The sequence below is a fragment of the Dipodomys merriami genome, unplaced genomic scaffold (genome assembly GCF_024711535.1).
Source record: "Dipodomys merriami isolate MVZ:Mamm:240054 unplaced genomic scaffold, mDipMer1.0.p SCAF_13, whole genome shotgun sequence".
NCBI classification, from domain to species: domain Eukaryota; kingdom Metazoa; phylum Chordata; class Mammalia; order Rodentia; family Heteromyidae; genus Dipodomys; species Dipodomys merriami.
In genome coordinates this window covers 29,447,845-29,736,202 of record NW_027202604.1, presented here as the reverse complement: position 1 = coordinate 29,736,202, position 288,358 = coordinate 29,447,845, and the positions used below count along the sequence as shown (strand labels likewise).

The window sequence follows — 288,358 nt, the reverse complement described above, 5'->3', positions numbered from 1 at the left end:
TGACCCCAGACCCAAATCCTTAAAGCGAGGTTCTGTGTACTCTGAAATCTCCAAGGTAACAGCAACAAGGCAGGAAGGTTCACTTTCGATATCCCCTGTGTGCTAGCTCTGTGCCCTGCTAGTGTTTGGTCAACCTGTTTCTCAAGTGCTTTCTATGGTGCCAACTACTAGACTCAGCACCACAGAATCTTCCACCCAAGGCCTTCCCTAGCCAAGTTGTGTTTCTGTTTGCCTACTCCTCCATCTCAAGCCCTCTCCCTCCACCCCCACCCCAAACTTTGCTGGATCAAAGCATTTCATCCCCAATTTGTCTTTCTCTGAACCTTGCTGGGGAGACAAAGAGTACAAAGATAAATGGAGGACCTCCACACTCATTTTTATGATAACAGTATCTTGTCTTGACATGGTCGGGTCTGGGACTACTCAGCAGGTTCAAGGGAAAAGAGTAAATAAGGGGTAGGGGGAAGGGCAAGGGGAAGGGAGAGGCAACAGAATGGAGACCTTTTTCAGTGAACCCCAGGACAATTAAAAAAAAAAAAAAAACCAGTTCATCCCAGATAGCAGCAACAAAGTATCACCCAAGTTAAGATCTGATGTTGAAGTTCCTGGATCACATTGTTGTTTTACCCTAAGTTCAGACCTAATTGTGAGATAATGACTTTAGAATCAGATAAATGTCAGGGAGAATGAAAGACTTGGGGAGGAGAAAGCTTTTATTCAAATTAAACATCTTTGATGCTAAGGGAAAAAATATATATATAGGGCAGATGTCAATTGTTATTTCACAGTCATCATCTGATTTCTGGGTTCTTAGGCATAACAAGTTTATTTTTGAAGAACAGAAAGCAAAGGCAAGTCGTTTTCAGCAAGGATTCTAAGCTGGTCATCTCCTGTGTGAGGAATCAAGTTGAAATTTTTTTATTGTAGTAGAAAACTGGGCTTTCTCTATGGTGCTCATGATAAACCTTTGTATCTTGCCCTGCATCCTCTACAAACTCCATTTGCAAGTTTTCAATGCTTTTACAGTTTTTACAGCAATTGTGAGCACCACGCGGGTTTTTTTTTCCTTGAGTAATAAAACTGAGATGTTTGCAAGTCATAATGTTCTATAAATGGCTCCAAATTTATGGCTACGCTATAAACTATATTAGGTGATCCAAAAGCTCGCTTGTTGTGTTATATTTTTTTTCCTCCAGTGCTTTTGGAGTCTATAAATTAGACAGTTAAACCTTGTAAACAGCAAACGAACAACAGTCACCAAATGACTCTGGGCTAAGAAGCACACGTGGGCTTTTCAGACCAGTTCATGTCTCTTTGCTTCCAGGCAATTTGAAATAAATCATGGGTGGAATGAAGTCCAGGCCCCTTCCTTAAAAGGCACCCAGCAGGCAAATGGACTCGTGTCACATTCCAACCAACTAACGAGGATGACTACAGAGCCCCTTATGGAGGAGAAGGTTAATCATGTGACAACTGCATTGTCCTCCAGAGATAACTGTCATTCCAGAAGAGCCTTTCTCTACCCAGGACTCAAGGCTGCCTGGCAGAAATTGCTAAGCTGTGTTGGTAGTAAGCATTGTTCTTGCTCTTGTTATATTTTATGGAAACTTACGAGGCTGCGGGCATTATACTAAACACACTGGATGAATTATTCTTATTCTTCTCACAACTCTATGAAGGTCTTCAGATGGGAAATTGAGGTTCACACACTTAAGCATCTAGGATTACAGGGTCCCAGGTAAAATAGTTCAATCTTTTCTGCAACCAACACCAAACCATTTCCCACTCTAAGACCAATCACTGTCACTTTAAGCCTAAGTAGATAATAAAATGCTTAAATCAGACTGTGTGCATTTTATCACTAGTTGCAAAATCAATTAGGCAGAATAAGATCCAAAATAATGAGAATGAGGAGGAGAAAGAGGAAGAAAAGGAGGAGGGAAAGGAGGAGCAGAAGGAAGAGGAGGAGGAGGAAGAAAAGGAAGAAGACCTACTTTAACTGGATGCATGCTGGGGACCAGGCTCTGTGTTAACATCAGAAAATAGAGGATTTGGTTTGGCCCAAATCATCACCCTTAGGGGTTGACTCAATTAGCTCCTCCTTCTTCATGAGAACTCTGACAGAGGATTGGAATTTCCTGGGCCTTGTGACCAATGACTGTCAGAATTATGGATTGACAGCATATCAGACAGATTTCAAGATCTGGTCTCTTTCTACTGCACCAAGATAACAACTTTCTTTACCTAAGTGACAAGATTAGAAGCTACAACATGGATTCAGTGTACTCTAAAACTCAACTCCTCTTGTTTTATTTTGTACAGACATATATATGTATGCATGCGTGTGTGTGTGTGTGTGTGTGCATGTATTTAGGTAATACTGGGGTTTGAATTCAAGGCCTTACAACTTTCCAGGCTGGTGCACTACCACTTGGGCCACTCCTCCAACCATTTTTGCTAGCAGTGGAGGCTATGGAGTCTAACAGATTTTTTTTGTCCAGGCTGGCCTTGTACTGCTATCCTCCAGACCTCAGCCTACTTAGTAGCTAGAATTGCAGGCGTGAGCCACCAGAGCACCCACTTCTAAAACCTAAGTCTTTAAACTCTTCGTGGTGTTGTCAAACTATGACTCCCTGGTAATCTAGCTCAAAGGATTTCCATCTCACCAGCCATTCTGGCTCCTCCCAAATCCATGAAAAGAATCTTCTCCAGGGCTGGGAAGGTGGCTCAGTGGTAGAACGCTTGCCTTGCATGCATGAGGCCCTGGGTTCAATTCCTCAGCACCACATAAGCAAAAAGAAAAAAGCCGGAAGTGGCGCTGTGGCTCAAGTGGTAGAGCGCTAGCCTTGAGCTGAAGAGCTGAGGGATAGCGCCCAGGCCCAGAGTTCAGGCCCCACGAGCGGACCCAAAAAAAAAAAAAAGAATCATCTCCATAAAAGTGGTCATTTCAGACAATTGAGGTAGGCTGATGTGGGTATAACAGATAAGAAAACCCTACCTTCCATCAACCCCATCCTACAGCTCTAAGAACATATCAGTGGCCTCATCTGGTGGCAATTATTTGACGTGCCCGGCTGCTATAGTGGACAGGTTAAACAGTTCTTCTTCCACCTGTGCCTCAACTTAGATTAGTCCTGACATAGTCAACAGAGCTTAACTAAGAAGTCCCCCCATCGCCTCTAGGCTGTACACCAAGATACTTTTCCTCTCCTCAAAAGATCCTATTGTTGGGCTGCGAAGGTGGCTCAGTGGTAGAGTGCATGTATGAGGCCCCGCGTTTGATTCCTCAGCACTACATAAACAAAAGAAACCAGAAGTGGTGCTGTGGCTCAAGTGCTAGCCTTGAGCTGAAGAGCTGAAGGACAGCGCCCAGGCCCAGAGTTCAGGCCCCTCAACCGACAAAAAAAAAAAAAAATCCTACTGCACCCTGGAGGGAAGGCAGATAGGCAAGAGGATGAGCAGCGATGAGTTCTGAATCTCCATCACTGTGCTTCTTCAATTAGCATAACCGCACAGTCCCTGTTTAGGGGCATCTACACCCGGACAAAGAGGTTTGTTCCTTTGAATTCTCACTTGCCCAGCTACATAGCCAAGCCCCAGTGATTACAGCTGACTCAGCCTTTGGTCACACCCAGCCCTTTCCCATTTGAGGAAATGCTGAAAAGGATGTTTTTTGTTTTGTTTTTCACCACAGCTTGCCTTCACTGTGACTCAGGCATTTCAGAATCTTCTTCCGCTTTTCTTCTCTGGTTTTTCCACTTCAGCTGAACTGGGAGTGGAAAGGAGGGTCTACAACTATACAGCAGATTACACACTGCTCAAGTCTGGGCAGTGTCATTCACAGACCAGAGGGGGGCTCTAACTCTGGCTATGGTGCTGTGTGGCCCCTTAAGGTCTAGAGACTTGCTTTCTTTATTTACTTATTACTGCAGGTGTTTGAAGTATAAGAGAATATAGAAGTAATTGTAAAGTGAATGTGAGTCGGTGGTGTGTGTGTGTGTGTGTGTGTGTGTGTGTGTGTGTGTGTGTGTGTGTGTGTGTGTGTGTGTGTGTTCAAGTGGAGTGAAATGGTTGACTAGCTCCCTTTATTTTTTCTTTACTTTTTCAGTGCTGGAGCTTGTACCCAGCATCTTGTGCATGCTTAGGCAAATACTTTATCACTGCTACATCCGGGCCCTTGATCTATAGATAATCAGTTTCTAAGCAGCTCAATTCTTTAATTTCACAGATTAGAGGTTGAGAGGCCTCTATTTCTACACTCACCCCGTGAACATGCTTATTCAAACTCCAAACAAGCCTGAAGAATGGACAGCTACACACCACCCACTTCAAAAAATAAAAAATATATCTGCCATAAAATTAAATAGCGTGGGCTGGTTTTAGTGGTTGCTGTTTTAGCCAGATATTTAAAAAGGCCAACTCTGAGCTCCAAGGTAAGATTCATAACCCCCACAAAGTGATCCTAACATGTTCATCAAGAAAACGTCCTTTCAAATGCATTTTTACACTCAAGTAAATGTTATTTTCAGGATGTATTTACTGACAAGTATATACTTATCAACAGAAAAGTGAAATAACCAAGGCCATCAGCCATTCTATCTTAGCCCCAGCAAGACCTGCCCAGAAGCAACACTCAAGTCCTGCCAACAAAGCTGATGTTATCAGTGAGGAAATAAAATGTCTTGAGCTATGTTTCAACTCTCCTGATAGAAGAAACAGCAGTGTGCTTTACCCAGGAAATGATTGTAATTCAGCTTTGGCCATCTGGGTGATTTTGGAAAATCAAACTGTTCTCAAATTGCATGGAGATGATCACAGTTTTTTCTTTTTCTTAGTATTTTCAATTAGTGAAAGAGTAGACGATTTCAGCTGCTCTGAGCACTCTGTTCAATAAAAGCAATTCACAGTTACATTATTTTTTTAATTGATCTTCATTCATTAGTGCCAAATGAGAGAAATAATTGGGCTCTAATTATCCTGGCATCTGAGTAAGTAGTAGTATAATTTTCTATTTGGCTCCAAAGTATTCTCAATAATTAAGTCATGTCTCTCCTGCCATCTAATTTAAGAATCTGAAAGGAATGAAAGAGTGAAAAAAAATTACAAAACATAATCACAAGTCTTATTGATAAGTAACTTCTTTCCTATCTGCACCTTCATTTTGGATTGGCTCAGCACTGAGGCAAAATGCCAAGTTCAGGGCAGATCAGAGCAACTAACACACTAGATATGAGAAGATGTTTCCCTACTGCTTCTAAGTGATGGAAACTTAATCTGTACAAATATTTAATGCTAAGATGGACAGAAAAATAGATAACATCCCACTGAATGCCTGAGTGTTTTGTTTTGATTAACATCAATTTGATTGCAATCCGATCCCTTTAGAAACCTGGATGGAGATATAACAGGAATAATTATGACAGTTATTAACTTATATTTATGTAACCCTTGATAGTTTTCAAAACACTGTAATGTACATTATCTCAGAGGAAGTAGAGAGAAAAAATGTAACTTCGTGCTTAAGATGCAACTCTGGGGTTGGGCAGCCTAGATTGTACTTCATCATTTCCCACTTTAGGGCAACCTTGGGCCAAATAGTTTATGCCCTTTGAATTCCTTTCTTCAACCTTAAAATAGATGTGGTATTATAAACTCCTTCCTTGGGTGTCTAGGGAGATCATAATAGCTAACAACACAATGATGCTTAGCACAGCGACATGTCATAAGCTCATTATAAATTATACTAAATGGTGGAGGCTATCAGAAAAACTATAAACCCAAAGCTAAACAATGGAGTATAGAATAGGGCAAGTTATAGCCCAGGGCCTAGTTCTGCCTACTGTCTATTTTTTCATATAAGAATGATTTTAGACTATTTTTTAGAGATTGGAAAAATGAGTAAGAGTAATTAGTGAAATGCAAAAGTTATATGCAATTCACATTTCAGAGTCAATGAAAAAGATGTTACTGGAACCATCACTATGTATTGTTGCCTGAAAAGCTGAAAATATTTATTGCCTGGTACTTTACAGAAAGTTTATTGGCTCTTGGCATGTGGGTTAAAGTAAGTTGCAATAGCTCCAAAGTAGTAAAAATGGGAAAGAAAGAAGCAGAAATCAATTCCCAATTATAGGAAGAAGGACTTGGGATAGCTTATGCCACTACAGACAACACAGGTAAAATTATAACTCCAGCCGTATGTAATCTTTAGCTCATTAGACAAGTTACCTAAACTTTGGTGTCCACCTTCCTCCTCTAGAAAGTAAATAGGATAATAACTTACAAGATTGCTTTAAGGAGTATACTAGATAACACATACACAACACTTACTATTCAATAATTCTTCAATAACATCCATCAAATACTGGTTTTACCTGCTAAGACTACATAAAAAAGTTCAAAACCAAAGATAATTCAAGACCAGAAAACTAAAAGTGAGTTTACAAACTTGGGGATGAGAATTAGACAATCAAGTCGAAGTTGACGAGAGAGCAGAGTTAGAGGTAGGAGGCATGGGAAAGCCATGTTCTCAAGATCATTACTAGACTAAGGGCAGAGAAACAGAATTCACCTGTTAGAATAATGTGGCTTCCACCCAGCCCTGCAGCTATTGCTCTACTTAGGCGTGTCATGTATGAGTGGTTTCAGGTGTTCCTATTATCCATGTTTATCTCTGAGGAAGTGGATGTATTTGTTCTGTTTGGAACCTGTTAGGTTTGAGCAGCAGAGACCTAAAACTAAGGAACTGACATAGCTATAGTCAGAGTCCATTAGGGTGAAACCCTCAACGATAAGAAAAATAATAAAAAAACATACAGAGCAAGAACATGAAGCCAAGGACAGAACTAAGACAGTGGTGGTTAGCTACATAAAAGCCATTGTCAACATCTTGTTCCATTGCTTCCTCCTCTCTTCTGGTCTGTGAAAGACAAAAGCTCATTGGGCTGACTTGTTCTCAAAAGTTGTGGGTAACAGAAATACACTTAAACTATAGTTTCTTTTCACAAAGAATAAACCATAAGGTCCCAAGAAAGAGCCAGATCTTATTAAGGTTCTGAAGGATGGTAAATGCTCAATAAATAGAATTCTTCAATTCCTGGGTAAGAAATAATTCCAGAGATTTAACAAATGGTAGCCTATCAATAGTTTTTGCACTTCTATATTTTCAAATCCTAATATGGTGTCTAACTCATGAGCAAATATTAGTCTATATTTGTTGAAATTGAATAAATGAATGAACAAATGAATGAATGAAATTTTTGTCATCCCAGGCAAAAATACCCTTTAATGTAAAAGAACAAGGCACCAATAATTGACTTTTAAGACCCATAGCAAATGATGAGCAGCAGAGAAATCCACTCCCCACTTCTACTATGCTTTACTTTCATAGTGTATCTCAGTTTTTTATAAGATATTGGTTATTTGATCAATGTCTATTCTTTCACAATGTTATAAACTTCATAAAGGGTTGAGGTTGGATCTGAATGATTTCTAAAGGGCAAGATGGTAAATGTTTTCATGTTGGCAGTTAGTGAGTGTTGCTACTGTACAAGAAAAGTAACCATTCGCATAATGAATGGACATGACTATGTTCCAATAAAGCTTTATTGATAAAAACAGAAGGTGAAACATAAGTAGTCTGAGGATGGACCCCTGGACGAGGGGACTTTCTGCTGATCCCCAATACAGTATTTAGGTAGGTAGGCAGGTAGGCAGGTAGGTAGGTAGGTAGATAGATAGATAGATAGATAGATAGATAGATAGATAGATAGATAGATAGATAGATAGATAGATAGATAGATAGATAGATAGATAGATAGATAGATATGTCAATTCATAGAGTGGCTGAAATTTTCTACATCAGTTTAGGATTAACTCAGGAAGCTCCACAATGTACCCCAACAGACAACAGGCAGAAAAAAAAATCCTTCTTTTCTGTGTCTTTTGCAAATTCAATTAGATCCTTAAATTTGGTAGTCAGCCAAGAGCCAGCTAAAATAAAATAGTACAGATAAGATTAGACTTCTTAAGTTTTAAATAAAAACACTTCTAGTCCTAGGGAAAGAGCTAAAACAAAATTGATTCACATGAAACAATGTGGAGCAAACATGAGAATGCTAAGGTGACCATTGTTATTAGAACAACATTTAGACTTTTAGTTGGAGTCCCTCTCTGTCACTCCCTAGCTATCTGATGCTAAGTGACTTTCCAGCAAGATTTCAATCCCTGATTTAGAAATAAAACTCCTTTCTTATCATGTGGCTGTAAGAATGGTGTATAGATGCTTAATATTACCTGGTAAAACAAACAAAAATAACTGCTCAGCAAATCCCATCTTGGTTAGTGCCGATATTATGGCTGCTCTTACTCAATTCCAAAACTCTAAAACTAACTATCTAACTAACTACATAAATACATAAATAAAATAGATTTGTTCTTCTCCCAAAGATCTTCCAAAAGCCATTTGGCCCCAACCAAACTTCATGAAAAATTCAAGACCTCTCTTGAGGTCCACATTTCCTTTGCCATTACTTCAAAATGCAGAACATGTGTGTGCTTACAAAGGAGGAAACAAAGCTTGGTGGCATAAATCATTGATATGTTTTGGAGCATATGCAAAATGAGACGTGGGGGAGAGAAAGAAAGTGAATAAAGAGATGAATTTGAAAGAAGCCCAATTTACAAGCACAATTAAATCCCTATGAAATGATCCTGGCCAAATAACAATAATGTAAACAGGATGACTATAAATTAGAGGAAATTACATCCACAACACTTGTTTGTTGGCAGGAATGGGTCATGGGTGCCTTTTCTGCAGCCGTATACCTCATGTCAACCTCAACACCACTGGGCTTCTCTTTAGCATGAATGGAATGTTGGTGGAAGGATCTTATTTTATTGAAGAAGAGAAAGAAAATTGACTTGTAAGGTGTTTTCTAGGTGGAAGAAAGACTGTAAATTATCCCTTGGTTAATCTCTCTCCCGTACCCAATCATGGGCACACATACACATTCATTTTCTTGTTAAAAATGAGTGTTATGTTATTTCCCTCAAGTATCTCTAGCTATCAAGTTTCTCAATGAACATTGGCTCCTGTGAGGAGCATGGAATGAAGCCCTTAGAAGAGTTAAGTAACCCTCAACTCTGTTCTCGGCTCTCTTCTAATAGGAGATTTCATCTAGCCTCAAAATCTCCACTAGAAATGGCTTCTCTCTAAGCAGCCTCCTTCCAAGTCACGAACAGGAGAATTGTGACGAAAGAAATGGATCTTCAAATAAAAATGGAACGACTTGCTGAATTTGCAACTTCATTCATCCTAGCTATGTTTCCTTTCTTTCTTTTTTTTTTTTTTTACTTTTCCATTTTCCAGGCATGCTTGAAATCTGAGTGATAGCTAATATAATTTCTGAACCTGGAATCAAGAGAAATAATATTGCTTCCAAAGACACAGAGCATATGAGACAGTGGCAGAGGAATAAAAAAAAACAGGCATCTTTCTCTTCCCAAACTTCTAATTTCTCAGAACTCACATACAGGAAGGGGACTACCTCTCAACTATTTTGATTCATATCAAGTTCCATGCTGAGTTAAAACCTTTTCTTTTCTTTTTTTCCAAGCACATCTTCTCTCTGCAGAGTTTGTGTTCAGTGAGTTCTTGACTTCAGATCTTTTCATCTTTTATTTTTCTGCTGGTGGATGGGACTGTCTTGCTCATACAAATAGGACCACACTCTCAAATATTAAAGAGGGCCAGAAAGATAGAAATTAATTAAATTAGTCAGATAGCTCCACACTAAACACGGAAAAGTAGTGTTTGCTTGTGCAAAGAAATTTTCTTCTCCATCTTTCTCGAAAGATAAGGTCCTCTGTGGTTTCTTTCCATGCTTCTGAGTCATGGACGCACAAATATATTCTGTTTTAATGCTACATCAAGAGCTTTCACAAGCTTTGTGACAAATGGCAACTTGTTGTGAGGTGGTGTGTGAAAGGCAAAGGTCAGAAGCAGACTCTGTGTTGAGCCCTAAAAGTGATGTGGCCTCAGCTAGGCAGAAGAGAATCTGCACCTTGGTGAATAAGAAAACCAAACTAGAAACTTATGCAAGGCATGGTGAGTTATCCTGAGTTACAGTCACACCTTGCACCAAGAAATTATCAAGCTAATGGTAGCTGTCATTATGATTGCTAGTATCATTGTCCCTAGCTCAGAATGTGTGGGTTAGAGATGAGGATTAAACTAACCAAAAGTGTTTGATCTCCATTTAAAAAGAATTCACTCATTACTTCCATTCATTCTGCAGATGTTTCCATCTCTACTAGGAAAGACTGAGCCATTTGTACCCAACCTATGAACATCTCTTTGTTACTCACTATACCTAAAACAACATGAATATTCTTTATATAGTTGTTCCATATTATCTGAGGAATAATGATAAGAAAACATTACTGTTTATGTTCAGTAGAGATAAAAACTTAAAATAATATTTTTCATCCATAGTTCATAGACTGCAGAAGTAGAACACATGGGTACTAGGGACCAATTGTACTCTGCTCTCTGAAGTCTGTAGGAGAGAGGGAGAGAGACAGAGTGACAGAGACAGAGAGAGACAGAGAGAGTTATTTGCAGAGAGGCCAGCAAGAAGCTCTTTGACAAGGAATGAGTTTGTACACCTGAAGAGTAGTGTGTTTGTCAGTATTTACAGATGAAAAATGACACAAGGAGAGATCTCACTTTTTTCTCGCTCTTATATTTGGACAAAGAATCTTTCACTATGGACTGGGAATGTAGCTCAGTGGTAGAGTACATGCTTAGTATATACAAGGCAGTGGGTTCAATCCCCAGCACCATCTCCACAAACAACATCTCCAAAAACAACAGTGAAAGAATATTCCTTACAAGTATCTCCACTTCCTCAGAAAGTTCTTGTAACTCTTTGAAATGATTCACTCAATGATACATCAGAGTTTTGAGCCACAGTAATTTTCTATGCCACTCCTTTGTATTTAAATGTCAACAAATATCTTCCTCCCTGCCCACACCTCTTTCTAAAGGGAAACTCCCTGAGTGGAACCCCAAGTACAACCATGTGAGTCTGTATCCACAGCTGATTGGCTCAGAGATAGCTACCTGACCCAGTAAGTTGACCAATGACGTATTAAATGCAAATGAGCTGATCTGGCAACTCAAGTTGCTGCTCTTAGGAATTTCAGAAGGTAAATAGGGAGAATTTAAGCTAGTTAAATTTTTCAAAAGGAACCAAAAGATACCACAAAAATGTTGTGAATTAAATGTGCTGTCCTAGCAAACAGAAACCATGTTATAAAGCAGCAAAAAAAAATTAAAAAAAAAAAAACAGAAAAAGACATTTAGGGGATAAAGAAATTTGTAGCAAATATAGAAAGAGACTATGAGAGGAAGAGGCCGAGGTAGGAGTCGGGTCATGGAGCTATTTTAGTTCCTTTGTCTTAGCAGTAATGTTATACAGTTTTATACACAGAAAAGGTAAGTATTTGCCAAGGTAACTTATACTAAGCAATTACACTTCTCAATCCCAGATGGATGATTTTCTAAAATAGATACATGGTACATTTGCTTCATCTCCCACTCTATTCTGAAGATAGACATAGATTAAACCAGGGACATTTATTATAAAACTTGAACTTAACTTCCAAACTTTTCTCTAAAAAAACATTTTCTGTGATTTAGGACTTAAGAATGATTCTATTTTTTTGCAGGGGAAGAACAGGCATGTATCATGAAATCTATTCTAAAATACTGTTAATGTATTGGTAATACATTTCTTCCCAAATGTTCAAAGTAGCCATCTAAAATTAGTCATCTAAAATTCAAGATAGGCCATACTTGTAGCTCATACCTGTAATCATGGTAATTTAGGAGGCAGATATTGGGAGGATCATGGTTCAAGATCAGCTAGAAGGAAAATGTTAATGTGATTCTCATCTCAATCAATTACCTTATCCAGGTATGATGGTGTATACCTGTGACCTTAACTATGCAGAAGGCACAGGTAGATGGATCAAAGTTCAAGGCCAGGGCAAAAAGTGAAAGATTATAGCCAAAAGAAAAAGGATCAGGGTCATGACTCAAAGGGTAGAGTATTACCTAGCAAATGCATGGCCCTGAGTTCAAAACTTAACAACACCTTTTATCCCTCTTACAAAACTTCACAAAAAATGAAGTTCAGACTTGATTCTTTTTCAGTGAGATCTGATCTAGTCATTATAATTTTGATCAGCTGTAACAGCTTGGATTCATGTTAAAAGAAGTTACTACCTGCGGCTGGGAAGGTGGCTCAGTGGTAGAGTGGTTGCCTCAGATGCATCAGGCCCTGGGTTGGATTCCTCAGCACCACATAAACAGAAAAGGCTGGAGGTGGCACTGTGGCTCAGATGGTAGAGCACTAGCCTCGAGCTGAAGAGCTCAGGGACAGTGAGCGCCCAGGCCTAGAGTTCAAGCCCCATGACCGACCAAAAAAAAAAAAAAGGCACTATCTTGTAGTTGGAGACATGGTAAATATATACACACTCATTATGAAAGTTGTCCTAGGAAAGCACAAGAAAAAATTAAAACTTCAATTAAGCCAATGAAACATTAGCCATAAAATGCCAAACTTTTTCAACTTTAAAGACTAAATTAGAGCTAGGGGCACTGGTAACTCACACCTGTAATCCAAGCTACTCAAGAGACTGAGATCTGAGGGTCACAGTTCAAAGCCATCAGACTCTTATCTCCAATTTACCAGCAAAAACCCAGAAGTCAAACTGTGGCTCAAGTAACAAACCACCAGACTTGAGTGAAAAAAAAATCTAAGTTCAAGCCCCCAAAAAGGATTTTTAAAAAAGGCATAAAAAAGGATTATGCAACTTCGACCACTCAAAAAAAAAAAAGGATTATGCAAACTATATTAAAATTATAAAATATTTTCTTTCAATTTTTGCACATAACATATAATGTAATTATTCTGGATTTTTTCTTGTTAAAAGATTCCCACTTTGGCTAAGAAATATTGAATCAAACAAAATAATCAAACCTTAACTTTTAATAGCTGTGAAAGTAGAATTTCAGCTTAGTGCGAAAGAGCCGGTTTTAGGGTTTGAACTCAGAGATTCTTGCTCTCATTTGGCTTCCTCGTTTAAGGCTAGTATGCTGCCACTCAAGTCATGCCCTCCAGCTTGTGTTTTCTCTGTTTAGTTGAAGATGGAGTTTCAAAACTTTTCTGCCTGGGCTGGCTTTGAATTCTAATCTTCCAGCTTTCAGCCTACTGTGTAGCTAAAATTACAGGTGTGAGTCAGTGGTAGCTTATGGAATGTATTCACTCTCCGTACCTCATCTACATAGAATCATACAGTGTGGGTCCTTTCACTGATAAAAGTTAAAATTGGCCAGGCTCCAGTGGCTCACACCTATAATCCTAGCTACTCAGGAGACTGAGATCTGAGGATCGAGATTCAAAGCCAGCCCAGGCAGGAAAGTCTGTGAGACTCTTATTTGCAGTTAGCCTAACACTGTGGCTCAAAGTGGTAGAGCACTAGTCTTGAACAAAAAAGTTCAGGGATAGCACTCAGGCCCTGAGTTCAAGCCCCACAATTGGCCAAAAACAACAATAAAAAAAATTTAAATTGTAGTTTGATCACAAATCTTATTTCTGACAGACTATCAGAGAACAATGCTTGGGTTCAGTTTTAGAATTGTACTTTGGTAAATATTTTACAGTTGTCATTTTCTTTTTTTTTTTTTTTTCCTTTTTGTCAGTCGTGGGACTTGAACTCTGGGCCTGGGCACTGACCCTGAGCTCTTCAGCTCAAGGCAAGCACTCTGTCACTTGAGCCACAGTGCCACTTGTGATTTTCTGGTGGTTAATCAGAGATAAGAGGCTCAGGGACTTTCCTTCCCAGGCTGGTTTGAACTACGATCCACAGATCTCAGCCTCCTGAGTAGCTAGGCTTATAAATGTGAGTCACCGGCACCCAGCTACAGTTGTCATTTTCTGAGAAACTTGTTTTGCCTTTTTACTATGAATTAGGTTTAATGTCACAAAAATGCTAACACATCTATAAGAATACATAAGGATAAAGTTAAAATAATCTACATGTATCTGAAAATTATTCTTAAGACCTGTATATCCCTAGAAACTGTAGTGTACTCTGCTTTTAATAATTATGGTTTAATGTTTGGAATATATGTGCTGCCTTGATAGAAAACTCTAGCATTATTTAGTCAAAAATAAAATTGCATGGAAACTCTAGGAGTTACAGGACTCAATTCAAATAATTCTCAGAACTAGCAGATGCTATCACTAAATGCATGTATCAAGTGTCTTCTGTTAAGAAGAAAGATAGGTGGATGAATGGATTAAATTATATCTACATTTATAGAAGTGGATGTAGGTTCATAGACCACATTCACATTTCTGTGCTCCTCCCCCTCTTTTGTTTCCAAGATAAAAGTTAAATATCTTTAAATGTATCAACAGCCAACTCATTTTGTGAGTATATGTTTTCTTGACTCTACAACAATTGTTTGTATAATGTGTGCCTGTAAACACTTAAATCCAAGTTTGTGGGTTAATAAACAACCAAAAGACAGTCAGACAATGAACCGATGTGAGGAAAATCAATAAGCCTCTAATTAAATTCCCCTGGACAAATATCAAGCTTTGCCTTGAAAGTTCATCAGAGGGTAAAAGAACAAAAACAATTTCCAACAGGAGAGAAAGTAAAATGAGAAGGAAAAAGCACTGAGGTAAGTTTCAAGTTAGTGCACAAAGCAAGCTCAGAGTTCACTGCTACTGAAAATATGAAAACTTGAAGGGAGAAAATTGTTTCCCAGTTGGGACAAGTCATAGAACTAGAAGAAAGGTGACAATTCACATCATCATTTGATTGACATTTTTGAGATAACACGGAGGCCGCGGGAGAGGTGGCTGTATGTGACTCATTCAAGGTCATAGCTAGTGGCAGAGCAAATCCCCAAGTTGGTGTAGTTCATTATTTCCCCCGTCCCACATAGTATGTAATCCACATCTGGACATGCAAAACAAACAGAGCCTTTATTTATTTATTCCTTCATAAATGCAGGAAGTATCTGCATGTCCAAGGAAAATATTTATATAATTTTGAAGTGGATTCTAAGACCAATGGAAGACACAAATTAAAAACAAACTAATCTCTCTGCCTGCTAGCTGATGTCCTTCTGAAGCCTGGTTTTAGTCTACACATGAAAAACTGACAGAAAGGTTTAACTCTGAGAAGAGACAGTTTTACTTGATGTTGTTATCTTGTTTTCAAAGGGATGGATGCCCCTCCCTTTAGGTTCACTTTATCCAAGGGCAAAGTTGTGTTAGCAAAGGCACACCAAAACAGGAGCGAATGATTCAAACACCAACTGGAAGTTGTACTTCGGTTGTTTCTAAAGGAAAATAGACGGGTGGACAGTAAGAGTTCGAGGGCTCCCTTTTCATTTCTACCCAGCCCTGCAGACTTGTTAACGCCCCAAATGTCTGCAGACACTTGGAAAACCATTTTTCATTTAAGATTGGCCAGTGTCCCTTTTTCCATTTTAATGGGACCATTTACAAAAGCTCATCCTGGGGCCACTACATAGTGACTCCTTTTCCTCGATGCCACCTGAAACCTTCATCTTAAAAGCCAGAATAATCTCAAGAAATTAAAGAGGAAATAATGGCACCTCAATAGGCTCTTGACCATGAGGCCTTAGTCTGGCTTGATTAATTGGTTCATGTAAATTCTAAGGCAGTCTCATTAGTTAGATTAAAGAAAATGGCAGTAGGTCATGTTAAGTTTAAAATTAATTATAGAACTTAATCATCAGTAGCAACCATGCAATATATCTTCATAATATTTTCCACAAACCAAATAAAGTAAAATGTAATACATATGAAAGCATGAGAAATATTCAAATGCTGCCTGCCCTCAACTAGATAACAATGAAACTCCCAAAAGACCCATTTAACTGGCATTTGAACAAGCTTCTGCTGTTTTCTTTGAAAAGCCTGAGCTTACTTACCTACTCCAATGTTCGCTTCTTCATTCTGCCTGTCTCCATTGCTGTCTGCCTGCTACCAACTCAGGACAAAGGACAACCATCAATAATTGCTGTCATTGAAGGCTTTGGGCCACAGCTGCAAGTTAGGCTCTTTCTTTGACCTTGTATACAAGGTTCACTGCTGAGTGACCTTGGTCAGCCTGAAACCTGGTCAAAAGATCTCTTCCTGGGCTTGGTCATTAGATTCCAGGCTCCAAAGCTGTCAGGGTCAGGGTCGAGAATTTTACGTACACCTTATTACTCTCACCAGTCTGGCTCTTTGTGCCTTTCTGTGACTGACAAGAGGCTTCTTATAGAAGAAGGAGGTTATAGCATCAGCATGTTTTAGTTGGGGTTTTTTTAAACATTAACCTTACTGGTTCTACCTCCAGAAACATAGCTCAATTCTCTTAATTCTGGAACCTGGAATGTTTCATTTCCACCGTCTATTCCAACCTGCTATTGTGTCTCATCTAAATACTAAGATGACCTCATTTCCTACAGTGATTGTTGCTTCCACCCCCTCATTTCATCCACCTGTAATCTATTCTTAGCCAACAGGAAAAAAATCAATAAGTCTTCAGAATATAAATCAGAGATTATCCATGTTTAAAGTCCTCTGATGGCTTCTTTACAATGTTTTATCTTGACACTACTGCCCTGTTCCTGCCATACAGAAGTTTGTTTAGTATTTAAGTCACTTATCATGATCATTGTGCTATATTAAACTATTACTTATCTGGACATGTGCTGATTTCTGACATACACCAATACATATTTCAGAGGGACCTTGAGAATGGTTTTATAGATAAGCAAAACAAAGTATCTCGAGAGTTAGGAAGTTTGACCAATCAAGCTCGTGCCAGCTAGACTTTCCTATACAACAACCATCTTCTAAGTAACTGTTTCTGGTCCACCTGCTTCTGAATCAACTAGGAGCTTGGCAGAAGCACTGAGGATATTTTTTTTGGGGGGGGGTCCGGTTGTGGGGCCTGAACTCTAGGCCTGGGCACTGTCCCTCAGCTCTTCAGCTCAAGGCTAGCGCTCTACCACTTGAGCCACAGCGCCATTTCCGGCTTTTATCTTTTTGCTTATGTGGTGCTGAGGAATAGAACCCAGCGCCTCAGGCATGCAAGGCAAGCACTCTACCACTGAGCCACCTTCCCAGCCCCCAGAGAGGATATTTTTAAGGCCTCAAAAGTCAGGTACTTATTAGGATACAGAGTGTTTCCTAGAAGTGTGTGCATGTGTGTGTTTCAGCAGCAATCTGCTAAGTCTTCTCCTTCTTTGTCCATTTGTTTAGAATCTTCCTGCCTGGAGATAGTTGAGTTCCATTGTATTAATCATCTTTCTGCTACTCTAGCACTCTACCCGTGGTAATCAAGTTAGAACGAGAAAAGATTTATTTTGGCTCATGGTTTTGGAGATTGGCCCTGATGTTTTGGGGGCCTGTGGTGAGGTTGTACATTATGGTGAGGAGTATACAGTAAAGCAGGCTGCTCATTTCATAGCAAATGAGAAAGAGGAAGAGGAGGAGGAAGGGGCAAAGTTCCAAGTATACTGTGCATCTGCCTCCATGTGCAGAAGCCTATTTCTTATACCTCAAACAACGTTCCACTATACCACTCTGGTCAGTTGATCCGGAGGAGTGAAAACCCAAGAGGATGATGCAAAACAGGCACTGAGAGAGGACCCACATTGGATGTCAGGGCCATTCAAAAGAGCCCATGACCAGCCTGAATTCCATAAACTATGCCAGGATTAAATGACTCTTGAAATCCTGCCTTCTGCATGACGTAAGCCTGAAGCCACTGTTTTCTTCCACCTCATCCATCTCTTGTCATTAAGTTCCAGCCTATACGTATTTTCCAAATACCAAGTCATGATGTCATGATACTGAAACTGCATTCTATTTTAAGGCATTACACCATTTCACATATATTTCACTCTGTGGGTTCACTTGGATAGTGTCTCATAGGGAAACACAGGCAGTGTTTGATTACCTCTTGCCAGTAATAAATGAGGAGGGAGGTGGTCAGTCTACCAGATCATCATTTGCCTTGTGAAATCAGAAGAGAAAGATGAACTAATGGAATCCAGCCCCAGGATGTTTAAAAAGTAGTGTAAAGAGGGAAATTAGAACGTCTAAATAAAGAATCTTACACCAACATTAGGAGCATGTGTTGTGAGGTCAGAATCCATCCAAGTACAAATAATAAATAGATGGGAGAGGAGCAACATGATTAAGTTTATGTTTTCTAATTAGCACTGTGAACACAGAAGTTGTGACAAGATAGGGGATTGTCTCTATGCGTGAAGAGGGGGCTGGGGTGGATTCATCAAAGCCCTTCACCTTTTGCAGGGGAAATCTCACTTTTAAAGGCCTTGGTGTTTTGTTTTGTTTTTTTACCATGGTTGGGTAGACTTCATGACCCTCTGGGGTCCTGTGTTAGAGTGTCTATGCTCTATCTTTAAAATAACTCTTGTCAAAACTGAACATTTCTTATCTCTAGGAGGATTGAAACCAGAGCAGTCTCAAAGGGTCGAGGGACAGTTTAAGAGAAGAAAGTTCACTTAATCAGACCTCAGGAATGGGGAAATTCTCAAAGAGAGTAAGTGGAATGTCTGCTAATGATCAGCATTTACCCTAAATACTCTCTCTGTCTCTGTCTCTGTCTCTCTCTGTCTCTCTCTGTCTCTGTCTCTCTGTCTGTCTGTCTGTCTGTCTGTCTGTCTGTCTCTCTCTCTCTCTCTCTCTTTCTCTCTCTAATTCAAATCTTCATTTTCCCTTAATCCATACAGCTCATTCATGGCAGAGTTTATTTTCCTTTGAGGAGCAAAGGCTGGTTTAGAGATGACAAGAGCTTTTCATTGTTTCTCAATAGCCTCGTTGCCTGCTTCAAAGATGCCTGAATTTAGAAAGCCAAATAAAAAACATAATCCAATGAGTGTGTAACTTCACAGACTGTTCTCTTTTTTTTTTTTTACCAGAACAAGAAAGGCATTTCCTTCCCTCAAATACAAAAATATAATAAATGTCAGTATGAAAGATTAGTGGAAGAAGCATAAACATCTCCAGTGGCATAGAAATAGAAATAGAAAATAGCAGCTCCAGTGTCAGAAAATACAAGACCCCCAAGATTACCATCCACAGCTTATTCTACCTGGGAATATAATATTGCATAAAACATATATATTTGTTTTAATATAACAGAGTAGATTTAATGCCAATCCAAAGAATGGCAACACCAAAGAGTTTGTGTATCATCTATATAAATTTGTAAAGTCATGAAAGGCATGCATATCACAGATACCTTCTTCACACAGTGTCAATATTCTGCTTGTTTCCTGCATGATAGCTAAAGTTATATAAATAATGTTACCCTAAATCCTTACCCTGAGTTGTTCACATTAATTCATTATTAGAGTTATCTCCAGAACCATGACTATGCAGAGTTGAGATAATACCACATTGTTGACAATCAGATAATATAAATTACATTTTCTCTGAAATAGCAGTGCTCTATGCTTTTGAAGTCAGCCAAGGTCAAACAAGATGAGGACCATATGCCCATATGGCTCAAGCACTAGATGAGTGTCTGTTGGAAACTTCAATTCCTTCAAACAATCAAGAAGACCAAAGCTAATGGGGAAACTCCCAAACTTGTAAAATACTTAAATGCACCTGCATTGGGAAAGAATACAGCCATGTCTCACCTAATGAACTGAAAGCAAGTTAAAAAAAAAGAATTTGGCGTATGCTGAGAAAATAACTACATAACTACATCATTTACATCCATCACTATTTCGATGACAACGAACATCAGAGCTTTCCTTTGCATGGTACTTCACAGTTGGAAAGGATGCTTAGGTATGTTTTCTTATTATCTTGATCTATCTTGTAATCATAAAGGTGCAAGGTACACAAAGCTAAAAGCTTTTTGTGAGAAGGCACAATCCAAATGTCAGACTCTAGAGTGAAACTATGGGTCATATTGAACAAGATTAATTGTCATACAGTTTATAGTATAGAAGGACCAATCATTGATGTTAGTATGAAGAAAGGGATATAAGAACCAGCATAAGTACCTATGGAAACAACTCAGGGGTTCTGGTTGATAAGATAGAGTTAATCATTAGATTGTGTGGTGAAATATACAGTGGACTCACTTTAGGTTTGCTACCAGGGTCTAAAGGAGGTAAGTGACCAGCACCCAGCCACACCTGGAGTGTTGGATTCCAGAATGAGTTCCCTCCTTGCTGTAGGCTTTCTATGCCTAATATTAGTAGGCACTATGCTAAAACTTTTATCTGTATTATGGCCCTTAAGCATCAAGGTATGGTAACAGCCCAGATGCCCCTCACTGGATGAATGGATCAAGAAAATGTGGTCTATATAAGTAAAATAAATATATTAAGTAAAATAAATCAGGCCAAGAGAGACAAAGGACAAATGTTTTATCTCATACATGGAAGCAATAACTAATTTATAAATGTACAAGAAAGCATATTGGCATTATATGAAAGTGTACACAAATATTTTAACCAAAATATGGCATTTCTCAGGGGAGAATTCTTTTGAAAGGCTAACTCACAGTCCCACAAAATGAATATCAAAAAAGGGGTACCCAAAGGTGAGGGGGGCAAAGTGGGAGGGCTAAATGAATAAAGAGAGGAGGGAGGGAAAGAATTTAGTCATAAAATTCAATTCATATCCTACAAAATTAAGAAAGTTGACAGGAGAAAGGGTTGGGAAGAATCAGGAAGAAGATGAAAGGAGTGACATAGATAAAGATGCATTGTACTCATAAACTGAGTAGTTGAATGGTGCCTCCTACGTCAAACTACTTAAAGATAATAAAAACATAATTAGGCCAGGTGCCAGGGGTGGTTCAAGCCTGTAACCCAAGCCACAGATCAGTAGGCTGAGATCTGAGGATCAAGGTTTGAAGTCAGCCCAGGTAAGAAAGTCCGTGAGACTCCCCACAGTTAACCACCAAAAAGATGGAAGTGAATTTGTGGTTCAAGTGGTGGAGTGCTAGCATTGAGCTCAGGGACAGCCCAAGTCATTCAGATAGATATAGATATAGATATAGATATAGATATAGATATAGATATAGATATAGATATAGATATAGATATAGATATAGATTGAAACTGAGGAACTGGATGGTTCTATTTCCTAGAGCACCTTGTCAGGTAGGGTTAGGGTTCATGGTGGGTAAACCATATAAGCGCAGTCTTTCCAACAGTCAGGTCTGGCAAAGAGGGGAATGAAGAGCCTAGAAAGGTGCTGACATCCATAGGTTCAGGCTAAGAGGAAGCTAGATAGCATTTGGTGAGAGCTTTGTGAACGGATTCAAATGTAAATAGTGGGTGGAGCTAAGTGATTCCAAACAGTCCTTCTGATCATAAAATTCTACTAACTGTGGAGCTTACAGGATTGATGAGTGAGTGACTCACCATTGCAGTTCATAATTGTAAAGTGGAATACAAATACAGCCACCCTGTATTTTGTTTGTTTCCAATGTGGGTAGATTGGGGAAAGTGAATGTTGCTGGGTTATCGGTCTCATGACACTGTTTATTACTTAAGTGTAAGACAATCCCTCCTCAATCTCAGCACATCCTGGAGAAACCACAGGGTATGTTTGCTATTCTTTCCTTTTCTTTTCTTTACTTAGTGTACAGCAAGGAAATTCTATGCATGTGTGTAGTCTGGAAAGGTAGCAGACTATACACACAAAGCAATGGCTGGGTCAGATTTTGTTCTGTTCTTTATATTAGCCATCCTTACAACTGGCAGGGATTATTAACAATACCTCAGACAAACCAAAGGGAACAAATAAGAACCAGGCCTCCCAACTTCTTGTTTATATTTTTAGAAGAGAAATACCTTCTATAAACTTGACAATGTCTACAGTTGCGTAAGACATGTTTAAAAGCTGATTCCAGGTGTCCAGTGAGTGTCAAGATTCAAAGTCATTTCCCATAGCTTCAATTAGGATTTTTTTTAAGTTTACAGTTCTCTCTAGAGATATCAATGGGTCTTACTCCTCTTAGCACAAACCCCAAAGTTGTAGATGTGTTGCAGCCCTATCCTATTCAAATCTCAGGCAAACATATACCATGATTCAATTTAATTTTTGATGTTTATTCTCTCTCTCTCTGTCTCTCTCTCTCTCTCTGTCTCTCTCTCTCTCTGTCTCTCTCTCTGTCTGTCTCTCTCTCTCTCTCTGTCTCTCTCTGTCTCTCTCTGTCTCTCTCTGTCTCTCTCTGTCTCTCTCTGTCTCTCTCTCTCTCTCTCTCTCTCTCTCTCTCTCTCTCTCTCTCTCTCTCTCTCTCTCTCTCTCTCTCTCTCTCTCTCTCTCTCTCTCTCTCTCTAAACCTGGGCTTCAACTCTGTGCCTGGGTGCTGACCCTGAGCTTTTTTTGTTGAGCCACAGCCCCACTTCTGTCTTTTTGTGAGAAATTAATTGGAAATAAGAGTCTCACAGACTTTCCTGCCTGTACTGGCTGCCAACTGTGATCCTCAGATCTTAGCTTCCTGAGTAGCTAGGATTATAACCACCAGTGCCTAGTTTCATTCATGAGTCACTACTGACTCCCATTGGATGCACTCTCACTACCTACTCTTTCCATCTCCCATGCATCCCTTTGTGCTGCCTTCAATCCATTTTGAAGACTGTGCTACGTACAGTGTGGAACAGCAAAGACATGTCACCGCTCTCTTCCTAGCCCTTTTGTTCTGATTGGTGAGGATAGATTCAAGGTTGAAAGTGTGCTCTTTAAGCGTGAAACTCCTTTAGGTTCTTCCCTAGTAATCAGGGCTGGACACATATGCTTCTTGATGTGGCAATGCTCTACCAGGAACTTGGGGATATGCAAAGGAAAGTCTAGACAAGGGGTTTAAGAGCAAGAAGAGAAGAGCTCACATGCTAGGCATGATAATCAAGTAGCCAGGATTTGAAAGCAGCTGAGAACAAGGAACATGAGCAACTATGATGACCAACAAGATGTTTTTTCTCGGGTGAGGAGTAATCAGTACAGTTGTAGGAACAGGGATATCAAACACCAACTCTGGAATGAATTGCAATTAACTATAGTCTGCACCTGCAAAAAAAAATCTATACTTATCTCCTAGCCAAAACATTTCTTCTTAAAGTGTTTTGAGCCAAGACAGGTAAAAAGGGTCTGGACCAGGGTGGACGTAATGAGACAGGACAAAAGGACTAAAAAATGAGACCAGAGTCTTCAGAGAATGAATACAGAAGAGACTACAATGGGGAAAAATCCAGCACTGTGAGCATCTCCTCCTTGGCCAGTAAGAAACTTGAAAGTGGCAAGAATTCATTACAAAGCAAGTTCAAAAACTAATAAGATATTGAACTCTCTACATAGACTGGAACTCCTCCCCTCGGATCACCATTTTGTTTTGAATTCTAGCTCCATTAATAACACCTGTCCCCTCCCAGCGATTTTTGTTTTGTTTTTAAGTATCTGTACTCATTTACCTATGCCACTGTACCAGGAGTTCTCAAAGAATAGGATTATTCATTAATTCCAAACATTTGTTGAATATTTCTTGTATGCTATAATAAAGTAATAGGCCCTGGACGTGCAAAAATGGAGAAGATTCAAATTTTGGATTTGGTTTTGGTGGAGTTCAAGGACAGCAAAGATACAAAGGAAAGATATTTTGTCCTTGTGTCTTTTTGTGCTGGAAAAAAACAACAACAACAAATACTTGTTAGGTGAATATCTATGCTGAAAAATGACATCAATTAGGTGATAAACCCATTCTACAAAAGAAACCATTACAGGAATAAATATAAGTAAACAGAACACACTTGTTTCTGTTCTTTGAAATTTTAGAGGTAGTAGCAACTACCTTGTATGAAGAAGCTGATCTCTGTGTTTTACATTTTCTTAATGTCACTTTGAGAATTCATGCAGCAAGAATGCATCTTCATGTCTTCTCTAAATGTCACCCTCAAGAGCCCCCAAAAGATGTGCTTTCTGCATGCAATTTAAAAACTCCAAGACGACAATGGAAATTAAAAGTTAAAACCACGCATGGAATAGATGACACAATGCTACCAAATCACTGAAAATTCAATAAAGAAAATGAGACAGATTTCTTCCCACTTACTGTGACTTGGCTTCATCTAAAGATGTTTTACTTACATTTTTAATGAAAGTTTCTCCCTCTGATTGCCAGTTTAATTCTAAACGTCCAACGTTTTTAAATATTGCCAGCTAGATGATTGTTGTATGGTCAGTAAGGAATGAGAAATATTAAGAAAAAATATAGTAAATGGTGATTCGTGTTTAAAGATATTAAAACATAGAACCACTGGGGAAAAAAGTACTGATCAATGTCTGTGCTTCACCAAAACTTTTCCCAGTTTTAATTCTAAGTCCATGACAGGAGGCCTACCAGGCTCAGACTGAGTGGAAATGGACCACATCTCCTCAGGGTTCTTGGTTATAAACAACAGAAACCTCTCTGGTTAGCTGATTCAGAAAAGACATTTATTGGAAAGTTATTTGATAGTCATAGAATCAAAAGAGGCAAAAACAGCTCAAGCAGAAGCAGAAGAAGGTACTTCAGAGCCAAGCCTAGCCACAGAAATGACCTACTTAGAGACTTCCACGCAATCTGTTGTCACTGCCACCAGTAGCTCCTTCCATGCACCAGATTTAAGGTGTTACAGCAAGACACATCAACCTGATTGTTGGGTCTTTGAGTCTCCCAGACCTCCAGCACCAGATGCACCATGCTAACTAAGATCTAGAGTCCTTTTCTCACTGCCAGATATCAGGTGAAAACACATGCCTCTCTTCCCTGAGCTTTTATAGCAAAAGATGAACCTTATTTTGCTCTTATTCTCTGTCGGGATGTCCTGCCAGCAAGATATCAGGGCTCCCCAGACTGAGCAAAGACAAGAAGCTTCTCCAGGAAAGAGACTGGAGCAACATTGACTGGAGCTGAGCAATGGGCCCAAGTCTAGAGGGAGAGAAACGATGGCTGTGCAGAGTGTTTATGGCATCCTTAGTTTTTTTGAGGTAGACCCTGACTGTTTAAGGGATCGAGACAGGCTATTACCTGTTAACTGTGTCCTCCCCAAACATCTGTTGTCCTCCTGGCTTGCCAGCATCTCCTTTCCAGCTGTGTTTTCAAATTATGTGTAATCAGTGGTATCCGTAGTAATTTTTAGGTTGTTGGGTATGCTTTCATAGTTCTGTATTTACTTCAATGGCATTCAGAACTGTGTAATGCTACATGTCACTAACTCTGTGCTAGGCACCCTTCCAAGTCTTTCCTACATATGCAGACTCATTCCATCATCCCAACAGCCCAAGGAACTGACTGTTACTATTACTATCCATTTCACAGATGATGAATCTGTAAAATGTTGATGAACATTTCCCAGAGAGGTGAAGTAACAGATTGAAGGACACAAGAGTAGTAAGAGAATAAACTAGGATTTCCATGTGGGTGGTCTGGCACCAGAGTCCTTATTTTTATTCTTCCTGGGCTATGGTGAGGATCTCTTCTGAAAGATGAAGTAACTGGAGCATGAAGAACAGAGAGTATGATTTCAACTCTGTGTGTGTGTGTTTGTGTGTGTGTGTGTGTGTGTGTGTGTGTGTGTGTGTGTTTGCTGATGCTGGGCATTGAAGTCAAGGTCTCACACTCTCCCTTGGCTTTTACATTCAACGCTAATGTTCTACTACTTGAGCCACACCTCCACGTACAGCTTTTGGCTGGTTAAGTAGAGAAAGAGTCTCATGGACTTTCCCTAGTGTGGCTTCAAACCATGATCTTCAGATCTCAGCCTTCTGAGTAGCTAGAATTGCAGGCATGAACCACCAGCGCCTGGCAACTTTTTTCTTTTTAATAAGCATGAATGTTTCTCCTTATCACACACCAATGCCAATAGCCATTGCTATGATTTGCACCATGTTTAACACACACCAAGAATTGTTTTAAGTGGCACTTGTGTAATAAACTCTTAAAGTTTCATAGAAGGAGAAATTGAGAAATCACGCTGATTGGAGTAACCCAGTTAGTAAGTAGAAGATTCGGGATTGCAATCACTGTCACCTGCCCTCATATCTGCCCACCCATATATTCTCCTGCCTCCTTAAGCGATCTGCCTTGGCAGTAGACAGCATTATTATCCCATTTTATAGATGAGTAAAGTGAGTCTTCGGGAAGTGAATTGCCCTGTAGAACAGGAATCTGTCCGTTTTTCCTATAAAGGACTAGATGGCAACTATTTTGGGGTATGTGGGTCTGAAGTTTCTGCAGCAACTAGTTAACACTGACAACATAGCACAAAAGTAGCCAGCAACAAAACCTAAGTGAGTGGACATGGTCACAACCCAATAAACCTCTTATACAGACACTGAAGTCTAAATTTCATATAACTTTTACATGATTACAATCCTTATTTTGACTGCTTTCCAATCATTTAAAAATGTATTCAACATGTATTCTGAGCTCAAGGGCCATAAGAAAGCAGAAGGCTAGCAAGAGTGTCTATGGGCCATAGTTTGCCAACACTTGGCCAAGGTTCTGCCATTGAACTGGGTCTGCATCCCAATCAGGATTCTTACTGCTGAGCCAATAAGCTTTCACCCAGACAGAGGAAAAATAAAAGTCTTTATCCATTCTAGAGGCAAGCTTCTTCTTGGCCTCTGCTTAGAATCACCTGTTGACAATTACAAAAGACATTGGATGGAAAGGAAGAGACATACACTGTACCAGTTGTGCAAGAAACCTGGAAGTTTCCAGCTAGAGTTGATTGTGAAAAACACCACTTGCAATCCAAAAGCAAGTAATACTTTAGGAACATGTTTTGTCAAATGACTTCTGTCCATCACAGAAATTCTGCAAACTGTCGTGAAAAGATGGATAGTATTGAACCTGAGCTTACATTTCCCTCTTTATCCCAAAGAAAACTGACCTGTAAAAGCACAAATTTCCCCGAGAGGGCTCTTTGCTCATTCAGCCAAATCTTCTAAGGAGTTTGCCTTATTGAAAAAATAGAAACCACTCATGGTTGTAAAACCAGTGAACCTTTTTCCTTTATTTAACCTTTTGCCCTTGAAAATTTACTTCTTTATGGCTTGCACGTGATTCAGCCAAGCCTGTTCTCAGCTATCCTTATGCATGGATTATATATAGAAGCACATCAAAGAGAAAGGAGAAATTCCCCATAAATACAAGGTGGTAGTGTACTCAAATCCAATCTTCGCTCATAATGGCCAACTCCACTGCCAAGTACAATAGTCTATTATTGAGAAAGGAATTTCTCAGCGTGTGCTCTATCCATGTTTCCTTCTTCCTTTAATCCCTTCACCATATCTGTGCATGCTGGTTCTTGACTGCTATCATCCCAACAGCCATATCCCATCTCTGTCAACGAGTATCTTTGGGATGCTTGAAAGGGGCTTTTCCTATCTGCAGAACAACAAGCATATTTGGGAACTCATACAATCCATTTTGGAGGGGTAGCTCTGAATTAATGGCTGAGGAATCTGGGACTTTAAAGACTCCTAACCTCTTTCCCATGATGGCATGCTTCTCCATAGAACTGAGTTAGCTTTGGTAGGAAGTATGTAATATGCCATCCATCTTGGATCTCGTCTGCCTGGCTTTATGTCTCCACTCCTCTAGTGCTTTTTTTTCCCTCAAAACACTTTTTAATTATTAAATAAGTAAATAATTAGAAGCTGTTTATTAAATAGCTTTTTTTTTCCTTTTTTTTATTGTGAAAATACTATACAGAGGGGTTACAATTACATGGGCAAGATAATGAGTACATTTCTTATCAAGCATTGTAGCCTCCTCCTTTGTTTCCCCTTCCCATCCCTTCCCATCCTCCCCCTGCCCCCCCAATCCTCCCTACTCCCCCTTCCCCCCTCCCTCCCCCCCCCCCCCCGCACCAAAGTGGTAAAGTTCGTTTTCAACATAACGACTTGTACTTCTCATTGTTGCAATGGATCCACCTGTATCCCTATTTAAACGAATTGTTTTTCCCCTTCCCCTCCACAAATTATACCGACATCAAATACAGTGAAAGCAGGGGTTATACTGTGGGGGAGGGACATACAAAGCAACAAAGAAATAATCTTATAAATGTGTTAGAAGCAATCGCATGAAAGAAACAAAACATTTGAATACATATCTTAGGGTTCATTTCCCTAACATCAACTTATCTGACCTTTTCTGCTTGACTCAAACATATACTAGTGCTTTTTTCCCCTCAAAACACTTTCTAATTATTAAATAAGTAAATAATTAGAAGCTGTTTATTAAATCGCTTTTATACAAATCTCATTGGTGCTTCTGCTTCTGGGGCTCAACCTAATTAAAAAGTTTACAACAAAGAGCTTCCTTCAAATATACACTGCATTGCAGTTAAAACCTATTTATTTTCCCTAGGCTTGAGGACTACACCAGATGTTTCTAGAATATTACACATGTATATTCCTAAGTAACATTGTGACTCCATGGTACAGATGAGAAAACAGGCTCCGAGAGAATAAGAGACCTGCCCCAGGTGACATGGATAGGAATTGGCAGAACTGTGGCCTCCTGATCACTGATCAGTACTATTTCAATACATCTAGGATCATTACTAACATGAAATTGCATTTTCTCAGATGACAATATGGTCAGTCGTAAAGCAAAAGAAAACATTTCGGTGTGCTCCTGCCACAGATATTTATTGAGAGTCAACCAATAAGGATGCAGCTATTGCAGTGAGAACTCATAAAGCTTAACATTTAGCAGGAAGGTGAACAAGAGAAATGAAACCAAACACAATATGAATAGTTTCCATGGATAAAACACCCAAGGATCTGAAAAAGGGGCACTCAGATGAGCCTGTTTTTAGAAGGGGATAGAAGAGTCCTATATAAAGACTTACCATTTCATTTAGAATTAAAGATGAGCAAGAGCGAGGCAAAGAGTTGGTGAGAATGTGCTGAAAAAATATGTTCAATCTTAATTTAGGAAGACAGAATTCAGACATGTGGTTTTATTATTGGCCCAAATAGATGATGACATTTGTGGTAGAACTTCCAGGCCATATATTGGGTCCTAAGACAAAATACCTGACACTCGACTGACCTGTCCCTTTCACTGAAATAGTCAGCTTCTGTCAATCCTGTGATGATACTCTGCGAAGCTTTGATGGTTTACTTTTGCTCTATATCAGGGAGAGGAATATGTTAATTAACATGTTCAGCATCAGCCAGACTATTCAATTGACTCTTGATAAAACACTCTCAACCATGGAGGCTCGTGAATGGCCCAAAGCCAGATATCACTAATGTGGTTATGAGTAGGAAGGATAGAGAATGAAGACCTGTAGTTTGGTTTCATTTTGCTATTTCATCCCAGTGTGACCTGTGGCCATCTCTCATAACTTCTGTTCCCTCCTCTATTTAAAAACAAAAACAAAAAGACAAATATATTTTGTTTTAGTGCTTCTGACTATTATAACAAAAATGTGAGTTATAAATGAAGGAGTTATTGCTCACAGTTCTGGAGGTAGGAACATCCAAGATTGAAGCACAGGCAGATTCATTATCAAAGGAGGACCTATTTCCTGGTTCATAGACTGGACCGACTGGCCCCCAGCTTCTGGTTCTCTAATTTCTCTATGCACTAATGCATTCACAAGAGCTCTGCTTTTATGAACCAACATCCTTGGTGCAATCACCTTAGGGAGTAAGATTTCATGGCATGGATTTTGAAGGAACACAACCCTTCAGATCTTAGCACACTTTCAAGTTTCTTGTGAAGATCAGAAATACTGTGTACAAGAAGTGCTTGCAGGCTGAGAATGTGACTTAGAGGTAGAGTGCTTGCCTAACATGCAAGAAGCCCTCGGTTCAATTTCTCAGCCGGTACCACATGAACAGAAAAAGCCAGAAGTGACACTATGGCTCAAGTGGTAGAGTGCTAGCCTTGAGCAAAAGAAACTCAGAGACAGTGCCCAGACCCTGAGTTCAAGCCCCAGGACTGGCTTAGTATCTGGAACTCTGAAAGGAGAATTCTAGTTGTAATATTGGTAGTGAATAGTCATGAGAATTATAGAGTCAGAGCAGTTGTAGTAGAAAGAATCATTGTGGTAGGAATAAGGTCATAGTACAGACTGTCAATTGTTCAAATGGCCTCTCCTGTACCTCCATCATTCCCATAATAAACTAGGTCCTGAAGGATGAACAGTATCTCTCACCCCATCTAAAACACAGTTTACTACCTATTGCTGTGGTAGTGACTTGAGACCTGGAATGTTTCTAGAATACCACTGTCCTATGGAAATAACAATGCAATCCAAATAAGCATAAGCCAGGTCAAATTTTCTACTACTCATGTTTGTAAAAGTAAACAGAGGTGAAATTCATTTCAGTAATATATCTCCTTTAACTTAATACATTTTGAAACCCTTTAATTTTCAGACTAACCACAATGCAAGTGTTCCTAGCCACACTTTTGTGTATCATAGATCTAGAGAACAGTATAGTACAGTAACCAAAAATGAAATGTTGCAGTTTATGAAACAGAGTTTGTACATCTCCAAACTATTATATTAGAAACCATAAAATTATGAATAGGACATATTGGTCCTATTGGTTATATTAACTGAACATAGGAAGCAATGCTATCTGTTCTTTAATGACTGGTTTTTTTATTTCTCCCATCCAGACAAACAAAACCAATGAGTTCTTTTCTGTTGTCTAAAGTGCAGCCTTAAAAATCTTATTTCTTAACTGGGAACTGGTAGCTTTTGCCTATAATTCTGGCTATACAGGAGGCAAAGATCTGAGAATCAGGGTTCAAAGCCAGCCCAGGTAGACAAATCCTTAAGACTCTTATCTCCAATTAACCACCAAAAATCCTGAAGTAGAGGTATGGTTCAATGGGTAGATCATCTGCCTTGATTGAAAGAGTCAAGTGAGAGCATGAGGACCTGAGTTCAAACCCCAGTCAGCATATCAGCATATGCATACAATACACGTGCGTGCACACACACAATACACGTGCGTGCACACACACACACACAATCACACTTCTTTACCCCATTCAAGTTCCTATTCCAATGTCTCCTCCTCAGAGGGGTTCCCACCTCACATTTACACAAGCGTGCATGATTTAGAGCAAGGTGACTTCTCCATAGTCTGTGTTTCTGGTCATGGGGGATTCTTTTTCTTGATAAGTGATTAATGACACCATCTCTCTATCCGAACACTTTGACTCTTGTAGACAACCTTATTTTATGACCACCTCAAAAACAGAACATCTCAGTGTGAAAGTCCTATTGAGGGCCAGTTTTTACCATTAGAAAGGAAGGAGATAATAAGAAGATCGACTTTACAAAGAACCAGGGCCTAATGGTCAGAAATTGGAACCAGGGAGAATCTGATGGAAAGAAACCCTGGATGGCAGAAATGCCAAAACACAAAAGCCAGTGTCATTCATTAACATTGTTAATGAACTTGAGCTTTGCTACAGACATTAGCATCTGCAAACATTTGACAAAGTGCCCATGTATGTGCCACACATGTTATTTATTCTGTCTGTAGAAATTGCCTTGTCTGCACATGGATTCCCAGACCTTTCCATTCAGAACTGTTTACCAGGTGTTCACCAAGTGCTCTTGTGGAATTTGGTTGAGTGGTGTGATAAACAGTATCTAAGTAAATCCAAAAATAAGTGGTTTCCAAATAAAGAAGTATGTGAAGAAAATGGATAGTGTGTTGAGACAGAGAGTAGCTTATGTTTGGAGATGGCTTCATGAGTCAAGCTGGACCAAAGAACAGATGGCAAAAAATCATTTGAAGCCCCAGAGAAGAACAGACATTCTTAATGGAGAGAACCACGTCAGGAACTAACCCCAAAGTAGCCTGCATGTGTCCTCAAAAACTATGACAAAGCTTGTGGAATTGGAAATATGGTAGACCCATATTTCCAATAGGATATAATAGGAGTCGAGCATACAGAACATTTTAGGTGCCAGTGAGGAACTGGTTCTATAGTCTATATGAAACAACGTGTTTCAATGACTGAATGAAGTGACTGTAGAAGCATGAGCTATTCTAGTAATGATCCAGAGTGCTGGGATTGTTAAGTGGAGGTAAGGGCAACAGGTACAGAGAGAAGCCTTTCGAGTACACGGGACATTCTGGTGGCTTGAATGAGGGAGCTGAAGGAAGAAGGAAAAGACTTTCTGGTTTCTGCCTTAAACAATGAAGTAGGTGACCCTGGGCCCTTCTGACATTGCAGTGACCAAGGGGAGACTATGTGTTTGGAGAGAAATCAGGCAGTCTGTTGGGGGAAATGTCACATCTGAGATGTTTCTGGGTATCTGGATGTAATGGTTAATTTTACATGTCAACATGACTGGGTTAAGGGATACCCAGATAGCCGGCAAAATGTTACTTCAGATGTGTTTGTGAGCAAGGGTGCTTCTGGAAGAGATTAGCACTTGGATCGATATTTTGTGTAAAGAACCTGTTCTCACCAGTGTGAATGCGCTATCTAATTCATTGAGGGCCAGGATGGAACACAACAGTGGAGGAGAAGGTCTTCTGGAGCTGCCCTAGCTATCTCCCCTCTCCCCTGGGTATCAGAACCCAAGTAATTCAGGCTTGAGTGGAGAATCACACTATAAATTCCCTGGTTCTCCAACTTGAAGTTGGCATATTATGAGACTTCTTAGTCTCTATAACTACAGGAGCCCATTTCCATAGTAAATTTCTACTTGTATATCTGTTGGGTGGATCTATAGAGAGAGATCTTATTAATTCTATAATCCCATGAAGAACCAACTTAGAATGCCAGGCAATGTAGCTCATCCTATACTCTCATCTACTGGGGGGTGAAATAGGACAGAAAGATTGGAATTTGAGGCTAGCCCATACAAAAAGTTGATGAAACCATATCTCATCAAACAAGCTGTGAGTGATAGTTCACACCAACAATTCCAGCTCTGTGGGAAGCCATAGGTGGGAGGATTATAATTCTGGCCAGTCTGTGCATAATATCCCATGTAAATTATAACTGAAGCAAAATAGGGTTGGAAGAGGGTATTGTTCAAGTAGCGGAACACCTGTCTAATAAGTTCAAAGTCCTGATTTAAACTCAAGTACAGGAAGAAAGGAAGGAAGGAAAGAAAGAAAAAAGGTAGGAAGGAAGGTAGGAAGGAAGGAAGGAGGGAAGGAAGGAAGGAAGGAAGGAAGAAGGCATAGAGGGAGGGAAGAAAGGAGGGAGAATCCAGTTTGATAGTGTGTGGCCCTGGGGAAAATCTGGACAATACATATCAATTTTGGGGTTGTTTCAATACAAGAAAAGATATTTCAAGTCATATAAGCAAATGAGGCATAGTGGAGAAATTGAGTTTCACTAGTTCTGATTCTCTTCATGGCCCACCTGTTGAAAAATCACTGGAGAAGATGACATTAGTCTAGTTCAATCACCCCTTTCATTCACCCAGTTAGTAAATGACAATCAAGTTATAGTTAAACCACACAAAGATCTTACTGGTTCACACATGGTTAAGACTGAGAAACCATATTCCTTCAGGCACAGGTGGATCCAGATTGTGCTTGTCATCAGGACTCAGTCATTCATCAATTCTTGGCTCTCTTTTCTTCTGTGTTGGCTTCATTCCAGACCAAGTCCAGGTCAGATTTACATTCTTCCATTAGCGAACTCAGTGTTAAGAGAGCTCCTTCCATTCTGATAGTTCTGGAAACCTTCATGAAATTACTACTGGTGTTGTACTATCTTCTGTCACTTATCCACTCATATGCGCCCAAAACATGCTGATAGGCCAAACCTGAGTCTCACACCCTGGTTTAGATCCAAGAGATGTGAACAATGACTTAGCCTGAAAACTGGGAATATGGAATGCCTCAAAGAAATGATCCAGAAGAGGGTCACTTCCAACACCAATGAATATTGACGTTGAGCTAAGAAAGGCCACACCCTTGCAAGAGATCATGTCTATCTCTAAAATATCCTGACTAGATTTAAACACTTGAAGTTTCTCATCCCACTGGACAATCAGCATAAAAGTTGTCTCCCCTTCTGTCAGAGGTCATTATGTGTCAAAGAGATAGCTATGAATGGATATGGAGTGGTTGGGCTGTGGCGATGTGACCCCTGAGTTAAGAGATCAAAATAAAAGAAAATGAGACTACCCATGGAGACAAATAGAAGAGGGCAGAGAAATGGGAGTGACTGCGCATGGAAAGGGGGCTGAGCTATGGTTCCAAATAGCAGGGCCTAGCATTTATGCTGTTTATAATAGATCATAGGCACAGCAGCAGCTTCTCCTTAACCCAAAGCCAACAGCTGAGCATTCTATCAGTCTCAGGGGCCTGGATCCTAATAAAGAAACTTTGAATAGGAGTAGGCTAAGAAGTTAAAGACAGAAATGTCTTAAACTCAAGCGGGTCTTTTCAGACCCATTTCTTAAGCTTGGCAATGCAGGATATTGAGCTAGATGTAACATTTGAAGTTCCTAAAAATGAGAGCTGATCCAACATTCATATGGGGGCTGGACAGCTTGGGGGTTGCAATTCTATGCTGCTTTCTTAGCTGTCCTCTCCTGCTTCATTGAGAAAAGCAGACCCAGTGCAGCCCAGCTCCAGACTGCAGCCTGTGAGGGGCACATGGAAGAATTAGGCCTTTATAGTAACTCTGCTCTCTGCTCTGAGCCCACGACAGAAAGGAGCAAAGCTTTAAAGCAAGGCCCTCCAGATGCACAGGGGGTGTGGCTGGATGCCACATCTGCATTCTCATTCCATGTGCAAAGAGCGGAACGCCAGGGTTTGCTTCCAATTGTCTGTGAACATCGGACAGCACCGGTTGCAGTGAAGCTTGTCCCTCATTTCCATGCTTTGTGGGGATTTGGCACATCAAGCATGAATTTCCAAAACTTGTAAAACACAGTGGCTTAGAAATGGTCAATAGGTAAGCTAATTTTAAGGTTAAAAGAGATTTTTTATGTTCATTTCCCAAGAAAACAACTTCTGCTCTATTTGGGCAGGAAAAAGGGGAGCAGAGGGGAAGGAAGCAGAGAGATGGAGAAGAACTTGCAGAGTCGACAGCTTTCTGTCACCTTCTAAACATTGTCACTTACCAACTCTGGTCTTCAAACCACCTGGAAAATTCATTAAAGCCTAGCGAGTACAGAAAAACAGATATGCAACTGAATAAAGTGTGACTGAAGAAGATGAGGAGAAATAATTCCAGACCGAAGGAAAAAGACATTAATGGCTTTTTCTTTCGTGCAAAGTAAACACTTCACTCTCTTCTCCTGTTATGAGTTTGACTTAATTCAGTACTCCGAATACTTTCCAGAATTTGAAATGTTATTAGCAACTGTCTTCTGTCTTTTACATTTTTCTCAGTCCATTTTCCACTTTGCTTGATTTGCAAGTAAGTGGATAAGGGAGGAATAGTTGGAGAAAAATTAGCCATGGCTAATGAATCGTGTTTGCATTAATTTTGTCTCGGAATTATGGAGCAGTTTTGTTTTATGGAACTGCTGTTATATTTACTTCTGTTGTCTTGGGACTTTTAGCTAGTTAGCACAGAAATGAGCAAGTATTTGTTCCCAAAAGACAAGAAAGAATTTTGCATTAGTCATGATAAACTCAAAGGCTATAAGAAACAAGACTAAAAACTAAGACAGTATAAGTGCAACAAAAGGTTGTTTCTTGAAGACATGTCACTAATCAACTTCACCATTTTCATGCTGTGAGTCAGAGGGCAAACAGCTCTTTTTCCAAGTTTCACCACCTTTTACTTTTCCTGTGTCTTACAAATGCAGCTGGTGGAAGGAGAAAGGGAACATGGCTGGCTACCTTACAAGAACATTGGGCCTTGAAGTCCTCACATTGCTTCTAGCCACACTTCATCGGTGCTTGTGAGTTGCATGTTGCACTTCAGTGCAAAGAGTGTCACAAGTGTCATCTCTGGCTGGGCAGCCATCCACAGAAAGAGCATCCAGTCACAGATGGGGAGAATGGATCTGCGGTGGTATCTATTATCCCCCACTACAGACAACTTCAACCCACTCATGATGTGGAATCCCCGGGAACCCAATACCTGGGTCTGGGTTTGAACTCATGCATTTGAAATTCTACTGCATCGCTCAGAAATTTCTGGGCAGCCTTGGGAGGAATGGACCTCATTTTCCTTACTTGTCCAACAAGAGCCATAGCATCTCCTATGCTCAAGTTGTGAGGATAAAAATGACGGAATCTATGTCTTCTCTGCTACTTTATTTGGCACGGAGTGAGTAAACTATAAATGACAGCTAGTATTATTGTTATTGTTCAGGGATGGATAACTTCTCAGAAGCTTATTTCTGCTTGGCGGGATAGCTTAGAGCTGGAGAATTTTTATTGACAGTTTCCTCTTCTTTCCAGCCCGTCCGCCGGATGTCACTCCTAACATCTGTCCATCCCTGCCTTTATTCCTCTCGATTCCAGGGCTTCTTTAAGCTTCCTTCCATCCTTGACTTAAGCAGCTTTAGCAAAGGCGGATAGGGAGGAAGGCACAGCTGTGAAGCTGGGCAAATATCTGCAGCTTCTTTGTAAAATTGACAGAGCTTAGCACGGTGCTTTTCACAGAAAACTCATAAGGAAATGATTTGAGTAGCTAGCTAGGCTCTGGATGTGTGCATGCATGTGTGAATTTTGTACGCACCCATGCCTGGCCACCAGCTTACATCCATGTGCCATGGGTCCGTGTGTGTATGCAGTAAAGCTCTCCAGAAGTGCTTGTGTCAAGATACATAGTACTGCTCACCTGCTATGTTCCTAAAATGAGAATGAGGAAGATACGCTCTTTGCCAGGGGCTACCTTGTGTGATCATAGGATGACAAAGTCCCCCACAATCTAGCTAACAGAACACAGCTACAACTGTCCCAGCCCCAGGCCGTCATCTCAAGAGTATCTGTGATCTGTCCTTCAGCTCTTTAATCTGGGCATCTGTCTTCCAGACATGTACCTGAGCATCAGAGCGGATGTTTTGTGTTGGTTTGTTTATTATGTTTACTATGCCCCAATGCTTATATTTATGCTCTGTATTTCTTGGAATAACACTTTACATGGGGGGAAGTAAGCCATGTCCTAATCCTTTAAGAAAAAAAATATCCATGATCTATCTCAGGGGTCCTAGGAAAATCTGAGGAAATGGATCACAGAGATAATGTTTATCAAAGCCTACAATGTGCATGGAGCTGTGTTATTCTATCCATGTGTCCCCTTGAGGCAGACATTGTTAGTCCCATTTGAAAGATGAAATTGGGTCTAGGAGAGATCATGTAACTTCTTACAGTTAGTTGCCTTTTCATCTTTCAACTGCTGGAATGATAGAAGGGTGACATTGATAACAGCTATTGTGTTCATACACTGGCAATGTCTAAGTGATATCCCCTCAATACAACTACTTAAAGATAATTAGAAGAGTAAAATTTAAAAATACGTGCCCTTGCTATGTTGATAAAATACCATTTACAACCACTTTGTAACACAAAGGATTCTAAACATCTGGAGAAAAGCATTTTGGTTGTACGGGTTTGGAAGTGAGAACACTGAGGCCGAGACAAAACTGAATTGACAGGAGAGAAAGAGCCGGTGATGTAAGGGAATTAACCAGACCACACGTGCCTTTCCTTAGGACCTGATGTTAAGAAAGTACACAGACTTGTCTGAATGTTCAGCCTCTTACCTCTCTGATGACAGAAGAAGCTGGAGTATGGAGAAGTCATAGCTGTATGTGAATTTAAAGTATGGCCATAGAAAATAACTGTACTCAGAAAAGATCTGTACATGATAAATCATATCACATACAACGTAGCCTGCAAAGTATAGGGTTAAAGAGTGAAACCAAGGGCGGAGTGAAAACCCACATGTGCCTCTGAAATATTAACTTCAGGGCTAACTTTAGCAGCTGTTTGGACTGTAAAAGAAACAAGGCAGGTCACTGGTTTATGGAAAGTCTAGGAAATAGGGAAACCCATCTCTGCCTTGTTGCTTCTCTGTAGTGCTCTAATCAGCGCCATGAATCCTCCTCTTCCCACTGCCTCCAATCATGGTGAGATCCATGATTCTTTACTCTGTGTTTGCCATTCTGCGCAATGTCACCTCAGCAAGCTGAGGCCAAGTGTTTCCTGAGTGCCTTTATGAGTATCTATGAATGGAGGCGATGTTCACAAAAATCACTGCATAGGAACTTAGAGTCACCTTGTAAGGTGTTTATATAGTAAAAGGATTGGTGGAAATTCCTCACGGATGTGACGCTAAAGCTGCTGCATGAGATAAGTAGGGGATAGGTAAGAGAGGACTGGGGGGGCAGCCATCCCAAGTAAGGATCAGCAAAGGATGAGCCCCTGGTAGAGGTGCTGGGAACATTAGAGAAAGATAGATGCACTGCAGAACTTCTTAAATTTCTCTAGCTCAAGCCGGGTACCAGTGACTCAGGAGGCTGAGATTTGAGGATCATGGTTCAAAGCTGATATGAACAGGAAAGTCCATGAAACTCTGATATCCAATGAACTACCAAAAAGACAAAAGTGAAAGAGAACTAGCCTTGAGTTAAAAAGCTCAAGAATAGCACCCAGGCCCTGAGATCAAGCCCTAGGACCAGCATAAATAAACAAATAAACATAAATAACTTTCTCTAGCTCAGAAGTTTTCAACCAGGCATGGTTTTGCCACACACACATACTTCCCAAACTTGGGAAAACATAGCAAGATCTGGAGACAATTTGAGTTGCCATAATTAGGAAGTTTTACCAAATGGATAGCCACTGGAGGTGGTGCTTAATATGCTCTATAGCACAACACAGCTCCTTGACCACAAGAAATTCTTGGGTCCAAAGTTCTAGTAATGCTAAGTTTGATTGACTCTGAGAAGAAACCCACATATAGACACCTAAAGAAGATAGGCTTGTTTTCTGTGTATGTTTACCTATGGAGTAATTTTGACTGATGTGGTCAGGCTGCAGAGACGTGAATCCTTGTTTCTTCAGCCTTGTTATTCTGCATCCAGTGAAGTTTTCCACAGAGGACCCAATAGGAAACATGTGGCTTAGTAGATTATAGATTCTCCCTGACAGAGTCTCAAGTTGCACATGTGAAAGTAACCATTGATTGATAATGCCTCACTGACTAGAACTGAATCCCAGAACAACAAAAGTCTTGATCAGGGTCAGATATGGTGGTATATGTCTCTAATCCCAGCTACTCAAGAAGCTGAGGTAGGAGGCCCATAGTCCCAAGTCTGGACCTCATGAAAAGTTAGTTCATGAACTTGCCTGAAAAATAATGCACCAGGCCTTAAATTTAATCCCCAGTATGGCCAAGAAATACATAGTAAATAATGTGGGTGAAGCAGGCCTTTAGGCTGTTGTTTGGACCTGCTTGTGGTCCACTGTGTTTTCTCTGCCTGTGAGACAATAGGAAAAGGAAGAGTAGATGTGAAGGGTAGGCCTGTTTCCTTCCAATGGGGCAATATGGAGGTTGTTTTCATCACTTCTGTCTATGTCCTCTTAGCCAGAACTCAGAAAGGCTGGAAATTAGTTGGGCGCCTGTACAGTAATACTTGCAACTCAGTAGGCTCAGAGTCAGCCCAGGCAGAAACGTTTGTGAGACCCCCCCTGGCCCCCTATCAACTCACAGCTGGATGTAGTGGTGCATGCCTCTCCTCCAATGCTACATGCAAGCTAGTGTTGGAGGACTGTGGTGCTGGACCAACCCAGGAAGAAAAGTCTATGCGATTCCATCTCCATGAAAGGAAAGCTTGGTCAAAATGTCACATGCTTGTGATCCTAGGGACAAAGAGAAGCCTAATATTGGATGGATTATGGCTCACGCCTGTACCTGAACAGAGAGCAAGAACCTACCTCAAAAATAACCAGAGATAAGGATACAGCTTGACCCATTGTAACAATGAGATGTACAAGATGCTATGTTGAAAACGAACTTTACAACTTCGGGGTGGGGAGAGGAGGGAAAGGAAGAGTTGGGGAGGTGAGGAGGGAAGGGATGGTAGGAGAAAAACAAAGGAGGAGGTAACAATGCTCAGTAGGAAATGTAGTCATTATCTTACTCATGTAACTGTAACCCCTCTGCACAGTATTTTTACAATAAAAAATTTAAATAAAAAAAAAAAAACAGAAAAGCCAGAAAAGCCAGTTACTGGATGGCTCATGCTTGTACTCCTAGCTACTCAGGAGACTGAGATTAGGTTTGAAACCAGCCAAGACAGGAAAGTTCATGAGACTCTTATCTCTAGTGAGCCACCAAGAAATGTCAGAAGTGGAGCTATGGTTCAAGTGGTAAAAGTGCTAGCTGTAAGCTAAAAAGCTTAGGGGCAGTGCCCAGGCCCTGAGTTCAAGTTCCAGAACCAGCACACAAATGAATGAATGAATATTAACCAGCACAAAGCATGTGCCACTATATAGCCCTAGTGTATCAAAGCAAAATTCAATATTCCTTTCCCTCAATACTGCCCCACAATAAAAGGGAGAAAAGAAGGAAAGAAAAGAAAGGCTGGAGATGTCATTCTTGGCTATTGTAGGCCCAGAAACACTCAGCCTTAATAAATGAGAGGGGGTGGGGGGTGGGGAGAAATGACTATTAGCAGACAGTCAACAGTGTTTCCAGTCACTGGAGTGTGGAACTAGGAGAAAGAAAGAACACAAAACAGCGCTGGAAGATGGGCAGAGTGAGATCACTGCAGCCTTTAGAGGAAAGGCTGAAGGCAGAGGAGAAGGCTCTGGACCATCTTTCCATTTTAGGGTTCTTAATTCAGGCAGCAATCAGGCAGAATATGATAAAAAGGGCCATACTTGGATGCAGGGAGATTACTGTGAAAAAATTGCCATCCTCTCCTGAGAGACAGTACACTAGATCGTGTGGGTAAAGAAATGAAGTGGGTGGCAAAGAGATTTAGACCAGAGCATCAACAGAACCCTCCAGATTAAACTTCTTTTCATGGAAATCCAGAAAAAAAAAAAAGCAGCTTTTTTCATAATAATTCAGTAAGGAACCTGGGAGTCCATTTTTATTGCTAATATCTATACTAGGGGGAGGGGCTGATTTAGCCTCTACTTCCTTGTTCCTCTTGGTTTTTTTGTTTGGTTTTGTTTTGTTGCTTTTCTCCTTCTGGGAAGTGTCCTATTCATTGTGTCTGATGCTCCCAAGTGTGAAGCTGAAGTCTTGTGTGATGCAGAGTTTAGAGGCCCTGAATATAATGACCAAGCAACCTCTGCGCTCAACCCAAGCAAAGCAAGACAGTGGCATGGGTTCTGAGACTGACTGGCACCATGAGAGACAAAAGTCTATGGTGTAATTATGCCAAATGCATTATGTGATGCAATCAGTGACTGTCTCCCGTATGCCCTGCAGTGCTGGGAAAGGGCTCTGAATAACAGAATGCTCCAGACCCGTGGGTCTGTGCCCTGGATGCCTGAGAAAAACCAGCCTGGCACCTTCTCGGCTTTCAGTCAACTGAGCCATTGGTTGAGCATCTACTGGATGCCAGGGACCGTGATCGAGCTTAGCAAATCAAAGATATGAATTTAGGATTTTCTCAGAGCAAGAGCTCTCCAGTTACAGCCTGAGTCCCTGTAAACAAACCCTGAACAAATGTTTCTCTCATTTGTTTAAAAGAAGTTGCCAGCAATGAAGGCATCTTAACTGGCTGTCTCAGTTACAAGGTTTCTGCAAAGTTCCTTTTGGATTGGTATTTATTGTGGTGGACACACGTCGGCCCAGAAAGACAGTGCCATGCAGTTAGTCACTTTCAAGGAATTGCCCGAACAACTGTTGGCAATAATTTTTCCTAAAGAGAAAGGACAACAACACATTCTTTGTATCTCTGTGTGTTGATGTGTTGTCAGAATCGCTATAGCAACTAACTGTCTAGTTCATAGAATAATAAATAGCTCTAAGAGAGAGGTGACTCATACATAACTCGGATATGGCCTCTTCTTGGGGTGGGAGGGGGTTGTTTTTGTTTTTATTTTGAGCCCAAAGTTGCCCAGGTTGTCCTCACCCTCATCATCCTCCTGCCTCAGTCTCCAAAGTGCTAGTATTATACTGGGATTACAGGGAATGACACACCTACTAATATGTCTGTTCGTGCCCCATTAGTGTCCTTGAATTCCAGGGCTGCAGGGGAGACAAGCAGGACTGGGTTTGTGGGTGACACCTTCAGGAAGCACCAGCATGCTGACTTATACTCACATTTAGACTTCATCTGGTTATTCACTCACTTCTAGAATTATTCAGCTCAGCACTTACTAGCACTGTGCCAAGCACTTGGCTTGTGTTTCCCAATTAAAATGTTAAAATGTTTCATCTCTGTTCCCCTTTATAAAGCAGGCACCAGCAGCCAAGCAAAAGCTTTGCAAATCAGCGTTACAGATGAGGAAACTGAAGTGGAATGGGTGCTTTTCAAAGTTTTTACAGTCTCTAAGTGAAGAACCAGGATTTATTTGGACATAGTTATTCTGACTCTCAAGCCCATAACTTATATACTAAACAAGTCCTTAGAACAAGCACCTATTTGTCTATTGAGCATCAATTGTGTGTGTGTGTGTGTGTGTGTGTGTGTGTGTCCTGGGACTTGAACTCAGGGCTTGGGCTCTGTTCTTGACCTTCTTTTTGCTTAAGACTAGTGCTCTACCACTTGAGCCATAGCTCTTTCTTTCCTTTTTTCTTTCTTTCTTTATCTCTCTTTCTTCCTTCCTTCCTCCCTTCCTTCCTTCCTTCTTCCCTTCCTTCCTTCCTTCCTTCCTTCCTTCCTTCCTTCCTTCCTTGCTTCCTTCCTTGCTTCCTTCCTTTCATTTTTCTTGAAGTTAGTAGAGATATGAGTCTCATAGACTTTCCTGCCTAGGCTCGTTTCAAACCACTATCCTCAGATCTCTCAGCCTCCTGAGTGGCTAGAATTACAGGAGCAAGCCACCAATGACTGGCTCAATTTAAAAAATAAAGTTCATATTATTCTATGTCCTTGTCAGGGCTTCCATGGTCTCAAATTCAACTGATATTGTCTTGCCAAGAGAGCAGTGTGATTGTTTATAGCAGGTATTGGCAGCCTTTTAAAATAAACTTGTACTGGCACCCAGCCACGCCCACTCATTTACATGTCATCTGGGCTGCATTTGTGCTACTTAGAGTTGAGTAGAGACAGGGACCTCATGGCCCACAGAGCCCAAAGTGTTTTCTACACAGAAAAATTTTACAAACCTGATGTAGAACACAACTCTCAGTATTGCTTTTCCCATGAGGTTCTTTCTAATGAATAGACCAGGTTATTTTATCTGTAGAATAAACATGTATTCGTAATTGGCTGAATTCAATCAAAAATTTTTTTTGCTAGGCACCAGTGGCTCATGCCTGTAATTCTATTTACTCAGGAGGATGAGACCTGAGGATCACAGTTCAAAGCCAGCCCAGGCACGAAAGTCCATGAGACTCTTATCTCTAATCAACTACTAAACACAGCCATCAGTAAAGCTATAGCTCAAATGCTAGAGTGCTAGCCTTGAGCAAAAGCAGATCAGGGATAGTACCCAGGCCCTGAGTTCAAACCCCAGGAAAAGTACCACTTCCCCCCTGCAATTTTTTTTTCTAACCCAATGCTCAAACAACAACAACAAAATGTCATGAGTTTATCCATGGAGTTATTTCTGCAAAGAAGGAAAGCACCAATTCCAATTAAAGCATGAAATAGACAATTCATTTCATGTTTGCCAAAAAGCATTCTAGGATTTTGGTCATCTGGGGATGTGTGAGCAATCCTTAGTCTATTCCCCTCTGTACACACCTAGTCTCCTTCTAGGGAGAAAACAATGAAAAAAATTAATTACAGAAGTTACAAATGTTCTTCTATCTATTTCCTTTAGTTTAAAGAACTTTTGGAAATTCTGTGTGTCTGGGATAGAGAGAAACTGTGAGTGTTCCATTCAGCTTTATCTTCATCTTGAAGCTTTCCCAACCCACAGATAAATTATAAGTTACTACCACAGTTTCCCACCAATGACAAACTGACTCACTGTCCCCCTCATGCTTTCATCTCTCTGGTTTCTACTTCTAAGGCTCTTTAGATTCCCTCAAAATGGAGTTCTGCTTGCCAACATAAGAGAGAGTTTATGCCAGCATTTGAATGTATTTTCCACCTTTCCTGTACAGAAAAATATTACCACGGGTGAAGTTTTTCCACGATTACTTTTTACTCCATACGAAGCAACTCATAGCCAGCTTTGTCAAACATTTCATGTCTGTTCTTGTACAGCAATAAAAATAGAATAAACGGTTCAAGTAACTGTTGTTTGTTAAAAATCTAACAAACGATTATTCTAAACACACTATACCATTGTAGAGCCATTTTGGTGATTTTTTTTTTCCATTGCTGAAAATCTGCTTGATCTAGGAACCAAAACCACAGTCTGGAGACAAGATTTCAAAGGACATGGATGTCACATTTCTCCTTGGTTGGCTGACATCTCAAAAATCTTCTGCCTGAAGCCCTGCCAGAAAAATAGAAGTTATTCCTTGGTCGTAAAAAAGAGAAAGATAAAAAGAAAGAAGACAAAGGGAAAGCCTCTGTGTTTAGTGCAAAGGGAAAGCAGTTAAGTCAAAGCCATTCTACACTATGGCAGAAAGCTCTCTGAAAGCTGTTTTTTTGTTTTGTTTTCTTTTGTTTTGTGTGCAGTACAGGGCTTCCTATCCTTTGGCTTTTTTGTTCAAGGCTCATGCCTTACCACTTGAGCAATAGCTTCACTTCCAACATTTTGCTAGCTAATTGGAGATAAGACTCATAGAATTTCCTGTCCCTGCCGGCTTTGAACCTTACTCCTCAGATCTCAGCCTCCTGAGTAGCTCGGATAATGGGTGTGAGATTCCCTTGCTTTCTGGATGTTTGAAGAGTTGTAATTCTGATTGAGCAAACATCCTGATAGATCTTTACTGACATCATGGCCCAAGCAGTTGACTTTTTTTTTCTATCAGAGACTATCCCCCCAATTAATGAAAAAACGCTGTTCACAACTCTGAATATTTAAAGTTCTTGGTGTCAAGAGGAAGGTGCCTTAGGCATTGGTGGCTCATGCTGGTAATCCTAGCTACTCAGGAGGCTGAGATCTGAGGATTGGGTTTCAAAGCCAGTCTAGGCAGAAAAGCCCATGAGACTCTTACTTCCAATTAACTATCAAAAAGCCAGAAGTAGAGCTGTGGCTCAAGTGGCAGAGCGCTAGCCTTGAGCAAAAAAATGCTGAATGAGAATTAGAGGCCCTGAAATCAAGCCCCAGTACCAGCACAGAGAGGGGCAGGGAGGGAAGGAAAGGAAAAGGCAGTGAATGACAGGATTTTGCCTACCAAATTACCCAACAATGACATGAGAAGCTCCAATTCCCATAGAAAGAGTAGTAGACACTGTGACCAGTCTGACAACAGAAAGTTGATCTTTACCAACAGCCTCTGATAATAATACTTCGCACCTAGGTAATGTCTTCACAGGTTTCTACATATAAAAATTAGTTAATAAGCAATTATTATCATATGCTGGGCAAGCGCAGATTGTTATTATCCTAATTTTACAGACTGAGTAAATGAGAGTGGCAGAGAAGGTACCAGGGGAAAAATTAAAATTAATAAGTTCCTAGATCATAGGCTTTGAGCTGCAAGGACTTAAAAGAGCTTGCTTGTTTGTGTTAAAGGACACCCTGTGAAGTGGACTTTCTAAAATTGATCTTTCCCATTTGTGAGCGAAGTCAGTGCTGGGATTTTTGGTTTGAATGAAAGTTTGTTGTTATGATCATCATACCATTCTGGATACTGTTGATTTGATACAGGAATCCATGTAACCAGAGGTTATATCCCATTCTTTGTCACATTTCCACTTTAGGAAGAATCAAGTGATTCTAAGGTTTTAGAGCCCTAAAAAAATGTATTTTAGCACTGCATATTGGGGTAAGTGTACTGATATTCAATGATATTCTTCAGAGGGCAGTACTAGACCTTGCCTTTGCTAGAAGGTAGATGTTCTACTACTTGAGCAATGACTCTTTTACTTCCTTTAGTTATTATCAGGTAGTCTCACTTAATCCTGGGGGCTGGCCTCAGACCACAAACCTCTAATCTTTGCTTCCTGTTTCACTGGGATTACAAGTATGAACTATAACACTCATTTCTGATCATGATTATTGAAAGTCAGCTGAGAGCCAGGTTCAATCCTAGGCCTGGAGATGTAGCACTGACCTGCATAACCACTACCTTTTACACTTTTAATCATAAAGTCCTCCTAGCTACTCAGGAGGCTGAGATCTAAGGATTACAGCTTGAAGCCAGTCAAGGCAGAAAAGTCCCCATGAGATTCTTATCTCCAATTAACCACTCAAAAAGCCAGAAGTGGAACTGTGGCTCAAAGTGGCAGAGCTCTAGCCTTGAGCAAAACAGTTCAGGGACAGCACCAAGGCCCTCAATTCAACCCACAGCCAATAAAACAAAACAGAAATTTAAAAAATCACATGAAAGTCCTGATTGACTTTAGAAACTATACTTTTACATTGGTTAGCTAAAGGAGGAAGGTCTGCTATTGTATAAAAGTACTTTTGAATGTATTTATCTAAAATATCATTGCATTGTCTTGTTCTGGGTCTTTTCCCTCCACAGAAAAACTGGGTCAAGACATAGTATTACTAACAATAGTTAGGGAAGCTTATACATGCTTTTTGAAGTCTATTCTGAGGTGATAGTTATACATACATTTTGCATGCAATGCATTTTCTCCTAGGAGTAGCAATGACTTCTGAAATAAGATTGTAATGTAGTTATCTTTCCAGTGGGGATCAGTCTCCCCTCTAATTTCATTCCTTATGGTTGGAGGAGATTGTCCTCGCTTTCTGTTCAGAAATGGGCAGATGACCTCAGGTAGGCCAGGGCCCATGCCATGTGGCTATTAGGAAAATGATGTTCTTTGCACTGGGGTTGATAAGCTAGTAAGATGCAACCTTGAACTGACAGGGCTATCTGTACAGCAAGAACCTGTCTCACAAAAAGGTTAACCTAGGGAAAAGATTCCTGATGCATTTGTGTGAACACATGAATTCAGCCACCCCTGAAATACTTTTTAACCTCTTGGATTTTTCAGGAGGTAAAAATCTGACATATGTTCCTCCCTCTTCCTTCCTTCCTTTCTTCCTCCCTTCCTTCCTTCCTTCTTTCCTTCCTTTCTTCATACCTTCCTCCCTCCCTCCCTTCCTCCCTCCTTCTCTTTCTCCCTCTTTCCTTCCCTCCCTCCCTCCTTCTTTCCCACCCTTCCTTTCCTTTTTATTTCCTCATATCTGACTTCACACTAAATTGAGTTTCAGGAGCTACAGGTGGAAAAGGTCCTAATGCATCTCAATTCAATAATCTTAAAAAAATAACCTTCAGTGTGAGTAAGTGAACCATGTTCAATATGCATGATTTCAGATGGCCATCTTCTCTTTTGTTTGGGTTTTTTTAACTGTATTTTTTTTTTGTCTTTTCTTTTTTGGTACTGGGGATGGAACCCAGGACGTTGCACTTGCTAGGCAAGCGCTTTGCCACTGAGCTACATCCCAGCCCTCCATCTTCTCTTTTATATTAGCAGAACTTCATTTATATTGTGCTTTTTATAATAACTTCATTAAGATATAATTCACAAGCCATAAAACCCACCCTTTTCCAGTGTAGTTCAGTAACTTTTAGAATATTTACAGTTATGTAACCATAAGCACAATTATTTTTAGCACCTTTTTAGCACCTCCAAAAGCAGCCCCTACTCACTGGCATCCTCCCCCTACAGCTTCTCACAGGCACTAATTTAACTTCTGTCCCCATATATTTCACACAAATGCAAGCAGACACTGGGTAGTCTTTTGTCTGGGTTCTTTCACATAGAACAATGGTTTCAATGTAAATTCATATTGTAATATGAATCAGTATTTCTTCTTATAACAAATGATGTTCTATTGCATAGAATGCTACATTTTATTTGCACTTTTATCCGTTGACAGATATATGGATTGGTTAATATTCAGGCTATTATGAATAATGTGGTTATGAATATTCATGTACAAATCTTTGAGTGGGCACATGGGTACATACCTAGGAGTGAAATTGCTAGGTCACAGGGTCACCCAAGGTTTAGCTTTCTGAGGAAGTGCCAAATTGTTTTCACGAATGGCTGTTCCATTTCACAAACCCATAACATTGCTGGAGAGTTTCGATTTCTCCACGTTTATGCCAACACTTTCATTGTCTGTCTTTTTTACTTTAGCCATCGAGTTAGTATGAAGGGGTACCTCCTGGGACCATATATTCTAACTTTCATAAAGCAAGTCACATGCTCTTTTGGAAAACCTCACAAGTTCTCCTCCTTATATTTAGGTTTTACTGTTGAGATGAAAGAGGAAGCCTTCTTGAAGAAGACTAAGGTAGGAGGAGGCACTCTGGGCTTTTCCTTTCCTCCTTCATTTTTCACACCTGGAATCACTGTGGGCACATTCCTTAGCCCTTGGTCTAGGATGGGGTGATATTGGTATATTTTCTGAGGGCCTCTGTTAATCCTTTCAGAAACAGGTTAAGGTTTTCTTCTTCTCCCTAACAGCCCTGTGCATTGATTGTTTTATTCCTCCAACTAAGCCACCAATCATACCATTTCCTGATTGTACACTGGTATTTCCAACTTGATGATTTCATTTTGGTTAACTATTAGGAATGGCACCATTTCCCACTGCTTTAATTTCATCAACCTCAGCCCCAGCTGCTGTGGCCAAAGGCGTGGCTTCTCTTCAGCAGTGCAATGGGAAGGCGCTTTCATTTCTTTGCCTCTCCAGTCTTCTGGATTCCCACTGTCCTCCTGCCTCCCACCACATCCAACTACAGGAGTCAACTTCTCCACGCCGCTGAGAGGTGGTCCCGGAGATGCTCACAGGGCTTCCCATGGATGCAGGCCTCACGGAGTACCATCCTCCAGGCGAAGCATACCCCTGTTTCAGTGTGGCCACCCCTGCCTAGGGGACCATGAACTGCATTCTTACACAGAAAGCCAGCGGTACACAAGGTTTTCTGGCAGTCTAAGGCATCCTTTCTCTCCTCCTACTTAAGTATAGGGCTGCTGTGACGCCAACTGCACCATCAGGTTTGATTAGCTAAAAAAGGAAGAGGTCTCTGGAAGCTCATTCCATCTGGTAGATGAGGAGGGGAAGCCTGATCAATTTGTAGAAACAAACTTTTGTTTGTATTTGTAAGAAGCGTTTTGACAACTCTTCCTCTTCTTCTATCCAATATACCTAGTATGGTAGCTTGGCCTTGATTTATCCAAGTCTTTGAAAGACTTTGATCTCTCTGGATCAAATAGTACTGTCTCTTCTTCCAACGAGCCACTTGAATTTCTGCTTCGTGAATTTCCCAGTCCCCCAGGACTGCTGACATTGACTATGTTAAGGGATAAGAAATCTGGTTGAAATTATTCATACTTGCTTTCACATAACTTCTCTAACTTACTACTCTCTGGTGGTATTCTGTTTAGCAAGAGAAGATTCGTATCTAATAGTATGGTTCCATTTCACCTAATGGAGTATAAATCTTTAGCCTGAAAAAGATCATGACAAATCTAAAGACCCTTGGGTTTTGGTTTTTTTTTTCTTGCTCTAATACTGAACTCACAAATCTTGTAGACTGTAAATGCAGGTGAAGAGTGACACAAGGAAAAGAGATGGGCAAAGATAGAAGTGTGGTGTGGTTATCTACATCATTTGTAAAGTAAGGCCTTTTAAGGCAACAAAGCAGAAAGCATACCATTCACAGTGGTTAAGAGTATTCTAGGCCAGGAATGATAGCACATATTTAATTATTAGTTACTCAGGAGGTAGGGGTAGGAAGATCTTGACCCAAGGTCAAGCAAAAGCATAAGACTCTTACTGGAGAAAGAAACTGAGAGCAAAAGGGTTGTCTTGAGTGCTCCAGTGCTTGCCTGGGAAGTGTAAGCTGTGAGTTCAACCCCTCACACTGCTCAAAGGAAAAGAAGAAAAAAGTGTGAGGATTCTAGAATCCTCCAATCTACATTTCTGAGTCAGATGACCTGACCTAGATTTCTGACTCATGTCATCTGTTAGACCTTTATCTGCAAAATAGGCTAACAACATATCTTTCCTTTAATGTGCCATGATAGAAAAGGTCAAATGCTGAGCACAGTGCTGGACACTACTGTCAAAAGATAGTAGGGCTTCCTATCATCTTCTGATTAAAGAGGCTAGTGGAAAGGATAGGAAAACCAGAGCTTGCAATCACAGCGGGATTGTGGTTAATCCAGACACAGGCATTTCTACTAGGCTGATGCTTTGTAACGTTTAGTTAGAAAGTACAGAAACAGATTATAAAAGGAAAAATTGATGGAGGCTTTAAAAATGTGCAAAGTGGCCAGGCGCCAGTAGCTTATGTTTGTAATCCTACCTACTCAGGAGGCTGAGACCTAAGGGTTATCGTTAAAAGCCAGCTTGGGCAGGAAAGTATGTGAAACTCTTATCTCCAATTGACCACCAAAGAAGCAAGAAAGAAGGAAAGGAAGAAAGAAAGAAGGAAAGAAGGAAAGAAAGAAAGAAGAAAGAAAGAAAGAAAGAAAGAAAGAAAGAAAGAAAGAAAGAAAGAAAGAAAGAAAGAGGAAGGAAGAGAGAGAGAGACAGAGACAGAGGGGTGGGGTGGAGGGAGGAAGAGAAACAAGCAAGCAAGCAAGCCCAAAAAGCTGAAAGTGGAGCTCTGGTTGAACTAGTAGAGCACAAGCCTTGAGCAAAAAGCCCAGGGACAGTGCCCAGGCTCTGAGTTCAAAGCCCAGAAAGAAAAAAAAAATTGCAAACCAACCAATCTATATGAGAAGAAATTCATCCACATGCAAGTACTCACATGTGTTTGAAATGATCTATGTTAGCTCTAAAGAAGCTGAATTTTAAGATGTGATTTTAATCTGAATTTGAAAAATTGGATCCTTAAACCTATGTTAGAAAACTCAATACCTGACACAACGCCACACCAAAACTTCATTTTCCTGCAGTATCTGTTTATATTTGCCAGTGTGGTGCCTCCATTTTCCAACGCCACACCCTTTCCACTGGGCTGCCTGTACTGGTGATTCTGTAACCTACTGAGGTTACAGAATCCTCTTCTCTAGGATGCCACAAGTGCCTGACTTTAACAATAAGCAGAAGTTTGCTCTGGAAAACTGTATGGTTCTCTATCTGGGGCAGGTTCCCCCACACCCTCACCCCCACCCCCATCCCAGGGGACACTCCCAGTGTCTGGCTGTCACACCAGGGCATGGAGGAGGTAATATCTACTGATCATCAACCAAAAATGCTGATAAAGATCCTACTGTGGGGAGGATAATCCCCCTGACATAGGACTAGTTAACTCATCAGGTCACCAGTGCCAACATGGCCAATTTTTGCCTGTGTCTTCTTTTTCCTTTTGGAGTTGGCTCCTAGTCACCCTCTTTGGAGGGAAGTGCATGGTCCCCCAGCCCTGACATCCTACCTGGTTAATTTTGTTTGATTTAGTTTTTGCTGACCCCTGAGAACTCTAGTCCTAAAATTAATGAATAAGGAGTGGCTTAGACTTCCCTTTTGTCTAAGACGCCTAGAGACCACAGGAGATAGTATCTTTTGGCCTCAGCAGGAGTGGTTCATCCTCAATCTCTCAGTCTGTCACCCTTGGAGGAGGGGAGGGACAGCTCTAAAGAGAACCATCCATCCTGAGTGAGCACTGATTTCTCATTTAAGTTGTCTTACAGAGCATCTCCTGTTATTCCAAACCAGTTTGGTTTGAAGATTATCACCATGTTGACACAAGCATCCTCTGTGAAACTGACAAGCCCACACACCTTCTCTGAAGGAATCTGTTTCTCATTGATTATCTGAGAACTCAGGCGAAGCTTAATAAATACACTTTGTGGAGGATTCCCTGGCATGGGCTTATTGGAACAAAGGCCACTAATATTCTACCCCATGAGAAATCCTATCAAAGAAATGCATAACTTGATTAAAGCAATTAAGAGAAAACATCGCAAATAGACCAACAAATGCCACCAACGTGGATGAAAGAAACTCTTGTCTGGTGATCTCAACCATGCACTGACAAAGTCTAGTGAGTGACAACTTTTCAAAGGTCAGTTCAGAACAAGTAATCTTTATGGACATCAAGGCAATTCTTTCACTCCAATGAAGCAGTTCAATAGTGAAGGTCATCGGTCTTTAGCAGGCACATCATCAAGGAGAGACGTAAAAGCAATTAGACAAAATGGAGGCTGTAATCCCACTTTCCAGGCTGCAAGAGCCAGGACATTGGACAACACACAGTTCTTATTCTCTGGCTTGGCTGCTGAGAATCTGGCAGCAGATCCCAAATGAGAATTCCATCACTTGCTTTCACTCTCACCAATGCTGACTTCGTGTTTCTTAGGAAAGTCTAGAACCTTAGGAGGTTAAAAAATAAAATAAAATAAAAGGTTGACCCAATACATGCTATGAGCTTTCCACGGAGGTCGGAATCCTGAAAGTATTCTTTCAATGCACCCAAGCGTTTGCTGAAGAATACACAGCCTGGGCTGGCTGTGCTGCTTCAAGAACGACCCTAGAAGAGAGTCTGGATGGGCAGGATATAAAACCCAGTGGCACTCTGCGGATGGTGATGGGCCCACAGTCTGAGCCTCTCTGGGAGGGAGGTTCTCCCAGTGTGGCTCTACTCTACAATCAAGGGATGAGATGAGAGTCTGTGGCCATAGGAAAATCCGTGAAACGTTGAGGTACAGTACCCCACAGGACATCTCCTTCTGCCTCTGTTTCTCCCTCCCTCTCTGCTTTTCCCCCAATAACAAGATGGAGATAAGAATAAAAGCAGTATACCTAGGAAAAACCAACTAGGCAGAAATGGCCCTCAACGGGGTCAGGGGTTCATATATATATATATATATATATATATATATATAATGTATACATTATATATATACATATAATATATAATATATATTATGTATATTGTGTAACATTATATAATATATAATACATATTATATAATATATAATGTATATATAATATATAATGTATACATTATGTAACATATAATATATAATATATACATTATATATTATATATATTGCGTTACACTGCACCGATTTTTCTAGGAGGCAGATTGAGAAGTGCCAGCCCCAAAGCGCGCCACGCACTGGAGTGCAGACTCTTCAGAGGTGTTAGCTGTAGTGGACAGAGCCAGCAGCCGGCCTCTCCCACCCGGACAGCTGGCGGGCCGCTCGGGCCGCCCTGCGCGCCGCCCTGCGCCGGCCCAACTCCAGGGCCCCAGCCCGAGTTTCAGCTGGAGCGCGAGCCGCGCGCGGGGAACTTTCCCTGGAAGGAAAGAACTCCGGGCCGTAAGTACTGCAATAGCGCGACCCGCATCATTTTCGCGCAGGGCCATCATCAGCCACCGAAGGGAGAGGAAAGGGGGGGGGAGAGGAAAAAGGGAAAGGGGGTGGGTGGGATGGTGGTGGGGGCCGATCTGTCGTGGAAGGGGCTCCCGGGAAACTCGTTTGGGAGGAAGTGACCGCTTCAGCTCCAAACTCGGGGTGAGGGGGGAGGGAGGAATGACACGTTCTGGAGCGAAGACTCCAAGAGAGTGGCTGGACCATCCCCCTGGATCGAGGGCTGGCTGTCGGACACGAAATGCCAGCCCCGACCCGCCCGCTTCAGGGTCTGCCCTGGCCTTCCCGGCCTCTCCCCTCGGGCAGCGGGGAGGTCGGGAGGCGGCCGGGGCCGGATGTGCGTGCGCTCGCGCTCCCGCACATACGGCCGGAGGAGTCCTGTTCCCGGGGCATTTTCCGAGGAAGTCTGGAGCAATTAGGCTCAGTCCGGGAGAGAGCGAGCGAGCGGGCGGGCGGGCAGCGCGAGCCGAGCAGCCGGCGCGTCTGGGCCGCCTCGCAGGGAGGGAGGGGGGGTGGCGGCCGGCCGCCCGGAGGCGACCCCGGGCCCGCCCCGGCCGCCACCATGGGCTTCGAGCTGGACCGCTTCGATGGCGACGTGGACCCGGACCTGAAGTGCGCGCTGTGCCACAAGGTCCTGGAGGACCCGCTGACCACCCCGTGCGGCCACGTCTTCTGTGCCGGCTGCGTGCTGCCCTGGGTGGTGCAAGAGGGCAGCTGCCCGGCGCGCTGCCGCGGTCGCCTGTCGGCCAAGGAGCTCAACCACGTCCTGCCCCTCAAGCGCCTGATCCTCAAGCTGGATATCAAGTGCGCGCACGCGGCGCGCGGCTGCGGCCGGGTGGTCAAGCTGCAGGAGCTGCCCGAGCACCTGGAGCGCTGCGACTTCGCGCCCGCGCGCTGCCGCCACGCGGGCTGCGGCCAGGTGCTGCTGCGGCGCGACGTGGAGGCGCACATGCGCGACGCGTGCGACGCGCGGCCCGTGGGCCGCTGCCAGGAGGGCTGCGGGCTGCCGCTGACGCACGGCGAGCAGCGCGCGGGCGGCCACTGCTGCGCGCGGGCGCTGCGGGCGCACAACGGCGCGCTGCAGGCCCGCCTGGGCGCGCTGCACAAGGCGCTCAAGAAGGAGGCGCTGAAGGCCGGCAAGCGCGAGAAGGCGCTGGTGGCGCAGCTGGCCGCCGCGCAGCTCGAACTGCAGATGACCGCGCTGCGCTACCAGAAGAAGTTCACTGAGTACAGCGCGCGCCTCGACTCGCTCAGCCGCTGCGTGGCCGCGCCGTCGGGGGGCAAGGTAGGTTGTTGGTTAGCTCTGCCCCGCGGTGCACCGCCTCCCCCCCACACCCACCTCCCACCCCGGGCTCCTGCCTCCCTTCTTCCTGGTGACCTCAGGGCCCCCCCTCCCCACCCGGATCCCCCGTCCTGTGCCCGGGACGCCTGGAGCCTCCTTCCTGGGAGCTTCCCTTCCCTGCCTCCCTCTCCCTTCGCTTGTCCTCTGTATCCCCACATGCAGGTTGCCCCACCTGAACTCAAAACCAAGGTCCCTATCGGTTACACGCACTTGATCAAGGGGCAAAATAGAACCAGGGGTAGGGCGAGGCTGCGGGGACTAACAGGAACTCAGAACCGAGTGTTGGGGGAGAAGTGGGGGGGGGTGCGGCTCCAGAGTCAGACGCCTTCAGGGGCTGTGTCTTGGCAGATCCGCTGCGTGATCTCGGGGAGGTGGCTTACCCTTTCTTCAGATCTAAAAGCATGGTGGTCCTCAGGGATGGGACCCGCGGGCTGAACTCTTGTCCCCCTCTGAGATTCCTCAAAGAGGAAAGGGAGGCCCAGAGCGAGCCGCTGCCGCAGGACGCCAGGACAGAGACCCCTGGCTGAAAAGCTGGACTCAGACGTGGGCTTTGGGGGCTCAGTGCATTGGCTGACCTTGAGCAAGCGATGTAACCCCTCTGAAGTTGCCAGCTATGGACCCTAGGGGTGTCAGACAGTAAAACACAGCCAAACACCCTCCAAGGGATTAATTTGAGGACTTCAGTCAGAAGGGATGAAAGGATCCCTGGCCCCAAAGAAGGGGAAAGTATTTATTGAGCGTGAATCTTCCGGAGTTAGAACTGTTTTCCAGCGTGGGTGTTGTTGTTATCGTTTATGCAAACAAGCTGGGGTTGATCTTGGAGCTTAATCGCCACAGGTTCAAGGGTGCCTCAGTTTCTCTAAATCTAAAAGATTGTTACCTTCAGGGAGAGAAGGAATCCTGCCAGACTGAGAGTAAACGCTCAACCTGTGTAACCTGCAATTATTGTAAGGATCCCTTCCTGAGCCTGTCCCTTCCCTCTGAGGTCTTTGTAATTATGACAACTTCGACTTTGCTCCAGACCCCGTGCTCAGCTCTTCCCAGACATTTCTCTCTTCATCCAGCAAGGGAGGTCTGATGCTTCTCATGTTGCAGAGGAAGAAACTGACAGTTACCCAGGGGCAGTCTTGAGCTTGCTTGGGTCACTTCTTTTAGGTGTCAGAAGTGGGCTTTAACCCCACATATGTGCCTGACTCATTATCCCAAGCCTTTAACCATGTTGCATTGCCTCTCAGTATAACCATAAACTGCCAGTTATTCTGTATTTGGTAAGAACCAACCACTGTAGGAAGTATTTTGCTTGGGTTATCTGTTTACTCCTTGGAGATGAGAAAAGTCACTCAGGCAGATTATATAACCTGTCCAAACTCAGTGACTCAGGGAAAAGAGCTGGATTCAGATTCTACCTCAGATTGTAGGTAGGTTCAGCTTTAACCCTGGATTGTATTGACATTTGGAGCTAAGTCTTTGTTGTGTGGATGCTATTCAGGACATCTCTTTGTTGTGTATATTGGGGAGGGAGGAAGGGATGTCTGTCCTGTGTACTGTAGTATATTAGCCTCTCCCTACAAGATGCTGGCAGACCTCCCTTCCAAATTTTAACCATCAAAAGTGTTTCCCAATATTGTCCTCTGGGGGACAACATCACCCAAATTTGAGACTGGTTTCCCTAATTGCAAGAGCCACGTTTTCAACAGCTGGGTGCTTTTGCCTCCTTCCTGGGGAGCCTCTTCCCCCCCCCCCCACTGGTTTCCCTGCTCCAGATGGCCTGGCAGAGAGGGGAACGTATTTGCCCAAAGGGGCCCCAGGGGCCTGTGTCTGCTCTGCTTCTCCCTCCCCTCCCCCAGCCTCCCTCCTCCATGCATGCACACCAGGCCTGCAAGTTTTCCAATCTTCTCCCTTCCTGGCCCCTGGCCTGTCTGTCAGCTGTAGCCTCAGCAGCTGGCCAGCTCTGGGAGAAGGGCAAATATTTACAGCTCCGTGGTTTGCCCAGGACCGCACAGGCGCACAAAGGACTGGTGTGAGCCTAGAGTCACCCAAACAGAGGGCAGAGCTTGGTTTCCTATCAGGCGCCAGGTTTGGGATGCAGGAGTTCCCTACTTTCCCCTGTTTATGCTGTCATCTGGATTTCCTGCTTTGTTTTCCAAGTGACCCTTGTTTATAAATAAGCCATTCACTCCCTCAGAGTTTATACATCATTCATTGTTGAGCTAGTTTATTATTTCTTCTTGCCTTTCTGTTTTCTTTCTGGAATGTTTGGGTAAATGCTCTCTTAGAATCAAAAAATGTGATACTTGAGTCAAAACTTTGGTGGGTATTTTGAAGCATATTTGGGTAATGAGGTAGAAAATAGAAAATCAAGGTCATTGAATTTAGGGACAAGCTGGATTTTGAATGTATAGGGAAATGTTGCTTGTGGAGTTGGAAACCTGCTTGGAACTTTCATGAACCTCTGTGCCCATCTGGTGATAGCCAGGGATGGCCTGACCAGAACGCTGCCCTAGATAATTTCTGTGTCTTCACGCCCTGGTCAGCCTTTAGGTCTTCTGGAAGCTCGTTCTCCTTGTCCTGAAGTTAACTCAGTCTACCCTCTTCTTGCTTTAGCCATAAAAACCCTCCCAGTGGAAGCTGCTTAAAACTTGTCTATTTCATTGAGCCAACTTTTCTGACCCTGCTAGGTCCTGTTTCCTCTTTTTCGAGATGCAGAAGGATTTATATTGCCTCTTGTGGACAATACTTACTTCATTTTGTTGTTGATGTTGTTTCTAAGTCTTGAGATTTGCTTCTCTATCACAAGCTGAAGTTGCTAAGAATCACTCAGTAGATTTTCAGTACCAGCTCAGCAGCTAAAACTTGCTCCAGGCCTGACCTGGCATTCTGGAAGTTGTCTTAGCTTTCTGTTTCTTGACACCTGTGGAGGGCTCAGGGTTTGACAGTGGTGTACCTGCACAGACATTGTTTGCTCTGTGTAAAATGTGAGCTACCCCAGTGCTTCTCAAACCTTAACAGGATCAGAAGCAGGGGAGAGCTTGTTAAAACCCCACATTCCTGAATCTCACCCCTGGAGATTCTTGTTCCAGTGAGGGCTGGTGTGGAAGCTGAAATTTTGCATTTCTAAAGAGTTTCTTTATGATCAATACCGGTCTGTTGAGAAGCTGCTAAGCTGAGTAGACATTCAGGCTCAAGAACAGACCTCTAGACCAAAATAAGCATTGGTCTTTTCTTACAATTTAATTGGTCATTGTTTTTCCAGGGTTGGGGATTGAACCGGAAGACTCACAGTTAGGCAAGTGCTGTCTACCACTGAGCTACAATCTCCAGTCTGATTTTTACTATTTGAAGATTATTTTTACTATTTGAAGATTATTTTACTATTTGAAGATTAGACCCAGAACCTTTCATATGCTAGATGAGTGTTGTACCACTGAGCTGCATCGCAAGCCCTCTGATCATTGTCTAAACCATCCCTTCCTAAATATTGTAAGACTTTGATAATGTTTTTTTCTAATTCTTTATTGTGATTAAATGATTACATAATTTCCCAAATTTCACAGTATTGTGGGATGCTTAGTTAAAGTCACAAACACATTCTAACTTTCACGGGGCAAATTGTCTATCGTGGTCTATAACATTTATGAGTTCTATGAGCTGTGACAGTACAGTTATTTCTTCCACATCAGGTGATATGTACATTTCTTTTGTTTTGCGTAGCATCAGCTGTTTCCTTTTTCCCACTTGTTCCCTCCCTCCCATCGCTGCCATTGAGTTTCTTAGTTCATTTTGATCAATATCCAGTGCAGCTGATGGGTCCCACTGTTGTATGTTTTTCCCTGATTCCCTCTAGTTCTGTGTCCTCCTTCTGGTTTCCCTCCGGTGTGCACATATATACTATATGTGTCATCAGCAGCATGGAGTTATTTAATAGTGATTCGACCAGATGAGTGGAAGTCCTTTGTTTCTGAAGCCTTGTTAACTTTGTTGTATCACCTTACGTTTTGGATTTAACATCCACTTATCAGAGAGACTTGATAATGGTTTAAAACCTGTATCAGCCACAGTTAAAGGGCAGATAACCATGGGCTAGAGACTCAGTTCTAACCTAGCCACAACTGGGCTGCGTTACCAATGGCTTGTCACATATAAGTGATAAGAGATTTGCTCCCAGCCTCAATTTCCCTCCCTAGTTTTATCCACCTCTGAGAGCAAAAGCATTCCAGAACAAAAGATTCCTTTGCTTTCTGGGAAAGGAGACATTGTAGGTAAAACTTTCTTTGGAATTGCAGAGAAACTTGAAAGCCCCATCCTTATATCTTTTGTCCTTTGATTTCCCCTCCCCCATATTTGTGTCCATTCTTAATTGCTAAATCCTATAGATTGTCTTTCCTAAGTATGTCTTGAGTCTGTTCATGTTCTCTGGCTCATTCACATGATCACCTTGATCTGAACTGTATTTCTTCACCTCAGCATAGTTGACTGGTTGATACTTGGTTGTGTGGTGGTGGTGGCAGTGGTAAAGAGGAAAGGTAGTTTTATATATCATAGGATGTCCAGCCACCTACCTGATATCTTTGTATAGTGGGAAGTAGCACTCTTCCAGCCATAAAGATAAAAGACATCTCCAGATGTTGCAAGGGCAAACCTGATCTTGGTGTCAGCTCTCATCTCTTGCCTGAACTACAGCTATCTCCTTCACATGTGGAGCACCAGGAATAGTTTATTAGAAATGTAAAAGTGACCTCACTCCCCATCCTTAAGCCCTTTCTTGACTTCCAGGATGTCATGGGTGGCCATCAGGTCCAGCATGCTGGCTTCTACCTGCCTGTGCTCTTCTACCCTTTATTCTATTTTCCTGAGGCTTTCTGCCTATACCTCCTTGGTTTCTTCCACCTCTGTCTGGGCATTTGCACTTGCCCTTTCCTATACCTGGAAGAGCCCTTCCAAGCAATCTTCACTAGTTAACCTGCAAGTTTTCTGCCTCTTCATCCTGCCTCCATCCTGTCAGCACTTAGAGGTTATTCTTTAGTAGATAACCTTTCTTTTAGTCTTCCTGTCTCAGCTCCAGGAACTCTTCCTCTAGGAAGCCAGGGTTCTCTGACTTTACTACCTCAGGTGTCCTCTACCTTTATGGCACTATCGCAGCTGTAAGTAAATAACTGGAGGAACCTGCCTTATTCACAGCTGTGGTCCTGCTCCTACAGCCATTGCTATGTGTCTTAAATGTGCTCTCTCTGTCTCTGTCTGTCTCTCTGTCTGTCTCTCTGTCTCTCTCTCTGATGCCAATACTGAGACTTGAACTTGGGTCCTTGTGCTGCCCCTTGGCTTTTTTGCCCAAAACTGGTGCCCTACCACTTGAGCCATTGTTTTCTGCTGGTAATTGGAAGTACAGGTTTCATGGACTTTTCTGCCTAGGATGACTTTGAACTGTAATCCTCAGTTCTCAGCTTCCTGAGTAGCTTGGATTGTAGGTGTGAGCCACCAGCTCCTGGTTTAAACTCTTGATATGTGTTTGTTTGGTGGATGAACTCAAGATTCAAAGGGCTGTCTTGTCACCCATCAAAACTTGTCATGTTGTTAACCAAAAGCGGGCTTGTATTACAGAAGAATACAGTTTTTCTTGACCCCACCCCAGTTCATAAAATTGTTTCCAGGTTTTTGGGTGGCTTCATTTTTCTTCCAATTGGATCCACCCAGATCAAGTTGTATAAAGCCCCACATCTCAGAAACCATTTTGCCTATTTCAGAACTGAAGATAAGTGAGTCTAATAGACAGCTGTATCAGAAGATATTCCAGATGTTGGGAGGCTTTGAAATGGATCTATCAGAATGTTTACCCTTGGATGGATTCTATTTCTGACAGCCCTCAGCAAATAGCCATTCCACAGTTTAGCTAACCAAACAGCCTCGTTCAGCTAAAAGAGTTGCTGGCTGTCACTTGTATTCCATTCCAGCGATTTATAAAGCAAATTAGGAGTTGGCTTACAAATATGTTACCCCACTGCACAGGGTGAAGCATAACTGGAAGGTTCAAATTGGGAATTCTCTCAGTGGTTCTTTCTGCATTCAGAAATGATGCTAGCCTCTCTGTAAAACTATTTCATGAGTATGAGTCTATTTATAAGGTAACCATGCATTAGACTGTAAACCAGGGAGCTTAAAAGAAAAGGTGGTAGTATCCATTGGGTTTACTGGGTGCTGTGTGCTTAGGGTGGCTGCTGTGTGCATATACATAGCTTCCTGAGACATCTTCATTCAGTAGAACTCTTATCTTCTCCTTCCCTCCTTTTCTCCTTCCTTCCTTTCCTCTTCTCCTTCTCCCATCCTCCTTCTCCTTTTCCTCCTTCTCTCTCCTGCTCTCTTTCTCTTTCTTGGGTGGGTGGGTGATCAGTTTATAAAATGTTATAAATCAAGTTAAAGCTAAAGGTTTAGATTTCTGAATGTTGAGATAGGATTTGAACCCAGCATTCTCAATTCCAGGCTCATGGATTGTAACCAAACGAAGCAAAGGATGTTGTTCTTGAGCCGTGGCCCCTCTGAAGCCCGTTTTATTTGCTAAGTGCTACATGGACTGGAGGGGTGAATGAATTCTGTTTCATCCTCAGAAAGGCTTGGTGACACAGGTATTCTTACCCCTGGCCCTGGACACTCCATATTGCAGATAAACATACAGACTTTTAGGAGGTTAAATATCTTAGATGGTTAAATACCAGTGGTCTCCTGTGGCATATTTTAGTTTTCTACTGGGCTTTGAATCCTTGGTGATGCAGAGTGTTTGTCCTATGCCGTAATTCCTGTTTTCATAGGTTCAGGATAGAACATGTGAATATAAAACTAAACGGATTCTAGCTATGAAAGAGATTTAGAGCCTGGGGCCAGTTACTCACATCTGTAATCCTAGTCACTCAGGAGGCTGAGCTCTGAGGATCATGATTCAAAGCCAGATTGGCAGAAAAGTTGATGCAATTCTCCAGTTAACCAGCAAAAGGCTAGAAATGGAGCTATGGATCAAGTAGTAGAGTGCCAGCCTTGAGCATAAAAGCTTAGGAACAGCACACAGGCTCTGAGTTCAAGCCTCAGTATATTCTCTCTCTCTCCCTCCTCCTCTCTCCCTTTCTCTCCCTCCTCTCCCTTCCCCTCCTCTCTCCTCTCCTCTCCTCTCCTCTCCTCTCTCTCTCTCTCTCTCTCTCTCTCTCTCTCACACACACACACACACACACGCACACACACACACACACACGTGCACACCAAATTTGCACAAAACAAGTAAAATGTAAAAGAGAAATGGTGTCCTGGATAGAAAAGTTTCTGTGTCTTTCGTTTGTCTCTGAGTCAGTTTAAGAGTGGTTGATGGGGCTGGGAAGGTAGCTCAGTGGTAGAGCGCTTGCCTTGCATGCCTCAGGCCCTGGGTTCGATTCCTCAGCACCACATAAGCAAAAACGAAAAAAGCCGGAAGTGGCACTGAGGCTCAAGTGGTAGAGCGCTAGCCTTGAGCTGAAGAGCTGAGGGACAGTGCCCAGGCCTAGAGTTCAGGCCCCATGACCGGACCCCAAAAAAAAAAAAAAAAAAAAAAAGAGTGGTTGATGGTAGGACCTGTGTGAAAGGCTCACAAGTGTTTCGCCTTGCTCACAGTTTTATATTTTGAGTGCTAGGCACAACTGGATGCCAAGGTGAGCAACTTGAATCCGGGAAATCAGTTAGATCTGTTTCTTAGGCCTTCGAAAACACAGCACATTCATACTGTTCTTTGCTCACCCAAGCTTTTGAGCTGTGGGTTAGCCACCAACTCCCCTTGAGTAATGGTGTCTTAATAAGTCGGTTCCAATAAGACAGGGAAGTGGTATAACATAATGATTACTCTTGTAAAGAAAATAACTAACAGATGGATCTGAGCAGTCATCTTTCTCACCCATTCCATATGTATAATTATGGGGGATTCAAAGGACAGAGACACTATGTCACCTTTGCAAGAACAGGACCTACAGCAGCCCCACTCCCCCAGGAAGGGGAAGGGACATGTGCAAAGATGTGGCCTCTGCCTGGTTGTTTGCACTGGAAATACATTCACAGCTGTTTCCAGGAGCCCCATGCATTTGCTAAATGGGTATGAAGAGGGGGATGGAGGCCCACCAGGTCATGAGTTAAAACTGGATGCAGGTACTCTGAACACAACCAGTGTGTGTAATAGAACCCAGTTGCTGGAATTGCTGATAGAGGGGTGGTATTCTCCTTCTCCCCCATTGTTAAAGCACTTGGGGCACATCTCCAATCCCACTCTCTTGGCTTTAATGGCTTCATCTGTAAAATGTGGTAGTAAAATGGCTACTAATTGGGTTGTTATTGACATTAAACAAGGTGATGAATATTAAGGTGCAGTAAGAGTTATCAAGCACCTACTGAACCATCTGTAGGCTCTTAGCACTTTGGCAAATAACTTGTCAAGGAAACATTAGAAATTTGAAGGAATTGTTATAGAGAGGAAAGGAGATTTTTTTACTCCAAGCTGCGTGGCTTTATGAGGAGCTTCATGTTGCCTCTGAATTTGTATTCAGTATTTATATTCTCTGAAGCATTTTTCAGTGGTGGAGAATGTGTGATAAAGAAAAACTTCAAATTGTTTTAAAGCCCAGGGGTCAAGTTGTGAAGGGGGAGTTCAAAGCTTGTGAGTGATGTGAGAGTTTAGTGTTCGCAGTGTATTTATATTCATCCCATCAACTTAACAAAGCTGCGGAAAGGCCTGGCATTTCCATCTTATAGTTGAGTGGCCTTTGCTCTCAGTCCTCTGGTGAAGAAGATGCTTCACTTTGGTAGCTGGACGTTTACATTTCAGAAACTGTCATCCTAGCTGGGCATTGGTGACTCCATATCTTTAATCTTAGCTATTCAATTTGTGGTTTGAAGCCAGTCAAGGCAGAAAAGTCCATGAGATCCTCATTTCCAATTAGCCAGCAAAAAAGCTGGAGGTAGATGTGTGGCTCAAGTGGTAGAGAACCAAGTGAGAGCATGAGGATGTTAGTTCAAATCCTAGTAGCATACACACACACACACACACACACACACACACACACACACACACACACACACACACACACACACACACACACACACACAAAGAAAACAGTGGTAGAGAACCAAGTGAGAGCATGAGGATGTTAGTTCAAATCCTAGTAGCATACACACACACACACACACACACACACACACACACACACACACACACACACACACACACACACACACACACACACACAAGAAAACAAACACAACCTCTAATCCAAGCACTAAGGAGGCTGAGATAGGAAGACCCAGAGTTCAGAGACAGCCTGGCCTAGTGATGTTCTATATCAGTCAACGAAATTTAGCAGGGTGCCAGTGGCTTGCACCTGTGTAATCCTAGATACTCAGGAGGCTGAGATCTGAGGATTGTGATTCAAAGCCAGCCTGGGTAGAAAAGTCCATGAGACTCTTATCTCCAATGAACTCCTCAGAAAAAGCTGCAAGTGGTTCTGTGGCTGAAGTGGTAGAACACTAACCTTGAGCACAAAGAGGCTCAGGGACAACAGTCAGGCCCTGAATTCAGGCCCCAGGACTGGCAAAAAAAACAAAAAACAAAAAACAAAAGTCAGAAACTTCAACTACCTTGTCTTTAGTCCATTTCAGATGTTATAACAAAAATAACATAATTCTGTGTACTTTATGGATAATAGAAAGTTATTTCCACCATGGTAGAAGCTAAAAAGCTGGAGATGGAGGTTCTGGCATGTCTGGTGCTCAGGGTAGATGCCCTCATTCTCTGGTGGCCATCTTGTTGCTATGTCTTCAAGTGGTAGAAGGGGTCTCCCTTGGGCCTCTTTCATGAGGACACTGATTCCCAATCAACTTTAGAGTTAGGATTTGAGTATATGAATTTTGAGGGCGCACAAACATTTATAGCACAGTACCTTGCAGCCTAGCAAATGGACATGCTAAAACCCTGCATCACTTTAATAAAGGTCCTTGGGAGGGTAGGGGTGAAATTTGAAGTGGTTTTGATGAATAGTGCTTGTGGATATTCACTAGAAAAGAAGATAAATCCATGAAACACAAAGTTGAAATCAAGCCGCAGAAAATAGAAAATTAGTCAGTTAAAAATTTCTCAGGTGGCTGAGCGCTCTGTGGCGGCTCACATCTGTATTCCTTGCTGCTTGGGAGGCTGAGATCTAAGGATTGTGGTTAGAAGCCAGGCCAGACAAGAAAGTCCATGAGACGCTTATCTCCAATTAATCACCTAAAAACCAGACGTAGGGCTGTGACTCAAAGTGGTAGAGTGCTAGCCTTGAGCCTTTACAAAAGCTCAGTAACAGTGTCAAGACCTGGAGTTCAAGACTTATGATCAGTAGCAACAACAACAAAAATTCTCAGGTTGGTGAGCCAGTGGCTTGTGTCTGCAATTGTAGCTACTTAGGAGACAAGATCTAAGGATCAAAAGGCAAAACCAGCCAAGGCAGGGAAGTCCATTAGACTCTTATCAAATTACCCACCAAAAAGCCAGAAGTAGAGCTATGGCTGAAGCAGTAGAGCAGAGGCCTTGAGCACAAAATTCTAAGTGACAGTTCCCAGGCCCTGAGTTCATGCCCTAGTACCACCCAAACAAACAAGCAACAAAAAAATCCCTCAAGTTGTTTAACTATAGCAGTAAGTGAGGTTTTTGTTCGTTGGTTTGTTTTGAATTTGCAAGTAGTAAAAACATTTTATTTCTTATATATTATTTTCCAGAAATATCTTGTTTAGCTTATAGATATGCATTATACAATTCTGCATATATTGTGGCTCTGGAAGAGCTCTTTCTTTTTTCCTTTGATTTGTTTCCCCAGGCCCTGAGTCTCTTTTCTTTCTCTCTATATCTGCTTTGGTGACAGATACATCCTGCCAATCCTTCCATTGACTGTCATGTCCAATTCCAGCTTATTTTCAAGCATCATTTCCATGACCATTGTCAGTGTTAGGCTCAAACAGTTTCCCCTTCTGTTCTTCCTCCAAGAATCCTTTCTTTAGAACTGGGATTTGAATTACAGGGAGGACTTAGTCCGCACTGCTTCATTAAAAATTACAAAGTTTGAACTACAAAGAAGACAAAAGTATCTGAGTGTGGGGAGTGAAGACATGCCCAGCTCTTTAGTACAGAATTGCTGGCAGCCGGCTTTGCCTCCTGGTCCCCACCCCTGCCCTCCAGACCCCTGATCTGCACATTTTTGCCTGGAGACAGCTAAATACACAGTGCTTTCATGTCACCAGTGTGCACACAGAGCTGTTTCCCAGCTGTGTGAGGCTCTAGGAGCTTTGTATAACTGAGCTGAGAGGGGTCTTGTCACCCCAGACACACAGCCTTCTTCTTCTTCTATAAGCCCACCATGGCAATGATTGGGAAACATGGAAGATGTTTTGTGTGTGTGTGTGTGTGTGTGTGTGTGTGTGTGTGTGTGTGTGTGTGTGTGTGTGTGTGTGTGTGTGTGTGTGTGTGTGTGTGTGTGTGTGTGTGTGTGTGTGTGTGTGTGTGTGTTTATTGTTTTGGTTTTTTAAAAACAGGAGTTTAGAAAGTCTTCAGTCTTCAGTGACAATGGATGGACTCAGAGCCGCCATACGAATTAGGCAATGAATGGCATGAGTCCAAGCTCCTGAGGTGGGATTGTTTGGAGTAGAAGGAACAGTGACAGAGTTAATACTGAATTGAAGATGGACTTGGTCCCTGGAAGACAGTATACATTCCTAGACACTTAAAAAACATTTAAAGCAGCCTCTGCAAAATGTCTTTTAAACAAAGCAGTGTCATGTGTCATTTAACCACAGGGACACTTCTGAGAAATGCATCTTTAGGTGATTTTGTCATAATGCCAGCCCTGTGAAGGGTGTTGCCACCATTTGGATGCCTGTGACAAATCTAGGCAATATCACCTTGTGGGACCAGGCGTCTATGAAGCCCAACCTAGAAATGTCCTTAGGCAACACAGGAGTGTATATGTTCAATGTGTGACTTTTCACTATGGCATTTTCTTCCCTTCCTCACACTCTTGAACAGCTAAACCTTAAGTTGCAAGGTAGGCTGAGTATATGTGCCTTACTGATCAGTGATAAATGACTTAGCAAAGTTATTTTATTCCAGATTGCCCCTATGTTCCGCCATGAGCCTCTACTTCTGCCGCTGGCTTGCTGACTGAGGTTCATGGTGCTGTTTAGGCCTTGCTAGTCACAGCTCCTTTTCCAAAGCCCGTCTATATTCCTTTCTCAACTCTAAAGACCTAAGCCTCACCCATACAGCCAACATTGCCCTGGACCCACCTACCCACTTGAATAGAATTCTGGGGTGAGGGTTAGTGTGATGGTGATCCGTTAGCACTCCCTGCCAAGCTGCGAGCAAATAGTGATGCCAGAGGACCCCAGGATATGACAAGTCTTCCTTTTCTGACCTGACCCCAGACCCTTCACAACTGTTCCTCTATCTTCCAGATCCTGGCTGCTGGGTAGAAATAGCCACCAACCAAGGGCTGTAGGATAGGAAAGCTATCAAAAGGTCTCATTTCTACTTGCTATTGTTTACTTGTGGTTGTTTTTCCTAATGTCCTTCCCAACCCTAAGAACCACTCATTTGGTAGGATTTAGAGTACCCTGAGCGTCTGTGCTCCCTTGCTCATTCTTCTCTTCTGCCTCCATTGTCCATATCCAAGTGTGTCATGTCTTACACTTTGATACTTCCCTGCCCAGTTCCGAGCCAATATCTGTTCCCCACCTCTTTTGTTTCTGGCTCCTTCTCCTTTCAGCCCCGAGTGTGTCACATGTCTGTCATCCTCCTAGGCTGCAACCCACTGGCTTATTATCACCTGTCCCCCTTGCTTGTGCCTTTGGCACCCCTTATCTTCCTTATCATGCCCCCTTCCACCTCGTATGAAATTTGTTCACCCAGAATTTACAACAAGCGTCTCCTAGAATTTGGAACTCTTTCTACAGCCTTGCAAAAAGAAAAAGAAGAATGTATACTAATTTTTATTTCATTCCAGACCCTAGCTCTTTTAAGCTTTAAGTTAAGATTAGGCATTTCTTATTTCCTGACCATGCAAGAGTATGATTTATGAGATAAAATATCATGCTGGCATCAGTACTGACCTGTGTCCCTCCCAACATTTGTGCCTTGATTGTGTTGTGTGTACTTATTATTGACTAATGTCAAGAGAAACTTATATTGTTGAGGTATGTGTCTCACCTATGGTCATAGTAATACTGAGACATGAATTAAAACTGTCACCTGGTTATATGGATAAGAAAACTTATCTCAAGACCAAGATCTTAATATTCTTAACTCTCACATTCTCATTAGTCCATAATAATCTTTTCAACTATTGTGTCGTACAATCAATATGCTCATATAAGTTGTATGAATCAGTATGTTTCCCTGAACTCTAATTACAAAATTTTTACTGTACTCCTTCATTTCAAGATGCATCTTTTTGAGACAGAAGGGTTTAGGCTAGGGGGCAAACATTTATTATTATACAAAGCTCTTGGGTATTGGGATTACATGGGCCTGAATTCTAATCCTAGCATTCCCACTTGGCCAGTCTGATCTTGAGCACATGTATGATTTTTGGTGAGCCTCAATTTCTCATATTATAGAATGTTGATATAGTACCTGCTTCAAGAGGATGAGGTATTAATCAGTTGTCATGAAGTGAGATCCTTTCTCTTTTGTTTTTCATTAAAAAATTTTTTGGTGGTAGTGGAGCCTAAACTTCTTGTTTTCTCTACTTGAGCCAGGTTTCCAGCTTGGCTTTTTGCTGGTTATTCTGGAGAGTTCTTTCCAGGCTGGCTTTGAGTCATAACCCTCTGGCTCTCAGCCTCTTGAGAAGCTACGAACCATAGGTAAGAACCACCAGCACCCAGCTCCCCTTTTCCATTTCTTTTTTTTTTTTTTTTTTAAATAGTGAGAATACCGTACAGAGGAGTTACAATTACATGGGCAAGATAACGAGTACATTATCAAGCATTGTTGCCTCCTCTTTGTTTCCCCTTCCCACCCTTTCCAATACTCTCCCCCCTCCCCCTCCCAATCCTCCTCCCACCTGATCCTCCCCCCCCCCACCAAAGTTGTGAAGTTCGTTTTTCAACATAATGACTTGTACATCTCATTGTTGCAATGGGTCCACCTGTATTCCTAGTTAAATGATTTGTTTTTGCCCTTCCCCTCCACAAATTATACCAACATCAAATACAGTGAAAGCAGGGGTTATATCGTGGGGGAGGGACATACAAAGCAACATAGAAATCATCTTATAAATATGTTAGAAACAATTGCATGAAAGAAAAAAACATTTAAATACTTACCTTGGGATTCATTCCTTTTCCATTTCTTGTTTAACTTCATCAGATTATACAAAAAATTTCAGCACATGGGTTATGATAAACTACTTAAACATACCAGTACTGGTTTATTTTTTTTAATGAAGGATGCCACTGTTAGCATAATATGAGCAGTTGTGAATACAGCATTGGTGCCCTCATCCTGATCATACATTTCTTCACTCCATGAAATATAATTAAGAATCATTTCAAAGCCCTCTCTCCTGAAGCATTTTGAGTTCAGGAGTAAGTTAAGTGGTTAATCACAGATTAATGTTAACATGTTAAATATGTTATATGAAGTCTCATGTTTAAAGTATCCATTAATATTTCTTCTTAAAAATTAAAGAAGTTAAGGTTGCTTCAGGTGGGGATGGGACTGGAAAGGCAAAACTGGAATTAAGCTTATGGTGAAACAATTAGAATATGGTCTGTGGTAATTCGATGGAGACCTGAAATGACTTCAGCTCAGACTAAACTTTTCTCTCTCCCAGCATCCCGCGCATTGATTTACTGTAATGAGTTAGCCCTCAAATAGAATCTGCCATCTAAAGCCAATGTCCCCCTCCTGGGCAGTGGACTAGCTCAAGGTGCTGTTTGGCTAAGGAATGTGCTCTAGCCATTGTCTCATTTGTCCCCTGAGAGACATCCCTGTGGACTTGGCTAGACTTAAGTAACTTAGGGACCATCAGATTGTGTCTCTCAGAGATAAAAGTCAAAGAGAACAGCTTGAAATTCTGTTTTGACATTGGTCTCCTGGATAAGCCCTCTTTTCAATGCATTCTTTTCTGGAACTTCAGCAGACAGAGTGTGAGATAGTGCTAGCCTACGTGGAATTTTCTTTCTTCTGTAGTCTACACTGAAAGAGGGTAGCATGGAAGGGTAATTAATGTCTGGAATTGGAGGAAGTGGATGTAGACCAGGACCATATCATTCCAGCTGTGTGTGTGTGTGTGTGTGTGTGTGTGTGTGTGTGTGTGTGTGTGTGTGCGTGTGTGTGCGTGTGTGTGTGTGTGTGTGTGTGCGTGCCAGTCCATAGGCTTGACTTCAAGGCCTGAGTACTGTCCCTGAGCTTTTTCACTTACAACTAATGCCCTACCACTTGAGCCACAGCTCTGCTTCCATCTTGCTGGTGGTTAATTAGAGATAAGAATTTCATGGACTTCCCTGCCTGGGCTGGCTTTTAATTACAGTCCTGAGGTCTCAGCCTCCTGAGTAGCTAGGGTTATAGGTTGAGCCACTAGCACATGGCTTCTATTACCTTTCTGATGTGAGACAGCTTTTCAGTTTTTTACTTGTATCAAGAAGATACAAGTGTCCCTTTATAGGATTCATTAGATTAGTAAATGAAATAAAATACTCTTGTTCAATTTAATTTCAGACACATACCAAGAGCCCAATAATTGGTAGCAGTTGCCATTGGTAGTGTAATATATTAACATTCTTTTCTGTCTTTCCCTCCCTTTCCTCCCCTCTTTCCTCCCTCTCTCCCTCCCTCTCTGTCTTTATGTCTGAAGTAGTTATAACACAGTAGACTTAAAACTAATATTTGTGATCATTTCGATGGTACATTCTTCTCCGCACATCATTTGAGATTGTCAGACTAAAGCCATCTGCCTTGAATTAGTGTGTAACTGCACAGTTTCTATCACTGATTAGTTATGAAAGCCAGGCATGTAAGATATGTAAGATAACTTGCTCCAGTTCCCATGTTATTTCTAACTTTTTCACCCCTGTGAAAGAGCAAGGCAAGAAATGAACTTAGTAAACTTCTCAATATCCAGTGCAGAAGATATAAACTATTTCCATTTGAGAATTATCATGTTTACATATCAGAATCTTCAAGTTTATTCTAAAAGTTGTATTCCAATTCAACAGTGCCTTTAAAACCACTCAGATTAGTTCCCCAGAATGGTAACCTTGGTTGATGGCTTTGGGGGATGTTGTTTAATGGACATTTTGCTAATAACCAATGAAATAGGTTATCATCAAAAAGGCTCTGCTGGTTTTCATTAGATGCAGTGGATTGGTAGAGACTAGCTTCTATTTTGTATTAAAATTCTGCGTTTTGTATATCAAGTAAATGACCCTTCAGAAATAAACGTTGTGTTGTTTTGATAGGATACTCTATTCCTTCTCTAGAAATGAAATGCCATTTTCTAATGATGAATTGTAATTTTGTCTTTAGAGAGTTTTCATAATAAGCTTTTGGGGTCATATGAAAAATATGACACAAAGCTCTTCTGGGCATAATTCTGGCTGTGTATGGAAGCAGAGTTAGACATGGACAACTATAGTTGTGTCCATATTAGTGCTCTAGGAAACTCACAGGGTGGTGTAGACAGTGGAGTGATTCAGTGTGATAGACTCAGAATGTCACATGCCATTCAGATGGTCGAAGACAAAAATATTTGGTGAGCAATTAGTAAATACCGGAACAAAAAAAAAAATCTCTCCTTTGTAATAAGTTGCCAACATTGTTTTTAAGACAGTTTATTAAGAAGCATTTCATCATTTCAAAAATGCATGTAAATAATGCATTTAATAATACATTCTTTTTTTCTTTATTTGCCAGTTGTGGGGCTTGAACTCAGGGTGTAGGCACTGTCCCTGAGCTTATTTTGTTCAAGGCTAGTGCTCTACTACTTGAGCCACAGCGCCACTTCCAGCTTTTTCTGTTTATGTGGTACTGAGTAATCGAACCCAGGGCTTCATGCATGCTAAGCAAGCACTCTACCACTAAGCCACATTCCCAGCCCAATACATTCTTAAGAATGCATTTTAATGTCCTGTGCAAACAGGAAACAGAAAGTAAATACCAGTCTACAGACAGTCCATGAGAGGTCTTGCATATCATTTATATTCTTGGAACCATTTCAAAGGTTTACTAGTGAGCTTAATGTTTATATGAAAGGATATTAAAAAATTATCTTTAAGTATTTGTACAAGGGGGTTTTCAATTCCATAAGTCAGACTCTGAGTCCAATGCATCTTTGTCAATGTCACCCTTTCCATCATTCCCCCCCATCTTTCCTAATCCTATCCATACCCTTAAGTTAGGTGGTTCCATTTGTGAGAGGGCAGTAAAGGACTTCATGCATCAGGTCAAGTCTATTTTTATTCCGCTGTGTGTTACTTGAGAGTGTGGATTGAGGCACTGGCATCTCAGTCTCTCTGGGCTGTGGAACGCTGTGCCTCTGTGACCTGTGTGACCTACCCGATTGACTTATGCTTGTTTGATATGAAAGTTTTCACGCTGACCAGGCTTCTGCAGAGTGCTCTGGGTCAAGCTGCTGCTCCACACTGTGAATGGACTGGACAGTGATGACTTTGTGAAGATGCCCCTCCCCCTTCCAGTCCAGTCAGGACTGTCTGTCTCCATCCATGTTTGCCTCTGATATTTCCTGCACTGTCTACCACTCCCCCCACTTCTGCCAAGTGTCCCCCAAACAGAGATGACTATTGATGGGCCGTGCATGTGCTCACACTTCCGAGAGGATTGCCATTTGACCTTGGCGTGACATGACATGAATGCTGCCATTGAAAATAGTTGAGAAGTCAGCAAAAAGTAGCTGTCTAGACAGCTAGCGTCCAATGGGCCGGTCGAAAGAGAGCTGTCTTTGACAGACCGAAGAGTCATTGATAGAAAATGTTCGTGAGACGTGTCTGGACTCCTCCAGACATTCTTGTGTGGTCATCCCAGGGTTAGACAGTATCTACACATGTTTACAACCTCTGAAACACAGGATGGAATTTCAGATTGCATTCTAAAAGTTTAAAAACTTCCCACAAGATAAAGTATTTATTAAATGGTTCACTCCATAGTCCCCGAGTCCACTTCAGATTGAAAATTTCTATCATTTAATTTCCTGTTTGTAACTAAACACTTGAACTTGTTTGTTCATTGCAGGGTGAAGAAACCAAAAGTCTAACGCTCATCCTACATCGGGATTCTGGCTCCCTGGGATTCAATATTATTGGTGGCCGGCCTTGTGTGGTATGTTCGTTGCTAAAACATGTTTTTCCTTTTTCCTGGGTTGGTTAGACGATGCTGAGGACTGGAAGTCTTGCTTATTTCCCCTCACAGCTAGATGGGGAGACTGAAGAGAAAGGAAAGAAAGTTCTCTTTGGTTAGTACTCAGTGCTGGGGTCCAGCCTTAAGGACTGTTAAATCTCACAGGAGGAAGAGTTTTGGGGAGGGCCCAAAAGCAGAATTTTTGAAGGATGATTAAAAGCTTTCTAGATCAGAAGAACTGTATTTTATGCATGTATATATATACACATACATTCACTCAATATATATGTTTATAAATATGTATATTGAATTAGCTTAAGTAAAAATGGGCATATTTAGTTAGCTATAAAATAGTTATTCTATCACATTGGTAAAGTGTGTTCCTTCTAAGAATTATGTGCAAAGGGGGAAAATTTTAAACAACGAAATTAAAATATGACTAAAACTTTGGCTACATTGTTTCATCACTTCAGCATATTACGTTACATTTTTCTGGCCATTTTGGAAGATCATTGAACTAACAGATAATAGATGTACCCCAAAGGAAGAGATTTAGCAGAAAGTAAGAGGCCTGAAGAAGCAAGAGAGGTAGGGTGCTACAAGGGTAGAAAGTAATTTAGAGGTGGTAGACAAATAGGGAGGAGATCAGAAAGAAGCTAAGAGAAGGACATGGGCCTGATTCCTAATTCCCGATTCCTAAAGGCCTAATCGGCCTTGGGCCGTGGGATTTGAATGAGCTCAACAGTGAGTAGACAAAACCTGGCTGCTCATAGGGAGTGATGTGAAGGGATTTATGATTGAATAATGCTCTTATCTTTTGGACAAAGCCACAGTTTCAAAACCAAACTAAGAAGTTTTACTATAAAAAAAGGATAACTTAGTTATAAGTGATACACAGTCATTAAAATGATGAACATTATTTGTCTTGCACAACGTCTTAAATGATGAGAGTAGATGATAGATATGAAGGGGGAGAGTTGATCTTTCCTCCTCTGTTGAACCCGTGGGTTGAGCTCACAGTGTGTCCCAGTACCTCGATGGAATTTGTAGAATACATATGGGTGGTATATTTTGGTTACTACCTCTTATCTGTTCATAAGACCTCAGGCTGTCTGTCCTCATGCTGTTTGGACCTAATTTTTGAAACCAGGGCTCCACACACCCAGCTTTGCAGGGAGGGAGCAAGTTGGGATTTATTACATAAGCAGTTGACCCCAGAAACCAGCTGATCAGCACAGGATTTGGACTTGTGTTCTCCAACTTCTAGAAAACATCTTTGTTTCTTAGCACAGAGAGCAGTGTTAGTTTCTCCTTAACCTGTCTTCATAATTATCTTTCCTCCTCTACCCACCTCTTGTTATCAGTTTTAAGAAACAACTTCAATAAACTAAGATCCACTTCATTTTAGTAGATGTTTTAAAAGCCAAAAGAACCCAAACTAGGAAGATGTCTTCTCTGTCTTAGGTCTAACCACATCAAAGCCTAGTGTTTGCAAAATACAGGAGTGGAGAGGTGTGTCTGTGCTTGGTATTGTTGAGAAACCTATTCTTTCAATGCCAGTGAGCGGCTGGATAGTTTTTCAACCTCACCAGGGGTGAAGTACCAGGCTCAGGCCCAGTCTTACTGGCAATTTATTTCTTGCTTGTGCATAAAAGAGCATATTTCTACTTCTTTCCTTTTTCCTTTAAAATAGAGATTTAAGTACAAGCCAGATCTGATTTTGTAGCATTGCTAAGTGCTCTCTGTTGATGTGGTCATTTTGGAAAAAGTACATGCATATATCCTCCAGAGAAAAATTTAATTCCTCATGTATGTGGTTGCTCTGTGTGTGTGTGTGTGTGTGTGTGTGAGAGAGAGAGAGAGAGAGAGAGAGAGAGAGAGAGAGAGAGAGAGAGAGAGAGAGAGAGAGAGAGAGAGAGAGAGCCTGCTTGTTCCAGTGAGCAGAAATAGCATATTAAGATTTGAATGTATTCCACAATGTTGCCTAGAAAATCTGGCAGGCCATTTTGTACATGGTAAGATGCCAAGATGAATGACAGTGCACAGACAGGCAGCCTGGTTAGAACTGGAAGTAGAATGTGGTACAAATGATGAGTATGTTGCCCAAGGAATTCCTGTTAGATGCTCAGCTGGCTTGTGAAATAGCCCAACCTGGGGCTGTGACATAAGGTTTGTCAAGGCAAGGCAGTATAGAATGCTCTGAAATCGCATCATTCATCTCTGCTAGTTCTCATCACCCTAAAGAAGGCGCTGCCAGTCTATGTATCACCTTTGGCAAGTGGACATGATTTTCAGGTACGCTGGGGATGAAAACAATCCTTTTCATTTTTCTTTCACATAAGCCAACAACACAAATAAATCCCAAACCGTGTTAGTTCACCATGATAAATAGGTCTGACTTAGAATGTGTTAGGAAAAGAGCCAAACACACTATGAGATGACTTCTAAGAGAAAACTGTAGCTATCATGAATGTGTTTGATCTGGTTTTCTTGGATTATCTTGCTTTCTCTGGTTATTTTGCATCCTATCCTTACTCCTTTCCATTGACTAAACCTAAATTCTGGTATATGGTTTTACTTGCTGCTCTCTGGTTTTTCCTTGAACCTTCTAATGCTCTTTTAGAATAATTACTTCGATAGAGTATAGTATTTTGTAAAACAAGCCAAAGCCAAAATCCCATTCCCAATCTCTCTCATCCTCTCTAGCCAAGAAATACAAAGTAGCTAAGTCAAAAGAAACACAGATTTTTTTTAAAACCATATGACATATTGACGTTACCTGAAGAGAATTTGGGCTTGCTTATGAATCCATGGTGGTCTAGTTGGCTTCCAGACTTCTCTGTTAAAATATTGTGTAGGCTGAAATGTTGGACTTGTGTAGTAGTGTGTCTGGGGAGAGATTTTCTAGTGGGAAACAGTATTAGACACAGAATTGTGTGCAAAAAATTCTAGCTTTTGTGTAAAACCAAAATACAGTGGTTTTTCTGGGGGTGGGGGGGTGGGGTTGTGGGCCTTGAACTCAGGGCCTGAGCACTGCCCCTGAACTCTTTTGCTCAAGATTAGCACTCTGCCACTTTGGGCCACAACTCTACCTCCAGTTTTTGAATGGTTAGTTGGAGAGAAGAGTCACACAGGGACTTTTGTGCCTGGGCTGGCTTTGAACAGCAACCTTCAAATTTCAGCCTTCTGAGTAGCTAGGATTACAGGTGTGAGCCACCAGTGCCAGGCGAATACAGTGAGCTTTTAGTTCAGTGAACTTGGGTAAGTCACTTAGTCTCTTTGGGTCTCAGGTTTTCTATCTGTTTGTGCTTATTTTGGGAATTAAATAACATACATAGAACATTCACTGTGTTCTCAGTAAATAGAAATTACCTTTGAAATGTGGATGCAGGGAGGTGCCTCAGAATATGGCTGCTGAGAGAGAGACAGGAGACATATACTCAGCTGCTGTGGGCTGAGTGCTCAGCAGACCTGTGTAGAGCACGCCAATGCCTTTGAAGGCCAGTTGAGTGAGTAGAGCACCCGCAGCACTGCTTACCCTCTCTTGGAAGAGTGTTGATGGAATCCAGATGGCAGTTTGAGATGCCACATGGGGATAAATGTTGGGGAAAACACTTAATGCTCACTTCAGGTTGTGATTTTGGTTTGCTCTGGTGAATCATGTAACATTTGAAAGAGAGAAAGAGAGAAAATCAAACACTGTGTGTGTGTGTGTGTGTGTGTGTGTGTGTGTGTGTGAGAAAATCAAATCAAACACTGTGTGTGTGTGTGTGTGTGTGTGTGTGTGTGTGTGTGTGTGTGTGTGTTGCAAGGAAGAGAGGGAAAGAAAAGCCAAAGACCATATTTTCCCAACCTTAATAATTGCTATTGTATGAAGGGTTGGATGGAACACTTTCAAAGTCTTTCTTGCTCTCTTTAGAATATAGGGAGGTTTGCTGTTTAAAGAGGAAAATGTTAGAGTTTCATAGTTTTTTGACAGTGATAATGTTATATGTTTATATGTAAAATAAGTATTGTTAAAATAGATTTTCATCTATTGGGTTCTCACACATTCAGGTGAAATGTAATTCCCTCAAATCTTGTTATGACATGGAACATTTACCCACTGATGTGAAAAAAATAGATGGCATTATGGTAAGAGATTTACCATGATTTGGGAGTTTAGGTTGAACATCCTGAGCTTACTTTTCAAATGATTTTGTTTGGAAACAACGTATGCTTATGCTATTTGATTTATAAATCCATCTGTTAATCACTAAAAATTTAATCCAAACACTTGGAGAGGATTCATCGTGCTGTTCGGAAAAAAGTTCATGAACAAGCTAGGAGGGTTTTTGCAAGCCTGCCAGATCCTTTTGATTTTTAAGGAAGGAGGGAGTTTGAGAAATAAACTGTCTTCTTTCTCAGAAAATTTTAGTCCCGAGGTTTCATTCAGAGATCTCTAAAGGGATTTGTGGAAATTGAATCGGAATTTATTAGGAGTAAAGCAGTCACTGGTGGTAGGGTTTATTATGTAAATCTAAATAAAACAATACCTATTTTCATTTTAGATTATTAGATATCAACAAGCTTAATGAGGCTCTGAGTAGGCGAGGATATAGAAAAATTCTCTAAAGACTTCTCAGCGCAAACTCTCTGGAGGGTAATTCAGCAGTATTTATCCATTGTACATATTTGACCCAGCACTTCCCTTTGCTAGTGATTTTCCCTAGATGGAGACCAGAATAGACCTTTCAAACTATAGGCAGGAAGTTAGTATCTCATTGTCTCTAATAACAACTGGAAAAATAAGTTAGCATACTCTGCAGCCATATCAAGAAATAGGAATGGGGAATACAACTCAGTTCAGTCTCCTATACCAGCAAATAAGATAAGGCAAAAAAAAAAAAAAGAAGAAGGTTAGACATGTGTGATTGGAAGTTGTCAATTGCCAAGATTTCTAGAGTTATTAAGAGGGACAACTAGGAGCGTAAAGTGACCTGCCATAATTCTGTGATGTACAGGAAGGAGAACAGGTAGGTATTTAGGAAGGGATGCATTAAACTGTTTTAGAAAGAATGCATAAACTCTAGTAGATGCTGTAAAGGGGAAGAAAGATGACATATTGTGGGTAATAGGCATGAACCATTTTTTGACCTTCATGCCAGTATGAAATATTTGACCATGTGCATGTGTGGTGTTAACTCTAGTTTAAGACAGTAGTGAACAGAAAGTGTATTGCCCCTTCTGACAAGTGAGGGTCAATGACTGTTTTTAAGTGTAAACTTTTCTCTCCCCCCCTACCCCCCCCCGCCATGCCCAACTTCATGCCTAGCATTCACGTTTGTGTTTTTTTAACCCAAAGGACAATCAAGATGGATCATCCAGTGAAGGAATCTTCGTATCCAAAATAGTTGACAGTGGGCCGGCAGCCAAGGAAGGAGGCCTGCAAATTCATGACAGGATTATTGAGGTATGTGAACTGGCCAGTGTCTTTGAATAGGCTGAATGCCATCCGTCCTTCATCTGGCTTACACCAAGATGTTTGGTCGGGGAGGGAGGCCTCAAGTGGTGGATGGTTAGGCAAGAGGCACACTTCTCTGATCGTGTGGGACTGGATTGGGTGTTGATTGCCTTGGTGTTAAGTTTTTGTTAAATATAGAGAAGTCGGATTATGAGTGGCATGTTCATGATTTGGCTTCTTTCATGCAGACTTGCATCTGTTTTGTATGCTTCAGTTACAGCCGTCGGAGGGTTGTCTGCTAGTTAGAACCAGATGAACGGACAGTCCCTGTTGTACAAATTGTGACTGGTTACCCGGGTACAACTGTGTCAACTCTGGAGTCATTCTAGTGTCCTCAGAGTTCACATCAGACAATTATGTTTACACGTGCCTTGCTCTCTCTTGTGTTTGCCCTCCTTACTGCTTGCCTGTCATCAGTTATATGACTCACTGGCCCAGGGAGCGGTAGGCCAGCATGGCTGTTAGGATTCACTCTCATTATCACTTCTTTTCTCCTTTCCATTTCCAATTCTTCATTCGTCTGTTCAAGCTTGTTCCTATAGCAGGCATAGTGATTCATGCTGGGAGAGTGCCATACCCTTTGGAATAGGGTAAGGCTATGTTCTAGATTATGCTGAGATGATGAAAGGCACAGGATTGGGATTTTTATTCCTTGTATGGGTTCTTGTTGCAAAATTTGGTAAAAGTACTTTTCTTTCATTGGTATTTGTTAACTTTCTGATTTAATGGATCCATGAATAAAATTTGTTTGATCTCCTAGTAGGGAAAAAGTAAATGTGAGATTCCAAGTTGATGTGCTAAATCCTGTAAGAAACTCACCCATAGACTGCCATCACCCCACTATAGCTCATTAAACAGGAAAGTAGGGAAGGATACAGCCCTGATACCAGTGGGTGTTTGTTGTTCCAGACACATTTGTGTAGCACCTATAATTCCCAAGTATTTTTTTTTCTGGCTCATTTAAAAATCCTGGGCTGACTGGAAGCTTGACCACGAGCTAAACTGTAAGTGAAGCGTACATCATCAACTGGCATGTGACCGCATGCTTCTCCTGGGGAAAAGAGTGTCCAGAAGACAGAGAAGCATGTCTCAGTTTTCTAGTCTCATTTGGACCAACTGCAGTGTGCCAGTGTAGTATGTTGCAGGGGTAACTTATATGTGTGGGAAAATGCATAGTTAAATCTCACAGGGGGAAAAGAAAGTGAACAAGTTAAGGTTCACTACTCTGGTAGAGTGAGCCATGGTCACTTACATGTGGAAAGGATATTTGATCTGATCTTAGGGACGATATTAATATTGCTGCCTCTCCTGTGACCTTTGCCACAGCCTTTAGAGGTGGAATTCTTCTTGCCTTGTGTTTTAGGTTCAATCTGTACTTCCCCAGCCAGACTTGGCTTGGGCAAGAGCCCTTTTCTAAGAACTCAAATGCTGTATTACTTACTGTCTTTCTTTTTTTTTTTTTTTGAGAGTGAATATATTTTCTGAGACTATTGTTCAATAGATAAGTTCAGTCTCTTGTTGCCAAGGGTTTGGTGGAACAGGCAGTTACTCTAAGTAATGGAATTTCATTGCTCTTATGTTTTGCAAATGAGAAATCTACAGCTGGGCAGGATTTTCTCTTGGCAGACGATGATCTGTGTTTGAAATGTTCAGTACGGTTTCTGGTAAGTCACATTCCCCTTTTGGACAGTATGTAAAATATTAATCATGGCCCAGTGTTGAGATTGAAAGAAGGATGATCACAATAGAGAAACGATACATGTGTAATTGCAATTGACACACCGTGCCCTTCTCAGTCAAATCCTAATCTCTTTTGACATGATACAGTGATTCCCATGACTGAAAATATGTTCTCTGGTTCACCTCATCTGTGTTAGAGTATATTATGAGGGGGCATGAGTTTGATTACTTTCTGTTGGGGGGAAGGAGGGGAGAGGAGAAAAAGGGAGAGAAGACAGAGGGAGAAAAAAAAAGAGGGAGGGAGGGAAAGAGGAAGGAAGAAGGAGGTTGCTGAGAAGACCAATGATTCCTTTTTCAGGGGAGTGGGCAAACTACCACCAGAGATCTTCACCATTGGAACTTTAATTCCTGCAGAAGTGTGCTTCTATTAAAGCCAGAGAGACAGATGGAGACCTGTACTATTGCAGAATGACTGTGGTCTTCCCGGACTCTGTGTGCTAAAGCCCTAGTAGTATCCTACATCAGAGCCAGATATGCTCTCTCCCATCCCACTCCTGTTTCTTACAACAAATATTTTGAAATGTCACTAATAACTGTCTTAAAATGAAACTCACCAAAGTATATGCACATATATACCTTTAGAATTATAGAGATATAGACCATAATAGGGAGATAAGAGGAAAATAATTTACATTTAAGTATATGGGTCAGTACATAAACACATAGGCACAGTAGCCGTGGAAGACATAGGGATGTCTTCTAATGCTTGTGTCTCTGTGCAGATGTAAGGTGACATGCTATCTGCAACATATCAGAAGGTGGTACTGGTGCTGATTGACACTGCTGTGGATGTTAGAAGTTTCCACTGTTGTGGACGGTCATGTCAAGTTCTGGTGCAGCAAATTACCATTATTCTTTAATATTGCAAGCGTTGAATTGCTAGAAACTGTGTTTGTGAGTGTATAGGTATGTGTGTATGTAGCAAAATATATATGTGGTAAAATACATATAAGATTTACCATTTTAACTTTCAAATGATAGTTCATTTCCCTTCATTACACTCATAATTTGTTGGATAATGAACATCACTTTTCCACTCCAGCACTTTTCCGACAAAAACTACATCCATTCATTCACTGATGGACACATGGGTCTCTTCCACCTGTGGCTGTTAGGAAGAAATTTTGCTTTGAACGTGGATTTATAATTATGCATATTTAAACTGCAAAACAATTCTTTGTGTTTATATGTAAAACAGATCAGATGTTATGCATAGGTAATTACAAGAAGGTTATTTTGCCTTCCTGGATACCTAGTAGGATGTGTGGAGTTTGTTCTGGGAGCAGAGTAATTCTTCACAGTATGGGACTACATGCATTGTGGACTCTCTTTGTCTTTGGTACACACCCTCCATCATTGTGATGTGAGAAAGAACCCCAAGATACCATTATCTGCTCTGAACACTTCATTTGGCAAAGTGCTTCTTCTAAGAAAAGTCCAGGTATAGGAAAGCCAAAGCCTACAAAGAGATCTGCAAGTTCCCTTTGAGACATGTAACATTCACTGCTTTTCTCACCATCCACGTTGTGTTTGGCATCACTTGCCTGTGAGTCAAACACCCATGTGATGCCGATTTACTGAAATTCTTTCCTGAAGACTTAAGAAAGGCAGTCTCATCTGTATTTCATGCCAGTCCTCAAGTTGTGTGACTTCATTCTTGTGTTGGATTAGGGGTTGCCTTTGGTGGCAAATGAAATTCTGTAGCAGTTATGTGGGTTCAGTGCTGTTCTGCTTTGAAATAGCAAACTTGATCACCTGGGTTGCAGGGAACATGTGATGCAAGCTCTCTGTTCCCAGCATCCATTCTCTTGTGCAGGCTTTTGTAAATACACATTCATCCTGAAAGTGTTATAGTTTGAAGACCTGAGGATATGTCACAGAAATGGAGGAACCCCAGAGGGTTTTGAGTGATCCACATCTCTGCTTTCTTTTTTTGCTTGTGGTTTAGCTGGTCTGTCTTTCTTAAAGCTTGTGTTTTAGACAAGTAGAAAAAATTAGCAGCACTTTTCCTCCACAAGGAACTACCACAACTTGAAGAATGGCATAAGAATCAATGATGGAGAATTCTTTTCTTTTCCTTTCCTTTCTCTTTGTGGACAAAAAAAAAGAGGAATAGAGGACTTCTTGTTTTTCTTTTAACTATTGTGAAATAATTTCAGATTTAGAGGTATGGATATCAACTCAGATATTAACACCTACTATATACTTGTTTCTCTAGTCTCCTTATCTTTAAGGACATCTGTGTGTGTGTGTGTGTGTGTGTGTGTTTTAGGAGTAAGACATAATTCTACATAACAGCAGAACAGTTATGCATACCTGGAGATTAACAATGATATAACACTGTTAGCTCATTTGCAGAAATTATCCATTTTCCATTGAGAGCTCTAATGTCCTTTAGAGGAAAGAATAATCTTGTCATGGCTTTTGCTCCATTTTCTTTTTTTCTTTTTTCTTTACTTTTTTGTCAGTCGTGGATCGTGAATGCTGGGCCTGGGCAATGTTGCTGAGTTCTTCAGCTCAAGGCAAGCGCTATACCACTTGAGCTACAGCGGCACTTCCGGTTTGCTGGTGGTTTATTGGAGATAAGAGTTTCATGGACTTTCCTGCCTGGGCTGGCTTTGAACCGCGATCCTCAGATCTCTGCCTCCTGAATAGCTAGGATTATAGGTGTGAGCCACTGGTACCCAACTATTTTCCCATTTTTTTAAATTACTTTAGCCTTAAAACAATCACTCAGTTTTTGTTTCCTGTGCTTCTCATATTTCAGAGTGCATCCTTTAGTTAATGTCCCCATGGATGGGAAGGAATGGAGGATTACTGTGTATTGTCTTTCTCAGCTCATATTGTCAAGGCTGATACTTCAAACTGGTCTTTTTTCTTTTTTTAAGCTGCAATATGAGATCCTAGGCGGTATGTTTTAATTTGTATTTTTTTATTAGCTCTAGTTAATTGAATGAAGGAGTTTCAGTTCAGTCTAACAATTGAGAGTCATGATGTGCATCAGTTTGTCATGATCAGTGTCATCTTTTTATTGGCAATTTCATTTGAACTACTGTGTTCAAGCCATTGCTATTTCTTCACTATAAAGTCAGAATTTTCTTCTGTAATTAATAATCTTGTGTGTGGTGGTGGATACTTTGAGACTGTGTAATGTCCTGCTACCTTTTAAACTAATATATACTAGTTTTATTATTCATTGATTGGCTTATTAGAATAATTTTTGACCAATGATTGACATACAGTAGTAGTTTTATAATATGTTCTTGATAATTTATTAGTTAACTTTCCCCTTATTTTAATTTACCTACTTCTCTGTCTATGCCAAAACTAATTCTGCAGTACTACAATTTGGTGGCTACATTGGCCCAATCTGGGCTAGTCAGGCCTCTTTGCCTTTTGACAGGTTCCTATCATATTTTCCAACATCATATTCAATTAAGATGTTCCCAGTTTATCTTCCACTTTTGTTGTCCTCCTAGAATCTGGCTTTTTTTTTAAGAAAAGAAATTGTCGCTCCATTTTATGGAGAGTTATATTTAGAACCTAAAATGTAAGCATGATGCTTCCAGGGAATCTTAGCTGACAGCTAGAAAATGTTAATATATATGCTTTAAAACACATACAGACACCCACAATTCACTTTTCTAATTCTGCATCCATTCATGTAAGTGTTTTGGAAACTATGCCTGCATTAATAATTTCAGTTTTAATCTGAATCCATATGATTGATTTTATTCTTCCTCTTCACAATTCCTAGAAGAATACCATTGGAAACAGTGAATAGTAAATAATGCACTTTAAAAAATTTAAATTAAATCTCTGATCTTTGTTTAGATATTACCAATGAATTAAAATTTATTGAGGGAAATTATTTAAACTGTTTTTTTTTTGTTTTTTTGGGGGGTCTGGTCGTGGGGCCTGAACTCTGGGCCTGGGCGCTGTCCCTCAGCTCTTCAGCTCAAGGCTAGCGCTCTATCACTTGAGCCACAGCACCACTTCGGGCTTTTTTCTTTTTGCTTATGTGGTGCTGAGGAATTGAACCCAGGGCCTCAGGCATGCAAGGCAAGCGCTCTACCACTGAGCCACCTTTCCAGCCCTATTTAAACTGTTTTTATATAATTTTTACTTTGGTTTGGGAGAAAAAGATATCCTTCCTACCAAATGAGTTTCAGCTGTACTTTTTGTTATAGGAGAAAGAAAAGCTTAATAGTTCTTTTGCAACTATATCCAAGAAACTTATAGCTAGACAGACACTAATAGGAATAATCCATTTTTGGTTTACTGTTGAGTCAAGCTGTATACTCAACAGTAAACATTCCATCCTTTTTCTTCAAATATGAAATGAAGTGGGCACTTGGGTAGCATCTTGCTTGCTGCTTATCCCCCATTTCCCCACTTGCATTGCTTTTACTTTTTTCCCCTGAAACCCGACAGCAGTAAGAGCTGTGAAGTATTCTTCTAAAATGCAGCGGACCTTCTTAATGTTAGAAGTAACAGATTCAAAAGAGTGAGACAAGTCCTGCTCTTTAGTTAGGAAAGTACTCTACCAACACATCTCTTCAGTACCAACACATGGCCTCAATATCCTAAATGTTAGCCTCTGTTTCTTCCTTCAAGGATGGAATGGTTTTCTTGCCTATCATTCCTGTCTGTCCTGCTCTCTCGGTAGAATAAAAAGAAGATGAGAATAAAGGAATTCACTGTCAAGTTCAAATGTGAAGAATGGTTATTTCAAATTAATAATTAAAGAAGTTAGCATCAACAACTAACTATAGAAGGTAGCAAAATATTTCTGAGGTCTCTTTTGTATATGAACTCCAGCAAGCATGCAATGCCTTGATTGGATTCTTGAGAAAGCCCTGAACTATTTTAAGGAAGATATACTTTTCAGAATTCACCATGTAACCATTTAGAACTAAGATTTCCTTTGTACTCCATGATTGTCTTTGAAGAAAACCTTGTGTGTTAATTTCCAATGGCTGCACATAGTTCCTTGTACTTCTGTATGGACTTTGTTATTTTTTACTGTTGTTTTTATTTTTTTATGATTGTTTTACTATCAAAACCAGACTCTCCAGTAGACATCTTTGTAACATACAGCAGTTCATACCAGTCTGATAAACATGAAAGTTAAGTGGAAAATGGGACATGTGGTATGATACAAATATTGTTTGTTTTTAAGACACACATAGACTAGCCTCTGCATAGGAACAATAGTCTTGAGTTTATAAACATTTTATAGTTACTACAGTTATTTAGTGTGGTGGAATTACGGGAGAGTTTAAATGTTTACATTCACATTTCCATAACATTAGAAATCTCTAGAATAAGTATTTTTTTATATAATCCAGAAGAGTGAAAGTGACTTAGAAGTTTCTTTTGGATTTTAAATATCACAGAGCAGAGTCCTGTGGATTAACTTTTAAAAATCAGGTTGTTGGGTGTGGCTCAGTGGTAGAGCACTTTGCTGGCATTTTTGGAAGGTTCTGGTTTTAGTCACCAGCACTGCATTAAGGAACAAAAATAGAGCTCGTAGCTCATGTCTATAATCCTAGCGACCCATCAAGCTGAGATCTGAGGCTGGAGGTTTGAAGCTAGCCTGGGCAAGAAAGTCCATGAGACTCTTATCTCCAATTAAACCACAAAAAAAAGCTGAAAGTGTGGTTTGAATGGTAGAGTGTCAGCCTTGAGTGAAAAAGCTAAGGGACAGTACCCTAGTGTACACACACACACACACACACACACACACACACACACACACGCACGCACGCACGCACACACACACACACACACACACACACACGTGCGCCCACGTGCATGCATACAGAAACTCCTAGCTCAGTCACCAGGTGTAGGAATATAAAGGTTGGGGCTTCCTACTGAGACACCACAGACTGGGTATTTCTCTCTGGCGGATCTTCTCTCCCATCCCGTTCATCAAAGTTCACTTCATGCTCACACTGTGTACTCTGGTGGGTGTTCTGACTCCACTGAAGTTCCAACTCTATCTCTCATAGCCATCTCTTAATAGAATTTAATTAGATCACAAAGCATCTTAAAATCAAGAAATGATTTTTAAATCAAAAGAAAACTGGTTGTCCCCATTACATTTTTTTCAAGTGAAGATTAGGTCAAAAAATTAAATCTTGGGCAATTTCCAGAGGACAGCAAAACAGCACAGCAACAAACTCTTGGCTGTAACCCAGATAAATGACTTTTATGTGAATTAGAACATAGTAATGTTAAATGCCTTCAATTTTTATATTTAGATTGATTTTTCCACATAATAACCACATACTTATCAATAAATAGAGGTGTTTAGAGAATAGTAACCCCTACTTTTTAAAAACCTGCTTTTGTCCTTTCATCTGATGCTATGAGAAAAAAAAAGAGCTAGGCATATTTTTATTGAATTTGGAAGATGTGTCTGGGATGTGATTTAAAGATAAACTGTTCAATTTATATAAAGTTAGTTATGAGGAGGAGAAGCTGTTTAATCTATGTAATGTTACGAGGAATACTAGGAGGACCCTTCGAGACAGTAGATAGATGTGGTTTTGAAAGCTGAAATTATGCACAATGCATAAGAATTAGGGTGCTCTTAGGGGGAGGATAGATTAGTGACAGTCCCAATTGTCCATAGGAATTGCAGTCAGAAAGACCCAGGGCAGAATAGCAGCTGTGAGCACTGACTGAACAATTATGCCACTTTCCCTGGGCACACCAGCGCCATGCCCCAGGGTGGGTACTTGTAGCAGCACGGTTTCTTCTAATGAGGATTAATGGTTCCCTTGAGTCCCCCAATACAGCACAGTTGGCCTCTCTATGCCATGGAGACCTCTGACTTTACCCTGCCTTTGTCTATTCTGCTAGTCCCTTGCAAAGCCTGAAACCTGGGTCCAACCCCTTACTTCTCTCCTGAGGGTGGCACTGCCTGCTCCCATTTGATTCTCTTTTCTTTCTGTTTTCAGCATTCCCATTTTTCTTGGGGTTTTAAGAGTCCAATTGCAACAAGTGCTTAACAGCTGCTTTTGCTGAAAAGCACTGACTCTTTACTTGGACCTACAAGTTAACTATCCAACATTCATTTTTGTATCTGTGTCACTTACCAAGTCATTCTTTCCCGCAGCCATCTTGGAATCTGGAAAGGATTATACCACCTGGTTGGCCTTCATGATGGTTTATCCTGACCAGGTTGCTCTATTCCAGTGATAAAAGCAAGAAGAACTTCTCCAGGGCTCTCTGAGATAATAACCACCAGAACACACTTGTGACTAAGACTGTTTATGCACATCTCTTTCCCTGTCCCTTTTCTTTATCTGTTCAAACCAGTAGTTCATGTCTGTACCCTGAAGATTGTTGGAGGTGGAGTGAAGTGTTATCTTCTTGTTGCTGTGTGTATCATGTGGTCACCTTTCTTTGCCTTCATCGTGTCTCATTATTTGGCATGAAGGAGTGAGTGGCTGATATGTGGAACTCTAAAATTCTGATTTCACTTTGACAGCTCTCAGGAATTGGAAAATCCCAAATTCTGAGGAGTTTTTGTTTTATATCCACTCTGCTGGAAAAAAAAATCTACTTCCCCAAAAACGATGAAAGGAAGAAAAAGAAAGAAAGAAAGAAAGAAAGAAAAAGAAAGAAAGAAAGAAAGAAAGAAAGAAAGAAAGAAAGAAAGAAAGAAAGAAAGAAAGAAAGAGTGAGAGAGAGAAAGGAAGGAAGGAAGGAGAGAAAGGAAAGAAAGGAAAGAAGGAGAGAAAGGAAAGAAGGAAAGGTAGGAAGGAGAGCAAAGGACAAGTTCCAGTCAACTTTAAAAATAAGCATAATGTTGTAGTATTTGGAGAAACTCTGGGAAAAAATATCATTGCTGACAATCAGAGAAGGTAGATTCTTGTTCTCTTTTATAGAACCATGTTTTGTGGGAAATGTATGTTTCCAGATACTTTAACTTCATAGTTCATTAACTAGATACTTCAGCCTAAATTCAAAGCATGGTTAGGTGTTGATTTAAACATGTAAAGAGATGAATTACATAGCATGCTCCCTGACCATGGCTTGTTACAAATCCATCACCATTCACAAGTTATTAGGATAACAGTGAAAAGGCAACCATGAACAAGCATATGTTCGCTTGGTGTGTGTGTGTCTGTGTGTGTGTGTGTGTGCAGCTCTTCCTGACTGAGGGATTGGGGGATAGGTCAGGATATGTAGAGAGTTATTATGTGGACTCTAGCTCTGAGAAGTTTACCTGTGAGAACCGTGCATTGAAGAAGGTGTTGTTTATTAGAAGGGCATTTAGTGTATTATAGAACTGTTTGTGGGTTAGCACCAAGGACTCTGGAACCAGACAGAGCAGAGCTTTTGAAGTCTAGTTCTACCATTTGCGAGCTCCACGACCTTGGGCAAGCTTCTTATTTCTTCTGCAAAATATAGACTGTGTTACTTCTATTGAAAGGTTGCCATAATAAGAGATTGCATGTGTCTGAATGCTGTAAATTTGGCCTCAGAATAAATGCTCACCAGGTGATTAGTCATGCTGCCCTGTTTCCTGGAGGTCTTTAGAGGTAGGGCAGGAGAGGCCCTGTAGCCTGGCAGTGCTTTGATGACGGCTGTATAGCACGATTTCATAAACCTAAAATTACAGTTGTGAATAGACTATTTTAATTTGTCATAGACTTCTTTTTGAAATTAGTGACCCTTTGGATCTGGATTGAGTAAGAACTGCCACTTCCTAAGGCCATATAAATCACAATAATTGATCAATCAAGAGTAATTCTTAATTTACGTCTTAGTGTGAACAGCGGGGTAATTCGTTGCACATGTGCTGACTTAAGCGTTCTAAAAATAAAGTAAAACAATTGTGCGTTCAGTATCAGCTATTTTTAAAGTGCCAGAACAGATTAGAGTTTCTCTTTTTTACATTAACTCATGAGGGATATTGGGATTTTCTTAAAATTCTGAAAAATGTATAGTCCTTTAATAAAATCCCTCCTCAGGATTGTAAGGTACATTTAATTTCTTTCTGGGATAACATTTTTCAATGTTGACAGTAATGTGGTACACCAGTGTACAGTAAAGATGAAAATTGGAAGCCTTATTGATACTAAGATTATCTCAACCAACAAAGGCCCTTATCGGATTGATCTAAATTTAGAAATGAATAAAGTGGCATATATGCTGGCATCTGCTGGGATATTGAAACTGCATGTGGAACACATATTTCCATTATTTCCTTGAAACTCTAGCTTCCATGAAATGGGAGAAGCTCAAGCAAAATAGGATCAACGTTGTTATTAGATTTTCTGAGGCTTTTGAAACATGAAAAGGTCTGTGTTTGTGAGACCTTTGTGCAGATAATGTTCACATAGTACGCAGCCTTGGGATAGATTTCTGATGTTGAAGTGTAGTCAAGGAGGACTCAAGCAAAGGAAAATTTTCATCAAAATCTTGAAACTTTTTTTTTGTTTTTTTGTTTGTTTTTGTTTTTTGTAGGCTGTAGGGCTTGAACTCTGGGTCTGGCACTGTCCCTCAGCTCTTCAGCTCAAGGCAAGTGTTCTACCACTTGAGCCACAGTGCCACTTCTGGTTTTCTGGTGGTTAATTAGAGATAAGAGTCTCACAGGGATGTTCCTGCCAGGACTGGATTTGAACCTCAACCCTCAGATTTCAGCCTCCTGAGTAACTAGGATTACAGATGTGAACCATCAGCGCCTGGCTAAAAAAAATTTTATTTTTTATTTTTTAAAGTTAGTGGGATTTGAATTTAGGTTCTTATGCTCTTGCTCGGCTTTCTTGCTCAAGGCTGGTTGTCTCCCACTTTGAGCCACACCTTCACTTCTGGCTTTTTGGTAATTATCTGGAGATAAGAGTCTCATATCTCAAGTTTCATGTCTCCTATACTTTCTGCTTTGGCTGGCCTTGAACCATGATACTCAGATCTCAGCCTCCTGGGTAGTTAGGAATACAGGTGTGAGCCACTAGTGCCCAGCTCAACATTTGGTAGTACACTCAATGGAGGAGCTTCCAGTTTTCTTTGGTTATTAAAAAAAGTATCTTAGAAAACTAGAAACAAAGATCTTTCTGTCTTTCCTTGGAAAGGACTGATGATGATGATGCTGTCATTGTTATTATAGTTTGTAATATTTCTGTTCCAGTGCTCACCAGCTTGGTACCTGGAGGACTCTTTTCCCTTTTCTGGGTTAAACCATACAGAGAAACATGGAAGAGACACAGGAAGGATGCTAGGTCTACATTCTGTAGAATCACTTAGGGGGAAACTTTAACTTGGACATTTACATTTTCATTAAGTTCCAAACCACACTTTTGTGTTTTTTTGCCAGTCTTTTAATGTAGTGTGTTTTGATGAATAAGTTTCCTTTGATTGCTTAAAGAGTTCATAAAAAATGTCCTTGTGTTACTCCACCTCTCAGTGTACTTGGGTAAGAGGAATTTCTATGCCTGCACACATGAGCTCTGTTTTGGCTTCCCATGAGCAATATGAGATTTCACCTTCATTTTTTGAGAATCATTTATTAGAGAACCGAGACCAGTTGGATAAAATTTAAGCAGTTTGAATGTAGTCCACATTTAATACATACACTCTGTTTATACTGTGTTGGGAAAGAAAAAAGGATCTTTGGGGGAACGTTGTATTATGTAGATGAGACACATGGAAATCTTTGTTTTGACCATGGAACTTAATTACTTGGGCAGCATTCTTTTCAGTAAATTGAGGTTAATTTGCTTGCTACATTGAGTAACTCACAACTATAATACAGAGATTCTCTAGGGTAAATTTAACCCCTGGGGGATTACAATGAGTCAGAGAGAAGGGGAAAAGGAAGGAAGTTAATGTGTTTGTTGAAGCTGTATTTTCCTTTTCTCCTTTACTTTGTTTAGAAGTTAAGGTCTATATCCATTGTATGCTGCTTTAGCCATGATTAAATTATTAGAGGCATTCAAGAACATGAGCTCTTTGATGGCTACTTATAATAATGAGAGTTATAGTAATAGATCCTAGTGTTCAATGACCTTATAGGACTTGCAGAGACTTAAGAAGAGAGATACCTAATGTGATGTCTTCTCTTTTCATTCTGAAGCAGCTACTTTCCATCTTGATTAGCATGACACACTTGAGAAATACAAGCCGGAAGGATATAAAAATAACAGTCCATCATTTCCTGGGAGAGCTGAAGATGGAAATGTTAGAAATGATGCAACAAAGGAACTTAGTCCTGCATATGGGATGGGCCAGGAAGTACACTTTCCTCTAGGAAATACCACAGTGTGAGGAAGTTCAGTTAACCTGGTTAGCATCCCCACCTATCAGCAAACCTGAACAAGTCAGCCGTAAACCATCTGCTCTTTTTTTTTCCCATATAGGCACCTGTTTTACTAAATACCTAATGTTCTTCTTACAGTGACATTCTCTGAAACTTATTTTAAAAAGGAAGCAGATGTCATGACTGTGAGAGCTATTTTCACATGCTGTAAATAGAACATAACTGTAGAAATAAAGACAAGAAAATCATTCTAGAGTTGTTAGATCCTTTGCTTTCTGAGGACTATACTCCTTGAGTCCTGCCTTCATTCTGAAGAGCAGAATGATTCGGAATCAGAATAGTAGCCAGAGCTTTTGCGCATGAGGATCTCATTCTCTTGTTGGTCTGGGGAATGGTTTAAAGTGTTTGTGCTGTGAAAATACATGAGGCTTGACAATTGTGATATGTTCACTTTCTACAACTTGAAGTTGCTTAAGATGTAGATACATCCTCATGTTGTATCTATTCACTAGCTATAACCAGATGGCCTGGAGATGAACAGTAGAATGACATGCATCTGTGTATCTGTCATTGTCCTTACGAGTGTAACCCAGAGCCACCAAAATAATGTCAACAGGATCCACCAAAATCACCAAGTCATCAGGTGCTCCCTGACTTTATCTGCTCTCTGCCCTGACCAGGCTGAGCTAAATACCTTGTATAGCTGTTTAGCTGAAGAAGGAGCCTTTGAACATTAGAGTTTATTTTTGAGAGGAAGAGCACCATCATTTTCAACAAAATTCAGAAATATAATATTGATGTCATAAGCTTTAAATATTTAAAAAACTGTATTACAAGGGGCTGGGAAGGTGGCTCAGTGGTAGAGCCCTTGCCTTGCATGCCTGAGGTCCTGGGTTAGATTCCTCAGCACCACATAAGCAAAAAGAAAAAAACCAGAAGTGGTGCTATGGCTCAAGTGGTAGAGCGCTAGCCTTGAGCTGAAGAGCTGAGGGACAGCCCCCAGACCCAGAGTTCAGGCCCCAGGACCGGACCCCCCCCCAAAAAAAACTGTATTACAGGTATGCATATGAATTGTATTTGCCACATGTACATTTTTAACTTGATGCAGGTTTGTTGCAGACTGCTACTTATGCTAGACTGTACTTATAAATGGCATTTTGCAGACTCTTTGGTGGTGACCTACAGCACTTCTATATGCCCAAATGCAGCCCTTAGTAATGGGAGAGTCTGTTATATGTATGTCAAATGGGAAAAAGTTTCACAAAAGGTAGTTATCCTTACTTCAATGCAATCAGTGCAATGTGATCACTTCTATTTTATGATTTTAATAGTGCCTGCCACCCACTAAGCAAATTTTACAACTCACTTACTAGGCAGTGGCCCACAGACTGAAACCTTCTGCTTTGGTAGACAGAGCTGAGCTTCGAGCTTGCCAGCAGATTTCTTTTTCTGATATTATACTCGGAGTCTGCCAGACCTTCTGATAGGAACCAAATCCCCACCTGTTGCCAAAAGAAGTGAGCCAGGTTTGATATTAGACTGTATGACTATTTGAAAAATAAAACACCAAAATAAAAAACCAACAAGAAAATCCTTCTACTACCTGTTAGCTGTCTGCTTGTCAGAGGCGAAGTTCATGGGTTCTACATGCTGCCAACAAATGGCTGTCATTTATCTTCTAATAGACTTACCACCAGGAAACCCAGGTCCAGCCTTTGGAAACCTAAGTTGTTTCTAAGTATGGAGTTCTGGTGTGCAAGCTGATGTCTTCTCTTCTAGAGATTCGGACCAGCCTGATAGCTGATAGGGATATTTTATATAATGTGTGCTGTGAAAGTGTTCCAGATGCTGTTAGGGAGTTCATAAGCGATACCCAGATAGACATTTTGGCCCTGTGAAGAGGTGACTGTGTGAGGTCTGCAGTGTGTTAGTTAGGAGAACCTGGCTTGAGTGCATGAGGTCCTGAGAGCAGCCCTGTCACGTTGACAGGGCTCTGTGTACCCCAGGTTCACCATGCCTTGTGAAGGGTAGCTCATCCATCAGTATTTGTTGCCTGACTTTGATAGATATTTTTCAGTCACATGTGTAACTTCTGTGGGTAAAATGGCAAGCTGTCTAAGATTAGAAGCATCCGAGGCAGGTGACGGTATGTCCTAAGGCCCGGGGGGACATTTGATACTTTGACAACACCTCCTGTAGACAGGTGGAATCTGCCAGCTGTCCAGACAGGAATAGCAGCAGGTTAAAATAGATCGCTCCCCCAGTGCCAGGAGGAATTGTGAAGCAGAGTTCCTTTATTTGGAAGCATGGGGGAGAATAGGCTTGCCAGACAGACTTGTGGGAAAGTCTAATTGTGCTTTCAAAATGAGCAGATAATAGAATGGCATCAGAAGTTCAATTTTTAGTAGATGACACTGGGTTTTATAAACTTGAAAAGAAGTCTGGTACCTTCATGTACTCTGGTCTTTATCTTTTAAGTCAGTATTTTTCTTTTTTCTTTTTTTTGGGGGGATGGGGGGAGGGTCCGGTCGTGCGTCCTAATCTCTGGACCTGGGCGCTGTCCCTCAGCTCTTCAGCTCAAGGCTAGCACTCTACCACTTGAGCCACAGCGCCACTTTCAGCTTTTTTCTTTATGCTTATGTGGTGCTGAGGAATTGAACCCAGGGCCTCAGGCATGCAAGGCAAGCGCTCAACCACTAAGCCACCTTCCCAGCCCCAAGTCAGTATTTTTCTTAGTCCTATTTAGCAGTAAGATTTAAGAACTTGTGTTATTTGGGGGCAGGGACTTCCTGTGAGATTCGTGTAGTGATTGGGAATTTTGTGCATGAAGCTGTGGGCCACACCACCATCTTTGGAAAACATTTGATGTTGGTTTTCTTTGTCCTGGCCTTCTTCATTAACTCGGATGTTTCTGTCAGAGCCAGGTTTCACATCATAAAGTCATCCAGGCATTTATGCCTCACCAATCTGTAATTTTAGCTATTCAGGAGGCTGAGATCTGAGGATCACAGTTTCAAGCCAGCCTTGCAGGTTAAGATTTTATCTCCAATTAACCACCAAAAAGCCAGAAGTAGTCAAGTAGTAGAGCACCAGCCCAGAGAGAAAAAAGCCAAAGAAGAGTACAAAGCCTGAGCTGGATGCCAGTGGCTCACACCTGTAATGCTAGCTATTCAGGAGGCCAAGAGCTAAGGATTAAGGATTGAAGCCAGCCTAAGCAGGAAAGTTCATGAGCTTCTTATCTTCAGTTAATCACTGAAAAAGCCACAAGTGGCATGGTGACTAAAGTGGTACAATGCTGGCCTTTAGCAAAAGGAGCTCAAAGACAGTATTCAGACCCAGAGTTCAAGCACCAGGCCTGGCAAAAAAAAAAAAAAAAGTGCAAGGCCTAGATCTCAAGCCCTGGTACTGGGCACAAAAACAAAAACCAAAACAATATCGACAACAACAAACCAGTAGTAACCAAATGCTGAAAGATGCTTTTGCTCACTTTCATTTCACTTTTTTCCATGGAAATTTAGCTGCTATGCTTGCTGTGGAGTTCCACAGAGGTTCCTGGAAATAATTTCTTTGTCACAATAGCTTAATTACAGTCTCCAGAGAAGTGATAAAGTGCAATAGAACTTTCTGAGAGCTTCTTTGGATAGAGATGCAAATGAGAAGCTTAAACCAGGGCCTTGGAAAGGCCTTGATGGCTTCTTGCCAGTAGTCCTTAGCCCAGAGGGATTTGATGAGCAGTGATAGGTTGTTAAAGCCTGTTATAGTAAACAGATATATGTCACCTATTTACTGATACCTATCTATGAAAATGTTTGAGGAAAAGTAACAAGTGAAAGTAGGTGAATGTCCTCTAAGAATGAACTTGAAGCTGAACACAATGTAAAGCTTAGCACAAATGGAAATGTCAAATAGAAACAAAGGAGGAGGCAACAATGCTTAATAAGAAATGTACTCATGCCAGGCACCGGTGGCTCATGCCTGTAATCCTAGCTACTCAGGAGGCTGAGATCTGAGGATCGCCGTTCAAAGCCAGCCCAGGCGGGAACATCCATAAAACTCTTATCTCCAATAAACCACCAGCAAACCAGAAGTGGCGCTGTAGCTCAAGTGGTAGAGAGTTCACCTTGAGCTGAAGAGCTGAGGGACAGTGCTAAGGCTCAGAGTTCAAGCCCCACGACCGACCAACCAAAAAAAAAGAAAAGAAAGAAATGTACTCATTACTTTGTTCATGTAATTGTAACCCCTCTGTACAGTATTTTTATAATAAAAAAGAAATACTTTAATAGTCTTACTAATAACATTTGCCAACTCCAAAACTTGATTCCCTAAGCTTTACAGAGATAAAAATCCTAATATAAAGCAACTATCTTAATTTCTTCCTTTTAACATTTCACCCAAGAGAACCAACTAAAATGGTTTAGGTTCAGTGGAGAATCTCTTGTGTGTTCATATCTCAGCCAACTTCAGGGTAGAAAGTTATTGCTTAAAGACAGAGCCATTCAGGACTTACATCAAAATGGCTTAACTTGTAGGTTAAAGGTTTCAAAACCAGCGCTTTAGGGATATGGGTTATCAAAATTTTATTTAATGGATTTTTAAAATTTTTGCTAAGTGATGTGTCACTTACTGAAAATGGTAATTTCTAGTGCATTTAGGGAAGAGTTTTACTTAGTTTACCATCCTAGCACGAATGAACATAATAATGATAGAATGCAATGTAGGGTTTATACTCACTTTAGAGACACCAACTTGGAATTATGTTTTAAGACATACAGTTAATAACATCAGAATCTGACTTACAATACATGTAACTTATAAGCCAAAGAAAAATGAATAACGAAAGGATTTTATTAGTAATAATGTTTTCCTGAATTCAGTGATTGATGGATAGATTCATTATGATATTACTGGGAAGTGAGGGAAACTAGGAGATGAATAAGTTAGTAGGGAATAAGTTAGTAGGCATTTGCCTGGAAAGGTATATTTTTGTCCCTGAGTCCTTCTCCTCTGTCTCTGTGTCAGTCTGTTTGTCTCTGTCCCTGTCCCCCCGCCCTTCTTTCAATCTACCTCTCCTCTTTCTGGCTGATATGAGGTGAGCAGCTTTTCTCTGTTGCACCCTGTCACCATGATTTCCTCCTTACCGTCTCAGGCACATATCCATGGAGCCAGCCTACCATGGGCTGAAACTGCGAGCAAAAAATAAACCTTTCTTCCTCTAAGCTGCTTCAGGTATTTGTTACAGCAACCACAAAATCGAATCACAGTGTGTAAATACTCAACTACAGAGTAAGCTACGCATTGGTGCATGTGCATACACACATGCACACACATGTGTACAATTTGTGGTATGAACAATCTCAGGAGAATGTTGTGGTGACCGTTGTGTTATTTTGTAATATTGAAGTATGTTTTAATCTTGGTAATTTATAGTTGAGTAAATATTGAACCCCCACATAAATCTCCCCTCTTCGAAAAAGCAAGGGCATTTATACTGAAATGAAACCCGTTACGGGTTGCTTCTGGTGTGTTTCGTCACACCAGTCCACTGGATACTGTAAGGCGGCTGTATTGTATTTGAGAGGTAGTTTGAGGTGTATTTTATTGTTATAAAACAAGGAGTGATTCAAGCCACACCCTGGAAAGATAAGAGCAATAGTAAAACAGATATTCAAAGAGGTAGAAGTCCTCTGCATCTGCATTCTCATTGGCAGGCTCAAGTCAAGACTGAATACATGCTGTATTTTGGATCTCAGGCCAGATGTCAGGAGATTGCCTCAGAGGTGAAACAGCATGGGCCACAGAGGAGGCCTCTCTGTCACTTGAGTGCCCAGACTGTCCTAGACCAGCCCTCTTGTCTTCACATCCAGTTCCTCTCTGTAGGGAATAGCCTTACAGTGTCACTGCAGTCAGTGTAGCACAAGGTAAAGAGTACCCGGACATCCTCCAAGCCTGTGAGGAGGAGCTCAAAAATGTTGATATGCCTGCCCCTGCTGAAGCCAACATGACAACCCACACAGAAAAGGGTCTTATTCCCTCATATATTGTAAATTCTTACATTTTGGGAGAAATGGACCCTCATAAGATTCCAATGACAACCTGCATCTTCTTGCCAAAAAGAAAGCATCATCTTACAGTCTCTCATTCTCATTCTCATCTATGTTCATTCGTTCTTTCATTGGACTCAAAGACTCCTTGAAGCAAGGCCACATACGTGTTGTAAAGAATCCCACTGAGGATTCAGTTCAGTGGTAGAGCACTTGCCTAGCATGTAAAGTCCTTGAGTTTAATCCCCAGCGGCACACATATTCCCTATATGTAATGTGGAGATGGTTTCAAGTATACAGGAAGGAAGCCAGTATTGCACCACTTTTTGTGAGGGACTTGGGCATCTGCAGATGTTAGTATCCCGGGGTTCTAGAGATAATCCCCAGAGGATATTGAGGAACAATGACTGTACTCAACTCTGCTGCTCTAGAGGGAACAGTCATAGGAAGTATCTAAAGGAACAAATTGCTTTCCAATAAAACTTCATTAATAGGAACAAACTTTGGACCAGTTCTGTCCCATAGGCCTTTGGGCCACTTCTGTCACCTGGTCTTGGTTAAAGGTTGAGCAGCGGAGAGGGCAGTAACCTAGGCTGGAAACAGTACTGCCGAGCTTTTGAGACATAGGAGAGCAAGGAGTTCGCAGAGCTTAGAAGAGCAGGGCACTTCAGAAAGAGGGAGCGGGGGAACACACCTAGATCTCATTTTTCTGGCTTCCTTGGCTCCCTCTCTGATTTGGACTAAACCCCAGTAGAAGTCATCAGAGCAAAGGGACCAAGAGCAGAGCTAAACAAGGGAAACTATGTGGCATGGATGAACTTAGTACCGTCTCCCCAGCACCAAGGATTCTGTGAACATTTCTTCCTGTTGTTGCTTACTAGTCCTGGTCATCATAAATATCAGCCTCTCTGTTACAGTCAGGGTGGTGTACATGCGTGCATTCTTTCTGTTAACAATCAGAAGGGTAAATAAGCAAAAGGATGTGCAAGGCCTTCCACTGAGTCTCACTCATAGCAAGCATTAGTCATATAGTACTTTCTTTTTTTTTTTTTTTTTTTAAATTTTTTTATTGTAGAGATACTATACAGAGGGTTACAGTTACATGAGTGAGGTAATGAGTACACTTCCACTTCCTCTTGAACATTGTTACCCCCTCCATTGTTTTCCCCCTACCATCCCCTCCCTCCCTCCCTTCCCCAAGGTTCTTTTTTTTTTGATCGTGATTAAGTGATTACTTAATTTCCGGAAATTCACAGTATTGTGGAATAATGATGCTCATTTAAAGTCACAAGTTCATTCTAACTTTCCTGGAGCAAATTGTCTATCACAGTCTGTAATATATAACGGTGCTCATATGTTATATACCATATATGTGATCAGCAGCATGGGGATATTTAGTAGTGGTTCAACCAGATGAGTGGGAGTTCTTTGTTTCTTAAGTCCTGTTAGTTTTGTCATATCACCTAACATTTTGGATTCATCATCCACTTATCAGGGAGACCATGTACTGTTTGTCTCTTCGTTCTTGGCTTACCTCGCTCAACATGATTCCTTCTAGCTCCATCCATTTCCCTGCAAATGCCATTATTTTGTCATTTCTAATGGCTGCATAATATTCCATTGTATATAGATACCACAATTTTTGGATCCATTCATCTGTGGTGGGGCATCTAGGTTGTTTCCATATCCTAGCTATTGCGAACAGTGCTGCAATAAACATGGAGGTGCATGTGTCTTTGTATATTGGTTCCTGTTGTTCAGGGTAGATGCCTAGAAGTGGTATGACTGGGTCGTAAGGGAGGTCAATCTTTAGCTTTCTAAGGACCCTCCAGACTGCTTTCCAAAGTGGTTGTATGAGTGTACATTCCCACCAGCAGTGTAATAGCGTTCCTCGTTCTCCACATCCCCTCCAGCATTTGTCGTTGGCTGATTTGTGGATGTGGGACATTCTGACTGGGGTAAGGTGGTATCTCAGGGTTGTCTTTATTTGCATTTCCTTCACCACCAGGGATGATGAACATTTCCTCATGTGTTTCTTTGCCATTTTTATTTCTTCATTTGAGAAGTCCCTCTTTAGTTCCCTTGCCCATTTAGTAATTGGTTTGTTGGGTTTGGGAGGGATTAGTTTCTTGAGTTCCCTGTATATACAGGATGTTAACCCCTTGTCTGATATATTGCTGGTAAATATTTTTTCCCAATTAGTTGGTTGTCTTTCTAGCTTGGTTGCGATAGCTTTATCTGTGCAGAAGCTTTTTATTTTAAGGTAGTCCCATTTGTCGAGTCTCTCTCCAATTTGTTGTGACCCTGGGACTCTGTTCAGGAAGTTCCTTCCTGTGCCTATTAGTTCAAGTGTCTCTCCTACTCTGTCCTGCAGTAGTTTCAGAGATTCAGGTTGAATGTTAAGGTCTTTAATCCATTTTGAGTTGATGTTGGTGCATGGTGATAGGCTGGGGTCCACTTTTAGTTTTCTGCATGTGGCTGCCCAGTTTTCCCAGCACCAGCGGTTGAAGAGGCTGTGTTTCTTCCATTGTATGTCTTTGGCTCCTTTGTCGAATATCAGCTGGCTGTAGGCCTGTGGATTTATTTCTGGATCTTCTATTCTGTTCCATTGGTCTTCGGGTCTGTTTTTGTGCCAGTACCATGCTGTCTTTGTTATTATAGCTCTGTAGTAGAGTTTGAAGTTCGGCATGGATAGCCCTCCCATATTGTCTTTATCCCCTAGAATTGTTTTGGCTATTCTAGGTCTTTTGTTGTTCCATATGAATTTTTGGACTGTTTTCTGTATTTCAGAGATGTATGTCATTGGGATTTTAATAGGAATTGCGTTGAATTTGTATATTAGTTTTGGAAGTATTACCATCTTTACTATATTAAGTCGGCCTATCCAGGAGCATGGGAGGTCTTTCCATTTCCTAGTGTCTTCTGCAATTTCTTTCTTTAACTTTTTATAGTTCTCATTAAATAGTTCTTTTACATCTTTGGTTAGGTTAATTCCTAAATATTTTATTTTTCGGGAGGTTATTGTGAATGGGGTTGCTCCCTTTATTTCCCTCTCTTCCTGTACATTATCAGTGTATAGGAAGGCAACTGATTTTTGTGGGTTTATTTTGTATCCTGCTATTTTGCCAAAGTGATTTATGATTTCTAAGAGTTTGGGGATGGAGTTTTTGGGATCTTGGAGGTATAGTATCATGTCGTCTGCAAAAAGGGATAGTTTAACTTCTTCTTTTCCTATGCGGATCCCTTTAATGTCTTTTTCTTGCCTTATTGCCCTGGCTAAGGGTCATATAGTACTTTCTAATCCATTGGGCCATATAGACTGTCCTCCTTGGATTCTTATTTTCTGATGCTTTTTGGGTGGACATTACGCTAACCTCTCAATTGGTGTTTACAATCAGGGGAGCACTCTTTGTCAGAATGAATGAATATGAATCTTTTATTGGATGCTTCATCACCAGGTATGCTTGTGTGGCTCATTTTAAAAAAATACTAATTTACTCATGTTTCAAGACCACACTGCAGAGTAAGGTCAGCAGAAATAGATGTTTTAACAGTCTTGCAACATATACAAACAGAAGGCATTGAAAATCAGTATCTTCAATGTGTTGTGCTTAGCTTATTTTGAACTCTTCCTTTCTCTTTCCTCAATTCGATGTTATGATTCTTTTTCCAGAAATTTCACTCATTTCTAGGACTGTGAGTTCTTTAATGACAGCTATCCAAGCTGTTAAGTTTATTATAATCCACATCCATAATGTCAACTCTGGAAACTTTTTCACAACACAGGATAAACAGGTATTGCCTTCTATCAGCAATTGTATTCACTTGAGTTTAATTAAATAAAAATTTTAAGCCTTCGATTGAAAAGGTTAGTCATTCTAACAGCACAGCAAGAGGTATGTGTATGTGTTTGTTGTTGTTTGTTGTGTTATAGTAAGCAAATTAAAGATGAATTTCTTAGTACTTTGAAGGAGCTTAAAATTCTATTTATATTGCCCTGGAAACTTATTTTACTCTTTTATACTTGGGCTCACCAATTTATTTTATTTACATGGAGAGGAAGGTACCTGACAATTTCCTGCTAAAACTTGGGGCTCTCACATCCTTGTTTGGTACTCTGGACCCTGGGAAGGTAAGCAACTGACTTGTCAGTTGGTGATGGGCATAGTACAAGCTAAGGTCTCTAGCTTGCAACTATTCTATATCTGAGACACCTATTCTAGCGACTCTTATATTAGGTTACTTTTGAGTGAGTCTGAGAGACATCTCTATTCAGATATGTGCACTCCGTTGTTTTCATCAGTGTTAGACTTTATTTTCTCATCCTTAACATGAGTTAAAACTCAGTTCCTCAGTTTGAGTTGGGAGAGAGTAAAGAAAAGATTTGATCTCAGAGCCTGCACTTTGCTAGCAAAAACTTGAGACATACTTTCCAGCCCTTTTCCTTCTTAAGTCCCGCCCCCCCCCCCCTCCAAGGCTGGCCTTGGGCTGTAATCCTCCTACCTCTGCCTCCTGCATAGCAGGGATTGCCTGGCTTATTTTCTAAGATAGCCTTTATCCTCTTCCCCGCTGCCCCCACCCCAGTGAAAATTCCTTATCTCAAGTAGCTCATGTTACAGGTGTGAGCCACCATACCTGGCTACAATGTAATACATAATGTGTAAAACTTACCTTGATTGATGCAAGTGGAGAATCAGAGAACAATTAGATATGGAGCAAGAGAGTCCATCTCCTGCTTGTGTAATGAGAAATCAGAAGCATGGGTTGCTGGAAGACTTGATTCTAGGAGTGATTTTGTATAGCACTTCCTAGAGCAAGTCTTAGATATTTGGAAAGGAGAGCTGGGCAGGAAGGTGTACAGCAGGGGTTAAAGTTCAGGCTTCTGAAGGTTGAGTCACTGACTTTACTGATGAAACTGGCAATAGACAGAGGAACTAAACAGATAGGCTAGCAAGTTTATTATTGTGAATTAGTATAGGAAAAATTCAAGGCAGGACCAGATGGTTGAGCTTGAGAGCCCTCTTCACAGGAAAGAGGAAACTGGGGAGTGTAGGCAATTCACAGGAGTCAGAAGTGGTTTTGAGGGCAAATGGATGGACTGTACACTATAGACAATGGCCCAGTACAAAATTCCTCTGTGCTCTCGGTGTGATGTTTGACTTTCAGTCTCTTCCTGTCTGGTATGAAGTTAATCTCCCTCAGTAATGAACTTTCCTGAGAAGATTAAAGGCCATTGTAATCCACTTTAGTGGATGCAGTCCTTAGAAAGATAGGAAATTTCTTCTCTGGATCCAGAGTGGAGAGGCAGGGATGTGGGGGTGGGGGGAGCCAAGAGATCTTGAGGCTGCATATCAACACGCCATACTTTGGAGTCTCTTTTTCTGAGCTCCAGCACTTGGCTTGAACATGAGATCTCTCTTTTGTCATAGCGAAGAAAGGTAATGCAGAAGAGTGCATCACACAGGGATGCCTTCTCCATGTTTCCAGCATCTCTGCGATCCTCTTAACAGCGCACAGATTGTTTTTGCTGAGGAGTCTTTGGTGAGCTCTCGGCTGTGTAATTTTATAAACCCCAGTCATGGAGCTTGAACTCAGGGCCTAGATGCTGTCCCTGAGCTTTCATGCTCAAGGCTAGCACTCTGCTTAGAGCCACAGCTCCACCTCTGGTTTTTAGGTGGTAAATTGGAAATAAGAGTCTCTCACGGCCTTTCCTGCCCAGGCTGGCTTAGAACCACCAACCTCAGATCTCAACCTTCCTGAGTACCTGGGATTACAGGTGATCATGCAGAATTACAGAAATGCTTGATTTTATGAAAAAGATGGAATCCTTCAGAGCTTAGAGATTTTTCAACGATACTAACTTGTTAATTTAAAAAAAGACCCGAATTAAACAGATCATGTGGCTTCAAAGCAATGGCATCTTCTCCCAGGCCTTTGGTGAGCTGAGTGGGTGTACAATGAGCCCCTGTAGGACCACGCTGTAAAGGAAACGATTGTCCAATGCAGGGCTGAACTGCTGGAAATAGAAGGAGGTAGGATAGCAGAAAACTGCAGAAATGCTAATAAAAACAACACACCTTTGTAACTTTTAGATTAGTTCATACTGGCTCTAGTGCCTTTAGGCTGTTTTGCAGTCATAAATGTGCTTGTTTAACTCAGTGGCTTTGGTTGTTTTTAAAGCCGTGTTTGGGTGGTTAAGAAGCATTTCTTGGCTGAATCAGTTCCCGGTGAGTCGTTAGCTTGGTTTGGTCCTCCGTTTGCTTTTTGAACCTCTGTGCAGCTGTGGCCCAAAGGCACTTCTGTCCTGAAGCAGCTGGCTCAATGGGTCAGAGATTAGCAGTCAAGAGGCTCCAAGAGAGGGGGTTAGAGTGTACTCAGAGGGCAGCCTTTAGCCCTAGAAAGTAATTAATGTTTGATTCTTTTTTTTCCCCCTTTACTGGCAGAGTGTCAAATAACAGACAGGGCCATAGCAGGCTCATTAATCCTGCAACTGCCAGTTCCCCAGGATGGCGGCATGAAGGAGATTTGCCTTCTCAGTTCCAGGCCTTCCTGCCTCAGGTCCCCAGGATGTGCAAAGACTATAGCTCTTGCTCTTTTATTCTTGGAAGCCAAGCATTTCTATTTGTGGCCAGGCAAAAGGGGACCAGCTCATCTAGCTCGTCTCTGGAGTAGGGTCAAAGCACTCCCTCCTTTTTTAAAAAGTGATTTTCAACATGAATACCAGTTTAGAAGGGGTAACCTTTGGGCATGTATACATTGGATAACTATATAAGTACATATACACACAGAGCTATTTTTAAAGCCTTTAAAGTATTTTTGCAGGACTTACACATAGTTGAGAGAGTGAAGATCATCTCTGAAATTTACTTTTCTTTTTTCTTTTTTTTTTTTTTTGGTCAGTTGTGGGGATTGGGACTGGGACCTGACCCTGAGCTTTTCTGCTCAAGGCTAGCACTCTACCAGCTTGATGCATAGCTCCACGTCTGGTTTTTTAGTGATTACTTGGAGAGAAGAGTCTCACAGACTTTCCTTCCCAGGCTGGCTTTGAACCACTATCCTCAGATCTCAGCCTCCTGAGTAGCCAGGATTACAGGTGTGAACCACCCGCACCAGGTAGTAAATCTTTTGGCTTTGGGAGTCATACTGTTTAGTTGGGGCTACTTCACTTTGCCATTGTGATGCAGAAACTGATGAGCAGGGCTATGTTCCCATAAAGCTTTATTTAAAAAACAAAAAACAACCCCCCCCACAAAACCCCCCAAAACAAAAAAACACCAGTAGTGGGTTAAAAGTGCCTGGTAGGCTCTGATTTGCTCACTATTTTTGTAAAGTTCTGTTTCTAAACTACAGCTTTGTTTCTGTGTCTGGATTTTATCTCAGAGGACAGTTTGTCCCCCACTTTCCTTCCTTCCAGCATACGTGCATTCCAGATGGTCACCTGCTGTACCCTCTAATGTACACAATTGTTCTTGGAGGACTTTAAACATACACTCTGTCCTTCCCTAGCAACTCCAGCTCCTTCCTAGCTCTCAACCTGCTCTGGTATTCTGCCCTGCCAGAGAAGGTCATTGTAAGGCCTCAAAGAGGCCTTTGGGGCAGGTAAGAATGATCGATACTTTTGTAAGCCATCATTAGTTTCCAGCCAACTATCAGCTACCTATGAGTCTCAGTATCTAGCGAAGAACTCTGAGATAATGCTCGTCCCCAGGCCATTCTGGGACCCCAAGCAAAGCTGGAAATCTCCCTCTAGCTCTAGAGTTGAATGGTAATTTCTTATTCCACCTCAACTCCACATACTGTTCCCAGTGTCCCATTAAACCATGGAGATCCAAGTGATACCCAATGCGTAGTACCCAATGCGTAGTTTTCCCACTGTGGTTATCATCAAAAGCTGCTGCTTTGCCCTGCCTCTCCAGAGTTAATGTCATCATTTCTACTAGTGCCTGACTAAGACTTCTCCTTTGTAGCACTGCTGTTCTGCTCCTTGCAGAGACTCAGGTGTGCCTAGGACATGACCAGCTGAGGTTGAGTTATATCCACTTTGACAGCGGAATGTACACTGTGATTTATAGGATTTGTTCACCCAGAGATCGCCAGATAACTTGGTTCCCTGATATGAATGTGCGGTTTGGAGGCTATGGAAAAATAATGTCCTCCAAGAAACCAGTAATCCTTTCAAGTGTTGTGATTAATTGACCCAGGGTTTCTTTTTACTTTTTTTTTTAAAGTCAATGCTAGGTTTTGAACTCAGAACCTTATACTTCCTGGACAGGTGTTATGCTACTTAATCCTTGCCTCCAGCAATTTTTGCTTGGTTATTTTGGATAGTTTTTTTTTTCCTTTTCTAACCCAGCTTAACCTGGGCTGCAATCTTCCTATTTATGCTTCCCACTGTAGGTAGGATGACAAAGTACATGCCACAATACTCAGATTCCTATATGAGATGGGATCTCATAACCTTTTTGCTCCAGCTGGCTTTGAACCGAAATCTTCATGATCTTAGCTAGGATTATAGTCATGTACCACCAGGCCCATTTTTTCTATAAATCTTTTTTGTAAGTCAACTAGAACTACTAAAATAGTGCACAGAATTCCATCTCCACACACCTGACAACCTAGCAACTAGCAAGGTAACCATATGAACTAGGATACTTTGGAAGCGTTTATTAAAACTTTTGAAAAAAGAATAGGAGATACAGGGAGAATAACCAATGAATAAATAATCAATAATCAATGATAGGGTGACAATGAAGAGAATGCATAGTTGTGAGTGAACAGATTTATTATTATTATTTATTGTTGGCTTTGGACACCTATAGATTCTAGCCATTCACTCCAACTTGCTTATCACTTGTAAAAAATAGAGAGGCTAAACAATTTTTAAGATCCTTTTTGTGAGTCAAAACTTCTTTTGCCACAAACCTTATTAATTTTCTAAAAGCCAACACATTGTCCCTTGCTTAGGTGAAGTATAAGATTGCCTCAATGTTATATTTTTCCCCAAACCCAACCTCCATCTTCCTATCCTGTCCCAACTTGGGAGTCCATAGTATAGAATAAGAAGGCATCTTTCTGTCTTCTTTAGACTAGAGGTGTGTGACTTCCTGTTGATTCTCACCTCCATATCATTGCTCTGCTCTTTGGTTCTGAGAGCTGGCTTTAGGGTTTACTCTTGGAACAGGGGGTGTGGAGGTGGATAAGAGCAGATTCTTGGGGCAGCCAACGGCAGAGGGAGGTCTTAGGGAACTTGTCCTAGTTGGGGGCAGAACACACACTCTCTGTCTCTGTCTCTGTCTCTGTCTCTGAATCTTTGTCTCTCTGTATGTCTCTCCCTCCCTCTCTTCTCTCTTTCTCCCTCTATCTCTTTCTTCCTCCCCTCTCTCATTCCCTGGCAGCTGTGGGTTTGACTGAAGAGGTATGTGGCCCTGCGGAGGAGATTCAACCAAATGGCATCAGGCTTTGAAAAATGTAGTTCAACATGGTCCCTGTGGAACGTGTGTACTTAAGGATCATGCCCTCTCTTACAAGAGAGAATGGGACTGAGAGGGGATGGCCCCTCATTGGAAGCATGGTCTCTGCAAGTGTCCGACTGCTAATATGTTTAAGGATTTATAATGAAAACACTGCCATTCTTAAATAAAAGCAGTAACAGCTGATGCTATCTGGTTTTAAAGATAAGAGTTTTGCCACAAAGGCATGATTTATGGTGGGAATGCTGAGCAGAGGTGTGGTGGTGGGTGATAAATCACTTTTCTCACCATTGGAGATTGAAGAAAAAGTTGTGTGTGTGGGGGGGGGAACGTCTTAAAACAGGAAAAATAAAAACATACTAGAGCATTTTGTGTGTGAAGAACATTGTGTCTGCCACAGGCCTGAGACTGTGGGAGGGAACATTCTGATTTCATTTTTGAGGATGACTGTAGTTAAGATTTCCTTTTATAAAATTAAATGTTGAAGCATTCAGTTTGGACAGCATAGAATGCATAGCATGATGCTTGTAAGCCTGGTTTTCAGGCATGTTGACAACAGGAAACTAGGACAGTCGTTAATCTCTGTATTCTCAACATTAGTTTTCCTGATTTTCATTACTGCCTCTGGCCAGGTAACCAGGACCAAGCAGATGCCAATCTTGTTTGCGTATAGGGTGTTTAGGGTGAGGAACAAAGTTAGTACTGCAAGAAACCTTTTAGAAATATATCTCTTGGAAAGTGTAAGCCCAAGGAAAGTCTTAGTTCTGGGCACTTCCTCCTTCTCCTACCACCTGTGTGTAGTTGGAAATGTGACACTATTGTCAGATGGTAGAGAGCCACCAACTCGTGGTTCTGAATTGTAGATAGGAAGACTCTGTCCCTGTCAACAGAGGCTAGCCTCTCAAGAGACCTCTGAATTGAGGCAGCCATCACTTGGAGTGCTTAGGTTTTTGTGTAGAGCATTTGTCGTTTTGCAGCAGATTCTCTTGAGGTGTGATTTCATCAGCACAGGCCTGTGGGCCCCTGCTGCTGCATTCATTATGGGATGCAGAGTCTGTGGCCATGGCAGCTGTCTAGAAGCTCCTGTGCTATCCCACCCCAGGAACTGTCCTGGCTACTCCAGAGGCTCAGATCTGAGGGTTGCAGTTCAAAATCATCCCAAGCAGACAAATCCATGAGCCTCTTATCTCCAATTAACTAGCAAATGCCAGAAGTGGAACTATAGCTCAAGTGGTAGAGTACCAGCCTTAAACAAAAAAGCCAAGTGAGAGTATGAGTCCCTGAGTTCAAGTTCCAGTCCCTTCTCTCTCTCTCTCTCTCTCTCTCTCTCTCTCTCTCTCTCTCTCTCACACACACACACACACACACACATACACACACACACTGAAATATGCTGGTGATTAGTGACAGAGTAAAATGATAGTTCTCATTCTTGCATTTTGTCAGGATTCATGAGGTCTTCAAGTACTCTGGGAGGTGCTCACTCAGCAATAGTTCATCCTTCAGTCATTCTTTCACTCACTCATTCAGAATGAATGAGGAATATTGAGGCCTTCCACATACTATTCACTTCCTCAGTGTCAGTCGACAGGTACAAGAAAATAAGAGTTGTCCCAAGTCATCTTGCTTACATCTGTTAGAGCAGAGTCAAACTCAATGTGTATTGTGTCCATTGGGCCTTTAGTGCTTACAAGAAAAATAAAACGGGTCCAAGGAACCGACAGTGATGGGAGGGAGGCTACAGTGGCATCTACTTCTCCGCCATTCCCAGGTGTCTGTGCCCCCTTTACTCCATTTTATCTTGAAAACAACTCTCAGCTTACAGTTGAAGAAATTGAGGCACAGGTGTGATACAGCATTTAATGGTAGGTCATCTTGAGCCCCTACCTGGAGTGTCCCCTTACTTTCCCCCCTACAGTTTCTTATCTTCTGTCCTGTATCTGAGGGAAGGAGGAGGGGGATTTTTGAGAAGGCTTCACTGCATCTTCAGTAGAGGTGAGAGGAGAAAGGTATTTTGTACAGTGGAAATTCTCAGTGCAGATGCTTTAATGCTTAAGAGAATTAACATTCGTGAGACAGGAATGAAGGATGTACCCTTCTACAGGTAGTCTGTACATATGCAGCTCCCCACCCCTTACCCCACCCCCACCCTACGCACGTACTAAGATTCCTTTACCTGTTCTTTCTCCCTGTTTACCTGGATTCCTTGGGGAGAAACTTGGTCTTCAGTGCATATATTCTTCAGGCTCCTCTTTCCGATAACTCCTGATTAATCAAAGCATAAAAAGGTATGCAACCTAATTAACCAGAGGAGGTCATGTGATGAAGGAGGGGGGGGCACATGACTTGGAACCACATGAGCTTGGTTCCAGTTTCATCTGTTGCACAAACTTGGGGTATTTATTTTCTTTCCTGGAACATAAGCTTTTTTTTCACTTGGAAATGAGAATAATGATTCTACCTGCTGGGAAATCAGGGACAGAACAGGAATTTCAACAAGGCTCTCTGTAACTTTAGTTACTCCTCTCTTGATTTGCGGTGCAAATCTCTTTTAACAATTACAGTTCTTGATTATCCTAATCAAATAGGAATCATGTCAACATAGACTCGGAGCTCTGTGTTGCTCTAAAAAAAAAATGTCTGTTGCTTGTTTTAATCATACGGCTGTAGTTTCTTCTTCATGCCATGGCTGATTACTTAATTTTTATGTAATTGTGTAGCAAGTATCATGTATTAGTAACTTGTGCTATAAAAAGAGTATTCCATAAGCAGAGTTTGGTGGTCAGCCAACAAATTCCAAGCTGCCTTTGAAGCTGGGAGCTGTCATGTTGTAAGAGCTACCCTGGAATTCTCTGCCTGCCGTTGGTCTGTCTCACACAGAGCACTGTTTGGAAGATTGCTTTGGGTTGTAAGTGTGGGTTGATCCCTATACTAATAGCTCTGGATTGGAGATACGGTCTGTTGGATCTCCAGATATCTCAAAGACTATAAAACTTCTTGGGTCAAAGTTAGTTGTGATTTTACGGCTTTGGAGGCTTAGTACAAAATGTAAGACATCCAAGTATGTCTAGTTTTGGCGCAATGAAGGATTCTTGACTTTGCAAGAGAAGAGAAATGATGATGAGGATGATGATGATGATGATGATGATGATGATGATGATGATGATGATGATGATGATGATGATGATGATGGTACTTAATCATCTAGAGGCTTTAACCTTGAATTGAAAACATGAGTCCTTTGCTGTCTGTTTCCATAACTAGCTCCTAGGAGACAGCAGGTGAGTGGTCATCTGCACACTCTCCTAGGTGAGGTCACTGTGGTGTTTGTGGCTTTGGTTCTAGCTACCATCTCTCTTTGTGCCTTGGCTTCATGGGCTCCTTTTTTATTCTGAAGATGTATGACTTACCTGTCACCTGGCAGAGGCCATACCTCATTTCCCTTCAGCTTCTCCTTATTTCCTTATTAATATTGCTTATTAACGTTATTTGTTTATAAATAGGATTTTTTGTTAGCAATTACTATTTAATTTTATTGATTGGTATGCCTTGACTTTTAAGGCCTGAATGCGTTTGTTTTTCCATGGCCAATAACAATCCCATAGCCTGAGTAAGTTGATAAAGAGGTTTATTTTGTCCCTTGGATCTGGGGTGTCTAAGGTCAAGGAGCTGCACCTGGTGATGCGCATCTTGCTAGCAGAGTCTCAGGGTTCAAAAGACAGGGTATGCATGTGTCTGGGTATCGGCTGGACTCTTATCTCCCTATTCTTAGAAGGCCACCAGTGATTCAAATATAAAGGCTGGGGCTGGGAAGGTAGCTCAGTGGTAGAGCGCTTGCCTTGCATGCATGAGGCCCTGGGTTCAATTCCTCAGCACCACATAAGCAAAAAGAAAAAAGCCAGAAGTGGCGCTGTGGCTCAAGTGGTAGAGCGCTAGCCTTGAGCTGAAGAGCTGAGGGACAGCGCCCAGGCCCAGAGTTCAGGCCCCACGACCGGACCCCCCAAAAAACAAAAAAACAAAAAAAAATATAAAGGCTATACTCTCATGGTCTTACCTAATTCCACCCATCTCCCACTGACAGGGAAAATGAATTTCCTATCCTTTAATATATTATAAGGAGGATTACATTCTAATACATGAGGTCTTAGGGAATACTCCACAGCAGAGCAGAAACACATAAACTCTCCATTAGCAGGGATCCCACATTTATATCTCAACCCCGCCTCCCAAAGACCCACCGCAGCCTAGGCCCAGTGCTTTAGAAAGGAAGACACTAGCTTGAGGCCCCAAAGGTCAAGTTGTTTGTTGAGTATTTTAGTCCAAACCAGAAAATAGAACAGAAGAAAACTTTGAGATGTGAGAATTGCTATAAAAACACATTTTCATACAGGAACCAGGTTTATTCATTAATATGCATAGTTATCCAAGTAATGTTTGGTAGATAAATAAGACTTGCTGTGGGGGATTTTCCCCCCAATGGAGTAAATTAGAAGCAATTTCATTGCTTGTTCTGCTTGAGTAGTGTTGATAAAGATCTGTTAATTATCAGTTTTGCTTTAAACCCCTGAGAAAAATTTTAAACTTGGAGAACTTGGGCCATGATTTTGAACTTTTTATTTCTCATAATTTTACCTGGCACTTGTCTACAGATCTTGTAGTTGCTAATTTCTTTTTTAATCCTTATTGTATCCATATGTAGCTTGAAAGACTTATTCCTGAGTTCCCCCCATCCCCATGTTTTAGACTGCAGAGTCTGACACCTGGGGGTAATTTAGGCCTTATGTGTTTAATGTGGACGTACCCAGGTGGGCTGTGCAGAGCCTTCTCCTTGGGGACAGATGCTGCTCCAACAATGACATTCTTAAAGCTTACTCCTTTTTCATCTTGCCCTGTTGCTGAGCCACCATAACCCCGTTCTAGATGACCTTGTGTAAGGCATGTTGAATGAACAGCTAGCTTTTTCTCTTTTCCCATGGTTCAGCTCTATTACTTTACATATTTTGGGGTTACAAGTAATACATATTTTAACATCCAAACAGTTCACACATATTAGCTAAGGACTAGTGACTCCTAGGTCAGTGAGCTGAGTGATTGAACAGCCTATAACAAGGATCCATCTTCTTGCTAGTCTTCCTTCACATGTCTGAGTTGTCTCCCGCATGATTCAAAGAGGGCTGTCCCCAGCCCACACATTACATCTTGAAAGGGCATTCTCCAACAAGATATCATTTCCTTATTTCTTACATGATGAAGGAAGAATTTTGAAGAAGCCATGAGATAGACTGCTTCTGAGCAGTGGTTTTCTGGACAGAACGTGTAACTCGGACCGTAAATCACTATGATTGGCTTGGACCAATTGGAATTTCCTCACTTTCTCTAAAAGTGACTAAACTATGGTTGTGTCATCACCGAAGAGTAGGAAAGAGTGGTCATTGCCACCAAGTTTATCCTACAGTTGTGGGTTTTGAACTCTGGGCCTGGGCGCTGTCCCTAAGCTCTTCAGCTCAAGGCTAAAGCTCTACCACTTGAGCTCCACTTCTGGTTTTCTGAGTGGTTTATTGGAGATAAGAGTTTCTTGGACGTTTCTGCCCGGGCTGGCTTTGAACCACAATCCTCAGATCTCAGCCTCCTGAGTAGCTAGGCGTGAGTCACCGGTGCCCTGCTACGGCTATGATTTTCTTTGCTCATAGATAACAAGTGTTTCTCAACATTGGGATAAAGTGATTTTTTTTTTAATGAACAGTTCCTTCCTTCAATTCAAATTCTTCCTAAGATTTTTATAGATAAATCTGTACCTTCAGTAATTTCTCTTATGAGATGAATGTTGTACTCTCAGATCATGAGTATTTTTATTTAATTTTAAAATTGCATTTTGAGGAAGATTTATAATCATGACTGTTGATTAGTTGGAGATTTCTGCATTCCTTATACTAGAGTTGGTATCTTTATATAAACCAGGAAAGAATATTACTTTGGATAGTCAATTTGCAATGCTGGAAAATGAAGCTAGTCCCCTTTCTCAGCCTTGCCACAGAGATCTGAGATGTACCTTACATTGTCCAAAAAACAACAGTGGCTAATATTGTCAAACAATCATCAGTATGCTATCTGGAGATTTCAGGCTTGTACTCCCTTGTCTTTTTTCCCCAATGATCTTAATATTTTAGATATCCAGGCTTTCAAATATCTGGCTTTTGTGGATTGAGAGAAGGTATGGTGTTTATTTGTCCTTGGTCTCAGATGTCATTCATTTCTTTGACATAGAAATCTTTATCTCCCAGGATAAGCCCCAGGAAATGATCTGAAGAATGAAGACAAACCTGGCTTTTATGAGAACACAGATAGTTTTCATTGGAAAGAGTTCTAACAAAGAGTCAGTTTAGAAATCTGTAGGACTTATCCTGTCTTCCCAAGACAGAGTGGAAATAGAAATCTGCCTATAGGTTTTTATCAGCCTTATGCTTAGAGGGCCTTATGCTTAGAGGCAGACTGAATACAATAACTAGGAGTTCATCCAAGTTCTCTCCTTTCAGGGAGGAAATTTAGGCCTGAAGGGATTTGAATCATTTGTTGACCTGTGTTCATTTCAATAGATACAGAATTTCCCTGCAGTGCTAGAGAATAGTGTTGTACAGTGCTGTGTATACAGTCACTTTAACAATTTGGTGAATTAACAACTTTGGCAACTTTGATAATGTACAAGTAGCCTTGGTTAATGGGGCCACTACTGATGAGAAGAAGAGGATAATAAAAATGGTAAGAGAGCATCTGCCTGATATTTATTGTGCACCTACTGTTTACTGAGCAGTATGCTGAGAACCATTCAATAATCTTATTATTACCTGTATTTTATAGCCAAAGAAAGAAGTTTCTAGCATAGACTTGCTCAGCTTCACAGACCTGGTAGGCTGCAGAGTGAGAATTGAAGCCTGGGTTTGCTGGACTTCAGACGTGGGCTTTTTGCTGTGAGGCTTGCAACTAATTGTGGTGGTGGAGGATGAGGAGGGTGATGTAATTGCTGAGGAGGGCAGCTGCAGTTCCCCATGGCATCACACATGACCCAGAGGGTGAAGAGCCCTAGGAGGGTTCTGATCCAGTGAACATAGCCTATTGTGTAGATCTAGTGAAAAGTAGAAATCTTCTGTGGACAATGAGAGTGTGGGCAGGAAAGAAACCTCAACACGGTGTCTAGATTTTGAAACAGGAAGTTACTACAGATGCTGGGGTTTGCTGATGGAGTGCAAGTCCCCAGGTCAAATACACCAGGTTATGGCCACAGGAGAACGGGCCCAGGTACTGGTTTCAGTGATAGTGAGAGCAGGATAGCTGCTCGGAGAGAACATAGTTAACAGTTAAGTGACTAGCGGTGCTACAAATAGGCAGGTGGCTCCCAGGACTTTTCATGTGCGAATGCAGCATTTTAGAGATGTTAAATGACAACCCACAGCACTGACAGTCCCATGGGCTTGTCAGGCCCAGGGTTGGGATATTAGGAAGTCATGGGTATAACCCAGACAGAGAACTGGAGGACCCAGGAAGAGAGTAGAATAGCAAAGACTGAGGAGGCCCAGCCTCTAAACCACAGTCCCATGCACAGCTGCCTGAAGGCCCACAAGAAATGAGTGTTCAAGACAAGGCATGTTGATGACCATAATTACAACAGTACCAATAGCTAACAGGTCTCATTGTGGTTATGAGCCCGGACTCTACACCAAACTGCCCTGATTCTTAACGCGGCAACTTCTTGCTTTCTTCCTACAAACAGATTTCTTTCCTTCTTTGAGCCTAAGTTACCTCTTTTGTAGAATTGAGAGAATAATGATATTTCATCATCTCATGAAATGCTTAAGAATTCAACAAGTATTTTAAGCAGGGCTCAGCTACTCTTTCTGTGAAGGGATCCACAGTGGTAATGGTAGCATTTATGTTCCTGTTGTCTCCTTCACAACTACTTAGCTCTGCTGTAAGTTTTAACTAGAGGTATTTGAAAAATCTCTTGTTATAAGAAGTTTGCCGAAACCCATGGTGACATGTGTAGCTTGCTTTGTCGATGACATTGGTAGAATTATAACCATGGAAGTTAGTCTTCAGAGTCCTAATTATTAACATGGCAGAAAAGGATAACTACTTTAAAGTTAATACAAGGTATTAGTCTGTGCAAATAGGAGTGTGAGAGGCACACTTCTAGCTTCTTAGCTTTTGACTTATCTAGCTAGCCTTTTATTTTAATTAGAAAATATATGGCAGCAAGTTGTAACCTATCATTAAATAAATTCAACCAGTAAGTCTGAAAGCATGTTTTCTGTTTATGGAAGAAGGGTAAAGGTGACTTAGTAATATATGTCAACAGTACCATTTAAAGGAGAAACACATATTCTTAAGTAATTAGGAGGCCTAGCTGAGAATGTTTTTTTCTTTTCTTTTTTTTTTAAAGAATTCTCTTCTCTCCCCAACTTCAAAAGCATAAAAGAGCCAGGAACCTGTGGCTGATGCCTGTAATCCTAACTGCTTAGAAGATCTGAGGATCATGGTTCAATGCCAGCTCAGGCAGGAAAGTCCATGAAACTCTTATGTCCAATTAATCACCAAAAAGCCAAAGTGGTACTGTGGCTCAAGAGGTCAAACACTAACCTTGAGCAAAACAGCTCAGGGACAGCACCCAGATCCAGAATTCAATCACCAGAAGTAGCACGTGCGTGTGCGCACGCTCGAGTGTGTGCGTGTGTGCATGTGTGCGTGTGTGTGTGTGTGTGTGTGTGTGTGTGTGTAAAGGCTATGTCACTGTGTTGCCTAGCCAGACTCTATTGGAGAAAGACAAGCTCACAAGCACCCTTAGCCCAGATGCCATCAACTTGAGATGCATTTTCACTAAGTGAAGGCCAGAAAGGGTAGATGGTATGCTTAAAACCACACTGACCTTTGTAGATAGTTTGTGGGTAGGACTCTTCAGCATACAGTTTCCCTAAGACCAAACTGAGGTCTGCATAATGACATATTTTGTCCCTAGTTTACAGGGAATGGGGACCTTGCTTAGTTTTTTTCAAAGGAACTCCAGAAACCATATTCAGTTTCAACCTAATGAAACACCTCCTGAAGTTGGGGGTTTCTTGGGTCATTCTGAGAGCAAATTCATCTCACATTCATTTTCTATGGGATGTTGTGCATGCTTATGCTGTGCATGATGGTGTTGGCCGGATTTCTTCTATTGGTTTTGCCCTTGTTGATTATAATAAGGTCGTATGACTGTTTGCCATGAATGGATTAAGGAATGATTAGGCAGCTCCTAGTGTGTGCAGGCTGGAGAGTCAGGGAGGCAGAAGCTGAGGCACACGAGGGTCTACGTACTTCTTTGAATGTCATGAGATCCTGGGTTTTCCTGTGTTGCTTTAGAGATTATGAAATTAGCTCATATCAGAAGATGCTTTGAAGCCAAAATTTCCATGTCTCCCAGGGTAGTTGGCAACGGAATTTGGGAAGCAGCTGTATCTTCTCAAAATTTAGCAGTTTGAATCAATTCACATTGATTTCTAGTGGAACGCACATGTGCGCGGACACACACACACACACACACACACACACACACACACACACACACACACACACACACACACACACACACACACACACACACACACACACACACACACACACACACACACACACACACACACACACAAAACAAATACAACCAAACTACAAGTCTTACCAGCATAAAGGATGATTTGAATTACTGTGATAGTATTTGTATCAGGTCATGATTATTTGTTTAAAATCATATTGAGGAAAAAGCATTTGTTTTTGGTGGGGGGGGGGGTGGGGAATGAAGGCTTGTCTGGGAAATGGAGACACAGAATGTCCTGAATCCCTATTGAAACTTCCCCTATAGGTTCCTAAGAAAATGAGTACCCAGGGACAGAGTCATGCATTTGTGAAGATGGACAGCTCTCCACCTGCACCCATGAGGTGGAACATCACATTTCCCAACAGTAAACTCAGCTTAACCCTTCTCACTCTTTGCAGGACAATGGACCTGCTAGGTCAGATGCTAAAGAGTTATAAGAGCTGCTCCACTCCCAAGATCAGAGGCTAAATTCATTTGAGATGTGTCCTTGACCCAGGGAAGCAGTGTCCCCTGTTTTGGAAGCTTGAGATCTCTGCACTCCTGGCTCTTCGCTGCAATGTTCAGGCCATTGAAGCCACTGAATAAAAACACAGCTTGCTGTGATTGCACAACCTGTGATGACTAGAAGATGTGTTTGGTATAGAAGCTTTTGAGCCTTCTAGGTCTTGGAAGGTTTGCCTCTGCTCTTAGAAGCAGCTTTATAAATTAAAGACAAGATGATCATCTCTCTGCTTGCAGATATTGGGTTTTAAATCACGATCAAACCTCAGATAAAATGCATATTTATTCAACCATCCACTAGACCAGGGAGATTCTAACATTTCCTAACTGAAGCAAGAAAGTTATTATATGGAGTGTGTTGTCTGGTTCTTTTTACATGATTCCATTATGCTAATTGAGAAATTTACTTTATCTTCAAATGCTTCTCCAGATGTTTACATAGTTGCTTGTCCTTCTCTCCCCTATGTTTTTTCTCTAACAAATATGGTCTAGACCCAGCATGCATTGGGTATACAAATATGCCAACCTCTCCTGCCCTCCTTCATACTTGTGATCTGTGGAGCCTGTTGACAGTTACCTGTACCCTGAGGGGCTTTCCACATTAAGTAATCTTAATTTTAATAATGCAAACCATGACCTTCAGACCAGGAGTAAGTAAGGATCAGCCCCGGCAGTGCTAACACAAAAATAGCTCTCTTTCCTTCTTATGCCTTCCGTGAAAGTAATCTGTGAAATTAATCAGATGCCAGTGCCCAGGGATCCTTGTGCCCAAGGCCATTTCCAACTTGAGATGAGGAGAGAGGGGCAGGTGCAGTTGGCAGAGTTCACAATGGTTCATTGAAACACTGTTGAATGAGCAGGCTGAGTATTTCCTGTTTTGGAGCAGATGTGTCAGGCGTGCCACCGAGCAGATATGTAAGTGATTTCCCAGTTCGTCAACTTGTACAGTGATGAAGGTTTTCCTTATGAAGTGGCCTGTTTATTTTGTTAGTGGTGGTGTGAGGATGGAGAGTCTTCAGCCTCTTTATTCCACTCAATTCATCCTTCTTAGTTTCAGTGATGAGACTTGTGGCAAGCCAAGGATATGGGGAAAGGATAGAGGACAGAGGATAGAGATCAGTGTAAATTGATCAGCAGGGCATGTGGCACAGAAATAGACAGCCAGGCACTGGTGGCTCACACCTAAAACCCTAGCTTACTCAAGAAGCTGAGATCTGAAGATCCAGTTTGAAGCTAGCTCAGGCAGACAAATCAGAGTCTCTTTTCTCCACTAACCACCACAAAGCTGAAAGTGGAGGCATGGCCTCAAGTAATAGAATGACAGTCTTAAACAGAAAAGCCAAATGAGAGTATGAGGTCCCAAGTTCAAGCCTCAGTTCTGGCACAAATGACAAAAAAAAGAAAGAAAGAAAGAAAATAGAGTATAGAGTAGTGTCCTTTTCTTGAGATTTGAAGGGAAATGTTTAGAGAAAAAGAGTATCAGTCTTACTGGATGGATGTCCTATTAACTAATAGTTTGCTGGTCTCTGACAGAGAATCTGGGGAGATGTCCCCTGTAGAGCCGTAACTATTAACATTGACCTAGCTAATTAGATGACAGTGGGGACAATGGATCTGGCAGAGATGCTTCTGCCCTGACAGAAAACATGAAATGTGAGAGCACTCTGTATACATGTCCCCCGCAAACATAAATATTGATTCCAAGAAAGAGCTAAGATGATCTTGCGGTGACATGTGTTCTGCTTGTTTAGACTTTCATTTTCTGTTAATTGCTTACACATTGGAGCTGCATCCCAGCCTTGGCCTCATATCTATCAGTCAAATCCTGCTATCACTTCTTCTGTCCAGGCTGTAATGTAATAATTTTACTTAAATTCACTTTCTTCAAGTGAAATGTGTTTGAAATCAAGCCATCTCTTCTTCATATGGGTGGGAAGACTCAGGCAGCCACCACAAGGTAGCTTTTTTAAAAAAATTGTGAAAGTACCGTACAGACGGGTTACAAAACATGAGCAAGGTAATGAGTACATTTCTTTTTTTTTGTGTGTGGGGGGGTGGGGTCCAGTTGTGGGGCCTGAACTCTGGGACTGGGCGCGGTCCCTCAGCTCTTCAGCTCAAGGCTAGCGCTTTACCACTTGGGCCACAGCACCACTTCTGGCTCTTTTCTTTTTGCTTATGTGGCGCTGAGGAATTGAACCCAGGGCCTCAGGCATGCAAGACAAGCGCTCTACTACTTAGCCACCTTCCCAGCCCCAATGAGTACATTTCTTATCAAGCATTGTTGCCTCCTCCTTTGTTTCCCCTTCCCATCCCTTCCCATCTCCAAGCAGTGAAAACAGCAACTTCACAGTAGCAGAAAGCTCTACCCCCAGCCCTCCCACCCCCAAAGCTAGATAGTCTATGGAAAAGGGAGATTAATGGTCTAGGTGAGATGACAATCTTGTTATCCCTATTTGGGAATAAGAGTATCAAGGTCCAAGTCAGCAGGGAGACTGGGTAGGGGGAGGGGGGAGACAGCAGGCATCGGGTGGGATGGCGGGGGATTGAGACTCTATTTGAAAAATCAAACAAAAGGGGGCTGGGACAGTGGCTCAGTGGTAGAGCGCTTGCCTTGCATGCCTGAGGCCCTGGGTTCGATTCCCCAGCACCACATAAGCAAAAAGAAAAAAGCCGGAAGTGGCACTGTGGCTCAAGTGGTAGAGAGAACGCTAGCCTTGAGCTGAAAAGCTGAGGGACAGCGCCCAGGCCCAGAGTTCAGGCCCCGTGACCTGACCAAAACAAAAAAGAAAAAAGAAAAATCAAACAAGAATCCAAAGGACTGGGTCAGGACTGACAGAAAGGGGCCTATCTAGCTGGAGGAGGTCCTGAATAGATCCTCAGTATCACCGTCCCAAGAAAAGGAGATTAGCCAGTTCATGAAAGAGGCACAGAAGATGGCTTGCTCACCAACTACTGCAGGCCTCCTCAGGTGACTTCTTAGAGGAGTTCCTGTGGTGGTTCTGGATTTCTGTATCAATACATTTTGTAGGTTACACCTTATTTAATATCATAGCACTGTTACTATGGTGGTGGTGGAGGCCTGGATTCTCTGACCTCTCAGCTACCCCATAAGCTACCCCTGAAACAAAGTAAAGTTCAGTGTGTTCGTTTTGGGGGTTCGAATGTAAAATGTTACTTATTTTTCAAAATGTGAAAAATGAGCACAGTTTCATAAACTTTTCCTCAGTTCCACCTTCAAGTTGGGAAAGATTTTGTAGTTCCAACATGGTGTTAACTCCAAACCCACAGATGTGAGCCAAAAAGAGGGAGAGGGGAAGGGACAGAGAGAGGGTGGGGGAGAGGAAGTGGCAGGGAGGGGCAGGGAGAGAGAAAGGGAGCAGGAGAGAGCCCCAAGGACCCGCTGCTGGCTGCTTGGGGCTCTCAAGGCTGCTCCCTGTTCTTACTGTGAGGTGGTCCTGTCTGGGCCCTTCCTAAGGGAAGCAATTTGTCTCAACCTACTGTAGCATCTTATAGGAGTTCTTAGCCTTGTGGCTTCAGTGACAAAACTCATGGGCTTGGAGAGGACATTATTTGAGAGAGTGGTGTAAAGCTTGCCCAGCATATTTAGGTAATGAGAGGGATTTTCTTTTGCTTACCCCTTCCTGCCTCTTGTGTTCCTAAGAGGTTCTGAGAGCCAGCCGTGTCTGTCTGGAATAATTCAAGGTGGCTTCAAGCCACTTTCTTCTCAACTGGACAGGGAAAGGGGGAACATGTATTCACACTTCTATGACTGAGTGTCTGGGTGGACTTTGGCCTTATCAAGGCTGATGAGGAGTGAATCATTCAACTTGCATGGCTTTAGAAGCCTTTATTTCGGTGGTAAGAGAGTGAATACTCTAGAGTTCAATATAATGTGTGTGTGTATGGGTATGTGTTGGGGTGTCATATGCTAGTTAAGATGAAAGAAATGATAGTGATCAATGCATTGTATTGAAACTGACATGGTGAATTGCAACCCCTTTGTACAACTATTTAAGTATAATGAAAACATTAAAAAGAAAATTTATATTACAAAGTAGCTGTTGAACAATGATGTTTATTTACACATTCAGAGGAATTCTCGTGTGTACCAAAAAATTAGGTCACTTACAATCGTATAAATATTTAGTACTTATTTTTACATTACTTATATGCTGACTTTAGAGATTGGCTCGTAGAGATTATTTTTCTTTCACATACCCAGGCCGATTTCCTCCTAAGACCAAGTTAGCTATAGACTCTGTTTTCAATATATAAGCATAAAGACTGTCCACAGGGTGCTATTTTTGGAAATGAAGTTTCTATATTTGATTCCTTTAAATCTAAAGAAAGAATAAATACATAAAGGCATAAAACTTGTTCCCTCAAGTTGTAAAAAATTGTATAATTCTGTTTTGTAACACATTGAAAAATAGGTGACAAAATGAAATCCCACCATCTAGAGATAATCACTTCACATTTAGGTAGTTTCTTCTTTTATTTTTATGCACAGAAAATATGAGATCATGCCATTTAACTTCCTGTGACTTTCGTAGCATTTTGCCTCTTTCTCCTTGACTGTGAAGACAAGCTGAACAAAGTCAGCTTGATGTTCTAAAGCTCACAGATGATAGAATTAATTAAATGATTTGAAATGCTTGAAAACCTTGTTAAATTGCATTTGAATCACTGTAACACTGCAGTCTCCCATACCTTTCAAGACTCCTCAGGAATAAAACGTTAATCATTAGACATAAGATATGACATTGAAATATTACAGGGGAGAAAATAGCCAATGAGGTGAATTGGTTAAAAATGCCAAGATACAGTTCAGATTCTGTAATTACTTTTATGCTCTTTACCACCATTATCTTGATTACATAGCTTGTAAAATGAGGCCTGGGGTTAAAAAAAAAAGTGTGTCATTAACCTACATTGGGAATAATGAATAACCACCCGCTCAATTTTGTTGCTTCCACAAGAAGGAAAAATTTGAATCATAAGATGAGAAATAGTTGCTGAGATCCAGCTTCCTAGCTTAAAACTAGTGATCAGATTCCAAGCAAAGATAATTCAGATTTTATTAACGAGAAGCAGCTGTTGTCTCTAGAGTGGTCCATTTTTCTCCCCCCGGAAATGGAAAAGATCTTTTTATAAAATAAAGCATGCTTGTGTCTCTTGAAAGCAGCTGGTTTCCCAGCGTTGAGCCAGGTTGAGTTCAGGAGCACATGGGTCTCCCTGATACTCAGACTGCCAGCCTTGTGAGAGGGGCTGGGAGGAAGGGAGAAGAGGGAACACACTTTGAATAGCTTCCTGAATGATGCGGCTTCCATGGTGGGGTGCTCAGATCCTCCCTCACTTTGGTAACACCAGCCCTACTGGGAGGATCCACCCTTGTAAACACCAGGAATGAGAGCCACAGGGCAGTGGGAAGTCCCTAAAGCTTGGAGGGGATAGGAAGAGGTACCCAGATGGATTCTGAGCTGTAGCTGAGAGCAACAGGGGCTGGTGTTCACTTAGGAGTTCTTGTCAGGGCAAAATGACTTGCTGCTCCCAGTGCTCTTGAAAGAGGCAAGAAGGGAAGACCCCTGAAGTTGGATGGGACTTGAGTTCCCGGCCCACAGCTGTGAACTCACTGCATGAGCTGATGTCCTTCGGAAAGCTACTCAGGTTTCATTTCTTGGAGCTGCCCTGGGTTCTCGGCACACAATCATCTTCAAACACGGGTTATCATTGGAGTCCTGACCACGATTTCTAGTTATATGTTAGTACAGTAGTCCGCCCTTATCGGAGGTTTTACTTTTTGCTCTTTCAGTTGCTGTGGTCAGCCAAACTTTAAAAATATTAAGTGGAAATTTTCAGAAATGAACAATTCATGTGTTTCCAGTAGTATGCCATTATGAGTAGGGTGATGAAATCATGTGGACTCTGCTCCATCCTCCCTGAGATGAAAATCATCTTTCTCTCACATTTCCACACTACATAGGCTACCTGCCCGTTAGTTGCTTAGAAGCCATCTTGGTTATGAGAGTGACTGATGCAGTAGTGTAATGCTTTGTTCAAGATGCCCTCGCCCAGTGGCCTAACGTGGCTTTCCATTGCTAGGGCCACCTCCTCCTTCATCTCACTGTACAGGCAAGGAAGCATCTCATCCTAAGAAAGAAGGGTGAACAGAGTCTAACTAGAGTAATATATTTGAAGATGAAGAGAGGCCACATTCACACAACTTGGATTATAGTATAGCATTTTAACTGTTCTATTACTACTGTGGCTAATCTCTTACTATGCCCAATTTATATAGAAACAAATTATGGATATTTACATATAGGAAAGCATTATGCATGGAGATCAGTACTATCTACAGTTTCAGGCATCTACTGGCGGTCTTAGCACCTTCAAGAGGGCTACTTTAAGGTTATTTGATTAATACTATGCTACTCCTATTTTACCCACCATTTTATCTCTAGCACCAGGTACTATACTTAGCACCCAGAACTAAGGTCTTAGAAGGAAATAAAAAGAACTGTCAGTATGTCATTTTTCTTATTTGCTCTAGATATCTGAAATAACCATATTTCATAGATATTTATATCTAAAGATCATAAATATGTACATAATTTTTGATAGCTCTGTATTTGGGAGTTAGTGTTACCTTTCCTGATAGAAATAAAGAACAATTACATTAATCTTAATCTACAAATTATTGTTACTTCTCAACATTTTTTATATTACAAAATAAAAATGTAAAGCTAGGTGACTGTGGCTCATGTCTGTAATCCTAACTACTCAAGAGGGTAACAATATAGTAGTTCAAAGCTAGCTTGAGGAGGAAAATCCATAAGATTCTTATCTCCAATTAATCACCAAAAAGCTGGAAGTGGAGCTATGGCTAAAGTGGTAGAGAGCTAGCCTTGAGCAAAATGCTCTGGGACACTGCCCAGGCCTTGATTCAAACCCCATGATGGGCACCAAAAGAAGAAGAAAGAGGAGGAAGAGGAGGAGGAGGAGGAGGAGAAGGAGAGAGGAGGAAGAAGAGGAAGAGTAGTACTATTTTGTGTAAGTTTCCTATCATTATAATCTGAAGCCATTCTTGGCAAAGCTTTTTTAATACAGATTTCATTCTTAAGTGAAAATATTTCATAAGTTGTGATTATTACTTATTCTATTTTCTTGGCATTGGAAGTCATCCTAAAAATTTCAAAGAGGACAGAGTTTGTAACTATTATGTTTACCATAAAGAGGAGGATATTGAAAGTTAAGAGGATTTCTCAGGCCATGGTGGATTTACGAAAGAAAATGGGGAGGTGGGGAGCATTTCCAGGAATTTTCTCTTAGGAATCCGTAAACATATTTTCTCGTGATTGCCTTTTCTGAGTCACCCTCTTCTGGGATCAGCACGTTACCCTGCATGTATGAAGTATTTGACATGCTTTTGAATTTATGTGTGCTTTAGTTAATAAATAAAGTGAAGGAGGATATAAATCTAAGTACAGTCCTGTTATTTAAGCCTAGTCTCTCTACACATTTTAAACAATAGTTGCTTTGCTGTTACCATTGACCTTCTGTTTCATGTTTCCAAAGTTCAGATCCTGATCTTGGCTCTTTTACTAGAGTGTTCCCTTCACCAATATCAGTCTACTACATATATTTCCTGTTGGTTTCATCTTCCCAAGGTATAAGATGGTATATGCCCTGAACTTGGACTTGAGCAATGTGGAGCTCTGGGGGTCATCACCCTGGTGTAAGCAGAAAGACAGCGCTTACTTTTCATAAGGAAAGGGTATATGCCAAGGAGAGCAATATTTTAAGAAAATGTCAGTGGGAAAGTTTTAATTACTTCAGAGTTGAACTCTTTCTTAACATCCTGGGCTGCAGGAATCTCTGCAAATTAGAGTTCTCTCCCTGGATTTGTGGATTCCAAGTTTGGCTCTTCATTTTGACAAAGCAGTGCAGCTGCTTGTTTTTGTTGTTCTACTCAGAGAACAAAGGTGTTTCCTTTTGAGAAGTCCCCCAGGGCCTCCCACTCATTCCTCTCCTTGATGTCCCAAGCGACATGGCCAGGTTTTAGTAGTGCTTGTTCTATGGGAAGAAAGTGATGCTCCTTAAAAATGTGATTGTGGCATAATCATCTTCTTGGAAGGAAAAGGAAATGATATCTGGCTTCAATCTAATACATAACAACACTTTAGCTATGAATCCCTAATTGACTCTGAAAAGCAAAAACAGACCTATATACTTTTTCTATCTCCTTTGCAATGTATCCTTTGTTAGGTGATTTAAACAGCTGACCTGCAGTCATTTTTGTCGGTACCTGATTATGTCTATGCCACTAAAGGCTGTGTTTGAAGCCTTGCTGTGTGCTAAACAGACTAGTATGCTTCTCTTGCTACCAGGTGGGAGTCTGCAAACATCTACTGAGAAGCTACCAAGACACACAAAAGGCTTGTATGAAAGCCACTGTGGCCCCTGCCTGGACATAGTTAGGGGGTTTAGGGGCCAATTCTGGACCAATCCCTTACGATTTCTCTTACCTTTATGTTTGGGAAGACTTTCCAGATTAAGAGATGTATTAGTTTTCCATTGCTGTGACAGAATACTTTCAGACTGTGTCCTTTTGATGGTGGGTCTCATGCATGTAACATATCATGGTATCTTAGGGAGAATTCAACAGGTAGAAGAGCTCATGTGGGGAGATGGGAAGTGAGGGTACACGAAGGAGTCAGGCTTTTTGTTGTTTGTTTGTTTTTTATAAGGACTTGCTGTGGCAGGGAATAGCTCTGGGAATAGCTCTCGGGTTTCACAAGAGCCGCACCAACTCCTTCTAGTGGAGTGTATCTGATGGATGCCCAGAGGCTTCTCACTAGGACCGGCCTAGAGATTTCACCACCATAACACAGTCACACCGAGGTCCAAACTTTCAGTGCACAAACATGGAAAAAGATATGTCTCTTCCTTACTTCCAGTATTTTCTCTGTGCGCTCTGACACTAGAAGTGGGAAAATGATTATGTAATCTTCCTTTGTAGCCAAAGATATATAGAATGACTGTCACAATTGACTGCTCACAATCGACCAGTGTCCTGGAATTTGCACGATTCGGTTTCCTTTGCTCCCTGACTTTCTTTTTTTCTTTTTCTTTTATTTATCTATTTTTTTATTGTGAAGGTGATTTACAGAGGGGTTATAGTTACTACCTTACTTAAGGTAGTAAGTACATTTCTTGTCAAACTTGTTACCCTTCCCTCATTTTTCCCCTACTTTCCCTCCCTCCCCAATCCCCTTCCCAACCCCCTCCCCCAAGTTGTACAGATCATTTTCAACATATTTTCTTGTGAATATTGCTGTTGCATTGGTTCCCCACTTGTCCTTTGTCTCTCCATTCTGTTGTTCCCTTTCCCTCAAAGTACATCCAAGCCCGTGTGACACAATGCTCACGATACGCCCACAGTTCAGTTCCTTTCTCTAAGAAGATACAAACCTTTCCTCCATTAGCACAACCAAAGTGACAAAATCATATCTACACTGAGCAATGAAAATACCATTCCTTTAGAAAATACTTACAAACCTAGTGCCTGTGTAATGTCTTGTTTACATTGAGTCAAATATGAAGTAGAATATCTTTTTTTTTTTTGGGGGGGGTCTCGTTGTGGGGCCTGAACTCTGGGCCTGAGCGCTGTCCCTCAGCTCTTCAGCTCAAGGCTAGCGCTCTACCACTTGAGCCACAGCACCACTTCCGGCTTTTTTTCTTTTTGCTTATGTGGTGCTGAGGAATGGAACCCAAGGCCTCAGGCATGCAAGGCAAGCACTCTACCACTGAGCCAACTGAAGTAGAATATCTTTTATTCCTTATAATAACCCCTCAAGAGACAATAAAACTGTGCAAAGACTGAGGCTTTAAACAGAAGTCAGAGTGGTCTTCCTAAGGGTACAAAGCTGGCAGGTAGAGCCGCCAGTGGAGGCTCTGCTCATCAACTCCAAACTCTATGCTTCTGGTCCAATACTTAGCATTTCCCCTTGTGAAACCTATAAAGTTAAGATGAAAATAAACTGTTCATCATATTCAAAGGGTTGCTGTAGTCAGACTAAACTCCACAACAGAGAACTTAAGTAATAATGGGTAGCATGGTGTGAGGACTTCCAGGCCTTATGGAGCAGATAGTAAAAACTTTTAGACCTTCTATTTCTAAACACAGCCTTTGACCTCAAGGACTTTAAAATGTAAGAGTTGAGCCCATGGTGAGCAGGGCAGAGCATGTATTTCATGAATTAGAATATTCAATGCAGAGCTGAGGATGTTAGTAGAAAGTAACATTAAGAAATAAAGGAAGACAAAATAAAACTGGGCACTGGTGGCTCACACCTATAATCCTAGCTACTTAGGAGGCTGAGATCTGAAGATTACAATTTGAAGCCAGCTCAGGCAAGGAAAGGTTGTGAGACTTTTATCTCCAATTAACCAATAAAAAAAACAGAAGTGGCGCTTTGGCTTGAAAGTATAGAATGTTAGCTTCAAGCAAAAAGGTCAGGGACAGCACCCAGGCTCTGAGTTCAAAAAATAAAAAAAAAAGAAATGAAGGAAAACTGCATCAGTGGCTCTGGCCTGTAAAGAATCCTAGCTATTCAGTGGTCTGAGATATGGAAGATCGTGGTCCAAATCCAGCCTGGGCAGAAAGATCCATGAGATGCAATTTCCAGTTAACCAGCAAAAAGCTGGACTGGAGGTGTGACTCAACCAATAGGGTACCAATTATGAGCAAGAGTGCAAAATCTTGGTACTGGTACCAGAAGTGGGGAGAGGGAAGGAGGGAAGACAGGAAGGAGGAGAGAAAAGAAAAAAATAAAAGAAGCTAGTAAGCAGAAAATCCCACTTGAGCCTGTCTTTAGGGAGTCCACAGACACATGAAGATCGATTGGCCCTGAATAGGAAATGAGGTAGACCGACCTTTCACAGATGATGACACAGAGCCCAAATAGGGCACTGGCATTCTCATGCATTGCATTTCCAGCTGCTGAGGGTGTTTCCCCACAGGTGGCTGCAGGAAGACGGGGTTATCACCTGCCCACTCCAAGTGCCTGGGACAGCTAGCCAAAGCCAGGGTCTCAACCAGGCAGTAGCCAGTTGGGACCCTGCCAGACAGTGATGTCTCTCACTGGTTTCCTTGTGCCAAGTGGTGTTATTCACTTGAATCTAAGTGAATGACACGGGAGTTCTTATCAGTTCATCAGTTCCTTGAGAGCAGCAGAGTTCTTTGTACTCTGCACTGAAGCTGCTTCTTTTCCTGCCAATCTCATTACAGACATTACAAAGAAGAACTTCAACTTCCACATGGCACGGGCAACACACGGCGGCGTCATCCATATGGCCAGCATCCCTGTAACACTTGCAAACTTCCCAGGGAGACCCCATTACCCTTTTTCTTGTTTCCAGTTCTAGCCTGTTCAGCCTCTCTTTACCCTTACCATCGTCACTTGTCCCTCGCACTGCCTCCTTTGTTGGCAGTCCTGGGAATTGACCTCATGACCTCACACTTGTTAGGCATGCCTTCTGCCACTTGAGTCAGCCTCCACACCCTCAATCCTGTTGCTTTTAGTTTGTTTTTTACATAAAGCCTGGTTCTCCATCTCAGGACAAGCTCGGACTGTAATCCTCCTACCTCTATCTGCCAAAGATGTGGGGTTACAGGCATACACTTCTTTATAGTTGACAAAACCCAATGTGAGGCTAAATCATCCTTGGGCAGAAGCCGTGGGACATAATAAGCCTTCGTTTTTAGCAAGCAGCCCTCTGTCCACCATCATGGAATTGCTCTGGGGGCCGTTTCCTACAGACATAGAAAACCTGCTCTGAGGCATAGCTTGAATCCAGCAAGGGCAGACCCACTTACCCACAACAGTGTTTCTCTGATGACAGGACCGTCAGCTGGAGACCACAGCCTGAGCCTGACCAGCAGAGATGGGTTGGTTTAATTAGAGTAGGACCAAGTATTTGGTTGGTTTAAAAGCTCTCCAGGTGTCTGTAAAATGCAGGCTATATTGAGAACCAGTGCCCTTAGAGTAGTCCTTCTCAAGCTGGAACACATCTGAACCACCTAAGGGCCTGGTTAAAAATAGACCACTGGCTGCGCCCTTTGCGTTTCTGCTTCAGTAGGCTTGGAGTGAGGGCGGCTGAGATTTTGCATTTCTAACAAGCTCTCAGGTCTAGGTAGGACTGCTACCACTTTGAGAACCACTAGCCTAGAGGCATTGTATCATAGCTTTATATGATTTTATAACAAGAGAATAAAAAACAATAAAGAGACATTGTCAACACAGATTTAATACCCAATTCTGTTTCAGGTAAAACATTGCTTTAGGCACAATGAAAATACTACACTTCCCCATTCAGGTCAGAAGTTGGACTTTTGCCTGCATTTCATAAGCTACAACGTACCTTCCCTTACCTTTCAGACAGCTGAAGCCCAGACTCTGGAAGAAGCTGGACTGGAGGAAGGTTAGGCTTTGTTGTTATTTGCACTCGATCTTAGCAAAAAAAGGTCCAGAGTGATTGCTTTTAAGTGAGTTCATAGCATTGTTACTCTCAGGCTAGGAGAGGGGATGCATGGACTGTGCGTCTCTTTACTGAGATGTTTGGCTTAGGACAAAATGACAGGCAATGGTACCTAGCGTGGTGGTGGCAGCTTGCAGTAAGGCACAGGGTTGCAAAGGTGACTGAGACATGGTCCCTTGGCCTCCAGGGAGGGCAGCTTAATGCAGAATATTGAGTCTCTGGCTAGTTGTATCTATTTCATACTTAAATGCATGTCCAAGTTTTGGGAGTTCTAGTCCCCATTTCTTTCCCAAAGACTTCTGTCCAGCTTCAAGTGAACAGCCCACTGGGTAGTATTTCACACTCTGGGATGCCATCTCTGCCATACATAACCTTGTCCTTAGATAACCTTTTTGGAAGGGAAAATGTGCCTGAGTGGCTGTTCTCAATCCAAAAACCTGGACATTGGGCTTGTAGGACTGGAATTTGAACTTGAGCTTGCAGAACATCGTGCAGTGTGACTAGCTCATGCTTTCTTCCTGCCACACAATTTCTTTCTACAAAGTGCCCTTTGCTGGCTGATAAAGAAGAAAAGAGCCCTTTCTCTGTCCACTGACAGACCCCTAATTAGTTGCAATCATGAGAAATGACATTTGCATGGCCATGGCAGTCATTATTGTTGAGATAGTAATTCCTGGACTTCATGAACAGGGCACCCCTTATTCTGTAAATAAATGCAAGATAAAGGCATACCTTCAGCCTTTAAGGAAGGAAATGTTCAAGTGCAACCTCCATGTAATTAAGCTAACATTATTATCAACAGAAAGTGATTGCCGTTGTTTTCTGAGGCAAGCAGAGAGAAGCCAGCGGCCACCCGGTTTATCAAAGGGAAAGGTTCTTGTGAGGTCTGCTGTTCCCCTGGAAGGCAGCACCGGACTTTGCAGGATCAAAGATACCACTTTCCATACCACGTTCCTTCTTTCCCAATGTCCTAAAGGGTTTTTTTTTTTAACTTGATGGATGGAATATTTTATTATTAATTTATATCATGTAGCATGCATTTTTTATTGTGAAAATACTGTACAGATGAGTTATAATTACATGGGCAAGATAATGAGTACATTTCTAATCAAGCATTGTAGCCTCCTCCTTTGTTTCCCCTTCCCATCCCTTCCCATCCTCCACCTCCCACCCAATCCTCCCCGCCCCTCCCCCACAAAAGTTATAAAGTTTGTTTTTGACATAACGACTTGTACATCTCATTGTCTAAAATATACCTGGAACTCAAAAAATTAAATCCCCCAACAACAAATCCTCAAAGAAACAACTGCCCAATAAATATGTGGGCTAAAGACTTAAAGAGAAACTTCTCTGAAGAGGAAAGAAGGATGGCCACTAGATACATGAAGAAGTGCTCAACCTCCCTAGCCATAAAAGAAATGCAAAGCAAAACAACATTGAGATACTACCTCACCCCAGTTAGAATGGCTATAATCAAGAACTCTAATAACAACAGATGCTGGAGGGGATGTGGACAGAAGGGAACCTTACTGCATTGTTGGTGGGAGTGTAAACTTGTTCAACCACTTTGGAAAGTAGTATGGAGGTTCCTCAAAAGACTCCACATAGAGCTCCCCTATGACCCAGCAATCCCACTTTTGGGCATTTACCCAAATGTTTACAAACAAGACCACACTAAAGCTACCAGCACAACTATGTTTATTGCAGCATTATTTACTATAGCTAAGATATGGAACCAGCCCAGATGCCCCTCAGTAGATGAATGGATCAAGAAAATGTGGTGTATATACACAATGGAATTCTATGCCTTCATCAGAAAGAATGACATTGCCCCATTTGTTAGGAAATGGAAAGGCTTGGAAAAAATTATATTAAGTGAAGTAAGCCAGGCCCAAAGAAACATAGGTCCCATGGTTTCCCTTATTTTTGTTGTTTTTTTTTAACCTCTTACCCATTTCTTCTCACTTTCTGCCTTCTCCTTATTTATGTGTGTTCTTTTCTTCTTCATCTTTCTTGTTCTACCTTATCTTTCAGCTTTGCAGCTTTTTAATGTTTATTTTTTGATATTAACCTTATTTTTCTTCTTTGGTGAGAATCTCTTCTTGAGTTGAATGCAGGGGCATTCTAACATGGAAGTTAGAACAGTCTATTTCTTTTTTTCTTCTTTTTTTTTTTTAATGCACAAGTATTGAATGATTGACTGTCAGGTGGCTCACTCCTGAAACATCATTGGCTCCCAGCTTCTTTATTTATCTTGAGATTCATGAGCTTAATGAAATGCTGTATGGCAAACCAGAGGCCAAGATCACTGACACACAGTGTGAGTGTCCCCCTTCCCTCCCCAGGCCACAGCTGAAGGGGCAGAATGACACTAAATGCCAAGGCTGCAGGAGAGAGTCCCAGATACAGTTCTTTGAAAGGCTCAAGCCAGTTTGCTGTTGTTTTGGTGTATGTGGAATCCACCTCTCAGGGAAATGCCAGTGCGTTCATGTTAGTGGGATCTTGAGGACATACATTTGTCCGTATTCTGCTTTAGCCTTCCCAACAGAGCTGCACAGTATCAAATATTTGGGGGCGGGGGTTGGCTACAGAAAACCCTCAATTCCTCACACATTATGAGAGAAAGCCACAGTCTTCACGGGCTTGTTGGCTTTGAGTCTATGGTTCCTGTTCCTCTCCTGAGTACCTCAGCCTGGCCGAGGAGGGAGAATGGGGGTGACAACTGAGTCCTAATTTAGCTTTAGCAGATGCCTGAAGCTTCCCTCCCTTTCCTTCTCATTTCCCTCAGAGCCCAGCTTCATCCTGGTAAGCACGCCCCACCCCCACACCTCTTCGCTCTGAAACCCCTGTGCGTTATGAAGGAAATGAAATCCATATGTTTCTGATTCATTTACATGTAGCTCATCAAAATGTAGTTTTGTGAGAGCTCTTTGGTGTCCAAAGAGCCTTTGGAGCCTTTTTTTTTTTATGAGATTTTTTTTTCTCCCTGACTTTCACACCCCTTTCCTTTAGAATCAGGAAGTTGGAACTTGCCAAGTGTAAATACACTCAAGCCTTGGGGTTGATTCTGGCTCTGGTCTAGCCCACCTCTGGTCTGAGTGGGCAACAGATTCACAGCTTCAAGGACACGAGAAAAAGAATCTCTGGCCCATCTCCTGGTCCCAGGGAAGGAGGCACTAAATCCACTTTCTGCTGCAGGACAGTGAGGTTGATCTCACTCAGCCTTTCCCAGGAACACCCAGTGCACTCTGTGCATTTGTTTCCCAGCCACATCTCTTCCCCCTGGCCTGGGAGCAGGAGCTGATAGATCTCCCCTGGAAGCTGTACATCCTTACAAGGTGCTGCCTCCCCACAGCACCTATCCTTCACCTGATCTGTATGTCTCTCCAGACCATGGGTTCCTACCAATGGGTCTCCTTTGTACCAGCAATTTTGTCTTTTTATTGGAACAGTGACAGAGGTACCCACTATGGAAACCAGGCTTCAGAGTGGCATTGCTGTCATTTAATGACATTTTTGAGTAGTTTCTTCATCAAGAAAGGCTTAAAAGTTCTGAGGCAGAAAAACAAAACAAAAAACCAACTACGTATGGAAGCCAGGTGCCGTGGCTCATGCGTGTAATCCTAGCTACTTAGGAGGCTGAGACCTGGTGACTGTGGTTCAGAAGGCCGCCTGGGAAGAAAATTCCATGAGTCTCCTATCTCCAGTTAACCACCAAAGAACTGGCAGTAGAACCATAGCTTAGGTGGTAGAGCACTAGCCTTGAGGAGAAAAGCTCAGAGACAGTGCCCAGGACCTGAGTTCAAGCCCTAGGGTCAATGTTGTGCACACGTGAGTGCACGCACATGGGTGAGCACATGCAGGGGTGTACACACACACACACACACACACACACACACAAAACCCTGTCTACTGCTGCTGAGATTCCAAAGCTTTTATACTACAGAAACCACAAAATTGGAATGAGTCAACCTATTTCCAGAGTTTGGTTAGAGAGAGACTATGAGGTAGCTTTCTCCTGTGTCCTGGGATGGTGAACTGTGGAAAGCCAGCTGAGAGTTTAGGATTCCTCACTTGATTTATTGTCTCAAGTGAGATGGAAAGGCATTCTTCCCTGGTGTCTTTCTTTGCAGGTACTTGCTTGTTCTCTTGGTTCAGGATGGTATAGAGCCCTCTGAGACCAAATCTGGATGTAGGAAAATGAGCAGGCATGCTGTAGGGAGCAAAGCCAGGCCTGGAAGTTCTTGCCTCATTTTCTAGTTGCTGAACGCATGCTTGCTCCAGAGTGTGATTATTCCTTTCTGTGCATGCATACCATGAAGGTAAAAAAAGGCAACTAGCCATTCAGAAATTATGTTAACCTTATACATGCATCTGTAGAAACACACTTTTTCCAGTGTATAGAACTGAATAAAGTGACTGCTTAGTTAATCGCACATTTGATCTACACATTACCTGTCCACATTTTGTATATGTGTAAGTGAGAGCCACTCTCAGCAGACATACTAAAATACAGCATGGCAACTGTAAAATGTTTTAGAAGAAGTAGAAAGCAGTCTGAGATACATCTTGTGAACCTCACACTCTGCCTGAAATTTCATGGCAGAATGAACCATTACAAAGTGCTTGTATTGAAACTGTATTTCTCACTGGAGAACGGGCATGGCACAGCATGCTGCGTTTACTTGGCTACTGTTATTTCTCAAAATGAGCAAGCGAGGACCTCTGTGATCTGGATCAGACAGCTGTCAACCCTACCAAAAAAGTAACCTCAGGGGGGCTTGAAGTTGGCTTTTATGTCAGTGATCATTGGTATAATGATGGTGGTTCAGTGGCCCTCATTTTGTGCTGTCTCCAACTGGCTATTTCTTTCCATTAATATTACATCATAGGCTCTACCCTTACCCATATTCTCTTCATATAAATGGAGCTTATATTCTCCTGGGCAAAGGAGTAGCACAGCTAAATGGTGAACTCCCGGCCTTCAGCTTTGTATTACTATAGCAAAATGCCAGAGATAATCAACTTAGAAAGAGGAAAGGCTTATACTGGTTTATAGGTTCAGAGGTTTCAATCCATGATTGCTTACACCCATTGCTTTTATGCTGAGGCAGTATGGCAGGATGGGGAGCCTGGGATGCTCACCTCATGACAGCTAGGAAGGAGAGAGGGGGAGGTAAGAAGGAAGAGGGAGAGAGAGGAGGAGAATGAGATGTGGAGAGAGAGAAGAGGAAGGAACAGAGAGGAAAGGAGGAAGAGGGAGAAAAAGGCAGAATAGTAGAAGGAGGAAAGGAGAAAGAAGGAAAAGGAAAGAGACCAGAGATAGAGACACACAGAGAAAGGGATTGGGGTAACAATATCCTTTTCCAGGATACCCCCCCAATAGCCTAACTTCCTCCCATTAGGCCCTTCCTATTAAAAGCTGTTACCACCTCCCAGTTGTACTGCCGGCTGGTGACCAAGCTTTGAACCCATGGGCCTTTGGGGAACACTTATCCAAAGCACAGAAAGCCTTGCTGAAAAAATGAAAAGCAGTTTTCCTTCTCCCAAATACCATAACTGACGTCTTTAACAATGGCCCTTTTATAATCCATGAGGATGAGACCCTTCCATGTGAAATCCTCTCACCAAAAGCTTACTTTGAGGACAAAGCATTCTTTTCAGAATGTTACTATAGGCAGAAGTCTGAAGACTACAGAAAGTCTGAAGACCGGCAGGTTCTGTGAAGTTTGCAGCTTGTAGAATCTCAAAAGAGTGAAACAGCTAGAGGGGTAAAATTCCCTTTTTCTTGTAGGCCAGGACAGTCAAACATTGGTGATACCTTCTGGTTTAAGCTGATAAGTGCCCTTGCTCTTTGTACCTGGTTTGTCACAACTGCTTAAGAAATCTACCCAGAGCTTTTGTGTGTATCCCACATCTCTGACATCTCTGAACAGTTTAACTCACTTGCATTTTTCCCTTAGGTAACTGAAGTTGAAGGACCTTTTCATAGCCTTTGCAGCAGTATAGGATTTCTCACAGGGCAAACCTCTCTTCCCAAAAGGCTTTCTTTATCCTTCGGGTCATGGCCTCTCTGGAGAAGAAAATGCTGTTGTGATCATACCTTGGGGTTTTAGGAAAGCATCATGAAGGTGCCGGAGACAGAACAGTTGCACAAGCAGCCTCTCTGGTTATCTGGAGGCACAGCCTACCTCTCCCCAGGCCTGAGAGGAGGCATTAGGTACTTGGCACCCCGTAGGGCACAGTGAACAGGAACAATGATGTTGGAGGGATATTGCTTTTAAATGTCAATGTAGATAGGCATGTTGGAAAATGAGTAATTTAAGTGGATTTTATTCTGTTTTATTTCTTCCCTTGCAAATTACTTTTTGTGGATGACTGTGAGGTTTTTATTTTTAAATCTATGCTTGCATAGTTGGTAATACACCTCTAGAAAATCTGAAGAGAAGCTCAGTGTGGATTTCATGGATTTCATGGTCAGATCTCATCTCACACAGGTTCTGAAATCTGTGAATATTCCACGGGTGATATCTGACACGGAACTTAACAAGCTCCTCAGAAAATGCTCATTAATAACTAACAGTTTCTAATTTTTAAAAGAAGTAGCAGATTTTGTAACGTTTTGTATGTGTGTGTGTACTAGTCCTGATTTTTGAACTCAGGGTCTGGGCACTGTCCCTGAACTTTTTCTGCTCAGGGTTAATGCTCTACCATTTGAGCCATAACTCTACTTTTAGCTTTTAGGTGCTTAACTGGAGATAAGGGTAGGACTTTCCTATCCAGCCTGGCTTACAACATGGATCCTCAGATCTCAGCCTCCTGAGTAGCTAAGATAATAGGCATGAGCTAACATTGCCTGGCTGTCATTTTTCTTACACTATTTAAATACTATGGCATCTTATCAGCTCCATATTTTCAATTAAAAAGAAAACAACCAGCAGACAAAAAAGGGAGAGTCAAGATAGGTAGTGCAAGATGTCAGTAAAACTGTGCACTGAGGATCCATGGAATGCTAAGATATGAGCTTTTCTCTCTGGTATCCCTTATTATTTACAATTCAAACATGCATAAGCATCAGTAAGAAAACAGAAGCTATGTGTGAACATGAGTATGTTAATCAGTTTGATTGTGAGGATTTCACAATGTTTAACCGAACTACATCATTCAGTTGTGTATGTTAAATCCACATGATTCCTATACATCAGTTATATCTTCATAAACCTGGAAAAACACAGAAGAAGAGATCTCCCATAAAACCCTGATAGTAGTTTGAAATACATTATTGAAACCCTGTGGAAAATAATAACCTTCCATATCAGGGGTGGGGTAGGCAGTTCATAAAACAACAATAGGAAGATACTTCCAAGGGTAAGTTGATAGTGGGAATTGCTGGGTGGTCTTTAGTTTGTTATGTATGTTTTATTCTTTAATGTTTTTGTAATGTATGCATACTTATTTTAATTATAACAGATTATAACATACTTATTTTGAGTATAACAGATTATAACTTATTTTGATTATAGCTACAGAACCTGTTAAGCATTCTGCTTGCCTGTTGATCTTCAGTCTGTTGTGGAAGACTTAGATGTTTAAAACAAATGATATCTGCTGTGTTGTAGCCCCTAGGATTAGCGTTGCTGAGCCCATTGTCTGCAGAGCACTTCATTTCTTTTTTTTTTTTATTGTGAAAATACTGTACAGAGGAGTTACAATTACATGGGCAAGATAATGAGTACATTTCTTATCAAGCATTGTTGCCTCCTCCTTTGTTTCCTTTTCCTATCCCTTCCCATCTCCCCCCACCATTCTACCACCACCACCACCACCACCATCACCACCACCACCACCACCCCCGCCAAAGTTGTAAAGTTCATTTTTCAACATAACAACTTGTACATCTCGTTGTTGCAGTGGGTCCACCTGTATCCCTATTTAAACAATTTGTTTTTTCCCTTCCCCTCTACAAATTATACCAACATCAAATACAGTGAAAGCAGGGGTTATATTGTGGGGGAGGGACATACAAAGCAACAAAGAAATCATCTTATAAGGGCACTTCATTTCTGAGTTAAAAAGTTGGTCTACTTGTGTAACATCTGCCTGTGGCATCTGTCAATGCCAGAATTAGAGATTTAGAAACACCATGAAAGATCATACATGCATACATACATACATACATACATACATACTTCTATTGTAAGCATCTGAGGATATCCTTAAACTATGGATGAGATGTCTTTTTAGTATTCAAGGCAAGACTTGGTGTTACATAATTTATACAAGAGGAAAATGTCCTGTCTCAGGTACTCCCTACCTCTCCCTGAAGAAGCTACTTGTAGCTTTTGCATTGAATGGGAAGCAGGTGAACATGGATAAATCAGTTCTGCTGTGGGCTCTTGGGAGTTGTCTCAGCTGGAATGCCCAAACAGGTCTCCTAGGTGGTGGGCTCTAAACTTGTTCGGTTGCTGAAATTGGATACTTGGTCCTCATTGTTCTGGATGCTGATGGTGACACTTCTAAGACCATAGGATTTGCCTCTGGGTACCATCTTTACCTTCTTAAAGCAGTTGTGACTATGTGTTATATAGATTTTTCAAATAAAATATAAAGAAGACCCTTGGAGTATCCCAGAGCACCAGCAACTTATAAGGAAGTGTCATTTGCTAATGACCCCACTTCTTAGAGGGGATATAAAAGCAGGAGGTTCAGGAACTTCCAGTTTTGATAATCATTCCATCATAATGATATAAAATCTCTGTGGCATGAGCACCTTCATACATGATCAGCAAGAGAGTCTTAGGATGTCTTAGGTTTGATGTCTTGGTCCTCATGAAAGATTTGTTCACATTGAATGGCTAACTCCCCTTTAAAATTCAGTTGCTGCAGATACTCTGAAACAAAGTGATTGGCCTCGGATTGAAACCCAGGTGGTGTGATGGCAGGGCTGGTGCGCTTCGCCACCAGGGAAACACAAATGAGTGGTAAGTTCCTGCCCAGGTGCTGGATACCTGCTGCTTTCTGATCAGCCAGAGAGATCCATAAGACAGCTCTGCTTTCTCTTTGGGTTTGCATTTCTCCGCCCATAATTATTTCATATTACACTCTGTATGAATTTTCATAGTGTATGTTTATTCTCAAATCATTTATAAAACTGTGAAGACCTCTCCCTATATTGACCCCCTTTGCAGAAAAAAAAAACACTCAAGTTCTTATATTCTACTTGTTTCCCCCATAACTTTAGTTTCTGATGACATTTGCTTGACCCCAGGGTCTAAAATAGGTACAAAGCCTTTTCAAATTAGCTTGTCAAATGTTACTTTTTAGCCTACCACTCTGCTAAAAATATGGCAAGAACCCAAATATTTTGAGTATTTACAAAAACTTGGTTGTGTCAAGCATTTTGGGAGATGAAAATGAAAGATGTAGCCAGGTGCCATTGGCTCATACCTATAATCTATCCTACACAGGAAGCTGAGTTTTGAGAATCAAGGCTCAAAGCCAGCCCAGGCAGACAAATCAGAGGAACTAATCTCTAGCGAGTCAGCAAAAAGCTAGAAGTGGAGGCATGATTCAAGTGTTAAGAGTACCAGTCCTGAGAGAAAAACTGGGCAAGAGGTTGAAGTCCTGAGCTCAAGTATTGGCACAGGAAGGAAGGGAGGGAGGAGAGGAAACGAAAAAGGAAAGAGGAAAAAGGGAAGAGGAAAAAGGAAAGGGGAAAAGGGAAAGGAAAGGAGAGGGAGGGAAGGGAAGTGGAGGGGAGGGGAAGGGAAGGAAGACTTGGACTGTATTCTCAGTGACCTGTGATACATATTGAGTTTCATTGCTGGATCTCTTGGACTTTGAAACTCAAAGTCACTTAATGTTTCAATGTATCAGTTTCCTTGTTTGTAAACAGGACAGTTATGGGATGTAGCTCATTATCTTTGGCAGAATGATGAATTCATGTGTATAAAGGATTTATTTGAGCCATGAGGTAGGAAAGATTATATTTTCATAGTCTTAATTTTCTGTAATTTCTACCCCCAAAATGTGTGATTTTGATAGAAGAAGCCATGCTTCTTTAAAAGCCATGTCTTTCTGTAAAGTTTATATATAAAAAGCATGTTGAACATACTTTCACCAAGTTAGACAACATTTTTTGTTTTGGGTTTGTTTTTTTTTTTTTGCTAGCATTTAACCCAAATTCCTTGTTGACCTCTATAAAGGGAATTTAAAATTCTTCACAAAATCTCCCACATCTCTATGTATCAAGAAGTTTCAGCATACATTAGACTGTTTCATTCCCTTTCTTTTCTTGTAATATAAGACATATTTTGAGACTTGGCTGGACAAGCATTGGGGTGAACTAGCTGACTGTTTCTGGATACATTATGTATCCCTATATGATAAATTATAATCCTCAAATACTTATTTTTGCTTTTTCATTTTATATACCACACATGTTCAAATATGTAGGCCAGTTTCCTCATTTTTCCAAAGAGTAGACTCAAAAATAAGATTGGAGTGTTTTGTTTTATTTTGGAGGGTCCAAAAATGAATGTATATGTAAACTTTTACAGATGCAGTCAAAATGAATCAAATGTCAACTAAAAAATTTTTTTGGTTCCATATATTTAGTATCATAGACAAACCACATATATGAAACAGTAAGATTAATTAGAAATACTGCCTTTTTACTTAAAGTCATATCTTATGGCACACTTAGCACTTTCTTTGCATATTTCACATATTTCACATCTTTATCATCTCTTGAGAGCTACTTCTGTTCCTATAACAGGTTTACAAAGCCAACATAGATCACTTTTGTCTAAGTAATTAGGACCATGATTCTTAAATCATACAAGTTACAGAAACTTTTATCTCAGCCATAAATCCTTATCCATTTCAACAGATTTTTTCCCATTTATCCTATAAAAGTACATTTATACTCCTCACAATTAATCACTTGGGCTTGTTTTTAAAATTAATCCTCAAAGGACTTGTGTCTAGCAACATTTGACACTTGGTATCTGTAGATATTCCCTTCAGGAATAATCCTGTGTCTTTTTTCCTACTAGCTTCCCTTGTTCAGTTTGCTGTGTAACAACCCATCTTCAAAGTTGTTGTTTCAGGTTACCATGGCATTTTGTTGCTTGCAAGTATATAAGTTAGGTGGGCTGTTTTTCGGTTGATCTACAATCTGGCTCCAGTACTAGAACTGTGACTTGAACTTAGGGCTTTATATTCTCCCTTGGCTTTATCACTCTAGGTTGGTACTCTGCCACTTGAGTATACCTCCACTTCTGGCTTTTTGCTGGTTAATTGGAGATAAGTCTCATGGACTTTCCGCTCAGGTTGACTTCAATCCGTGGTCCTCAGATCTTAGCCTCCTGAGTAGCTAAGAGCACAGGTGTGACCCACCAGCACCTGGCTCTTCTGGTCTTGGCTTATTAATGTGACAGCTGGAACAGATAAGTTATTCAAGATGCCCTCACTCATGTGTTCGGCATTAGTCATGAGTGTCAGGTGAACCTTCTCTCTGCGTGTCTCCCGGTGCTCTAGGAGGCTCATGCAAACTGTGGCAGTTGCAGAGCATCTAGAGGGCCAGAGGAGAAGTTGCCAGGTTCTTGAGAACTCACCCAGAAGTCTCTTGTTCTCTTGCTCACCATTAAATAATGCTAGCCTGGATTTGCAGTGAGAGAATAGATGTTACTTCTTGATGGAAGAAGCAACAAAGAATATGGGGTCATTTCAGCTCCTCCAACCGCATTTTTCATGGATTCGCTCTAGCAACTTCTAGAAGCCTTTAGAACTTCCCTTGAATTAAACTTCGTTAAGATAAAACTGGCTTGTCTTTCCTCAACAGTGTTTGGTGGATCAAAGTCAGTAAGGAAATGACTTGAGCCATGAAGACCTGTTCAAGGACTCAACTATAGACAACTGTGTGGTCTGAGGAAAACTTATCCTTCACCATGATTTAGTGAATGTGGTGAAATTGGTGGAACTAAGCCACAGAGGAACATGAGTCTGTCATGCATCTTGAGGAATGGGGATGGATTTTATGGTTCCTTGGTTAAGGGGAAAACAGCATTTACACTCTTACTGTCAAAGCCCATGGGGGTATTTTATAAAATTAACATTTCTTCAAGGATAAACTTGGTTCCAAGAAAGCAGTACGGTCAATGCTCATTTTCTGTAAGCAACTAGATTAAGAAACAAGAACCGCCTTAACAAACCCTGCAGCTACCTGTGAGGAGAGCCAGCTCATCACACTGTGATTAGAAAACATCTCATGGATTCCAGTTGAGCTGCCATGAGGACGTAATTACCCCGTCTTACTTAGCATCTGCCTTTACCTACATCGTTGTGCAGAATGAAAACCAGATGAAAATATCAAATGTTCTATGCAGGAGCAAAATGGAGGCAAAACATGGCTTATAAAACTCTTACATGTTCTGTGTTACTGGAGGTTCACTGGACTGCCTAATGTAAGAAATGGCCGGGAAACCACTCTGAGTGAGAAGCCACTCCAAGAAACCACAAAAGAAACAGCTCAACATAATAAAGACATTTTTTCAAATGCATGGTATGAAGCATAAAAGACAGCCTGGCAACTTGTGAATCATGTGTCCTATAAAAATATGTCAGGTAAATATGTGTAATTGCAGTCTCTGGTGCTCTGGCTAAGCTCATTCTACTAACCTTCAAAAAAAATCTATATTGCCTTTTATTTTAGGAGTATTATTTTGATTTGAAAAGGGCTCTTCTTTGCCAATGAGAAAGAAAGTACAGTACTTAAAGAAAATGACCCAACTGCGTTGTACTTGAGTATGTGGAGTGTGTGCGTGTTCTGTGCAAGAAAATTAAAAGCCTCTGTTTTCCATTCAGAAGCAATTAGAGAATGTCTTTTGTGGCTGCTGGAAAACAGATGCAAGACTCCTAGAAGTCTGAAGTGTAAAATGAAGGTGGAAAATTAAAATAAAATGTATGTCTGGGTGTCTCAGATCTTCAAGGTAGTTTTCCAGGACATACAGGACAAGCAAACCTGTATGCATTTCTAGTGGGTTCCAACACCAGTTCTTCCTCTAGATTTGTCAGAGCACTAAGAATTGTGGTGGTCCAGAAATCCCCATTGAAATAGGAATCTAGATGCTGATTGTAGCCATGATACCTGGGGGAAGGACCTTCTCTCATTTCTTTAATTTCTTTTCTTTTCTTTTTTAATATATCTAACACTGAGACTTGAACATGGGTTCTTATGATCTTGCTTGGCTTTTTCTACTCAAAGCTGGTGCTCTACCACTTGAGCCACACCTCTACTTCCGGCACCCCCCCCCTGCCCCACCTCCTGCCAGTTAATTGGAGATTAAGAGTATCTCAGAGTTGTGTGCCCAGGGTGGTTTTGAATCATGATCCTCAGATCTCAGCCTCCTGAGTAGCTAGTATTACAGACATGAGCCACCAGCACCTGACTTCTACTCATTTCTTAAAATAATGTTTGAGTCTTCGTAGCCATTCACTGACTAGTACTGCCCACAGTCCCAAAACATTCCCTAGCAGGTATGAAGCTGAGCTTGGTGCCTGCAATTGGTGTGCCAAGTATCAACACATTTCCAAGCAAACACTAGATAGTTCAGCCTCACCATTTAAGCCATCTGGTTAGGAAAAGCAAAAGACTAAACACAATAAATATTATTACTTGTTCAAGTCAAAGTCCACGTTCATTTCAGCAGGGGCTTGGGGCTCTGTTCTTTGCAACCACCAGGACCCACATCTCTCCCCTGTTGTGGCCCCAGCTTCTCTGGAACTTCCGTATCCCTCCATTGCAGAGTGAGGAGACAGGAGTGAAAGGAAGGGCTGAGCCAGCCTCCAAAATGACTGAGTTGACTCTCTGCACACGCTCTATTGGCCAGAACTCGGTGATACCACCCCAGCTAGCTGCAAGAGAGGCTGAAATGCACACTGCTGAACGCAAGAGCCAGAGCCCCATCAGTGAGTACCTTCTCTGTTCTGCTGAGGACTGGGCAGAGAGTAATCTCAGGTGTCAATCTCAACACCAACATCACGAAGCCTCTTCAGGAGCCCTGGGTAAAAAGTACAGTGAGAAAGTCTATCGTAGAGGAGAGGGGCTCAGCCAACAGAACATCCCCTAGATCTATCCAGAGCCCAGCTCTGCCATCCCCACCACCTGACAGCGTAGAGCTACTTGGAATCCATTTCTTCCTTTCTCATCTCTGACTCAGTAATTCTTGAATGTGGAAGTCTGTCCTCCTTGTGTAGGGCCCAGCCACCCTAGGGGAGTTAAGGACAGGGACAGCTGAAGAACACGTGTGGCACTCTAGACAGGGGACCCTCCTTCCAGTCTATAAATTATGGAGATTGGTTTAAAGAAGCCTTTGTCTCTTAAAATAAATTCTCAGTGCTCAGGATTAGAAGCAGCTGGGAATCTTTGCACTGGGCCGAGCTTTCAGATGCGCCTGTGCGTATTCATTTCAGTAGGCATGACACGCACTTTGAAATGACACATCTTGGGTGTCTGCTGTGGCAGAGGTGATGCTGGGTTGTGGAGCAGGCCCTGGGTCACCACAAACTTCACTGCTGGAGAGACCATTGTAGGAAGATTCCTTGCAATTTTATTCTGACGATGCTCTTCAGGCAGGCTGAAAAGATTCCAGAAGAATGAAGCCTGGACTCAGAATGCTTGTTCTTGATACTGTTTTGGTTGGTTCAATTGAAGTGACACTTTCCTCACCTCTGGGATGTACAGTTGATGTCTGGGAGTCATTTAAGGTAGATGCTGACATCTGGTACAGATGGCTGCTATGGAGTGTGGTGTTGTCGATCACAGCGTTTATCCACCACCATGGGCAAAAGCTGTGGCCACAGAAAGAAAAATTAAGAATATTTCTTGGGATTTCTATTGTTGTCTTATCACTATGGTCACATTCATTAAATATGTGGTATGGTAAAGGGAGGAACCTAGATCATATCATGTTTTCCTTTTACACTGGAATTGCCTGATATATAATTATGGAGAAACTCCAAATTCATATCCTCATAAACTCTCCCTTTCCCTACAGCTAGTCCTGAACTGAGTTACTTCAGGGTGGAGCTGGGTGCTTTGCTTGTTTGTGTGACAACCCACACGCGTGGGTGGGTGCAGAATAAATACCACTCTGTAGTCATCTTCAAGGTGTACATTATGCGTGAGGTCTACACCATAGGTAACGACAGAGTGCTGGAGAATGACAGTTTAGGAAATGCAGGTTATAAGCATGCAATTATGCTAATTATGGCCCTATATGGAGCTTGAGTTGTTTTCACTTTGCCATCTGCCCATGTGAATTGTCAGGTGAAACTTTCACAAGGTATTCTCTCCCCCAGAAAGCCAGCTCTGTGGATGGATGTCTGTTTTGTTTTCCCAAGAGCCTTTGCTTTCATTTCAAGCATAATTTAGGGTTGAGAAATGGGGATAGCAGTGCAGGTAGCCCAGGACTTGGCTCGAATACATTTGTTTTCCTGTTACTGGGCACTTTGGTTAAAGCATTCCCAAGGCCTCATTAACATGCCTTGATAAGAGACTACAATGTGAAGTAATGAATGACCATTATAAGCAATGACCATTGTGTTACTCTGCTTAGCTCTTAAGTTCTGCAGCAGTCATGGTCATTTTAAAATATCAGTGTTTAAGGGTTTACAACAATGGATTATTTCTTGCTCTGGTTTTATTCCTGTCTTGGGTCAGCAGCTGCATTGTTCTGTATCTCAGCCTCACAGAACCCAGGTTGAAGGAGCTGCCTGCAATCTAGGTCATTGCTGATCTCAAAACAGAAGGAAAAGACAACCCAGGCTAACCAGGTTCTACTCAGCAGAGGTACACCTACTTGAGGGTTTGGCAAGCGTAGGATATGGGATTGAGTCTGATATCACAAGGCCAGGGTGGTGCCTCCCATAGGAAGCCAGAATAAGAATGCTGAGTGCTATCTATTCTACTAGGCGAGACTCAGTGATTTTTCTCATACTGTCCTTGATAAAGCAGGACTGGTTTGCATTGGAGGCTGAATGGTGATTTAAAAATAAAACAAAAAGGCAGGAGCTGGGAAAGTGACTTAGTGGTAAAGTGCTTGCCTAGCATGTATGAAGCCTGAGTGATTCCTTAGTACCACATAAACAGAAAAGGCCAGAAGTGGTGCTGTGGCTCAAGTGGTAGAGTACTAACCTTGAGCAAAAGAAGCTCAGGGACAGTGCCCAGGCTCTGAGTTCAAGCCCCAAAACAGGCAACAAACAAAAAAAAAACCAGAAAGACAGAAATGATATGTTCTCTCTTTTTTCCTACCTCACAGTAGAAGTGACCAAGAAACATAGAGGTCAACAGATGTTATCATCTGTGAAGAGGATAGGAATCTATGAAACGTTAGTTAAATTAAATTATGTAAGACCAAGGAATGGGGCTCCTACATTTACAGACCTCCTGTAAACCTTGGCCTATGGCTTTTGGAACATTCTGACTTCTGTTCATTGTAATTCCATGGTTCTTGTTTCCAGAAACTTATTCCTTTACATAAACATTTTATTCTTGGAGGACACTAGGATGAGTCTATTGCTTTTGCTGAAACTCAAGAGTTAATCATAAAAAAATAAGATATAAAAAAATGGGATTAACTAACTTCAGAATTCACCTCCAGAGATATAGGGTGTCCCAGGCTCAAACAAAACAAAACAGAATTAAGCCTTCACTGAAATCTTACTTAACAAAATTTTATTGACCGATTATATATGATGGACAACAGTATGGTATTTTGATATATGTGAACAATGTACTGATTAAATCAAGCTAATAAACATATCCATCACTTTCTTTACCTATTATTGTTTATGAGAAGAGTGTTACTGGAATACTCTTAGTTATTTTGAAATATATAATACATTATTATTGATTAGAATCACTGTGCTATGACTCAAAACAATCCTCAAAAATAACAAGAGTACAGGATCATGCCTCCTTTTTTTTTCTTCATGATATTCGAGTCTGAACTCAAGGCCTTGCTCTTGTTAGGCAAGCTCTCTACCACTTGAGTCTTTCCTCCAGCCGTGTGTGTGTGTGTGTGTGTGTGTGTGTGTGTGTGTGTGTGTGTGTGTGCGCGCGTGTGTGTGTGCGTGCGTGCGTGTGTGTGTGCGTGCGTGCGTGTGTGTGTGCGTGCGTGCGTGTGTGCGTGTGTGTGTATGTGTGTGTGTGTGTGTGTTTTGCAGATTATTTCTTAGCTAGGAACTTTTCTGACTGGGCTGGCTTTAAACTTCAACCTTCCTGCTCTCAGCATTCTGAGTAGCTAGAATTCCAGGAGTGAGCCACCAGTTCTAGGCTAAAAATTGCACTTTAAGTTTGTAAAATGCCCTGGATAGATATTTTGTTCATTTGCTTACTGCATTTGGAGTTGCAAATGAGAAATAGCTTGATAGGTAATTACCAACTCCCATAGTGCTTCAGTCTTATAAATAATTGAGATTTGTTTTTGAACTGGTTGGAGCAAGAAGGTGTGGGCAGAGTCTGGTGAGGAAGATGTGTTTTTCCCCGTGTCTCTACTATCACCTGAAATGGTGGCAAAGAAAAATGACAACCGGTCTCTACACTGTTTTTGGATTCCATTGTTTTTGTTTTAACTTTTGCCAGAGAGTGGGAGCAGGAAGAGAGAAAGAAGCATTTACGGATATGGAAACTTGATTAAGTTAACTGAATTAAGAGAGATGACTAGACGAGGTTATTAGACTTCTTTTGTAAAGTGTTTGCTTCATTTCGGGTCCTTTTGATGATAAATTCTTTTCTTTTTGATGTTGAAATAATCTGATTAAAATCAACTTAAAGTTATGAAGCCTATAGACACAGAGATTGTTGAATTACAATCTGCTAAAAGTTTTCAATTTTGCTTTCTAAAATGGTTATCTTTATGACTTGCAAATATAGTTACTGACCAGATTTCTAAGCTTTCTTGGTGGAGGGCGGGGACCAGTATTCCTTCTCCCCTTCACCAGCAAGCACTACTGAGGACATATATGGGACATGTGATTGAAGGTACTTACTTCTTAGGTTTTGCCCTCCTGGCAGGTGTAGCAGCAGGGTGTGTACCCCAACAAACAACATAGAACTCCATCATGCCACCTCACTAGCTTTCCCATATTCTACCCGACTCTACATTTGAAGTTGTTACTGCCTGTAAGTCATGTGATTTATTTGAGAGTCATGGAGACCCAAGTTCAAATCCTGCAGCTGCCAGGCTATGAAAGCTTAGAAGAGGTCTTCATGGCATACTTCCTTCCTGTGTCCAAACCATTGCATAATGTGAATGGAGATGAGATGATCCTTGCCAAGAAGTTAGCCTTGTACTGGGCACATACTTGAGTGCTCATTATTTGTTGGTTGTTGCAAATAGAAATTGTTACTTCCTGGACTTTTTTTTTTTTTGGTGGGGGAGCTGCCTCCACAACTGGCAATCTGTGGGCTGAATATGGCTAAGAGAAGTGTTCCGCTGAGGTAACACTGTTTTAAAATGTTTGGAATTTGTTGCCAGCATTTTTAAAAATCAGGTTTTTACAGGAAAGTCTGGCTTTCTGGTTTTATTTTTAAATTGAGACCATCTGGCAACACTGTACGCCCCCTTCTTTCCCACAGGACCAGCAATCAGCAGGAACTAAGAAGTGGATATTTCCTTTAGGTGGAAATGTGTGTGCTATGCTCTTTTCCCTCTCTCCTGGTCCTGCCTGTACCCTTACAGCATGCAGTGTTAGCAATACTCAGTCTAGACATTACTCTGACCTTAATGAGCAAGTGTGTTTATTCCTAGGTGTGGCATTGGGACTCTGAAAGATTATTTATATGCCTTTAGATGTGTGTGACTCTAGCACACGCACCATCCAAATGATGAAGAAGTACTTGCTTACAGGGAGGCTATCTTTTTTATTGAGAATGCAGCTTTGGCAGCACCTGTTTGGAGCAGCCTTTGGGTAGGGGTTTGCAACATGTAAATGGCAGAATAGACGAGGCATGAATAGATAAGGGGATATAATAGACCAGGGGAAAGATTGGGGGAAAAAAACAAGATTTGATAGATAGAAAACAAGCAAGATCATGTATTCGTAAACATTTTAGGGGGGAGGCAAAAAATCAGCATTCTTAATTAAGTCAGTATGATTAAAACTTAAAGTCTAGTAATAATCATTCCCCTTCTGTTGACTTTCTTCTCACAGCTTTATCCTTTATCTTTGTTATAACCTGTTGAACTTGTCACAGCAAAATGACTAAGAATTACTGGTTGATACACAGATCTATTCAATGAATTAGTGCTGTCTTTCCCTTCAAATTCTAGGTTTAGATTGACTCACTTTGAGATATACCAGCAGAAAATAAGCCAAGGATCTCCCTGATTTTTCCTAAAAATTAAATACAGCTCTGCTCTGCTGGTTTAAATTCACTTAATAAAAAGAATACCATTTGATCTGTATTGTTCTCACCACAATTTAAGAGAGTGCATCCAAGTATGGATGACATTTACAATGTTATAGGGCCCTTGGTTCTTATATTTGACCCAGATTTAACTTAACCAGGTACATCAGGACTTTTTACAAGATTTCTTTAATGGTTACTTTGAATCGTTATTTTTTAATTCTCAAGGCATCAAGTTTTTCCTTGGTTTTAATAAAAAAAAAAAACTTGAACGTGTTGTCATTGGTGTTGGGGCTATTACATTCAATAGTAGTTCACAATTAATATTGATTTCTCTAAGGATTTGGTAAATGAACCGATACATAATCATGGTTTTGTTATTTGATAGTGGTCTTATGTAACCACTTAATTTTTATTGAAGGAGTGTTAAGTCATAAAAAATGTCTACACTGTGCTCAGTAAAAGAACCAGACCTCTCTAGACATCTTTGTGGTCATTGTTGCAGCCTGCCAGAGTTAACTACAGTCTGATAGAAAATTCACTTCAACAGAATCACTGTGGTGAGGCCAAAATTGGACCTTCACAGGAAAAAGGGAATCTATATTCTCTGGCTTTGCACTAGGCTTTTGTAGTGGTTTATTGGCATTTTAGTGGAAGGTGGCAAAGTATACATGTAAAAGATGCAATCATACTAACCACTCTAAGGTGACAGTTAATACATACAATGGATGTTTTGGGGTGTCAGGCATTCTTTTAATGGCTTACTGTGTGTTCATGCATTTACTCTGACATCAGTAGGGACATAAGGGACTGATTAATTACCTAATGATTAATTCACTTAGTCCAATTGATTCTTAAGATAGTAGCTTTTTTCTTTTCAGCACTAAGGATCAAACCCAAACATTGTACCTACTATGCAAGTTCTCTACCACTAATCTACATCCCCAGCTCCAGTGTATTTTAAACTGAACTTCAGAGTTCATAGATCTACAATTTTATTTTGTGTTTGTTTTTGCAGTCTTTTCCATCTGGTGAGATTATTAGCAAGCTGGGTACCAGTGGCTCACACCTGTAACCCTGGCTACTCAGGAGGCTGAGATCTGAGGATCTCAGTTAGGGACCATCCTGGGCAGACTCTTATCTTCAGTTAACCACCAGTAAACCAGAAGTGGAACTGAGGCTCAAAGTGGTAGAGCAAGTGCTAGCCTTGAGCGAAAAAAGAGCTCAGGGACAGCGCTCAGGCTCTGAATTCAAGACCCACATCCAACCAAGGGGTGGTGGGTGGGGCGAAGATTCTTAGCTACTGTTGGAGGGGGAAATAAAAGGTTCTTAGCTACTGTTGGAATTCTAGTGTAATCCCCGCCCCCAGCCGCCGGCACCCTCTCTCTTTGCTCTTACAAGTCAGCACTTGGTCTTCTTGGTTCCTAATCCATGGATTCAACCACCACTCATCAAAAGTATTCCACAACAATGCTGTGTTGTTGCTGGCATATATTACGCAGTTATATCTGTGAAGGTTGCTAGCTGTGGTTGTACGTGAAAATTTCCTTGTTATTATTGCCTAAACAATAAGATATAGCAATGATTCATGGAGAACTTGCCATGCATTCCCTAATGTAAATAATCTAGGGGTGATTTAGAGGATACCTTTGTGTGGTCATATGCAAATACTATGTAAAAGACTTGAGCATCCACACATTTGGGTATCTTTGGGGTTCTGTGCTGGTTTTCCATAGGTACCAAGGCACCTCTGACTTTGAATTTTTAACCTGTTGTGAGACAGAAAGACAGATGACCTGGCTTGCTAAAAGAATAAATGGATAGCTTCTCTAAAGAAAGACAGAACCAAAACTTGTGTATTTTGTTTCTTGCTTTTCCTTTTGCTCCTTTTTTCCCCTCCTCCAACTTTTTCTCTTTCTTTTCTTTTTCTTTGTGTGTGTGTGGGGGGGGAGGTTGTGGTGTGGGTTTATGTTTTGTGAGAATTAATGTTAGTCAAGATGCTGTCGTTGTACCCAGGCATTTTGAGAAAGACCTATTGCTTTCTGTTCTTCCTTTGGTCACCTGCTTGAGGAAAGGCTCTGTCATACTTTCTGTGTCTTCCCTTCTCAAAGGAACTACCCCAGGTTCCTTTGCTTTTTATTCAAGGGTTTTCAGGTGATAGGAAGTCTGATTGATTGAACTGGAGTGTTCAGGCTGTATTGAGCTGTAGTGTTAAAGGTGGCCCAGAAATGGCAATACAAGTGTTCTCAGTGTGTCCATAGGAAAAGAGGAAGAAAGTGAAGCAGCCCTGAGTACAGGCAGGCCTATGCCCTCGACTGGGTTTCATGTTGCCTTTATGTCATGGACAATCCTAGGAATGACATACTGGTGGCAGGCAGTTGGCTCGAACCACCCCACCATCTCTGCCTCATAAGTACTAAACAAGAAGCTAGACCTCCCAGTCAGTGAAGTTTCTTCATTCCAACTTAGAAGCATCATGAATGAAACCTAGTCTGTGCAGAAGGGCAGTATGTAAGCATCAGCACCAAAGAGGGGCTTACTTTTTATTTGTACACATGAACTCCACTTATGACATGGGGTCATAAAACAAGGCAAAACGTCCTTAGATATTCCTAAGCATATACTCATCCTGTCAGAATTCTTTTGATAAACATTGAATAGTTAAGTTTTATCTTCCTTCAGATTAAACATTACTTAGTGTTTTAAATCAATTCCCCACTAACTATTTGCTGTGTCTTCTCAAAAAAAACTTCTCTGGACTGAAAATCTCTGTCTTTTCCCCGTACTCCATTGATGCCCACCCCTTAGTGTGGAATTCTGTACCAGGCATGGGATCCTCCCTCGAGCCCACCCTTCCTTCTAGCCTAAGTGTTCCAGCAGCTTCTAGTAATACTTAATTTGTCCCATGATTTTGCTTTTTATCTTTACTCCTTAGCCCTGTGATGCCTTCAATATTATATAGAATAGATACAAAATAGAGCCAAAACAAATAATGAATGTTTCTAGTTGCAGAGTTTGAAATCATCTTGGATTTATAATCACATGTCCAATGTATAATACTTGAGTAACTTGTTTATTCTTTTTTTTCCAGTCCTGGGGCTTGAACTCAAGGCCTAGGCATTGTCCCTGAGCTTCTTTTGCTCAAGGCTAGCACTCTACCACCTGAGCCACAGTGCTATTTCCAGCTTTTTCTGTTTATGTGGTAGTGAGGGATAGAACCCAGGGCTTCATGCATGCTAGGCAAGCACTGTACCACTGAGCCACATTCACACCCCACTTGTTTATTCTTGACAGTTATTGCTGAGATTTCTGTTCTTTGCAGGCCATATTGTCTCTCTCTTTCTCCCTTCCTTCCTTCCTTCCTTCCTTCCTTCCTTCCTTCCTTCCTTCCTTCCTTCCTCTCTCTCTTTCTCTCTTTCTTTTCTTTCTTTTCTTTCTTTCTTTTCTTTCTTTCCTTTCTTTCTTTCTTCCCCTTCCTTCCTTCCTTCCTTCCTTCCTTCCTTCCTTCTTTCTTTCTTTCTTTCCCTCTTTCCTTTCTTTCTTTCTTTCTTTCTTTCTTTCTTTCTTTCTTTCTTTCTTTCTTTCCTTTCTTTCTTTCTTTCTTTCTTTCTTTCTTTCTTTCTTTCCTTCCTTCCTTCCTTCCTTTCTTTCTTTCTTTCTTTCTTTCTTTCTTTCTTTCTTTCTTTCTTTCTTTCTTTCTTTCTTTCTTTCTTTCTTTCTTTCTTTCTTTCTTTCTTTCTTTCTTTCTTTCTTTCTTTCTTTCTTTCTTTCTTTCTTTCTTTCTTTCGCCAGTCCTGGGACTTGAACTCGATGCTTAACTGCTGTCCCTGAGCCTCTTTGTGTTCAAGGCTAGGCTTTTACCACTTGAGTTACAACACCACTTCTGGCTTTTTCTGAGTAGTTTTTACTGGAGATAAGAGTCTTATTGACTTTTGTGCCCCTGCTGGCTTCAAACTGTGATCCTTAGATCTCAGCCTCCCTAGTAGCTAGGATTACATGTGTGAGCCACTGGCACCTGGCTCATGTTGTCTTTTTGCAACATCCAACTACCTATAGTAGAACACCAGTTTGTACATCACGGTTCTCACATCACATCATCACATTTTCTAATTCTTAAAGTAATTGCTAAGACCCTTACTCCCAGGGAAAGGGTTTTCTTCCTTCAGACCCTGCAGGAAGCTTTCCCTGGTATTCAGAAAGGACATTGTGATTTTTCTGGAACACTGGATAAGAGCAGGACAGGACATCAGAGGATTAATTGGCAAGTTTTTTTTGTTTGTTTGTTTGTTTTGGTCCAGTTGTGGGGCCTGCGCACTGTCCTCAGCTCTTCAGCTCAAGGCTAGCGCTCTACCACTTGAGCCACAACGCCACTTCTGGCTTTTTTCCTTTTGCTTATGTGGTGCTGAGGAATCAAACCCAGGGCCTCAGGCATGCATGGCAAGTGCTACCACTGAGCCACCTTCCCAGCCCAACTGGCAAGTTTTTAAAACCAGCTGTTCAGTATGCTAGTTTCTCAAGCAGGAGAATCCCAGGCCACCATTCTAGCAATAAAGAGAAAGATCTTGCCTCCGGCCCCCACTTACCCCATGTGGGGTAGCCCTTGACCTCAGCTCCCTTTGCCCTTGACCTTGACAAGAATGACTTCTCTGGATTCATTGTGTGTGGACATAAGCCGGTGGGTTTTTGAATGTGCAATTGAGACCTCAGGAATGGAAACTCCCATTCACAGCCTGCTAATCGTAATGAGGAGAAGAGTCCTCTGTTGTTTGTATTTCTCTGCTCAGAGTAAATGGGAGTTTATTCTATCATGTTTTTAGGTCAACGAGTCTTTGAGTCTTTTTGGGTGGTCTGGGACATGACATGCAAAGTGATTTAGGATTTTTTCTTGTTGTTCTTGAAACAGTGTGGAGCCTCCATTCATGAGAGTTAGGGCAAATGTATCTTTCTATTATGCCAAGTGGGTGCATTATTTTCAGTTAGCCGGACCCACTTTCAATAGCCCCAACGAAAGATTCCCATTTTTCCTGAAGTGATTTTATTTGCAGACCTGAGAATTCTAAGACCAGCTCAAGATGTGTGGTTTTGTTTTTCTTTCCTCATGTCCTAGATTTAGGAATCGAAAAATAGCCAAGCTGACAGAGTGTCGTACAGATGGAATTTGTGATTCTTCATATTGCGTCAGAAGAAAATTTGGAAACTCTTAGGGAGAATTACCCAACATAGTATCTGCTATGAATTCAGGGACTCAGCAATCAAAAGGAAAATGGCTGCTTCTCTAGTGGATTCTTCGCACAGGGCTGATGAGGACAAAGTAACACTTGGACTCTTAAAAACCATGAACAGGTTCCTGTCTTTGGAGGAGTCACAGGAAGTCAGTAGGAGAGGCTACATTGAGTACCTACATCTTAATACCAGGCCCTAGGAGAGCTTGTTCCCATATTACCCCCACCCACCCACTTTTCCTTCCCACAGTGCATCCACCTGGTTATATTTTCCACATTTCATACATACTAAAGAGAGTATGTGTGCGCCTTGTTCTCAGTTCCTGATAGAACCAACATCATTTCGTGAGTGCTGATTGGTGCACTCCATGCTGTTTGTCATGGCTCTTGCCCTTACCAAGGTTGACGTGGAGAGATGCTGCCATCTGAACTCATGCTAGTGCAGCCATGAGCAAGGAAGAGGTTTCCAGCTGGCTGTGGTGCTCAAGAGAAGGCATCACCACCTTTCCTAATTCCTGTGCTACACAGCAGGCACAGAGACCACATCCTGCCTCCTTGGGAAAACACTGTGATCTAATAGACATGTGAAGTTAGAACCCCCCTACAGCCTTTTGAAAAAGATTTAAAAAACTAAAGGAAGCACGCTGATGTGATTGTATCACAGTACATTGATTTATTGTATGTTTTATGCAATGACTTTTCAGATCCAAGCTGTGTTGGGTATTAGGTATACAACTGTAACAACCGTGTTCATTTATTGTATATTCATTGTGTGCTAGGGGTCATAGGAAGTGCTCCGCTTACATAGTCACATCTGATTTAAAGCACCAAAGAGCATGGGCTAGCTAGACTCTAAGTGCCACCTCCAGAGAAGTTGCGAAATCTCTGTACAGAGAGGCTCAGCAGCTTGCCAAGGACACACAGCCAGTGTGTAGTGAAACAGGGACTGGGACTGACCATCTCCACAGCTTGCATTGTCGCATGACACTCTAATGTCTGTGTTCTCCTGATTAAGGGTCCAGTTCTCACAAAGCTCACATTCCAGAAAGGACAGAAATGAAGCAGATGTGAGCTTTCCAAGGTCATGAGACCTGAGGCCCCCACCCCATGCTTGTGTTAGCATTGGGGACACATTGTGTCTAGATACCAGCGAGTGGCTGCTCCTCACAAAGGAACTTAGTTATCGGCAAAGGATATTGTGAGCTTTAAAAATCTTCACCATCAGTTTCCGCCCTTCAGATCTAGTGTGTTCTCCATTTTATTACATATGTTCAAATTTATAAACATGAAAGAGAGCCAGCTTTTTTCATGCAAGCCTATATAACAGGCCCCATTTCACAAATCCTCTGCCTTCTCCCAAATGTGGGAAGACAGAAGGAAGGAGAAGTTTTGAAGTTGGGCATCTACACATTTCTTTCGTAGTCTTTTATGGAACTTGGTTCCTTCAAACCTGACATATGTTCATCAAATATGATATTCCTCTCCCTTTATATACTTAAAAAAAAAAAAAAAGGTTCAAGGGAGCCGTAATTCTGAGCAAGGAAGCGCATGGTTATATTACACATGCTGACACATGCGATGCATAATGTTAATGAATGTTAATTTATTTTCCTCTGCTTCTAACAGAGCAAAATCATAAAGCCCAAAAGGGTTTCACAAAAAGCCTTTTTGCACGTTTTTTTCCGATAGCTTGAGATTCTGCCATAGGCGGCAATATTCTTTTTAATTATTACAATAAAATATTTCCTGTGACTGAAAGAATAGGTCTTGCCCCTCTGTTATGTTTTGCCTCCTGAGACACATTGTCAGTTCTCCCCAAGTGTAATCTAGGATTATTCCCTTTTAATTTGCATGCCTGGTTAACAAAGTCACCAACCTTTGCTGTTCATGTATAAATTGGAAATTAATTAAACTGCAGCTTGCCAATGAAAACATATCTTGCTAAATTGTGATTTCCCCCCCCTTTCTGTCTGGGGGGAAAAATCCCTTTTATTAGAAATTGCTGATCTCACATCAAAGCATGAGGAGAAGACCAAGTTCTCTTTCATTTTTAATAAAGAGGTTTTCTGATCTCTAAGGTCACACCTGGCCAGGCAGCGAGCAGCACAGGCAGGCCAGGGGGTCAAAGCCAGCTTAGAAAGGCCACTGCTATTTCTAAACTCCATCTGTTTAGAGGAGGCTAATTTGTTAATCAGAGAGAATTTGAAATCTCCTTGTGATTTCCTGAAGTCTGCTGGGGGTAATTTGCATTACCACAATTTCCACACTTTTTTTTTTTTAAAGAGAGATTGGTTTTTAATATCCTTAGGAGAAAAGAATTTTGTCTTTCCAACTAAGACTGCCACTATTTTTTATTTTTATTTTTTGGAAATGTTAGCTCTTCCAGCTAGACTTCTAGTCTCTAAAGTTCTTTGCTTCATTTATAAACTGGCCTATTAAAAAAGATGCTGGTGTTTGGCCATGTCTTCCTTTTTTGGGAGATTATAAAAATAAAAGCTAACCCTTCCAATACAAATGTATTCCAGGCACCCAAAATGCAAATCCCTGGTCACAAGAGAAGTCCAGGAAGCAAGCCTTTTGGTATCTGTGTGGAACAATTATTTGGCTATATCCATAGCCTATTTGTGGATTTGGTAAATTGGCTCCCAGGCTTCAAAACGCCTTTGACAGAGCCCTGGGGCTCCCTGTGCCAGGCCTCAGAGAATGCATCTCCTTCTTGTTCATTTCCTGCTCTTTTTCCAAAAGCCTCTTGCTTCCTCTCTGCCAGTTGCATCTGTTTGGGTCTAAATAAAAGCAGCTTCCAGAAGGCAGTGGCCAACAACATCTGAGCGATGGGTGGGCTGCGTGTCACCCGCTGAGCTATATTGGGGCTGAGGTTTGTTTGAAGCCCTTCCATCTCTGTACTTAGGCCGCCATGTTGCTCTTCGGACCTTTGAGCAACTGTTCTGATTTTGTGGTTATATTTTGTACTTATTTGAAATGCTGCGATCCATTTTCTGTCATAACATTCCTTGGGACTCTTAGTAAAACACTGTAATTTTTTCCCCTGCAAACAATCACTGCTAATTTCATTGGATGTTTGATATTTTGTATATGTGTATGTGGCAGTGTGTGTTTATGTGTAACAAATGTGTGCATAGATGTTGTAGCTATTGTGACTAATAACTACAGTATTTAAATAATAGTTTTATAGTTTGTACTGTGTTTTTTTTTTCAGGTAACTTATCATGTTGCCTCCAAATAATAAAAAATGTTTCTCCCTTCAAATACCTTACGCTGCTTTCTTCTTGTCATATGTCTTTGGCTAGCACCTCTTTCTGTATTGTTGACATAATGGTTTAGGTAGATACCTAACTTTGAGGATTGATCAAATCCATATCCATGCTCTAGAGAAGCAATTCAAATTTTGTCATTATACATAAAAACTGAAGGTTTTCATAAAAATTGCATGAAAACTTCAAAGATCTCATTTTCCATCCAGTAGTGTATTCCCTCAAAGATATTAACGACAATTATTAAGAGTTCCATGTGTCAAATGCTTAGTAGATGTTAGATACCAAAATAAAGTGATAAATCAGTGTGGTATTTAATTTTCACACTGGTCTTCTGAGAATAGGTCTGATTGTTTTGTTTGATTCACTACAGTGTTGATTGAGGCTTAGAAATAGGTAATCTGTTAGTCACTGCTGTAACTTGGTATAAAGGTAAGTACTACGAGTAACTGCTGGATACACGTAACTTTAGAGCACACTCCCTCATATTTAACACCGTTGTAATTCCTTTTTTATTTTTGTTTTTATTGCCAGAACTGGGACTTGAACACAGGGCCTAGGCACTGTCCCTGGGCTCCTTTTTTTGCTCAAGGATAACACTCTACCACTTGAGCCACAGCTCCACTTCTAGCTTTTCCTGTGACTAATTGAAGATAAGGGTCTCATGGACTTCTTCCTCCTAGACTGGCTTCAAACTCCTACCCTCAGATCTCAGCCTCTTGGGTAGCTAGGATTTTAGGCGTGAGTCCCCTGCACCCAGATCCCTTGTAATTTCTTGATGTTTGTGTCCCCAGATGAGTGACAGCACTCTCATCTTCACCTTAGTGACTGGAAAAGAAAGTTAATTCTAGGAGTATTGTGCATATGAGGAAAACGGCATTCTTAGGTACATCTCGTATGTACCCCTGCCTTTTCTGTGACTTCCTAGCTGACCTCAGCCTCTTTGACCAGAAGGCCAGAGGATAGTATTTTAGGCTTTCTGAGATATCCCATTTCTGGTACAGCTTCTCAATTCTGATTTAGCATGAAAGCAGTCATTGACAAGATGAAAATGAGTGGGTGTGACTGGGCTCCAATAAGAACTTATGGACACTGAAATCTGATTGGGTAGGGCTCTACGTGTCACAAGGTATTATTTCATTTCAGTCACTGAAAGCACAGAAGCCTTGCACAAGGTCATTTTTTACTTTGACTTCCTATGTGTAGCCTTTTTCCCCTGCTCTGTATCAGTAGGTCTTAGAACTTCGGATAAATGTCGAGGTATGCTTTTGGCCAGCACCTAAACACAACCCATTCCATTCTTGCTGACATACACACTTACCACACTTCTTGGATGGCCTGCTACAAGATACAGGCCACAACCTGGACCCAGAAGGATGAGACCATCTCCGCTTTCAGAGTTTGCCAAGGATTTGGACAAGACAAGGGCAATAGGACAGAAGTGGTGAAACTTGCTACTCTGTGGAAGACTTATCAGACTCACCTCAGAGTAATAAAGTCAACAGGAGCTCTAAGTCCAAGAGCCTCGGTAGCTACCCCACCCCCTTGCCCTCTCAGCGTCTGTCTTGCAAACGTCTGAATCTTTTTTAGAGAGATTCACCAGTTTCTAGGTCATAGGATGGAGCTGCTGATTCCACAGCGTGTGCTGGAGGGCCAGGGAGAGACCGCAGAACAGCTGGCCAACCTAGCTACTTTTTCATCCAGTACCACCCACCTACCCCACCCCCGAATGTACATTTTGATGCTCTGAAGCTTGGCAAGCTTTCCTCAGTCGATCTCAGCTCCTCACAAATAAATGCCAACAAGAATGGAGAGACCAGACTCTGGCTCTATACATAGGAAGGTCCTAGCCACCGCTGAGCAGGGCTGTGGGGGCTGTTGGAGTATGAGCAAATCAGCCAGGATAGAGCCTCCCAGCTGCAGGATGCTCACAGGGGGAGGCGAGCACGTTGGCATCATTTCCCTGCTACCCTTCTCCTTTTCTTGCTGACACATCTCGACTTGAACGAAGCTCTTAACTCTGCTATGCCAAGGCTTCTTTGGTTATATTCCTGCTGGCTTTTTCCAGTGATCTGGCTTCCAAGCCAGGTGCAAAACACTATTTCGCCTACCCCTTTTCTTAAATGGAGCAGTTCACAGGGCTCTGTCCTCAGCCCACTGCTTTTTCCAATGTTTACACACACACACCCTGGGTGACCTTATCTTTGCCTGAAGTTGCATCACCATCTGGGGGCCCCCAGATGGATTAATATTTCCAGCTAGACTTGCCCCTTAACTTCAGGCTTCTTCCTTAAATGTACGCCTGTCTGGGGAGCTCAGCTCCTCCTCACCAAGACCTGTTTGTCCAGCTGTTCCCTCTGCCTCCACTTCACACGTACTCCCATACGTGCTCATATGCATGCCAAGTTAGAACCAGAGAGTTCTGCTTCGTTTTTCTTTGTTCTCCTCTCTTCCCCTTCTTCATTTAGACCCAACTGTTAGGTAGTCTGGATTCAAGGTTTGGCTACAAAGACATGGATTTCCTTTATGTTGGTTTTTACTCAGTTCCTCCTCCTCCTCTCCCTCCTCCTCTTTTCCTTCACCTCCTCCTCCTCCTCTTCTTCCTCCTCTTCCTCTGCCTTCTTCTTCTTTTGCCTGTCCTAGGGCTTAAACTCAAGACCTGAGTCCTCTCTCTGAGCTTCTTTGGCTAAAGACTATTGCACTACCACGTGAGCCACAGCACCACTTCTGGCTTTTTCTGAGTGGCTTATTGGAGATAAGAGTCTCACGGACTTTCCTGGATGGGCTAGCTTTGAACCCTGATTCTCAGATCTCAACCTCCTGAGTAGCTAGGATTACAGGTATGAGCCACCAGTGCCAGCTAGTTCATTCTTGATACAGCTTAGTAGTATCCTCTAATGACTGGATGTATAGATCCTTATTGCCTCTCCCATCTAGCCAAGGTGCCCAGTACACATATGATTGTGTCACTCCTCTTCCATATACCCTGCTATGCATTTATTTTCTACTGCTTTAAAGACCGCCAGATATGAGTTGCAGGGTGCACTGCACAAACCTGGGGGGTGATTTATATTCATCATGAACTATGTGAATAGTGCCATACTACAGTTGTGTCTACCCTACTGTATGTGGCACAGAGTCTAGCAACACCCAGCCTTGAACTCCTATCCTGCCACATCACATGTAGTTCTCGCCATCAGTCCCAAGTCCAGTATTTCTGATTGAGTGGATTGGAAATCCTACATTTCTATAAACTTCCCAGGGGATGTGATGCTGCTGATTCTAAAAACCCATTCTGAGAACCACTGATGTCAACATAGCTTGATATAGTGGCACATTTTTGTACGTTTTTTAATTGTAAAAATGCTGTACAGAGGGGTACCAGTTACATGAGTAAGGTAATGAGTACATTTCCTATTGAACATTGTTGTCTCCTTCCTGTGACAAAACATCTGATTCCATATAGCATCTAGAACATATCTGAGCATGGACTACCCAGTCCAATTTTGAATAGGCTAGAGGTATCTTCATTTAAAAAAAATGGTTCCACATAGTATTTTTTTTATCTTCAGTATAGAACTGTATGCAAAACACATTGAACTCTTGAAAAGAAGTGGAAACATTACAAATCTACAGTCCCTACAGGCTCGCCCTAGACGTTAGCATTCTTCTTACTACTTTAGTATAGATCCTCCTAAGACTTCATCCTACATTTAACTGTTACATTGGTACATTATTTGGGCTGCAGGACTGCAGCGCGGTACATTTTATTCAGTAGTACTTTGGCCTCCTCTCCACGGCGGCTGATATAGATGTTGCAGATTCTTCCTATCCTCCTCAGTCCTCTTTTCTTTCTCAACCTATTCTCTGTCCAAGGAGTTCCATCTGCTAGTTCCAGTGCTTCTTGGCTTCCAGGTGAGTGTGGCTAAGAGAAGCCATCAGAGGTAAACATGAGGGAAGCAAGCAAGCTTGGAATATTCATTCCTTGCCTTCTTCCTGTGAGGCTTCTCAAGCTTGTTGTGGGTGTGAAGGAGAGCTCCCTAGATTCACTGCCCTTTGACGCATGTTCTCTAGGATGAAGTTGATTTCCTTTGTTTTTTTATAGGTCCTTTGTTTTTTTATGAGTCCAGGCTAGCCTGGACTCATAATCTCCTGCCTCAGCCTCTTAAGTGCTGGGATTACAGATGTGCATCACCATATCCAGCCACTTGCTGTCTTTTGTACTTAGGCATGTAGTCATTGCCCTTTGCGCTGTTCTTCATCCTTCCCCCCACCCCAACTTCCCTTGGCAAGTTTTCCTGATTGATCTTAAGAATGTCATCTGTTTCCTGGTGGCAAGCGCACTACACAGATCCTAGGGTCACATGTGGAAATGGAGCACCATGAAGGTGCTGCTTAGGAAGTGGGACCTTCGTTACCACCGTGAAGTCTTCAGGAATAAGGTTCATGACCTCAGGAAAGAGGTCCGGCAAGCTGCCTGTGCTTCCTTTCCCCTATGAGCACAGAGACAAGGCTCCTTCTGCAAACCCAGAAGCAGTCTGTCACTAGTCACGTGATCTGCAAGTGCCTTCATCTCCAATTTGCCAGCTTCCAGAACTGTGAAAAATAAATGCTGGTTGTGGTATTTTTGTTTGTTTGGTTTTCGGTTATACCAGAGTTTACTTACCAACAGGCTCTTTACCACATGAGCCAGTCCTTTTTTTGCTTTTGTTACTGTGTTGAATAGGAACTAGAGTCCATGCCTGAACCAGTCTGGGCCATGGTCCTCTGACTTACCCTGTCTGTACAGCTGAGATGACAGGGGCTCACCACACATAGCTTTCATACATTGAAATGGAGTCTTGCCAACTTTTTGCCCAGGGTTGACCTCAAATCATCCTCCTCCTGATCTCTCCTTTCCTAGTAGTAGTTAGAATTTCAGGTCTGAGCCTCTGCACTGGGCTCACAGTGTGACATTTTGTTAGGCATTTCAATGGACTGAAATGATAGGATATCCCTCACAATATCATGTCATTGAAATGGTAATGGCAGGGACACAGTGGCAATGGCATGCATGTCATTGTGCACCCATGGCTGACTGCTACCCATCTTTGGAACCTTTCACTGTCTTACACTAAAGCTCTATATCTACAAGATACCAGTGTCCTCTTCTCCCTCCCCGAGCTTCTGAAAGCACCATTCTACTTCCTGTCTCAATCAGTGTGGTCACGCTAACTATTCTGAAGAAGAATCGAACAGTGTTATTGTTTTATGACTCATTTGTTCCACTTGAGCACATTGTGCTCAAGACTCATCATCCATATTGAATGTCAGGTATACACTTTTTTTCAGGTATACACTTTGAGGATTTGTGTACTTACAATTACTAGACCCTGTGATCATTCTCTTTGGGTTTGTTTTTTTTTTTGGCGGGGGGAAGGTTTTTATCTCTTTGTATTTGTGTTACTTGCTTTGACCTGAAAGACTCTTGCTTGCAGTTGCTGTATTGTATTTAATCCAGTCATCTACATGAGATCAGTGGTTTCTGTCTCATTTATAATTCTGATGCTGGGTGTTATTTTAGTCCACAGCAGTATTAGAAAAGTACATTGCAGAAACTCTGCATCATCTTGCTTGTGAAATATGAAGCTGCCTTAAAGCAGATGTGTAAATTGCAGATTTGGGTTCAATTAAATGGCACACTGAATATTTTGATCATCATTTTGATGCCATCAGGGCTGCAGTTACTCGCTGCATGTATCAACGTGAACTCAAAGCGTTTGCTTTGGCCTGACAGAGACCCTCCAAGCCCAAATCTGTACACGAATGAGCACAGCCCAGCAACAGATCAAGACCATAAATGGATTTGTAGCATTAGGCTCTGGAAGATTGGGCGGGTATCCAGAACACTCTGTCCTGTAACAAGTGTAGAGGTTTTCTGGAGTGTTTGCTTTAAATGTCAGAAGTGAAGATAATTCTGGTGAGAGCTGGCTTCACGTTTTATTTTTCAGGGGTACCTATTTATAGGTCTGAATCTAAATCTATATTTTTTCCAGCCTACCCAGTTCTGTGAACACAAAAATTGATTATTTGACTTCTAAAACCTAAAACATACATATGGATAGATATATAGATATAGGTATGTATGTCTATATCTATATATTTATATGTGGAAAAAGCTGGCCAGAGGAGAGAAAAGACTTTTTTTTGTCTGCATGTCAAAAATAAAAGCCAAAGCGCCCAATAGAAAAGTGAGCCAAGAATATGATCGATAAACTTCAAAAAAGGAGCTCAGCTTCATTAATAATTAAGAAAATGCAGACCAAAATGAAGTTAGCAGAGATAGAAGAGTTGGATGACAAGTAACATTGATGAGTGTGTTGACACAGGAACTCTCATTAACCAGTGGTGGGAGTGTCAGTTGGGGTAGCTTTTGGCAATATCTATTAAAACTGGACTTTGTATTCTGCCTGGCTCATAAATTCCAAATTCTTCATTGTAGGTAACATCACAATAGAGTATGCCAAGATGTGAATATATGCTCACATGTACACATGCAGGCAAGCATTGATGCCATTGGGAACATTAAGCATCTATTACTTAATGTTCTAATCTAATGTTCTAATCTTCCCAGATTAGAAGCCAATTAAATGTGAAATAAATGGCAACTCATCCACACAGAGCAAAGACTTAGCAAAAGGAGTGAAGAAGTTGGAGAGATTCCAACTTTATCACAATATTCTTATCAGTTGTTTCTTTGAACCATATCTGTGTCCTAGTATATGCTTTATCTAAAAAGCCATTAACAGTGGTCAAAGTTGTAGGACTATTGTTAGGGCTGTGCTTTCGTTTATTTCATTTTACACTATTTTCAAAAACTTGTTTCCCTGTGCATTCTGTTTATTAAAGCATTAAAAACTCATTTGGAATCTCTGTGAAAAGTATCCTATAAATTATAGACAACCAAACTTGGCTGATTTGGGATTTTTTTGGTCTAGAAATATACAGTATTCCAGAGCTATGCTTTTGGAATGGAAAAATATGGGGACTGAAAGCTTATTTGCAAAGCTAACCATCGCCTGGTAAATCGCAGACCCTTCTTTTCTATAGCAATCCATCTTTTAAAGGTCTTGGGTGGAGTTCCATTTCTAATGGAGATGCAATAATGTTGGTGAGCTCATTTCCTTATTGCAACTTCTTGCAATTGGAGGGAAATACGTTCATTTTGAGGTTCTTACACAAGGATGATATTTGATGGAAAAAGAGAATCCCTCTATTATCAGTCAGAAAAGTACCCCTTGGTCTTTAGTATCCCTGGAGCCTTTTGGTACCAGAGTTCTACCTAGTGAGTCTCTGGGACAATTTTTAGGGAGTTGTCTATTCACTGTGGAAAAGAGCATAGGAACATTTTACTTTGCAGTTATATATTCTAGAATAAGGTATGGGTGGCTTCTGTTGTTTGCTCATTTTGTTATCCAGCTCAGTTTGTCTCTTCTGTGCAATGGGTTTCTGAGGGAGATCTCCCTAAGAGAATTAAGAGTGAAAGGCGATCCTGTGGGTGAAATGCTTACTTAGCCTTGTGCTTGGAACATAAGTTTTGGGGGATAGCTGTCTTTATCAATTGACCAAAACTACACGATCTTCAGAACATATTCATTTCTGCCAACTTGAACCCACCAGTTTAGGATTGGTCCATTACTTCTGGTTCTGACAATAATAGCTTGGTTACAGAACCAGCCTAGTGTCTCAGGAAAGCAAGTTAGGGGAATCTGAATCAGAACTGTTAGCTAGGTGCCTGATATGCAGTGTACAAAGTTATATATGCAGAAATGTTGGTTGAAATTTCTTAGGTCAGGCATTTAGTAGAAATATAGGAATTTAAGAACATGGGTTCATTCGTAGCCCTCATAGCTCAAATCAAGACCTGAAAATTTGCCTAGATAAGACATAGGAAACCTGAGTACTAGCTCCTCTTAGCCTTTCCGACCACCAGCTCAATTCTTCTGTCTTTAAAAAAAAAACCAAAAATCCTGATAGAACCATTCTTTATTGTACACGCACAGATGGCATGCTTTAGTTTATTTTTCTACATTGACCATTTTCCTCCAGTCTGCTCCAACCAAAGAGTAATTGAGAGACACCCCAAACCTTTATATGCATGAAATCCCTCCTGGAGCTAAGTTAAGCAAAACTGACCAGACCCGGGAGGCCCAGATTTTCAATCATTTTTAATCTGTCTTGCAACTGGATCAAGGCAGCATTCCCTATTCCTGAAAACAACCACCAGTACTTCGAAGTAGCCTGTGTTTGTCTTGCTTATCCTAACCAAAGGTGATTTTACATTTACATGACTAATCACCTTCACCTGCATTGCTGAGAAATTAGGTTAAACATCCAAATGGCTCTCTTGTATATGACAGTGAGAACCTGACCTTTAAATTTCTGCTCAGCCTGTGACAGAACCAACTAGGGGGTCATAGAAGATTTGTATATAGGCACAAGTAGAATTCTTCCAGTCAGTTCTGTCTTGTAAGAACAATCTCACATCATCATGCCTTGGTTGTGTATGTGTGTCCAGTTTCTAGAGTAATAAAATTAATTCACCCAAGATACTTAACACACTAATGTATTGCCAATTACTACTCAGTTGTGGGTGGATGCATGTAATTGGATAGCAGTTGTCTTGGTTGTGACACTGGTTCCAGAATCCTGGAAAACTGCCAGCTTTAGTCTACTTTAAGATCTGCCTGTTAAGTGGCCGGGCTCAAAACACACACTTGAAACACACCTTGTACTGCAGTTCCATGGAGAAAAACACTGGGATGATAGTTACTAGTTACCAACCTGACATGTGAATGTTCACAGGTTTGTTTCTCAGGAGTGGTGGTTAAACAACTTTTCCACTGGTCAGAGTCCATCACTTTAATCATTAACCTCCAACTGAGCATCTGTTGCCTATATTCAGAATTAGTTTATCATTACCTCCCACTAACTGCCTTTTATGGTTCTGAAGAGCTTCTATGAAATCTCTTATCACCACCAAGCCTAATCTTCATTACCCTGGCAGTACACTGATAGTTCTTCGTTGGACCAGAGTAAGACAGTTTGTGGTGAATTTAATACTAAGTACAAGTATGAAAGGCAAAGAAGCAGCAAGCATGTTCAGAGTGGTTCTGAATGGTGATTAGAAGTTTGTTTGTTGTGGCTGTTTGATTCTAGTAGCTCTATTTAATTCTTGGTCACTCTGGGTCACTCCACTTCCTTTTGGACTTTGAAGTTGCTAGGGAAGAATCAGAGCATGCTGGCAGGAAAGCTGGGATGGAGGCTCTATGGCAGGTACTGCCTCAGGGCTCTGGAACCTTACTAATCCCAGGTGATTTCCAGGTACACTGCCTAGCATCCCGATTTGCCCATCATCTCTAAAACCCTTGGGAAAAGTTCTGTCTCCCCATATCCTTCCCTCTATGTGACCGGGTGCAAAAGATTCCAGAAGCATATTGTTAAATGATGGCAGCATGCAGAAAGCGTAGAGAACACTGGAGCTAGGAAGGACAGTTTTCATTGTTCTTTCTTATAAAGGTGATTTGCAGAGGGGTTAGAGTTACATAAGTCAGGTAAAGAGGACATTTCTTTTTGGACACCCACAAGTTGTATAGTTCATTTTCAACATAGTGTCTAGTGAGTACCACTGCTGCATTTGTTCACCCTTTATGCCCCTCTTTACCCTCCCAAAGACAGATAAATGAGCAATAAGACAGAAAGAAAATAGAAACAGCAATGAAGAGAAAAAAAAAAACAAAAACTCTTGTTTCCATTAGGAGGTGGCCTTCTGAAAATTAACTTTAAGCCAGGTGCTGGTGACTTGTGCCTGTAATCCTAGCTACTCAAAAGGTAGAGCAGTTACTCATGATCTGAAGACTGTGGTTTGAAGCCAGGCTGGGCAGGAAAGTTCTCCATTTAAAAAGCCAAAAGCCAGTAATGGAGCTGTGGCTCAAGTTAGTAGAGCACTAGCCTTGAGCAAAAAAAAAAAAAAAAAAAAAAAGCTAAAGGACAATGCCCCGGCCCTGAGTTCAAGCACTAAGTACTAGCACAAAAAGAAAAAAAAAGTATTTTCCACCTATGAACTGAGCTAGTTTTCATCATCTAAAAACAGCTCTTATGCACATTTTAAAGGGCCCCACATGTTCAGGTATGAGCCCTGCAGGATGACTCTGCCCTATAGCTGGAGGTTTAATAATTACAATAAAGCTTTTCTAAACCTCCAGCAGAGGTTTCCTGGGTCTTATTTACTATAAGAGCCAAGTTAGGGAAATTTGGGTTTATATTTCAATTCTTTTTTTTTCTTCTCCCTTTTCAAGAAAACAAGTATAATTTAATTTGGGCTTGATTTGCTAGAGTTGTCCTTCACTCTTCCCCACCCCCATCCCCCCAAAAAAATCTGAAATTCCCTTATGACACATTTAAATGCCTGCCTTTAGGGTTTTATGTTTCCGGGATATGGGCCACATAAATAAATGCAAGGTTAGAAGAATGTGGGCAACTAGTAGCGTGCTCACTTTAGCCTTCTGAGCTGAGGGTTTATGAAACTGGTTGAAGAGTGTTTTATTGAAACAAGACAAATATTTATGAACAATTCCGAATCGTCTGTTTTGAAATGTAAAGTGTGTTCTGAGGGGAGTCCAGAGGCCCAGGTGTTTCCTGTCTGCATTTGGAATGGTTCTCTGCTGCTGGGGCTCTCAGGGCTGGGTCTGCTTAGCTTGTCCCAAGAAGCGAAGAATCACCCAGCTTCCCTCCTAAGGCCTGAGTGGCTGAGATTGCTCCAGGAACATACTGGATTTAATGAGTAGAAAGCCTTTCTAAGACACATATGGGGGTGTGTGTGTGTGTGTGTGTGTGTGTGTGTGTGTGTGTGTGTGTGTGTGTGTGTGTGTGTGTGTGTGTGTGTGTGTGTGTGTGTGTGTGTGTGTGTGTGGATTTAATGAGTAGAAAGCCTTTCTAAGACACATATGGGTGTGTGTGTGTGTGTGTGTGTGTGTGTGTGTGTGTGTGTGTTCTGATCTATTACATTTGTCCCTTAATTTAAAAAAAATATACACAACAAATACTTGTTTATAGAAGGACTGTGCAAAATCCAGTTCTGCTTCTTAAACGCCCTCACACTAATCAGAGGTTCCGTCTTGTTACCAGCGTCTGCCTTATGAGCATCTCTGGTGCCCGTGGAATAGAAATGGTGTATATTTGCTCAGACGGTTGGAAGTTGTTTGTGTACCCATGGGCCATTATAACTTAACTGTCATCCTGAAAGGCCTTGCTTCCCAAAGGGCTCCTTTTAAACCAAGCACAATGAAGTATGTGTTTTAAATGCAGCCAACAAGACTTGGTCCAAATTCATGAATTTGTTTTCTGTTTGCCAGCAGAACTGCTCTCTTTCTTTCCCCCAGCAGATCCTGCTTTGTCTGGTGCTGTGGATGGAAGATCAGGGCAGTTGCCAGTCCCTGACCTTGCCCTCCCAGCTAGAGGCAGGAGACAAAATTGAACTTGAACTTCAGGAGCAAGTAGGACATTAGAAAGAGAAAGTCTCCTCTTCCCCCACTCAAAAAAATGCCCTCTCCCCCACCCCAACAACCCAGCCATGGGACTGTGCCTCCTAGGTCTTCTGGGTATGGATGGCTGGGCTGGGCTGCTTATAAGGGAGGACCATTTTCCTAGCGTGGATAAGATAGGGCTGAGGAAGTAACCTGGGCTTTCTGCTTGACCCATTCTTTTTCTTTATTAAATGCATTTTTAATGGTCTTTAAGTAGTTGTACAGGTGGGTTTCAATTCAACATATCAGTTTGTGAGTACGAGGCATTGGATTGATGTCACCCTTTCCATTTTCCCCCCTCACTTCTCCCAGCACCCCTCATCTCCATGAGTCACTCCGTTCCATTTCACGTGTGAACATCGAAGAATGACTGCATTCACCCACCTTTCCTCTCTCCATTTGTCACTAATCAATGAGGAGAATGAAGCAGGAAGATCATGAATTTAAGACCAGCCTGGACTCCCACCAGGCTGGGGGATTTAGTCCAAGTGGGAGAATGTCTGCTCTGCTTTGGCCCGCCTCATGTCATTTTCCTATAGTGTTCTTCAGAACACTCATTCTCTCTGATAATGGTGCAAATTCATGAGACCCAGTAGGATGAAGAACTTCTTATTGGGAGTAAAGGATGAGTTTATGTTAGACAATAATAGCACAGAGGAGAGTCTAGTCACCAATACTACCACTGCCGGTAGTCTGCCATGCCTGTCTTCAGTATGTTGCGTGCTTTCTTCTGTGTTTCAGATTCTAGTGGCTCATGCCTGTAATCCCAGCTACTCAAGACACTAAGATCTAAGGATCACAATTTAAAACCAACCCAGGCAGAAAAGTCTGTGAGACTCTTATTAACCAACAAAAAGCCAGGAAGGTTGGGGTAGTGACTCAAGTGGTAGCATGCCAGCCTTGAGTGAAAATGCCAAATCCAAGTAAGAGTATGAGGTCCTGAGTTCAAATCCCAGTGCTTGACCCAAAAACAAAAGGTGCTAGGTAAATACATTTTTGGGTTTTGGTGTTAGAATTAGAAACAGGTAAATATAATGAAAGCCTTCCTTAGTTCTATACCGTTTCATAACAACCTAGACTCCCCCAGCTTCCCTCTCCAGAGGAGAATTCTGTGAATTAAATGTGTGTTCTTTCCACCTGTGTTTGAGACTTGCATGATCTTTTTTTCATTTTTCTCAGCTTTGGGTATCTCTGTTAACCAAGAACACAAATTCTATCCATTTTCCTGTTAGTGGATGTTGAGGTTCTTTTTAGGTGTGTTTACTTCTCCAAGCTAAACTATGCTGTTCTGCTAGGAGCCTCTCAGTGCATTGTTCCTGCTGTGTATGTGTTACTGTTCCTTCTCAGGAAGAGATTTAGGAATGGAGTTGGGGCCTGAGAAAAAATCAGACTTTAAACATGATGTACAAGGGACACTAGTTTTACCTACAAACAAATTATACTTGTTACAGTTCTGGCCAGGGAATTAACCAACAGAAAGAGGGATGGAGTTAGCAGCAAGAGACAGAAGGACTCGGAGGGATCCTATGGAATCCTCAAGCAAAGTTGTTCACCAAGCTGGTTGCAATCTGATTATCAAAATACTTGCCTTTGATAGGAAACATTTGTTTGAGGGCCCTCCCTCTGTCATACCCCACCCCCCCAGCCGCTAACCTCCAGTGTCCAACAAATGAATCAGTCATGGTAGACGAAACAAATGGCTTTTTGTTGTCCCTTCTTCTCTAAAGATAATCTGTTGTTTTCCCAACATTCGCAGCTCTTGCTTTCAAGGAAAGGGTGGCAGGAGGCCCAGGGCCTGTTTCCTCAGGTTGAAACATTTGCAATGGTTGTCAGAGATGTCCTAGGCCAGAGCAGTCCCATGCCAGGATCCAGGGCCGGAAGTTGTCTGCTATTTACTCAGGCATCTTTTGGCAAGAATTGATTATTCAGCTAGAGCCAAAATACACCGCTTAAAATTTCTCAGGCAGTAAGGACAGAGGCTGCTGCTATCTGAAGATCTAAAAGCCAGAATCCCCCAATACAACAGTAATGTCCCTGGACTGAGTCAGGAAAGGTACTTCCGTCCTACAAGGTTCACAGCCTGGCTATCAGTGAGTCGGTAAAAATGGAAGAAATCTCCCCTCCCCCATGAGCCAGGGGACAAGGTCTCCCAGAAGCCGAATGAGTTAGATACTTTGATTTTTCATACAGGAGGAAACTGATCAGCGCAGGTCACATGTTGGAGAAATTAGCAGACATCCCCAACACACAGGATGAGGTCCTAGACCTCTTGAGTGCTGAGATCACATGGGCCTGTGACCTGCTGAGCCCAGCCCAGCACCTGCCAGTGCCTGTCACATGAGAGATCTCTGTGAGTGTGTTCTCCCTAGATCAGAGATCATACCCAACCCTGGGGGAATTCATGAGCCTTCCTCCAGGGAGACTGAGAAAATAAGAAAGGAAAAAGTCTAACATATGGGACATGTAAATAGCAGAGTGAGCCTGGGTGTTTTTCAAATTATTATTTATATCTTGTCTCCTTCCACAAAGGATTTGACGCAGCTTATGAGTGCTAAACCTCAAGACCAAAGCCCTCACTAGGTAGTGAGGAATGGATGGCCACCAGAAGCTTACAGATAATACCCAGAGGCTGGGTGGGTGAAATGGTCTTTGCCGTGGAAAGCTTTTAGGTCTGTCTGTATAAACTACAGTCATGATATCTAAATTCAGCTTCAAAGGGACTGCTATATCACCAGAGATTTCTTTTCTTCCTCTTTGCTTTTAGAGAAGGAAGCTTTGGTGATGGCTAAGGAAGTGGGTAAGAGAATATCCTTTCCGCAGATTTCTAACAGCCCCTTATGCTTACATTTCCCAAGAACTTAAAAAGGTTGTTTATATTTATAATACAGTTTAAAAATGGCCCTTACTTGGGACTAAGTCCCCTTCAGTGACAAAAGCTTTTCTAAAAGCTAATCTTCCTGAGAGAAAACTGCTCATTCCTAGATCGCCCCCTAGTGGCCTGAGGCTCACTGTTGTCCACACAGAATGCAACAGAGCTGGCCTACAAGGAAGCCCCCTGTCCATCAGCCTATTGCTCTGCTCCAGAGTGAAATTGGCCACCATGACGACAAGATTCTGCATGGAAGAAGTTTGACTGGGTTTTCTTTTATTCGCTTGGTTTTTCTTTACTTCTTGGCTATGTCCCCAGAATTCTGGAGAGTGGTGTAAGACTGACTTGACAGTCAAGGCTCTGATGTCCAGAGGGAGGGAAGCCTGCCTTGGAAATTACTCTGTCCAAGGTCTGGTCCCTTCTTCCAGGCAGCGTGGTTGTGAGGAGTTATTTGGAGGCTGGCTGCAGCACCATGAGGCTGTACAATACAACTCAGGGGTCCCAAAAGACCTGGTCCTAAAAGCAGATTTGTAGTCTACAATAGCTAGAACTATTGGATGAAGAGGAACCAGCCTGGCAGGGGTTGTATCCAGGTTATTGTTAGAGTCTGACAGGAGAGCTGATAACATGATAACGTGCAGCTTTAAAGACTGCCTCCAGCTTCATTGAAGTCCTTCTTTTATTTCTGCCAAGGGTCCAACTGCCAGTAGTGACGTGTGACACTGCTGATTCTAATTAGACCCTGCATGACCAAACTCCATAACTTCTCCAAGGTTCTGATGAGATACAGCATTCTTACTGAAACACTGACAAAAAGCCCACTGTGAGATGTCACCTTTCATTTCACAACGCAGGAAAAATCCATTACTCATATGTGATGTTAAGGCTGTGTGTGTGTGTGTGTGTGTGTGTGTGTGTGTGTGTGTGTGTGTGTGTGTGTGTAAATAAAGATAAATGTGTGCTTGTACATATGGTTTGGAAAAAGGATCATTGTTTTTGATGGAATGTTATAGCCTGTTTTTACTTAGCAGTATACTATAACCCATACCTTTTGTTTGGAGTGTCATAGTTTTTATTCACTGTGTAATACTTATTTTCTTGCATGATAATTTTCCTTGTTTAAGACCTTTGTATCCTTAATGCATGTTCCCTAAGTTTCTAAGCCAGGAGCAATGGCTCAGTCCTGTCATCCCAGCTACTCCAAAGGCAGAGATCAAGAAGATTGCTATTCAATTCCAACCCAAGCTAACTCTTAGGGAGATTCCATCTCAATCAGTAAGCTGGGCATGGTGGTTCATATCCCTGATCCAAAAGCATAGGTACAAGGATTATAGGCTATGCTGGCCCTGAAGGAAAATAATTTGGTCTCTACCTGAAAAATAATTGAAGCAAAAAGTGGGGTATATGGCTCAAGTGATAAAATGCCTAATTAGCAAACATGAGGCCCTGAGTTCAAACCCCAGGACTACCCAAAGAAGAAAAGCTTCTAGAATTATAGCATTTATTCCATTAATATAATATTGCTCCAACTAGAAAAGTGGTAATGACTTTTCCCCACAGGTAACATCTTATTACCTTCTCAGTACATAGTTTGCCTTTGCTGCATATTTGAGAGAAGTGAATCATAAATTACATGAGCAAAGGAAACTGTAATGATTTTCTGCCCTTGATTTTCTGCACTTGAGAGACAAGCATTGCAGTTTGGCCTGACCAGCCCTGAACCTGTGCTTCATTGTCCCTTATTGCAAAGCACATATAAAGAATCATCTGTGAACTTACGTAGCTTGAAAATGCATATCCTTTTGATAGCAAGTGAACTTCTGGGATACAGAGTAGGCAGTTCTCAAAAGGAAGCTGTTAGCTATGATTACCTATATTAAACAAAATTAAGAAGATCTCAAATAAATAATCAACTGCATACTGCAAGTTCTTAGTGAAATAACAAACCTCAAGCCAGGTGCTAGTGGCTCACATCTGTAATCCTAGCTATTCAGAAGCCTGTGATCTGAGGATCGTGGTTCAAAGACAGCCTGGGCAGGAACAACCCTGTGAGACTCATCTCCAATCAGCCACCAGAAAATGGGAAGTTGCACCATGGCTCAAGTAGTAGAACACTTGCCTTGAGCTGAAGAGCTCAGGGCAGCATCTAGGCCCAGAGTTCAAGCCCCATGACTGACAAAAAAATATAACAATAAAGATCAGGGTGGAAATTAATGAAATTCAGGCTAAAATAATAATACAAAGAATCAAAAAAATGAAGAATTGGTTATTCAAAAAGACAGACAAGTTGAACAACACTTGCCTAAATTAGCCAAAAGAAAGAGAAGACCCGAATTAGCAAAATTAGAGATAAAGGGGTAGATATTACACTAGCTACCACTGAAACCCAAATGATCATTAGAGAATATTTTGAAAACTTATATTCCAGTAAATTGGAAATAAACACCAAAGGAACAAAATAATCCAGTCAATAAGTGGACAGATGACCTGATGGCTCTCAAGTTAAAGTAGTACAAATAAATACACTAAATAAATATATGCTCAATATCTTTAGCCATTAGGAAAGTGCAAATCAAAATTATATTGAGCTTCCATTTCACCCCAGTTAGATGGCAGTCATTGCTAAAGCAAACAGCAGTGAGTGCTGTCAAGGATGTGGAGGAAAAGGAAACCTTTTACCCCATAGGTAAGACTGTAAATTAGTTCAGCCACTATAGAAATCAGTGGTGAAGTTTGTCAACATGCTAAAATTAAGGCTGGGTGTAGTGACTCAGACCTGTAATTCTAGTTAACTTGGGAAGCAGAGATTGGTGAATTGTGGTTCAATTCCTTGTCCCATCCAGGACGTGAAGGTTTTTGAGGCTCCATCTCCATGAGTGAAGCATCCATGACTAAGCATGATGTCTGTCGCATACTGTTACCTCAGCTGCAGGGAAAGCACACTGCCCAGGCACAGTGGTGTGCATCTGCCATCTCCATCAACACAGGGGAGCCTAAGTAAGAGAATCCATAGCTGAGACCAGTCCAGGCATAATGTGAGAGCCTATATTGAAAATACCCAAGACAGAATGGGGCTGGAAGTGTGGCTCAAAGTGGTGGTGTGCCTGCCTTGCAATTGTGAGGCCCTGAGTTCAAGCCCCATTATCAAAAAACAACAACAACTCCAACAACTATAAAATGACCATATGATCCTGCTAGACCACTCCTGAGTAGATTCCTGAAGGATTCGGCATACAATCAGATACCTGCACACCTGTGGTTATTGTAAACTGTTCACAGTGGCCAAGTTATGAAATCACCCTAGGGACCCATGAGTTGAAGAATGAAGAACATTTAGTATAGAGCTAAATGTTGTAGCTCATGCCTGTAATCACAGCTCTTTGGGGGTGGAAATTGGGAGGACCATGGTTGAAGGCTAGCCTGGGCAAAAAGTCAGCAATATGTCATTTCACCAAATAAGCTGAGTGAGCTGTTACACACCTGTAATACTGATACTTGCTATGCAAAAAATATAGGCAGGACAATTGCAATCTGAGGTTGGCTGAGGCTAAAGGCATGAGTGTTTATATGAAAAAAAATAACCTAAAATGAAAAAGGTTAGAGGCATGGATCAAGTGGTAGAATACTTACCTAGCATACCCAGTACCACAGAGACAGAGAGAAGAGGAAGGGAGGTTGGGAAGGAGGGAGGAAAGGAAGAAGGGAGGGAGAGAAGGAGGGAAAGTAAAGGAAGGGAAAGGGAATGGAGGGGAGAAGAGGAGATAAAGGAAAATAAGAGAGAGAAGAGATATGTACAAACATGCAATAGAATTTTTGTCAACAATTAAGAAACAAGAACAAAGTTGTGTCATTTGTAGGAAAATGGATTATGACTGGATTTCATCATCTTCAGCAAAACAAGCAGTCAGAAAGATCCATACTTTTGTTTTCTTTCCTATGTGGAGGATAGATTTTGAAAAAGAAAAGAAAAGTCATGAAAGTCGAAGGGGAACTGTGGGCAGAGGCAGGGGAGGGGTAGAAGGAGGCGGACAGGAGAGGAAGATGGGCTAAGGCTGTGAATAGGACCAAAGTACATCCCATTGCAAGATGAAAGTGCTGTGGTATTGTATATGCTAATCAGAAGAGGGAGGGAGCTACAGGAAGTAAATTCTATAACTTTTAATTCTGAGCCAAATTCCATGCCTTGAACTTGAATCGAAGTCAGAAATGAAGTCTGTGACTTTAAGAGACTCCAGTTTCTTGGAAAGACTCTGTCAGAGGAGCCCTTCATATCAAAAGGGCCCCAAAAGATTATTCATGGAGAAATGGCATGCACGTATAGAAGGGTAGCTTATTTCTTAATTAAAAGAACAAAAACCTTTGCCTTCAGCCCGGTAATCTCATACTCTTAAATTCTGAGCCACCTCCCTCGGGTGCCCTGCTATCTCAGCCTGGGAATGGGATTTGGCTATATATCAAAAACCTGGTAGAATATCATTTCCAAAGAGCCAGGAGCAGTTGCTAGTGTAGCTGCGAAGATCTTTTTCCACATCATAAGCACATTCCTATAAGGACATGGCTGTTTTGTCTTTCCAAACTTGGTTTTCAGAAAACTTCTCCGAAATCCCTTTTGTGGAACCTCATATACATCAATCAGGTTCGTTAATTTCATAAAACACTACATTATGGACACAAACTTAATTCATACTGAACTGTTATGGCTTGTGATTTCAGGTAAAATCTAGCAATTTTCTGGATATAAACCCTTAATAAGATGTGTTATAGGACTGGGAGTGTGACTCAGTAACAGAGCACTTGCCTAGCCTGTGGAAGGCCCCAGGTTCCATTCCCCAACACCCCCAAAGCTTGTACATTGGAGGTGGGACAAGTGTGCACCTCACGGAGTTGTTGATTCAGAGCTTTACTTCATTTCTTGAAAATGTAGCACCCAGAAGAAGCTGGAGTCACCACGCAAAATGTCAGGCCTGTAATCACCAGCCAGCACTAGCTTGGCAGCAGCATCTCTGGTTAATAATGGCTGGCCAAGAATGACTTGTGCTGCCTGTCGGTCCACAGTGGAGTCTGCTGCTGTGGCTGAGATATGGACTCCAGAAACATAACATTCTCTGTTTGGAACCAGAGAGGTTGTCATGGAGATGAAAATCTTCCTGGTACCATAAAAACCCTGCTTGTCATCCTGTATTTGCACAGGTGGTTTTGCTAGCTGAGAAGGCCTGAGTGAAAACAAATCTTCTCTTCCTGAATGGCGCCTTTATGTGTCTGAAAAAAAAATATATTTCCTTTCTGAGCCCTTCAATTAATGGCCCATTATCAGCTAATTAAATCACATGGAAATTTTTATGTGGGTTCATTTGTTACAGCACCTTTGCTAACTCCCTTATAATTCTGTGCATTAACCCGGTAGTTGTTGCAATGAATAGTGAGGATGAGGTGTATTGAGCAGTCTTGTAGGAAGACTAGTGTAATATTAATTTCCATTTAATAACGAAGAGAGCAGAAAAGTATGAATACCTGGGGGCCTGGCTCACGCCCTGTAGCTTAGGGGCTACTGCATCCACTCCTGTATTCTCAGGGGAAAAGAAGTCACAGGGTGAGATTTCTATTTCCCAGAGTTATGCTTCAAGGGCAGAGGCCATCCACGTAAATACAAAAACGCATCTGTCCCAGCTCTCTCCCTACCCCCTACTTGCTTCTTCCCTATGTGTCAGAGAGCAGAACTTGATCTGGGGATAAACAGCACAAAAGCTTTAATTGTAGGGTTTTCCTTTCAGTTGGTGATGCCTTTCTGTCCCTTAGAAGTTCAAAGCATTTACCAAGTTTCTCAAGACACGTCCACGGTGGCACCGAGAGAGCTGATACAGACACAATAAGTGCTGTGTTGTGTTTTTTTGGAAATGTACTTGCATTCTGTCATTTAAGACTTTTTAGAGTGCATGAGGCATTAGATGGTGCGCCCCATAATCAAAAATACCGCAGTCAGCAGGGAGGCTTTCCCCTTCTCCTTGTTTGTCGGAGAAGCTGAGGAGGACACCAGTGGCAACAATATTTTGAATAAAGCATGTAGATAAAGGATCGATTTAGAATGAAGAAATTGCTTTTTTGGAAAGCTGTTATTTAAGGAATTAAATCATACTTCCCTGGATTAAGAATAAAGACGTTTTCGTGTGTAATGTTAGACTTGGGCTATGCATTCCCAGATGGTTACCCACCTATCACTTGTAACTGGCCCTCCCACCAAATTTACGACCTCTGGACTCTTTGGGTAAATTAAGAACCACTTACAGGTTTGCTTGTAAAGATAGCACCTAGTAGAAAGGAATGTGGATCATTAAAATAAGTTTAGATTTAGCTTATAAAGGAAACTCGGGTACTTAAAATTAGTTTGAAATTGTTTTTAAGTCTTAGTTTACCAGAGTTCTTCATTTTATGATTATAATAACAGGTTAAAGTTTAAACCGGGCACTTGTGGCTAACACCTGTAATTCTAGCTACTTGAGAGGCTGAGATCTGAGGATTTTGGTTCAAATCCAGCCCCAGCAGGACATTCTTTGAGACTTTTATCTCCAATTAACTCCAAAAGCCCAACGTGGAGGTGTGGCTCAAATGGAACAGCACCAACTCTAAGCAGAAAAAGCCAAATGAGAGTGCAAGGTCATGAATTCAACACCCATCCCCCCCCTACACACACACACACACACACACACACACACACACACACACACACACACACACGCAAGCACATGCGTTTAACTTTAAAACTTGAGATCAAGAAGATATTCAGATAAAATTACTTTTTAAAAAAAATAGGAGGGCTGGGAAGGTGGCTCAGTGGTAGAGTGCTTGCCTTGCATGCATGAGGACCTGGGTTTGATTCCTCAGTACCACATAAACAGAAAAAGCTGGAAGTGGTGCTATAGCTCAAGTGGCAGAGCACTAGCCTTCAGCTGAAGCGTTGAGGGACAGCGCCCAGGCCCAGAGTTCAGGCCCTACCACCGACAAAACAAACAAACAAACAAACAACAAAAAAAAACACATTCTCTGACCAGTAGTATTCAGACACCCGGTAGTCACAGCAACGCCAACCACAACTGTGCTTTGGCGTCTGCATCTTTCACACAGGCAGAGAATCTCATGGACTTTCGTCCTTTCAAGTGAATTGAAATTACCATCCTGTGGAAAGAAGTGTTGGACACCTATCATTGGCATAGTCGTGCCAGAAGGTGGTGCTCTGATACCATGTGTCTTTCCTTGCCAGTACTTTACCATACTGGTTTTCTGTAAGATGCCACCTTTAGAAACATCCAGCCTCCTAAGGGATTTTCTTTTCTTTCTTTCTGGCACTTTCCATCCTTGGCCCAGATGCCCACTCAACAACAGTACAGCTGCCATTGCCTGCAGTTGCTTAGTTCCAGAACCATTTCAGGATGTTTACCATACCAAGTAAGAACTCTGATCATCCCACCTTCCATCGGGGAAAGATCTATATTAAAGAAAATGCAGAGGTATGAATAACAGATACCTTTAATGACAACTGAAGAAAACAATCTTCATTGTTAGTAACCTTTATTTATGGAAAACAATATATCTTATCTCAGATCCATTTGATAGCTCTCTTCTTATAGAAAGCTGTTTACACACAAAAAGTACTACTAAATTGAAATATTTTGGCTGCAATCAAGTTATAATTTTGACTTAAAAACATAATAATTACCACAGATGGACTGTAGTAATTACCACACTGGACTCCGTGTCTTGATTCTTCATGTCATGAGCCAGTTAAACCAAGGCTCTGGTGTGGTGTGACCTTATTTTATTGCCTACCATTGTGTTTCCCTCTTTGCTTAATAGCAAAGCTCTAAGGGAAAAAAATGTCTCATTTAGTCAGCAAGCTGGAGACTATTCAAGGACCTTCATTATTCTGGTGGCTTAGGATAGAATTTGGATAGTAGCATCACCTACCAGAGAGCTGGACTTCATAGGAAGTGCCTTTTATACCCTAGAGCCTAGCACTGTGTCCACTCCTCTTTCTAGTACTGCTCATATTGATTGCACGGTAGGCACATGATCAATTCATGTTGAATGCACCACTGTTAGATAAGTAGTTGGAGAAATGGAAAGGAGAAGGAATACAGTTGGTCCTTCCAATCAGCAGATCCTGCATGCACAGATTCAAACAGCAGCAGTTCAAAAGAATTCTCAAAATAAAATTGTGTCTATTCCAAGCCATATATAGACCATTTTCGTGTTTTTATTTCTTCAACAACACAGTATAACAGCTATTTACTTATTATTGGGGTAGCATTAGATACTATGAAGAACCTGGAGATGACAAAATCATAGAGAAGGATATGCATAAGTTATATGTAAATGCTATGTAAGGACTTGAGCCTCTCTAGATTTTGGTATGTATTGTGGGAGGGGGGCAGGTGTCCTAGAACCAACACAGTAAGGATTCTGAGGGATCTAGTTTAGAGGCTTCCAGAATCATCAAAGAACTGCTAGTGGCTAGATGATGGTATTGGGAGGTAGTTGGGAAGCTGGAGAAAGATACATGTGCCCTGTTCAGGAAGCAAATTCTACAGGACCTTTGAAGAAATGACAAGAATGGGTTTATTAAAAGTATCCAGGCTCCAGTGGCTCATGCCTGTAATCCTAGCTACTCAGGAGGCTGAGATCTGAAGATGCACAGCTTGAAGCCAGACCAGGCAGGAAAGTTTGTGAGACTCTTATCTCCAATTAATTACACACACACACACACACACACACACACACACACACACACACACACACACACACACACACACACACACACACCAGTAGATGTGACTCTGAGTGTCAAACATCTCCTCTGAAGCCCACAGTACACTTGCCTGTGGAAAAAAGGACTTTAGCTAAGGTAATGTGTGGATATGATTTTGCTAGAAATGGATAGCAAGTGCAGAAGTAGGTTCTGCTGTTAAGAGAACCCCAGAAGTGAACCGAAGTAGCTACGAGTTTATATTTTGAGTTTTTGGACTTTAATCAGGTACATGAAATCATGAGTTTATAATAAGACATCCAAAGTGGTACCAAGAGTATCCCTATTTCCAATTTGACTGGCTAGACTTTGGTAAGGAAAAAGAAAAGAGAAGGGAGAAATTTAGTGTATCTTGGAAGACCAGACTCAATTCCAGGAGGCAAAACTCAAATCAACAAAACAAGAAAAAATATATAGGTAGGTCGATAGATAGATAGATAGATAGATAGATAGATAGATAGATAGATAGATAGATAGATAGATAGATAGATAGATAGATAGATAGATGTAAATATTGATATCTCATTAAAGAGTTGCTAAGTAGATTTACATAGAAATCAGTGGCTAGATTAAACTTCAAGAAGAAACAGAAGCTTAAAGATGAAAATTCAGAAAGGCATTTCTTTAGAAGTCATGACAATGGTGGACAGATGACCCAAAATGTATTCATAGGTGTTTTGGAGAGGGCAGGATGGCTGAGTGGAGATGCAAAGTATCAGGTAGCCAGGCTAGGTGAGAAAGATGTCTCAATGAAATGATGAGGATCTTGTCCTTAATCCAGTCTGGGACTGAGAGCCCCAGTTGTGGGGAGAGCATTTGTAAACTGTGTTTTAGGGGGATTACTCTGGCGACCATGCTCACGTAGACTGGAGCCGTGGCGATTAACATGCAGTAGTCTTTAGTGATGTGGTTGAGAGCTGATGTGGGGCCCATTGTGAACACTGGTTGGCGCATGCTGAAGAACGTAGCTGGCAGGGAGGTGGGGGCGGAGGGGGGTAATCTGGAAGCAGTTTAACAGGCCTAGCTCAATCTTAAAAACAGACTTATAGAAAAATGCAAATACTTCCCCTGATCTCTTTATAACCCCTGTTCCTCTGATGACTTTCTGAACCATGAAAGAAATCTCTGGCACTGAATACCTGCCCCAGTGAGAAAATGAGATGATGTCTCTGGAGCCTGGGCACAGAGCGCATGTCAACCCGTTCTGTTGTCACACTGACACAGAGGTGGGACGTCATTGTGGTCATCCTGTAGGTCAGGAAATGGCATCATGGAGAGGTTTTGAAACTCTCCAGGAAGACATAGCTGGTGGAAAGCAAAGCCACCCTCCCCCAGAGGTCAGACAACGTGGGATTCTCCCTGTATATGCCACAAGGTTGACCCATCAGCAGCTTCTTATTCTCTTGGGAGAGACTTGAGATAGTTCCAGAATTTAAGTTTTCTGGAGCTTTTGGTAGTCTGTATCTAAAGCACCTGAGCTAGTAGTATGAGGGGAGCTGCTGGTGGGGAGTTGGAATAAGGACTGACAGGATAATGGGTGACTGCAGCACAGGGCTGAGAGGAGGGGAGTAGCTAAGGGCCAGATCTGGTTGCCACGTGAATTCTCAGAATCACGTGGTGCTGTCATTGGTCGATGGCTTAGTCACGTACATTGTTCCAAATGGAAACTTGGTGAGACAGGTGTGGTGAGTCTGGTTTGCTGGTGTACCTCTGTACCTGGACCAGGAGCAGCACCTGGCACCTGGTGTTTGCTGAGAAAGCCCGGAGGAGACATGTTGCTGGTACACTGTAAAAAAGCATACTCAGCTATGTTCCTATTGGGCCTACCAAGCTCCATAGTCATTATTCCTTTTGGGGGGAGGGAGGAGGGAGGATATCTCTAGCCGTGGACCACCCTTGGTCCCATCTTCTCATGCAGAAGCAGAGTGTATTTTCTGGTCACACTGGAGGTCCCCCTCCTCTGTGATAACATCAGGAAACAGCAGCGAGGCTGACTTGCATCACAAGGCCACCACCTGGCCGTGACTGTGAAGGCCAAGAAGAGTTCACTTGTGAATGGATTGGTCTGGCTTTGAAGCCTTTTGCCTTGAGGTAGATGACAAGTAGTTCATTGTTGCAGCTAGAGCAGCAAGGACACATTGCATTTACTCCACCGGCTTTCGGCTATCTAGTTGCTGTTACTTTTTGACTGGGAGCAATGTTGGCAGTTTTGTGTGGCCTCTTGGCCACCATCACTAACTGTCATGGAGGGTGACTCCCTGAGTATCTGTTGTCACCTGCCAGAATCCAGGCCTCCTGAGGTTAGTCAGGGCACACATGAAGTCCATGGGTGGACCCTAGAGGGATACTGAGTCACATCTGGAAGGTGGGCACAGAGGACAGGTCTAGGAGATAGGACACTCTGTGCAGTTGGTGCTTGGCATGGTGATCCATCTGCACGAGTGTGAGTTTTGTGTCTGTGTAACCCAGACCCCTGGAATCATGGCCTTCTCTTCCCTGAGATGACTTCAGAAAGAGCAGAGCTGGACCTGGAGCAGAACTGTGCCTGGAGACTCTGCAGCTCAGCCCCTGCCCTTACCCCAGACCTCTTTCAAGTCTCTCTTCCAGTTCAGCCCCTCCTACTAAAAGCCCTTTGCTCCCAGAAAGGGATGGGGTTCAAGTGGGCCAGGATCCACCATGCAGTCCACAGATGTGTGAGTCTATAAGCTGTACCTGCTCCAGGGAAGTTTTCTTGCCTTCCTTATGTTGCTAAGATACCCCCTGAGAGCAACCAATGGCATAGGATGTTCCCATCCTTAAACAAAGACATACCTACAGTAAGGTTGGCGATAAGTTGAGAACTGTTTAACTGGCTGCTAGGTGCATAGGCTTTTATTATTTTGTCCTCTACTTCCATATGATCAAAATTTTTCACTGGTTTGTTTGGGTGCTAGGGATTAAACTCGGGGCCCCTCATATGCAAACTGTGTGCTCTACCACTGAGCTACAACACAGTATTTTTCATAATATTAATAAGATGCTCTGTAATTTTTGAATCTTTCATATTTGAGGTTTTCTTAAGTCAAGATGCTCTTATAGCCAGGCTCTGGTGTCTAATGCCTATAATCCTAGCTACTCAGGAGGATGAGATTTAAGGATCTGGTTCAAGCCAGTCTGGGTAGGAAAGTCTGCTTTTTTTTTTCTCCAATTAACTACCAAAAGGCCATAAGTGGAGTTGTAGAAAAGGCACTGGCCTTTGATCAAAAAAACTAACAGATAATACTCAAATCCTGAGTTCAAGCCCAGTACTGAGGGAAGGTGGAAAGATTCCATTAATACCAACAATGATGTAATAGATTTGCTTTTAAAACATAGCCCAATTCCCAAAACAATAATCATTAAATCTAAGAGATGATCACTTTCTCATCATTGATTAATACACCAAGAAAAGCAGGAGCTCACCCTCCTAAGCCTTTTGTCCCAACATTTACCCCGTAGTCTCACATGCATCCCTACTTTGCAAACAGACACATTTTTCTGAGTTTACAAAGCAAATAGAATGGGGAAGCGAATGTTCCTGAATGGCCCTGTTTGAATTAATCATATGCTTCCTTAAAGAAAGCAAAATAAATAAGCTCCCAGCCCAGATGCTCTCTGTTGCTTACCCAATTATTTTTAAGCTTGGAAAATAAGGCCCCGAAGTGAGCATCAGTTGCCTTGTAACACTGCACTCATATAATTTAGTCCGTTTGTTAAACACATCAATACACCCGTGAATCTTAAAGCCTCACAATTGCTGGACCCATCCATTAATGACTCCGCCACACCCCTGTGTCACATGTGGGGGAGGGAGAAAGCCGTGTCCTCCGCTGGCTTCCTTGAACACAGCTGGTCAGGTTCAGTGACTACCAAGGAATTGTCACTGTTTCATGCTCCTCTGGGGCCAAGACTGGCTGTATGGGTCGAGCTTTAGCCAAAATATTTATTAAAATAATGTGGGACAGTTCTTGAAAAGTAAAAAAAAACAAAAATACATGATCTGATCCTTCAAAAGTGTACAAAGAAACAACCTGAATAGTAGTCGAACTGTGCACTGCATCACTGTGTCGTGCTGATACTGGGGCTTGAACTCACTGTCTTGTTCTCTCATTGAGCTTTTTCAGTCAAGGACAGTGCTCTACCACTTGAGCCACACCTCCACTTTTGATAGTTAATTGAAGATGAGTCTCACAGACTTCTCTGCCTGGGCTAACTCTGACCCATGAACCTCAGTTCTCAGCCTTCTGAGTAGCTAGGCTATATGCTTGCTAGGACACAGGCCTGAGAACACCAATTGATGTATGCAAGAAAGCCATGTTGTGTGTCCCAATTCCTGCAGCACCTCCATTTCCTGGTGTGTTTCCCTCCTGCCCTAAGCTTCTATGAAGAAGGGTGCTAAATACCTGCAGCCCAGAACAGCGCTGAGCATGTATGTACTAAATGAATTAACTCTAACTTGTGCTGGATCATCGGTAAATCCCACATTTTCCAGAGCATATTTGATATCATAAATCCAAATGGTCATAAGTCCAAATACATTCTAAAGCCAGGAAGGCAAAAGTCTGAGTGTTAGTGTGGTGGAAGGTGTGTGAGCCTATGATTATTAGTCAGGACTCACAGCCAGCCGACTAACTGCTATGAGTGGGTGGAAGCCCAAGCTACGTGCCCTTCTGCATGTCTGCAAGAGAGGAGTGCCATGTGAGCTTCTCTAGCCACTAATCGGCTTGTTTTGTGTCAGTAACCAGTTTCAGAAGCCCCTTGAAATTGGTACAGCCGAGGAAGGGGTTGATTTGAAAGCAAGGGACTGTGGGAGACACTGGTTCAAGGGTTTGCAACATTTTCCATTGCAAATTTGAGTGAGGAGGTGGGTGTGGGAGACACACCTACAGAACACACAAGTTTCTCAGTTCATCTGCTGCTAGAGTCATGGGATTTTTTTTCCAAATCCCTGCATCTTCTGGGCCAATCAAACTGCTTCCACCCTAGGTCCTTGCATTTGCCCAGTGACCAGAAAGGCCCCTTGGCCTGAGTTACCAAGTTCTTTCTGTGACCTGTACTCACACTTTAACATCTGCGCCAGAGTGAGGCTTGCAGACGCAGCCTGTAGCAGGAGGAGCCGTGTCCCTTGGGCTATGAGTAGCCACATTGTCCCCATAGAACCCAGGAGAGCTGTGGAAAGCAATGACAACACCAAGATTGTACTCCAGGGCGTATTTGCCATGGGGGAGCCGGGAGAGGTGATCCAGGAAGACATTTATAGGCTAATCTCAGTGCCGTTTGCAGCAGGGAATGGCATGGGCCATGAAAATTCCTCCTAAGCGCTCCGCAGAGAATTCCAGTGACTTAAAATATGAGTTTCTGTAACCTAAGTGGGAGCCACGTGGTACAGGGGCCCCCGCAGCTTGCCTGCCAGGAGGCTAGGGGGTCACACTCCCAAGCAGAGCCAAGGGGCTGCCGAGAATCCCAGCTTTCCTGAGGAGAGCTGAACTCACCCTGAACTTGAGAAGTTTGCCTGGTGGGTTTGTGCTGGCTCCCGAAGTTGTCAATTCAGCCAGAGAGGGCCAGGAAAGAGGGGCCTGGTGAATTTCAGGACTGCTGTGCCCACACTTACCTCTTCCCAGGGAGTCCTTGGCTGGTGTTTTCTTTGGCTGCCAGTTAGACCAGTGGCTTCTATGTCTTTGAAGTTAAGGGCCCATGGGGAGCTAAAGCCCCTACATTCCTCACTCAAGAAGACAGGTTTGAGGGACTGGGGTCACTGAACAGCCATGACCTTGTGAAGGTCACTTTGGTATGTAACTGTACTCTGCTCTCCCCTATCTTTGGGCTTCCTGAGCCCATTCAACTAAGGCACAGCCAGCCCCTTGCCTTGAGCGTGTGTTGATTTAGCTCACTACACCGTGGAGCAGGAGTGCAGAGTGAAGCCCTTTGTGTGGTCACTGGAACGAACCTGTCCGTAAGGATTTGCCCGCTGGGGCTGCTGTCACATAGTAGAAAGAAACCAGAAGTGCTTTTAAGAGGGCAGTACCAGGGATTGAACCCAAGGCCTGGCACGTGCTAGACAAGTGCTCTACGCTTGAACTATGCCCACAGCTCTTCTGTTTGGACTGCTTATGGGTCAGAGGCTTTTCCTGCCTTTGCCTAGGAGTTTGTGATCCTCCTAGGGAAGCTGGGATTCCAGGAGTGCACTGCTTTGCCCCAACTGAATTCAGAAGCACTTTTGGAGTGGGTGCACAGTGGCACCAGGCATACTTCCCAGCTGAAAGCAGTGGTGTTGGTCATGTGTGACATCGCCCTGGTGGGTGGTTCCAGATCAAGGTGGTGGGTCAGAGGCTTACCTCTGCAATGGATGGAATTGTCCCTGGGGTAAAAGGATCACAATCACACGCAAAGTACCCCGTGACACCCCAGTGAGGGACTCTGCTTTGTTCCTGAAGTGGAGGGGGAGGGATGAGCCCTCTGGGGCAGCAGGCGTGCCTGTGTCTAAAGAAGAATTGAGTTGTTTAGGCAAAATACACACACACACACACACACACACACACACACACACACACACATCAGATCTGGGAAGTCTGGTAGGGCAGGTAGCATTGGTGAAAATCAACTCATCGAAGGACTTTGTAGTCAATGAGTACATCCACACGTGAGGGGCTGTGATTGCACAAGCCCCTCACACAGTCGGATGCTTATTTTGTGGTCATGTGTGTGAGCCATGGAAACATCTGCTCACGTCCCCATCTTGGGTGCCCACACAACCGAGCCAGCACAAGCTCCACACTTCAGTTTCTCTTCTGTTTGGCCCATCTGAGAGGTGATAGGGTAGGAAGGGTTTGTCCGGCAGCCTCTGAGTGTCTATGCAGGAGGCTGGAGGTGTGGGGGTGAGCTGGACCGGCCAGCTGATTCGTGGGGCCAATGTGACAGGCAGCACTAGACCCTACTGTTCAAAAAGGCCGACAGAGTTTCTGGTCAAGGACCCACAGCAAGAAGCTTTGTCTTTACCACCTGGCCTCTGTCTCCCGGTTGTGACTTTAGTTGCTATTCAGTGCCATGCTTTCCTGCAGAGGAGACACGGGGCAGGTGCAAGGGCACCCACAGCAGCAAGCCTGCTGCTAAAGCCCCTGCTGCTAAAGCCCGGTGCACCATGCCTCTTCCAGGGATGGAGAAGCAAGACACAAAATCTACTCCATGGCATGAGGCCCTAATGTCGTGATCCCTATGACTTTGGGAGCCTCATGCCAGGATGTGGGATACGGTGACATGACCATCTTCACTCCAAGATGCCACAGATATCTGATTCCAGCCCTGCCCTCACCCAGGCCCCACCAAGGACAGAGGTCAGCCACAGGGTCAAAGTCTCACAGGATCTGAGGGGAGCCAAGTCTCCATGTTACACACACACACACACACACACACACACACACACACACACACACACACACACACACACACACACACACACACAAGGATGGGCCCTATACCCTTCACCACCCTATGATGATAATTCCTACTTAGGAATAGGTAAGAAATAAAGAAGTCAAGGAAAAGAGCAAGGAGGTGAGAGACGTTTAGAAATCGTAAGCAGGTAGGATTTTTGTGGGGTTTTTTTGATGCATAATTATTTAAGGCAACACTCAAGCTGTAAGAAAGTGTCATGCAGGGGAAGTGTTGGGAAGAAAATGGTTCTCAAAGATCAGAACAGCAGGTATAAAGGCCCTGAGGTTGAAATAGTTTGGCTGTTGGAACACTGAAAGGTACTGGGGCTGAGTCTGGGGAATAAGGCAAGAGGGATGGAAGAGAGTGAGAAAAATTACTCAGGAGTGAGCAGATATATTTGATGTGCAATAAATTTTAGTTTTTGTTTATCCTGGATCTGATGGTGTGAGCTGTTCTGCTCCGCCATTCCCTCCTGCCCCCCTTTATGATCTGCTGTGACTTCTAAAACAACCAAATCCACAACAGAAAAGACTAAGCAGGGCTTCTTTATCATCCCCCTCAGTTTTCCCTGGAGGTACCTATGTCCCCATCCTACTGACTATCTGCAGTTAATCCCTCCCTGAAAGACAGCCTTTTATCCCAAGGAAACATTGAGATTCGGTTCATTTGTTTCCTTGGGACCCAGGCCTGTCTCTTGGAATCAAGGTTCAAGACCAGCGTTGGTAGAAAAGTCCACAAGACTTCATGTCAACCAGTGGCTGGGCACAGTGGTACACGCTGTCATCCCAGCCACACAGGCAAGCAGATTTGGAAGGATCACAGTTCAGGCTGGTCTGAACATAAAATGAGAACCTACCTCGAAAACAGCCCATGCAAAAAGAGACTGTAGGTGTGGCTTAGGTGTTAAGAGTGCTTGCCTAGCAAACCTAAGGCCCCTGAGTTCAAATCCTAGTACTACAAAAAAGAAGGAAATGGCTTCTAGGGTTCTCAATAGGGAAGCTTCTGAGACTTGGTCCCATTGTGGAACACCTCAAAGGCAAACACTTCGGGTAATGAGCACCACATTGGGTACTGAACATTAAGTCTTTGTGAAGGTCGCGTGGCTTTTAGGACTGTGCAGTACTTAACTGCAAACAGTGGCACAGAAACTATTCAGCCTACACAAGAGCTGCTTTGAAGTGTCTGGGAAAAATCAAGCTGGTGAATGTTTTGGCTATTTGATGTTTGATCTGGATTTGCAAGGAAATAATAAAATAAAAAGGAGATTTCAGCCAGAGAAGAAAGCTTAGTGTCACATAAGCACAGGACTCTGAAACGACCCATACAGTCTCAGCAGTAATTAGCTGGGACTGGGTCATGGTGACATTCTTGGCTTGATTGTTATAATGAACCCATTAGAGTACAACTAGGAAAATGGAGAGGGTCGACATTGCTCTCGTGGGAGGTGGCCGGCCATTGTGTACAATCACCCTTAGATTCCTCTGCAGCATTTACTATTTAAGTACTTCCGGGAGAACAACTCTTTCCCCTTCTGATAAAAAAATTTTTTTAATGTATTTTTTTCCTGTTAAAGAAGAACATGACCTTCTAAGAATTTGAATTTTAAAACCTGACACTTAGGCAAGATGCTCAATCAATCTGGAGGGATTGAAGTGATTGAAAAAAAAAAAAAAGTTGACATTTACATCCCCCTGTCAAAATTAAATTCCTAATGTGGTTTTTTATTATATTCTTTGTGAGAATCCATTTGAGTTCTGGGTACATAGGAAGGTGTGAGTATTTATATGCTTTGACCCATTTATTGAGAGGGTAAAGGATAAAATACACAGGGTACCATCTTTGGAGCAAAAGACATTTAATTAGACAAAGAAGACTTTGCTTGTAATAGACCCTAGGATTAAAGCTATCTCTTAGGGTGATTTCTTCAAGTCTTTACAATCCCTTTGAAATAATGAGGCTTTCCAAAAGGAAATAAACTCCTAACCTTGAACATGGCTGCCAATAATGATTAGGCAAGCTATGGTTCAAGTGGTAGAGTGCCATCCAAGCAAGGAACCCATGCAAGTACAAGGCTCCAAGTTCAAATCCCAGGATTAAAAAAAAGTGGTAAAATAGAGACAATATTTCTTGTTACTGGGGGAGTATGGGAAGGGGAAACAAAGAAGAGACAACAATGCTTGATAAGAAATGTACTCGTTATCTTGCCCATTTAATTGTAATTCCTCCATATGGTATTCTCACAATTAAACAAAAAAGAAGAAAGAAAAAAAAAGGAATACCTGCTCCTTTATTGGAACAGCCAATCTTGTATGGGATCTGAATTAAATGCACATTAAGACTTATAAAAACTTTCTTCCAACAAAGCATAGTATTTCAAGTCGCTTTTTTGTAACTCTTTTAATTTTTAAGCATGAAATAAAATCTGATATTTTATGTGTCATAAAAAATATTTATTATTACTTTAGCAATTTAAAATGCACAATTCAAGCCAGGTGCTGGTGGCTCACTCCTGTAATTCTGTTCAGGAGGCTAAGATGTAAAGAGTGTGGTTCAAAGCCAGCTTGGGCAGAAAAGTCTGTGAGACTCTTTATCTCTGACTAACCACTCAGAAAAAGCTGGAGGTGGTACTGTGGCTCAAGTGATAGAGTGCTAGCCTTGAGCAAAAGATACTCAGGGACAGCACCCAGGCCCTGAGTTCAAGCCTTAGGACAAGCAAAATAAATAGGACCAGCAAAAATACATACATACATACACACAGACAGAGAGAGAGAGAGAGAGAGAGAGAGAGAGAGAGAGAGAGAGAGAGAGAGAGAGAGAACAATTCTATGGCATTGGTATCTTACCCAGTCATCACAACTCCACATTTTTCTTCAACTCTTCCATGACCCCAAACAGAAACTCTGTAGCCATTAAGCAAATGTGTGGCATTTTTGTTTTTGTTGGTTGGTTTAATGGGCTCTTTACGTGTTTTCTAGAAATGATTTTGATCAATGAAATGGATTTCCTTTCTTCCTCTTCGCTGCTCTCGGGTTGTGAGAGCCCCCAGCTCTAACGCCACAGCACTCCCAAGCTGCACACTGGGCTGGTATGGGAAGTCCACCCCTCCCGCCTCAGGCTCTTACACAGGCCATCGAGCTTGGAATTATTGCCCACTGGAGTCGGATCTAAGCTGTTGACCTAAAAGCCAGCCATTCCCAGGCGCCAGCATCCCTCAGGCCTTGAGACTGGTTATGTGCTTATTAGTTTTCAGCCTTGACCCTTATATTCCTCTGTCCAGTCTCCTGTGAGCTTTACATTCTTACCTTCCTTGGGTAGAGGGAAAGGTTTTGTGTGTAAGAGCCTGCTGGGCCACACCCCATGCTGTGTGCTAGCACAGGCTTGCCTAATAGTGTGGGTGACTTACACCTGTCATCCTGCCTACCCAAGAGGCTGAGATATAAGGATTATGGTTCGAAGTCAGCGCAGCAGACAACTGGAGAGACTTTTATCTCCAATTCACCAGCAGAAAGCAGAAAGTGGGGTTGTGGCTCAAATGGCCTCGAAAGAGCACAGGCCCTGAGTTCAAGCTCCGGGGAGTGGGGGAGAGAAGAAAGAAAGGAAGAAAGAAAGGAAAGAAAAAGAAAGAAAGAAAGAAAGAAAGAAAGAAAGAAAGAAAGAAAGAAAGAAAGAAAGAAAGAAAGAAAGAAAGAAAGAAAGAAAGGAAAGAAGGAAGGAAGAAAGAGAGAAAGAAAGAGAGAGGGGGAAGGAGGGAGGGAGGGAGAGAAAGAGAGGGAGGGAAGGGAAAGAGAGAGGGAGGGGAGAGAGGGAGGAAAAGGAAAAACGAAAGGAAAGAAAAGAAGGAAGGAAATAGGAACAACAAGTTGCATGCAATCATTAACAGACATGGTAGCTACTCAGTAGAGATGTCACATGGACAGCCTTTTGGTAATTTGTAAGTTTTCACCACACTTGCCTGGCCTGTAAATTTTACCTAATTTCTTTCTGAACATTGTACACAGAGGCTGCCTGGTGGGCATGTTCATCAGCTCACCTGCCGGTGTCCGTAGAACTGACCTTGACATCCTTTGCACTCCTTTCTTTGGCTGTGGCAATTAAAGAATTAAAAATAACTGTTTTCAAAGTCTTACGGTTTTAAGTGAGTATTTCCTGTTTGGACTTGATAAATATTTCCTAAGGAAAGTCCTGGAAGATCACTCTCCTTAAATTAGAGCTTTATTTTATTTTTTAGTTTACTTTCCTTTTGTTGAAAAGGTGATGTACAGAGGGTGGTTACAGTTACATCAGTAAGGTAATGAGTATATTTCTTGACGAACATTGTTACCCCCTCTCTTGTTTTTCTCCCACTTGCCCCCACACACATACTCTCCCCCCCAACCACGCTTAGTTCTTTGTGATAGTCTGTAACCATTTGACTTTGAAACCACTAGATGTTTTAGTTGCTAAACAGTGATCAGAAACTATGTCAGTCCAGGAACACTACTAGTGTGTGAACTACTGGAAATTTTTTCAGCCTTAGCTTGAATCTGGTAAGGACTTTACAATTAAGAGACCGGAGTGGGGTAAGGAGGGACAGATGTGGTGGTACATAGCTATAATCTCAGCTGCTGGAAACATATAGGAAGCAGATCAACATGCAAAGCCAGCCCTGAAGAAAACATGGAAGAGACCCTACATGAAAACGGAACCAAAGCAAAAAGGTTTGAGGGTGTGGCTGGAGTGATAGGGTCTGCCTAGCAAGCCCCAGGTTCTGAGTTCAAATCCTTGTACCAGAGAGAAAGGAAGAAGGGGGAAGAAGAGGGAGGGGAAACTATTCCTCACTCCATAATGATGATGGTGCTATGAAGACATCAACTAGGAATCATATTGAGTGCTTGTGTACGTGTGAGCTTCCTTCTCAGGCTATACAAATTGGTTATGCACCTCATTTTGTACTCGCCACAGTCTTGGGACAGGTATCTTAATTCTCCTTGTTTGCTAAGTTAGGGACTGAGATCCACAGAGAACCTGTTCTCATCCCTTTGTGGGAAGAGGAAGAAAAGCTACCTCTTCCATCTTCATTTTCCAGTTCAGTTCCTGCTCTTCTCATCTCTTCTGTCTTCCTGGGGAAACCATTGGCTCTCCTTGCCTTCCTTAGTGGAGCATGCTTCCAGAAGACTCCACGACTAGCTTCTCAGACTGGAAGAGCTATCGCAGCAGCTGGACTTCCCGCAGAGGGAAGTTCAGTCTCATTTCCTCTGAGGAGCCTGAGGTTCTGAATTCCCATCAAGCCGGTGGGTGTGCTGCCTGCACCATGGGACTGTGCACCCATGCTGAGCAGTGAGCCTCTGGATGTCTCTGCTTCCCAAGGCTGCCTTCCACCCCTCTGTGAAGCCATCACACTCCCCTCCTGTCCTTTAAAAGGAGCCAGCTGGAGAGAACAGTCTGTCCCTGCCTGCTCTGCTTTGTGTGCCAAGGCCTGGCTGCCTCACCCAGCTCCCTAATGAGGCACTTTGGGCCAAGGACACACAGGACCTTTGTGCTGTCATGTCCAGCAAGTACCCGCTGTCCTGTGAGGCATTAGACCAGCCAGCCACTTCATTAGACAAGGCGCCTGTGACCTCACCGCTCTCCTGCATGCTCTGGGTCAGCTCCCAAGTTTCACAGCTCCGAACTCACTGTACCCTGCCCCAGAATCCGGATTTGCATTTCCATCTGCACCTGAGACATCTTTGCTCTAATGTCAGTGTACATTTGTGTCAGAGCTAAGGGATACAAACTACAAACCCATACTCCCTTTGCTGTGCTCTCCCTCTCCCTCCCCCCTCTCTCTTCCCCCCCTCTCTCTTCCCCTCCTTCCTCCCCCCTCCTCTCTCTTTGTCCTCATTCTCCATTTTCTCCCTCCTCTAGCCTTTTTTTCTTTATAGCACTTCCAAATACTTGGATTTTTCTCAGTGTCTGCTTCTATCTTTTCCTCATGAGAAGTGATTCTCTTGGCTCTGTTGAAGACTATTCTAGTTACCATGTGTGGCCACGGGGCCATCCCCAGCCTCCCCCAACCCTCATTTATCAGGGAATACATGCCCTGCCCTTTGCGTTTTAGTGTCTGCTCTCTCCAATGACTAGGACACCCTTTCCAGCCTGGTCAATGAAACCCCACTGCTCTTTATACTGATTAGTTTACACTTTTCATTTCTAGAAAAGGGACTGAGGGAATTGACTTCCTGTCCATCTTCCAAAACCAAATCCAAGAAAGGCAAACACCGAGCGAACTCACCGCTAGTGCTGAAGCATGTGTGGGTCGGGGGAGGGGGGTCACAGATAGCAACGGTGGCTCCCCCTTTTCCACCAGGCTCTTCCTGGACCATTCCAAGGCTGTAGTAGGCAATGTTACAATTGTGGCTTCTTTCTAAATCTTACTGCTTCTCCGTGGGGCTGTAGATATTGTGCATACCACTGTCAGCCCAATGATTTCCCTCACTTCATAAGACACTGATTCCTTTATGCCCTCTCTTTGCCTTTTAAAGCATAGGTGTGTGTTGTCCTAATTAGGTGACAGCCACTCCCCGCAGAGGAGAAAGTGACAGGGAATTTGAAAGAGCATTAGAATCCCTAACACCATAACATCTGGTGAACACAAAGGTCAATTTCTCCTCCTTGGTGAACACTATGGCATTTGTAAACCCAGGGTGCCTTTCCTTTCGAGACAGACAGCCAACAGCCCAGGGAAGATGGGGTTGACAGAGCCTTCTGCTCAAGTGTGTGTCCAGCTGAAATGTATCAACTGTGTGTGCACACAGCCCCATTCAACGGACTGTACTAATGAGGGAAAGCAAGTACAAAAAGTATCACTTCTTGCAGCCCTTCCCTTAATCCTTATGGATTTGTCCTGGTGGCTTTCTCTCTCTTTGAGGGTATTCAGCACCCCTGCCTGGTATGTCTTATGTCTCTGTGACAATCACAGTCCAGCTTTTCCTTCTTAACTAACTTTCTCTAAAGTATAGTGAAAAGTCTTCTCTGGATGATGAAGCAGAGGCCAGGCAAGGCATACATGGTTTTTCTCTTTGCTCTCTAATGCACTGGAGTTCAATTGACTAGAACGTAAGAGCCATCAAGAACAATTTCCTAAGCCCCGTGGTGTCCAAAAGAGACTCAGGCCTGCACAATGATGAAAATTGGAAAGAAATTCTTATTTTGGATTGGCCCAAGACACGTACAATAGCTTTCTGAATGCATCCTGCAGAAAGACAAAGTATTTATGGTCAATGCTCAGAAATGATGCAATTTTAAGGAAGACCCCATAAACACTGTGTCACAGTGGGTGATGTGTATAGCATGCCCAGCTCCTTTACTTTTATTGTTCAGGGGTCACCTAGACCAACCCTGTACCCAACTCTGTTGAGTCTACATAGATATATAACTGAGCTTGCACAAGGGAATACTGACAAAGAGGAGAGCTTTCTCTTAGTATAGATAACCTGTGAGTGTGGAATTGCCCCTTGGGACTATGTGATGTTTAAAAAAGGAATCAAAGACCGACAGATTGAAAAACAAATAGTCAGACATTTAAAGAAGCCAAGCAGATAATTTATATTCATCCATTCTCATATGGCTTAGATGAATACAGTGATTGCAGTGGACAAATAGGAGTTTTCTCATAATTTTTTTTAAGACAATGAGTTGAGACTCTAGCAGATGTATCATGAGTGATAACTCCTTTACCTGTTGGTTTTTCTCCTAAGTATTAAGTCTAGATGTCTGGGGGTACTGTGCTACATATCAAAATGTATTTTCTTTTATACACAGATTCGTAACCATCTAATACACTAGATTCTTGGCATTAATACACCTTTGATATGAAGTGTGAATTGAATGCAGTTAAATAGCATGGCATGTATCCATGAAAAATGGCCTTGATAAAAGAGCAGCAAGCTCCTGCATGCACTTATCCTTTATCTGCACCAGACATTGTTAATCGATTATTTCAGTCTTATCCTCAGAGCCCCCCCAAGATTTCACAGCCTTCTGGATGTGACACTCCATGCAATGACTTTGAGTCATCAGAGATGCCCTCAGTGTTGAAGCCATTTTCCACCTTGCACAGGACTATGCTAACAAGTGCTAACACTAATCTTAGTCCTGATACATTTGCTAGCTTGCTTTAGTGATGGGGCTGTGGGTATTTTGTTTTTGTGGATATTTTGATCTTACTCTTCTGGGATTTTCTATTCTCTACAAAACAGTTGGACCATCAGCAATGTCCCTTGTACTTTAAAAATCATACTTTGAGTTTCTTGAACAACCTGTTTGTCAATTTGACCACTCGGTTCCATTTTTTCCAATGGTAAGGAATAATGGAATGGATAGCCACGAGTCTTGTAGTAGATAGAATCCTGTCAAAAACCCTTTAATGTTTAACCAGCTCTATTCTCCCCATCACTTATTATTTTAGAGGGAGGAGACTGCTCTATAAAGTGATATGCCCTCAATCCAAGCATCATATATCATCTGTGTGTCAGAGGCTCAAAGCTGTAAAAATGGTCTAAGAAGGAGGATTCTGCCCACCATGACAAACAGACACGTGGATGGCAAAGAGCAGTTTTCCAAGTGAGGACAGACTGGAACCAACCCCAACTCTTCTGCTTGCTCGACTACCTCAGACAAAGTCACTCAACAAATTTCTGTTTCCCTAAATGTAATCCAGAAGGCAGGATTGGGTAACTCTTGGGCTGCTTTGCATTAAATAAGATAGTACATGTAGAGAAGTCACTGAGGACCCAGAAGAGGTCAAGTACATCACTTGCCTCTTCACTCATTTTGATGAAGAGAGAATGCTACAAAACATGCTCAGAAAGCAACATGAACACAGGGGCAATGACCACTGCATGCCTGTTAGATCGGGGGAAGGACACGGAGGAGGCTGTAGTCTCTGTAGCTGAACCAGCATATGGTGGTTCTGTGTGCATAGGATATAATGAAATAAATGCCGCTGACCTTAAATGAGCACACACCATGGTCCATGGAGATAGGTGGAAGCATCAACCTTAGGTAGGCAAGGCAGAGAGGAGAGTTTGTCAGCCAGGCTGGAAGTGCTGATTAAAGAATGTGCTCAGGAGAGAGAGTATTTGCAGTCAGTGTAGGTAGAAGCACACCAGACTACTCTTAGGAAGTTTTTCACGCTAAGAGATTTTCATGTGCAGAGGACCAAAGATGGGAGCCCTCTCCTTCACATATCAGACAGGATCTTTGCAACAAAGGCAAAGATGGTACGGAGGGTCAGGTGAGAGAGCAAAACCCAGGTCACAGGGAGCTCGAACCTCCCAGACTGGATAGCCTGCTGGCCACAGTGTTTATTGCAAAGACTTCAGTTAGACTGGCTTCCAGTTAGACTGGCTTCATGCCCCAGTGGTTTTTTAGAAGTCCAACGACCACTGGCAGACACAATGTGTCTGGTGAGGAAGAGTATTAATACGCTTATTAATAGTTAGACCCTGGCCTCAGGTCTTACCCCAAGGATGGTAGTTTGAACTCCTCCATAATTGGATTGCCCCCAATAAAATCACATTACAAACGAAAGAGTTTATTGGAACACCTGGTGCCTGGGTCTGTATTGCAATTGTGTTCCCAGTGTCCCTGGCACATAACCTAATTTCCTCTCCTGCCCCCCCCCATTCAGTTCTGCCTCTTCTAGCTTTGCCTCCCACCTTCCCTACCCCTCCAGCTCTATGTATGAATGTTGTGCTCTTTTTTTTTTAATTGCATACATAAATGTTTGGGAAGACAGAGTTGAGACCCTCCCTTATTCTGATTGGCACCCCAGGAGGGCAAAGGCTGCAGGGCCTCCTTGGGTTTCCCTACCCATCTGGTTATGGTGTTTGAGAAGATAGAGACTAAAGGAGAAGGGAAATGGCTTGGCCCTATGCGTAAAGGTTCTGGTCATAGTTGCTGCCCGGATATAGACCCCCCCCCCCCGTAGCTATACAAGTTGTAGGTTCCTTTTTGGGTTGAGCCAACATGTCAGTGACCAGTTTGATCATGCTATTGGGTGTAAGCCACAGCAGGCATATGGGTGACACCCTCCCCCATCATGTTCTTAGAGAGTTATTGAATGTGGCAATAGTAGGGGGGGAGAGCAGATAGGGAACACACAGGAAGGAGTGTGTTGGTTAAAAAAAGGGGACCCTCACAGTGGGGCTATACTCTTTGGTCCCTTCATAACTTGCAATGCCCGCACACAGAAGGAGTTCAACTTTTCCTCCTTAGGACTGAAAAGGCATAGGACCTTGAAGCAGCAGTAGAAGTTGAAGTTGGCAGGCTACTCTAATATGTTGGTGATATGCTGATCTATTTTTAAATGAGATTTTAAAAAGTCAGGCCCGGAAGTGGCGCTGTTGTTCAAGTGGTAGAGCACTAGCCTTGAGCTGAAGAGCTGAGGGACAGCGCCCAGGCCCAGAGTTGAAGCTCCGTGACTGACCAAAAAAAAAAAAAAAAAAAAAAAAGTCAGGCCCTTCCTTGGGCTCCCAAGAGTGAAAGGAGCTGAGAATTTGTGAAGGTAGAAGAGGGACCTGTAAGTCCCCCTAGTGAGCTGATACTCTTTCCTTGGAACATAAATTACACAGAACCTCCGGTTCTGCTCTGAGAATCATAGCAAAACATCAAGGATGATTGATGCATTGAATTGGCAAAAATGTGATTTATAAACATTACCGGCACAGTTTGGCTAGGTAGTTCAAGTTTCTGCTAATATTTATAGAGGTTATAATCCTATCCAGAACTCGCTAGAGAATAAACAGGAACACGGGTCATAGAACTGGACCTGCATGTTGAAAATTCTGCATCCCCTTCAGAGTCCGAGAGCACAGGCTGAATGTTCTCTGCACATTCAGGATTTAGCCAGAGTCTGTTCCTTCATCCCACTGGAAGTCCACCTCAGAGATGGCTGTAATTCAGGAACTGGCAACATTTATCCACTTCGATGGATATCTAGGTATTTGTGACATTTGATAAATTTTAGACCAAGAAAACTTCACACCTTGATTAGTTACAGCCTTTTTTGGGGGGGTGGGCTAGAAACACCTTTGTTTTCACTTTTTCTTACATTATTTTTGCAGTGGTGAACATTTTTATACCTTGGGATGTATTCTGGCTTGTTTGCTGTGAATAATCCAAGGCTATGGTCAATCCAGGAATTATTCACTTTGTTTTCAACATGCACGTTTGTTTATTCAAGGGCTCAGAGAAGGTACCTGAATATAGACCTGGGCAGAACAATAATGGAAACAATAGTATAGTCTTGATGGCTAATAACTGATTGCCAGGTACATGTCACGCAGTTCTCATTGCAACCCCATGAGCAATGTCCAGGAATAGTGACCACAGTGCCTGAATGCTAAGGTACAGTGTATTATGGGAAAAAGACCATAAGGAACATTTCACCTGCTGTCTGGTATACTACCAGAACTCAATATATGTATCAACAGTGCTTGTGATAGGTGATACGTAACCTATTTCTTGTATAACAAATTGCCCCAAATTTTGTGACCTTAAAAAACAAGAACAAATGCTGAGTCTCTCATGAAAATTCTAAAGATCACAGATTTGGGGGGAAGTTTAGCTAAATGTTTCAAATTGAAGGATTTTTGCTGTTGACACAGAACTGTCGTCATCTAAAATCTCAGCTAAAGGTCAGCACTCAAGGTCATAGCCTCAAGACTTCTCCAGAGCACAGCTACGATGAATCAACTGGCTACCCTCAGCAAATGATGAAAGAAAGAAAGAGGAGGAAGAAGAGAAGGAACAACCACAAGAATAATCAAAAGATTGCGCTGTTTTATCTTTTATAACTTAAATCTTAGAAGTGCCGATCATTTGTGCCAGATTCTGTTATTCACACAGATCCATCCTGGGACAAGTTGAGGGAGGGAACCACACAAGGGAATGAATGAATACCAGCACACAGGGGTTATTCATTGAAGACCAACATGGAAGCTGACTAGCCATAGTGGTTAGTATAGTATATTATATTCCTAAGAATCACATAGCAGACCATGAAAATAGGAAGCCAACCAATGACATACAGACACTTCCCAGCAAGCATTTGTCACTAAAATCTTTTTTTTTTGTGGATGAAGTACATGTTTGTGTGAAGGAGATGTACTTCAAAAGCACAGAGAACAAGGTGCCTGTGGATCACATCTGTAATCCTAGCTACTCGGGAAGCTAAGGGTTACAGTTTATTAGCCACCCCAGGCAGAAAAGGCTATGAAATTCTTATCTCCAGTTATCTACCACAAGGCCAGAGGTGGAGCTGTGGCTGAAGTAGTAGAGTAACAGCCTTGAGCAAAAAAAAGCTATGACTCAGAGCCTAGGTCCTGAGTTCAAACCCCAGTACCAGGAGAGGGGGGGGGGGGGAAGGGGAGAGGGAGAGGGAGAAGGAGAGGTAGAGAGAGAGAGTGTGTCACAGAGATTGTGATTTCTCAATTGCACACTCAGAGCAAGGGGTAGACACGGTGTATTTTCTCCTGTAGAGTGTGTACATCCAAGCTTTAATTTTAATATTCTGGTACATAGTTTGTGATCTCCTTCTATTGTAGGTGCGGCTTATCTACAGCCACTTTAAAAAGTATATAGTAACCCCTGGCTGAAGGTTCATTTCATTACAGACTGGCTGAAGGCAGTGAATTTAGATTCAATCATCAGGCTGAGTGCCCCCTCCCCCAATTTTCTGGGGGTAGATTCACTGCAATATTCTGTTAAATGGATTTTTGGCCTTTCTCTCAGGCCTGCATTTGACATTTTCTCAAGAATGTTTATTTTTTAATTTACAACTTCGAGAGGTTTATTTTATGAGATAGGTTTTATGCAACAAAATATAATGGGTTCAGGGAGGGGGGAACCCTGTGAATTTGAAATCGACTGCCATGAGGAGGAATTATTCATTTCATTTGAGGGAGAAAAATGACAGCTAACATGAAAGTAGAAAGGTTTCAGGTCTCAATTCACAGATGGAACAAATCGCCTTTCATAAGTCAGCTTGCTTGGTGTTTTGTGTTTGCCATAAATATCTATTTGGAAGGCTTGTGGAAGGACGGGATGAGGGTGTGATCTCTAGACAGACGTTTTCACAGGTTCTACTTGGCTAGTAGGTGAGGGTATCTGGGATGGGGAGGGTTGGTAAGAGATGGGAGAGAATGATAAAAGAAAGGTAGAGAACTGGTTAAGATGTATTATACTCATAACCGAATATGTTGCATTGAAACTCTTATGTATAATTACTTAAAGATAATAAATAAGTAAAATAGAAATGAATAGAATAAAGGAAAGGAAAACAGAGACTTGTCACTTCAGGACATCCAGCCTAAAGTCAGATGACCTCCCTTTCTTTTTAGGATGGTCCTTCTGGTTTTCTTCCACAAAGAAGATGCGTGAATACTTGATGCCTTGGCTAGCTCATTCCAAGAATGCCATGGGGAAATATTAATGCGTTAGCATGTCTGAAGCTTTGATAAGCATTTTGTCTGACCGTGGGCAGGAAGGACAGAGGAAAACCCCTCTGCTCCCTTTTCCACCCTGACTCCATTAATTTCCAGGCTTCGCCCTTCATTAGTGACCCCACAGTTGAAGGACTGTGTTATGAGGCTGCAGGGTCATGAACCGCACCATCCACCCTTTGGTTCATTTCACAGCTTGCTCCTCTCTTAATACCGTACGGCTCATTTTCCCCCCTTCACTTGGCCAGGGGGACCTTTCCCAGGGTCTGAAATGGATGAGTCTCCTGCTGATCTTCCTTTGTTTAATGCCTCCCTGTTCTCTGGGATTAAAAGTGTACACGGTCACTCTGGGCTCTCCCTATGATTGAAGTGGGGATTGCAAGAAAATTATGGACCTGCTGTGTTTTAACACAGGCCTCCTTCTTACCAAGTCGGTTTTTAAATGAAGATAGAACACAAGAGGATGATCTCATTATTCAGTAAATGTGCTCGAATACGTAAAACCCCATGACAGAAGATGGTATTTGGTGAATTGAATCTGCTCCACCTTTTTTTAATAAATAAGGTAATTATGAGATGTGATTATATTTGCTCATTGAATGCCATTGAGAGCCGTTTGCTTTAGAAATATTGCATGTATAAAATGAACCTTCTAAACTGATAGAAGCGGGAGAAGGGCACACCTGCTGAGCGCTGGGATTTCTCCCATCTGTCTGGACCGTGAACTATGTTACCACTGACCTTTGTATCTAGTAATTGACAGCTGGTGAAGACCATAGCTACTTCCAAAAGTACCAACCAGAGGAGCTTAGGAACAGGACTGGAGTGGGCCTGTCCTTTCCAAAAGGTCCTAGGCACATAAAGAAGAGGCTCAGACCACTGAGGAGGCAGGGTAACATCGTAGTTGTGAATGCAGGTACCAGGCTTGGGGCCAAGTCAGGCTCTTCCCTTTAGTAGATATGCACCTACTATACTTGCTATCGTAATTAGTCATTCCAACACCTAGAGCCTTCAAACAACAACCATTTTTTACATCTCACACTTAACTAGATACTGGTAATCCAGAGTGGCTTAGCAAGGTCTCTCATGTTGCTACATTTGGACACCAGACACCTCATAAGTCTACTCCCACCATGGCTGGTGGGCAAGAAGCCTCAGTCCTCACCTGTGGATCTATCCACTCATGACAATATAGAGAGCAAAGTGCCCCAATCTCATTGTTTCCATTTCTTCATCTGTGAAGCAGGGAAGTAATCATTCTCCAAAGGCTTATAATGGAAGATTGAGTTTTAACACAAGTGCTTAGTATGTCACCTGCTCCACAATTAAATAACACTTTCTCTTGCTGTTACTTGCCATTTTTATCATCGCTGTCATCTACCCCATAATTTCTATTGTGTTTAGGTCAGCTTTCATATCTCCAAGTGCTGGCTTTTTGTTGTTGTTTTCTTTCCTTGAATGCCTGGCTGCCCACAATTAGCAGCCACTAGACTATCAGTTCCCAGTGACAGTTGAGGAGCCCTGCCTGTCCCCAATACCATCAGAATATAGAGAATACAGTTAGCTTTGGAATTTACAGAGAGCATGTGCAAAATATCAGCTGGGTTATTAAAGCAATGAGAAAAAGAAAAATATTTTCTGCCCATAAGTTTTGGTCAGCAAACTAATACTGGAATTAGAAGAAAGGAAACAAGAAACCCAGGAAGTGAACAATCCTCCAATGTGTAGAATCTGCCCTTGTTTTGTTCAGTTAGAGCATCTCAGCCTGTTGTTCAGTGTCTGATGAAGTCAGTCGACCAAATGTCTTCTAGAAATCAGGCTCCTGGGCACATTTTCACATTTCTCCAGAATTTTTCGAGGTCCTAGCCCTCCACTTCTGATTGTTCAACTTTATCTATATGAAAACAGCAAGAACACAGTGAAGCCCAGTGTACTGTGTCAACTTTATAGCACATCTGTATTGGGAACTGAACAGCACTTCATATACACCCAACAATCATTTGTATGCCCACATATATTACACTTACAGTATTTATGACAATGTGCTTGCTCCCCCAGCTTTCTGAACGATACCAGCTCCCCATAATTTGTTTTTCTCAGCCATGATGTAATCATTAGTTGAAGTAATGAAGATTGAAGGTTTAATAATGGAAAGTGTTACAAATTTCAATTTAATCATTTCTAAATTGATTAGCGACTCTCCCCAAATGCCCGGCATGGAAAAACAGAGGCCTAAGAGAGACAAACTACTGTGGTCCAAGTTTGATAAATGGTGCTTTGGTGTAGCATAATTGAGTTATCGAATTTACTCATCTTCCAAATGATGTTTGTTGTCTCAGCCATATGTGTTGAGGGCCAGAGAAAGGTCATTAGAAGCTTCAGACCAAGGGCAGATGTGGGTTACAGTGGTTTGAACAGAGGGACAAGGAGGTTAGTCAATTAAAAGAAACACCCACCAAGGTGTCCTGAAGCCTCTTGCTGCAGAAATGGTCAGTGTCTGAATCCCAAAGGCCTATTTAAAAGAGTCTGAAGATTCTGTAAGTAAATGTCTGCTCTTAGCCTCGGGCTATTTAGCCTCTGACAAATGACATGGGTTGAGCCCCTGCGGGCACATTGGGAGGAAAAGACACCTATAAACAAATCTAGTGCTGGCAGCTTTAACAAAGCCAGGATTGAAATAATGAAATCACAGCAGCGCCTTGCCCAGTGGAGAGGGCAACTGTAGGCTGTGTTCTATCCTGCTTTAATACCCCATGTGAACTCTTTAACAACAGTATCATATAGAGAGTAACTCCGGAGTACAGTCCTCTTGAAAATCTTAAGTAAAATATTTTATTATTACTCCTTTCCTGGGTACCACTAGTTTACCTCTGTCTTTGTCTACCTTACAGGTAAATGTGACCATTAGTGCCACAATATCAGCATTTAATGAATAGGCTTCTTGTTTTTCTGACTCTGTGGATGGCGCTTTCCCATGGTAACATTTCAACCTAGAATGTGATTGGTCCTCAGTCCTTAGAATGAGGTGAATGTACATTTTAAATCTAAGCCGTGAAAGCCAAGAGGTCCTTTGGCCTGCAAACTAGAAAAAAATAAAACAAGCCTAGAGGATTAGGACAGAAGAGATCATAAAGTGGGGGAAAGCCAGTGACAGACAACAAGGGAGTCTGGGTTCTCCTTGAGGGTAGCTATGGGAAAGCTGGCCGGGGCCCAGCTGCCAGTTGGTGTGGGTGAGGGCCTGTGACTGCGTGGCAATATGCCAGGTCCTACATATGGCAGGCACAATTCACTGAGAAGCCCCCTGTGAAAACTCAGTTTGCTTTATGCTCATAAAATCACAAGTACAGTATTCACTCCTTATCCTCAAAAGATACTTCCAAGACCTCCAAAGGTGCCTGAAATTATAGATACCACCAGGCCCTTAGTACATATCATGGTTTTTTTGTGTACATATATGCACAAATTTAGTACCTTAACTTAAGCATTTATCATCTACTATAGAGTACATGTGACCCTTCACTGGTGCAATGGTATGAGATTTCCCTATGCTACTCACAGCCATACACAATTTCAACATTAGCAATTGCTTATTTTGGAATCTTACCATTAGGAATCTCACCATATTTGGTGTCTAATGATTCATTATAAGTAAGTGGAACTGTTGGAAGCAGATGGCGGGGTGGTGGTGCTGGAATTCTTTGACTCTAGAAACCCCTAGATTAATTTGTTACCTGGACACTATGTTAATTATATGGGGTTGCAGTGACAAAATAATACTACAAACTGTGTGACTGAGCAAAGGGAAATTGTTGGCTCAATGCTCTGAAGGCTGGAACTCCAAACTCAGCAGTGTCTTCAGGGCTATGTTCTCTCAGAAACCCCACAAGGAAACTTTGCTTGCTTCTTCCTCCTTCTGAACAACCTAGTTTGTTGACAACTTTGGTGGTCTTTGGCTGGGATTTGTGTCACTATACCCCACTCTCCATCTTCATAGAACATCTCTTCACATCACCTCTAATCTCTTTCTCTCTATCCAAATGTCTCCTTCACTGTAAAGACACAAGGTTAAGGGCACACCCTCATGACCTCATTTTTATTTAACTGCCTCTGTTAAAGACCTTATGCCAAGAAAGGTCACGTTCTGGTGGCTCACACTTCTACCTGTCTTTGGAGTAAGGGGAACATGCTTCGAAATATTATGAACATGAAGTTAGAAAATTTACAATAACGAAAGATTAATTAAGATAATTCTGTCTTCTTGCTACCTAGGTCAGTTTGGAATATATTTCTCCCAAGAGGTCTTCCTTGAAGTTTTATGTTCTGGTTGCTTAAGGGGAAAAGAAAGAATAGCAAATACTATAAAATACTAGTTTGGATGATTGGTTCAAGCCAAGTTTGGCTTGAATTAATCATTACGAATAGTTCAGCTCTCAGCTGTAGATGTCTCACTAAGCCTGGCTTGCTTTGCTACGTGTGCAGTATTTCTAGAAGGAATAGAGCAAGATTATAGGAGCATCTCTCTCCCTGCCATTCAATAATGGCATCTGTAGCACAAGCTTCAGTGGATGAGATGGAAGAGGGTAGGCTTTGGTGAGATACAGCTCTAGATTCAGATCCGGCCACCATCACCATCACCATCCTAGCTGAGGTGGTAACGCTGATCATAGCCCTTCAGACTGACCTTGCTCACATTACTTAGCTTTCCCTTATTCCTCCTCCATGAATATGAGGATGAAGGTCAAATGATATGGTAGGAACAAAGTACTTAGCACATAGCGTGTGCCAAATAACAAAAAGTTCCCAAACACTCCATCCTTTATACAGTCCCTGAACACAGTGGTATAATTTTAACACTCATTAACACCATACAGTTTAGAAAGCAATTTCACTTATTATTACATTTAATTTATATTTATTGATTGAGGGACACTATTAAAAAATATAAAAATTCTTCTTTTAAATTATTCACAACTGGTAGTCATAACTATGAATCTTCCTCTGTTCAATATTTTAATTATTATTTTAGCCAACAGCTACAGTTTGCAATCTCAGAGCTGATATTCTACCCTAGCACAGGAGTAATCACCTGGAGGAAATTTTTACCCTGGGGATATGTGACAATATCAGTAGATATCTTTGTTGTCACAGAGCGGGTAAGGGGTAGGAAAAGATAATTAATATCGGTTACAATGACCAGGATAGGCCTCTGCCTCTGATCCATTCCACCACAGAGAAATATCTGGACCAAGCTTCCAGTAGTACTGAAGCCGAGAAACCTTGCATTATGGTACAAAGGTATTTTCATGAGAAAAGCACCCAGCTTCTATCAGTGCATCCAATCAGAAAATGGGTGTCATGGACAAAACAATTTGGGCTTTTTAAAAAAATTACCATTATTTCCTTTCTGCCAAGAAAATTACTTAAGTGAGAAGTCATATTTTCTAATGTTATGAAAGAAAGAAAAAACCAACCCTGCAGCTTTAGTCAATAAGCATTTGTTGACTACATACCCATGGGACATTGTGTTGCTGATCAATGACTTCTATGGGCAGACCCGGCACTTTGTCCAGCCAGGCTCTAAACGTGGCATGGGTAAAGCACTTGGGCTGGCCTAGAGAATGAACACAGAGCACTTCTGGGTGTCACTTGGGACAGGCCAGGGACTAGTGCCTCCCATGGGGGCACTGGCTTATAGAAGATTACCAAGGTCACCATGATTCAACACTGCAACCTTGAAAGTATCAAGAGGCTGGTAGCTGGAGTTACTCAGATCTCATTCATATTAATGTGCTGGTTCTGGTTCTTAAAGAATAAAAATAGGTATCTAGTGTTATTCCTAATTATTAAAAAATAGTAATAACCATGGCCATAATGATAGTAGCCAGTATTACGTGATCACCTGCTAGGTCGGTGCCAAGCCTGAGTTAAAGCTGGTTTGCATCTTATTTCATCCTCACAGTAGCTCTTTTGATTGGAGTTGTTAATGATGCCATTTCACAGATGCAGAAACTGAGGCTCTTGAGATTCAGTGACAAGCCCATGATTGTTCAGATGCTAAGTAGCAGAACCAGATTGAATGTGGCTCTAGATTCCCCACCAGATGATTCCCTGTGAGCCTCTTGAAACCCTCCACCTTAACATCAGTCCCCACCTCCTGCCCCACCTCTGTAGCTGGGGTCAGAAGGAGTCTGAGGATGGTCCCCGAATGATGATCATGACTGGAGACTAAATAAACGGTGGGAGAACTGGCACTGTGGCTCAAGTGGTAGAGCTATCACCTTGAGCTGAAGAGCTGAGGGACAGCGCCCAGAGTTCAAGCCCCATGATCAAAAATAAAATAAACAGTGGGCATCTTAACAGCAGATCCAGGACAAACTTCTAGGGACCAATTTTTGTTTAAAGTCGGCCCAATATCCTTCCAAGACAGAGCAAAATGAGGCGTCACGTAATGTGCTCTAAAGAATGAAAGTCATTGTTCTTCACTTGGAAAATTTACATACATTCCTGCTGAGTGTTGTACGCCCCAAGAATATCTTTATTCACTCCTTTGTTGGTTCAAAAAGCATCCACTGACCTCACTGGGGTGCTCTGGTTTTAAACCCGTATTAAGATGAAGCAGCTCTTTTTGGAGTCACATCAAAGCAATTTTGATCCTTCCTAAAACTGCATTGTAGTATTTCTGTGTGCTTCTGGAGGAGGGAAGATAAACCAGCACCATTGGGTCCAGTGTGTCTTTTGTCATTCCCCATCACACCACTCCATGGTCCAGCTTTACCCTAAACATGAAGGGCTCACTGAGGATTCTCTCTGGAGGCCAAGTGCTCCTCCCTCTGAATGCCCTGTGCTGTCAGCTGACATTCACGAAGCTTCTCATCCTAGGTGGGATGGTCTTGTCATTCCATCCCCAGCTCCCAGACACATCAACTCCAAGTGTCTTACCTTCTTTTGTTAAAAAGCTTTTTGTTATGACCCCAGATTTAAGAGCTCTCTACAAGAACTCTGCGAGCCCCTTAATTTCCTCTAACAGCTCTCTTTAGAGTTGACCAATGATAACTGTGTTTGCTTGGGGGCAGAGAAGCAACTTTTGTTGGTCATTTTCAGATAGGATGCCATATGTCAAATTTGTAAAATCTTGTTAGCACCGTGTTTTCTTCACTAGAGAATTACCCTGTAGTAGGGAAAATGGAAAATGCCAATTACAGCAGGCTCCTGCTGTGAATAAACTGGTGTTCTGCTCCCAGACATCAGGCTGTGCAAGGAGAGAGCCTCCAATTGCCTTTTCCTTTCTTGCTTGATAGACAAAGCTTTAGAGTAGAGCATAATTAGCTTGACTGACAATCAGGAAAATACAGTCCTCAGTGTCTGTTTTTATTTTAAGGCCTTCTTGTTTGGGAGATATACTCTGAAGCCACTCAAAAATGCACCCCTCTGTGGAAAATTCAATCAACTGAAGGGCTAGATTTTGCTTAAAACCTTCAGTTGCTGTTTCAAAGAGAGATGAATGAATCTTCCTAGTGACCAACGAAATGTAGGGTATATCCAGATAGAACTATTAAGAAAGAAATCATAAATCCTTGTGGCAGTAGAGCTAATAAATTTTTTTGAGCCAAGTCCTTTGGGGGAAATTTGGATCCTACACAAAGTTCTTAATTTTATTGGGGCAGAGATATTGCAAAAAAGAAAATCGCTTCTGCAGCACTAAACACAAATAATGTACAACAATAATCATGACTCCCAGGAGCTGTTTGCTGATGTTCAGACCAGGTTAGCTTCGTGTTGGTGGGGTGCAGGAGGTGCTTTTCAACTCCTATGCCTTCTGTGCTCTTCTTAGGAAGTTAGGAAGGCGTTGTTTTGTTTTGTTGTGAGGCTTTTGTTTTTCCAGTCTTTTCCTGGCATCCTGCTCCCTGAAGACAGGTGATGCTGACCACATCCTCCCCTACTATGTGCAGGGAAGGCAGCTCATTTTAGAAAGTATGCATACAGCTGACCCAAGGGAAAGGAAGGATGATGTACAGAAAAAGAACCGATCTGAGACTCAAAATGTGAACGTTTCTCAAAAACAAAATAAAAAAACACAGGGAGAGGTCTGTCACCACTGAATGTGCCTACCAGGTGGCAGTCTGGGCTGTAGGAATCAAGTGAAAAGTGTTCCAAAAATGGTACAGCCAGTCCTTCCATTCTGGCAGGAGAAAAGTGATTAATGCCTGGGCCATTCTAACAGAATGCAGACCCTTAGGTCACATGCACTCTTACCTAGAGACAACTTAGCAACTAGCACTGTGACCAAGTAGCATCAAAGGTTGTTGACAAAATTTTAGCAGAGTAGAATCTGCATTCCAGATTTAACAATGAGGACTTTCCGGAAGGAATGGGATTTGTGTGGTAAATCTCACATCCGATATTTTGGCCATGCCTTGCGACATTGGGAGCAACAGCTTCCTGACACTGAGTAACCAGGCAGCTTTCACATACCAGGTTGGAGCATCAGCCTCTTTCATCTGTCTGCTACTGTGAGCTTTCTGTCTTATGCTTTGGAGCCCTTTCCTTCTCAGGTCTTACAGAGTAAGATTGTACCTGCCAGAGGCCACAACGAGCCTCCAGGAATTCTGTCATTCCTCTTTTCTGTCATCTCCTCTTTTCATATTTTTCATCTTCTCTCACAGATATGCTGTCCTTCCTTGTTCAGTCCCCTTTTCCAGCAATAGAACCCAACAGCAAGCAGTCACAAAACAAGCAGGGAAACTAAATTCAGGGGAACTTCCTTGATTTGTGTCATAAGCACAAGCTTGGAAGCAAGAACAACCCTGTGTGAATCCTAACTTGGAACATAGTAGTTCGTCCTTATAAGCACCACCAAACACCCCCTTCTCATTTGTAAAGGTACACCCAATAATATGATGGTCAAAGGTTGTTGAAAATGGGAAATGTGACAACATGTTCAAAGTGTTCCACGTAATGAATAGCTAGTGTCCGCTGCTGGCCACTTAACCCCTGAAAAGACTGGACCACACCCTTAAAGCCTTGCAGAGGATAAAAGAGTCCAAGTAGGGGCTGGGAAGGTGGCTCAGCTGTAGAGGGCTTGCCTTGCACTTAAGAGGCCCTGGGTTCGATTCCTCAGCACCACATAAGCAGAAAAAGCCAGAAGTGACTCTGTGGCTCAAATGGTAGAGCACTAGCCTTGAGCTGAAGAGCTGAAGGACTGTGCCCCGGCCCAGAGTTCAGTCCCCACAACCAGAAAAACAACAACAACAACAACAACAACAAAAGAGTCCAAGTGGAAGACTCGGTTTTTCTCTTGATCTGTCATGTTATTCAAATTAAAGTGTTTCAAACTTCCTTCATTTCTAAATGTTCACACACCCTACACAAAGCTAGATGATTACCATTAGGAAGGCTCTCTCCTTAATTACCCTGTCCCTCAAACTATCAGCCTTCACAATCAAAAATCTAACTGAATGCCTAACAGGGTCTCCAGCTTATACTCCTAGCTCCTTGGGAGGCAGAGATCAAGATGTTAAAATTCCAGGATAGCCCAGACCAAGAAGAAGTTTGTGAGACTCTGTCTCAACCAATGACCGGACAAGGTGATATAGACCTGCCAGGCCAGCTAAGCACAGTGGTTGGGCACAGTGGCACATGACTGTCATCCCAGCTACATAGAAAATCACAAATAGGAAGATCATAGCCTAATCATCTCAGATATAAAGTTAAGACCCTTTCTCAAAAACAACCAGTGCAGCAAGGGGTTGGAGGTATGGCTCAAACAGTAGGGCATCTGCCTAGCAAGCATGAGATCCCGATTTCGACCCCCTATATCACCAAAAAATAATAAAGATAATAATCTGAGTGAGCATAAAGAACAACATCATTGCAAACAAGCAATCCATTCCACATCTTGCTTTTTGTATAATTGAAAGAGCATAATGTGTCAATTGGCACTCAGGCAAAAATGATATACGGTATCGATGCGGAACATGAAAAATGAACTCTAATTTTTCTCTCTTATTAATGAATATTGAACAAATAAATAGAGCATTTCAAGATGGAGGAACATATGAGACTCCATGTATTTATTTTCTTCATTACTCTAGCCACAATGTCACCCAGGAGTGTTTGGGAGATGACAACTAGGCAATTAAAGACAATATGTCCAGGCCACAGCCCTGCCAGAGTGAATCATGACCCTTTCTTTGGCCGCCCCATGGCTGAACCTCTGTCCTTGGGGAATGTCAGGCTGTGGATGGCTTAGAAGTCGTTGCTGCATGTACTTCTTTGCGTTTGTGTAGAATGTCTGTGACACCCTTGGAACCATCCACATGGCTTAATATTATCTCCAGATCTTGCTTCATAGGAAAAAGAAATCAGTGAACTATATGAAAAGCTTTATGTTTTTATGTGCAGATGATCACAAGAACTTTTATTGTTGGTGGTCCAGGTGAGGTGATGGTACCTGTAGGCAAATTCAACATCTTTAATATAAACATATGTTTCCAATAGCATGCATCACGCTGGTGTTTATTTAATTAAAAGGGAGAAGCATCCAGTTGATGCCTTTTAAGATTTCTCAGCTTTCCAAGCTCATGTTACCTGTCTTAGGCTTAAACCATTTCCTGAATTTTCTACAACATTGATTAAGAATGTCTGTGACATGCCAAAAACAAAATCACACAACATAGGCCTGACTAATGGTTAGATCATTTCAAGCACAGCCCTTTTCACAGAAACAAATGATAGGATTTAGATCTTCAGCCATTTCCTAATATGACAAGATGAGACCCAGTGCTGGTCTCTCTGTGGATGCCTGCACCCTAAGACCAACTGTCACAAGCTATCAGGAATAATTGTGAGAAACTGAATCCTTGTGTTCCTGCTAATCCATCAACAGGCTGCCTGTTAAATTCACTTATTAGGTGAAAACAAGTTCTGTTCACTTACTGCCTCATACTTGATCAACTTCTTATTAAAGAAAATAGTTGAGCTATGTTTTCCAGATATCTATACACTCCCTATGGGTAATTGAAATTTTTGCTTAAGTCATGAGAAGCCTGTGGTTTCTGGTAGCTAGTCATGATTATCAAGACTCAGAGCCAGAGATTGTTGATGCTGTTGATTTTGGTCTTAACTAACCATTAGATGAAGGGCTACTTGATTCTAATTGGCTCTATAGTCACCTCTATTGGTTGTTGTTGTTGTTGTTGTTATTAACAGACTTTTTGCTCAGACAGTTTCTTTTACTCTTAATTCTCACCATCAACAAACTTTTAGTTGCATTAAATAACTAGTAAACAAAACCTGTGCAACATCTGAGAATTTTAAAGACAATGGATTCCAGTATTTACTGTGTAAAAATTGTTATGGGTGTTTTTTCACTTGAAAGGAGATAAGCAGTGAATTCTAGTAGTCAGGCATGAATCCGCATCAGATTGTGTGATTCCACCCATGCCAGCTGGGTGACTTTGGGAAAGTTGCCTCAGTACTATTAGAATTTCCCTTCATTAATGTGAGGATAAAAAGTATGCTAAAGCTTAGCACAGTAGCTCACATCTGGAATCCTATCTACTTGAGAGGCTAAGATTAAATGGATTATAGATTGAGGCCACACAAGACCCACATCTCCATCAATAAAATATACCTGGACATGTGTCATATACCTGTCATCCCAGGAAGATATAAGGAGGCAATCATAAACAGGAGGATTGTGGACCAGACCAGCTCAGGCAAAAAGTTGGTCTCTATATGAAGGGTGAAATAAGTAAGGTTTCTAGCCTGGTGCCTGGTATATTAGAGGTACTCAGTAAATGCTAGTTTACCATTAAAACTTCAAAGTAAAGCAAGGTGCTGATAGCCCACACCTGTAATCCTAGCTCCTCAGGAAGGTGAGATCTGAGGATTGAGGTTCAAAGCCAGCCTGGGCAGGGAAGGCCATGAAACTCTTAAATCCAATGAACCACCAAAAATGAAAAGTGATGCTGTGGCTCCAGTGGTAGAACACTAGCCTTGAGCAAAAATATTTAAGGACAGTACCCAGACTCTAAGTTCAAGCTCTAGGACCAGCACACACACACACACAACACACACACACACACACACACACACACACACACACACACACACACACACAAATCAAAATAGGCATAAAAGTTAGAGAATTTTTTTTCTTAAGTGAGAAAAAAGGATTCCTGAATATCTGTACTTAGGCACAGGACTCATTTGCAGGAAGTTGATAAACTCAGATTCTTTTGATGCAGTTAAAAAAACAAAAAACAAAACAAAACAAAAAACAGTTCTCACAGGTAGACAGTGTGAAGGAGACATGCTGGCATGAGTTGGCAAGTGTTACAGGCACCTGCTACCGCCCAGAGAATCCCCCCAGAACCCGTCCAGTACCTCATGTTTGCTGAGCAGGAAGAGGAGAACAGAGCCACCACAAGCAATTGATGATGGCCACATCAAGGGATCTTGTCCTTCAGTCCTTTAAGAGAGGAAAAATCAAGGCTAAGGCCATCTTTTGCCAAGTGATTGTTAAGCCTCTGGTCCTGAACTTAATGTGCCTTTCTAGTTTCTAAGACAAATGTAATATTGACCCTGCGCTTCCGCCTCTCCTTCACCCATTCAGGTCACTGTCACAAACCACCTGACTCTGGGAAACCTGCAGGGAACAGAAATGTATTTCTTAGAATGGACTGCTTACTGTCATGGAGGCAAGGAAGCCCAAGTTAAAAGTGCTCAAAGACGTGGAAGGGCTGAGGGTGCTGGGGAAGGGGGCTCTTTTATTAGGACATTTTACCCCCTAACACCATCACAGTGATGATTAGCTTTCAAGATTTGGGTTCAATGGACACAAACATCCCAGGGAGACTAGAGTTTTCTGGGTGGCATGAGTGCAGTCAATTAGACTAGTAGGGTGAGGACAAACACCACCCACAGAAGAGCAGAGCAATATGGAAGGGATGCTCAGTGGGAGCTCACAGGCACATGGGAACAGCAAGGGCCCAGCAATGTGGCCTTCCCAATGTCCTCTGCCTATGACTATTGTCTCCCTCTAGAACTACAGGTGCCTGTTGGGGCCATTCTTCTCACTACCATTTCTTCCCCTATAGCCTTTCTCCACTCCTGAGCCTTAATACTTCTCTTCAATTGGCCAAAGTGAAAATTCCTTTTACCCCACTCCCCAAGAGCTCCCATCTATTAATTTTTTTCACAGAAAGCATTTTACTTCAATGTGCCATTGGGATAGATGCAGTGTGAGTGATAATGTTTCCTGTGAGACAGTCTCTGGAAATCAATGCAAGAAATGCATAGCACAGAAACCAGGTCCCTTATAATATTCTTTATTACTTTGGATTAATTTTATGTCATGCAGGGTAGTACTGATGTATTTGGCATGATTATAGCTGTCTTTTAAATGGTTGCCTAGGTTGTGAGTGATTATTACAAATATGATATGCAGATATATGTGCATTGCTTAGTATAATGTTGTAATGCAGATTGGTACACAAGTATACCCTAAGTATATTGCCTATTCTACCAGTAGATGTGGATACATGATGCCCTTTATTTTAACTTTCGCTCACACATGACTGTTATTTTGGTGGGAAACATGAGTCTCCAACCTGACTTATCAGTCATACATACCTTAGTGAACATCAGTGAACATACCTTAGTTTCAAATTTGAAAATGGTGGTCATTTATTGAAAATGTTAGCAGTACTTAAGGCACATTGGGTTTTTTGTTTGGTTGCTTTTTGTTTGTTTATGCCAGTCTTGGGGATTTAACACAGGACTTGGGCTCTGTCCCTGAACTTTTTTATTCAAAGCTAATGCTCTACCGTTTGAGCCATAGCTCTACTTTTGGTTTCTTGGAGATGAGAGTCTCACAGACTTTCCCTGCCTGGGCTGGGTTGGAACTGAGTAGCTAGGATGACAGGTGTGACCTACCAGCACCTGGCTATTTCTTTTTCTTCCTTGTACCAACGAATACTACTTTGCTTTACTTCTGTCAAATCTGCAACCATAAATGCAAGCTTCGATTGTGTAGTAATTGGTCCATTTGCAACTTTGGTTAGGATGAGCAAAGCTAAGATGAAAGTCAGCATGTGCCAACTCTAGGCAAGTCTCACCATCTGACTCTAATTATTCCACTATTGGGAAGATCTCACCATGACATAAAATACACACACACACACACACACACACACACACACACACACACACACACACACACACACACACACACACACACACACACACACACACACGCACCATATCATTGTTAGATGCCCAGAGTATTGAATATCTGCATTACCACCATTCCTAAGAAAATATGGGCCATCTTCTGCTGCCTAGCATTTAGCTTTTAAGTGTATTTCTCTCTACCACCCTGACCACAGTTCTCAGAAGAAATGGCACTCAAAAGAATTGGTTATTACTTATGCAGGCTTTGTGCTCCCTCTGCTGGTTTTGTAATTAACTAATAAGTCTAATTCCCATAACTATGCTGATGTCATCAATTATTTTTGTGCAGGGAGATGGAATTACCCAAATCAGCATGTTCTGTTCCGACATCGTCAGGAAAATTAGGGTAGGGTCAGATGAGGACAGGGAAGAAAATAAATTATATGTTCATTTGACTCATCTAAATTTCAGTGTTTCAAAAACTTAGTTTAGTATTTTTGTTTGCTTGGTGTTAACATTGTTTAAACTGGCACATTACATACTATTTTCTCAGAGGATTTTGAAAACAAAGGAACAGGATCTATAGCCTTAGCGTAAGATATATCTATTTTGCAAGGGGGGCAATTGTAGCTCACAAGTCGTATATGCCTGGTTGTTGGGAATCTCTAGAGGCAATACTGAAGGGTTAATGTCTTGACTTCCTGGACCTGAAATGTGTTTCAGTATTACCAGTGTGAGCTCACAGCATAGCTATGCCTTAATGCCGGACACCTGTGAGAGTATGTGCTCTGCAGTTACATCAGACAGTTTTAATTGTGGTTCCAGCACTGATATTCTTGAATTGATTGCCACACCTTTTTGTCCACACACTGAAAGTGCTACTATAGATCAACGCATTGTCTTCTGGAGATTTCATTGAAAGGATGAAATGAAGTAATACTTAATGATGTTGATAATGGTGCTGTGAAAATAGATGTTGGTCATTACTTTTTTCCCAACATGAAAACAACTCTTTTTCCTTCCAACAAAAAGTTACAGTTATTGAAAAAAAAACAGGAAAGCAATTCCTGAAGGAGTCCAGTTCACTAGGAAAACATATAGCTTGAAATAGGAGATATGGAACTGGATGTAATTCCTGTAGAAATCAGCTGAGAAAATCTATGGAAATTCAATACACATCTTCTGGAGATGCTAAGTTGATCAGACCAAATCATCAAGGGGGAAAAACATCTTAATAATAATAAGTATGATAAAATAAGGGATTTGAGTAAACATACCCTAGATGTTTTCATTTGCTCATACTTTTAAAGTTTACCTATTCAGTTACTGGCAGGGGTGGAGGGAGCGAGGAAATAATGGCATACTTTCCAAGCTTGTTGTCGAGTCTCCTTTTTCTCAGCATCTATTGTGGCCATATGCTTGGCCTACCCGGCCTTAGCATTTATGGACACTACACCTCTCAGCTCATGGGCTTTGTTCTTTGATAATACAAATTAATTTCAGTAACAACCTAGGCCAAGTAGTATATGGAAAAGACAAATCTGTATTTCTTCTCAAAGCTGCCCAGAGCTAGCAATAACTCTTGGCTTGTTCTCATCATCCCCTCTTTCCTTTCTGTCTTCTAAAGAACAGCTCCCTGGGGGCACATGGTGAAGCAGTCTCTCCCCCTGCTCACAGGAGGGTAAAGAAAGAGAAAGGGAGAGGGGCCATCACTCTCTGCCCCATGCCCCCCCTCTTTACTCCGAGTTTTGCCCTTGCTCTCTGATTCTCTCTGAGCTTCTCTGGGTTTGTGTACAAGGTGGTAATCGTCAGCCATGTGTCTGAAAATCTTGTGAAACACAGACGCCTGTGTTCCCCAAACCCCGGCTTATAACTTACCCAAGGCCTACTGTCAGCTCTTATTTGTTTTCAAGCTGATTTTCAAATGGGGAGCCATGTTCTCCAATAGCACCCTGCCATCTGTTTATTTAACTGTAATTTTTACCTGTACTTTGTGCCGGCCTTGCCTTCCCTCTGCCATGAAAATATTTGGCATTTATACTTTAAACAGTGTAGGCCACTTTAGCTGTTGATTTAAAACATGCTAGAGGTTTTATAATGGTTATTTATATTGGCCAGCAGTGACCCCTCCTGAATGACCTGTTGATGTTGGACAAGGATAAGAGGCTGTGAGCACAATGCAGGAAGTGGAAAGAGATCAAACAGAACGAGCATGTTAGCTTAGTAACAAAGCTTCGCAGCTCTATGAGGAGATCAATTGTCTGCACATGAGGTTTTCTGAATTGTGTTATTGGCTCCACTTACATGAATTAGGCACTCTCTTCAGGGGGGAAATAGAAGAGAGTTTTTTCCAACTATGTTTTGCATTACAATATCAGCATTGTTGATGTTATAAAATCATTGTGGATTGTATAAAATTATATGTAAATTTATACATCCTGAAAGCAGGAAAAAGTCATTGTGCTTTTTTTTAAAGGAAGAATAACAGCCTGTGGGGTGCAGCCAGTGTTTCTGTAAGTAAGTCCATTTCTCTGAGCTGCTCCATAAGGAAACATGAGTTCACTCCTAGGCCTGCCTGCTAGAAAACGAAAGCTTCTCCCAACCATGTTCCATCATTATTCTTCTCCTTTTCTTTCATTTATTCAGTGCCCTGGTGTCCATTTGTGGGCTCATTTTCTGTGTAATTTATCACCCTACAAATGTCAGTTATGAGACAGGGGACACGCATGTGTGACAACGGCCCAGAAAAGCATGCTGAGGAAGAAGTTTAGGGCAGTAGACTCTAAACAGATCTGCAGCTGATGAAAGAATTTCCTTTGAAAGCTCACCTTCTTGTTAACCACACAAAGATCTTATACAATGCAATTTAGGAAAGCCCAAGCATGGTTTCAGGGGTAACAGACAAAAAAGAGCCCAGGAAAATGAGGTGCCCTGTAAAGAGAGCTGAACGGAAATGGGTGAAATTCCAAATCAATGTATGAATTAGGATACCAGTGTGGGAGAGGGAGGGATGATCCGAGAAGCTCAGCCAGGTGCATCTGACTCGGGCCATACAAGTTGTTCTTTGTAAGCATGGAGTTCACACCCCAGGCCTCTGCCTAAGGTGGGATTACAGTGGAAGGCACATTGAAATAGAAATACCTTTGTATACTTCCAGCATATACTTTGGTACTAGTTTTGGAGAACCTTATTATAGCTCCTTTCTGTTTCTTGGAGAAAATAACAATTGTTTCAATATTGGTGGAAGAGAAAAGAATGTGTTCATTGCTCAAGTTTAAATTCATATCCTTATCTCCAACTCTGCTACTGATCCGACTACAAACTTACCACTAGCCAGTCTTTGTCTTCAGCCCCCATCCTGAGCTAAGCTTTCTGTACCTATGGGTACATCTATGGAATCAACAAATCACAGACAATACTCTTTTGAAATGCATTGAGGGCTTGAGGTAGAACTCAGTGGCTGAACGCTTGCTTAATGGACACAAGGACCCTGGGTTTCATCTCCCACACCATATAAAAGGAAAATATAACTATTCTAAGGACGCGCAGACTTTCCCCCCACCCCTCATCATTACTAAACAATGCAAGTATTTACTTTTTTATCAAAGTATCAGTTTATGAGCACAAGGCATCTTGATCAATATTACACCTTCCATCTGTAACAAATGTTTTTGTAGCATTTACATTGAATTGATCCTGTAAATAATATACAACTAATATAAGTGTAAGTGATATGCACATCACACATCATCTTACAGAAGGAACTTGAGTCCCTGCAGATTCCAGTATATACAGGGAGGTCTGGAGCCAGTTCCCTGCAGAATGCAAGGGACCACCATAGTTGTGGGTTGGATATTGAGTATTTCTTCTATAGTCAGCAGGCCACTTGTCCTCTTCTTACAAGTGACACTTCACTGGGACCAGAGCTATATCCACAGCCTAACCAACCCAGCTACGGGGGGGGGGGGGAGGGGGGGGTAATCAATACCTGGCAGGTTATTTCTTGCATACACTGGTGAAGAGATCTGATTCTGTTTGAGTCTCAAAATTTACTTTCTGTGTTTACTCTGCTTAACCAGCAGTGGTTACTTCCTGCTACTTAATAGAATAGACTTGGCAGTAAACAACTCGTACATTTATCTTTAAATCTGTGTTTATGGGGCTGTGTGTGTGATGAGAAGCTTGCTTATATGTGGGATTCAATAGAGAGAAAGCTGATGACCTAATATATAACATTAAATGATTGCAGTGTGAGGGAGTTATCTGGCGTCGGCAAGTGGGTAGTTATTTTAAGAAAGGGGAAGGGATGTTTTAACACAAGTGAGCAGATGTGCTGTGAAAGGAAAGGTATTTTACCTTACTGGGTAGCAGTTCCATTCACAGTTAGGCAGCTCGGCCCTTCTTTAGAACCAGTTGTTACTTAGGCAACTTAGGCATTTTTTAAAGTAATTGTATTGTTGCACCAGAGGGGTGACCATTTCATAAGTCACATTTCCTTAGGCATTTTTGTCCTTTTTATTTATTTACTGTCTTACTGTCCCTGTTTAGAGCATCTTTGCGCCATGACCAAAGTGACAGCCTTTGGTCTCTGTTGGATTAATCAGTGTGCTCTTTGATCCATGGTATGTGTTCCCCATAGACATTTAAAGTCAACAGATTAAGCACTGTGGCCTGCCAGTTCAGAATTGTTAACTGGGCTGATAGACTGGTTTAGATATTTGCATCCCAAAGACTTTCGCCCCTCCCTCTCACATATCCACTCCCAACAACATAAATATTGACTGTACCAATCATTCATTAGCAGTAAAAATTTGAGAGCAATTATTTTTTACTGCGCTTGCCCTGAAAGACACCATTAATTACCTTATTGCCTGTGGATTTGTGCCAGTTTCGGTGTCCCGGGAGCCTACCCACTCCCCCACCCAAGGAGGTATTTGCAGCTGTGAGGAACACAGGCAGATGGCATCTGGCAAGCAGGATTCTGACACCGTCCTCTGAAGTGAGATGTCAAGGCTGTCCCAGCTTTGCTGGTGGGTTCTCCCAACTTGGAAATCATGGGTCAGGATTGATGGTGAAGGTAGTACAGCGTGAGACCTCCATACCAAGCAGAGGTGGGTGTCATTCAGGATATATCAGCTTTTCTTTTTTCCATTTTCCTTTTTCCAGAAACATGAGAAATGTCCCCAAGTCCATTTAGAAATGATTTATTAGCAGGGGGAAAGCTTTTTTTTTTTTTGGAGGGGGGGGTGATTGATTTTGACAATGGTGTCCAGAGTGACAGAAAGAGTCCAGGCTCTGTATAGGTAGCACCTGCTGCCCACTATTCCCTCTTGAACCAGCTATTTGGTTCTGCTCTTCCACGAGTGGGCGTGACCCAGAGAGAGCAATCCTGGTGTTGGTGAATGGTTTTCCTTCTTCCCCTGCTCTACTTAGCAGGAATAAAGAAAAGCCTGAAGGAATTTAAACTTAAATCGGAACCAATATGACCATGCTTTTCTTTTCTTTTTTATTGTGAAAATACTGTACAGAGGGGTTACAATCACATGGGCAAGATAATGAGTACATTTCTTATCAAGCATTGTAGCCTCCTCCTTTGTTTTCCCTTCCCATCCCTTCCCATCCTCTCCCCGCCCCCCCACCCAATCCTCCCCCCCCCCACCAAAGTTGTAAAGTTCGTTTTCGACATAACGACTTGTACATCTCATTGTTGCAATGGGTCCACCTGTATATGACCATGCTTTTCTGCCCAATCTGGAAAATCCTACTCGCCACTTGGAATATATATATATATATATATATATATATATATATATTGCTGTTGTTCCTTTCCTGAAAATGTATGGATTATGTGTGTATGGCTTGTTTTCCTCCCTAAAAACCAAATGAGCTGTGACTTCTTAACTGTGTCTGATTATATGATAGATAGGCCACAATCTTTTGTTGGCTGCATTGATCACCTCTGTATATGATGTGGGTATGAATTATGACCCCAATCTATGCATCCATTAGCGGTGTCACCCATTTTTAAATTGAAGCTGAAATAGCTTGATCATAAGTTTAACATAGCCTTAATTAAGATTATTGAATAAGCTCCATAGGATAAAGAATTGTAATGATTTATGGGTTTATGCCATGCATGCCATGTGTGTTTCTTGACATGTGACAGAGGGATTTCAGTGGACTTCCATTGACATTCTTCTATTAAATGGGTTCTCCTATTAAGTGTAAAAAATGTCTCAGGAAGTATTATGTAAAAGTCAGTGCAGTGGAACTGGGTCGGCCTCCTTTCTTCCTCAGAAGGTCTTTCATAAATAAAAAGTGAATTTGGTGTGAAGAACAAAGCAGCTTCCTCCAGCACTTGCTGAGGCTCTTCCTCTTCTTGCCGCCCAGACATAGGCCCTGCCTTCCGTGCAGCCTGCTCAGCTCTCTTGGTGAGTATGAATCAGACTCTGACGCTGTCTAATGAATTGGTTTGGGTTTTCTCAGTAAGTTATATTTTCTACAAAAGGTGTGTTGTGTGTACGAATATTTCTGAAACCTCCAGTTGAGGTGTTGTTTTGTTTTCATTTTAATGTACGCTCAATGTAAGTTAGTATTCGAAACGGACTCTCTTCTTTTGTAGCCTGTATTATATGAATAAAAGTCCAGGTTGCCACTTGTGACAGTTTAACTAAATGATCAATTCTAGCCTGTTTTGATTAAATTACATATTCAATTATTTTTGTTTGAAATTGAAAGCTTGATTATATTACCGAACACTATGTAATTCTACACATGTCGTTTGCTTATTCTCCACAATGAGGCCCAGAGTGTGATTAACAATGTAGCTGCCAGAAGAAAGAAGCAAAATAATTATTTTTTCAATATACAAGTTCTCATCATGATGCACAAATCAATACGCACCCATGGGGGCTGGCACGGCTGCGGGTGGCGGACCTCAGGGTGGTCTCTCCTGATTTCCCTATCAATGTGAAACCTGGACGTTAGAGTTGGCCAGGCACATTTTTCTCTTTTTCTTTTTTAAAGACTGATGTTTAACTACAACCACTGGGACCTAAATCAGAGCATCCAGTGCCCAAATATGAATATTAATCAGACGCCAGGCCACTGAGTTCCTTGCCGAGTTTGACAGTTTAAAGGATCAGTTAGTTAATTAGAAGATGACATGGCAAGCAGGGTCCCCAGGCTCTGTCCTGCCTTCTGTCTCCTCTTTTCATTTTCCTCTTTGACAAGTTGGATTACATCATTACTTGTAGTTTCACTTGTTAGCCCCACCATGAAATGAGAATATTTTAAGCTTTAATTATCTGTGATCTCTTTCCCCTATCTCTGCAAAGACCAGGCTTAAAAATGCAACTCAAAGAAACAGACAAGAATTGGAGGTTCAAAGGCCTATGAAAATCAGCCTTTTGACTCCAGCCCTACCATGCTACAGTGAAAGCCACGGTTCCGTCTGGCATTGGAAATTGGGCTGTGGTAGTCATGGTGATTGCTTTCCAGTGTGAAGATGCTGCAAGGGCGGACGAATGATGTCAAGCGTCCCTCTGGCTTCTCTGGGTTGAGGAGACAGATCTTGTGGATGTCTTGGGGATAGCTCACCAATATTGTCATCTTGTGTTTCCTGCCCACCACTGCATCCTAGAGATAAACCCCAAGGCTGAATAACTGTTCTAAATGTCTTTGCTTACCAGGCTTTTACCCTTTAGGGAATCTCTGTGTATAACGTGTGCCTAGGGTCCATATAGATGCTTAGTTCCCAGAAGGGAAAACACAATTCAGATATGCATTTAGCTCTTCCGAGGAAGGTGTTTTTGATACTCCAGGTAGAACGAACTCTTTTCCTCTTCTTTCTCTCTGTTTTACATACATCTGTCACAGCACATTGAAAACTTAATCACACCATTTAGTATACATGGCTGTGGGCTTTCCAAGATGCTGAGCTACTCAAGGAAAGAAATCAGGACATTGCATCATCCCTGGGGGACATCAATAATGAAAACTTAAGAAGAGTCTTGGCCAGTACCACTGTGAACCAGCCACTACACTGAGTAATTCCGCTCCCATAATTCTCCACACCAATCTTGCATGGTTAGATGAGGTAATGGTGACTTCAGAAGAAAGTACCAGTTCCTGATATCTAGGGATCCCTGAGCAACTCGTGATGACTCTTCTTCTTCCTGATATTCCTAAAGAAATGTGGATGCACCTTAGCCGCCATCACCTTTCTGAGGAGGTGGAGGTTAAGCGTGGACTGTGGCCCTCTCTGTCTTCCTGCGCAGTTGATTTTTAGTTAAGGACTTCGAGAAGGCTCTTAGTGACAATTAAGAGCTCCTCATGCCTCTAGATCAGCTAATCTAGTAGAGTGTGTTTGGCTGTAACAAGAAAGGTTTGGAGGATAAATCAAACTAAAAGCATGAAGCTGAGAAAGAAAGCAATATACATGTAAATAAATTGTGGAGAAAGGTGTTGATGGAAGGAAGGAGAGGGATAACGGGGGTCATTGCAGATTTGAGAATCATTAAGTCATAGTTGGAAACATTGGTGGACCTGGAACATGGGAGACAGACAGCAGGAAGCCCCAGTAGGACCCACAGCCATCTTAGAACATAGTTCCCTAGGTCCAGACAGCCTGAGTTCACAGGGAGAGAGGGAGGTCTCCATCATCTTTGACCTGGGGGGAGCAACACAGTGGGAGGAAGAACAGAGCAAGCTCACAGGCCATAAAGTTTTATTCCCATCAAAGAAGATAAAGTGTGAAGGGGAGTGATCAGAGACACACACACACATGGATTGCAAAACATACAGACATGCGCAATACCAAGAGTCTGTCGAGAAGCAAGAAGTATCAGCCCACATCGGGATGAATTAATCGGGTTTTCTTCCATGCTTTCTTCTGTTGCCAGAGAGCTGGCATGCTGGGGATGAAATTATATGGGAGAAAACGGGAGCTGGAGGAGCAGCACCCCAGGTGCTGTGATATGGGAAACCCAGAATGTGCAAGTCAAGAGGGCACACTCAGGTCAGGCATGGTGGTGCACACCTGTAATCTTAGCTAGTCAGGAAGATTTTGATCTAGGCCAGCTGAGTGGGATGGTCCGTGCCTGTCAACCTCAGCTACATGCCAAATGTAGACAGGATCCAGCCTGGGCAGAAATGTGACACTGTGTTTGAAAAATAATTCATGCAAGAAAAGGCCAGGAGCATTGATCAAGTGGTAGAGTGCCTGTCTGTCAAGCAAGATGCTGGAGGGGGAGGAAGATGTAGATGAAGAGGGAGGACAAGGTCTGCTCACTTAATACAGTGCAGTTCACTCTTTGAAAGACAGACCGAGCAGTCTCCAGCCCTGCAGGGTCCAGGCTATCCCTCCTTCCTCCTTTCTAACTGGGAGACATTTTGGGTCACTGGAAGCAGCCTGTTTGCCATACTCTTCGCCAACTATCCTGTTCGTGTCACTGAGTACACCTAGAGTAGCCAAATGCCAATATACAAGGTCTGGCTAATAAGACCATATAATATATAAAACAGAAATGTATTCTGTTTCAAAAATCCTCAGATTTTGTCCAGTAATTCTGCTGAGGGTTTTTTTTCCCATGAAGGCTACTAACCTATGAAATATATATATATATATATATATATATATATATATACATACACATATATAGGTTATTGTAAAGATACTGTACAGAAAGGTAACAGTTAAATGATTACATTTCCTATTGAGCATTGTTACCCCCTCCTTTGTTTTTCCCCTACCATCCCTTCCCTCCCTACCTCCCCAACTTTTCCCTCCCTGCCCCAAGTTGTAAAGTTGGTTTTCAACATAGTGTCTTGTACATCTCATTGTTACAATAACATGTAAACTTCTAAAGGTCCTTATAAGATAAAATATGACTTGGGCTACTCAGTTGGGCCTCAACACTTTATTTTTCTTCCATTGTATCAGTCCTTGGATTCCAAATGATGGAGAACAGTGGGTCCATAGACAAGATACCGTTAATAATTAGTTGGTTTGGTGGGCAGGTGGGGTCATGGAATGGCTTGTTCAAGCGAAGTTATGAAGGAACACTCATCGTCCACATTCCTGCCTGTTCGTTCCCAAGGAGGGTCATGGTGGATGGATACAAAAAGGAGGTGGGCAGACTTCAGTGTGCCAACACAGCACCTCTGTCATGCAAAACATAAAGTGCATAAGCTGTTAATAATCCTCGGAGTCCATTCCCAAAATAAATTGTGACTTCGGCACTTACTTATCAGCTTTCTCGTGGCTATTACACCTGTCCCTGTGGGCAGATCACCTGCGAGATGCTGAGGTTAAGGCCTCAAAACATTTGGACACACATTAATGGCTTTTATCCTTTTGTATCTCTCTGATATTACGGTTTCGCTTCAGCAAGCCCACTAATATAGGATATGTCCTATCAGGGACTATTTTAAATCACTTCAATTTTCCCTGCCCCTGGGCTCTGGCCATGAGACCAGAATCCTCAACGAATGGCTTGCCTGTGATCTAGTGTTTTACTCTCCCCTACCCCACCCCCATTTATAGTAGGGAGAACTTTATTAGCTTTTGGACACTCGTATATCCGTTTTGAAGATTAAGTACAATGTCAATAGTTCTTACCAGGCTCTCAACTATACTGAGTTGTTATATTTTCCCAGAGAATGTGTTAAAAAAAATTAGTATTGCCATTTGTTGGAAGAATTTTTCTCTGAAAACAAACCATTGGTCATAATGGTGTTTACTTACTTATTCTCTGAAGTGCTATTTTATATAGAAAGTAAATCCAGGGCAAAGCTTGATAAGTAATTTGTGAACCGTCTAGGTACAAGTGAATAATGAAGCCGACTTCATAATGGTTTTTGTGTGTGTGTCAAGTAAGCCTCTTCTTTGCTACTTGTTTCTTTTCCAGGTAAAGAATTTTTTTCTTAAGGTTCGCCTTTAAAAAGAGTAAATGTATTTGACAGTGAAAGGAAAGCCTTAAAAGGAAAGTAGCTGGGCTCCGTTCAGAGAGGGGCTTCAAAGGAGGGTCCTCCTTGTGAGTAAAGATGAACTAACTTTCCTTTGCTCTCCCAGTTGGCCATTCAGCGCTAGCTGGGACTCTCTTCCAAATTCCTTTAGACATATGCATCAAGTGACTATGGGACAGGTTGTTAGAAAAGTGGTCTACAGGGACCAGATCCTGAATTCTAGAATCTGGCTAAGAATGAAAAAGCAAAGCTAATGGAAGCAGGTAAATGGAAGGGATGGGCGGGGTGGGAAGAGGTAAGGGAGAGTGATAGAAGGGTTGGTGGTGTGGATCAAGTGTGTTGTACTCACCCACTGACGTGTTGCGTTAAAACCCCTTTGTGCAGCTGCTTAAAGATAAGTTTTTAAATTTAAAAAAGCTGCTAAAAGATCCCCTTTAAGCAAAATCCACCTGAGATCCACCAAAGAAAATACAAAACAACTTGCCCGTTGGACAAGCAGGTTTTGGGGCTGACTCTGCCTCTCCCATGCTTCCTTCTCTTCATGTTCTACCTTCCGGCCCCCTTCATTCCAGCATCACAGTGATCACAGCTGTTGACCTCAAACATGCCTTCTGTCTCCTTCCTCATTTGCCTTCAAGAGCATTGTTCTTATGCACACACCTTCCCTAGGCACCCAGCTTGGAAGTTCTTCCCTGGGTCATTCCTCACCTGCTTCTCCCACCTGAGTTTTGTTTCAGAGTCCAAATCTTTTCCCTCTGACACCCACCTGAGCACACTGCATCTTCTCTGGGAGATTGTAGTCATCACAGCAAACCAAAATGCCTAACCCCAAGGAGTTCGGTTGTAGCACAATGGAGTTGCACACAGAAATTGTCCTCACTCTACCTTCCTTCCTCCTTTGTAATTTGTTCCTACTACCTTGAGAAAGCAGAAAGCCCCTGGAGTAAAGAGACAAGGGCTCAGACGTCTCTGCACTTTCTTAGCTGGTGCTGTGTGTAGCATTCATGTTCAGGAAGTACTTGCTTGTTGTTTGTTCTGGAATGTAAGTATTTTACTGGTCATAAGCTACTGTCAAGTTTCTATCTTTAGGAACTTTTAACATTCCTCTTAGAAGGAAGAAACTTATCCTGGTTACTGTTGTTTCCCAAACTATTGGCATGAATTCATGGTTGGGAGGAGAGATAGACCTTTCTCCCAAAAAGCTGCTACATTCATTTTTTTGATAGGTGAAATTGGAGGTTGGTTTTAATATGCATGGGATATTAAGGGTGGAGTTCAGAGTTCAGGAAGCAAAGGAAAGCATGGCAGAAATTCCAGCAGGACAGACAGGGCCAACAAATACATAATAAGTGGACCAATTAGGAACAAGCATTCATCAGAATGCAAACCTAAGCCCTGACAGAAAGACTGGTGATACAGGTATGTGAAAGCCCACCGTGAGGCCTTAAGTTCGTGGAAAAGCAGACACTTTGCAGATAAGTACATCGGGATGAGTCTTTTTTCTAATCTTTTGTTTAATTGGAATTCCTTGATTGTAGTTTTCCATACCTAGCAAGTGACAGGGCCTTCTGCTTACAATAGGAATTTGGTTTTATTTCAGAAATGCATGTAAATAAAGCCAAAGGAGGGACTGTAAAGATTAAACTCAGTAGGGAAAAGAGCCATCAGGGCCATGGCCAAAGCTCACAGAGCATGTCTGCTGCCCTGGAAGTGGAGAGCATGCTGGTAAGGTTCGGGGAAAGGGGCGTGTCCCTGGAGGAGTTGGGCAACGGGGAGGGCCTAGGTGAACTTAGAGCCACTGTGCCTCCTAGTGGCCACAAGTGAGATGCAGATGGTGGCTCCATGAGGACAGGGATTGAGTCTGATTGTTAATGGAGTGTGAGCTACCCAGTGGGAGAGATGAAGCCAGGCTTTCTTTCCACCCTGGGCATAGGCATGCCTGCCACTGTTATCCCACCAGGGGCTGGGAGCAGCCCTTCTCCCACAACCCCTCCCGCAGAGCTCACCAGGGTACACTGCCTGCCTTCTGGGAGAGAAGGGTGGCAGGCCTGGGCTGTCTCAGCTGCTGTGTCCACCTGTAGCACATAACCAATTGTTAGCACCTTGGCATCTATAACAGGGCCCTGGAGAAACCATGGATAGAAAACACACACCGCAGCGCCACGTTGTCCTGCTACTACTGTTCACTCGTGTCCAGAAATGTCTCATACGCCAGAGCTTAGGAATAGAGCCAAATATTTTTGAAATCATGGTTTAATTGACAGATGCTGATTTTTAAATGCTTCTGATTTTTTTTAACTCACCACTTAATTTAACATTTTTGGACAATGCTACAACTGGCCCAGCTTCTAGCTGGAAAGCTCTAGCTTAATTTCTTGTTGACCTATTGAGATGAGGTCACATCTCTTCCTCCAGGTTTTGTATGCCCGGTTGTCCTCCAGATAGTTTTCTCAGCCTGCTTATTCTCTGGATCTTCACTGACACAGTGGATATTATTGTCTGGTGTCTCTCAACTCTAGAGATCAACTCTCCCCTCCCCATTTTCCTCTCCCTCCTCCTCTCCATCCTGTCTCTGCTCTCCTCCCTCCTCAGAGTGCTCCCTCTGTTTGCAGCTAAACCTGGTTCAAGACCTCCAGGATGCTGAAGGATACATGTGCCTCTATCTTATTCCTACTACTACTGTCCTGACGCCCTCTCTCCTCTGTCCCATCATGCATTGGGTTCTTTTCTCCCTTTTCTACTGCCTGGACTCCAGGATAGAGTCTCCCTTCTTGCTGTCCAGTGGAAGTTCACAACCAAAGGGTGGAGCAGGTCCACAAGGACTGCTGTCACCTCCAGGGTGGCCAGGACACTCAGTGGGGTCACAGAGCCACAGTCTTTCACCCCCACATGCCATTTGGGATGGAATCTTTCATGCATAGAATAGCTCCAAAACCATACCTCTCAGATGTGAGACACTTCATCCATCCAGGACCTGTCAGGGACTCCTGTGGGTCAGATTTTGCTGGCCGTAAATGTGAACAGGGAAAACGGTCCAGACCGATACCCAGGTCATACATGGTTTCAGCAAGCCCTGCCGGGTTTTGTTAGCAAGCCAGTTATTGGCACATCATGTGTTCATCAGGATCCTCATGAGTACATTGTGTTTCTTGAGTTGTTTTCTTTACCAGCGGCTGCTGTTTCCCAATCAGAAGCTAATTTCTAAAGCATCCAATAAGCATTCCTGAAGGAGCTGTAAGGCCTTACCTGGTCTGGGATTACACGCTCCAAATTCTGATCTCATCTCTGCCAGATACATTCTGTGTGTGCACTCTTGGCTGTCTTACTCCACGGCCCTGAGCCTCCGTTTCCTTCTGGGTTAACAGAAATAAGAGTGGTCACTACCTCTTCTCATTGTTAAACCACATGTAGTGAATGGCTTGATTGAGGAATTAGAGGTGGCTAGAAAACCAAATGTGGGTGAAAACCGTGTCATCATAGCCAAGATAAAAGTAACCTCAAAGATGTCAGAAGACACAAGCAAGTCAGATGACTTCAAAAAACATATAAGAACAGCTCTGAGGTGTGGTTTTGTTTCTAAAAAGCTCTGTGAGCTCAGAACAAGCCTGTATCAAAGAAACGTGGGCTTGTCTTTGATAATCTTGTTGACAAATGATGGTCTGCATGCCAGCTCTAGCACTCAGCCTATCCTGGTAGTGGGGTCTGCAAACTATGAATGCGCTCTGTATGTATAAATGATGTTTGTATAAGTACCTATATAATATGCTTTATTTTGCCTTTTGTCCTGTAAGATATAAAATGTTTACTCTCTGACCCCTTATGATAAAAGGTTATTAGGCCTTGCACTAGACAGAACATGCTAGATAGGTTTTTGTTTTTTCTGGGCAATGGAAGGGGAGGGTAGTCACAGATACTTTGCCTCTTTGAATAACTCTTCCCCTTGAGGCCCTGGGGCAGGAGTTACCCCACCATAAGATGAGGCAAGGAACCTAGTTCCCAAAAGGCGGTGAATTCTCTGCGCACTCTCTCTGTAAGCTGTGCTGCTGGCCCTGCCGGTCATCTGCCAGGCCACTCAGCTGCCCACCACAGTTAACATCCACACACCCTCACATCTGGGGAGGGCTCGTGGGTGCTAGCCCCACAGAGGTGTAGTTCCAGCCCCTGCATGGGTTCCACGGTGATTTGGTCTGGATCGCGTTCTAGTTGGAGACACGGAGGCATGATTCATAATAGGAGAGGCCCAGACCCCATGAGCGACATGTAGACTGCTGAGCACGTCAGGGAGTAACGGTGTCTCACAGAGGCAGCCCCGAGGCTTCCAGTCCGTCGGAAAGCTTGGACCGCCAGCTGAAGCTAAGGCGCACCAGAGCTCTTTCCTGTCACTTCTGCACGTCCGTGGGTCTGTGTTCTGGAACCCCAGCATGGTCCCTGTTGTGCAGGTCCACAGCCTGTCTCATCGTCTGCTGAGCAGGTCTTGGAGACCGATGCTCATCTGTATGCACGTGTGTGAAGGCAGCCGTGGGGTACACTGTGCCTGCCTCTTCCTCACCCCACGCCCCGCCTCCTTGCAGAACACAGCACGCACGGTGCTTTCTCTCCAAATGGCCCAAGTACTCACAGCAAGCCATCGGTCTCTGGAAGCCAACGTGTTCATTAGCTTCCTGGAGCCCAGAGCAAATGCCCTCAAGACAGCAGCACCTCCATCAATCTAGCAAAGAAAAAAAAACTGAAACAACATCCTTTCATTGCTCGGGATAAGATGTGAAGTCCTGAGCAGGCGTTCTGAGCTCACAGAGCTTTTCAGAAACAAAAAACCCATACTCAGTGCGGCTCGTGTGTGTTTTCTGGTCTTCTGACTTCTTTGTGTGTTCTGACATCTTTGAAGTTGCACAAGAAGGGCTCTTTCCTGGCAGTGCAGGCACAGATGGTCCCTCACTGCCCATCCTGCCATAGTTGGCACACCAGAAGTGCAGCAGGACACTGAGGACAGCGCTATCACTGGGACACGGCGTCTGCACAGCACGCCCAAGGGAATGGAGTCGGGTGCTCCAGGCACAGCAGCAGTATAGATGTGCAGCTGTGAAGGAACCCTAGATACCAGTGGGCGTGGCCAGGGAGGAAGAAGGCTGGGAGGAGCTGGCTTTCCACACACAGCGCTGGCTCTGTGTCCTGAGGGGGCTGGTGTGTGTGTGTGTGTGTGTGTGTGTGTGTGTGAGTGATATGTTTGTGTATGCATGCGCACTAAGGATTGCTTTTAATTGTTTAACTAATTGATTTTAAAAGTTTATGAAAGAAGCCAGCAGAAGAGGGAGGTCTGAACAAGTTAGTGGATGCCCCAGTGTGATGCAGAAGAAAGGCAGTAATATAATAATAAAAATAATAATACTAATAATAACCTTGAGGAAACCAACTACTAGGAGGCAGAAGTGAGAAGTCAAAAGTGAACCCCGGACAAAAGTGCAAGACCCTTCTCTTAAAACCAATTACCATGAGCCTGCTTTCCTTGGGAGATTTCTTACACATGATTTTTGACCAAACTAATCATTAATTAATTCGTTTAAAAATTGTAAATTCCCAAGGACATCCTCTGGTAGTTCAGTTGATGCGGAGACAGATGCTCTGTCTCGTCCCACACTGCCGCCAGTTGTGTCTAAGTCCTGGTGTCACCTGAGTATTGCTCTGAGGAAATCTGCTTGTGTGTGAAAATCTACCTCCTCCAAAGCCAATGATAACCCAAAAGGTACAATTCATGAATGTGCTTACAGTGAGTGAGGAAGTGAAGATTCTAGGTGTGTGGTGGAAAGCATTCTGGGAAAATGAATCGAGCATCTGCAGTACTCTACTGAACTCTGTGTGTCCTAAACACGGGTGCTTTCAATTCAGTGGCAGGCTCCTTGGAACCATACATCTCAGGATGCCAAGGGACTACTATAAAGCCAAAGGACTGAGGCCATAGCTCCTCCTAACACAGTCAAAGCCCCAAATTCAACCCCCAGCACCTCAGAATCAGAACGTGGGTAAAGGCAATTCCAGTGAGCGTTACCCACCTTCTCGGTAGACTTGTGCTTAGAGGCTGTGCTCTAAACACACGTGTGTGCTTCTTTGACCTTGGCCTCCCTCCTCTGTCACTGTTCCTACCAGCCCTTGTGGCTCAAAGGCCTGGACTTCTCATACTTTAGAGAAAACAGCTGAGTCCTATTTCAGGTAACAAAGAGATTACACGTTCCAGATGTAGAAACCCCTGCGTGTGCCTCCGATAGCTTACTCAGCAGCTAAGCGGGTCAGGTCACACCCACATCTGACTCCTGGCAGTGGCGCATCCCTGATGGCCTACAGGTGCTCAGGGGATGGTGATTAAGGACATTCCCTGGACATCTTTCAGCCCTTCCCTCAATGCCACTTCTGCCTGGCTGTCTTCTCATGGGGTCGTTGGTGACTTTGATTTTTCACTTCCGCGAAGGCAGGAAGAAGCAGGCTTCTGATGGCACACAGCACCCGAGAAAAGTGCCATGTGCTCTGTCTGGCAAGCTGGTCAGGCCCTTTCAGATGATGCAATTGCTTGCTTACCAAAAGAAGACTTGAAGGGTCTTCCATCCAACAATGTGCGCCTTTGTGCAGCCAGCCCTGTTTCATTCTTCCTGGGACAGCTGTTGTCTCCACAGCAGTGCTTCTCCAAATAAATTCCTGGGGTGACAGACTCTGTGCCCTCCCTGCTTCTCCAAGCAGTGGTACCCAGGCATTGTGCACTCAGACCGCCTATATTACAGCCATGATGCTTATACACTCTGCTCAAGCAGGGTTTGGGAACTGGCACATGCTCAGTCGGCTGGATGGTTTTTCCCAGGGAAGGGCACTTTTACTGCAGATAATGCCTTTGATACAATACATCTTGCTTTAGACATTGTGAGGGTTAAAATGTTAAATTCAAATACGGAGAAGCTATTGTGAGTGGAGTTTGTCTTGATACTCTCTTACATTTCTCTTTTCACCCTCAAGCCATAGAGACTTGTAGACATCTGGCTCATTGGAACCCTGGTATCCTGGGTTTGTGTCTCTGGAAAATCAGCAAGGCCAAACCATTTGGAATAAGATACAAAGATATTCTTGTCCCATTCTTTTATGAGGGCACAACCCAGTGACATTTTCTAGAAGCTGCTTGGCATGGTATCACGGGCATCAGAATACAGGAACAAACATGAAAATCCAGCTGTGTTCCATGGCAATAAATACGCAAGAATGGCACTCTGCCACTTGAGCCACAGCTCTACTTCCAGCTTTTTGCTGGAGATAAGAGTCTCGTGGACTTTCCTGCCCAAGCTGGCTTCAAACCATGATCCTCAAATCTCAGCCACCTGAGCAGCTAGGATTTTAGTCGTGAGCCACTAGTAACTAGCTCAGCAATATTATTTTTATTTTTTTATTTGTTGGTGCTGATCCTGAACTTGAACTCAGGGCCTGGGTACTGTCTCTTACCATTTGAACCACAGCTGCACTTGTGGCATTTTTGGTGCTTGATTGGAGTTAAGAATCTCACATACTTTCCTGCCTGGGCTGGCTTCCAAGCACGATCCTTAGATCTCCTGAGTAGTGACTCTGCAATTTCTTTGTTTGTTTGTTTGTTTGTTTGTTGCCAGTCTTGGGGCTCAAACTCTGGGCCTGGGCACTGTCCCTGAGCTCCTTTTGCTCAAGACTAGTAGTCTACTACTTGAGCCACAGCACCACTTCTGGCTTTTTCTGGTTACATGATACTGAGGAATGGAGCCCAGGGCTTCATGCATGCTAGGCAAGCACTCTACCACTAAGCCACATTCTCAGCCCAATTTTGTTTTTTGTTTTTTGTTTTTGGGTCCAGTCGTGGGGCCTGAACTCTGGGCCTGGGCTCTGTCCCTCAGCTCTTCAGCTCAAGGCTAGCGCTCTACCACTGGAGCCACAGCGCCACTTCCAGCTTTTTTCATTTTGCTTATGTGGTGCTGAGGAATCGAACCCAGGGCCTCAGGCATGCAAGGCAAGCGCTCTACCACTGAGCCACCTTCCCAGCTCTCAGTCCAATTTTGAAGAGTATAAAAAGTTCTTAAGTTTGACAGCTATAGCAAAATGTGTATGGGAACTCTTAAAAGGTTTTCTAACCAAGTGTCAAAGGATGGGTTTGATTATGTAAGTGTGCACATTCACTTAGCTTGGACTTGCTTGGGCATTTATTTATGAACATGCATATAGTTACGCATATTTAAGCAACAGCTGTGAAGTCACAGTCCCTCAGCACTGGAGGTGGGAACCAAACCCAGTTTTAAGTCTTCTCTTCACAACAACCCAGCACACTTGGGTCCCTGGTTTCTGACAGTACTGGCCAGTTCAAAATATCATTTATGGGCTGTAAGCTTCTAGCTCACGTATGTTTCCTGCATTATCTCCCCAGAGCCTGGACTGGAGGGAATTCCAACCTACCCCCTGTCCTCAGAGTGCTGGAACTCAGACATGTTAACAGGGGGCAGGCATGAACTGGGTCATTACTGGCTGCAAAGTTTTTAAGGCAGAGGAATGAGCAGGGTGCTGTGCACAGTAGCTATAGACTCTTGGGCAGTGTCTCTGGGATGAGATTGGAGAAAGGGCTGGGTAAGAAAGAGAGGAAAGGAGCAAAGAGTGGCTCTCCAAAGGAGACCTCAAGGGACAGAAGCTCCGAGGAGGGACACGGCCCTGTGGGAGGTGAGCCGGGGCGCCAGAGGAGGGGGTGAGGAAATGGATGGGCAAGGACCAGATTTTACAGGGTCTGAGAGGTCCTGGGAGAAATTTAGTTTCTCATCCCAATGTGATGGGAAAACACAGGTTTTAGCAGTAGTGGTAGTCATATTTGTTTGTGTGGTTGTGTGTGGTTGTGTGTGTGTGTGTGTGTGTGTGTGTGTGTGTGTGTGTGTGCATGCGCACGTGCGCTGATTTGGGGACTTGAACTTGAGGATGTGTGCCATACCTGAACTTTTTTGCTCAAGGCTAGCATTCTGCCACTTGAACCACAGCTCTACTTTTGGGTTTTTTTGGCAGTTAGAGATAAGAGTCTCATAAGCTTTCCTGCCTAGGCTGGCTTTGAACCTCCGTCCTCAGACCTCAGTCTCTGAAGTAGCTAGGACCACAAGCATGAGCCACCAGTGCCCAGTGGCCATAGTATCTTGAGTTGTACAAAAGGGATTTCAGTTCGACCTTTGCAGGGTTTTTAACCATGTGCTAGCATGGTAACGGGATCTGGTTGTCCTTTGGAAAGCCCAGCGTGGTGGCTGTGGAGAAGGAGCTAGTGGGTGGAGAGAGCAAGAGAGGAAGCAAAGGGAGCCCCTGACCTCACTCAGGTAGAAGCTGGTGGTGCCAACATGCCGGGGACCATGGACAGATACGGACGAACTCAAGATGTCATTTGGATAGCACAGATCCAACTAACAATGGGCCAGACCTGGAGATAGGAAAGCCTGGCCTCTGGCTTTGGTTCAAGCAACGGCTGCTTTCTCAACCCATTCTCCCCTGCAAGAGAGTAGCTATTGTGCCAGCTACTAAGAGGCTAAGAGACTGCTGAGCCTGTCATAGAGCTCGGGGCTACCGCCCAGACCCATCTGGACCTTATGATTGGACCAAAGACCTGAGATGAAGGCACCCTTTGGCAAGTCAGGGCTATGAGCTGGTCCAACCCGGCTGCAGTGCCTCATTTTCTGCCTGAAGAATGGGACCAGATGCATCCATTGGCCACCAGCCCACACAGGGTTTTATTAGGACTGGTTTACTCACGTCTCAGGTGTGTCTCGGCTCCCAGAACAAGGGGGTATTATTCTTCAGGCCCCGTGACACCTCCCAACAGGACGTGGGAGTCCTCCTCAGACAGACGAAGGGGGAGGTAAGGGCTCTGGACAGCCACCCTTGTGAGAGTTTTCAGCATTAGAAAGAGACACCTGTCCATTTCACTCAGGCTCAGTTACTTTGGTTTGTCTTCAGATTTTATAAAAATTCCATGAAGCTGGGCTGAGTGCTGGTGGTTCATGGCTCTAAAATCCTAGCTACTCAGAAGCCTGAGACCTGAGGATTATGGTTCAAATCCAGCCCAGTCAGAAATGTCCATGAGAATATTTCTCCATTGAGCCACCAAGAAACCAGAAGTGGCACTGTCTCAAGTGGTAGGGCGCCAGTTTTGAGCAAGAAAACTAAGAGACAGTGTCCAGGCCCTGAGTTCAAGCCTGAGTGCCAACACACACACACACACACACACACACACACACACACACACACACACACACACACACACACACACACAGTGCTTCTTTGAGTGGGAGCACAGGGGAGACTGGGAGGGCAGAAAGATGCAAGACTGAACTCCTTTAGCACTGTGTCTGTAGGCCTTTCAGGGGGCATAGGCAGCTCCCAGCTTGCCTTAAACACAAGCCAGAACTATAGCAGTCTAGGCACATGCAGAAGTCTAGATAGTGGTCTGTAGCAGCCAGGAACAGTTCACTCAGCAAGATGATTCCTGAACTATCTCTGATGTCCCTTTAGCTAAGGAGACGGCAGGAAGCTGGCTGCCTTTCTCCCTCCTGGGTCCCATCTGCAAATAACTTCATGTCTTTGGGATTGAAAATTAATTCTGGTAATGATTACCTGCTTGCTCACCTGTAGGGCAGCCTTTCTTCTTTAAAATCCCTGGCTACTTTACATACTCACAGATCTGTCTTGAAACTTCAATTTTTGTATTTTATTCCTAGGTGGAATATATTTTTCCTGCAACTTTGAACCACACCAAATATTATAGAAACATTATTCAAAACATGTCCTAACCATAAAATCCGTTTATATGTCATCATTATCTGCAGCATTAAATACATTTTACATCATAGGACATTTTATGATAGATTTTAAAAATGAATTCCTACTTAGCTGAAATGCATTAAAGATTATCCTAAGAGACTTTGGTTTAAAAAAACAAAACAATGCAGTCATGTTTATTTGTAACTGCCAAAAAAAATGGCTTGCAAAATTGTTAGTGTCTTTTATTATTCCCAACCACTGGAGCACTTGCTTGTTAATTAGAGAAATTTCAACTGTCATACTTGGCAATTATAGCTTCTGTATCATTGTCTGTTATGAATAGTCAATGAGAGCTGATTAATATGCATGAGCAGCAGTATATATACCGTGTGCATTGGACCACAATCCAGCTGCCAGAGTCACTTGGAGGAGGGAGAGGGGTGTGTGTGTGTGTATGTGTGTGTGTATGTGTGTGTGTGTCTGCTTGGTGTGTGTGTGTGTGCATGCATGCACACTGAAAGGGAAAGGAGGGAAGCGTGGAGGGGGACAGAGTTGTTTTTCAAGCTTAGAAAGCAATGCCAATGTGAAGCTTTGCAGCCTCCTGACTCACCTGAGGCTCTGGGAGAGCCGTTCAATGCCTGCACGCTGACGGAGCTGCTTTCTCCAGTGCTGGCGGGTCCTGAAGCCGTCCTTCCTCTGACGTTTCTCTAAACATGGGATGCAGCTTGTGCAGCGTGCAGAAGCAGGAGGAGCAGTACAAATTGCTCTATGAAGTTTGTCAGGTAACACATCACCTTTTCTTCTATAGACTGTGGGTCAGACCTCATCTGGCAGAGTGGAACTTCCAGTGGTATCGTCAGGGTGTGTGTGTGTGTGTGTGTGTGTGTGTGTGTATGTATGTGTGTGTGCGTGTGTGTGTGTGTGTGTGTGTGTGTTACTGACTTTGCTGTAGCTTTTCTATTCGATCGCTAAGGAAATCTCTCCTCTCACAGCACATCGGTGCCCATATGTGAAAAGAGACAAAAATGTTGATGGCCCTAAGATGTGTTTGAAGCCGTTCTGCCGCAAAGCTTCTTGACAGCTGGGCTCTCTGCAGAGTGACGGGCCGGAAGGGTCAAAGAGTGGTCACACACTCTTTGAACAAGTTGGGGAAGACGGAGATGATGATTAATTGTGTGCCGGGTTTTGTCTGTGTTTACAAATAGTTCCGAGGCACTGCTCTTGGTAGCGCCCGGGCAATGCTGATTTGTTCTTTCGGCAACTTCTTAGAACGGGATTCGTGGTTCAGATTTGGCTTCACAACTTGCCTTCACGTGAGGGTCTGTCATCCACGCAGGTCACGCCTCATGTCTTCTCATGGTGTTCTCGATATGAAATTGCAGGAGCCCTGGCGTACTTATGACACAACCCAGATAAATTATCTGACCATGGGCGTGAGGGCTTTCTTTTTTAATATCTGTGGACTGGCTATTGGCAACCTAAATTGGCAGTTAAGTACTTTCCTCTTAAAGCACTTAAAGCCTTTAAATTTTTCTTCAGTAATAAGAAAAAATCATCACCTTGCAACTTTCTTAAAGAATCATATTAGACGCATGTTTTATGCCAAGTGTCCTTGATTGATAGAAGAAATGAGTGCTTTATTCACACATAAAGAGCTAAGACTTTTGAAAGTTGGGTGTCATTCTGTCATGAGCCACCAGAGGGAGCATGCTATCAAAGAGAAAGGCTCAGTTGAGACTTCTATCAAAAGCTTAGGGATTTAATGCCCCTCGGTGAATAAAAAGTCTTGTCTGTCCGTCTTCTGCAATGGGGCTTAGTAAGGATCAAAACAAACCTTTTGAGGCTTAGTGCTCCTTTCTGTACAAAACTAAGCTCTAGAAATGCATATCTGGCTTCCCCTTCATGCTCAGGACTCTCCTAGACAAATGTCCTTTTCACACAGTCTGGGGACAGGAGGGGAGGGAGGTCTTGGGCAAACTGCCACCCTTGGCACTTGTTCCCCACCCCTTGTGTGATCATGTGTGATGTAACCCTGAGTTTGCCAAGTGATTCTACGCAGTGGGCTGGGGCTCTGGGCTTACTCTGTAGGCCGGGCATTCAGAATTGAACAGAGTAGAGCAACAATCCTCTTTAGTTTAGCAAGGTGATGTTGTGTTAGACTTTCTGCCACTGCAAATGGTAATAGCTAATAGGTGAGTTAAATGGTAGTTTTTAAGTTCCATTATTTGTTTGGTTGGCATTTTTGTTTTTGTTGTTGTTGTTATTTTGGGTTTGCTTTTTACCAGGGATGCACCAAAAGAATTATTTGAATTCAGAGCTCCAGCTGTGTTCATTACTGTGACACCTGCTAACGATAGCTCTCCCAATCTCCAGCAAATCTGAGTTAACTTCTTCTTTTGCCAGATATATTATCTGTGTCCCCCACCCCGGACAGCTGCCCCTCCCCACAAAGGAGAGAGCCTAGATTCAGCTTGTTTGTTTTTTTACTAGGTGAATTTATACAGAAATATTTCAAGCGGGAGCACCTTGCAGTAAATTGCTGATGAATGACTTCCATCTGGAAGACACTTTGTCAGCAATTTACAAAGCCATGCAGATTTATTTTCAGCGAAAACTCCAAACTACTTCTTGTACCCATTACTCTTGTGGCAACTAAGTAAAATCCATCTTCCCCTTATTCTTTTGAGAGTCCTGAACCAGAGCATAAAGGAATTCGCAAAGCACTTGCAAGCGTTCATAATGGCATTCTTGCTGTTATTATGCAGAGCCCTATTAGAGCAGAAAAATTAAGGTCTCCATAAATTACAGATCCAAAAGGTCTGGTGCATCTGGCTTCAGTAAGCAGCACAAAGAGGATCAAATATTCCAGGGCTCAGACTTTCTCCTCTCCTCATCCACAGATAATTCAAAGAGATGCTCTTCATTAGGACCACTGGCAAGCTGCCTACAGTCTCTTCTTGGGGCTGCTGTGAGCTTAATGATGCAGAACAATGGCTTTGCCTCTAGTTGCACACATACCTTATTGTACCTTTAATCACATTAGCAAAACAACAACAACTCCGGGACTTGCCCAGTCATTAAAGGGCATTGCAAAGAGCGCAGACCATACCAGTGGTTGACGCCATGCACGAAAGGATGCGCCAAGATATTTTGGTACACAAGTATTTCCAAGAAGACAGAACAAGCCTTCTGCCTGCCTGGGGTTTGTGAGATCAGTTGAAGGCAGCAAGTCCTGGGCCTGTACCTGTTGGAACGGTGTGATTTCAATTAGCAGCTACTAAATGCTTTGGCACCCTTTAACCTGTCTTGGATGACTTTGAATACTGATGATGGTGAGACACGCAGTCTTCTCCTTGAGTAAATGAATTGGCACAGAGGATCTCCTTTTGTGGGGATGATGGGAAACAGAGCATCACAGCTCTGGCCGTCACTGGAATCCAACTCAGGGCAGGTTGAGGTGGGGGAGGGGGGAAGCGAGGGAAAGTCTGTAGCTGTGTTGGCTGGTACCCATCTCTTCATGGCAAGCCAGGTACAAGCCCTGTGCCCAGCTGTGTCCTACCAGGACAAAGGGAAGGCAGTTCTATGGATACTGTGAGAAGGGTCTTCCCTTCTCCTAACATCTCCCAGAGATGCTTTTACAATGGCAGCCTTGGCTGGTTTGATCAAGCAACAGGCTATTATTCTGGCTGGGTCTTAAGGCCTCAAACTAGAAATTGTAACTAACACCTTCTAACACTATGACCTAGAGTGTGCGTGCCAGTTTTCTAGATCACCAGGACAATTATAACCTAGCTACCTGGGAATACCTCACAGATCATAAACGTTACATGTTATGCACTTACTGCATGCCAGCCTTTTGCCAAATGCCAGCCACCACTCCCCATCAGATCCACTCAGCAGCATAAAGGGGAAATAGTCTTATTCTCCCATTCCAAAGGTGCAGAAACTGACACACAAAGGCATTAAAAGTGGCATGCAGAGTTGCATCTGCCCTGTGAACCCCAAGCCAGAGGATGGCTGCTTGTTTACATCCCCTTCAGTAATCTAATGAGCACACGACCCACATGGCAGTGAATGTGTGGGTGAAGCGTTCCTAACCACTCGCTCTTGCTCTGTGTGGCTGACATGTCACATTTTCCTCCCGTCTCCCCCGTGAGTCTGGTCACCTCCTGAAAAGAGTTCCCATCACTCCTCCCATCAGGCAAGATAACTTCCCTGGCAGCTTTGGAAACTTAATTTAAGAAAGCTCAGGCTCTTTTTGCCTCACAGTAATATCAGGAATTATAATGGACGATTCATCTATGCCCTTGATGCCAAAGTCACTTCCCGAGAAACTTACCCTGCGTACCTATTTGTGACCCTTTCCACATCAACCTATTAGCCGGTTGTCTAGAAAAAAAAAACACAACATATTTGTATAATAAATATGTATCAGAATCAGCGAGTTCATGGCGCAGTCTGGAAACCTGACTCCACGCCATCCTATTTTCATATTTAATTAGCTACATGCAATAGTCAATTAGATGAGTTTACTGCGGTGGTGCCAATGCATTGGTAAGTCTGCTGAGCACCGGCTGGGTCGTGCTATGATTAAGTGTAGACAGAGTCAATAGCAGTTAATTGGATGGACATAAACTTGACCTCCATACGGCCACAAGCGGTGCTGAGCCTGGCAGACTTTTCCTGCAGATAGGAGTATGTGTGTTTAAATGACCTACCCCTTCTAAGAGTATTGTTTTACAAGTGATTTTTTTGTTTAATTTTTCCCTCAGAATCACTTAAGCCAAAGCAAGTTTGAAAAAAAAAAAAAGCTTGGAAAGGTTGGGGGCCTTTTTTGAATACAGCCGAGGAAGTCAGTTCTAAAATGTGGGCATTTACACATCAGCAGCTGCTGTGTTTCTCATCAGTGAACAATGAATCATAACCACTTTTATGTTGGTTAAGAGATGGAAATAAATGGCCAGGGTTGCAGCCAAAACTTAACCTCTTTCCGTCACCTGGTCTCCTCTTTAGATAAAAGGCTTTCGTGAACCAAAAAGAAGTTGTTCCCACATTTCCCTCCAGGGAAAGCATTTAGCATTTTCTTTAGCCACTACTCCAGTTGAGAGGTCTTTCTGGTGCCCTTCCCATGATGCCCTGCGCATGGCTGCCTTCCTTCTACTTCCATCTGCCTCATTTCCATGTTACAGGTACCTGGCCTCCTCTATTACTGGGAATCCAAAGGAAGTCTCATCTCCCTCCAAAACATGGTTGTTTGAACACAGTGGGTAGGACAGTGTCTGTGAGGGGACTGAGGAAAAAGAAAAGAAGCGGAGTTAGGCATCCAGAAAGAGAACTAAGTGTCTAATGAATCGTGGTCTGTACCAAGCCAGTAAGGATGGGGTTCAGGCGGGATCCAAGGTATTCTTTTGCTTTTGCATTTAGCTAGCATTCAGATCACCCTGTGGTACACTCCCTTGTTCATTGTCACCCAGGTACCCTTGGAATTCAAGGAAGTGCTTCTCTGTGGCCTATGGAACTGTATGTGGTCAGGACTCTTCTAATGTCTCCTGTAAATTCATGCCACACTCGTCTGCCCCTTGTCTGCAGGGCTGCTTCCCATCTTCACAACCCACCACTCTCTCCCCTCTTAGGATGTAGCACTCATTACAACTCACACACACACATTCACTTCCCGATCCTCTTCCCAGAAAATGCAGCCCCACAAAGGTAAGGACCTGGCTGTGTTCTCTGCGGCCCCCTCATTCCTGGCACACAACCCAGTAACCATCGGGACGTGTTTGCTTGATTCATTTCTGAATGGGAAGCCCATCCAGCAGGCCCCGCTTCGTCCTGGAAGGTTTTTAGCAGTGACAAATGAGCCCGTGTCCCCATTCTCTCGTGGCTGCTCTGGCTGCAGATGCATAGTGTCGTGAGGCAGGTGGTACAGGGTCACAGGGGACAAGACAGCCCCTCGCTCTGCAAGTCCTGTCACCCGCCTGCCATGGTGGGCATAAAGAAACATATGCAAGCGTGAAAACATGCAGCTGTAATAAATGAGTTCACTTGTGTTCATTAATAATGCAAGAGAGGTCTTGGTTAAGTGGTACATGGGGGTGAGAAAAAGATACAGTCAGCAGCTCTAGGCAATGACAAAGTCAGTCTCTAACCATACTCCTTCATTAGAGGACAAGTCTCCCGATGCTGGTGAATTATCACCTGGCTGTGCTGGCTCACCATAACCCATTTTCCCACCTGAGTAGTGTGTCCATGGGTGAACATGGGGGAAGGGTTCCCTTTTCCCTCTGTTGGTCCCCTGCCTAGCAGGATCATTGTTTTCCAGCTACATTTGATTATAGCTTATGATAACGAACAGGCTGAAAGCAGGCAGAAAAGAAAAAGTATTGGCATCTGTGTGTGCCTGCACACCGCTCTCAATTTCAGTTGCATTAACGACCAAAGACGGTTCATCTAAATGTTTGAAGATTATCTCTAGAAGTTTCTTAAGTCACTAGTTCTCAAAGTGTGGTCCTGGGCCAGTCGTGTTATGTCAGAAGCTCTGCTTCTGACCTCCTTAGCATGTCAGGGATTGGGTCCACTGACCTCTGCTCTGTGAAGCATGGAGTATGTGCCCTTGGGAGCCTCTGTTCTCAATTATGCCAAATATCCCGAAAGAAACAGGGCAGGTTTTCTAAAGTTTTTCTGAATGTATAAGCAACTTCTTAGATAGAAAAAGTAACCATCCATTAATTAATGCCAAGGAAAAAGTTGTTTTATTTCGCTTGAGAACTTTTTTCAAGCGAATTGTTCTGTAATATCTAGTTTGCAAATGGAAAATTGGAAGTTATTGCATTTTTACCTATAAAACTTAATCATAAGCTAGGCTTCAGTGGTTTACACCTGTAATCTTAACAACTCAGGAGGCTGAGATCTCAGGATTGACACTTGAAGCCAGCCCAGGCAGAAAAATCCATGAGTTTGTTATCTCCAATTAACCACCAGAAATGGAGATGGTGGCTCAAGTATTAGAATGCTAGCCTTTAGCATACAAGTTCAGGGACAGCACCTAGACTCTGAGTTCAAGCCCCAGAGCCCAGGGGAAAAGCATAATTACGTGTGTGTGTTTGTGTGTGTGTGTGTGTGTGTGTGTGCGTGTGCATGTGTCACTATTTCTTTCATCAAATCACCTGAGGATCTAAAATTACTTTATTATCTTCTTAAATCACACTTTGTCCTACTTTTACGGATACGACATTCCTTTCCCAACAGTAAATAAGAACGTAATCTTATTAAAGGAATTGCCAATAATATGAACAGCACTAGGCAGAATTCTCCTGCCAGAACAGGATTTGTTTTTAAATACATTGTTATCCACATGTACCCTAATTTACAGAATTCTGGGGGAAATGACTTTGAGCTGGAACTTTTTTCTGATGATGAGCTGTAAAATTGTGACCGTAACAAGTGGTTGACTAATTATACACCCCATTTCTGAGGGTTTTCGGGTTGTAGTTTAATTGGCTCTGTAAACTAAGCAACATCCTTGACCAGTCATTAGTGATTCTCTGGGGATACACTTTGAGAAGTTGTGTTGGGTTAATGCATGAACATTTTAGGAGATAATGCTAAATTGCTCCCCAAGTTAAGTCTCGCATTGTCACACCTTCCTCCCCCAGTGCACAAGTGTTTACCTTACCTCCCTCCCTTTTTAACACTAGAGTTGAAAATGTTCTCTGATTTCATATCTTCACTCTTTCTTGTGTATTTTATGATCTGCATATCAGGAAGACAGGATATGATCATGAGGTTTCACAGGGGATCAAGAACTCTGTGGGGAATTAGACTAAAGGTCATTCGTGTTACATTCCAGAAAAAAAAAAGTTGGACTTCATTTTGTCTGTGCCCTAAGACTTTTCATGAGGCTGAATTAAAGGTGATCTGGCAGTGGAAGTTTTAAGAGAACCCTGTATTCCAGCTGTGGCATGGTTGTTGCTAGCTGTTTTTAGCTTTTTACCTCCAACAACTGGCCCAGAGTTATAGGAGTTAATGTTTTCCCTGCTGGATTTTGGTTTTGGCTTTGTCTTGGTGCTAAACTCTTCTTTCTATGCATCTAGTCTTTTGAAATGGAATGTCTGCTTTGTGCCATTGTATATTGGAAGTATGCAACTAGATTTTTATTTTACAGATGTTGACAACTAAAAGTTGACCATGATTCTCAGAGGAAAGTTTGAATAGTGTTAGCGTTAAGACTACAGACACTCCCTAGAGATATACATGGGGGGGGGCACATGGGCATGGATGAAATGTTATGGTTTAAGGAGATGTGTTTGGGTTGACAAGGGGTGAATCTGAGGTAGTTAATCTTGACTGTCAACTTGATTGAGCTGAGTACCAGTGGCATGTGCCTATAATCCTAGCTACTCAAGAGACTGAGATCTGATGATCATGGTTCAAAACCAGCTTGGGCAGAAAAGTCCCCAGGAGACTCTTATCTCCAATTAATCACTCAAAAACAAGAAATGGCACTATGGCTCAAAGTGGTAGAGTGCCAAGCCCTGAGTTCAAGTCCCATGACCGGCAAAAAAAAAAAAAAAAGCGCCTAAGAGATTAGTAAGGAACAACTCTAAAGTGTGTCTGTGAGGACGTTTACAGAGAAGATAACTAATCAGACAGCACATGCCCTAAATGTGGGCTGCATGATCCTATAGGTTAGGAACCTAGGTGAACCAAAAGGAGAAAAAGGACAGACCTACACCCACTTCTGGGCCACCATGATGTAAACTCTTCTGCTCTGTTGTACCCTGTCCATTACACCAGACACTTCTGAAATTAAGAAATCCTTTCTCCTTTAGGATACTCTTGCTAGGCATTTTGGTCACAGAGTCTGGATTCACTTTTTACATCTCCTCCAAGTCAAAGGCATGTACATACTAGCTTCGCTCTGTGATGGAGGCTGTTTCTAGCTATTCTGTTCTCTCCCATGAACTGTTGTTTACAATCACATTTAGGATGGTAAGTATGTTACATGGTGGTTTCACAGTGACACTAAGGAGAGCAGACCCTTCTGAGCACCACTTTGCTCTCTTTGCTGTTCTTGGCTCTCTCCTCTAGGGACAGCTTCAAGCAAGTTGACAATGGGTACAATGTTGGCACATGGATAGTGTCAATTTTCTCAAAAGCAGGTTAGGCATAGTCATTGTTGTGTCCTTTATAGTTACAATATCTATATCACAGAAGAACATTAACTTATTCTATGTTTAATAAAATATCGAGAGATCCAAAGAGATATATTAAAAGCCTCCTTCTCTCCCCCAAATTCTGAAGGGAAGTAAATTAGAAATGGGAGACAAGATTGGCTGCATATAAAAACTTTGGAAAAGTACAGAATGTTACTTTACTTTTTCTTTCTTTGTATAAAGCATTCTTTAGGAGTAAAAGGAGTCTCTCAAGCTGTAGCATTTATTGTAAAAAAAAAAAAAAAAAGACATCTGTAAGACTGCAGCCAGGACTGGTGGTGTTGTACACACAGCTCCTGCATTTGCATGCTTCTCTCCAAAGAAGTCTGGAGCCAAAACAAGAACGAAATAACACAGACAAAGAGTTACTATTCACAGCCTTCAACCAATGAAAACAGAGCTAATTTGTCAGACGTCTGGGAAAATCACAGTTTTCTCTCGGCATGTTAAGCAAATTACTATAACATGGATGCATTCCTGTTTTGCCATACGTGGCAATCAATTATTCCCCTCTCCCACCAAAGTGTCAGTAGTTATAAGTGACATGCATCTTAATAAAAAGAAAAACTCTCAAGGTTACAAACCAATTTTGCTTTATCAGGCAGATGTTTTCTATTTAGGGAGTCTCAAGAACGTAAAGAGAAATGACTCCTTCATAGCAGTATTCCAGTCAGCATCGGGAGCTGGAAAGCATTGAGAATCCACCCCTTCCCGCACTCCCCGGTCACAAGGGGACTTCACTTCTGTATCATGGCACAGCTGTCTAGTCCTGCAAGGACCACCATGCCAAACTTGTAATGCATGCAATGAGCATTCTATATACCAGTGTCATCTGCTACCTATTAAAGATACATCCATGCATTCTTGTTAACAAGTGAGCCCATTTCCCTTGCCTTGGTACTTTCCCAGCTGTAAGATTTGTTGTGCTGGCCTAGGTAGCTGAGAATACCTTCCTGTATTTATTTGTTTTGGGGTTTTTTTGGGGTGGGGGGGGTCTGGTTGTGGGGCCTGAACTCTGGGCCTAGGCGCTGTCCCTCAACTCTTCAGCTCAAGGCTAGCGCTCTACCACTTGAGCCACAGCGCCACTTCCGGCTTTTTTCTTTTTGCTTATGTGGTGCTGAGGAATCGAACCCAGGGCCTCATGCATGCAAGGCAAGCGCTCTACCACTGAGCCACCTTCCTGTTTTTAAAGTCTGAGTTGTTCCTTGTGTCTGTCTTACCTCTCCCTCCCCCAGGTAAATAAACCTGAACGTTGTGTGCAAGTTCCTGTATGGACTGAAACCTGAAAAGAAGTTCCCATGTGCCAAGAGCAAGAGGGCAAGAGGAAAGTACCCCTAAGAAAGAAAACAAAAAGCTAGGCGACTTTTCAACCCTGTTCCCTTCCAACCAAGGTTAAGAAACATCTAGAGGAGATCTGGCATATTGGGTTCTTTGTCCTTGAATTACAAGTCAAGAACCAGGGCAAGGATATCCGGTGATCATCTTGTCATCCTCTTCCAAGAATGGCACCCAGTTGTGCAGTGATGTTTGTCAGGCTCATACTTCATGTCACAGGCAGAATATCCTGTCATTTCTCACACACCTGCAAAGGCCTCGCGACTCTTGTTATTTCCTATTTGCTGAGGGGTCAACTGAAGTTGAGAGAAAGGGACTGAGTTGCCTGGGGTCCCACAGCTGGGAAGTGGCAGAGGTGGGATTGTTGCATGGTGACCTGGGGCACTGCAGTGGTGGGTGGGCAGATCATTGCAGCCCACGTCAAGGGGGATGCCTCCTTCCAGTGCTGTGGCATCATGCGGAGTGATGGAAAGGGGAGACCCTGCTGCCTTGGGGCTTCCATTTTATAGACAGGTGGTCAGAAATGAAGTGTTACTGCAGAATAAAGCTGCTTTGGGGCCACATCCCCTCCAGCATCTGTTGTTCTTAGTTCTTGACAATAGCCATTCTAACTGGGATGAGGTGAAATCTCAATGTTGTTTTGATTTGCATTTCTTTTATGGCTAGAGAAGCTGAGCATTGCTTCATGTGTCTATTGGCCATCCTTCTTTCCTCTTCAGAGAAGTTTCTCTTTAAGTCTTTACCCCACTTATTTATTGGGCAGTAGTTTCTTTGAGGATTTGTTGTATTAGATTCCAGTGCCCTGCATCTTGTATGTATATTTTTCTAATTTGGGGAGGGGAAGGGGAAAAACAAAATGCTTAAATAGGGATACAGGTTGACCCATTGTAACAATGAGGTGTAGAAGACGTTTTGTTGAAAATGAGCTTTACAACTTCAGGTGCAGAGGAGCTGGGGAGGTGGGAGAGAAGGGATGGTAGGGGAAAAACAAATGAGGGGGTAACAATGCTCGATAGGAAATGTACTCATTACCTTACTCTTGTAACTGTAACCCCTCTGTACAGTATCTTTAATATATATACATATATATCTTTAATATATATACATATACATATATATGTGTATATATATACATACATACATATATATACATACATATATATATATATATACATATATATATATATATAAAAGAATAAAGCTTCTGACCTTTATGGTTCTGCTACGGATGTCTCACAGACCTGAAGAGGAAGCGATACTCAGTTTTCTTCTACAAATTGGAGGTCAGGGTGCCAATACAGTGAGATTTCAACGCAGGTTCTCACCCACCTTATGGTTTTATTTACTGAGGCCTACTGTATTCTCCAAACCAAGCTTTGGGGCAGAGGTAGAAAGCTACTTCCCTGGTTTTGAACTAGTTAGGAAGCTCTCCTGTCCCTCTGTGTCCTTACTTCAAGACTGTGGGTTGTTTTGTGTGGCTGTATCGCTGAAGGGCTATAGAGAGGCCCTCTGAACCTCAGACCCTTCCTCTGAAGGGTAGGAGTTATCCCTTCAAGCAAAGGTGTTGTAAGTATGCAAGTGAACTCTTAACATGCACATATACTCTACCAGGATTCTCTAAGGCATGGGTGTACTCTGAAGTCTGACATAATGACATCAGTCAAGACTCTGGAGGAGCGAAGATGAAAGCTAGCAATTCTGCAGGAGGCAGAGACAGATAGGCTTCCAGAATCAGGTCTAAATTATGATTTGCAGATCTCCAAAGCAACATGTAAAGATATCAGTAGGGGACCCAGAAAGACCAACTTCCCTGGCCATCTTTGATATCATTGGTACCCTTAAAGGAAGCTTGGAGAATGGAGCTTTCTGGAGACATACAGGAGGCTAAATCCTCTTCAACATGGGCAGAGACAGAACTATGTAGTACAGTGATGGACATATTTGTTCAACAGTGCCATATCATAGTGATCACAAAACTAACATGGTCATGGACCCCAAAATGTGTTCTAGCTAGAGATGGAGCGAGATATCTGTCTGGTGATCACATCGATAAAAATGTCCCAGAGCCAGCATAGAGGGTGGCCAGTACCAAGCATTGGAGGTACCAGCAATGCTTCTGAGCCATCAGTACAAGGAGTCTGTCAGACCAGGCTTCTGGGCAGAGAGGTCTTTGATTTCCAGGTAAAGCCACTGACAAGTAATGCTTTATCCTGTGTATGTCTCGTATGCCATCTCTTATCTAGAGAAGGCTTGGTTTCTAAAGGTGAGCCCAATTTTGGCACACAGGGCTCTGACTAGCCCACAGGAAAGTGTAACACGCCAGGTAGATGGTCATACATGATTCCATGTATGATGTATATCTAAAGGAAAAATAGTAACCATGCCCCCCAAATAAGAGATCTCATAGAGAGCATGCATTCAGAGTTACCAGTTCATACCAATAAAAGACAGCCAGTGTTGTTACCCAGATAGCGTTGGTTTGTAAAGTCTCAGACAGCAGCTGGCAGAAGGAAGTATCTGGGCAGGAACTTCCCCTAGACATATGTAGCACATCACACCGCTGCAGAACGTGTCTTCTAGTGAGTGTGTCTCAAGGCATGATGACACGAACTCAAAGCAAAGCTCAGACAGCCTCATACTGTTAGTTTCAAACTCAACTAAGCGAATATTTACATTTTTTAAAAAAGAAATCCTAGACCCAAACGACAGCTGGTTCGGATGCACTGCCACCTGAAACAACTGGAGGGGACCACCCGAAGCTCTCCCTGGCTTCTTGCTTCTATTCTGTGCAATTGGAAACCATATTTTTGCTGCCAGGAACCTTACTGCTTTTGCTCAGATGCATGCTGCACTTTGCAAAAAGAAAGCTGTAAGCATGTTTCCATGCAGTTGGGCCCTCTTGCTTATAATGCTGCAACATTAACGCTACAAATGTCACTCCCATCATCTCCGGCTATCCTCTGATAACGCTACTCTTTAAAAGCATTGGTTATAGTCCTTCTCCAGCCTCAGATTTGACATAATCAAGCTCATGTACACATGCTTCCCCTCCTCCCCATCTCCCTCCCCTCTCTCTCTGGAAACCCCTGTGTTTCCACATATTCTAATTGCATTATCAAGTGTTTTGTTTGGTTCATTAACTCCTTCCCAGATGATTTCCTCCTGGTAGGTTTCTAGCAAATTCTACCCATGTCTAATCAATCATCTTAGAAAATGCTGCAGGTCTGTCTCTGGCATAGGGTTTGAGGTGACACGCTAATTCTCACGTGCCCCTGTGAATAGGTTGTCTGCTCCTTCAGTTCCCCAAAGCAACCCTTTGGCTTCATTGGTAGAACTTCTTGGCCATCACAAAGGAAAGATTTCAGAATTGTTTTACCTTCCCCTGGGCCAAACCCCAGCACTATCCCGGGTTGCACCTCCCTGGAAGCTACCCAGGGTTGGGCTATTATCAAAACGCAGGCAAGATGTTCTCTATCTCTAGACCCAAGAGTCTGGGAGGTGATTCACAGGACCCCATACCCCGATATTGCCATCATGGAACCAAAACCGAGGGAAGAATCAAGACAAGAGGTTTTAACCACATGTCCACAAGGTAGAAAAGGTTTGTGGTTGAGGCCAACCTTCCAAGATTGTAGGATTGCTGGAGCAAGAGATGGTAGAATTATTGTTGCAAAAACCAGCCAATATGAAATCACCAAAGAAGGCTGAAGTACCAAACTGGTACTTAATATGGCTAGCAAGCAAGCTTCCTGTTTCATTGGAAATCATCACCCAGAGAACTCCAATGTTCAGATAAGGAAACTGAGGGCCAGAAAGAATCTGCACTTCCTTTTAGATGGGTGTATACTATTGGTTTGCTATGCCATTTTTGTCTCCAACATTTATCACCTGACTCCTATACACTGACTCTTGTCACTTTTTTTAGCCCATTTCATACTTTCCTCAAACATCTTCAGTGTTTTTATTTCTGCCAAGTTCAACAAACATTACAGAGGACTCCCACATGCCAAGATGTTCTTTGCTAGTAAAATACAACATTATCATTCTGTTGCCATTTTTATTGTCCAGAAATCAATCACCAAAGATGGCAATGATCAATTATTATAATGTGGTTTTACTTCATAAGCTTTCAGTGCCTGTGAAAGCCAAGAGGACAAGTCATGTGAGTCCTGATTTTGCAGGTGATATAAATATATGCAGTAAAAAAAAATAACTTTTAAAAAGCCAAATCTTGGGGCTGGGAAGTGGCTCAGTGGTAGAGTGCTTGCCTTGCATGCATGAGGCCCTGGGTTCGATTCCTCAGCACCACATAAGCAAAAAGAAAAAAGCCGGAAGTGGTACTGTGGCTCAAGTGGTAGAGCGGTAGCCTTGAGCTGAAGAGCTGAGGGACAGCGACCAGGCCCAGAGTTCAGACCCCACGACCGGACCCAAAAAAAAAAAAAGAGCCAAGTCTTATCTATATCAAGGGTCCGTGTGACCAGCCCTCCATCCTGGCTTTTAACTGGAGATAAGAGCACACAGCATATTGTATTCTACACATCCTAACCTTCCTGGGACCAGTTTTTTTTTTTTTTCCTGCCACAGGCTTTTTGACATAACTGCAACAACCTTGGATACAATATTCTTTTTTTTTTTTCCTCCCTCACAAATCTTGCTTTTTTCCCTGTTTGTGTTCCATATCTCTTCCTCCTGGGCTTTCCCTCTGACCAATCAATGCCCGTTCCTGCACCGCTGAATCCTGCACCCCTGTACCATGTCAAGTTCTCTCTCCTTCCCTCTTGCAGATTATTAATCTGTCTTCCTCAGCAGACCTACTCCCAGGAGGGATGCAACAGATCGCAATTCTGACTCTTCTCACCATGCGATATGTAGTCATTCCAACAGTTATTACAATGATAATTAAATGAATGAGCGAGCATGTAAAGTGTGTGAACATAGTACATGGTACATAGAGAAAACCCTCAGTAATATCATACATCATTGTTCACTCAGAGAAGCAAAGATTAGATTCCTGTCATCAGGGTGTTTCAGTCTTTAAAAGAACATTTCAAATTTCTGGCCATACTTTTTTTTTTTCATTTATCCAGTGTATGAAATTTCATGTTTTTTTAGTTTTTTAATTAATTTTAATTTTTAAATTTCTTCACTAAGAAATTTAAGGTATGTGAGGTCTACGTAATTAACTTAGAACACTGACTGTGGAAAAACTAAAGCAATTAGTATTTCAGGAAAGGTAGCTTGTTCTTCCAAGATTCAAGTGTTGGTTTCTGTGCATTGCATGCATGTGTGTGTATGTCCGTGTGTGTGTACACACACATGCATGTACTGCTAAAAGCATGGTTTAATGTGAACAGCATTTCTTCACTGCTCCTGTGGTCCTCATGTTAATGGAAGTTGGACCTCATGGTCTGTAAACCCCAGGTGAACCAGTGACTGTATAGTAGCCAAAATTAGCTCCAAGCTAAGAGCTACACACCGTAGTTTTGGATAGTAAATGAAACAAGAATGAGAAGCATCTCATACTGCCATTTGTTCAAGTTACACTAACATGTTGAGACAGAAAAGCCAGGGAATTCTATTTGCAGTGATTATTTTCCTGGCATTTCTTTGGTTTGCCCCTTGACCTTTGAGTTGTTTAAAGATAGTTAGGAAATTTCATTATCTTGTTAACAGGAGTAAATGAAGTAAGGGACATTATATGCAATCTGCATTTTTTTTATTTGCTTTCTGGGACTTGCTTCTCTTTAGTATTCAGGGGTTTCTAGAAATGTGTGATGTTGCTTGTTTTTAAGTTCAGCCAAGTACTGGCATAATTGTGTGTGGGGGGTGTGTGTGTGTGGGGGGGTGTGTGTGTGTGTGTATGCGTGCGCGCACTGATTCTGAGGCTTGAACTCAAGGTCTTGCCTTGTGTGTGTGTGTGTGTGTGTGTGTGTGTGTGTGTGTGTGTGTATGCGCGCGCACACTGATTCTGAGGCTTGAACTCAAGGTCTTGCCTTTTTTGCTCAAGGCTAGCATTCTACCATTGAACAACACTGCCACTTCAGGCTTTTTGGTGGTTAATTTTAGGTAATAGTCTCACAGACTTACCCGCCCAGACTGGCTTCAAATGGAGATCCTCACATCTCTGCCTCCTGAGTAGCTAGGGTTACAGGTGTGAGCCACCAGCACCTAGTGTGACTGGCATCATTTGCCTTCAGTGTATTAACCTAATCATCAGAAGAGCTCACAAAGGGCCTGTAGGCCAATTGGAGACAAACGGTTGAAATTTCAAATTGGACAAGACAATTTAGTAAGAAAGGAATTGACAAAGAGCATAAAGTTCTCTTAGTTCCTCTGAAATTGAGAAGGAAGGGGCATGCCAGACAATATCCAGAGCTAATGTTTCTCTGTGTATCAAATACAATGCCATCACCAGTGCACGTTCCTGGGAATGGCCAGTAGACCTAGTCCCCCAGCCCAGGCATCTGCTCCCAGACCCAGACAAGCAACATCATCCTTAGTGAGGCCTTGTATTCCTTTTCCTTGAGGTCAGTTGCTTGTCCAAGGCCCATTTCTCCTCTCCCTATTGCTAATGACAACCCCACCTCACCACAGCCTCACCCCTACAGCTCAACATGATCACCTGCCAACACATAAACCTCCTGTTGCTTTGGAACTGAGTCAGTTGTCAGCACAGCCAGTGTAGGAAGTCACGCAGCTCTGGTTCACATCTTCATTCATAACCTGTGTGATGTAAACACCCTTTGTTCAAAGCTCACTTTCCTTCATAGCTGCCAAAATGCCTACCTTTTGCATATGCCATCTTCATATTCCATCAAGGCTAGAGCAGACCATGAATTTGATGTAACTTAAGATATCCAGAAATTCCCTGAATAAGAACAAAATTTTTTTGGTCTAACTTAAATCAGAGCTTGAAACCTTTCACTTTTTGTGTAGGTGGTTTATTATCATTTCTTGCTTCCAGTGGAATCTTACATTTTAATTACTTTAGAAAACACAGGTGTGATATTTTACAAAATGAAATCACAGCCCCTGGATTTAATGAAATGATCCCTATAAAAGTTGAATTTAAGCCAGGGGCACAATTTATAGTGGGCTGAATTTAAAATTGCATTAGTATTTTATACTGGGGTCATTTGTGCATTTAATAGAAATAGAGGGGATTGTGATAGGCCAATCCTGAAAAATCTCCCATGTCGCCCCCATAAATACTTATTTTCTAAGTTGAAGGGAGGGCTGCCTGTCTCTTGCAAATGTTATAGCTTTTAAATATCCTGAAATGCTTTCAATTAAGTGGTAGGAAACTTTTGAGAGCTGCCTGGGCTCCAAAAGGGCATACAACATGTCCGTCGTAACCAGCGGTATTTCTAGAGAGACCAGGACAATCCCGCCTCTTTGTGGCTCCTACGGCCAGTTCTAAAATCTGGCTGCCTCCTCCGTCAAATCAAATGGCACACTATTGTCTTGGTAAAATGCTCACCCTCTCCTCCATTTTTCTAGCCATTTTTGGAATGGCTCCCCGTATCCTGTGGCTTCCTACGATGTCCCCTAAGATGCCACTCCAAGCAGCCAAAAAGAAAACCAGTCTCACCAAATAACTATCCTGATGCTACATGAGCAAAGGTCTAAGCGCTAGATGGATTGTACCCAGTGGAAGTTCCACCAGCTTGGTATTTGTTCTCAAGAGTGACAGTAGAAAAGACAGCCACAGTGCCTCCTTCCAGAGAGCAATGCAATGTTCCCGAGGCGAGGTGGAGCCACGAAGCATCCTTCCAAGCCCTCGGCATAATTGCCTGTCTTGTCGTGAGAGACCTTACACTAAGGAACTTCTCTAAGGTCCCTTAGTGTCTCGTCCTATTGGCGAGGTGTTGTTTGAGTGGAGTCTCACTGATTGGATTTTTCACCATAATTGCACCTCAGTCCCAGGAGACCAGCCACAGCCGTAGGTGAATAACTTAGGCATTTAATTTATAATAAAGATAAACTTTGCAATCAGCACTTCTTCTTCCAAAACATTCCATTTACTTGGTTTTAGAGCTGCATAAACTGTTTTAAAGGCAATCTGCTCAATTGGGCGAGTTAATGATATTTAATTTGACCGGGGCCAAACGTCATTGGATGTGCATCCCGCCTATAATCGCAGTCATCATCGGCGTCGTTTGGGGTAATGTAGATGTAATGCTAATCCCATGCATAAAGGTTGTCATTCTCGCTTGGCTGCCAGCGTACACCACAGTCATCACCTCGCTAAGTCTCTCAGTGATGTGATTCTGAGATGACAGTGTAATAAGTGTGATGTGCGCAAGGTAATTCAAAACAAATTTGGCTGCAAGAATGGATCATCTAGGACAGTAAACTCCCGCCTTGTCAGATCGTCTTTTAAGAGGATGTAATGATCCCTAAAATGCCTTGTCAAGAAGCTTGTGTGGCACGGGTCAAGACCTGTATAACTGATCTGTTATAAGCCCCACTCTCCACCCCTGAAAATCCCATGTTAGAGACTGAAAAATATTCATGCATACATTGGGAGTCTGGGAACGCAACACGGGCAGGAAAGTGAAGTCTTTGGGTACATCAGTTTCTCAAGCCCACCTTACCAGCCTGGAGTTTGCTGCTTTGATTCCTAGATTGTTTGTCTCCTAAGGAAATGTAACTACTCTGGTATAGGCTCTCTCTTAAAGTGCTGATATCTTAGTTATGATTGGCATGATAGGAACTAGCATTAGATTATCTTATTGAAACTGTGCAATAACCCCAAGATACAACATACTATAACTATACTGTTTTTTGCAGATGAGGAAATAGACTTGAAGAGGATAAATTCCCAAAGCTAGGGTTCCACCCCTGACCAACTGTCCAAGTTAATGTCTTCTGCCACTCTTTCTTGAGCTTTAAGCATAAAGCGATCAGTTGGATGCTGGTAGCTCACACCTATAATCCTAGATAGTCAGGAGGCTAGAACTGAGGATCTTGATTCATAGCCAGCCCAGGCAAGAAAACAGAGCTATGGCTCAAGTGTTAGAACACCAGTATTGAGTAAAAAGGCTAAGAGAAAGCACCCAAGATCTGAATTCAAACCCCAGTATCGGCACAAAAATAAATAAATAAAAAGACATCATAGCAGGCACCGGTGGCCCACTCTTGCAATCCTAGCTTCCTTGAGTGGGTGGCTGAGATTGAGAGGATTGTAGTTTCAGGTGAGCACTGGTTGAATGGTTTGTGAACCCTTTCTCAACTCATAGCTGGGCATTATGTTTCATGACTCCAATCCCAAGCTACATGGGAGGGTGCATTAAATAGTTGGACCTCTGGGTTGTTTAAATGATTTCATTTCTAGAAATAAAGTTCTAGTGTGTTTTATCTGGCATTTTCTGTTCTAAAGCTAGAGCTATGTTGAGTTATTCGCAATGGTTCCAATGACCTCCGCCATTCTCAACCACCAGGAAGCACCTAGCTATGTCTTAACATGGGCTACTTAGAGGCTAGAGAGAAGGGAGGTAAGCATACCTTTGGTCCTTCCCACTTGCCAAAACAATAAAAAGAGAACTACAGAGAAATGTCTTCACCTGAGTCATATAATGACAGTCGTTCAGTAAGTAGAGCCACTGGAGCTACAACAGAAGCCAAGCACTATTGACTACAGGAACTAAAACAGTAAATAAGCTATTGTTTTCCCAGCCATTGCTCTTTGGAGTTTCTTCTCTATATTTCACATCTCTGCCTACAATCTATGCTGGTTTCAGTAGATTTTTTTTTTAAGGAAAAACAAGCCAATTTTTAAAAAGAGACTTTGTACTATAGTCATAAAAGGAAGACAAGTATCACCTAACACAAACTGGGAGAAAAAATACACACTATGGAAATAGGACAATGTAATTAATTTCTAGTTAAGCTATCACTGCCTGCTACAAAAGAGCCTCGGGCAGCTCTTTTCTTTTTACGGGTAGAATGAGCAAATGGTGAAATTGCATTAAAGACTTCCTGGTAAGATGCCAAGATATTCCCACTGTGAGACTTACCATTTAATACCAGATCTGTAGGTCTCCAATCTGGCCTCCTTCCCACCACACCTTCAGAAAGCCAGAGCACAGAGAATGCAAGATTTCTAGCTCTCTGTGTTGTTTCTTTCCTCCAGCTACTCTTACCCAGAAACTCTTCCTCCACACCAGTCTTTCCACCGTTGGCTTTATTCTAACCGTGTCCCACCATTTCTATGTCTCCACAGGTAAACGGCAAAGATTTATCCAGAGCAACTCATGACCAGGCTGTGGAAGCTTTCAAGACAGCCAAAGAGCCCATTGTGGTCCAGGTACTGAGGAGGACACCTCGGACCAAAATGTTCACGCCACCTGCAGAGTCGCAGCTGGTGGATACAGGCACTCAAACTGACATCACCTTTGAACACATCATGGCACTGACCAAGATGTCTTCACCCAGCCCACCTGTGCTGGACCCCTACTTGCTGCCAGAGGAGTAAGTAACCTAGTTGTAATTCAGGAACCTGGTAAAATAAATTAAATGTTAAAAATTAGGGCAAACTTGACTTTGTCTGTTCCGTGCAGAGAAGAAAATGAATACATCTTACACTTTTCCTCCCCAAGTCGCCTGTGTTTAACTTTATTGTTTATAGATGCAATAAATTGAGCCCTGCTCAAAACTACTCTGACATATTAATGACTTTATTATAACCCTGCAGCAGAGTTATTCAAATTATATGCTCAGAACAAAATTACTTACAAATGTTGTAAAAGTTGTTTTGAAATAAAATTTAATCACCGCAAATGGTAATTTGCAGATTTTTGTAGCTCTCACTGGAGGGAATGATGCCTGGGCTCAGAAATAAACAACCAAGTAAGCCGTGAGTGGCAAGAGCCCCAGTGGCTATGCCCTCCGCTTCCGTGGGTCTCATTTCCAACCTGCAGCCAGGCCCTGAGCCCGCGCACGTCCCTGTCAGAATTGCCTGGGCCAATTAAATAGCAGCTGTGTGATTCAAACACATTTCTGCGTGACTCTGCCTTCCTGCTTTATGTGAGAAACATAGAACAGTTCAGAGCCTTGTAGTCAGACAAACCTGATGCTCAAACTAATTCCTGGCTGTGGAAGTTGGGGAATTGGGGGTTCGTTTTCCTATGTTGTACGCAAATGGAGATAAAAATCATATTGATCTCATAGGACGGCTGAAGTATTAAATGAAGAAATGTGTGGGAAGTCCTTAGCGTAGCATATGGTAGTGGTGATCATTAATTTTGTGATGGACATAAAATATTCAGGAAAAAGTGAAGAGTAAGAAACTTTCTGAGCTAGATGGTTGGCTTAAAGATGTCCTATTAAATGTAGCTCTCTCCTGTAACTGGGCATCCAAAGGCACACATTCCCTGGCTGGCACAAGATATCCATTTCATCCCAGCTCTTCGGGATAATTGACTAGATGCATTGCTTCAAAGGGCACTTTCCCTTTTGCAGGGAATCCTTGAGCAGTGCCTCTTAAGTTTCTATTAGTAACCCAGTAGCCACAGTGAGCCCACATTTCCTTTGGTTCTGTCAGATTCCAGCCAAAGGTTTGCCTTTCATCGCATGGGTTTAGTGGTGAGCTGTCAGCAGCTCTCAGCACTAATTCCCCAAGCTTGACCAAAGCAAGCTTTGTTGTCACTGACACTGTACCAGGGGAGGGGACAGGGACCGCCATCCGATGCATGCAGTGTGCAAATGGGCTAAAGGCTGTCGCCTCCCTTATCTCTCACGGCTGTTCCTCCCGCAGGAACGGGGCACTGCACTCTCAGCACCAGCTGCTCGCTAAGGTGGCGGTGGCTGGTGGAGAAGCAGGGCTGTCAGACCTCAAGTCCCAGTTCTGAGCGATGACACTGTAGTGGTAAGCAGTCCTGGGAAACAGCTGGCCCATTCCCTAAGTATGGCTGTTCAAACCAGTTATGGGAGAAGACAGACTGCCACAGTCTCACATTATTGATGAGGCTTCTCAGGCTACCCTCAGAGGTTGAACTCTCACAGTGACAGACCTTTGGGATGCCAAACCCCTAATTTCCTCTTACATCTTGTTAACCTGACATGACATCCCCCAGGGATGACTTGGGAAATGTCAGAAGAGACCAGAGGTCAGGCCTTGCCCGGTCTGGCTGTGAGGTCAGGCAGCACCCAGAGCGAGCGTCCGGCCGGAGTGGGGAGCATTGAGTGGCTGTTTGCAGGCCCAGCCCTTTGAACAGTATCCTCAGGTCTAAAAGCCCCTTAAGTGCAGGCAGTATATTTGCCCAATGGGTCTGGAAAATTGAAAGCCAGCCCTTGCTTAAATGACCACTCAAATCTGCTCTGTTGTCTTAAGTGCCTGGGAGGGATGACCAGAGCCCCTTAATGGCTGCCTGACCTTTGAGAACTGGGGCAGGCTGGGTCCCCAGCCAACAGCAATCCAAGGCAGCAATGTACCACTCGCCTCTGTTCTGTGGACTCAAAGCTCCTTCAGAGCTGCCAGCTGGCAGATTTTCATTCCCTTTGCCTTTGCAAGGCTCTGTTCCACTATGGATGCTTCTAGAAGATGGCTCCTGGCCTCCTAGCAGCATGAGTGTATATGTGTACACACACGCACACACACACACACACATATACCCATATGCATTTATGTCTGCCTGGCTGTGCCTACCTTACAGGCACTATGTAATGCTAGTAACACATTTCTTACAGTCCAGACAACTCAAAAATTCACTGTTCTAGCTGATAGTATAGCAGTTTCCATCACCGCCCTTGAGACTGATGGCCCAGGTCAGCATGAATCTCTGAGCATTGCCTGAAGTCGAGCCTCCTTCTCCTAAGAGATAAAAATCAAATGAAGAAGCAGGCAGCAGGAAGTATAGGCCTGTCTCCTGTCTCCTGCCCAGAGAGGAGTTAGAAATGAGTCACCTTGAATCGCATGATAGTGGGCTAGCAGATGGATTCTGGAAAGAACTAAGTCATCCATCCTCGCCTTGTGCCTTGCATCTTAACTCTCCCTGAGCAAATAAAGTCTAAGGGGTAGAAACATTAGGATAGAGGCCCCGACCCCCATGGACAGCCGCATCCCAGGGGAATGGACATGGAGCTAACTATCAGCTTGCTGGGAAGGACAAGATATGGAAGGGGAAATCATGAATGCCAGTCAGGAAAAGGCTGTGGTTCAGGGCTCGTTTCACTACTTGTAAGTGATGCTACGACACACATAGAAAATGGACTATTAATTCAAAGATTCAGAAACCCTTATGTAAAGTGAAAAGGAGTTACTGTGGAAGGCTCCACCTGACGAGATGTGATGAGGGTGATTTTTAAAAAGTACCTTATCCTGGAAGCAGCTCTCTAAGGAGTATTTATCATTCCTTAGGCACTCCTCAGCCCATGAATACTATGATCCAAATGATTACATGGGAGACATGCATCAGGAGATGGACAGAGAGGAGCTGGAGCTGGAGGTAAGTAGCACACCTTTGTCTCCTTTTGAGAAGTCTATTGGACACATAGAATGTCATGTTCTCTACAAGCACAGTCAAGTTTATGATGCAGGTGGAATGATGAAAAGCAGATCCCACTTCAGTTGTGCACTTGAAAGGGTACAGCTGGATTTTTCTTCCCTCCTGCAGTTCAAAACAAAGCAAAACAACCAGGCTGTTTAAAGATAGGGCCAGTTCTCAGCACTGGACCCCGGGACATCTGCACATCCTGTATCTATTGCAAGCCTCCTCTTTCTGGGCATTTATGTTCATAACCGCATCTTCCTCAAAGACTAATACTCAATAAGTGAACGATGTGAGTGATTATCATATACTCCCAACAGAAAGGGCTTGTTCCCAGAGTGAGTCTCTCCCTGCAAATGTGCTCTGTCTATAAGTTTCAAGAGATTTACTGTTCATTGAACCTCTATGGTATCTGCCAAATAGGAGCCTTTCTGCCTTGTGATTTTTTGGGGGGGACAACCATGTATCACCAGTCTGTTGTTGCTTTTTGTTTCTCTTTAGTCAAATCAAATCAACTAAGGTAGCAAGTAGATTGTCAGCACCCACTGCCCTAAATAGACAGTTCATAGAATTAAATGCACTGGATACCAGTAGTACCCCTTCTTGCTCTCTATGCGTTTTTCTGGAAAAATTAGCTAATGTGAGTAATATTAGCTAATATGACTAGGCTAATGTGATTCTTTCTATCTGACGGGAGGAATTCTCAAGCAGGCACTTCTGAACATCTCTTGAGTTGGGCAGGAAACAGTACCCCAGGACCTTGTTGTTTAGAGTATGTTGCCAAGACAGGCAGGCTGGCCGTACCTGGGAGATGGGAGAACCACAGAATGTTGATTCCAAGACTTCCACAGCCAGAGCGTGTCATTTAACAAGGTCCTGGGGCCCTGATACACCGTACAGTCACCAAAGCCCTGATTGAGACACCAGCATCTCAGATGAAGACACCCAAGCCTGGTGTCTTTTTGTGCTCCTTCCTGAGTCACAGTATCCCATCCATCATTCACCTAGCATAGACACCAGTGCCCACCACACTGTCCCTGCTGAGTCACAGAATTGGCTGAGCCCCTTGGAGAAAAATGACACTGACCATTAGACTTTGCATAAATAAAAGCAGAGATAAAGAAACCAAGTGTCTAGAGAAGTCCTGGAGTGTTTTACAGGAGACTTTTGACACTGTGAACTTCAGAGCCATGCTTTAGGTCTACCCATTAGCTTTTACAGAGCATCTGCTACAAAGTTTGTCAAGGAAAGACAGCATAAGACAATGACCACCCTGCTTGCTTTAAGGAGCTCTCCCACCCATTGGCACTACTGGACATTAGCTTTTAATTCCTTAGAAAACCAGAATATGGCCATCTGTAGCCCCTTTGAGGGGTGCCCTGGTTCCACACTGGATGAAAAGGCTCTTTTCCTTGGCTGTCAGGGAGACTGGCACGCACTAGCCAGCTCACAGCCATTCTTGAACTGTCACCATTTGTCTGTCTCTGGCCTGCCTTGTTCCAGCTGCGGGATATGATTGCAGAAGGGTCAGGTTTATTTTCAAGTAAAGCACCATTCTCCAAACGCTGCTCTTCACCCCACTGAATAAATACAAAGTCAGCACCTCTGAAGGAACAACCCGTTCCACCAGCATTCTATGCGAGGAAAATATATATGAGCACACTGGGATGTTACTAAAGCCAATGCACAGAGAAAAACAGATGTTCTCTCTCTTACAGTACACAAAATGATCATATTTAGGTAAGTGTCAAATCCCTGTTATTGTGAAATTGCTTAGAGTTCAAGGGATTATTCCCAAGTATACCCCAAGGGTTAAGCAGCCAAATAATTACCCATAAATTTTCAGGTACTGAACACCTGCTCTAGGTCTTCTTATAGGCAATTATGAAAGGCAATGGATGTCGGAAGAAGGCTTTTCCACTCTTCTGTTCTTTTAATTTCCCTGGTGACTCAACAGTAGCATCTTAGCTGGGGCTCCAAAGCTGCAGCCTACCCATATTGCCTTGATGATGTCGTCCTGAGAATGGAATGAAGAAGGAAGCTACCATTTTAACAGGGGCTAAAGTGACCTCCCCGCCTGAATTCCTAGACTAAATGGAAATTGGGATTGTCCTGGAAGTGAGGCAGGGGGCTCCAGCCAATTTAGAAATCTCTCACTGTGGCTTAGGAGACACAGAGCTAAAGAACTGTATTAGGGAGCCTGGCCAGATCTGCCCCGCCTCCACTGAGTCAGCCTTCTAAGGACTCTTCTATTAATCACCATTATCGCCTTACCATCTGTCTCCCCCACCAGCATACAAGAGCCATGAGAGACCAACCCTGGTCTGCCTCCTGCCCAAGTAATGCCAGGCATAGAGAAGGCACCAAATAGTTAGCCACCTAAAGAATTACTGAAGGAAAGAATGTCTTCGTTACCCTACCTTAAGTGTAAGGTCCTTAAGGAAAAAAAATGCAGTCTTTTTAAAGACATCACTACACATCACATAGCACCATGCAGGCATATAGATACTGGTGAGGTAAGTTAAAGAAGTATGCAAAGCAGTCCTGGACCAGTTAGGTGAAGAGCAATGCATCAGTGGCCAGGCCTCTTGGAGGTGAATAAACCATTCATGTTATGTTTGCAATCCCTTCTGATTAAAGTGGCTGATGCCGTAACAGAGAACTTTAGTCACAAGATAGAACGGTCCTCTTTATATTCCTAATTGGAATAGCATGTCCATTCCGTCTACAAAGTAGGCCTAGCTGCTGGTGTTTATCAAATAGTCCATCTAGACCAGAAAGCAGCAACAGGACACCAGCCATGCGGGTAGCTTTTATCCAGATAATGCTAATACATTATTCATAGTAGTTTGATTAATGGTCTTCGGTGAAATCTTATCTCCATCATCATAGACAGATCTGTAATGATAACCTCGATCCTTTCAGTCAAGAGCTTATTGGTGTAAGGCTGGCTCAGAGGCAGAAAGCAATATTGGGATTTTCCAAACCGCTCAATAAGTGAAGAATTTCACCTTCCATTGAGTCCCCAAATACTGTGTCTGATTTTATAATTGTGAAGTGACTTGCTACCTTGCTCATAATTCACACAGCTAAGCTTATTTCATTTGATCCTTCATCTGCCACGCAATCTCAAGTTCATGTGTTCAGTTTTAGTGAGCACCTACTATACACAGCATTTGAAGCTAGACATTGCATTTATTGTACAAGCCATCCTCCCACTAGCCATGGCTTATCTCCCAGCTATGGTAAACCAAAGACTTGTAAAGATCCAAAGACAACAGCAGCTCTTCCACTGTTGTTTCTCAAGAGCTTCTGGGTCTCTCAAGAGCCTCTTCTAGGTCTAACCATAAACCACGAGCACAGCCTCTTTTCTGGGGTATGGGACCACTCAGAAAAACTGAACAGCGGGGGTTAGGCTGTGTCCTAAATGATGATTCTCTGGCTTTTATTCAGCTTCTAAGATGGTATAGTCCACCACCAGTGTATCCAGCATCAGTGTTAAGTACATTCCTAAACTCTAGAATAATATCCTTTGCTTGGTTATCACTCATGATTTGCCAGCATCGGTTTGTCTGATAGACTCATCCTTTAAAAACATAGACCAATGGGGAAAAATGATGAAAGGGGCGATATCAATCAAGATGCATTGTACTTATAAACTGATTTGGTGAATGGCAACTCCTTTGTACAAGTACTTGAAAATAACAAAAAATATAATTTTATTTATATATTTGTATTATACTTAAGTAATTGTATAAAATTGTATTTGTATACGCTTATACAAATATAATTTTTTTATAATTTTATAAAGTTATATTTTATAATTATGTTCTAATTTATGTTATATTTTATAATTTTATGTGATAAATCAAACTGATATATTTACAAGTATAAATTATATTATCTAAAATATGTAATTTAAATATAATTATATAATATAAATTGTATAATTTATGATTTATAATTATTTCCTAAATATATAATTTATAAATTGTCTTTTTTATTATCTTGAAGTAGTTGTGCAAAAGGGTTACCATCCAATAAATCAGTTTATAAGTACAACACATTCTGACTGATACTCTTCTCGTCATTTCCTTCATCTCTCCCAACCCATCCCTGCCCTCAAGTTTCATAGGTTATGCTTTGGATATTCTGACTGCAGTTAAATATAATCAGGGAAAGAAAACAGAGAAAACTCAAAAATAGCAGAACTGAAAGAAATGCATAAATATAAAAACATAGACCACCTCCAAGATGGTACCATCGTCCCAGAGTGTACGCCGCTGCCATTCTTAGGTCTGTTTTAAAGATCAGGTCCTCAGGTTTTGCTTCCAACCAGTTGGCCTGTGGAGTGGATTAAGAGTCAGCACCTCCTCCTCCCTCCCCTTACAAACGCCTGTGTCTCCTGGGAGCGGAGGCTGGCTGGCCACTTATCTATGTGAAGGAAGGAATTTGGCCCTGTTACAAACTGAGAATGTGACAGGGACAGTTCTGTTCCTGAGAGGATTAGTGATTTGAGTTGAAGGCTAAAGGTGCTGTTGAACTCTGCTGCGTTGTGCTATTGTGAGGGTTCGTGTTTTCTAAGACTATTCTCACTGGGAGAAGCCCTAGAAATGGAGCCGCCTTGGCCTCCTGCCGAAGCAGGAAGCAGTTATTAAGCATTTGCAGAGAATCGACTTCAGCTTTGAATATCTGTATCTAAAGTGCTTGGGACCAGAGGGCTTTGGATTTCAGATTTTGGAACATTTGCACATACGTAATGAGGTATCTAGCCGGGATGAGGCTCAGGTGTGTACATGAAAATGTGTATGTGTCATAAAGATCGCTTTGGATTAGGGATAACCTACCTGTACTAGTTTGCTAACTGAACATGGGGGAAGAGGCAGCAAACTAAGTGTGTAAGGGTGCACAAGTGGTCCTTCACTTAATTATCAGTGATGCAGGTAGAAATAGTCCACAGTTCTCACCACATGACCACTCTATTTGTAGCAGGACAATTGGTATTTCAAAGGACTTGGCATTTGCCATTATCATTATATATTATCCATTTACCCATGTTTACAATGGGTTCTAAAAACATTAGTTTCCAGCCAAGGCAACTAAATTACCAAAAATTTGTAGTTTTAGTAAATGTGAATTTACTATATATTACTAGAGCTATAATTAGGCAGTCACTGAATTAATGTATCAGTGATCGGAAAATAAATTAAAGGTGTCCTATTGAGGCACTGATAATGTGCCCCCTGTACCCATAACCACAGGCAAGCAGACAGTTATTACACATAGTTATTACACTGCAACTTACTGTGGGCTTTCTGTGGATCAGGAGCCAGGCTAAGAGGCCATCATACCCTGTCCAACAGGAGCTAGTGATGGAACAGAGCTCAGGTAAAATAAGCCTCTGACTGAACTTCTTGACATAGGTAGAACGGGGATTTGTACACAGGTCTACATGTTTTCCTAAGGGAAACTGAGTTCCTTTCGGGGAACGCAGCATGTCCTCCCAGAGCTCCTACAGTTGTCAAGGTTCTGACTTCACCCTGGAATGCAAACTAATTGGCACTACAGTATCATTTCCTGTCATCACTTTGCTTTCCTCTTATTTAATTTGTAGTAATAGCAGCTGAACCTCCTTCCTCCACTGTAAATATCAGCGCTGTGGTGGAAAACATTAATTGCACACTATCACTCTACTCTCCTTTCTTGGATCAATTTTGTGTAAATCTGTTTGCAAGTTCTGTGACAGAATATTAAGGGAACACAACGTGAAATAATCTAGCTGAATACACTGGAAACATTTGTACTGAAATGGAGAGGTGGTTTGGAGTATGGAAATATCATTGTTTGTGGCAGACATTGAAGAAATGCTTTTTAAAAGCCCTACCCCTGAGGTCTTGACGCTGAGTAAAATATGGGTAATTTTTCTTTGGGAAGATCAATAAAATAACTATTTTCAAAATGACTTTATATTGACTGAAAGGTCAGAAATGCCCTGGGCATTGATCCCGTGTCCATAATCACTTTTTTGTTCAGTAAGTTAACTGGCTCTACACAATCGAATGCAAAGAAAGCCAGTTCATCATTTATAAACAAAATATTTTCAAAGCATTTGACATCTTGCCAGCTCCCAGTGCCTGCCTGCATCTCACCAGCAATGCTTGCTTTGTCTAGGAAGTAGACCTCTACAGAATGAACAGCCAGGACAAGCTGGGTCTCACCGTATGCTACCGGACAGATGATGAAGATGACATTGGCATTTATATAAGTGAGGTACAAAAAATGAATTTTTTAACATTATAAGCTGAAGCCCCAAAGGGTGGGATTTTGTCTTTTGTTTGGTGTGCTCACCAACCCTAACTCTAGCTCCTCCAGAAGTCTTTGGAGAGACACAGACAGATCACCTGTCTCCTTCATCACACACTAGGGAACTGAAGCTGAACAGGAGGGTGATGTCCTAATGTCAGCACATACGACAGAATTACCCTGGAGAAGGTTCAAATCAACCATAAAATGGTGCCATTTACATGGTTCTGGTGTTCAGCCCCGAGGGAACAGCAAATTTGTGTTTCCTAACTCATGATCCTTGAGCAGAATGGTTCATAGAGTCACAAAGACATTTTAGTCTCTCTCTCCCTCTCACCCTCTCTCTAATTTTGGTGGCATGTATATAAACTATATGCAAACTCTCACTCTCTCTCTCTATATATATGCATAAACTATATATATATAGTTTAACAGTTTTTTATAGGTACTGATGAAATACCTACATGAAAGCTGTTTTGATCTTCGTAGAAAATAAACAAAAGAAAACAGTACCAAGCAACTGACTTCACTATCGATTCTTAACCATGAATGCCCTTCCTTGCAAGGACAGAGATGCAGTTTCATCAGAAAATAACAGCTGTCTCTGGATGAAGCTTGGCATTTTGTATCATGGTCTTTTAACACATCTCTCCCATACACATTCCCATTTGTAGCAATTCTATTCTTGAAATTATTCCCCAAATTTAATGTAAGCAGTTGGTACAAAATAATCAAGGTAGTGTTGCTAGTCACCATGATAGAGGCCACCTTTTAACCTGCTCTGCATCCCTGATTGGCTTTTAATTACTAAGTGTGCAACAGGAGTCATCTGTAAACCCCCAGGTTTGCAGAGCTGTGCAGAATTCTGTGCAGAACAGGGCTGGCAAGCAGGAAGCTAACCACAGGCAGGCCTTGGAGTCAGATTGATCCTTGTTCCTCTAACTCTACCCAATACTAGGTCTCCTTTACATCCATGTAAAAGCCAGGGTTGGGCATCATTCTGTGTTAAGGATGGCTTTGGAAAATGCACTTGCTTATTTTCATGCACATCTGGGGTCATGCTGAGAGAGGTCTGCTGTCTGTTTCAGATTGACCCTAACAGCATCGCAGCCAAGGATGGGCGCATTCGAGAAGGAGACCGCATTATCCAGGTAGGTTTAACCTGGGGGCCTCTTTGTATACCCAGAACCAAAGAACCAAGCGGCTCTAATAGAGGATAGCCAGGAAGTAAAAGTTAAAGGACAAAGGGGCATAAAGTCAGACAGGAAAGCCAAGCTAAGTCAGAGAGTGAGGTGAGCGGGTGCTAGAAGCTCACACCTATAATCCTAGCTACTCAGGAGACTGAGATCTGAGGATCATGGCCAAAGCCAACCCAGGCAAGAAAGTCCTTGAAACTCTAATAACCAAAAAGGTAAAGTGGAGCTGTGGCTCACGTGGAAGACGATCAGCTTTGAGTGAAAGAGCTAAGGGAGTTTGAGCTCCAATACAGGCCTGTGAGTGCACACGCGCGTGTGCACACACACACACACACACACACACAGGTAAACTAAGGAGTAAGATGTGGAGGGACATCTGAAGACCACGGCCCCACCTAAACAGGGCCTTACCAAACACCAGCCAGTGTGCTTCACATTGATTCATTCTATAGGACCCAGAGTCTGACATCACAGAAATCAGGCCCACCATTTTATGGCTTATGACTCTTTAATTCTCATTTTTTTGGTGTCTAAAAGATTAACTTTAGACCAAGAACTTCAAGATAGCCATTGTTATTAACATGGGAACATCCCTGGCTAATTTTCCAAAATGATCACAAAGTCTTACATTTAAGGACTCAGAATTCAAGCATCTTGTTCTTGCCTCTAAGATAGCGTGTGTGTGTGTGTGTGTGTGTGTGTGTGTGTGGAGAGAGGGGGTGAAGGGGAAGAGTGGGAGAGAGGAGGAGGGAGGGAGAAGGAAGAGGGAGGAAGGGAGGGACGGGACGGGGAGCAGGAGAGAGAGGGAGAAAAGGAGAGGGAGGGAGAGAAAGATGGAGGGGGGAGGAGAAAGAGAGAGAGAGAGAGAGAGTCTTGGATTTATACCCAGGCTGGCCTGGACCACAGCCCTCCTATTTACAATGTAAGCCACCACACCCGGCTGAAATCGAGATCCTTGGTTTCATTAGGTGAAGATGGGGCACAGCTCTCTACCTCTCTCACTTAGAATCTACTGTGTTTTTCCCATTGTGTATCCTGGCCCAGTTTGGATTTCCTTCTACGTTTCCCCAGCCTTGAACCACAACCTCAGCTACAGAGACTCCTTCTCTGGGAAGGAGATCTTCTTTCCCCAAGGGTCAGAATCCACAGAATACCATCTTTTTTTTATTTTGGGGGGAAAGAGGTTGCTAGTCTTTATAATTGAGAGAGAGAGAGACCCATCTGAGTTGCAGATGCGGTCTGCCATGTGGCATGCCTCCCTGTGGCAGGGCAGCCCTGTGTCCCCCAGGAATCAGGACCAGTCACATCAGCCAGGAGAATCTCACCTTTCGCTGTGTCTGGGTTCCCTGGCATGAGATAGCAACACCAGATAACAGGCTCGGCGTTCGCCTCAGTGTTCACCTGAGACCTGCTGAGCTCCAGATCTCTAGGGCGTACAAGCAGAAATCCCTCTAGAAGGTTGTCCAGGCTAATGTGTCAAACTGTAACTGTGAAACACCATGCATAACTGCATCCGCTTCGGTGCTCTCCATTTACCTCATTTCTCTCATCAGACCCATTGCTGCCTCTCCCCCCACCCCTACATTACTCAGAAACACCTGTAATGATGCTTCCATGTGCTCCACTTATACTCCTGCCTGAATGTCCTGTCAGAGCCCTCTGCACAACAGCAGTTGTGTCGCTTTCTAGGATTTGCCACATCATGGTCACCCCATACCCTATACCTGTGGAGAGTCACATAGAGTGGAGAAGCTGTATCAGCAAGGCTTTTCCTTCCCCAGATCAGCACTGTTTTCAAGCTACCTGGAACTTGTGTATTCCAGCTGTGAGAGGTACCCAATGCAGACCTGAAATAAGATACAGTTTTTTGTACAATCTAACCAGGTTGTCTCCCCACCCCCACATCTTTTTTTAGATTAATGGAATAGAGGTACAGAACCGTGAAGAAGCTGTGGCTCTTCTGACCAGTGAAGAAAATAAGAACTTTTCATTGCTGATTGCAAGGCCTGAACTCCAGGTGAGCTGGCTTCCTGCAGGTAGAACTGCGTTTGTATTTCTAAAGTCAAAGTAAGTCCCCAGCCTTGCAGAACAGTGCATTTAGTATTTAGTCTGAACTTGCAGGTGCTTACTTCCTGGGAAGGGTAGCTGAACTTGCTGTGAGTTAGAAGCCAAGCACAAATAAATGGACATAGCTGTGTTCTTGAAACTTTTTTTTCTTTTTGTGCCTTCACTGGGGCTTGAACTCAAGGCCCTGTGCTCTCACACTGAACCTTTTGAGAAAGAAAACACATCTGGCAAGCTTGTGGTTTACGGACTGCCATGCTCTCCTAAAGGCAAAGAACGTTTCCTAGCTAGTTGGTAAACCTACTTTTTTTTGTTAGGAGATCTAAAATAGTTGACATAGATTAAAAATTGTCACTGGAAAACAAACCACAACTAAACATTGGCAACATCTAGGTCAGGATAGGTCAGTTTCTGACCTACAGCAAAGCAATGGAAAGCTTGCTTTCTGACTTTTAGAGGGAGACCCAGAAGTATTTTTCCCCAAGGTGATACCCTGTCTTGAGAGAAGGGAGGGAAGGAGAGAGGAAAGGAAGGGAGAACATGAAATTCAAAGGGAACTCTGCTAAGATGTGCACTGGCTTCTTTCTTCGCCCTCCCCCCCCCCCCGCCCCCAGCTGGACGAGGGATGGATGGATGACGACAGGAATGACTTTCTGGATGAGCTGCACATGGACATGCTTGAGGAACAGCACCACCAGGCAATGCAGTTCACATCCAGCGTGTTCCAGCAGGTAACACCCCAGGGGAGCCCCATACCCTGTGCAGCTGCAGAAAAATCTGCTTCCTCCATCTCCCTTCATGTTGCTAACGACCATCAGCAACCCACCCGCCTGGAAGATGGCAGGAAAACTGCTTAAGTGCTTTTTCCATTTGAGCAAGATAGCTGATACTCTTGCATGTAAGCAAGAGTACACTTCTCTGAGCAAGCTTTTAAGGCTGAGCGATAGTACCCAGCATCACTGACCTGATATTTGTTAGGAAAACATATATATAATATATGTAAATATATATCATATATTTAGTATATATATATGATATATAATATGATTGATAGATAGATAGATAGATAGATAGATAGATAGATAGATAGATAGATAGATAGATAGATAGATAGATAGATAGATAGAGTGTATTTATTTATACCTGTGTTTTTGGAGAGCCAGAGAAAATTAATGTCATGTTTTACCAAATAAAGCAATTTCCCTGATTAACCTGATGTGCCCAAAACCCTACTGCTCCTGTTATTGGAGAGGGAATGGCATATCCATAGCCAGTCCAATGACCCACTTACTGAGTCCCCTGTGAATTCTATGCATCCTGCAACCATGCAACAGTCCATGCAGAACTGCCTTTCATCCCCACGTTAGGGATGAGAATCCACTCAGATAATCTCATACCTGGTGAGGTATTCTCATAAGGACTGGCCAATTCTCCATTTGCCTGGAGACCTAGCCCTACATAATGTGATACTAGCTTTCGATATGTAGAGCCTGCCCACTGGGCAACATGTCCTTCAGGGGCAGTCAGCCTAGGGAAAACCAGATCCCTCACTCATTCTTGTCGGTTCTGTCCGTAGAAGAAGCACGAGGAAGACGGAGGGACCACCGACACCGCCACCATCATGTCCAACCAGCACGAGAAGGACAGCGGCGTGGGGCGGACGGATGAGAGCACGCGCAACGACGAGAGCTCCGAGCAGGAGAACAACGGCGACGACGCCACGGCCTCCTCCTCCAACCCGCTGGCGGGCCAGAGGAAGCTCACCTGTAGCCAGGACACCCTGGGCAGCGGCGACCTGCCTTTCAGCAACGAGTCCTTCATCTCGGCCGACTGCACCGACGTGGATTACCTGGGCATCCCGGTGGACGAGTGCGAGCGCTTCCGCGAGCTGCTGGAGCTCAAGTGCCAGGTGAAGAGCGCCAGCCCCTACGGCCTGTACTACCCCGGCAGCCCCCTGGAGGCGGGCAAGAGCGACCCCGACAGCGTGGACAAGGAGCTGGAGCTCCTCAACGAGGAGCTGCGCAGCATCGAGCTGGAGTGCCTGAGCATCGTGCGCGCGCACAAGATGCAGCAGCTGAAGGAGCCGTGCGCGCGCGAGCCCTGGATGCTGCACCACAGCGCCTTCCGCAACTACAACACCAGCATCGACCTGCGCCGCCACGAGCTCTCCGACATCACCGAGCTGCCCGAGAAGTCGGACAAGGATAGTTCGAGCGCCTACAACACCGGGGAGAGTTGCCGCAGCACGCCGCTCACCCTGGAGACCTCCCCGGACAACTCTCTCCGGAGAGCGGCCCAGGGCGCCCCCACGGAGGCCTACGGGCCGCCCCCCAAAAATCTGCTCGCCATCACCGAAGACCCCGAGACCGTCGCCCCGAGTTACAACAACCCGGCCGCCAAAGAGCTGGACCCCGGCCTGTCTCCGGAGAGCAAGGATCACCGCACCGGGGGCGGGGACGGCCGGAGCCCCAGCGCCAGCCCCCCGAAGCTGGGCGGCGGCGCCTACCTGTCCCCGTACCCCCACTCCCCGTACAAACACGCGCACATCCCCGCGCACGCGCAGCACTACCAGAGCTACATGCAGCTCATCCAGCAGAAGTCGGCCGTGGAGTACGCGCAGAGCCAGATGAGCCTGGTGAGCATGTGCAAGGACCTGAACTCCTCCCACTCGTCCACCGAGCCCCGGATGGAGTGGAAGGTGAAGGTCCGCAGCGACGGCACGCGCTACATCACCAAGAGGCCCGTGCGCGACCGGCTGCTGCGCGAGCGCGCGCTGCGCATCCGCGAGGAGCGCAGCGGCATGACCACCGACGACGACGCGGTGAGCGAGATGAAGATGGGGCGCTACTGGAGCAAGGAGGAGCGCAAGCAGCACCTGGTGAAGGCCAAGGAGCAGCGGCGGAGGCGCGAGTTCATGATGCAGAGCCGGCTGGATTGTCTGAAGGAGCAGCAGCAGCAGCAGCAGCAAGGGCCGGATGACCGGAAGGAGGTCAGTATCCTCGAACTGAGCCACAAGAAAATGATGAAGAAGAGGAATAAGAAGATCTTCGACAACTGGATGACCATCCAGGAACTCCTCACGCACGGCACCAAGTCCCCGGACGGCACCCGGGTGTACAATTCTTTCCTGTCCGTGACGACTGTATGACTCTCATGTCTGCAGGGTGTACATAAGAGACCAGCTCCCGTTGGGGTAGATGAGATTCCTGCCTCGTTCAATGCGGCAAGATTTGGGGTTTGTTTGTTTGTTTGTTTGTTTTGTATATAAGATAACCGCAGTCATCGTGTGGATAGGTCAACCTGGCCACCCCCTACAGCTTCGGGTGTCACAGCGCTGTCTGAAGTAGAAGTTAAAATAATAAATAATAATAACAATGAATAACAATACACCCTTACTGTCTTAGAAGGCAATATTAACAGCTTTTTTCAAATAGCAATTGTACTTTTTTACTTGTTACCTTTTGCATAAAGTGTTTAAATTTCCAAAAAAAAAAAAAAGATTTTATTAAGCATACTTTCACAGAATAATTTGTTTAAACTATATTCTTATTGAAAAAAAAGTTACACAAGCTTTTTTGTTCCTGCCTAAAACACAAAAACAACTTCCAGTATGTATTTTTAATGGAACCCTATTTTATAATGTTACTTTGTCGATTGTCTATCATACTTGTGGCCATTAATATATTAAGTGGGTCGAGGTTTCAACTCAAAACCACCAAACCCTGTATTTAACAATTTAACGCACATAATCAGACCAGCAGTGTTTTAGAGTTGAAATGTACCTTTTAATTTTTTTTTCCTGGTTCTGGTTCTCAAGAGAGTGTCGCAGTTTTGACAGAAAGCAAAATTTCATGCAGCTTTTATGGAAGTTCAAAGCATGTTTGCAAATATTGCAACCTGTTGGGAGAATTTGCATGTACAGGAAAGTTGTCTGGTGGAGACTGTTTGTGGAATTTTAAGTGTTCATGGTAGTAAACCTTTGCTTTGTAGATTCAAAGATAACAGACTTATCCAAGCAATTTTCATGAAACCATTAGTTACAAACATTAAGTCAAAATGAAGTCAAAATAAATTATTATTTTCTATTTGACATGTTTGTATGTGATGCTTCATTTTTGTAGTTGTTCTTAAAAAATAAAAAGCCTTTTTTGCAGTGTTGATTTTCCCCCTTAGTTGTATTAACTAGTAGAAGGACTTGCATGTTACCAAAATCTAATAAGGAATTTGCCATGGCATCCTGCATTCTGACAACCTATCTCAGGGAAAGGCTTAAAACTTGTCCAAGAGCCCATCAATAAGAATGGTTGCAAACAACTTTATCAATCGAGGTCATGTTTACCATGAAATTTCTTTGCTTACTGCCATCGTTAATGCTTTTCAGTAGTGACTAACCACTGAATAGCTGGGCTCCACTTCCCATTTGACATACAACGTGTGCACAGACTAAGTCACCAAAATAGGTGGCTTCAAAACTTCTCTTTCAGACCGCAACAACTGCCAGAACCCTAAAAATGTTCTACAAATTATTCCCTAGTGATAGTGTTTATACAAATTTCAGCTATAATACCTTCTGAAAAGTGACAATAAAGATGAGATTAGGAAAGGTACCATTTTCATTTGCCATGATGCCAGACATCTGGTTTACTCACTGATTTAATTGAAATTTTGATTGAAATGGCATGGTGTACCGTTCAGTGGTTTTTTTTTTTTTCCTTTCAATATCTCAGACATCTAATTCCGCCCCTAGACCCCATTTAAATACAGATCCCTCCTTTGGGACCAGAATCTTAAGACTAATTACTAGTTACACTTGTCATAAAATAACTTAATGAAAATACAACACTAAGATACTTATTCCATACTACTAACATATCTGTTCACTGCCTCTGCCAGAACCAGGCATTGCTGAGATAATTACATCTGCTCCATAATTCTAACCAGCTCTCCAAGGTGAAGCTTAGAGTCTCCAAGTTCAACTATTGACACAATCGGATCCTCAGTTCCCAAGAGAAACTTTCTATCACCAGTTCTCTTACCTCATAACCCTGTCTTCCTAGTCAGTGTTACACAGATCTCCATCCATGGCCACCCCAGGCCAAAAAATGAAAACAAAAATCCAGAAGGATACCACCACCTCTATCATCTCAACCAATAAAAACTGGTCATGGTAGTACTTTCCTGTCATCCCAGCTATGTGGGGAGGATCACAATTCAGGTTCACCTGGGGAAAAAGTGTGGTGCTGTTGGCAAAGCAGAAATGGCAGGAGTGTGGCCCATGCGATAGAATGCCTTCCTAGCCCGAGTTCAAATCCCAGTACTGTCAAAGGAAAGTTGCAAGAGTCCTAAGAGTTGTCACTTAGTGAGCAGACTAGAGGAGGCAGGAAAACGCAATGCATTCATTACTAACCAAACTGAGACTTCAGAACATAACACTTGGCTGCACATCTCTTAATCAGCCCATACAGGGGAGAAGTTGCATTCAGGAGCACAGTTAGCAACACACACACACACACACACACACACACACACACACACACACACACACACACACACACACACACACACACACACACACACACACACACACACACACACACACACACACACACACACACACACACACACACACAACGGATTCCCCAGACTGACTGGCATAAGCCAGGAAACATGAATCTGCCATTTCTTCCATGAGCCCGTGTTCCCAAGCATCTCAGGGTGCAAGCCTTGTCAAGCAAGTGGTGGAGCCCAGGTAGTTTTCTGGATAACAATGGGACACATCTTCCACTGTCACTAACATTCCATGGCATCTACCACACCAATAAATTTGTTCACAATCCCCGCTGCCAATACTTTATCTGCTGAGCCTGGTGAGGAGAGTGCTGCGACTCATAGGTTCTTGGCAGAAAATAATGTAATGTACCAATCACACACGAAGTACATACCATTTAGGAGGCTCCACAGAGCCTCCAAAGCCCACTCATAAGATTCCTACTCATGTGAGAACCCCAGGCTTAGACCTCCACAGGTTTGTTTTTCAGGTTGTTTCAGACTGCATCGTACAGAGCCATTTGCTCACTTTTCAATATCAAAGAATCCACACAATAACACTTAAAATCCATTAAAATCCAATGGATCAAAGATAGGTGCCAGTGGCTCACACCTGTACTCGTCACTACTCAGGAAGTTGAGATGTGAGGGTTGTGGTTTGAAGCCAGCCCAGACAGAAATGTCTGTGAGACTCTTGTTTCCAATCAACCAACAAAAAGCCAGAAGTGGAGGTGCAGCTCAAGTGGTAGAGTTCTAGAGCAAAAACACTAAGGGAGAGTGTCCTAGCCCTGAGTTCAAGTCTTAATATTGACACACACTCACACACATGTACACACACACACTCACACACAATCTACTAATCATTACACCCTACACTCTTCCAAAACATTGTTAGTGGTTTTGCTCACAGCTAAATATGTTCACAAAATACAAATTCAGGGGCTGGGAAGGTGGCTCAGTGGTAGAGCACTTGCCTTGCATGCATGAGGCCCTGGGTTCGATTCCTCAGCACCATGTAAGCAAAAAGAAAAAAGCTGGAAGTGATACTGTGGCTCAAGTGGTAGAGCGCTAGCCTTGAGCTGAAGAGCTGAGGGACAGCGCCCAGGCCCAGAGTTCAGGCCCCACGACCGGACCCCCTTCCCCCAAAAAAATACACAAGTTCAATGCTCTGAATCTCCATGGCAGCCACTCCACTGGCTGGCTGTCTCTAGTTCATGTCTAGAAGGAAAGAAATAAAATTTTACTAAAGCTACATTGTCCAATAGAGTAGCAACTAGCCAATCTGGTTAAAAATGGTTAGTCCAGCTGGACATTGGTGGCTCGGGCCTAGGATCCTGAAAACTAAGATCTGAGGATCCCAGTGTGAAGCCAGCCCAAAGGTAGACAAGTCCAAGAGACTCTTCCAGCAAAAAGGTGCGACTGAAGGTACGGCTCAGGTAGAAGAACACCAACAGTAAGGGAAAAGCCAAGTAATAGCACAAAGCTCTGAGTTCAAGCCTCAGTACCAACATATATTACATATGTGTGTAACACATATATACATATAAACACACCTGTATGTATCATGTATATATAAATGTGTATGCATGCCATGTGTTATATGCAAATAACGGATAGTCTATATATGCATATGTATAGATATATATCCCAATATGTGAGGCCCACGACAAGTTCCAAATACTACAAAGAAAATAAATAAATAAATCTAAAATAGAGTTGATTTGACAAAAATGTTCTTAAAAACAGATTTCAAACATTTATTTTCTTCAATACAGACTTATGCACATTGAGATGTTTTGCACATGTTGGGTCACTTACACAATTATGATCCATCTCTCTCTTGTGGTGTCACTTGGGTAGTGGGACCTTCCCATCTCCCATGCAGCTCACGTAGGACCACAACTGGGCCATGCTAGTCCCCAGTATGGAGCTCACATGTGCCAAACACTTGCCAGCCTCCCCTTCCTCGTTCTCAGAATCCTTCTTTGAGGCTAGAGGCTATGTCAACAATGCAGACCCCAAGGAAAAACCTACCCAGTGAGTGCAGAGATGTGATTTCAGTCTGGTGTTAAACCTTCACCTCTGACCACTGATCTTCTGTCGATTCCTTCCAAAAGCTCAGACGATGATATGTGTGAGACATTCACAATTAGAATAAAAGAAATTGCTTAAGGTAATAAGCATTTCCCTTGGTTCCTTTGGAGTTCTAAACCACAGAATATTTTAACCCTCCTGACAAGAACACATGACAATGAATAAAAATAGGAATCTGGGCACAATTTAAGCTTTTCATCTTTACAGTGAAAACAAAGAGACCCCAAATAGCACAGATCACAAGACGAGTTAGGAGTGTACAATGCCTACAGAATACTAGTTATAAACAAGGTTATAAACAAGTATGAAAACTAACCACATAATTATCAACTTACAGACTAAAGAAGTAGGTTATAAGTTCCTTGTTAGCAAAACTGCCCCAAACCAAGGATGAAATCACAGTTTTGCTGTGAGTAACTGCAACTCCCACTTTTATTTCTGTTTCCCAATTGTTTTACCATTTGAGGATTTCTGAGGAGCATCAACTAATTAAAAAGAAATTGCTAAAACAGGAGAAGATGCAAGAATTCTCATGGCAAATGCTATTGTCTTCAGTTTTGATTAAATGTACATTCCCTTAAGCAGTTACAGAACGAAGTATGGTTCTTTGGATTTTGTTCAAATGGGTTTTTTCTGCTTAAATGATCCATTTTTCTTTAGCTTCCAGTTGTAACTAATGCTAAAAGGACATGGTCGACCGAGGGGTGGGGTATATTTTGCCTGAAACATGGCTTTCTTTCTCAATGGCAGAACACTCAGTATCACTTCAAAATGAAAGATGGAGAAGTAATGGCCCTTCTTTCAATGGGGATACTGCAAATTTAAATTTGCCCACCAATTTAGTGATTCTTACCCAAGTCCTGAAAAGCCAGATAAAACTTCCTAGACCTCATCAAGTTCTCTCGAAAACAATACACTAGATTTATATGGAATTGTGTGCTCAGTCTTCTGTTTAGTGTCCACCCCAGGTATGATGGGTTTGATTTAGCTCCCAGAAGTCAGAGCCAGCCTTGTACTACCAGTAGCCACGTAAGAAGCCCACACAGATTCCTCCAGCAAGAGTTCCTGTGTGCACACTTGGTTTTGAGCAATGGAGAATTCTCTCAGAGCTTAGAGTCTAGTGGACAAGAGAACAGTAATGGAATCACTGTGGAACTGTGTGGAATCACCACACAAATGCCGACACGATTAAAGGGGGGGAGGCAGTCAGACAATGTCACAGATTTCAGAGTGTCCTGAACTAACTGCAGCTGAGATGAATGAGAATTAATTAGGCAAAGACAATGGTTATATTCCAGGCAAAGAAACAGCATATACAAAGGTCCAGAGGTAAGAAAGGCCTGGAAACAAATAAGACAATGAACCAAAGTCAACCAACTAAACCACATTTACCTATCCAAGATTATGATTTCCATAGCCCACCATGAAGCATACAGTTATAGCTGGTAGTATAAATGTGTTTCCTCAGACCTCCCTATTCTGGCTCTTCCTACCAAGTCCTACCACTATTCCAGTGGAGAACCTGCTCTGCTTAGATGAGACCATTGAGGGAAAGAGGCAATTTAAGAGGTGCTAGTGCCACACTACTTCTCTAAGGACCCTCCCAGGACCACCTCTCCTAAATGGTGCCTTGCTGTGTGTAGTAAAGAGAGAGGTGGGGCCAGCCAATCAGATCTTCCTGTAAATGGTCTCCAGTGCCTCCTAAGTGGAGGCCATGGCCCCAAAGGCACTAAACAGCCACCTCCATAAAAACAGCCAAGAGACTGCAAAGGGAGCTAAATAAATTCCTAATTAATGATCATCTCAGCTTTCTCATTTTCTAAGAAGTAAGGGGGTATGTGGGGTTTGTAAGTGCTGAAGAGGAAAAAAAAGTAGTAGTAAACCAGTTCATTGGGTTTTAGAGCTGAGACTTATGGAAAAAGTAGACTTCAAGATTTGCCAGTTTAAATTGAGATGTATTAGAATCCCAGGCACCAATGTTTAAACAAAAAAAAAAAAAGTGGCTGGGAAGGTGGCTCAGTGGTAGAGCGCTTGCCTTGCATGCATGAGGCCCTGGGTTCAATTCCTCAGCACCACATAAGCAAAAAAAAGCCGGAAGTGGCGCTGTGGCTCAAGTGGTAGAGCACTAGCCTTGAGCTGAAGAGCTGAGGGACAGCGCCCAGGCCCAGAGTTCAGGCCCCACGACCAGACTCCCCCCCCAAAAAAAACAAAAACAAAAACACAGCACTTTCATAAAGACTTATATTTGTTATTTAAAAAAAAAATCAGCCGGGCGCTGGTGGCTCACGCCTGTAATCCTAGCTACTCAGGAGGCTGAGATCTGAGGATCACGGTTCAAAGCCAGCCCGGGCAGGAGAGACCGTGAGACTCCTATCTCAAATAAACCACCAGAAAACCGGAAGTGGCGCTGTAGCTCAAGTGGTAGAGCGCTCGCCTTGAGCTGAAGAGCTGATGGACAGCGCCCAGGCCCAGAGTTCAAGCCCCACGACCGACAAAAAAAAAAAAAAAAAAAAAAAAAAAATCAGCGCTAAATCTCTGGCTCTTGTTTTTCCTTTCACCCAGGCTCGATAGAAGACCTGTTTCTACTTCATACCCATCACCCCTCCTGCTTGTCTCTCTTCCTTGCCTTCATCTTGTCTTCACTCTCCATAATAGGCATCATGATCATAATAGGCATTATGAACAACAGGTACACATTACCAATTAGGTATGGAGTCTACAGCTTCAGGGAGAATCTAACGTCCTATACCTTGCTTTGTATAAAGCTTAGCATGAAGAAATAAGGCCAAAGGTTGATTGTGTTTGCTCAAAATCCCTAAATGCTCAGCAAATACTCAGCCTACAACAGTATAGGAAGAGAACACCCAAAGATCACAGATCTACCACCAAACTCAAGCCCTGTGGCCAAGGTCTTGCTGAACAATGAGCTAAGACACTCACCTTTTAAGAATCCACTGGCTCTCAGCGTCAGACCCTGCCACTTCCCAAACAACGAGGCAGTAATTCCTATTACACCCAAATGCTTCCTTGTTATTTATTTTTGTCACACACATTCTTTTAAAACTCCAGATACCACTACAGAGAATTCACGGCAAGTTTTTCTGTCTCTATAATGCTTAAAAGAAAAGCTAAGGTCTGTTGCTAAAACTGAGCAAGGAAAAGATTTGAGAACGGGGCTGTATTCCAGATGAAGATGGTTCAGAATGCCCCCACCGCTACCCCCACACATAAAGTTGTATTTATGGCCAGAAAAAAAGGAAGTGACCCCTGATTGGTTGTGACTGGCATTTGCCTTATATGGGCATCGAGTGATTTATTCTCCTATGGTAGGGTGATTCCACAGTTCTGTGTGTGCAGTCTAATTTGAACCACATAGACAGACAGGGACTACTTGGTACTTGGTACTTCCCATATTTGGGGACTGTTTTTTGGTTTTTTTTTAAATTTCTTGACTATTACACGCTACAGGATTTCTGATTGAGAAAAGCTCCTCCTTCCCATCCCCAGCACTGTACCTGTGGCTGTCTACCTGGACTCCTCTCTCTCCCTCTCCCTTAATGGCATCCAGCCCTTGCCTGCTGTGTAACTTTACTCTTTTGTGTCATAAAGCCTGCCTTCAGGACTTTCACCCGATGAGAAGCTAACTCAGGCTCTGATGGTTCTGCTGGGAGTTCTCACAGGAAATGTCAGCAGCTGGATGAAGGAGTCACACAGGAAGGGCAGCAAAAAGAAGTCTTTCTTTGCAACCATTCTTCCTTCTTTGCCCCTTCTTACCTGCTATGTGCTACATAACTGCCAGAAAGGCAAAGATGGTCTCCAGTTCAAAGAGACAGCCAGGCACTGGTAGTTCCTGCCTGTAACTCTAGCTACACAAGACACTGAAATCTGAGGATCGTAGTTCAAAGCCGCCCTGGTCAGAAACATCTATGAAACTCTTATCTTCATTAAACTACCAAAAAAGCAGGAAGTGGAGCTGGGGTTCCAGTGATAGAGCTCTAGCTTTGAGCAAAAAGAAGCTCAGAGACAGAGCCCAGGTCCTGAGCTCAAGCCTCAGAACTGATGTGTGCACACACACACACACACACACACACATACACACACACACACACACTTCTTATTTTGGTAGGAAGGACAGAACACAAATCACAAGTAAACCAGGAAGAAGCTGTTGTCAATTGCAAATCCTGATAAAGAACATAGGACTACAGCGTTATCCATAAACCATTGGTCCTCCCTGGAGTCTGGGGGGTATTGTATCACCTGGGCTATTGTAGGAAATGCAAATCCTTAGGCCACAGCCTAGGCCCACTGAATCAGACTCACAAGGGAAGGGCCAAGCAACCGGTTTACCAAGGCTTCCACACCGCCAGGACTGGTGCAGTCTAAAGTCTGAGAAACACTACACATGAGCAGAGAACTTAAAACAGCTCCCAGACCATAACACATAATTCATAAAATACATTAGATAAATGAATCAGAAATTGGGGTAAGATAACTTTAAGTTGGATTCTTAAAGAAGACTGGTTTAAATATTTCATCAGAGTGCCCCAAAGTTGAAGGGAGAATCAGCCATGTAGAACCTGGGCAAAAGTGTTCCAGAATGACTGCAACCAGCAAGTGGCAAGGCCCTTGGGTAGGAAAGCATTGTCTTTAGGACTAGGCAGCCTGACAAACAAGCCAGCCTTTGCAGTTCAAGAATCCTATCTCTAACACTGGGGTCTGGAGTCTTAACTATGCAAAGAACACAAGAGTGGGCATCCTCTAAGCTTAATGACTGGGTTAAAAAATCTCCCTTGGCTCTGAGCACAATTGCTTTCTTGTTTGGCTGTGTATGAAAAACCATCAAGCAGAGCCGTGCGTGTAGAAGAAGCCATCATTTACAGGGGTGGGCTTGTTCTCAGCCAGAGTGAACTCTCAGTGACCTTGGACATAGGGTCTCTCAAAGTGTCTCCAACTGAGCAAGGGGGAGAATCAGGGTTGCATGCAGAGGCTCTGGCTTTCAACCATTTATTCTGAAACTAGCCCAGTCCTCAGCATTGCAGGATAATAAACAAAGACTGTTCCAAGACAAATTCAAGATGGTGTCGTTAAAAAGCCAGTGAAAGACAACATGTGAGAGAAAGCAGTGACAACCACAAACCAATGATTCAGGCCTCCTGGAGCCACAGCAAGGGAGTTGAAACCATGTTACAGCTGCTATTTACTCATCTTTAAGACCCAGGCCCAGGCTGAGCATTGCACAAAGCCAGCCAGCCAGAGAAATATGGAAGAGACAGCTAACCTCCTCCCCTGCATTTATCTCCATCCATAAGGAGAGAAACAAGTTTTGTTCTAAACTACACCCACTAGGAAAATTTACTGTATTGCATTAATGTGTTAAAATAGAAATAGAAAGTTATTAAAGTTATAAAGGGCAAATATATTGTGATATTGATATCCTGAAGATACTCATAATATTTTTGCTTACAGCAGATTAGACTTTGAGGGGGAAGGCTCAAATAAATAAGGTATGTGGACCAAAACACAAAACCAAGGCTGTGATCCATTGATTTGACAAAGTATACACCTTGGTTTATACAAGGTATAGGAGTACAGTGTTGAACAATATGTATCTAGTAATGAGAACAGAATTTGGAGGTAGGGAGAATAACATTTCCATCCTTATGGTTCAAATCTACTCTTCCCTATCTTCAAATTGGTTTATAAATATGCATTGGCAGAAGCCATTCTTGGCTCATGAGCCATATGAAGATTGGCAACAGGCTGGATTTGACTCTTGGGCCATAGTTTGCTGAACCCATAGAAAAAGAACCAGCAGAGAGAGACAGAGACAAAGACAGAGAGACAGAGACAGAGACAGAGAGAATGTTACATACAACACATTGATAGATACAGATGTAGACAGAGATGGAAGAGAAGAGAAAGAGGAGAGTTCTAGGGAGTTGTCTCATAAGGAGTAACAGATGGGCAAATCCCCCAATGTGTGGGATAAATGGGTTATCCCGGGCCTGGGGAAGATCACATGGTATAGTCCCAGTCCCCAGACTGGCCCATCCAAGACCCAGGAAGAGCTGTGATTCAACGTGAGTCCAAAGGTGGGAACAAAACTGGTCTTCCAGACCCACCAACAAGTCTCACTTGAGAGTGCATCATCATTGTTCTACTGAGGCCTTCAAATGCTGGGCTCGCTTCAGCAGCATAGCTCTGTTGCAGAGTAGGTGAGGGCACACAAAATAGCTTCAGATCTTATCCAAAGTACACGATCTTCTTGCTGCTTCACAATGCTATGGGTTGAACTTCCCCCCTCAACCCCAAATGAAAATGGTAGCATTCTCATCCTCAGGGTCTCAGAAGGCGACTTGATTTAGAAAGAGATCTTTTACGGTGGTAACCAACATAAAATGAGGTCATTCAAATGGGTGTTAGTTCAGCAGCAGGGGAAACATGAAGAAGGGAGAGGCAAAGTGAAAATAAAGGCAGAAATGAAAGGCATTCTCCACAAAGCCAAGAAGGCCACAGAGCACCAGAAGAACAAAAGAGGAATGAGCAGGTCTTACCCCTCAGCCCTGCCCTGCCAACACCTCCATCTGACCTTCCAAGCTTCAGAACTGAGAGAACACATTTCTGTACCAAAACCACCCCATCCGCTGCCTTGTTTCCACAGCACCAGCAGACCAACACTGAAGCACAGAACAGGCCAAAACAGCTGCTGTGGGATCTGTTTATTGCTTCAGAGAGCTCTTTTGGGTTTCTCTCAAATAGATTCATTCCCTACTCTTTTGAGTCCCTGGTTTTGTTTTGTTTTATCAAATCAGAGCCAGGTTTGAATCTATCCAACCCCTCTACATCCCCGTACACCAGCATTTGAGAGACATTGATGGTGCTTGAGGAAACATCTAAGTGTGGACAGGAAGCAGAGGACAGAACTTCTCTCTTCCCCAGTGGGAAGACTGCAGGGGACAGAATGAGAGCTTGCCCACCTGCCTACCTCAGGCAGGGCTGCTGGATGGGAAGAGGCCATGCAAGAGGCGAATCTACTTCCATCACATCCACTTTTGGAAGGCCTGAGAAGCAGAAGCAAGAAGATTCCTCCTGGAGCCAGAAAAGCTGCACTTAATCAGGTAAGGAAGGTGGTGAGCGACACTAGGCAGAAAGAACTGAGACAGATGTCACTTAGCTAGGTGGGACGTGGGGAAGGGAAAGTTAAATCTGCAAGCTTGTGCAAGCGCTGGCTCTTCTCAACATGGCAGCATTGGGGGCTTATTCTACTCAAGGGACAGGGGGCACAGTCAGAATATTTTCAAAACAGTAGTTGGCGAAGATGCTGAAGAAGGCTATCTACCAGAGTTCCATATTCTGAAAAGAATACAGAACCATTGGAATAACTAGGTGAAGAAAGTGTCTTTTGACCATTTGACTTTTGAGACTCATTTACTATTATTCATTGAGCCTCAAAAAAAATATCCATTGCATTGTAAAATTTCTTAGTTTCCTATTTCATTTCACAAATCTCGATCTCTGAGAACAACGCTGGTAGTGAACATGAATGGTGGATAATATTTAGAGAGACACAAGAAACAGAAAATGTGATATATATATATACACACACACACACACACACACACACACACACACACACACACACACACAATGGAATTCTATGCCTCTGTCAGAAAGAATGACATTGCCTCTTTTGTTAGGAAATGGAAAGACTTGGAAAAAATCATATTAAGTGAAGTAAGCCAGGCCCAAAGAAACATAGGTCCCATGGTTTCCCTTGTTTGCAGTGACTAGTACATGTCTAGGACAAGCAGAGTAGATCAAAGGCTTTGTACATACAACCATATGAGATAATGTTAAGCAAAATGTACCCCAAGACAGGGACACAAGAGGTTTTTGTTGTTTTTTTTTCTTTTTTAATGTACTTACAATACACTATGTGAGTCTTTTGTTTCTATTGCATGCTCTTCCCCCATGGTATAACCCCTGTTTTCACTGGATTTGATGCTGGTGCTCTGCACCTTGTATATATATTTTTATAATTTGGGGAGGGGACAGGATATTAAAGAATGCTTAAATGAGGATGCAGGCTGACCCATTGTGATGAACAGAGGTATGGGACACTATATTAAAAATGAACTTTACAATGTTGGGGGGCAGGTAGGAGGAGTTGGGAAGGGGAGGGAAGTGATGGTAGGGGGAAAATAAAGGATGAGGTACAATGCTTGCTATGAAACGTATTCATTACCCTACTCATGTAACTGTAACCCCTCTGTACAACATTTTTACAATAAAAAATTAATAATAAAAAGAAGCCCCCCAAGACCCCAATATCAGATATCTAGCTAGCCAGAGTCATGGCCTTTATACACTGTGAACTAGAGCAAAGTTAGCCATTGCCATTTTTATCTAACAGTCCCCTGACTGGGGCAGAAATATCTGGAATTTTCTAGAACCATCTTCCAGTTCTACTATCCCCAAAGAATCACACACTATCACTTCAAGATTTGTTAGGCAGTAAAAGCAAGCCAATTATTCCAAGCAGAAAGACTCAAAGAGTTTAAAATGTGATTAGCTTTGCTGGTAAAAGCATGACACTTGGTGATCATAAATTGTTGACAACAGCCTTCTGCTGGCCTGTCAGCTGGCACAATAGGATCGGAAAGCTTCCTATTAGTGTTCCCCAAAGGTCCCTTTTGCCTAGGGCACAGAGATAACCGGCCTCTACCTGGAAGTCTGAACTAGATAGTTTTGTGGGTTTTACCTGGACCTTTGACCATACAGACACAGAATTCGAGTTTTGGAAGCTTTCGCAGTTGAAGATTCTCAATTTAAAGTTAAAGAAGTGTAGCTCAGTGGGGCTGAATGGCTCTTAAGCATATGCATAGGTCTCCTGGAAAAGAGAGAGGGGAATAATGCATCCAATGCTTTACACTATCTCTATGCCACCTCCCTTTAAATGTGGTCCTAAGGGAGCTGTCAAGTGCCAAGGACAGGACAATGTGAAATGATATCAGTAGCAAGTCCTGTGTACGTACTAAGCATCTACTATGTGTTGGGCACTAAGTGATGCTTTTGAATCCTGGCTGGCTCTTAAGAACATTACAGGTATCATATCTGT

At 42.4% G+C, this 288,358-nt stretch overlaps 1 protein-coding gene across 1 annotated transcript; it reads left to right on the top strand.

The window, feature by feature from the left end:
• The first annotated feature begins 54,170 nt into the window (after positions 1-54,170).
• Positions 54,171-275,686, top strand: Pdzrn3 (PDZ domain containing ring finger 3). The gene is made up of 10 exons (XM_070018973.1): positions 54,171-54,893; positions 73,222-73,308; positions 78,671-78,778; positions 258,769-259,016; positions 261,904-261,991; positions 268,205-268,303; positions 269,425-269,487; positions 271,448-271,549; positions 272,211-272,327; positions 273,173-275,686. The coding sequence occupies exons 1-10, from the start codon at positions 54,171-54,173 to the stop codon at positions 274,742-274,744; spliced, it is 3,207 nt and encodes a 1,068-aa protein (XP_069875074.1). The 3' UTR covers positions 274,745-275,686.
• The last annotated feature ends 12,672 nt before the right edge of the window (positions 275,687-288,358 follow it).

What these genes read in the sequence shown, in the direction of transcription:
- Pdzrn3 (XM_070018973.1), top strand. Translation starts at nt 54,171, where the DNA reads ATGGGCTTCGAGCTGGACCGCTTCGATGGCGACGTGGACCCGGACCTG. An exon ending in TTCATGACAGGATTATTGAG is followed by an intron (nt 78,779 to 258,768) that starts GTATGTGAACTG and finishes ATGTCTCCACAG; the next exon opens with GTAAACGGCAAAGATTTATC. An exon ending in GAGAGGAGCTGGAGCTGGAG is followed by an intron (nt 261,992 to 268,204) that starts GTAAGTAGCACA and finishes TGCTTTGTCTAG; the next exon opens with GAAGTAGACCTCTACAGAAT.